Below are 288,358 nucleotides of genomic sequence, written 5' to 3'. Positions count from 1 at the left end.
ACCCGTAATGAGGCCTACTGTGTTCCTTTTTGTATATATATATATAGGTTGTAATGGCTTGAATAAAACTGGATATGGCATAAGAACTTTGGCGAATGGTGGATTGACTTACTTTCTTGGAGTTTTATACTGGCGTCTTGACCGCATTGAGTGCTGTCCCCGTGTGGAGAAGTGCAATTACTTTTCCTTTCTTTAAAATATATATATATATATATATATATATATATATATATATATATATAGCGACAGAGGAGAATTAGTGGAGATTTATGATACATGATACAAGGAGTAGCACTTTATCAGTAACAAAAAAAATATACAGACCAAATGCTTCCTATAACAATTATATTTTTCTTGGATTTTATCTTTTTGATGAATACTTATCCTGCTCTATGAGTTTGGAATTGTAGTCTTGCTGTTATACCTTTTAACGTGAAAACATATTTTATTTTTCAAATACGTTTTCTTGCAATATTGACACAATTTCTTCTGTGAATGTTTATTCCCCTACCAATACTGAAAATACTTTTTCCTTGTGAAATAACAATGGGATTTTTCAATATTGTTAGATATTCACTTTTAGCACCTCAAAGAAATAATACTCCTAGATATTTACAAATGGTAGACACATTAGCTGCAATGCTAATTGCAAAATTTTTTAACATTGTGTAGCCTTTATTTTATGTTTCTTATGGTAGTAAGAGAAGTGGTCCTTTATGGTGTGGCCAGGCCAGTGTAAAAGAATTATACCACTGGCAATGTGACAAGTGAAATAGCAACAAATGAATCCCCTTTATTGAACACACAAATGAAAAGGATTAAAAAAAGCGTGTCAGATGACTCAAGGTATTTGAATGTCAATATAGCTGATTCTGTTCACATAAAAAAACAACATATGGTACCAGCATATGAGCCGAGTGGGGAAGGAGATGTCTTATGAGAGCTGCTTTGTTTGCTCACTTATCCCGTATGCAATGATAGCCTCAAGGGTGTATATATACATCAGAAAGTATCAGAACATGCATGCTACACCTCATGCTGGTCTTGACCAGAGGACAATTTGACGAACAATCAGCCATTATAAAATATGTAAATGCAGCTGATTTTGCATACGCAGATAATTATGTAAAGGAGAAATACATGATGGATGATGTGGACTACATTTGATAGAGGAATCACCACCTCCAGGATGGAGGCTGGAGTATGCTCTCTCTGGTCCAAAAGCAGGAGGTGCAGATAGTGCCCCATCAAAGACTAAATTGCAGGAATGCTCATAAGAGTCAGAAACCTCATTGTTTTAAGAGGCTCTCAATTAAAAATAACTGCACAGGTAAGATCCCCAAAAGGATGGGTCGACAGGGTAGTAGGATGTAGAGCAGAAGCAAACTGCAAAATTCCTAGCCTTGGTAGAGGATGAAGTGGGCCCCTTACCTGTAATACCTATAATGATTGCTATATTGTGTTTTAAGAATTTAGGTCCCTTACCCATAAATGCAACAAAAGGAGAAACTATTTTCTGACTAAATCAGTAGATGCCTATGATGACATATTTGACGAACATACATTGTTGAGTAGGACATCAATGTTATTTACACCTGTGTTTAGTCCCGGTTTTCAAGCATCTATGAAAGCCAAATGGTTACAAATAACCAAATGGGAGCTGTTGCAAACAATTAATGCAAATGTGAAGGGCTTTAATGCCATAAAGTAGGAGCAAAGGGCCAATAGGCTCATGACCCTCCAGAATAGGTACATCCTCGATTTAATCGATTTAATCACAGCCCTAGAGGGAGGCAGATGTGCAATAATTGGGCCGACTTGCTGCACATATGAATCGGGCCACGATGAGAACAATGGGGCCCTTGAAGAAGCCATACCTACCTTAAAAGAGTTACACACAAAAATGGTGAAGGAGGTGGACAAGCTCGAAAATGATGACTGGTTTAACTACCTGTTCTCCTGGATAACCTCCTTCTTAGCTAATGCATTCAAAATACTAATAGCAAGTACTATTTATACTATTAGCATTTTGCTTTCAAGTATTGCAGTAAATGGCTGCAAAAGGCTGCGAACGGGGCAGTTGGAATGGAAATAGAAATAAATGTGGATAGTCACATACATGAATACACACAGACCAACAATCTATCTCATTTCCACGTAAAGGAAAGCCCTATTTTTCTATAGGATCAAAATGTACTTATCCCCAAGACCCTTGCAATTAAATTGAGCAATGGGTATTCTGCAAATATATATAAAGCATGCAGGCCACCTGAGGGGTTGACTAATATATGGACACGCAAAATACCTTCTGTGGGGAGGATACAAAGGAGGATGTGGTCAGGACTCGACCAGAGGGGGGAATGTTGAGGGATAGAGCACCCATATCCCAAACAAGTGCAAAAGAAGATGAACACGCTGTAAGCTATTGATTGCGAGAATAAACATGATTACAATGAAATCAAACATATTCATCCATTAGACATGAAGCGCATAGGCACTCAACACAAAGAAAACGCAATAGGTCAAATACGCATTTATACATTTATACATGAAAAATATTAACATTTGAAACCTTAAAGACATGAAGAATATAACAGAAGCAATGTACAAGTAGACTGCAACATGAACAGCATGCGAGTATAGCACACTAATATAGAAACGGGGAGCCATCTTTTCCAAAAGGGAAGCCGCAGCAATCCTTTAAATACATAAAATCCTTGAGACTTTAGAGAGCGCAGAATTTATTTATTTATTTGCTGGGAATTTGTATGGTGCCTATACACAAGTGTTTCCAGGCGCCACAAGACAATAAAGGGGGGGCATAGGGAAAAACAACAGTAACGGTCGTACTAGGCCTTGTGACGTTCCTACTGTGCAAGTGCAGAGAACAACAAGTGCAAGGGAAGGAAGTAAGGCACAGGGCTGGGGAGGGGCAGTGGGGAGAAGTGCCAGAATAGGAGAACACAAAGGCTGAGCAAGTGCAGAGGGGATCCATGAAGGGTAAGTGCAGAGGAAGTGAGAAAGGGAACACTGAGTTGGATGGGGTGGACTAGAGTCAGGATAGTCCGGGAAGGGTGCCTGAGTGCAAGTGCTGTACGGATGCTGGGGGGGACTGGTCAAGCAGGGCCTGGCCCACTTTAAGACTCATAAAGGGCCAGGCACCAGTCACAGCAGCAGAGGGATATTAGCTGGGGAGGGTGGAAGGAAGGAGGACAAAAGGAATGTCTTCTGCAGTTTCTGAAACTTAGGAAGATCTGGCTCAAATCTGAGGGGGGCAGGGAGGCCATTCCAGAGGGAGACTCCTGCTGAGGAAAGGGATCTACCTCCCAAACTCTGCTTATAGAAGCATCTGACCAGAAGAGAGTTGGAGCTAGAGGACCGAATAACTCTAGCAGTGAGGTATTTAGGGAGAGTAAGCTGGATGTAGAGAGGTCCCAGGCCCCAGACCCCAGACAGCCTTGTGAAAGAAGCAAAGGGTCTTGAACTTGATTTTCAATTTAAATGAAATAAATAATTTGTGATAATCCTCAGTATGGATTTAGTTAATTGTTAATTCCTCAGATCTTTGTCCCTCAGATCTTTGCCAACACGTGTTTTGACCTCTGGTCGTTTTCTGGGCATTGATATGTACAAACTAGTAAACCATGTCCATTGTAATGAAGGTTAATTATATAATGTTCACAATAAATTCAAGTTATATACAGAAACAAATAACAACCATGTAATTTCCATACCAGTTCGGATGAGTATCAATGATTGAGACGAGGTCGATGAGAGGGGACATGAAATATGAAAAGAGAAAAATGTATATGGAAACAACATGATAACAGAAAAATAAAGTTTTTGATATAAAACATATATTGGTTCAGTGTGCTCTATAACATTTTATAGAGACCTATCCCAATATATCAATCTTTACAGATTGTGAAGCATATGCTGTGCAAAACATCATTTGGTATGTTTGATTATATCACGTTTAAAGTTTCTAGTAATTTTGGTTCTCATAACACTTGATTGTTGAGAATAGGTTGCTCACCTACAAATGTGTCCATATATAAAGGCTTGATTGTGGTATTAATTGATTGATAGCATGCACCTCAAGTGATATATTTCCCCTCATGCACGTAAGCTATTCTGCCGTATTTGTGTTTGTTATTGCCTTATGCGTATTGTACCATTAGCACCATTCCAGATCACTGGGTTGCTGTGTTTACATATTAGTGATAGCATATCTCCATATTGGAGGATTGGAGGATGCCATATCACCAAGTCGGTGTTGATTCTATGGCATCCTGTTGTTGAAATCTAAAATATTTTAATATATGTTTATATCTGCATTCCATCAATCGCTTAGTGGATATTGTTGTCAGATCATAATACAGTTGTGCCTTTCACTAAAATATCATGTTCTCACCCCTGTTCTTACCCTTTGTTCTTTAATTAAGCAATATGACCCGAGCGGCGGGGGCATTACCAACTCAGGTAATGCCCCGGGGCCCATAGCTATAGGCCCAAGTGAAGCGAGAGTCATATTGCTTTTAGTATCCCGGCCTGCAAGATTTGCATGACCGGGGCACTAAAAGCATTTTTTTCTAACCCAAAATGTTTCGGGGCAGAAAAAACAGAAAAAACAAAGAAAATGGCAGTCGGGAAAGGGTAAACAGATTCCGTTTTCCCTTTCCATGGAGGCCATCAGGAGCGGACGTGCTGGAAACAGAAGTGTTCCCAGCGCGTCCGCTCATGAAAAAAAAGGAGAAGAAGGTAAGTGGGTTTGGGAGGGAGGAAAGGAGGAAAGGGGAAAACACAAGAAAAAAAAACAGGCGGGGACGATGGTAGCCTCCAGCCGTGTGGAGGCTCACCTGACTTCCATCACACTTCCCCGCATGGATAAAAGGCGAAAGCACCCTCTGAGCAAGGCAAAGCACACGAGGAAGCAGCAGTTCAAAGATGACAATTTAATATGAGAAAGACGGTAAGACCAGGAAGGGTTGCAAAGAGGTAAGTGCGCTTGACCTTTTCAGACCGTTACTTTCGTGAACGTTGGAAAATAAGAAACCTAAGACCTGGGACTAAAGCTGAAGACCTGCTTAGTGTGTTGTAGGTACCCAGGGCTCTCCCGCATCGATAACCAAGGTGGGGAGGAGCGTTTGCCACCATCGTACTGTCCTTGGCTCCTACAACAAACCAGCACCAGTAAAGACAGCACAGTCGGTGAGTCGGAGAGACTAATACCAGACCACCTGTATTAGAACCAAGGTTGCAGGCAGCAACAATGTATGAAGAAATCTAAAGAGAACAGTGTGTGAAAGTATGCGATGAGCGGTGTGAATATAATTGAAAACCAGAGGAGTGACTGAACTTTGGAGGTCAAGAATGATACCGTAGACAGAGTGGTCCGGCGCCACCTGGGTGCTCATTCGAAGGTTTTTGTTAGGTATCCAACTGGTTGGCAATTGTAAAAAGGGAATTTTGAGATTGAAGCAGTTCTGCAACGGGTCAAGCTAAACCCTGTGCACAGTCAAACGTCTTCGATAGTTTAATGCAAACTGAAATTTGGTCCGAGCCCGGCTGAGGGAGACTAATTGTGTAAGAGGAAGGATCTGAGTCCGGCCGAGGAGCATCCCGGGTGAACCATGAGTCACCTGAGAAAGAATATTCTGTGAACATTGGAAAAAGGGGGATCTGAACCAGGATGAGGGGATCCACAGTAACGAATGTGATATAAAAGGGATCCAGGGGGGATCCAGGGTGAATCACCTGAAGTGAGTACTTATAAGAGGAAAGGAACTTTATGTTTTGTTTTGGTACGACTGGACGTCTGAATCAAGAGACTTTGAGAGACTTGGGCACAGAAGGCTGTGTTTCTGGTAATGGAACTGAATCCTCATGCCAAAGAAGCCAGAGTGTGTACTTTGCTCGAGTGATCCACCTTGTCCCTCGCTGAAAGCGTGAGGAAGGGAGGCCAATGCCCTGAACATCCTGACATATCATTTTGTGAACACTTCTTTCTTTTTCATGAACACTACCCCACGCTATTTGAATTTAGAGGTAAGGATTGGCAATAGATTTTTTTTAGTATAGGCCCTCTTACTGCTGATAGCATGCCTTCCTTACAAAGAATAGGGGAGAACCTGATTGGAGGAGCCTTTCATAGAGCGGACAACTCTAGAAACCTTGTCCGGTGCAATGGGCGAGAAGGAGGAGAGAATGGGTGGGAGAGAGGAGGGCTAAGGGAGGCAAGAGAAGAGGAGGGGTGGGCAAGGTGTAGATGACAGTGAGGACAGGATGTCCTGAATTTTGGTGGAGATGTGGGAGGCAAGTGCAGTGCATAGGGCCTGGGAGGGAAGAGGAGAGGAGGAAACTGCAGTAGGCTTGGCAAGTTCCTTGCAGATTTTGAAAAGCCCCTTCCTGTTATTAGCTGCCTCAGAGATGCAGGCTTGGACTTGAGGTCTCTTTTTGGAGTGGATGGTGAGAAAATATTGTCTTTGGAGCAGGCGGCAGGCCAGTTTGTCAGAGAATGTACCTGCGGTTTGCCACTTCCGCTCCACAGTTTTGCATGTATTATTATTATTCATTTTTTATAGTGCGCAACACGCCAAAGGGCCTTGGTGCACAGAAGTCTTAACCAAGGAGAAGGAGTAGGGCAAACCAAGGGAATACCAGGTCAGAAGAAGCAAATCAGGAGAAACAAATCCTTATTCAGACATCAGAGTTAAACAGGTATGTTTTTATAGCTTTTTTAAAATGGCCGAAGATCTGGGATACTTCTTAACTCAAGAGGCAGTGAAATCCAGAGGCTGTGGCACACACGTCGAAACTAGTGCCTCCAGAGGACTGAAGCTTATGATGAAGCTGAAAGATTGTATTGTGTCCGTGGGTTTGACGAGATTGTACAATGGGCTACTGTGGATTCTATTAGTAAAATACACAGGGGCTTTGCGGTGAAGTCATTTATGGGTCAGAGAGAGCAATTTATGAGAGATCTGATGTTTCACCCGACACCAGTGCAAAGAACGTCAGGCCTGAGAAACATGAGTCCTGCAAGGAAGACCACATTCTGCTCTCACAGCATTATTTTGAGCAGTCTGAAGAGTATTCAAGTTATTTTTTGCAGTTCCAACAAAGAGACTACTACAATAGTCGATTTTAGAGTTTACAAGTGCTGTTGCTAAGGATAACATTAATGTCATACAGATATGGTTTGATCTGCCTGATGAGTTTGGTGGTGTAAGCACATGCAGATTTAATATGAGTAACATGCTTTTTCATATTAAGATTAGAATCTAAATATACACCAAGAGCTTTTACCCAGGGGCATGATTCAAAGCTACCAAGCCGGAGTCATACCAAGAGTTGCATTTGGTGGCAGGCTTTGTGCAGATCCTCATGGCAGGGGCAAGGATGTTGAGAGTGTTAGAGATGAAGAGATGGAGGTTAGACAGTGCAGAGTCAGGAGAGGAGTTAGAGGTAGGGACAGTAGGAGGGTTATAAGTGGCAGCTAATGCAGCGACTGACACATGCTTCATTGGTCGAATGACAGAGAAGGAGACTGGCAGTGCGGTGGAGGCATCGTCTGGGGAACAGGAAGCTTAAGGTGGGAGGAGAGGAGAGAGTGGTCAGACCTGGAGATAGGACTAGTTAGAGGGTTGGAGAGAGGGATATCAGACGATATGAGAACATCCAAGCTGTGTCCGACTGAGTGGTTGGACCAGAGGGAAGAGTTGTGAGAGAAAGAGAGTCACAGAGGTCACGAAAGAATACAGTGGCCAAGTCTGTAGAGTCAAGATGGATGTTAAAATCCCCAAGCAAGAGAAGTTTGGGGGAGGAGGCCAGGAGAGAGGAGGTGAGGTCTGCCCATTCCAAGAGGAAAAGTGGGGTACATCCAGGGGGCCTGTAGATGGTGGAGAGAGGGAAGGAGAGGGTAGGAGAGACAGACAGCCTACAGATGAGGCATTCAAAGAAGGAGTAAGATTGAGTGGGAATGATGGTGGCCAGATCCCACTCAGGGGAAATCAGATCCACGCCACCCCCAAACTGAGTGGGCCTAGGATTGGATAGGATCTTATAGCCCTTGGGGAGAAGGGTGTCAAAAGCAATGATAGAACTGGCCTTGAGCCACGTCTCAGTGAGAGCAAGGATGTAAAGTTCAAGGTCTTCAAGGAGGAAACAGATGTCAGAGGAGTGTTTGACAGCAGAGCGAGAATCGGGAGTAGATAAGTGAAGCTGATTACCCCCTTTAAATATTTTACGAGGGGTTTCGTGGGAGGGGTACCCCCACCGGATGAAGGGAAGTAGGGGAAGTAAGAGAGTGGGGCAACAGGAGGAGTGGGGAGTTAAAAAGAGATGGTAGATGCCTGTCAAGAAGGAGGAGTTTGGGCTGAGAGCCAGTGGCGTAACACATAATGTGGGGGCCCCCCTGCGAGCAATGCTGAGGGGGCCCCCCCAAATCATCAACAAATCATCGGTCGCGCCACACTCTGGGCTGGCCTAGGTTATCACGCTTGTGCAATATGCACACATGTGCTGTTGAAGGAGTATGCCACACACTGTACTAGGAAAAAGATATAAATATGTGTTTTAATGCAATATACAGCACACTTTTCTGAGAAAAATTGGCTAAAAAGCCAGAGTGTTTGCAATGGTTCTGTAGGGTAACACCAATCCAATACATGCAAGTCACCAACAGTGCACAGGAACATTAATGATTTGCTATTAAAAATGCCATACCACAATGAAAACATGTCAAACTGGCTGCATAATGTAGACCAGTGTAACAACATTACAGTAAAGCATGCCAGGCCACATTTAGACATACCTAGACTGGTTGCACCAAAATGCCAGTCGAAGCAATAACACTCATCAAGAAGAGAACACACATTCAAGCCTGCGTCTCTGTGGCATCTAACAACACGGCCAAACTCTTTCAAATCTGTAAGTAACTGGTCAATCCTGTTGTGGTCTTTACCTCTCCTGTTCCCTCTCAGGCCCTCTGCATGGCTCTGTTCTCTTACATCTGTGCTAAAACTCAGGACATCCAGTCCCCCATCTCCTCTTCCTCTCCCTCCTCCTCTCTTGGCCCCCCATTGGCCAGCTCTACTTCCCTTCTTCCTTTCTCCTCTTTCTCTCTGGCAATACCTGATGGAGGTTTCTAGACAAGTCCGAACTTTGAAAGTGTTGTCCAAATAGGTGGTCCCCTGCTCCTCTAGAACCATCAAGGACCATATTGACACCCTCACTCGAGCCTTAGCCGATTTCTGTAATCACTCTTTGACCACTGGAATGTTCCCCTCTCCCCTTAAGCACTCCCTTGTGCACCTACTCCGCAAGAAGCTGTCTGCCTTTCCTGCCTGCCTGGCAAACTATCGCCCAATATCCATCACAACTTACCTGGGCAAACTGTTGGAAAAAACTGGCCATCTTCCAGCTTACTCTCCACATTGGATCTGTTGGTTGTCTCCATGACCGTCAGTCTGGCTTTAGAGCTGCCAGAGGCATGGAAACTGTTCTACTAAACACCTGTGAAGATCTGCTCTCTAACCTTGATTACAGCATTCCTTCTGTCCTCATCATCCTTGATATTTCCTCTGCTTTCAACACGGTCAACCACGCCATGCTGATTAATCGAGTCCATGAGAACCTGGGCATCACAGATCAGGCCCTTGAGTGGCTGACCGCCTCCCTCTTGGACTTCCCTTCCGAGGTGCAACTTGTCCCTTTCTCTCTGCCACATCTCTCCATACCTGTGGCGTTCCCCAGGGCTCCATCCTCTCACCGGGTTTTTCAACCTCTTGGCCCCTTTGGCCCACCTGATCTCTACCTTCCCCTCTTATGCAGATGACACTCAGCTTTCCTTTAGGCTCCCCTCAGACTCCTCTCCTCTCTCTCTCATTCCTGACTGTCTATCCGTGATTCAGGTTCGGTGCGCATCCACTGATCTCTCCCTTAGTGCCAGTAAGATGGAGATCCTTCTCATTGGGACCCCTGCCCCTGATTTCCCTCTCGCACTATCTCTCCCACCTTGGGCCCTCTTCCTTCGTCTTCCTGTGAGGCAAAAAACTTGGTTGTCATCTTTGACTCCACTCTCTCTTTCTCTCCTCACATCTCGGACATCACCAAGAAGTCCCACTACCAGCTGCTCCTCCTCAAAGTGACTCCTTTCTCGCTTTCCCCCAGAAGCTCACTGTCTCTAGAGCCCTGGTCCCTCTAGGCTGGACTACTGCAACAGCCTCTTTCTCAACCTGCCTTCCTCTACTCTCTGCCCTCTGCAACTAATCCAGAACAGGACTGCAAGACTTACCCTTGGCCTCAAGCCCAGGCATCATATCTCTCCAGCACTGAAATCTCTCCACTGGCTCCTGGTTGCTGCAAGGATCAAGTTCAAGACCCTTTGCATTGCCCACAAAGCTTTCTGGGCCCGGGCCCACACTACATCTATCGCTCTCTTCCAAAATACATTCCTTCTCAAGCCCTTCGCTCAGGGAGAGGGAAGGGAAAATAGGGCAGCAATTCTCTGAGTAAGTGCAGCCAGGGCAGTGCAGCTCTGGGTAGTGCAAGGAGAACAAGGGACTTTAGGGTACAGTTACAGCTTCTACGTGCGTGGTAGGCCCAGAGGCAGTGCAAGGGTGACTGATCAAGAAAGAATCTAGACATAGTGAGACTCTGAGGGTAGCCCAGCAACCAGTCGGTACAGCAGACAGGTAGGTCAGGTACGCCAAGAGGGGAGGGAGAGAGAGAAAGCAGAGGAGAAGAGGAAAGTTTTGAGCTGCTTCCCAATCTTCAGGTGGTCCGGCTCAAGTTTGAGAGGGGCAGAGAGGCCTTTCCAGAGGGAAGCACCTGCATAGGAGAGAGATCTACCCCACTCCTTATCACTCTCTGCCAGGGGAATTGTCTAACCCTTAGAGAGGGAACAGGAGATCACTCAATTCTCGCAGCAGTCCATAAGTGGGAGCTTTAAACCTTAAAGGAGAGAGTTAACTGCTTGTAAAATTGAAGCTGCAGTAGAATAGTCTCATTAAAATGCGTAAAGAAATCGGATGCCCCCACACAAATAAGTTTGCCCCCCACCTCCCATGAAGTTAGCGCGTCTCCCAACATTTGAAGGGTTAGCCCCCCCGGAATGTAGGTTTTGTTGCACCCCTGAACACAAGCACACACCATTCACCATACAGGCACACCTATGCAGCCACCCTTACATTTAGGTGTGCACCCTTTCACCATACACTCACACAGGCAGCCACCTATACATTTAAGTGTGCACCCTTTCACCATGCAGGCACACCCAGGCAGCCACCCGTACATTTAAGTGTGCACCCTTTCACCATAACTCACACACGCACCCGTCATGGGGTTAAGGGGAGCCCTATTACTTCAAAAAGAAATTGGGCCTCATTACAAGTCAGCCGGTACGGAAACAACGGTGGCGGTTAATCCGCTGCCACTGTTGTTTCCGGACCGGCTGATTCCGAGTCCTGCAGCCGGGAGGTGTCACTCCCTCCAGGTCTGACCTGGAGGAAGTAACACCACACACTTGCAGGGGGACATGGAAACACCGGCTCTGTCATAGACGGAACCAGTGTTTCCATGATCCCCATGGAGTCCTATGGGACTCCATGTGAATGGGGCTTAACAGAATTCCGCCTCCAGAATTACCGGGTCACCGGGGTTGTAATGCCCCAGTTATTCCGGCAATCACGGAGGTGGAATGGAATTACCAGTCCGGCGGCAGCCTGCCAGTTTTTCCATAGTGACTTCAAGAAGATACTTGGGGTTATTATGACCCTTGAGGTAGCCATGCCAGAAAATACTGGCACGGCTGCCGCCGGAGCCATGAATTTTCTGGTGCCCGCGAATGGGCAATTACCTGTGCATTACAGCCCCGGCGGACCCAGTAATTGCCCATTCCCGGACACCGGAGAATATTACTCCCCATTCCCATTTGAGTGGGAATGGGGAGGCTGGATGCACCAGCACCATTCATGAATAGTGCTGGTGCATTCGTCGAGTTCTGCATGCTGAGGACGTTCCACCCGCCAGGTCAGACCTGGTGGGCTAATAGGCACCCGCTTGCAGAACTCGTAGGTCCGGAAATAACGGTACTGGCAAGCTTACCGGTACCGTTGTTTCCGGACCAGCAAACTCATAATGAGGCCCACTGTTTCTTTTTGAAGTCATAGGGCTTCCCCACCCCATGACATGGAGGGCTCCAGCCTAGGGTCTTGCATTGCATGGGGTGGGGGATCCCTCAGAATTCAAAAAGAAAGTTTCTTTTTGTAGTCACTTTGCCTTCATAAAGACATTATTTCTGTACAGAAATAATGTCTTTATGAATGCACAGTGAAACCAAAAAGAAAAAAAAATATTTAAAAAATATATATATATATATTTATTTTTTCTCCAAGTGGGGCCCCCTCCTAGGACATGTGCTGGTGGGGCCCCCCGCACCACGGGGGCTGCGAGGGCCCCTATTACGCCAGTGCTGAGAGCCCTGGGCCATGATCGTGCCATTACGATAGACATTGATGATGCACCTTGATGAGGAGAAGTGAGCCAAGAGCACTTCCCATCTGGTACCATGATTATTGAGTGAGTAAGAAAAAGGGGAGAGGACAGAGACCATATGGAGAGTCCATAGGTCAGGAGAAGGAACGACAAAGAGAATTTCAGTGACACTTTGTCTGGAGGATGGGCAGACCTTGGTTGGAGACCAGGAGAGCCTTCTTACATTCCTTCCTTCCAGACTTCGAAAGAGAGGGGGGATAGGTGATGGAGAAGCAGATAGATGGAGAGCACCATAGGGATGAGGGGGAGTCCGAGGGTGCTCAGAGGAGGGAGAGGGACAGAACAGCACAGTGCATGACAGAACTCACCAGGCGGCCTAGCGGCCAAACAGAGCAGAGCAACCTGCAGTAAGAACAGGAACCCAGTGAAGGCAGCAGAGTTAGATGAGCAAGAATGCAGACATATATGAGGACTGGCAGCGCAGAGAAATTTAGAACAGAATGCACAAATTGAAAAAAAATCATAATCAGAAATGCAGATGAGGGTCAAGGGTGAATACAATATTGGGGCAGCAAGAATTTACAGGAGATATGCAAAAGATACAGCAAGTCTCTGTACGGTTAGTAAAGAACATAAATACTAGATTCGTTATACCAGCAGGTAAACAAAAAGCAACAACCTAGGTGAGGCCAACAACAGATACCAGCACAGCTAGATTCGATTTTCAGCTAACTAGTTAAAAAGGCACATATTTGAGTACAGCAACAGAATGCAATAGAATCAGATTGTTAGTTTTTAGGGCAAAGGATAAGAATTGAAGCATTTGGAATACAGTGATGTTAGAAGTCCAAAGAGTGAGTCATTCTCAAGAGGCAGATGAGAAGAAATTCAGGGTCACAGTAGCTGTAAAGAGATTAACTGTGCGGGTGCAGTGCAGTCAGGAGTGACCAAGGCACAAGAACAGCAGTAAACCTAAAAGTTATTTGGCCAGTATTGAAGGAAGGAGCCCATACGCCAGATAATACTGTATGAGGTGGTAAGAGCAGCATTGAAGGGCGTGCATTGAACGGAAAAAGGGGGAACTGAGGATGATGAAGCTGTCAACTATGAACGGGTGTGGGGAGGCTTACCAGGTAAAGAAGGAGGTCAGCGTGGGAAGTCCAGGTAAGCCGAAGTGTTGCAGAAGGGGTGGGCCCTCCAAGGCCCAGACAGGGTCAGGCAGGGGAGAGACCTCGCCCTTAGAAGGAGGCCCTTTGAGGCGGCTGGAAATCACCTGCTGGCTCCGGCGAATCTCCAGTAATGAATAAAAATGCCCAGCCAATCAGGGTAGCAGCTGGGCGTCACGCGGCATGTTGTACATCAGCTGGCCTTCATGAGCAAGCGGGGTGGTCATCATGGAATGCTCTCACTGGTCTAAACAATGCAGGCACCTTCAGGGGGGAAGTGCGGGCAGGCAAGATGGAGGGGCCACCCAGTTGTGAACAGAAAGGATCAGGCGAGGGAAACAATGCACCTCAAATAGGTCGGCACTTGAGGGGGCCGGGGATCGCCTGCCGGCTCTGGCGACTCTCCAGTAATGAATAAAACTGCCCAGTCTGTCAGGGTAGCAGGTGGGCATCATGAAGCATGTTGCACACCAGCTGGTCTTCATGACGGAACGGGTGGCCAAGAATGAATGCCCTTGTCAGTCTAAATAATGCAGGCACCTTTTGGGGGGAAGTGCAGGCAAGCAAGATGGAAGGGACACCCAGTTGTGAACAGAAAAGATCAGATGAGGGTAACAATGCACTTTAAATAGGTTGGCCCTTGAGGGGGCCGGCACCTACTGGCTCCGGCGACGCTCCAGTAATGAATAAAAATGCCCAGCCAATCAGGGTAGCAGGGGGGCATCACGCAGCATGTTGCACATCAGCTGATCTTCATGACCGAGCGGGCGGCCATCATGCAATGCCCTCGCCAGTCTAAACAATGCAGGCACCTATGAGGCAAGATGGAGGGGCCACCCAGTTGTGTACAGAAAAAACAAGAAGAATGCTGAAATTACAGAAATAACCAATTTGTGCAGAGCTCAGACAGCAACTTGAAGCCTAAGCCAAGGTCGTGAAGAACTTAGTGAGGAACTGCATGTTGCAGAGAAGGCACCAGGTAAGAATTCCCAGGATGCAAGAAGCATACTCCAAAATTAATTAAAGTTTGGAAGAGCACAACCCGCCATTGTAAGTCATGGGCAGGATAATTGTAAGTCTGAAGACCCAATGAAGAACAAGCTCAAGAGCACCCTCAGTGGTGAAAGAAACCATAGCACTTATACCAATATAAGCTCAAATAGTCATAAATGCAGGTTGAAATAATTTCAAACACAGTCATCTCACAAGTGACTTATTGTTCAGGAACACTGTCTATTCATTAGTGTAAACACAGATAAGACACTTGCTTTACTCCTCAAACATATTCCTAGACGCAAGGCACCTTACAAAATCAACTACAAAGCTGATCACTTTGGCTCATGACCTACGAGATGAGGGATGGTATGTTTCTAAAATCGAAGCAAGCCGTCCAGGGACCTCTCCCCCTCTACTCCCAATTTGGCTCATGTTTTGATGACCTGTCAGTTGCTCAAGGTTGGTCAGCAAGATGCCAACCAATGAAAACCCCCAATACCAGGCCGGCCAGTACGTACTAAGATAATCAATAATTTGCTGTAATAGTGATGTCTTATTTTTGTTATCAATTTAGAAGTGTTCCTAGGAGGAGCCAGTATATAAGTGTTACCCAATTAGAAGTTTAACCCCTATAGAAATGTATATGTAGTTTATCCCCTATCCAGTCCCCTCACTCGTAGGCTTTGTTTTCTGATATTGCCATTATGATGTATTTTTGTTTTAATATACAATGTTTTATATGAAGAGCTTTCAGAGTGGCATATGTTCTGTTTGTATGTTGTCCCTGCTTGATGTTGAATTGTAATGACGCAGGTTTTGCCTTTCACGCTGACTATTTCCGTTATTGAGAGTGGGATTTCCTGGGCCTCTCAATTCTGCTTAAATTGAGGTTTTCCAGACCATCTCAACATGTGTGTATATATATATATATATACATATATAAAACAGTTGATCCAAAAGAAAAGAGCAAGCCGATACCATAAGTAGGCTAATGAAGTCACTTATTTGCAAGCTTTTGTGGCCTTCACTTCCTCAAGCAATTCGTCTTTTGCAAGAGGAAATGGTGAAGGCCACGAATGCTTTCAAATAAATGACATTGCTAGCTTAGTTAAGGTATCGTCGTTTTGTTGTTTTCTTTTGGATCAACATTTTGTTACACTCTTGGCTAACACATTACACGAAAACTGAACACTCTAGTATATATATATATGTATAATTATAGCGACATACTTTGGCCATTGCACCTGTTTCACAGGCTGGAATGGGTGCTAATGGCCCAGGGTCCAGGTTGATAGGCCCGAGCATAACAAGGACCTTCATCTGTTCCAGTCTGTGGAACGAGTGCTTATGGCTATTAGCACCACAGGTTTCCAGTACAGAAACCCAGGGTGCTAAGAGCAAAGTATTTTGTTCATTGAAACAAAATACTCACTAAAGATGGGCGCCATGGATCAAGAAGGCAGAGCTGTGTACAGAGCCGCTCTTCCATTTCCATGGCGGCCAGCAGGTTAAACGGAGCAGAAGCAGCAGCTGCGGCGGCAGTAATCAGGTAAGTGGGGCTAGGGGTGGCAGGGACTGGAAATAAAATGGGAAAGGAAGGGAGGGTGGGGGAAAGATGGCAGGGTGGAGGAAGCAGCCATCAGGTTGCTTGGAACGCGGCTTGCATCAGTATATTCAGCCCACGATCCAGGCAACCTGATTGGTTGCATCCCGCACCCTGGGTGCTAATATAAGATACAATAATACCGTCTTCAACCTGTATTGTACAGGGGGATATTTGTAAGGTGGCGCTTAGGAGCCATGGTCATTGCTGGTAGGCTATTTTCTACTGGTCCAGGCAGAGAACAGGGGTGCACGTGACACTTCTTCAATCTATTAAAAAGTTCTGCAAGATGTCATGGAGGGCGTGAGTGGGGGATTTGTGATTTCTGGGAACATTGCTTTGAGCCTTTGGCGATTGGACCGTGCGACTCTAGATTAAAAATGTTTAGTTCATAACGATTTGGTATGGTTTTTCCCCGGGGCCAGCCTCCAATGGTATTGGGTTAATATTAAAGGACATTTGTACCGTGCACTATCACCACCGGAGTGGTCCCCTGGCGCTCGGTTGGGCAGGCGGGCAGCACTGTGGGTGCCAAACAGCATTGTTTTTAAATAGGGGTTGAAGAAGAACGTGATCCCAACCATTAGCCGCCTGCCCGAGCTTCCAAGCTTCGGGTAATTTATGCAGGACTTGGCTTGGAGGTGCAGGCCTTGCTCAAGGAGCCAGCATTTCATTGATTTTTAATGAGATGTGCTCAAAGGTGGCAGTTCAGTTGGGAGAGGCCTCCTGCCCAAGCTTAGGATGGTCGGGTGGTAGTGCCCTGGGACTGCATGGGATCAAAAGAGAAAGGGCCTGGGTCAAAAGTGGTAGCCGGCACTAGGGGGTTCTTTCTGGTAAAGGTCAGTGCGGGCATGGAAGTGGGCCACATCGGGCACTTGGCTGGCTAGTGGCCTGGTGCTGCAGGTCTGTTTATTGCAGCTGCGCACTATCGCCATGCTCAGGACAGGACAGCCTGGTAAACTCTATGATCTCTGCCTTAAGAAGACTGTTTGTAAACGGCAAAGGTCATTCCCATCAGTCCCTACAGGTGCGAGAAGTGGGACTGGAAGTATGGCATGGATGTGACCAGGGACCACAACTTTAGGGGGGATTAACATTTGAAAAGGTGGGGTGGCAGCCTCCTTCAGAAACTTTGTAGGCGCATTCAAACGTGCTGACATGGGGCCCCTTCTCATTCTCCCCTAATGAATGTTGACGGAAGCTGGTTTCAAATTCGCCTCATTGGTGCATTTTAAAGTGCACTGGGCCAGTGACATTGCATAGGATTGATAGACAAAATGCACATTTGTTTTGGTACCTGTCATAATGGTACTCCTCTGACTGTGATTTGGTGTGTGGCTGGCTTTGTCAGCTGAATGACCTGCTGCATTGTGCCATAATCCCATGTTAACGTGAGTGCAGCTACAGTTACAGTGGCTGTGAGGTGTCACTGGGCAAACTACTGTTGGCTCTGTATGTGTGTTCTGGTGTTGCCTAACATGACAATGCATGGCCTAGCCTGATTTCACATGGCATGTAATAACAAGGCATTAAATCTAGCAAACTAATGCTTTGTTGGGGCATAAACATAGAAAGGATCTGTGATGTTTCAGAGTCAAAAAAGCTGTCTTGAGTTGTTGGGTGGTCTGCTGGGCAAGGTATGGAAACAATGAACAGCTCTCATTCTGCCTCCCACTTTAACCTACAACACATCCCAACAAATACTTTAACACTGAAACAGAACACGTTAACACAATGTACACAACCCAAAGACGTTCCACTCACACTACACTAACCCGCCACTGGTATATCAACACGACCCTGCACACTATCTGTAAACATCACTCAACCAGACATCACTGACAAACACACAAAACAAATTACACGACCAGCATGGAGTGCACGCTCACCAGTACTCCACACAGCTCGCAAAGTATCTAAAATGTACACATCAAGCAGAGTCCGGCCTTTCCCCGATATGCACACATCAACATTGCAAGAAGGCCACCTTGACCTGCTTATTTTTTTGCATTTATAAAGCACACAGACATCGTGGCGCTGTTACATGGAATCGACTTACTTACAATTGCACTTTCTTACATTAGTCCTTTGGCAGATCCCAAAGCGCCTAGAGACCTCAGAAATTGGCAAAGTTTTGCTGCGTAGCATTCACACAGCACCACATAACAAGGAGGGTTCCATGTGATTTTAACAAATGAAATTCCAGAGAATGAATTTACAACGAAACTTTAATTATGAAAAAATATCGGTTTTTACATTTATTTTTATTTTGGGGGACTCCCCCCAGCCCCCATTTCTCCATGCTTTTAAACCAACCCCAACCCACTCTCCACCAGTTTTAACCCCTTAGCCCAGACCCCATTTTTAAAATTCGATATTTTCTTCGTTTGAATGTTTTAGCTGTAAATGAATTCTCTGTTTTTTATTCGTTATAATTACTGGATACCACTCATTTGCCTGTGAGCCAAGAGCGCGCTCTATGGCGGGCAGCAGCAGAGGAGTTTAATGTTGGTTCTGCTGCAGTTAATCTACTAAACTACTTTTGTCTGATGGTCTGACTGGCTGGTCACAATATATTACTTCCTGCCAAATCAGGTGAAATGGAATTGTGGCAGCGCAGTGCTACAATAATGCATAGCATCCAGGGAGCACAAGAGGACACTGTTTTGTCCACAAAAGGAAAAAATCTGCCCTATTGTCTGGGAGGGCTTATTCATAGTAGCGTATAGAAAGTCTACAGACTCCACATACATTTTGCTCACTCCACAATTCAGGCGCCTGACCACATACTTTTTGAACTTCAGTTGGTAAAGTGGTGAGATCTACCCTTTGATGTACAGACTGTGCTGAGACACTTGTAGTTAAAGGTAGATTTACTGGTTTCGTAGGTTCGCATGGGCAGCAGGTAGGTACACAGAGGAACAGGTAAGTTACATGCATGTCAAATTCTTGTGTAGGGAGACATCCACCGATCCCTCATTCACTCCAGCTCCAGATCCCAACTGACACTAGATGGACTCTGAGGAGTCTTGTATCTAAACATTCCATATTCAGATTAACCTCCACACATAACATTCCATACATACACACACACAGGTTTAGGAGAGCCAAGTGTAAAACACAACACAAACATATTTAACATTTGGGTTTCCAGAATGATACTAGTGTTTTATGGGCATTCCTTTCAAAATACACAGAGTAAAGCAACCTGACAATATATACATTTTTATAGGAACATATTAATCCAAAGGAGCACGATTGTACCTTCATTTTTCACACAAAAATCTGTGTCAAAAATTCCAGCAGTCATATGAGCCAAAAAATTCGCCTCTGTTTTTCATTACTACATGTTGAACACTTAAAGAAACACCAGGAAAGTAAGGTAAGTCCTGAAAGTGGTAATGTCACACAAACGTCCAGAATGATGCTATCCGTGATGCTAAGAAAATTCGAATGTCCACAAAAAGCAAAACCTTTTTTGCGGGTCTAACTAGTGGCCAAACGCATGGAAAACAAATCGTGTATTTGGTCACTCTCCGTAATTATTTTGGAAGAAAGCATCGATGTGTTAGGTAACTGGAGCTCTCGCGTGTGGGCTTTAGGCTGGAAAAGCCTCATCGCCGTAACAATCGCTTAATGCATGTACAAGAAAGGGGGAGACGTGAAAAATAGTCATTGCAATGCCCTTATCAACGTGCTGACCTGCATCATGTCCGAGGACAATGAACAGAGCCCAGTCAAGCAAAACAGAAAAGAACAATCTTTTTTTTTTCTTGTGCTCGGGCAGGACTTCTATTTCCTGCCCAAACGGTGCCGAAAATGAATATAGGTGCAGCTCCCAAATAAAATGGGCAGCACGTGCTGAAGACGCTACAGCTGAAGAACTTGCCATGGCTTTGCTCTCTGCCCATGCATCAACTGCATTTATACATGTATCTTCTGTTAGCGCCCCTCTGATGAACCGTACCCCCACATATTTGCCATATTTGCCAGATGGATTTCCAGAACAGAACAGGTGCTCGGACCTTGGATATAGTGACACAAAAAGGGCATAAGACCAATTCAGCAGGGTTGCCATCTTTGAAAAGGACTGACTAATTGTGCCACGCCGGCACTTCTAGTCCACAAAATGCTACATGTAAGATAACGCCTCACATGGCCAGTTGTTTCCATCACATGTCAAGTATAGGTACATTCGCCAGGCACAGTCATTTGCTAGTGGGCCTTCCAAGCCCCACCCTGCGGCACCATTTAAGACAAATGGCTCTGTAGTCAAGAATGTCAAAAAGGGAAAGGGTGTGGAGTTTGGGTGGAATGAGGGGACATTTAAGTGTTAATGATTCCGTTTTTTGGCTGGAAAACTGACCTGAATTACTTTAACATGATCTCATTTTGAGCAGTTACAGAAAATAAGACACCACAAGGAAAAGGCGATTTTCCCAGGATCACACCTTTTTCTCAGGTAAAAAGACATGATTTGAGAAACGTTGTCCTAGTTTCATAGTCTCTGATTTACCAAATAGTCCACATCTTCTGCCTTCCTAGTTGTCCATTAACACAGTAATATTTCCACATTATTTTCTTCCATGAGCAGAATCAGCTGCACATGTTTAATTAAGTTGATTTGCAAAGTACCAAACCACATTCAACATAAAACTGAAAATAAAAAAAGGAAATTGTTTTTTCAGAGCGTGACTTAATAAAAGTCAAATCACGACAATGCCTCAATACTTGACGGGGTCGGCAAGGAGTCTTACCCTTGATAACTTCCTGTTCTGGTCTTCTATGGGATTGCTGCTCCCCTGTATCTTCTGTACCTTGTTCCCATTTAGCTCCGATAATTTGGAAGATGGCCATGATGTTTTCAATTGTGTCTTCCATGCTTCCTGTGTGCTTTTCTCTCTCACCACTTCATCTGCTCTGGTTGGTTCTTTGTCTCTATCCAGCTCCTCTTTGCCTCTTTGCTGCTACTTAGTTCTCTCCAGAGAACAGCAGCTCTCTCAATGTTCTATCCATGGCCTTCCCTTGCACACCCAACACAATACATTCATGTGCTGGTCTTAAAGTGCTGCAGGTTAAAGAAGCTAAAAACAAATCATGTATTAAAATCCACAACTGCATGTTAGGCCAAATGTAATGTAAATATAAAAACAGGCCGACAACTAGTACACATAGGAACTAACCTGTCTAAGGCAGTGTGGACAGTGACAGTTACTATATTTGCACTTCTATGCACATGTTAGTTGTCCCAAGAGTTTACTCATGGAGCATTTTGTTTTCTCTCCAGAGCTAGCACAAGTTGTAGCCTCATAGGAAGGCTTCATGTATTCATGGACAGTCGTGACTCGATGAGCCTTTTTCTCGGTGATTTCCATGCCAGCTGGTTTCCTCCAGACTAACTTCATGTTTTGTAGAAAACTGCTCCTCACGAAGGACTTCACCCCTGAAACGCGTGATGTAAAGGCAACGTATTTAATGACAGAATTATCATAGAGACTCTAGCTCAAAAATAATTTAATCCAAAGAGAAAACAGAAACTCATCAAAACATAAACATTACAATCTATTTGTTTATTATAATCTACAGTTAATTTTACATATTATCTAAATAACTGACGGGTACTCCCAGCAAGAGTGTGCATTTGATGACATAGCTGAACCCCATTCCCCTACCGGTTCACATATGAATGAATGAATGAATCAATCAATCAATCAATCAATCAATGATATTAAACGCAACATTCACCCGAAGGCATCTTGGCGCTACTGAAGAGGAGAGGGGCCTAGAAGGATGAGAAAAGACGTGTTTTCAGTGCTTTACGGGAAGCTAGATGGTCGACTGTAGATCTCAGAGAACGTGGAAGAGCATTCCAGAGCCCATCAGCCAGCACTGAAAAGACAGCCCTCCAATGCAGCAGTATGTCACTGCTCGGACAATGAGAAGACAGGTGTTGGCGGAGTGCAGGGCCCGTCCTGGAACATAAGGTCAGAACTTATCCTGCAGATATTCAGCTCCACGCTGATAAAAGGCACGATGGACCAGGCCCAAAACTTTAAAATGGATGCGCATGGCTACAGGGAGCCAGTGCATCCTCCGGAGAACAGGGAAACTATGGCAACAGCGCGGAGTGCCAGTGGCAAGGTGTGCGGCAGAATTCTGAAGAACCTGAAGACGCTGTTTCACAGAAGCAGGATGAGCAAGGAAAAGAGAATTACAGAAGTCGAAAGAAGAAAGAACAAGGGAAGAAACCAACGGGGCATGAAGATGTGGTGGAATGAAAGGGAGAACTCAATGAATAAGCTGAAAATAGCCCCGCAGACAAATGGCATGGACCTGGGGTTTCATAGAAAGAGAGGGCAACAGAAAGACCCCTACATCTTTGACCCTAGAAGCAGGGGAAGGTAAAGGGCCTAGAGAAGAAGGCTAAAAATCAGATGTCGCGAAAGAGGGAGTCAAAGGGGTCCACACACGAGAACCTCGGTCAGGTCAGCGTTCAACTTAAGCCAGTTGTTCTGCATCCACTCCCCGACTGCCTCCAGGCAAGCACAGAACCTGGCTACTGACTCAGAGATGGACAAGTCAAGGCAAACCAGGATCTGCGCGTCACCTGCATAAAAATAACATAAAGCCGTGAGAGGAGATAAGCTTGGTCGGAGTTTGAACATAGACATTAAACAAGACCGGGGAAATGGCAACCCCTTGAGGAACACCAAAAGTAAGATCAGTTGCTTTCGTGAGAAAAGGAGGAAGCGAAAGACTTTGCTGGCGACCAGAAAGAAAAAGATGAGAACTACGCCAGGACGGTACCTGAGAGGCTGGCCCGGGCCAGACGATCCAGCAGGACCCCATGATCGATGGTATCAAAGGCGGCAGACAAATTGAGCAAAAGCAAGGTGCTGATGCCATCTCTGTCATGGGTCTGTGCCAGATCGTCCATAACGGAGACCAAGACATTCTCGGTACCATGCCCTGGACGAAACCCAGATTGAGAGGAATGAAAAAAGCGAGTGTCCTCAAGAAAGGTAGTGATCAATGGGCACACTAAAAATTATAAAAGCTTCATGGGAAAGGGAAGAAGGTAAATAGGCCAAAAATTAGCTGGCATCAAGGGGTCCAATGAGGGCTTCTTAAGCAGCAGAACGACAATTGCATGCTTGAGGGAAGCCGAAATCACTCCTGAAGACAGCCCTCCGATTCAGCAGTATTTCACTGCTGGGAGAAGGAGAAGACAGCCGTCGGCGGAGCACAGGGCCCATCCTCGAACATAAGGCCGGCACTTATCCTGTAGATATTCAGCTCCTTGCTGACAAAAGGCATGATGGAGCGGGCACAAAGCTTTGAAACGGATGCGCATGACTACAGGGATCCAGTTCAACCTCCGAAGAACAGGGGAAAAATGTGAACAGCGTGGACTGCCAGTGGCAAGTTTTCGGTAGAAGTCTGAAGACCCTGAAGATGCTGTATCACATGCGCAGGCTGAGCAAGAAAAAGAGAATTTAAGTAGTCAAAAGAAAAAAGAACAAGGGTAGAAACTACCGGGGCATGAAGATGTGGTGGAATGAAAGTGAGAACTCAATGAAGAAGCTTAAGCTGAAAATATCGCCGCAGACAAATGGCATGGACCTTGGGTTCCATAGAAATGATGGTACCCGAGAGGCCGGCCCCGGCCAGACAATCCAGCATGACCCCATGATCGATGGTATCAAAGGCGGCAGACAAATTGAGCAAAAGCAAGGTGCTGATGCCGCCTCTGTCACAGGTCGGTTCCAGACCGTCCATAATAGAGACCAAGACATTCTCGGTACCATGCCCTGGACGAAACCCAGACTGAGAGGAATGAAAAAAGAGAGTGTCCTCAAGAAAAGTAGTGATCAATGGGCAAACTAAAGAATCTAAAAGCTTCATGGGAAAGGGAAGAAGGTAAATAGGCCAAAAATTAGCTGGGATCAAGGGGTCCAAAGAGGGCTTCTTAAGCAGTGGAATGGCAATCGCATGCTTGAGGGGAGCTGGAATCACTCCTATAGACAGAAAAGTGTTGACTGCTTGACTGTCAATAAGGTGGGGCGAAATAGTTTTGATTGTGGAAAGAGGGATGGAATCCGGAGGAGAGGAAGACTTCAACTTGGAAACCTCCTCCAACACATGAGAAGTAGAGAACAGAGGAAGAGTAGACCAGGAAACAGTAGTAGAGAATTCTGTAGACAGTGCTGGAAAGGCAGATAAGTAGAAGAAGCATGGCCGATATTGAGCCGGATGGTATTGATTTTGTCAACAAAGAACTGGGCCAAAGAGTCACAAAGTTCCTGAGATGAAGGCACAGGATCTGATGCCTGAGTAGAGAGACCCCGAACAACTTTGAAAAGGTCTCTAGAACGGTTGCCGGAGACTTCAAAGAGCGAGGCATAATCAAATTGTTTAGCACTAATAATAGCACAATGGTACTGACAGACAGTTTGAGACAGTGCAATTTTAGCAGGAGTGTAGGAAAGTCACCATTCACGTTAAAACTGTCTACACTCCAGAAAAAGTGCCCGTAGTACATCAGTGAACCATGGTTGGGGTGGCGAGATGACCATCTAGTCATTCTTAGAGGGACGGCTGATTGTCAACCACAGATAAGGTAGCAAACTGGGCATCAAATTCAACTGAGGAGGGCTCCGGATGGGAAGCTCAAATAAGCGTAACAATTTCATCAGGGGAACAGAGCGCCAGCACAGCTTGAATATAGTCTTGGCCTGGATGACCATCTTAGTTATCCTAAGATTTCAACAAAATAGGATGATGAGATGATCAGTCCAGGTCACAGGGAAAGGAGGATAGGCAAAACCCCCTGAGCCTAAAGAGAAAATGAAGTCTAAAGTACTGACTATTCTATGAGTAGGTCCACTAACTTGCTGTGAACAAAGGAGACTTCCCTCATAGAGGAAAGAAAACTTTGCAGTCTAAGGTCATTAGTATCAATGACCCTAAGATTAAAATCATCTAAGCTCCTGAAGGCACGCCCCTGCACTCTCACACCAGAAAAAATACAACCCGCTAGGAGAAAAAGGACCAAGACACTGCTTGCAGGGATAACACGTATTTATTCCTACAAAATAGAGATGCATCAGCAAAGAACTCTGCTGCTGCTGAACGTTCTGCCCTCCGTAGGCATGTGCAGCACATTATAAGCACAAACAATGTCACTGATGACGCAATTACCTATAGTACAATTCTACAATACTAATTGAAGAAGCTCTCTTCATATAGGGTCAGCTCCATATGGGATGCCAGGCCATTGGTCCATCTTCAACTGTCCATCTTTGTCCACATGGGCGCTGCTGAGCTCGTCATCCATGGTGAAGTTGGCCTAACAATTAATAAACAACTAAGGAAAACAATGTCATTTTATCATGGCAACAATGCATCTGGCAGATACAGAGATGAGCTCTGGGGGTAGGGGAAGAGCTGAGGTCACACTAACTCACATGCTTCACTCACTTCCTAGATCAGCATCTCCCAAAGTCCTCCACCTTCTTTTAGGCTTTTATTTAGACGCCACCCTGCACTTCGCCGCCTAAATCACGTGACCCACTTGTGATGGCATGATAGCCTTGCTTTCAGATCTAAGTGATTTATCGAGGGATGTAAAGGTTTTATGGTCGGTGGTCTGGGTTTGGATGGGCCTGTGGCATGCAGGGGTCCCAAGATGAAAGCATTGCAAAGCTGTGTTTCTCATGTGTGGTTCTTTGGGGGCAAGAGGGCCTTGCTATCTGTTATGTGGGATGGCACTGCCAAGAGGTGTGCTGCTCCTTTGTCATGGCCTTGCAAGGCACATTCTTCCCAGGCACGATGGCCTGTAACTTGTAGAACAATGGAGGATTTCATGGACTCTGTGAGACCTGGAGGGGGTGGGGGTGATATCCGTGTTTATGCAAGGGATCTAATACTAAAACATATAATGCTGTTTGCCACACTTTTGGCCTAAGTTCCAAAATGGCTGCCATCAGTTAAAATGGTGTTCACACCTGCATCTACTATATAGCCTTTAATGTATGCACTTACGCGATCGTGCACCCTCCCCTGCATGCACCCCGCTGCCGCTTACTCCTTGGATGGGCTCTTTAGCTTTTGTTTCTCATTCGGCATCCCCTAGGGGGGTGAGAATACCCTCTCTCCTTCCCAACATTCTCACCTTTTGTTAATCCCAAATTAATGAACTCCCGTGCAGTGTCATTGGCAACTAAGTTCCAGTATATGTTTTCCTCCACCCTTCACAACCTCTCCCGCCTCTGAGCTTCTAAATATGGTTGGGACCCATCCTTTGGAACCCATGCTTTACAAGCATGCCATACGCTAGCTCCAGACCAGGCATACTCTTCATGGGTGCATGTCATGTAAATGCATCCCCCATCGCCAGCTAGGTTAACCCAGTGCTCAGTGTAATTTTTAGGGACTGGTGGGGGAATGGTGATTATGCCAAGGGGGTGTAATGAATGCTCAATTTCTACCATGGGAGGAATGTTTGGGGCATCTGTCTGGGTACTGTTCTATGTGGTACTGCAAGGTGCTTTGGATGTTACCCCAATTGAAACCATCACCATTGTGCTATTAGGCCCTGCTTTGGCCCAGAATCGGAGATCCATTTGGCATGTGCAGAAAATGACCAGCACGAAGACGATAACAGGCACCAGTATCTTCACTATCGCCCCCGAGCTAGGGAGGTGCCCAGGAAAAATTGTGTCAAACCAATCTTCCCTCTGCATTCCAGCCTCTTTCTTCATGGGTACTTCTCGGTTGTGTACTGCTTCTATTATGTCTGAGAGGGAGCCATTCTCTGCATCTTTGGGAGGCACGAATTTGAAGCATGAGTCCCCGATCTTTTTGCAAACACTTCCCTCCATTGCCGTCAGCACCTGGGGGAGGGTGCTTTGCGCTAGGGGTTGGGTTGGTGGGTGATCATTAGTAATGTGTTCTGTCTCTTGTCTGCTCCTGCATTCTCTTGTGAGGTGTCCCTACTTCCCATAGTTCCAACATTGGGATGGGTCCATACCCCATCCTCTTGGCCCCACTCCTTGCTGCCACTCGGGGGCAAAATGCAAAATGGGGGCAAAATGCTGAGGGCCCCCTCCCCACTGCCCTTGTCCTCCGCCTCCTTGCCGGGACGCCTGCTATTCTGAGTTCCGCGGGTGTTTGCATGCCCCCCGTCATCCCTGTCTTTGCAGGTGTGGATACTGGCCCCCTGCTACTGCTATTTTGGCCAACTTCCTTTGTACTAATTTCACCTTATTTACTTGCAGCTGTTGCGCTGTTTCCTTTTTGTGCTGTTTTATACATTTGCAGTGGTGTATTATTATGGTTTGAATCTCTACCCATCCTTTTGCTTCAATGCCCACAATTTTATCTAGCACCTTCTGTGCTTCTTTTGGTAAACCTATTTTGATCACAAAGTAAATAAGAGGAACTGATCAGTCCCACTGTTCCTCCGTCTCCGCCCTCCACATCTCTTGGATCTTAATAATGTACTGCAAGGGGTCTTTACTCATAGTGTATTGCATAATGGACTGTAGTCCTGGGGTGTCAGGGTATATTCACGGAAGCGCGTCCCTATGCTGTTATGTTGTAAAATGGTGCGCCATCTTGTGCATCATCATCTAACCTCACTCCCGGCTACCCTGCTTTAATCCACACTTCTCCAGCATGGTCTCCCACTATCACCACCGACAAACTCTTCAAGTCACCCATAGCCAGGGGTATGGCTGCTGTTTGTTGTTTGTTTTTCAAATGTGTATATCCACTTCCCCGCCCCTGCCTGTAAAGGTGGAAGTGTCTTAATCAAATAGTTCTTATCCATTTGTGCCCAGGGCACATACTGCACCCTACCCACACCCTTGTGAATCAGGGGCATCTGCATGCCCACCTTTTTCCCCTCCTTCCTTCCAACCTTTTCTTTGCTACTGCCATCTGGCTGATCCTCCTTACTCTCTTGTCAAACAAACTATTCACTTGGGTTGATATCTCGGGTGCCTGTTGCACTTCCTCCTCAACGTCATCCTCAAGCTCGTCTACGGTACTCCACCCATCTTCTCCTGGATCACCTCCTACCCTTCTGTCTGACTTTACTGTCCCGTACCCTGTGCTACCCACTTGCCCATCCTCTTTCTTTTCAACATGTACATCCTTTATTGCCATACTGTCCAACCTGAACAAAATGTCTGCCGCTTTCCACTCGTCTAGCCCGCTCATGTTTGCTTCGCTCTGCTCGTAATCGCATCAACTGTTCTTGCGCTGCTTCTAGTGCTTATTCAAGATCCTTCTGTCCTTTACATTCCTGTGGTGGTGCGGTGTCGGGAGTGGGTATATACTGGGGTGGAGAAGCCGTGGCTGGGGTAGACACATAGGTTGCATTAGTGTACCTCTCGCTGGGTGGGCAGCCAACAGCTATTTCCCATTAAATTCTGTCTGTATCCCACTTCCTTCAGCTGGTGCATTCCCTCCTAGAGTTATTCAACTTAAAAAGTGTTTGCCATTATCTGACCATAGCACCGTCACACACTCCCCATCGGGGGAAAACCTGGCGGACCAGAAACTTGGCTGCACATTTGACATCCGGATGTGCACAAGGGCCTGCCTTCACCCATCGTGAGAAGGGGCAGACAACAATGATTAATTATCAGGACCCATTACACCTGTTGCCCATGTCTGCATAGTCAATGTGCGTTCCCTGGTGAGGTATTCAATTTGTGTCTTATTCCCAATAGGGATGTTATGTGTTTGAACACTTTGTTTACAAAATGGGGTCCGTTGTTGGAGCGTAGCACTTTGCATACTCCCTATCTAGGAAACACCTCTCGTACAAGGAATTTTGCAGCTGATATGGAATCTGGATAAGTGGATGGGTCTGCTTCAATTGAGGGGCAGAAAGGGCATACAACTACTATCATATATTTGTAGTCATTACAATTTTGAAGCATATCTACATAATCAAAAATGCAAATTATGAAATGGTCCAGTAGGACAGGTATGTTACGCTCACCTGGTATCCACAGGGATGCCACACGAAACTGGATGGAAGGCTGAGCGCTATCCCGGACCCTTCTTTGCTTGGTTGTGTGCCAGACGTTCGGTAGCACCTATAACAGGAGAACAGAGGGTTAATATACTGGACCCGTGATGGGTGGACTCCACCTCCCTCTGATGATCCAAATCCCCTGCCTTGAGGTTATTTCTCACCTTAGGTTTTTGTGTGTTGAACTCTCCATCCTGCGTCTCTGTGCAGGGGCGCGTCGCAGGTGCGGGTGTTCCGTGGACCTAGTTGCTTCACTGGTCTGTGTGCCCTTACATCGGGTCCAGACCGACTGTGACTCCGACTCTGCTTGTTGTGTTCAGGTGAGTTATAGTGTCTTTCAGTCTTTATTCTGTCTCTTTCTTCTCTCTTCGTTTTCTCGGTCTTCTCTGCGTTACTTTGCTCCACTATGCTGTTCCTCTAATAATGTCTCTTTTTGTTTCCGCAGGAATGGTTGCGGTTTCAGAGCTGCAGCGTCGGATGGCGAAGACTACAGTAAGTTGTTAATGCGTGGAACGCGGCGCTGTTTAGAGTTCATTGTTAACCTGTGTTCTCTTCCCTTCTTCATGCAGGCTGCGGTGATGTTCCGGAATGATGAGCGATCGAAGCGCTGCTTGCCCAGGTAAGCACTTTACTAATGTTGTTCTTGTTCCTTCACCTTTGCAGGTTGCGGTGTAGTCTGGAGATGGGTGATCGAACCGCTGCTTGCCCAGGTAAGCGCTTTATTAATACTGTCCTTGTTTCTATACTTTTACAGCTTGTGGTGGACTCCGGAGATGGACAAGGCAACGAAGCGCAGGATGGTTTCAGGACTGGCTACTCACAGGTAAGTGTTCTTACTTGCTAATGCTGTTCTTGTTCTTCCAGTTGGTGATGACTCCAGATCGATGGCTTCAGGATCCGGCAATGGGGAGAAACAGATGAGCAGGAACTGGACACGGTGAGCATTACGCTGCAGGAGTGCAGAATAACGCGAAGCGTGTTCTGCTGTTTGGGTGTGGTTTAAATAGCCCAGGTAAAGTAGTTACAGGCCAAGTAGTTCCAGGCCAGGCCACACCTAAAACACTAGACCGCATGGTTTGGTTCTAAAGAACTGAGCTGTGTAATGTTGGATTAATGTCCAAAACTGGTATTTCTTTATCCTGATAATGAGCCTGGTGCCAAAGGTGCCAGGACTGACTCTATGTATGTTTCTGATGGAGTTTTAATACCCATGGGGCCAGTGTGAAGGGCTTTAGCCACACTGCTGCTAGGGGGCTGTTATACCTGAGGTGGTCAGGGGCATGTAACGTGACAGCACTCCCCCCTAAGGCCCCTTTCAAGGTATTTCCTCTGTCTGGCCCTGGTTTGGTCGGATGGTTCAGATGAAATCGTCTTATCAGGCATGGCGCATGGACAAGCTCGGTAGGCTCCAATGTCCTGTCCTGAGGGCCGTATCCCTTCCAGTCCACTAAGTAATATAACTTAGACCTGGTGAGTTTAGAATCTAGGATGTCCGTGACTTCAAATTCGGGTTCTCTGTTAACCAGTACCGGATTTGGTGGTGTTTTGACCCGAGTTCCAGGCTGAACAGGTTTTAATAGTGACACGTGGAATACGGGATGGATCTGCATATTTGGTGGTAAAGCTAGTTTTACTGTCACTGGATTTATAATAGCCTTGTTGGTATAGGGCCCTAGATGTCTGGGATGTAATGTTTGAGTTCCTCTTATGGGCACGTGCACCGTAGGTATTGCTCTAATGTCTGATTCGTCCGTTCCATCTGGCCATCAGTTTGGGGATGGTGACTAGTGGATAGACGGATAACGATTTGGGCAATTGCACAACTCTTCCTCCAGAAGTTAGACACAAATTGACTACCTCGGTCTGAAATCAGGACAGAGGGAAAACCATGAAATTGTACGATTTGCTCTAAAAATATTTTTGCCAGACTGGATGCATTTGGCAGACCCTTAAGCAGGATGAAATGGGCCATTTTAGAGAATAGGTCCACTACCACCAAGATAGTGTTGAATCCTTGGCAGGGAGGTAGATATGTGAAGAAATCGAGGGAGAGTGTATGCCAAGGTGCTGGTGGAATTTCCAGGGGTTAAAGAAGGCCCGCAGGTCTTTGTTTCTGGGATTTATTCTGTGCAAAAATGCCACATGACAGAACAAACTGCGTAATGTCTTTTTGCCAGGTCGGCCACCAATAATTTCTTTTCACCTTGGCTAGGGTCTTGGCAATTCCTGGATGTCCTTCTATCAGGGAGTCATGATAACTAGAAATGACTTGCTCTTCTAAAATCTTACTCAGTAGATATAAACGCCCTCTGAAATATGGGAGTTAGTCCTTTGTTGTGTGATGTTCACTTTGAGTGATCCATTCTTGTAAAGCCTCGGTGTTCATTAGGAGCAGAATTCTTTTGGAGTTCGTCCAGAGTTAACGTTGTTATGAGCCCTAGTAGTTTGTCACCGAGAATAATGGCTACAGGGTCTGGGGTTGAATATGCGTTCTCATCAATACCCATGCGGGATAGGGCGTTGGCCTTTCCGTTCTGGACTACATGTCGGTGCGTGATTATGTAATCATATTCTGCGAAGCATAAAGCTCATCGGAGATGACGGGATGATTGAGCCTTTGCCGTCGAGAGGTATTGTAGGTTGCGATGGTCGGTGATTACTGTGATGGTATGTCTGGCACCTAGGAGGTAATGCCGCCAAGCCTTAAAGGCTGCTTTGATCGCTAGGAGTTCCTTGTCTGTTATTGCATAGTTAAGTTCAGGTGTAGTAAATTTTCGCGACCAAAAGGCCATGGATGTAACTGGTCTGTTTCAGGATCCCTTTGGGAAAGAACAGCCCCCATTGCCATGCTGGAGGCATCTGTTTCCACTACATATGGGAGATCTGGGCGGGGGTTTCGTAGCACCGAGGATGAGGTAAATCTTTTCTTGAGTTCCTGGAAGGCCTTTTCCGCCTCTTCTGTCCATTTGAACAGTTTGTTGTTTTTTCGTAATAAAGAAGTGATCAGGTGCACAATCTGGGAGAAACCCGGGATGAATCGGTGCTAAAAGTTTGAAAAGCCGAGCATACTTTAGACACCTTTGACTGAAGACGGTGATGGCGAGCTAAGGATGGTGTCTACTTTGTGCATATCCATCCGGACGCCTCTGGGAGTGAGGACAAAACAAAGGAACTCGACTTCGGTGACATGGAAGGAGCATTTTTCATGTTTGGCGTATAGTTGGTTCTGTCGGAGTTTTGCAAGGACAGAGCGAACGTGCATGACATGGTCCTGTTTAGAAGAGGAGTACACCAAGATGTCGTCGATGTAAACTAGGACACATACGTCGATCAATTCCCGTAGCACATCGTTCATGAAGTAGTGGAACGTGGCAGGAGCGTTGCAAAGGCCAAATGGCATCACCTGATATTCGTACAGCCCATACTAGTACGAAAGGCGGTCTTCGATTTGTCTCTTTTCTTTACATGCACGAGATGGTGTGCCCCCCTGAGGTCCAATTTGGTGTAAATTTGGGCATCCTTGACTTGTTCCAGCAGTTCTGTGTTAACGGGTAGAGGATAACGGTTTTTAACTGTTACCTGGTTTAGTGCGTGGTAGTCGAACACGTTCTCAAGTCCCCTCCTTCTTGGGTACAAAGAATAGGGGCGAGGCTGCCAGGGATTTGGACGGGCGGATAAAACCGTTTGCCAGGTATTGGTCCAGATATGATTTCAAGTGGAGATTTTCAGGTTCGGTGAGTGCATGAATTCAATTTCAGGGGATTTGTGCACCAGGTACGAGGTCGATCTGACAGTAACATGGCCTGTGAGGGGGTAACGTATTAGCCTGTTCTTTTTGGAAAACGTCTTGGAAATTGTGGTATTCGCTTGGTAGTGTACTTGTTACACCTAGTACCAATGCCTCTTTATCTTGGGCAGGTGTCTCTGGGTCAGACAATGGCATTCCACTTGGTAGCACGCATGAGCACACTCATTGGAGAAGGCTAATTTTTTGGCTCACCAGTCGATGTTAGGATTGTGAGCCACCAACCACAGCATCCCTAGAATCACCCGGAACCGAGGGGCCTTGATAAGGTCGAAGGCAATGGCTTCCTGATGTCCGTCTTGGCACAGAAGGGTCAATTCTGCTGTGCGTTGAGTTACAGGACCAGAAGCTATCTCTGTGCCATCGACAGTGGTGACCTTCTCAGTTGTTGTTTTCTCACAGAGGGGAAGCCCCTTCCTTGTTGCCAGGCCTTGGTCTATGTAGTTACCAACGGCTCAGCTGTCTATGTATGCCTCCACAGCATGCATCTGAGACGGTTGTTGGTGACTGATCAAAATCACAGGCAGGGCAAGGTGTGAGGTCTGTGGCTCTCTTCCCTCACTCGACAAACAGACCTCTATGCTTGCCGGGCCTGGAATTTTTCAGACTCTTGCTCTCCTCCTTCTTTCTCTGTATCTCCTACTGTTCTCCTAGGGGGTTTTACAGGACAGTCTCTGAGGAAGTGACCTGATTTCCCGCAGTACAGGGATAATTGCTGTTGTCTCCTTTTGTCTCTTTAGGCCTTGGTTAATGGGCTCCATACCCCCCCAATTTGCATGGGTTCCGAAGTGTTTTCTGATGAACGCAGAATGTTCTCCATTGAGAGTACATACACAGTCCGATTCTCAGTTCTGGCTCATTCTGTCCTTTGATTTTTCAGCCTGTTTTCTAGCTGCACCACTAGGTTGATGAACTCTGCACAGTCTTTTGGAGGGTTTACCACCTGAGCTAGGACGTCTTTCAATTTCCGCCGTAATCCTCGATGGAATAACGTTGTTTGTTTCTCCTCAGGCCATCCAGTTTCAATGACAAGTCTGTTAAAAGTGGCGATATATGTTAACAAATCTTGGCTGCCTTGGCAGAGGCACAGAAGTTCATTATCCAGAGCTTGGCCCTGGGTATGTCGGGCGCACAGCTTCTCCATCTCCTGTTGAAACCCCTGAAATCCCACAGGAGAGGGTCATCCTGGCTTACTAACGGTATGGACCAATCCGTGCCACTGCCACTCAGATATGACAGAACGAAGGCCACCTGTGACTGATCATTAGGAGAGGCTCTGAGTCTACAAAGAAAATGGAGGCAGCACTGGTTCATGGATACTGCATTTTTTCTTGGATCCCTCATAAAACGTTCTGGTGGGGCCAAAGGAACTGTCCCAGGCGGGACCACCTGCACTGGATTGACAGATGTGGCTTGAACCGACGGAATACTTCATGGCAACGGAGCCTGCCCAGCCTTTGATTGGAGCAATTGTCTGGCTCATTCATCAGTGCGGTCCTTGGTCACAATCAACTCCCTCCTGAGGGTGTTGGTTCCTTGCTGGGCGGAGTGCACCTTGACCCGTAACTCTCCCAGTAACTGGGCTAGTTGGTCAGTCTCTGATGTTTCCATGACACCCAGGTGGATGTTTTAATTGAGACTTTGCATTCTGTTACGCTCACCTGGTATCCACGGGGCCGCCACACGATACTGGATGGCGGTCTAAGCACTATCCCGGACCCCTCTCTGCTTGGTTATGTGCTAGACATTGGGTAGCGCCTATAACAGGAGAATGGAGGGTTAAGATATTGGTTCTGTGATGGGTGGACTCCCGCCTCTCTCTGGTCCAAATCCCCTCCCTTGGGGTTATTGCTCACCTTAGGTTTTTGTGCGTTGAACTCTCTGTCCTGCGTCTCTGTGCAGGGGCTCATGGTTGGTGCGGGCATTCCATGGACTTAGTTGCTTCACTGGTCCATGTGCCCTTATGTCGGGTCCAGACCGGCTGTGACTCCGACTCTGCTTGCTGTCTTCCAGGTGAGTTATCATGTCTTTTCCGTCTTTAGTCTGTCTCTTTCTTTCACTCTGTTTTCTCTGTCTTCTCAGTGTCTTGCTCCACTACGCTGTTCCCCAACAATGTCTCCTTTTGTTTTCACAGGGATGGTTGCGATCTCGGAGTTGCCACACTGATGGCGACGACCACCGTCTGTTATTGATGCGCGGAGCGCTGCACTGTTTATTGGTGTTACTTGCTAACCTGTATTCTCTTCCCTTCTTTGTACAGGTTGCTGTGATGTTCCGGAGTGATGAGCGATCGAAGCGCTGCTTGCCCAGGTAAGTGCTTTGTTAATGCTGACCTTGTTCCTTCTCCCTTGCAGGTTGCGGTGAAACCCGGAGATGGGCGAGGTAAGAGAAGCGCATGGTGTTGCCAGAACTCGCTGCTTGCCCAGGTAAGAATTATTATTAATGCTGTCCTTGTTTCTTTGACTTTGCAGGTTGCAGCGAACTCCGGAGATGGGCGAGGTAAGCGAAGAGCAGGATGGATTCAAGACCGGTTAATTCACAGGTAAGTGTTCTTGCTCGCTAATGCTGTTCTGGTTCTTTCAGGTTATTAATGGAATCCGGATCTAGGGCTTCAGGGTCGGGCCACTGGAGAAGCAGATGAGCAGGAGCTGGACACGGTGAGCGTTACGCTGCAGGAGTGAAGAATAACGCGAAGCGTGTTCTGCTGTTTGGGTGTGGTTTAAATAGCCCAGGTAAAGTAGTTACAGGCCAAGTAGTTCCAGGCCCAGCCACACCCAAAACACTAGACCACATGGTTTGGTTCTAAAGAACGGAGCTGTGTAATAGGCCTCCATGTTGGATTAATGTGCAAAACTGATATTTCTTTATCCTGATAATGAGCCTGGCGCCAAAGGTGCCAGGACTGACTCTATGTATGTTTCTGATGGAGTTTTAATGCCCTTGGGGCCAGTGTGAAGGGCTTTAGCCACACTGCTGCCAGGGGGCTGTTATACCCGAGGTGGTCAGGGGCATGTAGCGTGACAGCACTCCCCCCTAAGGCCCCTTTCAAGGTATTTCCTCCGTCTGGCCCTGGTTTGGTCAGATGGTTCAGATGAAATCGTCTTACCAGGCGTGGCGCATGGACATGCTCGGTAGGCTCCAATGTCCTGTCCTGAGGGCTGTATCCCTTCCAGTCCACTAAGTAATATAACGTAGACCTGGTGAGTTTAGAATCTAGGATGTCTGTGACTTCAAATTCGGGTTCTCTGTTAACCAGTACCGGATTTGGTGGTGTTTTGATCCAAGTTCCAGGCTGAACAGGTTTTAATAGTGATACGTGGAATACGGGATGGATCTGCATATTTGGTGGTAAAGCTAGTTTTACTGCCACTGGATTTATAATAGCCTTGTTGGTATAGGGCCCTAGATATCTGGGATGAAATGTTTGAGTTCCTCTTATGGGCACGTGCCGAGATGCCAACCAGACTTCATCTACGACTTGGTAGTCTGGGGCTTTTCTTCAGTGTTGGTCAGAGAATCTTTTCTGGCTTGGATCAAGTGTTCTGCTGCCTTTTTGAAGGCTTGAGTGATGGTCGTAGGTAAAGTCTTCACCGGGGGCATTTCCAAGGCCATGGGGTTATCTCATTCGGAAGTACGTGGGTGCCTTCCATACACGGTATAGAATGGACTCTGTCCGGTACTGGTGTGTAGCGAGTTGTTGTAGGCATATTCGGCTATCCACAGCACATCCTTCCAGCTTTCTCCCACTTGATGTAACATGCACCATAGGTATTGCTCGAGTGTCTGATTTGTCCGCTCTGTTGGGCCATCAATTTGGGGATGGTGACTAGTGGACAGACGAATATCGATTTGAGCAATTTCACAACTCTTCCTCCAGAAGTTAGACACAAACTGACTCCCTCGGTCAGAAATCAGGACGCAGGGAAAACCATGTAATCGTACGATTTGGTCTAAAAACACCTTTGCCAGACTAGATGCGTTTGGTATACCCTTAAGCAGAATGAAATGGGCCATTTTAGAGAATAGGTCAACAACAACTAGGATAGTGTTGAACCCTTGACAGGGAGGCAGATCTGTGATGAAATTGAGGGAGAGTGTGTGCCAAGGTGCAGGTGGAATTTCCAGGGGTTGAAGAAGGCCGGCAGGTCTTTGTTTCTGGGATTTATTCTGTGCACAAATGCCACATGAAAGGATAAACTGCGTAATGTCCTTTCGCCAGGTCGGCCAACAATAATTTCGTTTCACCTTGTCAAGGGTCTTGGCAATTCCTGGATGTCCTTCTATCAGGGGGTCATGATAACCAGAAATGACTTGTTCTTCTAGTGCCTTATTCGGTAGATATAAACACCCTCTGAAATACGGGAGTTGGTTCTTTGTTGTGTAATGTCCACCTTGAGTCGTCCAGGCTTGTAGAGCATCGGTGTTCATTAGGAGCCGAATTTTCTTTTGGAATTCGTCCAGAGATAACGTTGTTATAAGTCCTAGTAGTTTGTCACCTGGAATAATGGCCACCGGGTCTGGGGTTGAATTTGCATTCTCATCAATACCCATGCGGGATAGGGTGTCAGCTTTTCCGTTCTGGACTCCAGGTCAGTACGTGATTATGTAATCATATTTTGCGAAGAATAGAGCCCATCTGAGTTGACAGGATGATTGAGCCTTTGCCGTCGAGAGGTATTGTAGGATGCGATGGTCGGTGATTACTGTGATGGTATGTCTGGCACCTAAGAGGTAATGCCGCAAAGCCTTAAAGGCTACCTTAATCACTAGAAGTTCCTTGTCTGTTATTGCATAGTTAAGTTCAGGTGTAGAAAACCTACATGACCAAAAGGCCATGGGATGTAACTGGCCAGTTTTGGGATCCCTTTGGGAAAGAACAGCCCCCATTGCCATGCTGGGGGCATCTGTTTAAACTACATATGGGAGATCTGGGCGAGGGTGTTGCAGTACCGGGGCTGAGGTAAATCTTCCCTTGAGTTCCTGAAAGGCCTTTACCGCCTCTTATGTACATCGGAAATGTTTATTGTTTTTTCATAATAAAGAAGTGATCGGGTGCACAATCTGGGAGAAACCCGGGATGAATCGGCGATAAAAGTTCGCAAAGCCGAGGATACTCTGGACACCTTTGACTGAAGATGGTGATGGCCAGTTAAGGATGGCATCTACCTTGTACATATCCATCTGGACGCCCCTGGGAGTTAGGACAAAACCAAGGAACTCGACTTTGGTGACATGGAAGGAACATTTTTTCAGGTTTGGCGTATAACTGGTGCTGTCGGAGTTTTGCAAGGACAGAGCGAATGTGTCTGACATGATCCTGTTTAGAAGAGGAGTACATCAAGATGTCGTCGATGTAAACTAGGGCACATACATCAATCAATTCCAGCAGTAGGTTGTTCATGAAGTACTGGAACACCGCGAGAGCGTTGCATAGCCCAAAGGGCATCACCTGATATTCATACAGCCCATACTTGGTACGAAAGGCTGTCTTCCATTCGTCTCCTTTCTTTACACACATGAGATGGTATGCCCCCTAAGGTCCAATTTGGTGTAAATTTGGGCATCCTTGACTTCGTCCAGCAGTTCTGGGATAAGGGGTAGAGGATAGTGTTTTTTTACTGTTACCTGATTTATTGCACAGTAGTCGATGCACGTTCTCAAGTCCCCCTCCTTCTTGGGTACGAAGAATTGGGGTGAGGCTGCTGGGGACTTGGACGGGCGGATAAAACCGTTTGCCAGGGATTGGTCCAGATAGGATTTCAAATGGAGATTTTCAGGTTCGGTGAGTGCATAAATTCGACTACATGGGATTTGTGCACCAGGTACGAGGTCGATCTGACAGTCATATGGCCTGTGAGGGGGTAGGGTATTGGCCTGTCCTTTTGGAAAACGTCTTAGAAATCTTGGTATTCGCTTGGTAGCATGCTCGTTACACCTAGTACCACAGCTTCTTTACCTTGGACAGGTATCTTTAGATCAGACAATGGCATTTCCTCTTGGTAACACTCATGAGCACACTCATTGGAGAAAGCCAATTTCTTGGCATGCCAGTCGATGTTAGGATTGTGGGCCACCAACCACGGCATCCCTAGAATCACCCGGAACTGAAGGGCCTTGATAATGTTGAAAGCAATGGCTTCCCTATGTCCATTTTGGCACAGAAGGGTCAATTCTGCTGTGCGTTGAGTTACAGGACCAGAAACTATTTCTGTGCCGTCGACAGTGGTGACCTTCTCAGTTGTCATTTTCTGACAGAGGGGAAGCCCCATCCTTGTTTCCAGGCCTTGGTCTATGTAGTTACCAATGGCTCCACTGTCTATGTATGCCTCCACAGCATGCATCCGAGACATGATGTTGGTGACTGATCAAAATCACAGGCAGGGCAAGGTGTGAGGTATTTCGCTCGACAAACGGACCTCTACGCTTGCCGGGCCTGGAAGTTTTCCGATGCTTGTTCTTCTACTTCTTTCTCTGTAGCTCCATCTGTTCTCCTAGGAGGCTTTACTGGACATTCTCTGAGGAAGTGACCTGATTTCCCGCAGTACAGGCATCATTACTGTTGTCTCCTTTTGTCTCTTTCGGCCTTGGTTAATGGACTCCGAACCCCCCTATTTGCATGGGTTCCGAAGAGTTTTCTGATGAACACGTAACGTTCTTCTTTGAGCATATATACACAGTACGATTATCCGTTCTGGCTCGATCTGTCCTTCGATCTTGCAGCTTGTGGTCTAGCTGCACATCTAGGTTGATGAACTCTGTACAGTCTTTTGGCGGGTTTACCACCTGGGCTAGGACGTCCTTCAATTCCCCCCGTAAACCTTGAGGGAATGACGTGGCTCGTTTCTCCTCAGGCCACCCAGTTTCAACGACAAGTCTGTTAAAAGTGGCGATATATGTTAACCAATCTTGGCTGCCTTGGCGGAGAGACAGAAGTTCGTTATCCAGAGCTTGGCCCTGGGTATGTCGGGCACACAGCTTCTCCATCTCCTGTTGAAATCCTCCGAAATCCCGCAGGAGTGGGTCATCCTGGCTCACTAATGGTATGAGCCAATCCGCAGTACTGCCACTCAGATATTACAGAACAAAGGCAACCCGCGACTGATCATTAGGAAAGGCTTCGGGTCTGCAAAGAAAATGGAGGCGGCACTGGTTCATGAACACTGCATATCTTTATGGGTCCCCGTAAAATGTTCCGGTGGGGCCAGAGGAACTGCCTCAGGGAGGACCACCTGCACTGGATTGACGGATGTGCTAAAACCGACGGAATACTTCCTGGCAACCGAGCCTGCCCAGCCTGTGTTTGGAGTAATTGTCTGGCTAAATGATCAGTGCGATCCTTGGTGACAATCAACTCCCTCCTCAGGCAGTTGGTTTCTTGCTGGGCGGAGTGTACCTCAGCCCGTAATTCCCCCAGTAACTGGGCTAGTTGATCAGTCTCTGATGTTTCCATGATGCCTAGGTGGATGTTTAATTGAGACTTTTTGTTCTGTTACGCTCACCTAGTATCCACAGGGGCACCACACGATTTTGGATGGAAGGCTGAGCACTATCCTGGACCCCTCTTTGCTTGGTTGTGTGCCAGAGGTTGGTTAGCGCCTATAACAGGAGAACGGAGGCTTAAGATACTGGGCCCGTGATGGGTGGACTCCCACCTCCCTCTGATGATCCAAATCCCCTCCCTTGGGGTTATTTCACCTCCCTTGGGGTTATGTCACCTTAGGTTTTTGTTCGTTGAACTCTCCGACCTGCGTCTCTGTGCAGGGGCGCGAGGCAGGTGTGGGCGTTCCGTGGACTGAGTTGCTTCACTGCTCTGTGTGCCCTTACGTCGGGTCCAGACAGTCTGTGACTCCGACTCTGCTCAGGTGTTCAGGTGAGTTATAGTGTCTTTCAGTCTTTATTCTGTCTCTTTCTTCTCTCTTCATTTTCTCCGTCTTCTCGGTGTTAGTTTGCTCCACTACACTCTTCCTCTAATGATGTCTTTTTTTGCTTCCACAGGAATGGTTGCGGTTTATGAGCTGCAGCGCCGAATGACGAAGACTACGGTAAGTTGTTGATGCGCGGAGCATGGCGCTGTTTAGAGATAATTGTTAACCTGTGTTCTCTTCCCTTCTTCATGCAGGTTGCGGTGATGTTCCGGAGTGATGAGCGATCGAAGCGCTGCATGCCCAAGTAAGCGATTTAGTAATGTTTTTCTTGTTCCTTCACCCTTGCAGGTTGCGGTGTAGCCCAGAGATGGGTGATCGAACCGCTGCTTGCCCAGGTAAGCACTGTATTAATGCTGTCCTTGTGTCTTTACCTTTACAGCTTGCGGTGGAATCCGGAGATGGACAAGGCAATTAAGCGCAGGATGGTTTCAGGACCAGCTACTCACAGGTAAGTGTTCTTACTTGCTAATGCTGTTCTTGTTCTTCCAGTTGGTGATGAACTACGGATCGATTGATCCAGGAAAGGGCCGCAGGGAGAAACAGATGAGCAGGAGCTGAACACGGTGAGCGTTACGCGGCAGGAGTGCAGAATTACGCGAAGCATGTCTTCCAGTTTGGGCATGGCTTATATAGCCAGCCACAGCTGAAGTCTCGACCACACCCAAAACACTAGTCTACATAGCTCAGTTCTAGGAACTGAGCTGTGTAACAGACCTCCATGTTGGATTAAGGTCCAAAACTCATACTGCCCTATTCCCGACAATGAGCTTGACACCAAAGGCACCAGGACTGACTGTGTATTTTTATGATGGACTTTAAAGGCCCTTGGGTCCACTGCAAAGAGCTGCAGCCCCAATGCTGCCAGGGGGCTGTTATACCTGAGGGGGTGAGGGGCGTGGATCGTGACAGGGTATTGATCTTCTCACTGTTCTCAATGTAGATCCAACAGTACGTTTCTGACAAATCATGCAGTTTATAATAAAATTGGTCATATGCTCATTCAAATTGGGGAGGAAGCAGTCATCCGAAATCAACGCTACAAGGAAGTATTCCGTAGCAATATTTAATTTCCACTGGGGTCACCATCTCAGAAATATCAATTTCCTTATGGATTATTTCAGGTTTAATTTTCTTTTGCAACCAGGCCCAATTATTTTGATTTTGTCTTTTGAGGGTTGTTTGTACAGTGTAGCACAGTATGCCAACCCAACAAGGTGCCTGTACCTTGCAGGCTAGTATGATGTGTTAGACTGTCACGGGTGGTATTTCAAGCTGTAAGGGATTTCAATCAGGCACACACCCAAGTCTTGCCTAGTATGTTGTGCGCTTGAAACCCTTATTTATTTTTGTCTATAAGTTCAATATTCTGAATGATATACCACTCATATCACACCCTTCTCAAAATACCCCCCAGGTCACACTGAACCAGAAATCAGGCTAGTTGGCAAAGGTAAATATTTATTTATTTATTTTAATATTCAAATCACACATAGGTTTACTATCGATATATATATATATATATATGGGGCAGTAATCACCCAAAGGGTGACAATACAATTAAGAAATAAGAAAAGAAATTGAATTTACTTATAAAGAGGCAAAATAGAAAACACAGGGAAAAAGAACAGTCTTGTTTTGCACACAGATAGCGTTTAGGTTAATGATCCAATTGCAAAGTTTTGTTCACATACAAATGAGCAATCCTACCCCAATGTGAGTAATCAGCAGGTTTTCGGGAATGAAATACAATGTCTAGAGTTATAGGCAATCCTCCCTCCCACACAAGAGAGAAAACCTTATTTTGGAAAATGACACTTTGAAATGACAGGTGAAAATGGTTTGGTGAAATACTGCAAAATGCTCAAAATGCTAAAATGGAGACAAATTCTAAAGAAAGCAACACTAATTAGGTCCTAACATACATGGGCTATGATATGAACCACAATATTCACTTCAGATCATGACGGGATGGAAAAAGAACTTTGAAATGGGCAAAAGACACATGTACTTGACTGAAATCGCAAATTCGCGGCAAACTTTTACTGTGCGATATTGAAGAAAAACGGGTCAAATACACTGTTCTGCAATTTTAGTTGTGGAGATAGCTAAGGATGTTAGGTATCAGTGCGAGTTGAAATTTCGTTTCTATCTTTAAAACTGAGGGAGTTATAGAGGTTTTAGTGAGAGGTGCTTTTCAAAAATAAAGACGCGAATTTGGACAAGGACAGTTTAATACCAGAAAATATGGTTTATGCTTTCACTCAAGACTAGAGCCTTCAGACTAGACAACCAGGTTGGGACGAAGTAAGCTCTGAGACTGATTCATGACTTCAGTAACAGATCCCTAACGCCTTCCACGGTGGAATCAGTCCAAACACTCGAAGTGGGATTTATGGATATGTGTTACACAAATAAAAATGACTATGAAACTGACACTTTAGCAAATAGACAGGATAAGATAGCACTAAAGGTTTTGACACTGTTACTGGTTATGAAAGTAAGGATAGTTCAGAGATTAGGGTAGAACCAGATAAGGCAAGGTATACAATAGTTCTCTAGCGTCCTGTTAATGCTCACAATCCAATGGGATTTAAGATTTTTGGACCGTCAAAGTTCTTGTCATTTGGATCGGGTCTATTAGGGAAGGACTGTACATCAGCTAGGCCAGTCGCCGGAACTGCGCGGCATCTGCCCTTCTTGTTTCTGGATATTTCAGATCAGTGGTATGGCGAGTTCATCAGGCAAGCATTTGTGGTAGCAAGACAGATAGTTTCAGGATGCTTTCCCCCACCACAGCAATTCACTGGGTTGTGAGGATTAGTTGAGGATTGAGGCCTAGCTGAAAATGGTTCAGCTACTTCTTGGCCTGGTGGTTGGCATCTGGATCTAGATGGAATTTGAAGGCTGGATGTTGGATGCTGGATCAAAGTGCTTTGCTGGAATCAGAAGAGAGAGTGTCTATGTGTTGTCAGATGTCCCTATTTATCAAAATTGAACTGTGTCCTAAATACATAATTATACATTTGTAACCTCTACAAAAATCACATACAAAGATTACATGTTTTATGGAGTATCTGTTCATCAAAATCCCACAATTGTGAGACTTTGTTTCGCCTTTCTGCAGCATTTTGTCCATTTCCCCATGAAAACATTTTCCAAAATGTCTCCAAATTTCAACAAATATGCACGTTTACCATAGGAATGTGTGCGCAAAGTTTAACAATTCTAGCATAAATACTGTTCCCATAAAATCACATATATTGCCATTCCTGTTCAGAATATGCTACACAGTTCCACCAAGTTTTCAACTGTAGGGTCAAAAATTAGATTAACAAATCTGCCTGTTTTATATTTTTCACCATTTCTGATAGCGAGTTATAAACCTCTAAAAAAATTTCATTACCTATTCTTGAGTAGTAAATTGTTAGCCTTTTGTCTTTCTCTGGAGGCACGGAGCAGCCCCCACCTTTGGGATTTCCTTCTACAAGCCTTTTATATGACCATTTCACACATCCATTTCCTGGCTTGCAGAATCTGCCATTGTTCAGTCCCTGACACATGTCTGGCATACCCCACAATTATCATGTGTCAGTGAGCATTTGCTGAGAGCAATGCTCTCCCCTTGGGTTGAAACCTGTTTGTCAACCCCTTGCAGGCCCAGGCAGCCAAGGTTAATTTTTATTTTCTTGACCTGAAATCCAGCATAAAACAAACTTGTTGCATCAAATAACATATATAATTTACATTCTTGATTTAAACCTGTGGGATGAAAACAACTGAGATCTGTGTTACTTTCAGCAACAGTCCTTTTATATTTGCTAATCCGGCAGACCTTTAGTTTAGAAAACCTTAAAGGCATGGTCCAGTGAAAAGTTGCATTGTCCCTACGGGTCGGTCATGTTATTTTAAGCCTAAGTGGCTCGATTTTAGAAAACTTTCCTATGGACCTTACCCGAGTTTTCGTCCATTAAACGCACGCGAAAACAGGCACCAGGGAGCCGCCATTTTGTGATAATCCTATCACTTGCCGCATCGCCCTGGCTGACCTGCTTCTGTGGCACTAAATCAATTGCCCCACCCCTGAGCCTGACATTATCAAAACATTCATATTCCCCGCCTCTCTCCGTGACGTTACTGTGCTGCCTAGGCAAACGTGCCCAGTCGTCTTCTACACGACTCCACACAGAACCCGGAATCCAACACAGACCATCTCACAACACAGTGCGCCACAATTCGGAATATGAAACTGTACTTTAAAATCAAACAGCAACACAGTACATTTGGTAAAGTACATTTATTTGACATTAAATGTTTAGAGAATATTCAGCAATTGCCATATGAACTCCGAAAGCCATTTATTTTCTTTTATCTGTATCCGCAATGGTACATAGGGTGTTGCTTTTCATTAAAAGAAGCACTTTGGAAGCACGGTGAACCGCAAGGCTGTTCCATCAACTAGGCACTAGTCCATCGTAAAGGTTGATATGTTGCTTCTAGCCACTAGTAGAGCATAAGGGCATGTGGGCCCTTGGCGATCGTCCCATAAAATTGTCAGTGTGCTCCAGTTGTTCACACGAAGCTGCAGGTGTCTCACGAAGAATCTGTCTGCCAGTGTCTCAAATTGATGACAGTAGCAGAAGGGGAGCAAATACCTGTTAGGAAAACAAAAAAATTATTATTAGTCTCGCCAGCCGATCTTCATTAATATTACTCATTTTATTTATTACGGCCGATAGAAACTATTTGCTTGCAAGAATACTTCAATGGAGTATGTTCGGCTCTAAAATCAATGCGAAAAGTAACGAAATAAATCGAGGCCAACACACAATGATAAACGACAGACAGTCTACATGCGTGTGGAATAATATGATATATGATATGGCATTTGTAACGCGCCTATACACAAGTGTTTCAAGGCGCGACGAGGCAGGGGGGGAACAAGGGCAGACAGACAACGATCCTACTAGGCCAGGTGTCTTTCAGATCGCGCATGGGGAACGGGGGAGGGGGTTAAAAGTGCTGTACATGGTTAGTCGAATACAAGATAAATAATAGGGCCAGCTGGTGGCAAGTGCAAGGTAAATGCTGGGAGAAGGGGCTGAAGGATACAGAGACAGTCCCGTAGTGCAGGTAGGCAGTGCAGGGAAAAGTGGCTGTGCCAAAGACCGAGATCGGTGAGACCAGTGGACCTGCATGCCCATGTGCCCACTACGAACACGTTTTCCTTGCTTTTCCTAGCTCTTCATTCATTCATTTATTCATGCATCCATTCATTAATTCTTCATTCCGGTATAAAAGCCTCTAAAGATTTACTCACATTATATTTGAAATTTCCATTGTGTCTCTCGTAATGCAGTCTGTAAAACGGACCGTGCTCTTGACAACGATTTTTCGTATACTGAACTAAAATGAAACTCGGTCTAGTTTCTGAATTTTCTGCCTTATCGTCTCTTACGTTATTGCGCACCCCCTTCAAATGTAGTTCTTTCGGCATGGTCCCTGTCTCAAGGTCAAAAAACAATAGACCCTTATACTTCCAGTGCGACTTGTGGGCCTCTTCTGGGCGCGAGCTGAAAATCAAAGCCGCTGTCCTTTGCATTCTTTATTTGCAACATCACGTAGTAAAGGCATCTGTGAGAACTTGAAGTTTAGAATCCCTCTATGTAGTGCGCCTCAAATGCCACAGCCCGCTTGGAGCGTTCTAAGGCCCCCAATTTTGTCCCCATTGTCTGCGAGCTTTGCAGCCCCAAAAAATCATAACTACGGAGACATTTAATTTTTGGCAGAAGGTCAGGGAAAGTATAAAGTACCACAAGAGTTGAGTTAAAAGTGAGATTTATTGTTTGTTTGTTTGTTTTATTATTTGCAATTCGCAAGCCTCCCCTCCGTTAACAGTGTGCAGCATTTACATTTACATGAGATGAGACATGAGAAAAATATATACATACACATATATGAGGTGAATAGAGAGAATTCAAAGATGACACCCAGCTTGTTCGCCACCAATGATGGTCAAGGTAGGGGTTAGGGTTACAGGTACACTGTACAATAACATTTATTTACAAAAAGACAATCGTATTGCAATTATTTAAACCGGGATTTGTACTTCACAACCAGCTGTGCTTCGGGTGGACATGGCACAGTTGCAATGTTCGGTGGCAATGGATCACTGCTCTGCACAGAAACGTCCAAAATTCCATATCTGTGCTTCTCTAACACAGCAACAATAAGGCCTTTCACAAAGTCGAACTGCATTTCATCATAGACTGGTCTGATCACCCATTGCTTACTTCGTTTTAAAAACACCTTAGTGTAGCGAGGCATCCTTACTTTACCCCTAGTCCTAGATTGTTCACGTCCGACATTGCTGTTATGTGCCAAGACCGCTAGTAGAGTGCGATCTTTCATGCCCCGAAAGCTAAAATGCAAGCGCTTTGGCCTGTACTTTAGGCACATATTGTGGAACACCTCCAAATCTCCTGTGTGACAGAATTCTGTCAGTCCTCTCAAATCTGATAGAGTTTTGTTGAAAACAATCTTCTCAATGGCTTTGTGTGTCGGTGAAGATGGAATCAACCACTTCTTCCGTGCCTCCTCTGGGGACAAAGGGCCATGTTCACATTGGTGGAAATGTTGATTTTCTGTCCAGCGGTGATCGTTGGTACAGTGGTGCATCAGTGACCGCCATTTTTCAAGTAGTATTTCCACTGACCCTTCACAAGTTCTTGAGCTCCACCAAAGACGGTTGGTGATAGAATGGGACCACTTCAAAATACTTTCAAAACCTTTTTTTTCCTGCAGCCGAGATTTTCTTACTGATTGATTTAGCAAGATGCCATACGTCAAATTGATGATTAATATGCGGGAACTGCTCTCTCATTGTCTTGGCAATTGAAACGTGTCTGTCCGTGGCTATGAGGTCGATGTGCATTCCCCTTGATTGTAGATATTCCACTGATTTTATAAATCCTAGTTTCTCCATGGCCAATGAGGATGTACATTGTGTTACCTGCACGACCACCAAACTCACAATTTTCTTGCTATCCATGTCCTGACAGTGGTAGGTGCAGTACTTGGCAGAAAATCCAGGGCTGTCGCACTGTCCATCGCCGGCTAGCCTGAAACGTTGCCCTTCGAATGTACTTACTAGAGACAATTGTTCAATTTTCCAAGCATCACTAATGGCCGGAAACAGATAATCACGTTTGTAGTACAGCGATTTAGAAATAAAATGGAGTCCCACAAACTGAAAGAAAGCCTCTAACTTTCTAGAACTGGAGCCACTAAAAAGTAATGCAGCTGCACACAGTAGATTGCCTGCTGGCATTTTCCCCAGCATCGTTTGTGCAGACCATGAGAGCCTATGATTTAATCTACAGGCGCCATTTATTTTGACGTTACTGCCTTTTATTTGACGAGTCACATTAATCAATGGCTTCCCACATACTTTCCCTCTAACGGAATGCACACATTTCAGCATACTTATAATTTCCATCAAACAACTGTTGAATACAATGTATTTGCTCTCTTTCATTAGACTGTCATCCTGAGTCAACGTTGTTTCGGCCTGTGACGTTGCAGAGATTTCAACACATTGGAAAGTAATATCGCTGATATCAAGTTCTGATGCGTCTATGGATGCTGCGGCTGGTTCATTCTCTGTCATTTCGACATCTATTACTTCAACATTAATGGGAGAACACAACAATGTCGACATGTTTTTGGGTGGCAAATTTTTGGCGGGTGTAGATTGTGTGAATTGATCTGCAACTACTTCAGAGCTATCTTCAATACATTCAATATCATCTTCTTGTGGTGGTGCGGTCGCACTGTAGCAATGGTCCAATGCAACTTTGCTGTATTCTCCAAACACAGTTAATTCATGTTCTGGCCATTGGACATGAGCATCTCGAACCTGAACACACCTCGCCTCAATTAATAGTTCCTCCATAGTGTACATGGTCTGGCAAGTAACATCTCTCATTCGCTTCAGTGTCTGTGTATGTATAGTTCTGAAACCCACGGGTAACTAGAGGAGAGATTGGAAAAGGGATGTTCAGTTTAAACACAAGATAAAGTGTAGTTCAATTGACTGGAAAAAAACATAAAATAGTCCCCAGCACAAACATTTTTTTAAAGTTATGAACTGTTTGTGACTAACCTTTTTTTGTTTTTTTTTCTTTGCAACTTTTTTGACTCGACCATCAACATCTGCACGGTGTAGCTCCGATTCGTTTCCGCATGTCCTCCCTTCCTCTTGCGCTGCAACGACTATATTTTCTGTATCCGCATAGACAGCACGGAATCAGGCTCCATCGTCTCCCTGAAACATAGTACTTTCATTACTATGTATCAAAATATTGTTAGCATAAAACACACGTGAGGATGAACACACAGGTACATCTCAATAGCCAAACACGATTTAAAGATTGTGTGCAACTATCAAACAACAAGTATTCAACCAGTGATGATCTATTTCGATGGAGCTGTCAGTATCCATACCTCTGGCTCTGCATGGACTCCCACGAATGATTGTATTGAAGAGGAGGCATCAGCATCTCCCTGAAACACAGTACTTGCATTAGTATGGTTTTCAATATTGGAAACATAACACACACTTGGGGTCGATGGCACAGGTACATATAAAGAGATAACCACAAATGATGCATTGTCTAAAACAATCAAGGAAAATATAAATATGCAGATTTCATCAACTTATTTCTCCGATTCCTTTACATCTGCATCATCAAAATGGGATGTTGTTATTGTAGTGGAAGCTCCGTCATCTCCCTGAAACACAGTACTTGCATTAGTATGGTTTTCAATATTGGGAACATAACACCCACTTGGGGTCGAACGCACAGGTACATATAAATAGATAACCACAAATGATGCATTGTCTAAAACAATCAAGGAAAATATAAATATGCTGCTTTCATCGACTTATTTCTCCGATTTATTTACATCTGCATCATCTAAATGGGATGTTGTGATTGTAGTGGAAGCTCCGTCGTCTCCCTGAAACAAAGTACTTGCGTTAATAGGGAAGAGAAGAAAGTATAGCAAATGGAATCACGTTATATGATCACGCAGGATGGAGCTGTCAGTATCCATACCTCGTGCTGCTGAAAAATATCTATGGATGTTGCAAATGTAGTGCAAACTTCCGAAAGCTGTTGCGCCGATTCGTATACGCATGGTCCCGCTTCCACTTCCCCTGGAATTACTTGAATGTCAGGCTCTGCATCAAATGCAGGGGTTGATGCTCCATCGACTGCCTGAAACATAGTACTTTTGTATTAGTGAGGATTACAATAGTGAAAACATAACACACACCTGGGGTCGACAGCACAGGTACATATCAACTGCTAACTAAGAATGAAACATTGTGTAGAACAATCAAACGACAAGAATTCCAGCTCTGATGATGACGCTCGATGGAGCTGTCAGTATCCATACCTCCTGCTGGTGAAGAACATCTAGAAATGTTGTAGTTGTGGTGGACGCTTCAGCATCTCCCTGAAAGACAGTACTTGCATTAGTATGGATAACACTAATTATAACTGAAAACAAACACCAGTGGACGATAACTAATGTGTATATCAATTGGAAAGCACTAACCAAACATTCGGTAAAATAATTACACGATAGAATAAAACTATTACTTGACATGCATAAAACAAGTCTGTAGCGGATTAGCATAGTAAGATTACCTGATACGCGCTAGAAGTGGTTGATAACTGCGACCACGTCAAGGATGTAGAATGTTCTTGCTTTAGATTCAAGGGATAGTCAAGAAGTTGTAAAGGTAAATTAATGATTGATAATGAAATGCCAATATTAAAAATAGCCATGTAAGGCGACAGAATACTTGAAAAATGCTCAATACAGCACAGTTCCCTGTTCCCATATATATACATTTTGTTTGTGGGTTATGAAATCGAAAAAGAATATATTGATAAATGTCATTATTCAAAAAGCTATACACTCATATCAATATCGAAATTATTACAAGGGATAGAACACCTACAATATCAATTAATCCATTCGGCTACCTACACACTACCGCATGGCTTAAAGCTAAATCCGGACTCTCGACTCACCGGTGGCGGAATGTGGACGAATAGAGTGGGAATAGCGTTTTCGATCAATTTCCGTGTCGTTCACCGTTTATTCTTCTTTGTTACCCAAGATGTTGTGTACATGTCCAAGGAAAAGTGCTGGCTGCAGATGCGGTATCGATCACCCCTCTTGTCCTGTAAGACTTGTTGGACTGTACTTTCTAGCTCATCCAGTGGATATCCGCAATGTCTGACCCATTCTCTTATTCGATCAACAGTTTCGGGAATACATGCATTGTAGTGCCTTCAGATTTCGCATGGGTCTTCGAAGGGCAACCGCTAATCGAACAGGCAGGCATTGTTGATAAATCTGAAAAGTAAATATCGACATTATTATAAAATCTTCATGAATAAAGATTTGATACAAAAGTAAATGAATCATACAATGATCAATGCAAGGTTTGTTTTGGTCGCAGGAACTACACCAGTTCATTATGTGTGGCTAAGTATTTGCATAAGTTGCAGAAATGTATAAATGATGTGACTAAAATCTGAACATGTGACTCGTCCCTCTGATGTTCTGTCTTGCACGAGAAGGAAGCATGCTTACATTATAGACTGGACCCCCGAAGGATGCAATTCGATGACAATAGACAAAGATGAAAATAAATAGATCTATTGATAGCATAGCAATGGAAACTCAAGTCAATAGCAATGAGACCAAAATGAACATAGCACTATTGTGTACTCTACTCGCAAATAGATAGAAATTTAAAAATCTGCGAAATATGACTAGGATACATGGCCTTACCTTGACCAACAAACAGTTGGATTCAGCAAGCAGAGCAGTATGTTGCAGGAGAATAGGTGGGTGGCCACAAGTAGCACACTGATGGGTTTGCTTTAAGCGGTCACAGAAGTTCACGGATAGCAAGACGACGAGCAGATTAGCGTAGATCTCAGTGGTTGCCAGGTAGCACGTTCAGGAGTTGACTTGCAAAGCTCAAAGATGTTCTCATGAGACATATCAAGTGGTTTATAAAGTATTAGAAACAGGGGTGTGTTTGTGAATGAATGACGTATGTATGTCGTGGTATTAGGGGGGTGGCCTGCTTCAAGGGGAGGCCTGGCTGGAGACACGGGGTCTGAGGAGACCATGTGACCGATGGTCCCTTGGCGTGGGATACCTTTTGAAGTGTACATGCAGTTTGGCACCTTGGCCTTTCGCCCCCCTCACAGCCCCCCATGCCAGCGCTCATCCACTGGCTCGAACCGCATTTGATAGTATATTGTTGCTTATCAATAACAAATGCCACATACCGGAGATTCTTGTGAGCACAGACCCACACTTCAACCGGTGTATTATAGTGGTCAAGAACCTAAGGCCTGTATAATCCAATGGTAATTATTAGTATAGATATATGTGTGACTTTTATAGAGACATAACCTACTGAAAGACTTTGAACAAGTGTTATTTAGTGCATGCATTATCGAGAATATGTTATGTTAGCTTAGATAGATAGTGACCACCCTGCTTCACAGCGACCAGACCTTCACCCATTCGGAGCACAGATGTCTGACGTCCATCCTTGAATGGAGACACACTTGATTCATTTAAAAAATCGAAACAACCGTTGTTAAAATATATGTAGTGTTTTATTTTGTATCTTATTTTCATGACACAAAAATACAAGACTTTAAAGATTATACAGGTCAGGTTGCAGCACAGCGAGAGAAAATCCCCTGTACTGACCGCTGTCACACGGGAACGTTTCTCTAATGGCACGAACGGCACAGGCGGGTATCACTCTTCTTACGCAGTGTCCAAGCCTCCCGTGGAGCCACCATGTAAAGGAACGATAGGCCACCAGCCTGTACCACCTGTGAAAAGGAATGAAACAAACTGTTTTTAAATGACCAAGATAAGTTTAATAAACGTTTGTTGTCAATGACAATTCTTGTAACTAATGGCATTCTGCACGGACAAATGCTATCTAGACAATGCACACTATTGAACGACTTTCATGCGTTACTATGATATGAATATATAATTTTGGATATAGTAGAAGAACATGAAATAGGAGTGGCATGACAAGCAGAGTATATTTACTCGTTACTCGGATTACGAGGACGAACAGTTGCGCGAAGTTCGTGCATAAGCACCATCATTATTCTCAACACGGCCCGTGTGAGGCAGGCTGCCCTGAAGTCTGGCAGCTCGGTGATGCATTGCGGTCGTGGCTCGCCTTCCGAAATGTAGGCCAGGCATCCCGAGTTTTCTCGGCAGCAGCATTTCTCCTCCTCGGTTGGCATTAGCTCGCACCGATTGCATGTGCACCAGGTGGAGACGCCGTCCATGCGACTAGGCCCAGGCTCTTCATCTGTTGATCCGTCCTGCAAACTGCCGTCCGAATCCCCATCGTTTTCACATGCTTCCCTTTCCAGTAGTTCCTCCTTGGTATACTCGGGCTTGTACATCTAGGGCATTATTGTAGCCATTGTGTGGTAAAAAAAATAATTTACCGAGATGGTACAGGTGTTCACATGGGCTACAAGCGGCGAAGGTAGCTGACCAGAGCACAGAAATGAGTCACAAAATACTCTAAGTAACACAGAGAGAGGAATGGAATCGAAAATCTGCTGCTGTGTGTTGTGAAACGGTCTGTTTATATTTATTGAGGAAAGAGGCATCCTGCCATTTCCATGGCGACACGTCATTAGCTGGAGCGCAGCGAATGTTGACACAAGACGTGCTTTGGCGTTGGGAAATGGGCGGTACGAGTCTGCTGATGACAGGCTCAGGGGCGGGGGAATTGATTTAGTGCCGCAGAAGCAGGTCAGCCATGGCGATGCGGCAAGTGATAGGATTATCACAAATGGTGGCTCCCTGGTGCCTGTTTTCGCGTGCGTTTAATGGACGAAAACTCGGGTAAGGTCCATTGGAAAGTTTTCTAAAATCGAGCCACTTAGGCTTAAAAAAACATGGCCGACCCGTAGGGACAATAACATTTTTTACTGGACCATGCCTTTAAAGTTTAATCAGGAGAGCCCATTTGACAGGGGCCGTCACTCACAGGTAGCCCAGTGTGGCTGCACACAGATTTTTGACAGGAGTTGTCCTTCACAGGCAATCCAGTTTTGCTGAGAAGGTGTTTTGCTCTTAACATTTCAGGACCTTATAAATTCACAGTGCTTCATTAGATTAAATGAATTTTAGCGGCAAACAAGATTTTGAGTGTTGGAAATTGTTATGTACAGGCATTTTGAAGTTTCAACAGCAAAGTAAATGTCATTTACAGGCAAATTTTGGAGTTCACTTGCAAAGCGCTGCTTCTCCCTCTGCACTCTATGTTTGCTTGTCATGGAGCCCACTGGCATTTTTTCTGAAGCGTGTGCTGTGTTACACCAGACGTGCACCATGGGTGGCAGGTTGTGCAGCCATCTGTTTGTGTGTTGAAAAAAGCAGTTTTGGAGGTTTTTGGCACGTACAAGGGTTTCGCCACCATTTTACTATTTCCTGCACCATAGATAGCAGAGTGAGGCCCCATAGTATAGCAGAGTTGGTTACTACATCCCACAAATTCCACCTCCCGACTTCATTTTGACTTTCAGTCGAGGGGGAGTGGGGCAAGTGGGATGTTCTTTTCTGTCCATGTGGCGCCATTGAAATGCTTCTCCTGTCAGCGATTGAAGTGACACTCTCTCCTCGCTGGTTTGGGTTGGGAAGGGACGATACTCCGGATTCCTTGGGTTTTTCCTCCCGGTCCCTGAGTGGTCCTCTTTGGTGATTCTTGGGATTTAGTGCCAATACTAGAAAACAGAACATAATACGGTTATGAAAATTCCCCCACTACTGTACCCACACATCTTTGGGGGATCTCAGCAGTGGGAACAACACTTGCATTCCCTAACAATTTGCAACATCCCCTGCCTATATTCAGTGATAATTTACCCATTTTCTCAGGTGTAATCAATTAATATTGAATGATTTTCTAGATGTCCAGATTTTCCCCCTCTGGGTTTCCGGTAAGCTCTTCTATCTGCCGCAAAGTATGCCTAGGATCGCAATGCTTTAGCTGGTTTATGTGGACCCAGTTATCTTCCCCTTCTGTCAAATAACCCTTGGGGATGCAGATTCTGTAGGCAACTGGTGAGATTCTGTCCACAATTTCAAAAGGACCCCGCCAACTTGGGAAGAATTTGGGCTCTTTGGCTTGGTTCCTTTGGAAATTCTACAAGTAGACCCGGTCTCCTACTTGATATTCCTTTTTAGTTGTCTTAAGGTCATAGTGGGTCTTCCTCCTGTCTGCAGATCTTTCTAGATTCCGCTGAGCATACGCAAAAGCATGTTGAATTGTTTTCTCAGATTCTCAACATAATAATAATAATAATAATAATAATAATAACATACTCATGAGTTGTGGAGGCATTTATCAAGGTCTGCTCTTAGGTTCTGTAGAGCAGATGCTGTGGTAGCACCATCCTTCTTCGAGTCATCAGCTCAAATGGTGGCATTTTTGTTGCAGAGGAACGGGTAGATCTGTTGGCCATCAGGACAACGGGTAATCGAATGTCCCAACTTGGCCCCAAATTTGCCACAAACTTTTTTAATATGCTCAAAATGGTTTTATTGTACCTCTCAACTCCACCACTAGAGGACCACCGGTAGGCAATGTGTAGTTTCATTTTTACCCCAAGTAACTCCCACATCTTTGTTATCACTTCACTAGTGAAGTGGCTACCTCAGTCTGACTCAATCCTTCGGGGTAGTCCAAAACATGAGAAAATGTGATTGATCATCAGGGCAGCTTCTGTTTCTGCCTTGCAATTTGGGGCCGGGAGACATTCCACCCATTTAGTAAACAGGCATGTTACGGTCAACATGTACTTGTTCCCCCTAGAGGAGCGAATCAAGGGCCCGATAAAATCGACTTGTAAAGCTGACCAAGGCAGTGTCATCCCCCCTCACATCGGTGTGTGAATGATGTTGGCTGAAATTGTGCACATACAAGATACCCCTTCAAGTATTGGTCGAGGTCCTGCCCCATGTGTGGCCAGTATGCAACCTCTTGCAAGATTTCTAATGTCGTAGTAAACCGCGGATGATCGGTGGTGGCCACATCATGGGCGTGAGTTAGCATCAGGCTTCGGAATGAGGTAGGTACGACCCACTGGTCATGACCAGATATGGATCTCCTCACCAACAAACCGTCTTGGATTCGGAACATTTTTGGACAGTTCATCAACACTCTGATGTCTTCTTTCCCAATGCAATCGGTATCCGTCAGGGGAAAGTTTTCAGGGTCCTCAATGTGTTGATAAAACTTACCAATTATTGGATCCCCTTTTTGAGCCATAATCAAATCAGCATCTGGGGTCTCTTTACTCTATTGGGAAGTTGAGAGTTCACTGTGAGCATTTGTTTGGGACCTAGTGATAGCAGTGACCTGGATTTCCCCCAACAGGGTCTCGTTCTCAAGTAGATCCCCTTGGATGGCTCTGGTTTTGGCCAGCTGATCAGCTAAGTCATTTACAGTTTTGTCTGGTCCCTCTACTTTAAAATGACCCTTGATCTTTTTCCAGTAGATGGTCATCCCATTCGAGGTGACCAGATCATCAATATTCTGTATTAGTTTTCCATGTTTTAGTGGTTTATTGTTAGCACATAGCATGCTTCTGGTTTTCCAGTTAACCAGGTGCTCCATGAACCCGTTCCCTACATAATCTGAATCAGTGATTATGACCAGTTCGTGGAGTTGGTGTTGGACAGCAGTGAGGATGGCTTGATGCACAGCCACCAGCTCTGCCACTTGACTAATACGGGGACTGATTTTGTACCCAGTGAAGGGTTCTGGGGCATCATTCATCCATGCATTCCCCACGCCGGCCACAAGTTCCTTTTCCCCGTGGTTGTCAACATGGTAGGAGCACCCATCCAAATAGACATTGGGCATTCCTTCACACTTGTCCTCTTCATAGACCTTGTGTGGGGAATTAAGGTATGCCTCCATGTTGTCCTTGATTTTAAGACTTTCGTCCTTGAGACAGTTTTCTCTGGCATAATCATGCAAGTCAGCCAGACCTTGCGCGAGGGGACTCTTCTTCTTTTGGCCATACCTGACCTCCACTGGAAAGTGTTGCATTGACAGAATCCAGGAAGTAATTCAGGAATTACTCACATTTCCAGCCCAGATTCTGTCACTTTGAAGATATTCCAGAGGTTGGTGTAGAGTCTCCACTATGATATGTTCCCAATACATGAACGAGCGGTAATTCTTCAGTGCCCACACCATTGCCAGGAGTGCCTTCTCACAATCGTTGAATTTTTCCTCCACAGAGGATAAAGTCTTACTCGCATAGGAGATTACGTTATTGACCTTGTCATGCTTTTGGTATAATACTGCAGTCAAGCATGTATTTGAGAACCCTGTCTCCAAGAAGAACTCCTTGTTTTTGACAGGGTAAGCTAGGCAAGGTGCTTGTGAGAGGCTTCTTTTAAGTTGTTTCAATGCCTCAGCTTTTTCCGGACCCCAATCCCACTTAACACCCCCCTTCAACAGATGGATCAGGGGTCTTGTGATCTCTGCGTAATCACGCAGAGATTACAAGAACTTCCTACTGTAATTGGTTAGTCCAAGGCGGCTTCTTAGCTCCCATAGAGTTGTGGGGTCATTTAGTTTCTGGAGTTGTTCTACTTTCTTTTCCTGGGGACAGAGACCCTCAGGAGTTATCTCATGCACCAAGAAATTGACACGGGTCCTGCACCACCGTGCATTTTGGAAAGAGAGTTTTGCTCCGGCAGCCCTCAACTGTGTCCGAACATAACGGATCTCAGCTATGTTTTCCTCCACAGTTGAGCTTTTGATTAGAACATCATCTACATAGGCCAGGTTATCCCTTTCACCCAAGTCGGGCATGACCTTATGCAAATAGATATTAAATTCATTGCCGGAGTTGATGTATCCGAAGGGAGTCCAGGTCCAAGGGTACTGCTGCCCCCCGAAGGTAAAGGCAGGCTTGTATTGGTCCTCCCTACTGACAGGTACAGTCCAGTACTCATTGGTCAGGTGAATGGCAGTGTATACCTTTGGCCCCTGGATCTGGGCCAGCCCTTGGTCAGTGTAGGGAAGAGGCCATCGGGAAGTGTGGACCCATTTGTTTAGCTCCCTTAGGTCAGCACAGAGTCTCCACTGGCCATTTGGTTTCAAAATCTCCAGCACCGGATTATTGAAGGCGCTGTGGACTGGACGAATTATCCCACGGGACTCAAGGTTCTTAATGATTTCTGTAAGGGACTGCATTAATGCGAGAGGCACGCGATATTGCTTTACAAACACTGGAGTCATGCCAGGGTCCGTGGTAATTGTTGTTGTTGTTTGGATTTCGGTGCAACCACAGTCATATGAGTCCACCGCAAAGATATCTTGAAAATCTAAGAAAACTTGTTTCAACTTTTGCTTTTGCTCCAGAGTCTCACAGGCATCAGCTAGGTTGACTCTCTCTTCAACCATCTGCCTGAAGCCCCGAAAGACCTCTGGTTTGGCTATCTCAGCGGCCTCCTCCAGCTGGGTGGGGAAGTCCCTGGTTAAAGTACTGACTTGACCAATGGCTTCAGATGGGGAAGGCAGTCCTGGTGGACTTGAAAGATCACCTCATCCCTCCTGAAGTCAGAGGTCACCTCTTCCTTACTACAAGGGCAGGAAGAGTACACCAGGAAATTTCCCCCATGCTGGGTGAAGATCCTGTCTGGTGTTGTGTCATTGTCGCTATCACTGTCAAAACAGTCATTGGGGACTGGTCCTACCAGTTAATTACCTAAATCTATGGAAAAATGTTGGTCATCAACCGCCATTCCAATAATGGTGCCTGCGCCCAGAGTGATACTCCTATTTTCGCTGTTATCCACCACTATTGGAATGGTGTTGTGTTCTGTATTGACTAGTGGTGTTGGGTTTAACCCCAACCCTTGCTGTTGGAAATGGGCATTGAAGTGAACATGTGTGTCAGTATTTTTCAGTTTCTGTCCTCTTTTAATTTTTACTTTAAGTGTGAATTGTCGGATCCGTTCTGGGATGGCGACTTCCTCTCCAATCTGAATTTCAACTGCATATGGAAGCAATTGAGTTGACCGAAATTCTTTCTCTGGGTCATCAAAGTCCATGGAATTACCCGCTAATCGGGACCAGGCTTTGAGGTTTATTAGGTCCAAACTAATGGCAAAGCGATTGAGAATGTCACTGCCTAAATAAAATGCAGCAGGGACATCTCGCACGACCCAACAATTATGGACTATGCTCTTGTTCCCTATGGACAATTTGAGCATACACCTGCTAGGCAGGCGATATTTGGAATTGGGTGTTTCCAGGTCCATTTCCCATTTGTCTATCAATTTAAATGTGGGAATGGCTGGATCTTTTGGGAGTTTTCAGAACATGGCCTCACTGATGAAGCTCTTACCGTTGTTCACGCATCCATCCATTTAACTGAATGGGGATGAACAACTGTTCTCCAATTTTCTGAATGTCAGCCAAGCTTTGAGCTGGTTTCTCATCATTTTGGACTATAGCAGTGGGCGTTTCTGATTGTGAATTGGTATAGAATTTAAGAGTATTTCCTTCCAGTGTGGAATGCCACTTGAGACTGGAAGGAAGGTTGATTTTCAGAAATAGAGAGGACTTCCGAGCACCAGTTTGTTGTACTACTGCAATAACTGTCACGTCAGGGATTCGGTTGTTTTGAAATGGAATTCAATTTGCTCAGGTTTTTGTTCAACCATGTGGCATGTGCCATTTAAACTGACATGGTTGACACTATGTTTTAATTTTATCGGTTGGTTAGTCTGGGTCCAGAAGACCTTGTTTACTCAATCGATGAGGGGAGACAATCTATGCAGGATGTCATTCCCTAGTAAACATGGTGTGCCCTGTGGAGTCATAACTATGACCGGGTGTTTCACCTTGTGTTGCCCAATTTTAATGTCTAAATCTGCAGTCCCCTTGACAGGAATTTCATTCCCATCGAAGTTCTGAAGGAAGAGGGGTGAGAGGGGTCTGGTATCTCTCCCCCCTTCCTGAATTCAGCTGATCAAAGGCCCTTTTTGACAGAAGGGTGGCTTGGAATCCAGTGTCCACCAGTGCCAAAAATGTACATTGACCCTGTATTTGGACCAGGGCATACAATCTTCCCTCCTTCACCTCATGATGGCAAAGATAATGTGCATTTTGTGCCAATTGGTGTGTTCCTTTCTTTACTCTTGATTCTGACAGAGGGGTAGTTTGGGCAGGATTTTCTTTGAGAGCTTAGGAACCTGTAAAAAAAGGTGACAGTTGGATATTGGGGAAGTTTTGGACTCCCCTGGTTCTGATTTTGGGCTGCCCTCCCCTTTTTTGAGGCAGTCACCAAATTTGGTTCGGGCAAGGTGATTTTCTGGCTAGTCATTTTGGGGTTCAATGATGGGCGATTTTAACTCGGTCCCCACATCTACCCAGTCTTGATTAGGATCTATTGGGACCCACATTTCTTTGGGAGGAGTTCCCCCATCCCTGAAGGAGAAGATCCTTTCACCAGAATCCTCTGAGGACCCCTCTCCTTCAAATTGGAAGATTTTAACCTCCTCCACAAAATGGGTCTTTTTAGGCCCTTTATTTCTCCTACCCGCCCTCTGTTCCTTAGGTTGCAGACTTTCGGGGGCAGGAGATTTTGGTTCCGGTTCCTGGGTTTCCAGGGGCGTTTCACAAGTGGGGAAGGAAGCTTCCTCTAAGGCTTTACAACCCCCTTTGCCTTGTGCCTCCTCCCTGGGAAACGGTGAGTTGTCGGGGTTCTCTCCCCGTCATTGCTCTGGAGTACCAGACCCTTGATTTGAGGGGTTCTGAGTCACCATGTTCATCTGAGGGTTCTGCTGAGCCCTCAACATGTGACCCAGATCCTGTGACAAGTTCTGGACCTGGCGCTCCAGTTGGGACACCCGCTCTGGCTGGTACGGGGTTCTCTGGTCCATCCTTGGTTGATCACGGGAAGGGTAACTGTTCCTTCTCCCATAATACCCTTGGTTGGGATAGTTCGGGTACCCCTCCACCCTTGGCCTCCCCTCTTCCGGATTGGGCTGTCTGGGCTCAGAAAAGTGGGGAAAGAAAGAAGGGTTGTTTTGGGGGTTGATGATTGACGGGTATCGAGGGAAAGATGCTCAACCCAGCATTGGGATTACTGCCCTCCTGGGGAAAGTTAGGAGGGAAGTTTCCTGGGTTTCCAGCTAGCTGGTTGGATCCCCCCCCTTGGGCTGGGAGAGTCAATACAGAGCCCAAGATGGGTCTGTTGCCCATGTAACAGGGGCTGATATAGTCAGGGGAATTAGGTGTCCCATTTGTGGGATTACCTCCCTGACTACCTGTTTGGGACTGGCCCGAGGGTCTTTTGGGTCTTTGGTTAGGAGGATTTTGTGTAGGAATATTTTTAGGCCCCCCCATCTCCAGATCTAAAATGGGGACAACCTTCACCTCCGCCACCTTAGCAGCATCAGGGGTCTTGGTTGGTTTGGGGTTTTTATTTGTACTTCTATTCTCTACCGGTTTCTGCACTTCATAAATGCGAGTTGCCTGTTCAATGACCCAGTCTAGTGATCTCTTCTCATGAAAGTCCCTCACCAGCTGGAATATGATGTATTTAGGGAGTGCATGACAGAAGGTATTAATGATCTCCCTACTGTCTGTGAGCACCCTCCTGGTGGTCTGTGCAAAGGCATGTTTTAACTCTTGTACACATTCTTGTGGGGCCTGGTCTTCCCCACATTGCAGATTGTAGGCCACCTTGCGGGCCTCTTGAGGGTTCCGGTGACTGGAGAAATGCTTTAAGATGGCCGCCCTATAGGTGGACCATCTTGAGTGGTTCTGATGCTCCAGCCCTGCAAAGAAGCTGGAGTATTTAGGGGAAAATGTCCACTTGACATATTGAATGCAACTCTGGCTATCTTTCAGGTGGAAAATATCCATCATTTGCTCATGCAACTCGAGGTGCTCCCTGAATATTTGGCATTTTTATGATAGGGAGTTATGATGCTCGTAATGGCCTTGATTTGATTCAGGGGATCTTTCAGTAGGGCCCTCTTAATTTTGTTGGCCTTTTTAGTCTTAGTCACCCTTGTCCACTCATCCTCTAACTCAGAGGCACTGCTACAGGAGGTGGCTATCTGATCCTCTAGCCTCTCCCTGATTCTGCAAGCTTGGGAATGGCTTGCAGAATTTGGTGCTCAGAAGAGTCTTCTGACTCTCCCTTGCTCCCAGGATTGGCTGAGTACCGCCTCACTGCCTTTGGGAAGATGTTTTTAAGATACTCTTGGTGGGTCTAGTTTCATGGAGTTCCCCACCAAATTTGACAGACTGATCCCTTGGTAGGCGATAGTTTTGAGGATCAATTCCCTGATTCTCCCCTCACCAGAGTCTTCCTGATCAGAGAGGCTATCCCTAACATTTGGGAATCTGTACATAGATGCACGCTCATACATTTCTGGGAGGCGCTGATCTGTCAGTCCCATATTTCCCATTCTGCTGAAGTCTACCATCCCTGTGGCCCTTGGCTCATATGAGCCAGTGGACATGAGGGTGGCAGAGTCCATGGAACTGAAGGGACTAAAGTCCCTGATGACAGGGGTCTTGAGGTTATGCTCAGGGGTTTCTCTGTCCCTTCTTCCCTCATCTCTTTCAGCCCCTATTCCCTGGTTACATGCCAAAATCTGACCCTTGTGCTCCTCTATTAAGGCCTTACTGGTCTCAATGATTTGCTCCTGCACAGCTATCTGTTTGTGGAGCCTGTTATTCTTTTCACAGAGAGCCTCATTGCCTCTCCGTGCTTCCTGCCTGGTTTGGGAATACTGGGCCAATTTTTGCTGCATGAGACGCACCTCCTGAGTTTGGTCCTTATTGGTCTGAGTGTTCTTTGTGAGAGCATCCTCCACCCTCCTGGTGTGCTCTAGTAGCTTTTCATATTCAGTTTTAACTTCACTAAACTCCTGAAGAGCCAGCTTTCTTTCTTCCAACTTAGTTTTTAATTGGCTGACTTCCTGGCCAAAGGCATCCCTCTCCTGAGTTAGAGTGCCCCTCTGTGCAGCCACGTCATCCCTCTGTTTTTTAAATGCACTAGATTTTTGGCGCTCCTCATCAAATTCCTCTTGAGAGTGGATGTCTTTAATAATTATTTTATTATTTTCCTTCTTCAAGGATTCTAGGTGGTTTTGTAGGGTGACTACCTGCTCTGCGCAGGCTCTGTTAAAGGTTAGTTGCTTCTCCAGTTTCTGTTGACTCTGTTGTAAAGAGTCAACCCTTTCCTGACATTCTTTTTGCAGTGTCTGTACCTGGGTATCTTGCTCTGCATTATTTTGCTGTAAGAGACCCAGATCTTCTTTTAGTTTGGTGATGTACTGCCTATCCTCTGTTTCTGATTCTTGGCTCTTCTGGAGCTTTTGCTCTGCAGAGTCCAGATTAGTCTGGATTTTCTGCAGTGTTTTCCCTTGCCTCTTTGCCAAATCTATGTTGTCTGCATGCTTTTCCTGCATGACCCTATGTGGAGGTACAGGTAGGCCGCTATTTTGTCAATTTTACACTGCTCCTCTTTTATTTTTGGGTCCATGTACAGTTTGCTAGGGGCTTGATGTAATGGACCCTTGTCCTGCCATGTATTCAGGTCAATTGCAATGACTTGTTCTTTTATTTCCTGCAGCCATACATTTTCATCCTGTTTGGGCCCCTTACCCCTGACAAACAGTTTGTGCAGGGTTATTCCCTGGCAATATTAATTTCCACTGGGGTCACCATCTCAGAAATATCAATTTCCTTATGGCTTATTTCAGGGTTAATTTACTTGCAAACAGGCCCAATTCTTTTGAGTATTTCTTTTGAGGGGTGTTTGTACAGTGTAGCACAGTATGCAAACCCAACAAGGTGTCTGTACCTTGCAGGCTAGTTTAATGTGTTAGACTGTCATGGGTGGTATTTCAATTCAGAATTGTGGCACGAGCCCCCAAGCTGTAAGGGATTTCAATCAGGCACACACCCAAGTCTCGCCTAGCATGTAGTGCAGGAATGAAACCCTTATTTATTTTTCTCTATAAATTCAATATTCTGAATGATATACCACTAATATCACACCCTTCTCAAAATATCCCCCAGGTCACACTGAACCAGAAATCAGGCTAGTTGGCAAAGGTAAATATTTATTTATTTTAATATTCAACTCACACATAGGTTTACTATTGATATATATATGGGGCAGCAATCACCCAAAGAGTGAAAATACAATTCAGAAATAAGCAAAACAATTGAATTTACTTATAAGGAGGCAAAATAGAAAACACAGGGGAAAAGAACAGTCTTGTTTTGCACACAGATAGCGTTTAGGTTAATGTTCCCCCTGCAAAGTTTTGTTCACATACAAATTAGCAATCCTACCCAAATGTGAGTAATCAGCAGGTTTTCGGGAATGAAATACAATGTCTAGAGTTATAGGCAATCCTCCCTCCCACACAAGAGAGAAAACCTTATTTTGGAAAATGACACTTTGAAATGACAGGTGAAAATGGTTTGGTGAAATACTGCAAAATGCTCAAAATGCTAAAATGGAGACAAATTCTAAAGAAAGCAACACTAATTAGGTCCTAACATACATGGGCTATGATATGAACCACAATATTCACTTCAGATCATGACGGGATGGAAAAAGAACTTTGAAATGGGCAAAAGACACATGTACTTTGACTGAAATCGCAAATTTGCGGCAAACTTTTACTATGCGATATTGAAGAAAAACAGGTCAAATACACTGTTCTGCGATTTTAGTTGTGGAGATAGCGAAGGATGTTAGATATCAGTGTGAGTTGAAATTTCGTTTCTATCTTTAAAACTGAGGGAGTTATAGAGGTTTTAGTTAGAGGTGCTTTTCGAAAATAAAGATGCGAATTTGGACAAGGACTTCAGTTTAAAACCAGAAAATATGGATTATGCTTTTACTCAACAACCAGGTTGGGACGAAGAAAGCTCTGAGACTGATTCATGACTTCAGTAACAGATCCCCAGCGCCTTCCCCTGCGGAACCAGTCCAAACACTCAAAGTGGAATTTATGGATAAGAGTTACACAAATAAAAATGACTATGAAAATGACGCTTTAGCAAATAGACAGGATAGGATAGCACTAAAGATTTTGACACTGTTACTGGTTATGAAAGTAAGGATAGTTCAGAGATTAGGGTGGAACCAGATAAGGCAAGGTATACAATAGTTCTCTAGCATCCTGTTAATACTCACAATCCAATGGGATTCAAGATTTTTCAACCATCAAAGTTCTTGTCAATTGGATCGTGTCTATCAGGGAAGGACAGCACATCAGTTTGGCCGGTTGCCAGACTGCACGGGATCTGCCCTTCTTGTTTCTGGATATTTCAGATCAGCGGGATGGTGAGGTCATCAGGCAAGCATTTGTGGTAGCAAGCCAGGTAGTTTCAGGATGCTTCCCCCACCACAGTGCTTCACTGGGTTGCGATTATTAGTTGAGGATTGAGGCCTAGCTGAAAATGTTTTAGCTACTGCTTGGCCTGGTGGTTGGCATCTGGATCTAGATGGATTTTGAAGGCTGGATGTTGGATGCTGGATCAAAGTGCTTTGCTGGAATCAGAAGAGAGAGTGTCTATGTGTTGTCAGATGTCCCTATTTATCCTGTCAAATGACATCACCAAATGGGTGTATGGGCCGGCTTAACTAAACTTGCCCCTGTGAAAAGGGATTGGATCAGAGCCTTATCTACCCCTAGCATCCGGATGATTGGATCAACAACAGATGATGTCAGGTAAATGGTTTGATTTTTACAATACTTAGAAACCTCCCCTAGCCACTAGTATCAAAATTGAATTTTGTCCTAAATACACAATTATACATTTGTAACCTCTACAAAAATCACATACAAGGATTACATGTTTTATGGATTATCTGTTCATCAAAATCCTACAGCTGTGAGACCTTGTTTTGCCTTTCTGCAGCATTTTGTCCATTTCCCCATGAAAACATTTCCCAGAATTTCTCTAGATTTCCAATAAATATGCACATTTACCATAGAAACGTATGTGCAAAGTTGAACAATTCTAACATAAATACTGTTCCCATAAAATCACATATATTGCTATTCCTGTTCAGAATATGCTACACAGTTCCACCAAGTTTTCAACTGTAGGGCCAAAAATTAGATTAACAAATCTGCCCATTTTACATTTTTCACCACTTCTGATAGCGAGTTATAAATCTCTAAAAAATGTTCATAACTATTCTTTAGCAGCAAATGGTCAGCCTTTTGTCTTTCTCTGGAGGCACGGACCAGCCCCCACCTTTGGGATTTCCTTCTGCAAGCCTAGTTTATGACCTTTTCACACGTCCAATTCCTGGCTTGGAGAATCTGCCATTGTTCAGTCCCTAGCAGCAGACACAAGTCTGGCATACCCCACAATTATCATGTGTCAGTGAGCATCTGCTGAGAGCAATTCCCTCCCCTTGGGTTGAAACCTGTTTGTCAACCCCCTGCAGGCCCAGCCAGCCAAGGTTAATTCTTCATTTATTGACCTGAAATCCAGCATGAAACAAACTTGTTGCATCAAATAACATATATAATTTACAGTCTTGATTTAAACCTGTGGGATCAAAACAACTGAGACCTGTGTTCCTTTCAGCAACAGTCCTTTTATATTTGCTAATCCAGCAGACCTTTAGTTTAGACAACCTTAAAGTTTAATCAGGAGTGTCCTTTTGACAGGGGCTGTCACTCACAGGTAGCCCAGTGTGGCTGCACACAGATTTTTGACAGGAGTTGTCCTTCACAGGCAATCCAGTTTTGCTGAGAAGGTGTTTTGCTCTTAACATTTCAGGACCTTATAAATTCACAGTGCTTCATTAGATTAAATGGATTTTAGCACCAAGCAAGATTTTGAGTGTTGGAAATTGTTATGTACAGACATTTTGAAGTTTCAGCAGCAAAGTAAATGTCATTTACAGGCAAATTTTGGAGTTTCACTTGCAAAGCACTTCTTCTCCCTTTGCATTCTATGTTTACTTGTCATGGATCCCACTGGCACTTTTTCGGCAACATGTGCTCTGTTCCACCACACATGCACCATGTGTGGCAGGTTGTGCAGCCATCTTTCTGGGTTTTAAAAAACGCAGTTTTGGAGGTTTTGGGCACACACTAGGGTTTTTTTGCCGCCATTTTACTATTTCCCGCCGCATAGTATAGTAGACTGGGTTAATACATCCCACACATAATAGGTTTCCTTGTGCTATCCTGGCGCCACACTAATTTAGAGGGGGATTATGAGCACCCCCTCTTTCTCACAACTCATGTTCTTCTTGTTGGGTGCATCCCTGAAACTCCACAATCTGTGTTTGGCAGTTTGTTAAAACCTTCTGTCATCACCATGTTACATGCACTTGTGCATTTGTTTGGGGCAATTGTAATGTCTAATAGCTCAGGAAAATATGCTCCCCTTTTTGCTACTGCGTCTTGAGCCTTGTTGCCGTAAGAAATCATGTCTTAGCCTCTCATATGCACTGGGAACCTGACCACGACGATTGCTGATGGACATTCAGTTGCGTCCAATAGCCTATCTAACAATGGTGCATGCTGTACTGGTGTGCCGTCTGCACGCTGAAAGACCCTCCTTTTCCAATGTAACAACCTTAAATGTACTATTGTTATGTAGGTGGAGTCAGAGTACACTGTCACTGCCCTATTCTCATACTCCTCAAGTACTAAAATCATGTCAACCAACTCTGCTACTTGCACTGAAAAATTTGCTAGCAATCTAGTGCTTTTCACAGCTTCAAACCTTCCATGGTCTACTGCCTTCACTCTTGATGTTCCTCTATGTTATAATCCACTGCTTGGATCTTTGGCTGATGACCCACCAACAAAAAGAATTATACCCCCTCCTAGGGCATCTTCCTTGACGTGAGGCACGTCATAATAAAATCAGTGTAGGTAGTGCAATCATGTACATAATCTCCTTCTTCCACTAGTTCTGCTGTGAAGCTTGCCGGCTTCACTGTGCGATAAATGAATTCGAGATTTTGTCCCCATAGCCTGATGCTCTCTGTGCAGTCAGTGTGCCTTTGTGCTTTTCAATGATGGCAAAAAGAACATGCTCCACATATAATGTAACTGAGCAGCACATTGTAATATTTGCTGACTTCTCAATTGCAAAAGCTTCTGCAGCCAATGCTGGTTCACATGGGTAATTGCCTCTCATTACTGGATCTAAGATCCTGGTGTAATATGCCAGTGTTTTGTGTCCCATTGAAGTTCTCTGTGTGAAGACAGACATTATCACAACTCAATTTGAGCTGTGCTGATTATATTTTTCAATTCATCAAATGCATCTATCATCTCACATGTCCATGATATATCTCCCCTTCTTTCTATGCTTCTTTCAGTCCTTCTAAAAGCAGTCTAACATATGTGCTGCAGTCAAAGACTCATGCCCTGCAATAATTGCAGAGCTCCAAAATCTGTTGTATCTCCTTCACAGTATTTGGCCTGGCTGTGCTGCTAATTGTCTCTGCTCTTTCAGGTGTCACTTTCCTCCCCTCCTTTGATTTTATATGGCCTAGGTACAACACCTCTTCCTGACAATATTGCAATTTCTCTGTATCAAGCTTGCAACCTTTTTCAGCCCAAACTGTAAATCATTTCACAGACTCTCATTGTGTTTCACTGCAAATAAGTCATCCACATACTGTATGACCGTGCTGTCAGTTTAGACATTTGCAAAGCCCTTTTGCAGGACTCTATTAAAGCTACTGGGGGACTCACCGTAGTCCTGTGAGAGGTGAATGTGCTGTAATCTGCTGCTGCGATAGGTGGACAAGCTCAAGTATTGTAGGTCTTCATGCAGGCGAATGGAAAATAAAACATTTTTCAAATCAATCACTATAACATATTAGGCTGTAGATGGTATATTGCATAATATATAATATTGTTGCAGGATTTGGCACTTATGGGAATTCAGCCTCAACAATGTTGTTCAGAGGGCATCCTGTATATATCTCAAAGACCCCTGTTTTTCCTTCTTTATGGGGTATACTGCTGTGTTTCATGGTGATTCGGAGGGCACTAATATACCCTGCCACACCATAGAAACCCTCATCAGCTTCCTTGGACATGGGATACAGCTTCCTTGGACATGGGATACTGTTTTACTCATTGTAAAATGGCATTCTTCTTCAGTTGTATGTTTACTGCTCCTACTCCTTTTAGTCAGCCAACATAATATGGACCGCTGGTCCACAATAAACTCGGGACCTTTGCCAAATCTTCCTGCATAAAGGATAGTACCTTCCTCACCAATAATATTAATTGGGGAACCTGTCTGTACTTATTTGTAAGTAATATGTAAGGCAAATATAAAAAATAACCTTGTCATCTGATCATTTTCAAATAAATCTTCATCAGTCAAGTTAGTTAGTCTGCATGCTGAGTCAAGCGCTACTACTGTGTGCCAAGTTACTCCTTCGCAATCAACTCTGTGTAATATCACTCTGTCATCTCTTACTATTGCTGCTTCTAATTCAATTGCAAGTATTTGCCCTTCCTCCACATCCATGGGTACCTCTGGTCTGAACAAACATTCTGTGGGTAGTTTCAACAATTTTTCCTGTATGCGTAGAAGCCGTGCCAATAATATCTGTACTCCATAATGGAAAACCTCTGGGTTTAGTGGCAACCCGCTCTGTACTTTCTGACCATATGATGCTCTGATAAACTCACAAGCCTTCACATAATGGATGCCTGGTATGACACTTATTATTCCCTCCTCAGTGAAGGAAATCTTCATGTTTATCTTACTCATCAAGTCTCTCCCCAACATGTTAACTAGTGTCTTTTGAGAGTATAACAATGGCATAGCCATCTTGTGTTCTTATATGGTTATGGGCAGGTTGTCTGTAAAAGGAACCATTGTCATAGCCCCATAGAATCCTTGTGTGTCCATTGATATTCCCAACTTTGGGAACTTTCCTTTTCTAACACAGATCCTGTCGCCCATGTATCAACCAAGAAGGAAAAAATCTTGTCACATATAGTCACCCCAACCCTCAGTTCCTCTTGGGGACTTGGGGACATTGAAATAATTGGAAATATCAAGTCGCTCTGTGGCTGTCCTATTGTGGATACATGCTCCATCCTGTTCCAGTAAAGGTTTCCCCTCCCACCACTGTAGCATCTCCTACTATGGGTGTGGATATATTTTTTTATTTTTTTAATTTTTTTTATTGATGTATGGTTATACAATTGACAACCTTTTATCAAGTTTAAATAATGTAAAATCTTTTTCTCAAGTTTTAAGTAAATGTTAAATTTCCTGGCACGAATTTTCACACATTGACAGCTGCTTCTGTATGGCGATGGAAAATTTGACTATCAAGAGATACTGATATTTTTTCGCCCGATTGAAGCATTTTCCACCATAATTCTTTTGATTTATGTCCATACTTGTTAATGATGGGAATCATGTAGATGGCCCTTTGTGGCGATAGGGCCGGACAGGTCATGAACAGATGGAACAGATTCTCTGGTGACTCAGGATTTTGACAGAGTCTGCAATTCAGAGGAGTATCATGATTTTGTGGCCAAGCAGTTTCTCTTGTTTTAATTAGGTTGAGCCGAAATCTAAAAAATTGATCTCTGAAATACCAGTGAGGAAACAGTTCTAGATATCCTGGTAAGGAATTTGGTCTTTTGCTGTCCTCCCAGGGCTTTCCATAGGTCTTGCACAGTAACCATTCCCTTTCGGTTCTGAACAAGTCATAGGAATACAGTTTTTTTTTACTTTGTCCGGGTTGTTGATTAAAGTATCCATTTGTTCTCCTGTAGCATTAAGTAAAAGTCGACATTCTGTTTGCCATCCACTCAATGTTGGGTCAAGTTCTTCCATCAGGGCTTTTTTTTGGGCAGTTAAATCCGCCTTTCGGGTTTTGCTCCATGCATTTTCTGTAGAATGAAAGCGTCTTCCATTCTACAATTGCTAGCATGGAGGTTAAACCCAGCTCTCTGCGGATTGCCTGTATTGGTGTACCTTTAGGAAGGCAAAGTATATTTTTCCAAAAGTGGCCTTCTAGTGGCGATGTTTCGGCGCCATGGGTAAGAATCGGAATTACCTTCGCTTTATAGAATTTAATAATTGGAATTAAACTGAAGCCACAGTATCGTTTCAAGATAATTTTTCTCAGACCTGTCAGGTTCAGAATTTTTTTTCTTAGTGTTTGGAGCCGTGCAGCATCGATCTTGCTTGTGTTAACACAAACTCCTAGATATTTAAAGGATTGAACTACGGGGATTTTTGTTCCGAGTAGGGACTAGTGCATTGTTTTCGTTCGCAACTGGCTCCTTTAAACACCAAAAGGTAGTATGGCCGATTTTTGCGGATTAATTGTGAGTCCATTGGTTTCCACATACTGTTGTAGGGCGTTTAATTGTCTCTGAAGACCAATTGGGGTTTGGTCTATGAGGACCACATCATCAGCATAAACTAGGCGATTGACTTGGATATTTGCTATTGAAGGAGGAAAGCATCTAATGTTCTTGGCTGTAGAATCTATGTCAGAGATGAAAAGGTTAAATATTTCAGAGGCCATCGGGCAGCCTTGTTTTACGCCTTTGTTGGTCGGAATTGGCTCGGTTAGTAGACCAGTTTTGCACAACCGAACACGGAGAGTGGTATGATGGTGAAATTCTTTGATGGGGTCTATGATTGAAACAGGACAACTCCATTTTTCTAATTTAGTCCATAGCTTTTGGCGTGAAATACTATCAAACGCTTGAGTTAGATCAACAAAAGCTATGTATATTTTCAAATCTTTTCTTCTCTCTGTGCGGCTTTTCAGCAGGTTTAGAATGAATATGTTAAGGGATGTCCCAATGCCTTGGACGAAGCCTGATTGCCATGGATCAAAATGGCCTGATGTGGTTGCCAAGTTTAGCAATGCTCGAAGTACAAGTGTGCCAAATACTTTGCCCATGGAGTCTAGCAGCGCTATAGGGCGATAGTTGGCTGGAATTTGTCGGTTGCCCTTTTTTTTAAATGGGTACGACTGTTGCTTCTTTCCATGAAATAGGAATTTTTTGAGTTGATGTAATGTAATCGAACAGAATTGATAGAGGTTTCGCCCATTCGTATGGATTTTCTTTAAGGGCAGCGTTGCTTATTCCATCAGGACCATGAGCATTAGATTTCGACAGCTTCATAATGACGTTCTCGATGATGTTCACTGAGATGTCTATTACATTTCTCGTTGACTTGTGCGGATGGAATGTCTTCCTGTTCATGATTGAACAGAGCGTTGAAGTGAGAAATCCAAGCTGCCGGGTGTATTGGCGTTGTTATCAAAGAATTTTGATCAGTCTGTAATTGATTTAACTGTTTCCACATGTCTGCAGTGTTTGATGACTGAATGGTACGCAGCATTTTCTCTGCATCATTGCGATTTAGTGTCTTTATGTGTCGCCTTAGCCAATCCGATATTGCTGGCGTAGGAATTTTCTTTTAGTTATGGCTAGTGCAGAGTTATCACCCTTTAAGGTGTTTAGGTTTTTCCTTAGAGTTTTTTTTTGGAGGATGATTTGATGGTCAAAGGAGTGCCAATGTATACTAGGGTTCAAATAGGAGCTTTTAGTTTTTGTCTCATATGTTTAGAATACGCTGAGGTAATTCAGAGGTTCTGTCTCTTTTGTTAAATGCAGATGATTTACAAGAGTGGTTGAGTTTGTAGTCAAAGATGGAAGTTTGTTAGATGGAATTTTAATGCAATATTTTCCCATATTGATTTCAACCAACTTCATGTTTGTGAATTTTGCATTATTTTGAATTGGTAGTAGTTTGGCTGACAGCAAGCTATGATCACTGTTATTCATGTGTATTATCACCATTCTATTTTCTTCCGGTATCAGGTCCGATGAAATATAAATATAATCTATGATGTGGCCACCAATGCCATGTTTTTTGGTGATGTTAGCTGGGATGTCTCCAGTGGTATTACCGTTGATTATGTTCAATTTATGCGTATTCATAACGATGTTCCACTTATATCCTCTCTTTTCCACTGATGTTAGTGCGAAGCTGTCGATTGTTAAGAGGCCTGTTGATTCATCCCAACATTTCGAATTCAAATCACCACAAATGATAAACCATGGGGACACCCATTTTTCTTTGCAGTGCACTAGCCATTTTTCAATTTGGTCTGGAAAATTCATGCTTGCGACAGATGCTGGATTCCAATAAAGGTTAACTATTATCAGCGTTTTCCTTGTTTGTTGGTTAGCAATTTTAATAGATCCTACTACAATGTGAATTAGGGAGGTTGGCATGATTTCTTTTACTATTACAAAGTCGAATTGGTTGTTAATAAGAATCAGTAGGCCTGACATTGGTCTACCAGTTTTTCCTTTGATTGCCGGGTTGAGATGGCTTGAATAGCCTCCAACTATGGGTGGAGTGCGCAACCAAGTCTCTTGAAAACAGAAGATATCATGCGTTTTGATTTGATTGGTTCCTTTTTGGAACAGGTGACTGAAGCCCCTTGTGTTTCATGAGGCTATTGTGAGCCGCATGGGTGCTGACGAAAGCCCGTCCTATGGCATCTTGATTTTATCTGCCACTAGTGACATCAGCCATTTTCAGTTCTCTTCTGTTCCAGCCGATAGGGGTCTTAATTCCTGTTTGTTAGTAGATCTTTCATGGTTATAGCCATTCCTTAAGTGTGGTGAAGGAGATTTCTTGCGCCTGTACGAGTTTCTTCGCTGGTGTGTATTGTCTCGTTCAGACCTATAGCGGTCTGAGTAATGAGACACATTTTTTGCCAATCATTTTTATAATTACGCCACTCCGATGTATCAGTTGGGCTATGCCGTCTTTCATGTTTTTTGCAGGCCATTTACTAGAACGCCCTTGAGTGATCTTTGGTTCGGGAGATTGATTTCTCTTTGAAGAGTTTTTTAATGGTATGGCTGCTATTCCTGACTCGGTGAGATCATAACCTAATGATCTTAGTTGTGATAATTCCTGTTTTAAGGAGGGGTCATCGGGTAGATGAGCACTCAGTCCAGTGTTTTTTCTTCCGGAAAATCGACTCTATTTTCTTCCGGTATCAGGTCCGATGAAATATAAATATAATCTATGATGTGGCCACCAATGCCATGTTTTTTGGTGATGTTAGCTGGGATGTCTCCAGTGGTATTACCGTTGATTATGTTCAATTTATGCGTATTCATAACGATGTTCCACTTATATCCTCTCTTTTCCACTGATGTTAGTGCGAAGCTGTCGATTGTTAAGAGGCCTGTTGATTCATCCCAACATTTCGAATTCAAATCACCACAAATGATAAACCATGGGGACACCCATTTTTCTTTGCAGTGCACTAGCCATTTTTCAATTTGGTCTGGAAAATTCATGCTTGCGACAGATGCTGGATTCCAATAAAGGTTAACTATTATCAGCGTTTTCCTTGTTTGTTGGTTAGCAATTTTAATAGATCCTACTACAATGTGAATTAGGGAGGTTGGCATGATTTCTTTTACTATTACAAAGTCGAATTGGTTGTTAATAAGAATCAGTAGGCCTGACATTGGTCTACCAGTTTTTCCTTTGATTGCCGGGTTGAGATGGCTTGAATAGCCTCCAACTATGGGTGGAGTGCGCAACCAAGTCTCTTGAAAACAGAAGATATCATGCGTTTTGATTTGATTGGTTCCTTTTTGGAACAGGTGACTGAAGCCCCTTGTGTTTCATGAGGCTATTGTGAGCCGCATGGGTGCTGACGAAAGCCCGTCCTATGGCATCTTGATTTTATCTGCCACTAGTGACATCAGCCATTTTCAGTTCTCTTCTGTTCCAGCCGATAGGGGTCTTAATTCCTGTTTGTTAGTAGATCTTTCATGGTTATAGCCATTCCTTAAGTGTGGTGAAGGAGATTTCTTGCGCCTGTACGAGTTTCTTCGCTGGTGTGTATTGTCTCGTTCAGACCTATAGCGGTCTGAGTAATGAGACACATTTTTTGCCAATCATTTTTATAATTACGCCACTCCGATGTATCAGTTGGGCTATGCCGTCTTTCATGTTTTTTGCAGGCCATTTACTAGAACGCCCTTGAGTGATCTTTGGTTCGGGAGATTGATTTCTCTTTGAAGAGTTTTTTAATGGTATGGCTGCTATTCCTGACTCGGTGAGATCATAACCTAATGATCTTAGTTGTGATAATTCCTGTTTTAAGGAGGGGTCATCGGGTAGATGAGCACTCAGTCCAGTGTTTTTTCTTCCGGAAAATCGACTCTTGCAATGTCATTAGACGTAAGTGAACGAAGAGATGGAACATGATGTAACAGTCTAATAACATTTGCTCGGTTCATGATCAGCCTGTCATCTTCCGTGTTCATTCTTTCCAGTAGAAGTCCATCTTCAAGGGAATTAAGATTTGAACCAGGTTTTGTTGCATTGCAAACCACTTGATTTCTTGAGCGAGATGGAAGTTTTAATGGAGAAATCTGGTAATTATCTTCACTTGGGTCGTCTCTAGAATGCTCCTGCGAATTGTTATGTTTAATGGGGGCTAGATTTGAGTCACTCTCTTTGTCTTCAGTACTTTTCACTTCCTTGTTTTGAAGTTTCTCTTTTTGTATATTGGCAGCCATTTCTTCCATATTTGAGGACTTTTGGGTCGGTAAATTTCTAACTTCACATCTCCCACGTGCTTCTATGGTTATGGAGTTTGACCTGGGCTGTTCTATCTGTAGGCGAAGTGGCCCTTTTGGAATTCTTTTCAGATCAAGATTGATGTCAGAGTTTGGTGGAGTGTCATTCATGTCTGTATGGATTATGGAGGCGCTCTCATTAAGTTCTTCTTCCTATTCAAGATCAGCTCTTGACTGGTCGCTATTGTCCTCAGAATAAGTTGATAAATTCATCATGTCAATTGTTGAAGTGTCAATTTCATTAACAGAGTCTTCCAACACACTGATGTCTTCTGTGTTTGTAATTCGACAAGTTGGTTCTTGAGGACTTGGATGCTTGCCAATTATCTCCTTGATTGGTGAGGGATCGTGACTGAATTCCTCTTCTTCGTCACTCTGTTCGGTGTGTTTTGGTGGTAACTGTTGTTCTTGACAACTTAAATTTGTGCGATTGTCATGCTTATTATGTGTGGCTCCTACGTGAGTTACATTTAACAGTGTTTTGGACTTTGTAATTGACTGCATTATTTTGGTGGTTGACTACTGAACTGCTTTGTTTTGTTTGCTTTGCTTTGGCATACCTATTCGCAGCATCTTAATTGGTAGTTGTACTTTTGGTTGTTGTTTATCAGGCAATTGCTTTTTCTCAAGCACCTTAGTTTTGCCATTTGATTTGGGTTTAGATGTTTTGACCGTTGGTTTCAGATTAGATGATTTAGGTCCTTTGACAAAGATGGGGCATATTTGCTGTGGCAAATTATCACATGGAACATGCACCGCGCCTGTGCCAGCTGCTTGTGCTGTACTCCTAGGAATTGCCTTATCATGCTTTCCGTCATTGTTTGAAGTGTTATTAATTTCAATAGAAGGAGTTGAATCACTTTGCATGGGAAATTTGATATTTTGAGGCGGCATGGATGTGGATTAAGAGTTTCAGGTGAATCCATTGGGTGGTGAATAGTTTTGTTGACATTGGACTCAACATCAAAAGTCGTTGGGTTTACTTTTCTTTGATGAGTGGATCAAGTATGGAATGGAGAAGAGTTGCGACTTTCGCTTGATTCATGTCGAGGTCGTTTTGAATAGCTGTGATGAAGGATTCAACAAATATAATTTTTGAAGTCATCATGGCGATGACTGTCGTTTGATCTTTTAGTTGGTCTGCTATTTGTTCATATAGCTTCATGAATGGGGCCATTACTGCAGACATAGTTGTTATTATGGTAAAATTGTTTTCCACAGTTGCCTCTAATGGTAGTTTGGCCTGAATCTCTTTATCTGGTGTCCTGATAGTTTGTGTAGTATTATCTTGAAAATTCACTTTGTGTTCTTCTGGTTTGAAGGCGCCTGAACCGAGGCATCCCGTAGTGAGTTATTTTTGTTTTCAGAGGGAGCCCCTAACAAGGGTACGGTTGCATAAGAGGATGGTTGCCGTGATTTCGAATTAAATCTGAAGATATCTGAGCACTGTGGGTTCGTTGTGCCGATGGAGCTTGCAGACTTATCTTCTAAACGGCATTCTAGTGCTTCCAGTTTTGAAGCAGAATCCAGAAATTGTTGATCTGAAACTTCAGAGTCACTTGTAAGTGATGTGTGCAAACCAGTACGGTAAGAGTGTTTGTGACTTAAACGCCCATGCTCGTGGCTTCCAGTATGCCATATAAGTTTTTCCGGAAGGTGGTAAGGCATGGACAGTTGTTTTCTAGAGAAAGGATAACGTTGCTTGGTCTTGCCGCCTCCAAGCATTGAGATATTAAGACACCTTTGACTTGGGGCTTCCTGTTGATGTGACATCGTGTTGAAATAAATCAAATTTACAGTGATTATTTTTGAAAACAGCAACTGAGGCGGGTGTCGATGTGCTAGGATTAACCTCTTGCATCAAGGTTGAATTGGTGCACTCACGCGGAACCTTAGCTGAGTGATGATAAGGAGAGCTCGTTATTATGTTTGATGTATTTTGATCGGCTTTAGTGTGCTCATCAACAGCCGATTTCAAGTTGTTTTTTGGCGGTGCCAACTGTTGGGTTGGTTCTGCCGATATTTCAAGTGCATCGGATAGATTGATAGTCTGGGCGTTATCTGACAGGATGTCATGAGGGTCCGTTGAAAGTGGTTGTAATAATGATACATGTTGTATTGTCTCTCCTGAGCCGTTTGCTTTTTCAAGAGGGTTGTTTTGAGCCGCGTCACTGGATTCCATTGGTATGGTAGAGGCAGGTAGTTTGTTTTGCATGGAATTCCTGCTCGCCATATTGACTTCAATATTGCCGGATCATGAGGTTGAGTCAATTGCTGGCTGTGAGAGTGTATGTAAAGGTAGTTCATTCATACAGTCAAGGGACGGGGATTTGGAAGGTTGTGCAAGATCAATTGGGTGTGCAGTCATGAGTGGTGAAGTGGTTTGAGCCGTAATGATTGCATGTATATTGTTCAGCGGACATGTGGACAGTTTTGGCTCTAGGTTATTAGCATCACTCACCTTCCTCATCTCCCTCGTGTCATCAGCAGTAAAGGAAACCTTTGTGGTTTCTTCTATCAGGTCAAATTCCGATAGGATGTCCATGATGGCCGATCACACCGACTCCAACCGACTCCAGCCGCAAACAATTCAAACAGCAGCGCCCTCTACGCCAGCGGGCTTCCCGCCACAAGGATCGCTTTGATGATTTTATCGCGATCTTCTGGTGGGCGTGTTGCAATGGGATGTGGTCACGTGACTCTGTTCACATGACTGGTCTCAGGAAATGAAAAAGAAAAAAAAAAATGCTCCGCTCTCCTCAACCGCTGATAGCTGGATCTGTCAGACTTACGCGAATTGGAGCGGAGACATGATGATCAGAAGCTGAAGCAGTCAAAATCCTACACAGGTAAGTGGGGGGATCGTAGGGATCACAGCCGCACAGCTCAAACAGCAGCGCCCTTTACATTACTTCCGGCAATATGTTTGCTTCACATTATACTATTGCATTCTGTGGTATTTGTGGTTGTACGTATGTTTGCTGTTTCCGAGATTGTACCGCCTGTTGTGGTTTTCGTATTTGCGACTGTACACCCTGCTGTGCATGTGCATTTGCGGTGCCTGCATTTGCTGATACTGTGTGTAATCTTGGGTGTTATAGTCTGGTGCTGCATCGCTATACGGCAGTTGGTATGTTGACTCCCCTCTTGGTCCAAATAGTTGTGAGTTTGTTGCATTCCTTCCCTACTTCTGCAAACCCATGAAATATGTCCTAGTTTCCCACATGTTCAGCACTGTGCTGGAGATCCTCCAAATCATGGTTGCCCTGCATTAAACCCTGCTGCCTTTGGTGCTTGAAATCCAAACCCTCTGCTTCTGGGTGAAAACCCTTTTCCCCGGAGTAATAATGATCTTCCCCTCTTCCTGAAAAGTTTCCATTTGACCATGACTGCATCTGCTGTGTTTCCTGCATGCTGTGGTTTTCCACAACATTGGTTAGTACGGCTCCTTCTACTGTCAATTTGCTTCCTATGGACCATTTTTGCTTCTTCTACCATTCTTTCATTAACCTTCTTTCTGTCTTTCTCTTGTTTTAGTCTATAATGATGAACAATGGTCAATTGAATCTCGGGCCATGGTTTTGTCTCAATCCCCACAATTTCTTTAACTGCCTTTGTACTTCTTCGGGTGTCCCTGACATAAAATGTGATATTTATTTAAATATTTTTATCCAAACTTTCCCTTGTCTCTAAACACCATTCTCCCTGAATCTCCTGTATATAAGAACTGTCATTACCTCTTCCAATACATGCCTGCTTTCCCCTTGAGGACACTTCCTGCATTTCTCAATTCATGCAGTACCTCCTATTTCTATATAAACTGTCACTATACCTTCGAAGAACGTCTTCTTCTCCCTTGTCTAACAGTGCGTGTTTACTAATGATGTCATCAACATCCTTGCGGCATCTCTCTATACATCTGTCCTTCCCCTCTCTTTATCTTATCTTTTTCTTTCCTTTTCTTCTTCTATTTTCTTTGCTCTTTCTATTTCTTCCTGTCTCTTTCCTCATTCCCTGTCTTTCTCTCATCTGCTCTCTCTTTCTTTGTCTTCTCTTCATCTTTCCCGTTCTATCTCTTCTTCCAACCTCTTGTCCTTTTCTGCCTCCTGTCTGTCTCTACCTTTGCTCGCCTTCTCTTTACATTCATCAATGCCCTTTCCATCAAGTTTCAATATTATTTGCCTTCCTATTCATTTATCTGACACATTTGCTGTCTCGTCTTTTTTGCCCTGCATGCCTTTTGCTCCCTTACGCTCCTCATCTGCTTCTCTTAACTTTGCTTGCACCCTACGCCATGTGTCAGATTCTTCCTATAATGACAATGGCCATGTTCACTTTCTCTCCTCTCATACCATCTTCATCACTATAAGCCGGGGCGCATATTTGGGGTTAGAATACCCTGCAGCGGCCTTCAATGGATATAATCACTGTACAGTGGAGGACGGGTCTCTGGTTTGAGGAAGAGGAGGGGAAGGAGCTGTGGGCTGTGTGCCCGCTCTGTCATGCTGGCAAAGCATCAATTATTTTTTACTTTGCTCCACCTCCTCATCCTCGAACATTTTACACATCTTGAGTATACTCAATCTGTTGCAAACTGTATTTCCCTTGCGCGTGGGATGAAAATACGTGCACACGTGTTGCAGCACCGTCTTCGATTGAGTGCCATTTTAAGGCCATGGCATAAACATCTTGCAAGCCATATCTTTAACCCATTCAATGTGGTATTTAATGATTTTAGTTTTATATAGGGGGCGGGTGAGTTACACAAATGACCAATGGGAGTATCCCCCATGATAACAATATAAAACACAAACTTATCAATAATCAATAAACACTACTTCAACCCTCGCTCACACTTTTTTCACTCCTTTTCAAACCGCTCCCCAAAATAGGTCTCCCAATATTACCACTCCCACATTTCGCTGTCTGAGACCCCAAAAATTCTGCTCATACTCTGGACATCTTTTTCTGGTCGACAACACCAATTCACTTCTTCTACCAATAGAAAAGAACACCTCTACTACTCTACATTACCCCACAACACATGGCAGGTGCTAGCAACCATTAACACAAATCAAAATACAGCTGTCTTGCCGTATATTCAGGGGATTCTTCTCTTTGTCTCTGCCCCTTAAAGAGTCTTATAAAGTGGTCTTCCTCAACACTTGTTGAAGGTAGTCAATCTTTTATCATCACTATTTCTCATAAATTGATAACACACAAAACCCAACTCCCCAGTTTGGCGTGCACTCTTCATACTCACATCCACGGATCCTCTGAGGCTCTTCGGAATTGAGTTCCCTCTATCTGCCTGCTCCCCACCACATCCAGCGGGGCGGCGTGCAGGGACCGGGCAGGGCTTTGCATCAAGGTGGGCTCCTGCCAACCTCTCTTCTCAAGTGCGCGTTATGTCCACTCTCCACAGACCATCCTTGCTGTCCAAGGGGACAAGGTAAGGAGCCCTCGATAATACAAAAATAACTAGAGAACCATCCTCTGCTACCACGTGTAAAGGTACACCCAAGATCACACAATTAGTCAAAATAATACTCAATGATGAAGGACTACAAGTTTGCCGGTATTTCCTCTGGTGGTATTACCAAACAGAGCAGTTACCCCAAGATTTAGGTTGGAGGTAACGCCTCCACTTTACCTCCAGAAAGTGGTGGTTTTACTATCCAGTAATACTGCCACAGGTAATGCCAGCAAAACTCCCCATTAGAGACCTATGGACTCCATAAAATGGGGATTATACTGCCAAACCACCACTTGTAATCTGGCAGTATTACCACCAGAGGTAATACCTCCAGTGGGTAATACCTCCACCTGACCAAGTGGCAGTATCAGTAATTCTGTTTGCTGGTATTCTGTCGGATTTACCATGGGAATACTAGCAAACTCATAATGAGCCACAATGCAGTCTGTAATTGTTCCATTTTTAAAGCTGTATTGTACATACATGGAATTGTCTAGGCCACCCCCCTCCTAGAACTATATCCAACAATGCTGGCTAGGAGTAGCCCCCAAATGTCACTTAGGGAGGCCATTGGGGGCAGTGTTACAATCACTTTCATGGGACACCATTGGACACCAAAGTGAAGGTGCTGGTCTGATAGCAGCTTGTGCCAGACGGGAGTCAATAGTCTATGGTGCCTGGCCAACAATCGTCCAATATCTAGGTTCCTTTCAAAGGGCTGATACTAAAGCTGAGGCCATAGAGTGGTTTAAGGTGAGTTGTGAATGTGCTGCTCTTTGGCAAGAGAAGTATGAGGGGGTATACCTTTTCATGTGGGACCCAGTTGCAGACAGGTGTCAACAGCTAGGGAGGTGTGCAGTGGGAGCTGAGCTGAGAGCAGCCTGAGCTGGAGCTGAGCACCACTTTTGAATGAAATATAGTTCAGATGTTCTGAAAAAAAACATCATTAGACCGTGAAGAGTTGCTGAATTATTGACCTATTGCTCGTCTAGCTTGGATCACTAAGATCCTTGTAGAGGTGGTAACACAAAAACCGGGGGCTTTTGTTGAGGAAATCAGATTCTGGATTCTCTGTAATAGGGTTTCTGTCCAGGACACAGGATCCAAGACAGCCCGGGTCTCTGGGATGATTTACTCCAATACTCATGAGATTGCTTCTGTTTGAGTTGTATGTAGTATATATATAAATATGTATGTATGTAGTATATATAACTATGCCCCATTCATTCAATGTGTGCTGGAAAACAGGAAGAGATAAAGATTAAAAAATAGAATAATAAACTAGTAACAACACACATTTGCTAAGAGTATGTAAAAATACAGTGGATGAATAACAACGAAATGTATAAATATCACAGGTGCAAAATTAATGATTTACTGGACACATTGAAAGTAACAGCGGTAGAGCTAATCTATAGCAGGTGAACCTGGCAGGCCAAAGGGGCCGGTCTGCCCAATAAATCAGAAATATATATAAATGTCATTGAGAGGCACTCGGTTGCAGAGGACAAATGAGTAAAGAATACTCAATATTCCTGTTGTAGAAGTAGTGTTAAAAAAGTTTAGGATTAACGGGTGAGTGATTTTCTCTGATTTTTCATGGAACGGTTGAAGAGGTGCGTCCTATTGCTTACCACTTGCAAAAAAGGTAGAAGCAGAAGAAATAGGGAAAATGTGGCCACTCACCTGAGACAGATCAGACCCAGTGGTATTGCCCATTGTCACAGATGACACAGTGAATACTCTGAGTCAAAGAGAAAGTTCAAGGTTTCTTTAAAAGGTTTCTCAGGGCCTTAGCGCCACCTAAATCTTTCTCGTCTTGCAAGCACCAAACTCCCTAGCACAGGCATCCCTACTGCCCAGGTTAATATAGACTGAATATTGACCCCCCCCCTACATTATCCAGTGGTTAGTTGTCTAACAAGGGATAATGAGTGGTGCCATTTCAGACACTCTGTGTGGTTCATTCTTCTTCCTATCACACCTGCATGCTCCTCTCCTTCTCACTTTCTGATGGTTCTGTCTCACTACTTCCACTTCAACCTCCACCTGCCTCTTTTACTCCTTGTGTCTTCCTCCACGTTCCCTCTGACGTCTTTCACTCCTTCTAAACCCTGGCTGCACCCGTTGATGTTACTCCTCCCTCCACTGCACTATTTCCTCCTCCACAAAACTGCTCTCTCGACCACACTACAATTCCTATTACTACACCCCACCTTCTACTCAGATACCCTTCTTTCATTCACACAAGCACTTCACATTCAATTCCTACACTCACTCTATTAATCACACTTACCGGTCTTTTACACACAATCACAGCACAGTACCACTTGCCCTTGTCACCTTCCTTCCTCCTTCTGGTCTCTTAGTCTGCCACCTCCGCCTCTGACCTTACCCAAACGACCCACATCTTCCTGCTTCCTGAGGTTTCTTTTAACCCCCTACCCCCGGTCCTCTGTTTAGTCTGCTGTCCCTGGCAAGCATGGCACTGTCTCCCCTACTCAGGAGGTGTTACACATATAAATGTCTTCATAAAATACTTTAAGCCAAGCCCTATTTTTCCACGCAGGGCTGCTGCGGAAACAACAATGGCAGTTTGTCTTGTGTTGTATCATGCTTAGAGAGGTCGATGGAATGTTTGGAGTAGACCATGGGTGTTAGGTTTTTGTGTGGGGCGAGCTGATTCTAAGGAATTCAGTCTGGCCTGTGGTAGCTGGAGACTGGATGGTATGGGCTGCTACGCATCCTCTTGTATTTCATTAAAGATGATCTAACTATGCCACCATGGTTTGTACCTTCATATTAATTTTTACAGGGTCCAAGTTCATGTTAGGGGGATCTTTCCTGCCCGCCTCTAAGGTAAGTGCAGTATCTGTGTTTGTTGCCTTTATCCTACGTCCCTGGTGGCGTGCAGTGTGCAGCTTAGGTGGTCACCGATAGCAGCTCCGGCTACTGCTTCTGTTAGCTCCCCTCCCTAGTCGATGTCTGTATGCCACTCGTATATAAAGTCTGATGGGGGAAGCAAGGTCTCCAGCTCTCTTCCAGTGATCTCTCTCTCTCCACGGAAGTGTTCATCAGGCTTTGCATGGGGCAATGATAGTTCTTTGTCTCTTGTGTGCTCTTCTTCCAGGTCTGTTGCTTCACTAGACAGAAAAGAGAAAACATGACCAGCCTTTGGAGTCATAGGCATGGGGTGATACAAATTGGTACTGCAAATATAGAAATTATCACATGGGGAGGGGACAGAAATTGGGTCCTTCACAGCTGCCACCACCCCCTCTGGAGTAGGGCTAGCTCTAGATTCCTCCCTGGTAGGCCTCCCAACCCAGGCTGTGCGGGGTTCCCATCCTTTCTTGACAAGGTCAGGGTACTGAGCTTGTCACATCATGTTGCCAGAGGGTAGGAAGCATGATAGTATTGGACCTTTATGTGGTTTTCTGTCTTTAGATAATTGAGGCAATGGCAGGGAGAGGCCAGATAGGTGTGGGTGCTAGAAGGGTGGGTAGTACGGTAATTGATGCCCAGCTTGAGCACTGTTGGGAATGTACTATTGAAGGCTGTGAGGTGTTTGACAGCAACTTTGATAAGAATAGTTCCGTAGCATACACATTTATAATATATTTTTGGACAGTTACTGATGTCCCTTGATGCCTTCAAACAGCTCCCGCACTAAATGGATGAACTAAGATTGGTTGGGAAGAACGTATCAAGTACAATCAATCAGGTGGCACGAGTTGGTTTGAAGAAAAGAAAGTCAGTCATAGCCTCAGAATTGAGTTGGTGCATGAAACTGCCTGATTTAGTGGTTCGGGGAATTTGTATAAAGGGAACGATTTCCTTTTTTTAAACATTGTGCAGGACAAATCTTATGGGAAATTGATTTACGAGCTATCTAGCTACTCAAGAAATTGGGGTTAGGTATGGGATGATTGGCTGAGTAATTAGGAAGTGTGTGTGATGGGGAAAATGCCCTAAGAAAAGGGAATTGAAAGGGTGATGCAGTAGATCCTCAGAAGGAAGGGCTCCCAGCGGGCTGTAGATGTCCTTCTTTGTACCAGCACCAAAAGGATTGGTTGCTTACTAGGGATTGTGTGTGCAGATCCAAGTACTTTAGGTAAATTAAATAATATCGGGACTCAGGGGAGGCATAGATGGTCCTTTAACTGCAGGCTATTGTACACTAAGAGTATCACATTATTTCATCCCCAGGTGTTTTTTTTTCGAAATAATTGTTTATGAATAAATTATTTTAAAATAAATCATTGAACTTTATGGGTGTGGGGTGAGGTAAGGGGTTACTAGGGCTTGGGAGTGAGTCGGGTTAGGGGTTCTAATATAGGGAAGGGGGATTTCCCCCAAATATAAAACAAATAAAAGAGTTTAGTCCAAATAATTTCCTCAAAATAATTATTTAAAAAAAATGAATGTCAATGTAGGGTCATAGAACCATACTAAGCCCCTTGTGTGTCATGTATATTATCAATATTCTTCAAAGGAGGTGTTAGGGCTGTGTTTCAAATAGTTGCCTAGGATAATCTAGGATTAAGGTGTACCTTGCAGGCTTCCCTCCAAATTGGGTAATCCCTTTCTCTTTATGAAATAAATGTGACTCCTCATGTAGATCGTCCTACAGTGTACTATACACTTGACTATGACTAAAGCCCGAGAAACAGTTAGTAGGTTAACTGTGCAAAGCCTATGGAAGTGATAATGTGTATACAGTTTGATACAAGATGTTAGGGAACTACACAATATGGCCTTTCATTTACAACATATTTAAACTAAAGCAATAACATGCGAACAAGACCACAAAATAAATGGTTGGTATATAACAGTGATTTGGCTTTAACTTTAGGTGTAGAGTTGAATAATCAGTAACATCAGACTGGAAGAGTGCTACATTTCCTTCAAGTTATGTATGGGTTGAAGAAATGTAAAATGTACTTTTTAGAGAAGGTCATATTCTGTAAACTAAAGAAAAGGGCAATTTCTGAAGAAATTTGGGGGACGTTTCTAGATTTGTTGTAATTTGTTCTTCTTGAAGATTCCTGGCCTGTGTTATACTGTGTTGTGTTTGGGGAGTTGGGGCCTTATTCGTACATGTTGTATGCTGATTTGTCTACTTTTGATTGAATAAAAATGAGAATGCAAAAACATTACCAGTAACGTCTGTATGGCCAGAGGGTGGTGGTGAAGAAGATATTAATTCAAGGCAGACGTGAGAGCTTGTGACTAAACTCACTGATCTATAGAGTGACAAGCATTGATTCTTAAGAGTGCAAATCTTGATCAAGTACTCGATAACATAGTCACCAATAGATGGCTGGAAGGAATCTAAGAAATAATGGCAAAGGTGATCAGACTATGCATTACCATGGTTGGGTTAGGTGAATTACCCAGAAGGGTACAGGCATTCAGGCTTCTGCTAGTTTGATCCAGTTTGATCATCAGAAGGGCCTGGGTCAGGATCCTGTTGGGGTTGAGCTTAGATCATTAAGAGTGGAACCCACCTTACCACAAACTGGAGATTGTTGAATAGTGTGAATCATCACAATTGGATGGCCATTCCTGGGTGGGAAGCCATCTTGTGGGAGGGTTGTGAGTGACTGAGTTGCCTGGTGAAGAAAATATGAAGGTGTTCCTGGCTGTGCCAGGTAAGCTGAAGGGAAATAATAAAGGCAATGAGTTGCAGGGTCCTTGTGTCTTGAGGGGTGCCCTATAGCAGAACAGATCCTGGTTATGTAAGGTATATGTGGAGGGAATAATGGGCTACAGTTTTTTCTGTACATGGCCACCTGTGCTGGACGAGTCCAAATAGGTTCACGAGTTGCAGGGCCTCTGCCTTGTAGGGTGCTCCAGTACAGATAAGATCATGTGTGGACTCAAGGTTTTCTATGGGACCACTAATAATGACCACTAATATTGACCATTGTTGATATATCAGTAATCCCACTAGATCTACAGTGCTGGACTTTGTTAAAGAACTGAAACAAAAATGTACTTGTATGATTGCTTTAGTGTCAAAGTTGCTCATTGGTTGTACTAGGCATATCCTCAAAGAATCGGGACTGTCACAAGGAAGGTACACAAGGTAATGCTTCTAGTATTTAGAAGTATTCTTCATTAATCTGAGTCCTTGCCTTCTTAGTCACAGTTCTTAATGCCCGCCCTCCCAAAACATAGACATATCTGGACGGATATATATATATATATATATATATATATATATATATATATATATATATATATATATATATATATATATATTACACGGCCACTGCAGTGGCTGTGTAGTTATGGTTAAGTTGCTGTTTCCATAGGAAGAGCACTTTTTGGGTGGCTTATAACTCTGCTCCCCCCTGGACGAATCCACACCAAACTTTGCAAAAAAAGTATATGGGCCACTGTGAATTTTTTTCCCATAGAGTGAATGGGGGAAAATCTTTGCGCACGTCAACAGCCCAAACCGCTGGATGGATTTTCACCAAATTTGCAGCAGGAGCAGGAGCTTGGTCCCAAAGCGTGCTTTTGTACATTTGGTGCCAATCCGTCCAGTAGTTCTCTTTAAAAAGACCAAAAAGTACATCAAAAAAATTAGTGATATCTATGTCCGCTCCACGGACACGCTTCCCTGTTTGCTCCGCGGACAAGATACGGATTGGCTAATCCGTAGTGTCATGTTCGCGGACATGTGGCGCGTTCACTGATTGGATGTTGAACAGCGTGACGTGCGTCAGATTCCTTCACTGCGCCCGCCATCTTTCATTCGTGTTTTGGTGTACGCGGACATTGCCGCTAACACATATAAAACAACACACCATTGCACTTGTTAACCTTACGAATTACTGTTTCAGAAGGTGAGGGTTAATGAGGCTGGGATGGGATGTGGCAGCAGGAAGTCAAAAAGTGGTGTTTTCTTGTCACCAAAGTCATACGGTAAATTGAAAGTTGCTGCTCAATATAGTGTCCACTATGTACAGGCAAAGATTTAGTGCGTCTGTGTTACAATGTATTTAAAATAATGTTGCAGTCAGACTGGCGTCCTAGAGTTTGAAATCTGAGGCAGCCACCTGCACTGTTTGTATGAAACAGCGGTTCTGCAAGTGTATGGGAGTAGCAGTTCTCATGCATGCATTCAGATATGTTGTTGCAAAGTCAGAATGTATTTTCATTCTGAGTGAAGGTCACTTGGTTTGCTTTTTTGGTTGCAAGCTCAGTAGGCCCACGCATCCAACTGAACCCACAAGGGTCAATTGTTTTTTGACCTTGAGTGAAAGGGAAAATTCAGTAAGAATGCAGGGAGTGCAAGTTTGGATAAAATACCATTTGATAAGGTTATCTATTCATAACGTTTGTAAGACACATGTAATATCAGTTGAAGAAGATTCTTTGCTGCAAGTACATCGCTGTCTGGGTTTAACGAAGACAATGGAGACAGTAAATATCGTGTAAGTTTACTTTTGATGACTCTACACCGGAACAAGTTTTAATTTTTTATTACCAGAACAATAATTTTGGCATTGTAACTGAGGTACTATTTTTCTGTGTAGTTGTCATTTTTTTTTTACTTATGGAGAGGGCAGATTCTCGCCGTTTGTAGGCTATCATTAGGTTCACCCATGTTCAATGCTATTATTTCTTTAAAATGTCATGGATGACACATCGATTTGTGTATCAGTTTGCACGTTCTTTTTATCTTTTTTGAAATTGTTTGGTAAAGGTTGGGTATTGATACGTATTTTCTGTTATGTTTTCCGAACAGCTACATTCTGCCATAATGTGATTGCCATGGATTCCAGATGCCAAGTGATGGCTTCTTTGCACGACAGATGCACGTACTCGTGACCGGCTGCCTAACCGTCACTGTATTGTGCGAAGACCGGCTCAGCCCCATTTGTCCATACGCTGGAGGGGCCATTAGGAGTAGCATAACATATTTTATGGTGGTGTAGGCCAAAGTTCATGCCGACGTCTTGGAAATCACTGTGCAACTGAAGCGGTTGCTTTATCGAAAGCAAATACTTTGTGTATGCGAAAAGATCAACTTGTGCCTCACGATTAACATTTTCGATGACGACCGAAGAAACAAAGTTACTATTTGATTGAAAATGGGAATAGTCTGATGGTCTCGGACAGTTTATTGTGAAATTAAAGTACTTTACAAATTCTAAAATGTTAATGTTTTCTTTTAAAAAACAGTTTATTATTTCAAAATGTAACGTGTTAGGTTGTACGTCGCTGTGTGTTCATTTGCAGGTTCTGCATCACGGCACGTAGGTGCTTATGGGCGCTTTTGGCTACGCTGGAGAGGAACATCATCCAAAAAAGTGTACAATATCATTAGGGTTGGTTATGTGACAAGATGTGGGAGTGTTTTCGTATTACACAACTGTCGTAATGTAGTTAAAAAATGTAGCGGTATACGTTTATTGACTGAGGGGTAAGCTGCAGCCATGGGGAGTGGGCAGAATGTCGGGGTCTTGGTATAAGGCCATGATCCGCACAATGTGGCTACTGGACATGACCAGAAGGGAGAAAAGATAGGATTACAGTGGCCATGTCCACCTGCGACTGGCTTTGTGGTAAAGTTGTTCGACATTAGGATACTTTGAAATGGAGGAAAAAAGTGCTGGTGGTAATATGTTAACAGCGTTTCCTTTTTGCTTTTTGCAGGCTGCCATGGAAAGCGAAGAGGGGACATGTATGGAACAACCGCCTTCCCTTTCTATGGTGGCCATCTTGGAAAAGGATTTTGTTTTGTAATCTGGGACTCCACATTCGTCCCGTGTTAGAACGACAAATCCTCTTTTTTAGTAGCACACGTTACTGCTTTGCAAATCTAGATTGTTAATGACGAATGTTATTGCGTCTATGTCCTTTACTGAGAAATATAAAGTAGATGGAGTGTATGCAATTTTTAAAAAACATATTTTTTAACTGTGAAAGGTGGTTCTTAAAGGAACATTTGCTTTGTTTACGGGTGGCTTTTTTTTGGGAAGGACAGCTAAGAAGGAAAGTTGCAGACGGAAATGAGCAAAGAGGCACCAAACAGTAATATGGGGGGGGGGTAGGTGGACGGGGAAAATGTTGTGCATGTGTTATTTGTAAGGTAGGGGCAGTGTTTCTCATTCATGCTCCTTCATTACAGCAGTGGTGCTGTTTCTTGGGTAGGAAGGATGGCCTTAGCTCATGTCGTTTTCAGATAACTAGTACTTTTGCTAAAAGTATGTACTGTGTACTACATTGTTAATGGCTGACTACAAATAAGTGTTCGAGCTTTGCAAGGGAAATGTTGAAGGTGGAAGTTCCTACATCAGTAAAAAATGTATTTCCACACTGTCTACGAGGCATACATCTTATTGTTAAGTGTGTACGGTTTCTCGGACACGTCACTGTGCTGTGCGCCAGCATATGGTCATGTGGCATTCTCCGCAAGGTGTGCAATGAAGTCAGATGTTACTTTACATTATGGTTACGTGCTACTACTACAAACCGATGAACTTTAGCAAAAAAACTTTGTTAAAGGGAAGTTATGGTTAAGTTGCTCTTCTAAAAACCTATGAAATTCACAAAAAAAACTTTGTTAACAGGACGTTATGGTTTGAAGTAAAACCGAAAAACCCTCGAAATTCGCCAGTTATGGTAAGCTAAGCAACCATAACTCGCGCCACCATCGTGCATTGCTAAGACTAACACCCAGGACTTCAAAGATGACATCAGAAACTACAACATATTAGGGGTTCACTTATTTCATATTTGTTTTCTGCTAAATGGTAGAGAGCTAATTCAAACCATTTTGAATCTTCTCTGTCTTCTATTTTGTATGGTATGTCTATAGTTTGTGTGTTACTTTTGTGAAAAGTTCTGTGGCAACACACACACACATGGTTTGGTACTTCAGCGGATGTACTTTTAAATTTTAGTATTTCTTTTTTTATGTGTGTAATAGAAGGTTGCCATGTGCAGAATTGTTGCTAGTCTGTTCTAAAACTATTGCATTTTGTAAGTGGTTTTCACTTCCAAAATATTTTCTCTGGATACGGTCCATTTCTTCTTGTAGGTATTTGGGTGTACCATGCAGAAGAGTGTTACTTAAATTGGCTAGTTCTAAAGCTGGACTTTTAGCATAGTACAGTTTATACACTAGATTTCTTACATTTGAATGATGTGTTGATATCATTTTGATATCATGAAAGGTGCTTTTGCAAATAGGTCCTGTAATGCAGGCTAATGAATGTCCTTGTAGTCCTGTGTATTTGCGCACTGGATAGGTATCCATATTTTGCAGCACTTTCATTTTCATTTTGTCTTCATCTTTCACATACTGATTGAGGAACTGTCGTAAAGATTTGAAAGATTTGTTAGGAATGTTACACCTAGACGTGCACGGCCATTTGTATACTGGACGGTCTGGTTCTGTCGAATAGAGAGGTCATTCTGAGTTTTCTGGGGATACTTTTGTAAGCAGTGTTTCTTGTTCCATGATGGTATTATTGATTTTTTCATATCCTCGTCCACTGCTATGGATGGCATTTGTGGTTGTTTGATTTTGTTTGTATGCTTCTTCATTAAAATATGGTTCTGTGGTTGTTGTGTGACTCCATTCACCTCCACAAATATTTAAGAAGTTATTTTTGTTGACATTCCATTTATTGAGAAGTTTCTTTTGTAGTTTAGTACTTAGTTTTGTTAGTGGTTTCATCCTATTTAACACTAAAATAAATAACTTCCTTTTGAGAAGGATTGCACTGTCTATGAGAGCTTGTAGGATTAATTTTCTACGGTAGGTTTTAAGGGTTGAGGATGATTTTGGTCCTCTTCTTATTAGATTCTGAAGGACTCTGTGGCGGAACATTTTTGCTAAAATCCTTTTTTTTACTATGGCTTCTTGCTGGTATATCAGGATTTATAGGAGCATTGTTAGCAGTAGTGGTAGCCGAATTCTTGTAAAGGATTTTCTGTTTTGTGCCACATTTTGATAGAGGCAAAGTTTCTGTTGTTGAAGCTTCCTTTGTTTCGCTAAATGACTCTATTAGCTGTTTTGTTTCAACGTTTTGTACAAACTCTGGTAGAGATGGATGCTTACTTTCGACATTTTTATTTTCATTTGGTCTATTTCTGCGTTCCTTTCTACGGACCTGCTTTTTGGTAGGCATTCTTTGAGGTCTGTTGTAAAAAAAAAGTATGGATTGGTCTGTTTTACAATGCATATGTGCTGTGTGCATGCGTGTATGAGCTTGATGGGGAAAGATGTTTGTGGTGGTGTGTGAATGTGCATTGGGCAGTTAGAATGAGTTGGGAAGGCTATTTTTCTGTTTGTATATTACTACACTGTGCTTCAAATGAGAGTAGAAAGTGAGATAGTGGTGAGGAGAAGCATTAATAGTAAACCTAATGGTATAAAATTAAAACAGCTATTTGTTTTGTAGTACTAACATTCTAAGGCTTGTGTGTGATATTTGTGTTCCAAAAACACAGGGATTTGTGTGCCATTCTGCCTGTTAATCTTTGTTTAATAAATTCGGATTTGTGGGCAGAATGGTTCAGAAATCGATGTTTTTTTTGGTGCGCAAATTACATAAATAACCCACAAAGTCTCTTTGAGGAACAGTAACAGTATAAAGGTAGTACTGTACTTACTTTTTTTTGTGGAATGACCAGGTTTCTTCGGATATGTTGTTTGCAGTGTAGATGCTGTTGATTTCCAGGAGAGTGGTCTTCACTGCAATTGTAAAAGGAAGAGGTTAGTAATTTTGTGTGTTTGAAGCAGTGATGTTAATGTACACGTTCATTTTTCAGCTTTCATGGGAGTATTCTCTTTTGATATCTCAATACAGTGTATGCGTGCATTTCATTGCACTATGTGCAGCCTTTATATGTTATTTGCAGTATGTTATTTGAACCTGCTTCGAAAATGAGTAAAATTTTCAGTTCATGAAATTCCTTTGTTTTTTTTCAGCTGTGTTGTACAAAGCAGAGAGGTTTGGAAGTGATAGGTTATTATAGTAGATGGCAAAAACTTGAATACTTTCATATTATATGTAGGAATGCAAAAAATCGGGAGCACCTGAGAGGGAGATGTCACCACAGCAAACGGGAATGTTTATTTTTGTCATACAATAGCATTGGAAGTAGCATTAATTTAGGCGGAAGACAGTAAAAAATTGTGACATTTTTTTAATGGAAAATCGAGTTTCGCGCGTAAATTGGGAGGGTTGCTACATATGTATAGGTTATGCGGGAGATAGTAAGAAGTAGTGCGATTTTTTAATGAAAAATTGGAAGTCTTGTGTTTAAAGCGGGAGCGTTGGTATGTATGTATTGGCTAAGCAGATTTAGTGGCATTAATTTGTTTAAATGGAATCATAAGAGTTGCACATGTACTCTGAATAAAATATGCATACCTGTACTTTGTAATCATGCATGCGGGTATGCATGGAGCTGTAAGTAGAAATCCGCGACACTTGCACAGTAGTTTTTGTAGTAGGTGCTTTGCAATGATATGAGAATTGTATTCAGAATGATCAACAGTACATTTGTAGTGCGGAACTCTGATGACGGACTTAGATGTAGAGGTCTTGGATGTGATTGGTGGATTGTTGTGTGACTGCTTAGCTGTGTCCAATGAGGGAATGGATTCGTGAGTGATATGGAAAGGTTAGGACTGGCTAAGAGTTACGTGCTGCACAGACACCGCGCTTGTCCGAGGGTAGGGCGTGCCACATACAGGGTTTTACAGCAAATCCAGCATGGAAAGGGGACTGTAGGCATCAGCCAATCAGATGTTGACATTGTTGATTTGTGTACAAAGAGAGTGTGTGTAGTGAAGATGGCAGAGGTGGAGACAGTCAGGGTGTTGGTGCTCGGAGATATTTTTGTCCATGGTTTACAGCACTATTCAGAATGTAGGCATGTGGCAAACTATTTTGATGTCAGAGGAGTGGAGGTGGTGTGGAGCGCTGGGACTGATTGCAATGTAGCAGCAATTCTCCAAGTTTGCAGAGATATGTGTAGGATGACCAGTCCCCATGTGGTAGTTTTGCACTATGGTGCTTCCCATTTGGGCTACGTGAGTTCACCTACTTTGTTGGGAGATTTGGAACAGTTGTGCTGATCAAAGTATTGGTAGGTGTGTCATCAATCGTGGCATGCGTGCTTTCGTGTTAAGAGCTAGTATGTTTTTCTGCAGTCACAAGAACATTGTTTCCAGTAATGCGGCTTATTTTGAAGCTGATGGTGTTTCTTTATCATTTTTGGGAAATGCCATGTTCTTTTGCAATGTAAGGCTTGCTTTGGAGAAGGTTATGTGATGATTGTAGAAGTAAACTAAGAAGAAAAAAAACATAAAAATAGAAAATAACAGGTGTCTGTCAGGCATCTGCAAAAAAAACAAAAAAAAATGGCTCTTTTCAGAGCCCACCTTAAAGGGGAAAAGGGGAATACTATTTAAATGTACAGTCGTCACGCTCAGATCCTCTACAAGTCCGCGGACATGGCGGTAGTTTGCAGGCAGTGCGTATTACATATAGGGATTCTGGGGTGGAAAGGCATGCAAATGAGAATGAGCAAAGCTAGGGATTGCTCAGTAAAGTTCAGTGGGTGTGTTCTGAACGGAGAGATTTAGTGAGAACCTCTTTTTTGCTGAGAGAAGAACAGACAGCTATGGCTGTGTGTGCTGGAAAACAGATTATCTGGATCTTGGGAGACTCATGGATTCATTGGTTGAAGGTGCATGCAGAACGGTGCTGTATATCTGCAGATCTTGGATTCCCTCATGTGGAAGTGCACTGGCATGGAGTGCGTGGAATGAAGTGGCTGGACTTGGTACCTCTCTGTGCTACTTTACAGACAGAGCGTCATCCTGATATAATTGTCATTCATTGTGGAGGAAACAGTTTAGGGCATGTCTCTGGAATTTCATTGCAATTTGCAATGAAGGAAGGACTTGAGAAGGTCATGGACATGTTTCCAAATTGCCAAGTAATTTTTTCTTGTATTGCAGAAAGACAAATGTGGCAGCGTTCTGCTTTATTTGGTCCACAAATGGAGAAAGCGTGGCGCAATGTCAATAAGGCTGTTTGTGCTTTTCTAAGAGATGTTGGCATGTCCTCTCTCCACAATGACAATATTTTGTTTCGTAGCACTTTCATTTTTCTCAGAGATGGAGTCCATTTTACATATGCTGGCAATCAGATTTTTCTTCGAAATGTACAAAATGCATTGCAAGCTTTTTTGAATTCATACTCACCTATTTTTCATTACATTTTGACGAATCCAAGTTTTCCAAACACACAAAACACCACCAAAAGGCTCTTTTCAGAGCCACCACTTACTCCTAGAGAAAAGTGCATTGGTTTTGCTAGGGCTGCACCCCAAATTTTTATCTGTCCTAGGACTGTCCGTGGACTTTTAAAAAATGTGCAGGGCCATGCACTGTTTATTTGACACTTCTATTTTTAAACTGTGAAAGGCGGCTCTGAAAAGAGCAGTTTTTTTTGTGGTTTATGTTGTTTTATATTTTTTTGTTTTTTTTTACACACGACACACTAGGAGAGGACGGGAAAGGAGGGTAAGGAAGGTACACCAACCACAGGGATATGAAAGGGCAGGTGGAGAGAGAAAGATGTAGGGTGGGCCTTATTTAGGTAGGTAGCAGTTCTTCTGGTGCTCCGTGACCGTAGTGTTAAAAGCACTTCGAAGACTCTCCCCCCTGCAGAGTAGTGCATCACAGTACATACACAATATTGTGACCCTCGAAAGGTAAGGGTCAACAGCATCACAAATGGCCTGTGAGGCAGCTGGAGGGATGCGCTATCCCACAGGAGTGTCTCTTGTGAGAGGATCGGACCCGGAGGATGCTGCGGAGGAACTCAACCTACTACATTCTTTACATGGTACCACCTTGCGAATGTCCACACCGTGGAATGAAGTTAGGTGTCTCTTCATAGTTGTCGTACCAAAGCTGTTTGCACCAGGTCTCCCACGACTCAGCACCAACTTGCACTGTTTACAGGTGACCAGGTTTGCACGTGCTTTTAGTACGTTACCAAAAACGGTAAACAACCTCCACACTCACGACTCCCGGCATGTGCTGGTAGTAAGGAGTTTCTCCACCTCATTCTCTTCATCCTCTTCTTCCTTGCTCTCTACATCCTCATGCGTATTTCCCTCTGCAGGCCCTTGGGGAGGTGGAGGCGGTGGAGGGTTTGGGGGTGGTGCTGAGGCTGATGTAGCAACAGCAGCCATGGATGCCATTAGGGTTCGTGAGATAATCTCCGCTACAGCACTAAAGACAGCAAAACTCAATCTACAATTGTCAGAAGTACAAAGAAGATGAGCTAGGTGGTGTGGCCTTTTATAGGGGTGGAAGGGTGAGCCTCGTGACCATATTGAACATTCAAAGGCGTTGAAAAAGTTACAAACATTATGTTGAAAGCTAGGGCCATTGTATTCGACATGTGAAATGGTGATTTTCCATTGTAAAATAATTTGGCATGTTTGCATAAATTCTTTTGAAATGTTGCGGAAGCGGACAAAGTGTGCAAATTAGGACACACGCTCAGCGTGGGTGCGGTCACATGATGATGTTGTTAATCCATCCGTGAAGAAAATGGGTGCCCGCAGGACACCACATGCACAGGAACTTTTGTGTACATGGTTGCGGGTGTTCTATGGACAGTGTTCGGGTCCTGAAACTCATTAAAAGTGCAACACAAGTGAAACGGACAGTTACGGACAGGCGCGATGTTCGCAAGACTTACGGGTGTGGTGCGCATGTGCGTAGATGTTCGGCTGACTGGAGGGCCAGGTACAGTGTCCTTAGCACACCTCCATTTTGTTTGACTACGGACATGCCGGACACCGCGCCTGTTTTAGGACAGTTCCATCTTGGCTGCGGATGGTACGGACAGGTATAGTGTCTTTAGGACACTCCTTTTTTGTTCATTTATATACATTCCGGGCACCTGGTGTGTTCTAAGAACAGTTTCATCTTGGTTGTGAACAGTACGGAGAGGTAGAATGTCCTTAGGATGACTCCATTCTGTTGATTTACAGACATCTTGGACAGCTGGTGTGTTCTAAGAACAGTTTCATCTTGTTTGCGAATGGTACGGGTAGGTGTACTGTCCTTCGAACATCCATATTTTATTAATTACAGACAGGCCAAACAGGCCCGCTGTCTGCAGACATTTTAACTCTTTTAAAAAAAACTAAATTTGACCCAAACAATTCCACTAAAAAGTAACATAACATTTTTTTTTTATTAAACAGACATACAGCAATTAAGAGAGAGAGAGGGAAGCAGACACTGAAAGAAATATAGGGGAATTAGGGGTTTCCACAGGCTGGTTGTGAGTGGATGAAGGGATGGAAGTTTTGTCAAAACGTTTATGTTTTTCTTGAGGGTTTGGGGATAGTTCACTGGGAAATGGAGAAGGGGGACATGTATAGGTGGGACAGTGATATCTGATTTTTCCTTTCTCGTGCTCCTCCACAAATTGCCTTCATCCATTAAAATTCTCTTTTAGCATTTCCAGTTTGTCTTCTATGCGTTTCAGGGTGTCTTGCACTGTGTCTTCTGGTGGACTGTCTTCACTTTTTCCCTGGTCTGTTAAAAATAAATATATATGTATGTTAAGCACCCATAAAGTACTGACTACTAATTTGCTTATGTAGAGAAGTGTGTACCATTATTATCGCTATCTTCCGACATTTCGCCATACGGAAAATTCTCCTCCAGCCACTCCAAAGTACTGCACATTTCTGTGTCAAAACAAAAGAAATACATAATTTGTTCTGCACCTCATACAAAACATATACACACATAAGAAAAATGAAGTTCAATTACTACTTTCTCGTAATTTGTATTCGTTGTGTTGTGTTCATCTACTGTCGCTCCTAGCTGCACAGTTTCTGTGAGGTAATTACGTTGGAGGCATATCTTTTTTTGTTATGGTAATCCATTTCATTATTCATGGTAATTAAATGAATGGGTAATGTGTGGGACGTGTCAGTTCGAATGGTTATTTATTACTACTTATAATGTCTTTATGTGCTGCTTTTCAAACTTGTGCATTTTTCATATGGCATGATAGAATAATTTCAGATAGCCCCCAAGTGTTTGGGTAGTGTTGATCTCGTCCGCGCCCGTCATTAGCGAGGGGGTTCAGTATGTTCTATGTTACATGTATACACAGTACGGGAATTATAGTACATATCTCCTAAATTCACATGATGAAAGTGTATATTCAGTAAAAAAAACTTTGTTAAAGGGATGTTATGATTAAGTTGCCCTACTAAAAAACTATGAAATTCAGTAAATAAACTTTGTTAAAGGGACATTATGGTTAAGTTGCCCTACTAAAAACCTGAGAAATTCAGTAAAAAAAACTTTGTTAAAGGGACGTTATGGTTAAGTTGCGCTACTAAAAACCTATGATATTCACTCAAAAAAACTTTGTTAACAGTAAGTTATGGTTTCAAGTAAAACCGAAAAACCCTTGAAATTCGCCAGTTATGGTAAGCTAAGCAACCATAACTCGCGCCACCACTGTGCACTGCTAACACTAACACCCAGGACATCAAAGATGACATCAGAAATGTCATTGATGATATCACTGATGACATCACTTGTACATTTACTTTGAATAAAACTCTGTAGAAGGTATTCTTATTTTAATGTTGACCAAAAAGTGTCAAGGATCATTGGAATAAACATCAAGTGCTAATTAGTGCATTAAGCAATGTGTTGCTATACATATTCATGTAGAAACATAGGCATTGCGTGCAGCGTACATGATGGAGGTGCAATATTCATAAGCTTGCCATGTTGAACAGTGCAATGATAACTGTTTTCTTATTAGAGTTTTGGGTACAGTGAAACATGTGATAAGTAGGTAATAAAAGCCACTTACTACATAATTGCATTATTACACACAAAACACAAAGAGACAACATCATATTTGACTGGCTATTCACTTTCTGTGGCCAATGATTTTTTTTTATCTTGTTTGAGAATACAATGATTGCTATATATTATTATACATATACAGTGTTGCTATACTGAACTCTCTTCCATATGATTCCTTCTTTATATCTCATAAGATCTGCCCACAAGGCCAAGTGGCCAATTTGTTATTATGAAATAAAAAGCACAACAGTAAGATCCTGCACAGCAAAGTCTAAAAATACTAATTTTTACAAAGGCAGCAGACGTTTTACATACATTGATTGTAATCATTGAATATTTATGTAATATTAGTCACAGCCAAATTTGCAATTCTGCCCCAGTGGGCTAAATGGAATCATCCAAAAAGACCAGAAAGAATACCTGTATGGCATATTTGTCTGAATGTTGGCTATATGAAAATCTCGTATAGCCTAGAAAATTTGAACAAATGTGCACTACAAAACATTACAGTGAAGAAGGGCAGTGGTGCCTGCAGGGGTGTCCCCCGCACCATTCTTCACTGTAATTTGAGCGGGGGTTGCGAGGGTGCCCCCTGCAAACCCGACTCAATAACGTATAAAAATAAAAAGTGGACCTTGCGGCGCCGGATCCCATAAGCGCAAGTGAAGGGAACCGGCGTTGCAATGGGATGTTGGAGACAGCGGCACACAAGGATGTGTGCTGCCCACAGGTAAGTAAAGGGATGGGGGCAAGGGCAAAGTCTGAAATGTTCAGGGGAGAGAAGACCAAAAGTTATTTTCAACAAATACGTTTCAGTCTTTTCTCGCTCAAACATTTCAGCTACTGTTTTACCATCCAAATCCGGGCTAAATGGCTGTGCCAAACTCATTGTAGGAGGAGTAATGTGTCTATGTGCTCTAAGGTGCTAACTCTAGTGCTAATGTAGTGCAATGCCTGTGTATAAAAACACTGGTATTTCATCCCTAACAATCGATCTGAACTTCTCTATGCAGCTATTAGAAGATTGAATATAGTACAGAAAGTGGAAGAGAATCGATACCTTTGCATCACATATGCTATCTTCAGACTTATAGAATACAGGACAAATGCACTCTCAAAGAAATGTTATATCCATTAATAGATTTTTATGTTTTTAGAGTTTGTATTATGAGATTTCACAATATTTGTGTATGTGACTTTGCACACGTGGTTGTACTAGGCACTTGGCACTTTAGATTATACAGAAGTTCTGATCGATTTTTAAGAGTGAAATACCAGCTGATCCCATACCTCCTGAAATGGGTGTGTACAGGTTTGTGGGCTTGAGCTTCATAAGATGGTGGGAGGCAACTGAAGAAGGGACTTCGCTGTTGTTAGTACGTTCTGTGCCTTCTGAGAAATATAACTTCTTAGTTATAGTGATGGCGCATTTGAAGGAGTTGGGTGAATTTACACCTGGCCATATTAAGAGGTTCTTTACATACCATGTGTGTACCTAGGCATGTGAGCTGACCATAGGTGTACACTGACATATATTAGATTTACTGTGTTCATGGTCTGTTCAAGTGAGTCCCTCAGATCTGGCCTACTACACTACATACACTTTAAAAGGCCACCCTAGGTTCCTTGTGGCTCCCTAGCAACCGGCGGGTGCAACAGCATCAAGCAGTCTCTGCGCTCAGCCCTCATTGGGACCCTTTCTCCTGTCTGTAAAGGTGTACCTGGAGAGCGTTGTAAGTGCAGTTTGGAGGCTTATCGGAACTCCTCTAGTCGGCAGGATCAGATGGTATCAATGCTGGGCGGTAGTACCTCGACTGATTTTCCCTTGTTCCCTTGAGAAACCCAGCAAGGCACATCAGGGCCCAAACAACGACCATGCAGGTACCAGTGCAGAAGGGAGATCCCCGTCTCTGCCCTCCTATTCCCCAGCTACCTAGGCCGGTACTCCAGCATACAGATCAAAAATCAAACAACTTCTTGTTCAGCAAAAAACAATCCTTTCTCAGGAGAACAGTCAAGGTGAACAGGCAGAACCCTGTTGCTAGAGTGAACAGTCAAGGTGTACAGGTAGAGGCTCACGTGCTAGAGTGATCAGTCTATGGGTACAAGCCTGCATGCTAGAGTGAACAGTCTAGGTGTTTAGGCAGAGTCATGCATGCTAGAGTGAACAGTCATGGTGTATAGGCAGAAGCTTGTGTGCTAGAATGAAGAGGCTAGGTGTAGAGGCAGAAGCCTGGGTGCTAGAGTGAACAGTCGAGGTGTATAGGCAGAGGCACGCATGCTAGAGTGTACAGGTAGAAGCAGTCATGCTACAATGAACAGACAGGCTGAGGCCCGTTTGCTAGACTGAACAGTCAAGGTGTACAGGCAGAGGCCTGCATGCTAGAGTGAACAGTGAAGGTGTATGAGCAGAGGCTCACGTGCTAGAGTGAACAGTCAAGGTGTATATGCAGAGGCACACACGTGCTGTAGGGAACAGTCAAGGTGTACAGGCAGAAGGCTGTGTGCTAGAGTGAACAGTATATGTGTACAGGCAGAGGCCCGGGTGCTGTTCCTTTGCATTTGCCCTGAACATGCACAAAACGACCGGGTCCTGGACAACCGAAAGAAGTCTCGCGAGACTTATGGTCTTTTTACTACTAATTAAATATATATTTATGAAACAAAATATCAGAGTTGAGATAGTATCAAGGTAATCAGGGGAATAAATGGATAACAATGGACAATTTCATCTGCTAATGTCGTATAACAAAACTCTTTCCCATATACCCCGGATCGAAAAAAAGACAAATGGATCCCTCTATTAGCCTAATCATGTAAGATAGCCACTGGTTCTCGTTTTTATGCCACTCTTGGCTAACACGGTGCAGAGCAATCTGAGCTTGTGATTTCATAGTCCTCGTATAGCCATGCATGGAACTCAGATGAAGTTGCATAGAACTATGTCACCGCCAGTGCAGCGATTTACCGAGTTCTTGACAGGATGTGTTTTAATAACCTGTGATGAGATGCTTCTGCCGGCTCTCTAAGGCTTAGTAGCATCTGTCTGCGCCGCTGAGCTCCGGCCCCCCTTAGAGGGCCACCGGAGACACCAGGGCGCTATTTGCCGATATTATCTCACGCTGGCAATGAGTTATGGATCTGCGCGGGCCTGTGCAGGGCGAGATAGCCTGAAGCAGCCGCATTATCGATAATAACCTGTGGGGATGGCAAAGGAGCTTAAGTGCTCCTCTGGGGATCAGCTCAAGGGCACAGGGAGAGCCCTGCCGGGGCGCCGCCTTCCTAGCAGGAGAAACAGGAAACACCGGCGCACGCACGCAGGGAATGCTTGCGGGACTAGGGGCTGCGCGTCATTTAGGGGGCGCAGAAGGGGTTCGCAACAACCTATGGAGAGATTCGCGAAACTCAGGTGAGCCCCGCCTTGACCGGGTCAAAGATAGGGGCGCCTTTGTGCGCTACCACCCTCCCTTCTGCAAGGAACTGGTGGTCGCCCATACCGTGGCACAGTAACAGATTTCAGGGACGTCATTTAGAGTGAGACAAGGTCCACGGAGTTCCATCTGCGGCTCCTATGTCCCCACTACTGACACCTGTGCCTGCTTTTTGTCTTCTCTGAGGTTTTGAAGTTATCTATTTGTTTAAGACTTATTGACGTGTTTTCCCCCTCAATGTCACTTTATCTATCAACATGATTTTGAAAAAATGGTGGCAGTGGCATAAGGGGCATGCAGAATATACAAAGAGCAACATTGTTATTTACCTTAGTGCAAAAATGACCATCATAGATCGTTTTTAATACAAACCTAATGACAACTGTGTGCGATGTCCTTAGCGCATTTGGCTCTTGGCGCACTCGGTTACATGGCTATTAGCTTAGATCTGCTGTAAGTGGCTGTGCAGTCATTTGCATTAACTTGATATGACATACACGAAATAACACATTATGGTAGCTGTTGCACACATCAGACCGTTGCTCAGTCCCCATCCCTTCAATAAACTGTGGTTCACCCATCTGAAAGTCTTATAAGAACACCTGCGAGCAATTTCCAGGCTTTTAGTAAAAATGCAGCCATTGCCGCTGAACAATCTCAAAATGGTCCCCGTGCAGAAATGATTATTGGGGTATTTACTGAGTGCAAACCTAGTTTCGGGAAGCAACGGAGCGCTTTACAATCATAAGGGAAGAGCACGGCGAAGGAAGCAGAGAAACAGGGAGCGGGAGATAACAGCAGGGGAAGAGGATTGCGGGCAATTTGGCAGCAAGAGATTTACAAACAACCATGGGCTTCTGGTGCTTTCCTTCCTGCATCCATGTACTTCAAATCTGCACGTGCTCTTACGTCTGGCGGAGAAAGACATTATTTACTCTACACATCTCTTATGTCCCACCGTTCTCTGGCTTTGATACACATTTTGCCTTTGTTTCTCTGTAAATTGTGCACAGAAGTGAAATGTGCTGGAAAGTTGCTCTACTTCTAATCTAATAGTGAAATAATATTTAGCCGTGGAGTGGTTTACTACTCCTATGATAGTGCCAAAAGCCACCCAGCTCCTCCTCACCCTGGAGTGCTTTATTACTCCCATGATCTTGCAATAAACCATCCAGCTCCTCCTCACCCTGGAGTGCTTTACTACTCCTATGATCTTGCAATAAGCCGTCCAGCTCCTCCTGACCCTGGAGTGCTTTACTACTCCTATGATCTTGCAATAAACCATCCAGCTCCTCCTCACCCCGGAGTGCTTTACTTCCCCTACGATCTTGCAATGAGCCATCCAGCTCCTCCTCACCCCGGAGTGCTTTACTACTCCTGTGATCGGGCAATACGCCATCCAGCTACTCCTATGACAGTGCCAAATGTCTGCCTTCTACCCTTCACCCTGGAGTGCTTTACTACTCCTATGACCATGCAATAAGCCATCCAGCTCCTCCTCACCCTGGAGTACTTTACTACTCCTAACATAATGCAATACGCCATCCAGCTCCTCCTCACCCTGGAGTGCTTTACTACTCCTAACATAATGCAATATGCCATCCAGCTCCTCCTCACCCTGGAGTGCTTTACTACTCCTAACATAATGCAATATGCCATCCAGCCCCTCCTCACCCTGGAGTGCTTTACTACTCCTAACATAATGCAATAAGCCATCCAGCTCCTCCTCACCCTGGAGTGCTTTACTACTTCTATGATCATGCAATAAGCCATCCAGCTCCTCATCACCCTGGAGTACTTTACTACTCCTAACATAATGCAATACGCCATCCAGCTCCTCCTCACCCTGGAGTGCTTTACTACTCCTAACATAATGCAATACGCCATCCAGCTCCTCCTCACCCTGGAGTGCTTTACTACTCCTAACATAATGCAATATGCCATCCAGCTCCCCTTCACCCTGGAGTGCTTTACTTCTCCTATGATCTTGCAATGAGCCATCCAGCGCCTCCTCACCCCGGAGTGCTTTTCTACTCCTATGATCTTGCAATGAGCCATCCAGCTCTTGCTCACCCTGGAGTACTTTACTACTCCTGTGATCGGGCAATACGCCATCCAGCTACTCCTATGACAGTGCCAAATGTCTGCCTTCTACCCTTCACCCTGGAGTGCTCTACTACTCCTATGATCTGCAATACGCCATCCAGCCCATCCTCACCCTGGAGTGCTTTACTACTCCTAACATAATGCAATAAGCCATCCAGCTCCTCCTCACCCTGGAGTGCTTTACTACTCCTATGATCATGCAATAAGCCATCCAGCTCCTCCTCACCCTGGAGTACTTTACTACTCCTAACATAATGCAATACGCCATCCAGCTCCTCCTCACCCTGGAGTGCTTTACTACTCCTAACATAATGCAATATGCCATCCAGCTCCTCCTCACCCTGGAGTGCTTTACTACTCCTAACATAATGCAATATGCCATCCAGCCCCTCCTCACCCTGGAGTGCTTTACTACTCCTAACATAATGCAATAAGCCATCCAGCTCCTCCTCACCCTGGAGTGCTTTACTACTCCTATGATCATGCAATAAGCCATCCAGCTCCTCCTCACCCTGGAGTACTTTACTACTCCTAACATAATGCAATACGCCATCCAGCTCCTCCTCACCCTGGAGTGCTTTACTACTCCTAACATAATGCAATACGCCATCCAGCTCCTCCTCACCCTGGAGTGCTTTACTACTCCTAACATAATGCAATATGCCATCCAGCTCCCCTTCACCCTGGAGTGCTTTACTACTCCTATGATAGTGTCAGTACCGATCCAGATCTTCGCCTGGGAGTGCTTTCCTAAACCCATGATAGTACCAAAAGTCAACCAGTCCCTCTTCGTCCTGTAGTGCTTTACCACACCTATGATAGTGCCAAATTTCCTCCTTCTACCCTTTACCCTGGAGTGCTTCACTACTCCTGTATACTGCCAAAGGTCATCCTTCTCCCCTCCACCCTGGAGTGATCTACTTGACCTAGGTTAATACCAAAAGTCCCCCTCCTACCCTTAACCCTCCATGAAATGGTTTACTTCTCATATGACAAGGGCAAAGACCACAGTGCTCCCCTACACCGCACAGTGCTTTACTTCTTTTATGACACGAGAAGAGGTCACACCAAAGCACCTTACGTCTCTTATGATGACAAATGTCACCCTGGTCCTCTTTACCCTGGAGTCCTTTACTTACTGTAAGCCACTGCTGTGACCTCTGACAAGGGCAGAGGTCACAGCAGTGGCAGCTGGGGAATTTTTTAATCAGGGGGGTAAAAAATATTTGCCACAAATATGCGTGAGTGACTGACCATGGCTCTGGAGCCCGAACCAACATTGGGGTTTTCGGGGTGCTTCTCCCAGAGAATTTTTTTTGCATAATTGGTTAGAATTCTGCATTATACAGCACACTTTCTGTGAAAAATTGGGTAAACAGCCAAACAGTCTGCAGTCGGGTTTGTAGGGTAACTCATGAAAAAATCGAATGGCTCCAGCCAACAGTGCACAGGAGTGTTTTCCAATGCATTTTCATGATGCCCTTTCCCACAGTATATGTCAGTTTAAAAAATATGTTCATGCTGGCTGTGGCCACACATTTCCATGCTGGCTGCACCTATATATGCCAGTATCCCATATAAGAACATTCTCATGTATGCTTTGTGCATAATGCCAGTAATGGCATTATGTCCAAGCTGGTTCTGGCAATATGTGCCAGCACCCGCATGTAAGAACATACGCTTGGCGGATTTGCCATAAAAAAAGTGCCATACCACGATAAGAAAATATGTCTGACGTGTAATTACACTCATCATGTTTGCTTTGCCATAGATGTCCAGTAACACATTCCATGCCAAAGTAAGAACATTATAGCTAGAATGTCTGCATCAAAATGCCATTATAGACACCTAATAACACTTAGCAGGATGTCATTGTCATAAATTCCCTGTAAAAAATGTCTTGCTGCAGTAAGAAAAGGCTAGACTCTCTGCACCAAAATTCCAGCCTAGCCACGTAATAACACTTATCATGCTTGCTTTATCATTGATACTCAGTATACAATATCCCTCCCCACCTCTCTGTTACCTCCGTCCTACCCCCCAAATCAGCGTCTTGGCCGGCATCCAATACAAGCACATTCACTTGCTCAATCAAACACGCATTCACGTAGCATTCACTCGCTCATTCAAACAGAATTCACTCGCTCATTCACACTCACACCCATACACTCACGCATTCAAACACTCATTAATGCAGTATTCACTCTCTCATTCACACATGCATACATACATAACAACATAGACAACATATCCATTATATAACTACCTTTGGCCATGGTCCAGGTGCTGCTCCTGTCGCGCCCGCAATGCCGCCTCCAGTGACAAGGGCCCTCCGGCTCCCGCGCACATGGCATTTCCTGGTTCCTGCACATGCACGCAGCAGCTGGAGCGCCAGATTACCAGTGCCCCATTGTGTCTGGATGCGCAGGGAAGTGCAGGAGCACCTCCTTGCACATTCAGACGTGCTGTTCCCCAGCCTGCATATCCAATGGGGTATCCAAGGCTGGGGGCGATTTGCTTCCCCGGCCTCGCATGGCCCATTGGACATGCAAGCTGGGGAACATAATCTGTCAAGGGGAAAATCCCGTTTCTGTTTGACAGTTCAACCCATGGCTCATCCGCAGTGGGCGAGGGCTTTGGGAGGCCGGCACCCCCTTGCCCATTACGCACGAGCTGCCCCAGGGCCGCTGTGTTCCCCTTCACCCTGGGGTTCTTGACTTCGCATATAACGTGTGGAAGAGGTCACACTGTTCTCCTTCACACTAGAGCAACTTACTTCTTTTATGCGAATGCCAAAAGTCCCCTACTCGCCTTCACCCTGATATGCTTTACTTCTCACATGACAAGGGCAGAAGTCACAGTGCTACCCTTCACACTAGAGAACCCTACGTCTCCCATGATACTGGCAAAAGTCACACGTCTCCCCTTCACCTGTTATTGTCGCTCCGTTACACAGCTGTTTGAGGTTGCTTGCATGGATGTATGCAAGGCCAGAGAGCAAAGACTTCTTTCCACTGGATGCTCTTTTGTGCCTCCAAATAGGCCCAGCCACTGGTGTCAGATTGCCTAGGTATTTAAAGGTTCATTTCTTTTCGTAGTTTGGGGGAAATAGTTTTGGGAATTAATCTTCAAAAACACTCCTAGCAATCATTGACTTTGAAAAACAGCAAAAAATCCTGAAAAGAATTCAATGTATACTTTTTTTGATAGATGTCTTTAAAGTGAATTCTTGGAGCCATGTAGCAAACTACTCTGGAGAGCAAACTCACACTAGCGTTAACAATATGCCGTGGTGAAAATGTGCACACTTTGATACCTCTAAAGGGAACTCAGGATCATCCTGAGAGAGCAAGCCACGCCCACGCGACCGCAGAGTGACTGTGGACCCCAGGGTTCGACCTCACTGACACAGTGGTACACATACTGCCTTCCAAAAAGACTGGGTCAAAAGGGCAGCGGAGATTCATGCGATGGATCTGTACCATGAATATAGTCCCTTTAATTCTTACCTCGAACAGTTATTCCCTTCACCCCATATTTCCTTTGGCTCATATTCCCTCCCGGTCATAATTCCCTTAATTCTCTATTCCATGTAACCCCTTTTATCTTCAACCTTCTTCACCATTTCTTTAAGTCCTAACTCTCCTCAGCCTTCCTTTCTTTTAGTTCTGTGTTCTCTGTGCAAGCTCCTGCAATCTGGAACACCCTTCCCTTCGGCATACTCTCTTTGGAAAAACACCTTCTTTTAAGGAAAACTCCAACAACCTCGCTCCTACCGACACTGGCATCACACAAAATGTGGGGGCTGCCCGCAAGCCCTGCTAAGGGTGCCCCCCTACTGGCACAGCCCCCCCCCTGCTGGGCATGGGCAGCATTGCCCCCTGTAGAGCCAGTGCCTACTGGCTCTACTGCTTGCTTATTCGCTCGCCTAAACTCACCCATACATCTTTCAAGAGAAATCTGTTTTCACCTCAAAGGCCACTCCAATCAAAGCCCTCTAGCCAGATACTTTCCAATAAAAAAAATCTTAAAAATATTGATGTATAGATCATGTGCAGTGACGTAGCACATAATTTGGGCCCCCCGCTGAGAGCCATGCTGAGGCCCCCCTCTGCCCCAAGCTCAGCAACAAATCACGGGTCGCGCCACACTCTGGGCCGGCCTAGACTATCATGCGAGCGCAACACACAAGATGGTTATACTGCTGCAGGGGCATGCCAGACACTGCATTAGGAGAAACATATAAATATGTGTTTTAAGGCATTATACAGCCCACTTTCTGTGTTAATGAATTTAATGTTTTGCTATTAAAATGCCATGTCACAATGAAAACATGTCCAACTGACAGTACAATGTAGACCAGTCTAGACATTTAATAAGCACATGAAAGTAAAACATACCATGCCATATTAAGACACACCTAGACTGGTTGCACCAAAATGCCAGTCGAAGCAATAACAATTATAATTATTATTTTATCACAGATGCCCAGAAAAAGAAACAATGCCACAGTAAGAAATGGCTAGCCTATTTGCACCCAAATGCCAATCTAGCTACTAATAACACATATCATGCCTGCTTAGCCTGGACATGGATGACCATTTCGATTTAGCACCTTGCCCCATGGGTAAGTACTGGGATGAGGAAGAGTGGGACTAGGAGTAATAATGATTAAAGGTAACTAAGACAGACATTACCTCCATGCCTCCCTATCTCATCCCAGTACTTGTGTATGAGTCAACATGCCTCATTCACAAGTACTGGGACGAGGAAGAGTAGGGCTAGGAGTAATGAAGATAACCAATAACTAATCCAGGTATTAAACACAAGCACACACACATTCACACACCATTTACCGTACACTCACACAAACCCAGCCATCCATACTTATACATGTGTACCCTAACCCTTTCACCATACACTCACACACACCCAGGTAGCCACCCATACATCATGCACTCACTCATTCACACACATTACATTATATACATATATATACTCACACACACACTTGCATGCACACAAACACATTTACACAAAATACATGTTCTTAACTTTTGAATATGTTGGTCCAGGGAACGGGGCCTCCAGCCCACTGCAGCATGGACACTTGTTCACAGTCATGGGGTGGTGGGGAGACCTATGACTTCAAAATGAAATTCTTTCTTTTTGAAGTCATTCTGCCTTCATAAAGAAATGATTTTCCATTACATGGTCAAACCGTAACAGAAATTATTTCTTTGTGAAGTCACATGTGGCGACGGGGCCCTCTGCACTGCGCAGACTGCGGGAGCCCCACTAGGCCAATGATTATGTGACTGGAGTGGAGGACGGGGAGGTGGTGCTAGGGTGGGTACGATGATCGACGTAGGGGTCAGGTGGCCGCCTGGCACACAAGGTTGGGAGCATTCGGTTCAGCCATTTCATGAGAGCGGCCGGGGTGGGGAGGACAGTGATGGAGGCCAGACGGTGGTGGTGGAGATGCTGAGGAGCACCTTTTGCTTGACACGGATCTGTCGTTTGAGATGAACTGAGAGGGTTTGGATGTGCATCAAGTGGTGCACGCTCATCCTACTCCACATGGAACCAGGGGCCCGGCCCAAACTTCATCTCGACACAGGTTGGCTCAAATTGGGGTACCCTTTTCTTAATGTATTCCTACTTTGAGGTACTTTTAGCCAAATAAATGTTGTAATTCTTTTGCATAACCTCAGACGCACGTATGATCTAATATATGCGCCTAGCACATCACCTTACTGTATAACCTTACATGAAGTTCAAATGGGACCTTTTCTTTCATTCAGTTGTCATGAAATTATGAAATTACCAAGGACGTCATTTAGGGGTCGACAGAGGTCACAACTGCGACCTCTGAGGTCTCCCTTGCAACCTCTGTGGTCTCCCTTGCAACCTCTAAAAACATTTTTTTTTGTAATGCAAGCTCCCTGGGCTCTGGCCAGCACCATGTGGCTCTTTACTTCTGGAGTGGCTGGCTTTCTTGTTCAGGGCCCTTAAAAAAAGAAGAAAAATAAGAAGAGGAGTGCCACAAGTCTAAAACTTTTAGCACTGACCCTAAATAAGAAAGAATAGGAATACCAAATAATGTGTCTTTCTGGAATTCTATACAATAATTGCTAGACTCATTAAAGGTTTATTTCAGGCACACTTCAGGGGGTGAGTCACTGATTTAGTCTGTTCTTAAACGCCTCAACTCAGCCTTTCATCCTTCTGACGTCGATAAATGAGTACCAACACAGGTTGGGTGATATTGGGTGTATATTTTGTCTATATAAATCGCTTAAGCGTTAGTGCTATATAATAGCACATCATTATCATTTGGTCATGGACGTCTGCTTTCTTTCACAATAATTTGGTAATATGGGCCTATACACACTGATCTTAACCGTACATATGGCGATCCATTCTTGTATGAATAGTACATCACATTATAGTGATATCATAACCATATTTTTCGTAGTGTACAATGCTATGTGATGTCACTTCCTGTTTTGTCAATGGGTGAAAGGTTGTGTTCCATCGCTACCCGCGATATCACTTCGGGATGGGGTCAAATGACATCACATCCTGTGATGTCTTCCAGGGTCAAGGGTCATGTGATGTCAATTCTGCTACCCCGGGCATTTTGGTGAAATGACGTCCCTGGCAATTACCATTATTTTCGTTTGTTGTATCCCCCTCATCCCCCACCCACAACAAAGACCTCTCCATCATCTTCTACTGGACATAGATGGATTGGAAGGACACAAGTAAAAAGTCATCTAAGTTGAACACGTCATTACGTGCAACTGTGTGATCAAGTTTCTGTCTGCTAGGTACACTTGCATTGTAATGTACTATTTGGCATGTATTGATTACCAAATGTACCCCTCTGACTTTCAGTGCATCGTCCCCATAGTACTTGGCTAGTAGTCCTAGTCATGCGAGCAGCCACACATCTACTGACATAGCAAATCGCACAACACGCTGCACCCAACACATACAACTGCTGAATATATCCATCATCACGGTACTAGTCATGTCTACCAGAAACTAGACATTGCATGCACTATCATGTAAGGTACCTCCCGTGCAATACAAGGCGCTTCTTATCGTGTATGTTCAGGCTGCGGTCTGCCGAACCCACAGACAGCCTGGAGTGCTTCTAGGCTAAACGTATGACAGTTAGGCACTATACAGCTATTACCTACCATCATAAGCCCAAGGGTCAATCTAGTTTCCAAATGTCACAGGAATCTTTCCTTCTCGGCAGTCCAGAGACATGGGACACGGCTGTTTAAATCTCCCTAACAGGCAAATGATGACATATTAAAATAGGTTTGTTAGTAAAGGATCTGGTCCTTACAGGTTTGAAGAGGTGCAATGTTGAGGGACTGACTTGGACTTTCTCAATTTTTTCAAGAAAAAAAATATTTTGGAGTTTGATTGATTTTAGCAATTTCTTACAACAATCTCACTCTGCCTCGCAGTAGCTAGAACACCGGAAACGCCATTTTGTAGCGTGCGCACTTGGATTCCAGGCATCCCTATTCTTAGGAAGGAATGCAAACTCTCAATACATATTTGGAAACGCGATACTTTCCTGTGGTAAGTGATTGATTTAAAACAGAAGTAGAGAGATGTACAGTCACCGCACACACACGTGGAGGTGTTCCTTTTCAGTTGGGTGGTGAGGAGTTGGCATACGGTGCGAGCAGGACACCATTTGGGGGTTGCCAAGGGTCTCACCTGCGACCCCTGAAGTCTCCTTTGCTACCCCTGTGGTCTCCCCTGCTACCCCCCAAAAAAAGAAAAAAAAGAAAATGATAATATATATACATTATTTATTAAAATGTTTAAAGCGTGCAGCAGCCCGGGGGCATCATGGCGCTGTTACAGACATCTATCATAAACGTGGAAAATAACATGAGTTACAGAAAAAAGGCACAGTACATACATAGTTGCAAGCAGAATGAGGGAGGTAATGGGCGGGGGAAGGATGTGTTCGTTAAAGAGTGTTGTTTTTAGCTTTTTCCGGAAGGCTGGGAAGGAAGTCTCGGCTCTGAGTGAGTTGGGTAAGGTGTTTCAAAGTTTAGGTGCTAAGTGTGGGAAGCCAATCCTGCCTGCTTTGGCTCTGTTGATAGATGGGATGCTCGGTTTGTTGGCGTGGCAAGTTCTTCTGGGACTTGATGAGGTGTTTCTGGATAAGATCTGTGATAGGTAAGGAGGGGCAGAGAGGCTTGAACATTTGTGTGTTAGAGTAAGGGTCTTGAACGTGATTCTCTCCTTAACAGGGAGCCAGTGGGCAGCTCGCCTGTCCTGCGTGATGTGGTCTCTTTTTGGGACCCTGAGAGCTGCTCTGAGAGCATTATTTTGGACTAGTTGGAGTCTATTCAGATTTTTAGCGGAAGTGCCAGCTAGGCGAGCATTGCAGTAATCTAATTTAGCCCCTATGGTAGCTCTCGCAATAGATAGGCAGTTCTGGTCAGACAGGAATGGTTTGACTGTGTTTATAAGTTTGGTGGTGTGGGTAGATGCAGAGGCGTTGGCACTGACCTTGCGAGTCATGGACAACGTGGAATCTAGGAAGACCCCTAACGTCTTGACTGCTGACGACACTGGGATCATGTTGCTTTCAATAGTAAAGTTACATATATATATATTTTTTTTATTGAAACTCCTGGGCTGTGGGCAGTGCCATGTGGCTTTGTTTCTGGAGTGGCTGGCTTTTTTGATGAGGACTCTTAAACAAAACAGGGGGTTCCACAAGTGTAACACTTTGAGCAGTGACCGTAAATAAGAAAGAATAGGAATAACAAATAATTTGTCTTTCTGGAATTCTATACAATAATTGCTAGACTCATTAATGGGGTGAAAGGTCGTGTTCCATTGCTTCCTTTGATGCCAATTCGGGTGCGGTTAAATGACATCAGAGGCCAAGAGTTGTCTGATGTCACTTCCTCTACACCTGGCATTTTGGTGAAATGAGGTCCCTGGGTGTGAGGGGTGTGCTGTTCAATTTAACATTAGGATTATGTTGATAGTGCAAAATCCCCTATTAGGACAACCGATTCCTATGTGTGTTAATTCAAGAGATTGGACCGTAAGTGGGGGGAGAGAACAGAGGAAACCTGGGCTGGATTCCTGCCCTTCAAAGTCATTCCCAAATTCCCAAATGTGGCCATTCCCGACTTGTGGAATGAGTACATGATCAGGAACGTAGATGATTTCACAGGTCATACATTATTATTCATAGACAGCATGAGATTGAAAAGCTCAATCTGTGGGTAGGCTGCAATGTTTATGTAAGTGTTCGGATTGTTGCCTCCTAATTTACCTGTTCTGATAGTCACCCTGCAGGGTCTGATCCCAAGAGACCAGCAAGGGTAGCAATTCTGGTGAATAGCCCACAAGCCCTCGCTTCTTTGTGTAGGCTACTAGGTTGGTGCAGGTTCTAGTTGTTTTTTTACCGGCCATCCGGCTACAATCGAGGTAACCCCAAAACCCAGACTACGCCTTCCACAAACACTGCAAGTGATGATGCTAAAATGGCTGTCTTTCCTCAATGAACATGGTTATGGCCTTCTGCAAGGGTTTTTTTCTCAGTCCGGCTTCCCTGGGCCCAATCATGCAAGGAAGGTGTTCTGTGTTTGCCTGCAAACTTTGGATGCAGTGAATTTGGCCCTGAATGAATGAATGCATGGATTCGAATGAATGCATGAATAGGGCTGGGTCCAACACCAGTCTCCACATTAGTACTGGAGTTTGCACCAATACTTTACCCTTCCCTGGCAATGCAAAAGGGCCTCGAAGACAGCGAAATTGCATCACTTTGGTGCATGTTCCTCGAGCTGCGGCTGAATCTCAAGCACCTGGCACCACTGGTGGACCCAGGCGACATGAATAAGAATATTGCCAGTGTGCACCCTACGGAGAAAGATAATTAAAGATGAGGATGAACATACTTGACCAGGACACATGCCAGCACAGATGTCCCCTAGATCTTGATGGTTTCTCTGTGCTGTTCCCTCACAATCTCAACATCCAATGTGGCTGTCACCTTTGAGGGACATCAGAAAATGTAAAGCGAGGAAGCCGATGGTCGGAGAACCCTAGATAACTGGTCCTTTTTGAATGAGAAGCCCACAAGCATCACCCGCGTGATTCTCAGCATTCTCAATGGTAATCTTCTTGCACCTTCCATGAATGGAAAGTTTCCTGGCTTTGAACTCTGGCAGGGGACCATGAAACAGGTACCTAGGAGGGCCCAGTTGCTCAAGTGTGCACAGGAAGATAGGATACACAGCAGACAGTGGGTGAAGGAAAGCTACTGGCAACGGGAAAGCTGTATTGCTTGCCCCAGCATTGCCTCTATGGCACATCTTTGCTGTGTACTCCAGCGGGGCTCGGAAATATTCAATGACTGGGGTATCAAACCCTAGTTCTCTTCTGGAATACCTACTAGTACCGAGCATAAATTCTAGTGTATAAGTCATATTACTTTTCTTTCTCATAGCTGTCTTTACGGACCGGGTAACAGTGTTATTTGGTGCCACCCATCATGCAAAACAAAAGGGTGATTGCTGGAAGGTTTAGAATTCATTGTAACTTCTGGCATTCCTCTGGGCAACCTTCCAGACCATCGTTCTTCGCCTGCTAAGCCATTACAGAAGAGGAAAGACCATATGCAAATCAGGCTTTGTCCCACCCCAAAAAGGGGCTTTCCATCCCAAATTGCTACGCAAGACATGACTCAGCTTTGTGGAGGAGTAGCTTCGGTCTCTGCGCCCAGCAGGCACATCTGGGCACACCCGTCCCACTCGGTATGACTAAGTGAAACAAAACAGCCATCATGTCCCTTCTATAGAGTTTGGGCCATTCTTGAGCGACCCCCATCTCCAGGTGAGCCATGGAAGCTTCAGAACCCCATCCAATCTCTGCTTAGTTAGGCCCCACCCTCGGGATCAGGGAGAGCACTAGCAGTGTAACCCTAGAAGGCAGCTGGTCGCTCTCATGGGGTCATGATTCAGAATCAAGATGAAAAGGCTGACATATATGATCAGTGTGGTTTTTGTTAATCACTGTGGAAGCATGACGTTGTACTCTGCCACCGTGTTTACCAGTGGGCTTGGAGAATGTATGGACATTCTAAAATGAAAGATATAAGGCCTTTTTATGTATATGCTAAACTGCATGCCACTCCCCTAGCTGTGATCACTGAAAGCAGGCAATAGACACAGGACCAATGAATTCCCGGAGAGAGCAAAAGCGCTAAAGCAATATGTCTTTATCAGGACTGGGAGGCCCTGGAATTGGAACACTAGCAGAGTTATAGCTTTGATTCTTGCCACTCCCCACCCCAAGGCTTAGATATAACAAGAATTGACAAAGCCAACCAGTTTGTCTTTTGTGGAGGCATGTGATCCACATTTTCCAGTCACTGCCATAACAGCACTACCTGGCCACAAAATGACAACAGCTGGCAAATGGTGTTAATACCTGAGCATATTATTGCAGGACCTGGTAAATGACCATCTAATGCCTGCACAAGAGCAACAACTATTGGATTTACCAATGCGTGTTTTAAAAGGCATTCAGTGCAAGGAATAGATTCAAGAGCATACATCCTGCTTATAAATCAAGTGGCTGAAGGCACACTTGGGTAAGAGAGTTGTATTACATCAGGAGCAGGGTTATATCGGCAATTAAGCCATTGCCTTTCAGAAGGCGGCTTAGAAAGCACAGAGGTAGACTCAAAGAGATCCCGGGGAGGGGGGGTGGTATGGGCAAAGATGGGCATATAGTGGTTGGGAATGGGCATTGGGACAAGCATGGCCATGCAAGGTTAATGGGTGAGCAAACAATACCATGAGGCTATATATCCATCCTCACTTCTCATCTCTGTCTTGCCTTCACTTCTCATGACAATAGTTTCAGGCTATAGGACGCATTATGCAAGTGCGGTGGTATGCATGTAATAGCATAAGGTAGCAACTGTCCAAAGTTACATGACATTACTGGTGAGAATGGGGCATGTTGGCACCAGCACTGGCAACCATGCCAAGATCTTTAGAGAGATGTGTACATTGTTGAAGGGGTCCCACAACCTAATAACCCAATTGTTTTGTCACAAAATCCGGATACTTTCTCAGCATGTAACTCACTATGTTCAACACATTGACGCAGGTTCTTCAGCTGTAGTTTAGCCCCCGGGACTCTTCCACAGTTTTGTACCCCATGCCTTTTAACCAAAAAGTGTGGATCTAGCGATGATTTGGGATGAACCAGCAAGACCCCTGGTTTACGTAAAATTAAACTCCCTTCTTATGACCTGTCTAGAGGATACAATACTGCCCAGATAAGGCTGTGCCCTTAAGCTACTTTTATCAGATGTCGTCTGTGCTGACCCTGCTGTCTGGTGGCTGATCTGATGAGTCTAACCACAAAAATCAGGATTTAATCCCCTGTCCTTGTCAGGTGGCACTATGACAGGAGTACTACTTGTTTAGCATCATACACGACTCATTTCTGGCCTAGTTTCCCAGCATACCACACCTTCTTTTGGTTCTCAAACATCCTCCACAGGTTAAGTACATGTGGACCCACAGGAGTGGGACTCAGTTTACAAACATTTGATTGGGTACCACGGCAATCATGTCTATCAACGGTAGATTCCAGCTACTGGGACTGGAGGAGCTGGCAGATTAAGTGGTATAACACTGCATGAAACAAGCGAGGTGATGGTTGGAAGCTTTAGAATTTCATCTTAACCTCTGGAATTGCACTGGGCAACACTCCAGACCATCGTTCTACAACCTACAAGCCCTTACAGAGAAGGGAAGACCATATGCGAATCAGGCTTGGTCCCACCCTAAAAGGGGCAGTCCAGCCGCAATTGCTTGTTCACATCCCTTCTGCACGAGACCACACGCATCCTCGGAGATGGTTCAGCCTCCATGGTTGTCATCAGTGAGGAGTAGCTTGGGTCTGTAGTCCTGGACATAACTCAAAATAACACAAACATCAGGTATGCAGTGTGGAAAAGCTCTTAGCTGGTTCAGAGTGCACTTTCTGCACCCTTACCTTAATACCATCTTTCAGATATACATTTTCATCTTCTAGCAGTGATAGCTGGAAACTGTAGAATACAAGGATCAATCCACGCATTCACTTGCACTGATCCTTTCATCTTGAGGTCAGACATTTATTCTTCAATGACCAATGACTTCTTATAGTCAAATATAGGTTTGGGGTGTTACCTTGTAAAGGCAGTCTGTGAAATCAGTGTCATTTTCTATTAACCATCTCGTTGATAAAGGGAAAGCCTGCATGATCAGCCTATTCACATCCATTTCAAACATCTTGCTTGTCCTCCAATCCATTGACTCATCTTCTTACCTCCAGATTCATGTGTCTGAACCTTACCGGAGAACCTAAGCTAACTTAACAATCACTTCCTCTACCATGACGCTTCCTGTGTGTATAGGAGTGCCGCACCTGTCTCCCCCATGGCCTGGGCTTCAAGTACTGCTGCTCCTCGCCCTGTTGCTCTTCACCTAGGCCACCTCCGGCCAACATGGCCTGGGTCTTCGGGTTGTCCTCTTCGGCCTGCCTTCTGCTGCTCTACACCCGATCACGCTTGGCGTACGCTGCCTGGGGCGTTCTGTACTCATTGCCGGCATATCTTCAGCCCCTCTTCATTTGGGCCGCTCTTGGCATACGTGGCCCAGAGATTTCTGAACTCGCTGTCGGGCTCCCTGCTGCTCCTCATCACCTGGGCTGGGAAAGCAGATGCCTTCCTCCTGCTGGCCTGCCCCAATCCAAGAGTCATTACTGGAAGCATATGATCTTCATAAAGCCCTGACCAGGCTGCCAACTTTTTGGAGAGCAGTAAGCCAATATTGTATCACATACTGATGTTAAAGTGAACACTTGTTATTTCTTATAGTGTTGTTTGCAGCTGCTAGGCAGAAGGAGAAAAGTGGGGCCAGGGAAAGCCTTATTTTTTGTTAGAGGGGGGCTTGACTCAAAAAGGTGCTATTATGTAGTAAGGAAGAGAAGAGTCATCAGCTACCTCTTTACAACCGTGTAAGGGCGGTAGGCTTAAAGGAGTCAGGTAGCTAGTTTGTACAAATACTAGCTATGGAAGGTCAAAAGATGATTTCGAGAGATTTTTATGATAATTCAATTTATTCATAAACTCAGACACACATCTAAAAACTGTAGGTTCATAAAGAAAAACAACAATTGAACCTTTAAAAACACATTTAAGCCCAATTGAGCTAGAAAAAGAGTGTGCAAACTGTTCTATATTTCACAGTTGAGTGAGTGAGGGTTAGTAACATAAATATATAGTGCAAATTGCAATACTTCTTGTGGACTAGTAGTATTTGTTTGCTGATGAATCTTCTCTTCCTTACTACCAGCTTCTAGGCAGAGACAGGTTTTACAGAGGTAGTTAGGATTAGGCTTATACATTGAACTCCTTTAGGCTTTGGCTCACCAGTATTGTTGTGGTTTATAAAGGAATGAAGGTAGACAAAGCTGCTGTACCGTAAAAGGCAGCGTTGCCCTGTCCAATCCTAGGGCAAAGCTGGAGCCCACTTTGCTAAAGAAAACACGAAGAACAGTAACCCAATTTATGGTGATCAGAGTCTTTATTGAGTCTGTTTTATAGTGTAAATAATGTGGTAACATTGTTTATTTACTACTTTTAATGAAATGGGGAACCTTTCCTTACTTACCATGCCATCGTGCTTTCCTGCCATCCTGCATGTACTCTTCGCCTTTCCCTCAGCACAACCCCTGGGCGGACAGAGAAAACAGGATTGGCAGATCTAGAAGAGACAGGAAAGAGGTGCACAGGCATCAGAATATGACTACCATGACTACCTCATGCCCTTTTCTGGAGAGAATCCGACCCTGTTGGGCAAATACAGATACCAGATATAGGCGAACCAGACAACGCAGATGCTTCATGATTGATGAACTAATTGATTGATTTAATTTGAGTAGAGCTCTGCATCGCCCACAGGCCTCAGAGCACTTCATGAACTCCCGATTGGAATAAACACATAGCGTGATACAGAGTCTGCAAGGTCCCGTTCTAAAAGTCATCCAGTCACTCCAAGCCCCATATCCAGACCCCTGCAGCCACTGAGTCGTGTGCAGAGTTGATGGGGAAGTACTAAACCACTCGGCTACGACCTGGCGAGAGGATGCTGGAGTATTTAGCCAGTAACAAGTGAAAATGATAGTTGTCATCCCAGAGGAAGGGGATTGAGCCACACAGCCTGAACCTGGTAAAGCTACAGCAAGTCCTGCGCAGAGCACGATCAATGCTGCTGATTCTCATGGTACTATGGTTCTGGGAAAGGACCCGGTACCCATTATCCTTTCAAGAACTGGTGCACAGGGTGTTTAGCGTAGAGGGAGAGATGGAGGACAGAGCCCACAGTCATCCCAGAAAGCTGGTGATCCTCATCTGTAGCTGCAGGGTGCAATCTGTTACACCAGATAGAAGAGTTGTGGCAAGCCATTTAAACCATCCAACACCGGTAGGCTACACCCAGTCTACCTGAGTGTGGAAGACGCTCTGCGCCAACTTTATGTGAAAGAGCACACCACCTTTCCAGCATGCTCAAGAGGACAGTGCATCCAGAGGCTACACCCAGTGTACCAGACTGCTCCAGTTATGGCATTTCTGCCGTAGGTGTAGTAGAAGGGACACACAATATGAATGTGCACTAACAGACCAAACTTCGACAAAGTGCCCGACAGATGCCATGTCCTAAAGACTCAAACTCATGCAATGATGAGAAACACATGGGATATTCAGGAAGTGGAGCACCCTGAACCTTATCCGTACTATGCTCTCACTTGGTGAAGACTGCAAACATTAAGTCTGTTCTACCAGAAGGGCCCAGAACTGTGGTGATGACATCAGCCGATAAGTGCCCTTGGCAACACCATCTTCCAGATACAACTCATCATTGCCATCCAAAGGATGCCCACAGTCTTAGTACCATCAAGCACAGAACCTAAAGATGATTGGTAGTAACGGAAGGGCAGGAATACCAACTGTGAAAGTCACCATTGCTGGGAAGCACACTCAAGGGTCCCTGGATAGTGGCTCACAGTTGACCATAGTCTACAAGCTATTTTTCTTCAAATACCTGGTGAATATACCTCTGAAGTCATTGACAGTCTCTCCAAGGTGTTATCGAGTTTCATAGTTTCCCAAATCCTTTCTTGCCCCCACACAGGCCCTCACCAAGTGCCCTCATCTCTGCTAACTCCCCCCACTACCCAGATGGCCTCCTCACGTCCCCTGCCATCTCCCTCCCCAACCCCACAACACACACTGTTTCTATGGGCCTGAGGGGGCTGCCCCCTTCCTTGCTTTGAAGCTAAGCAGGGTCAGACCTGGTTACTGTATGGATGGGAGAACTGGAATCTATCGTGTCACTGGCCTTTGGCCATGGGCAGTGTTTTTCACCCCAATGTCACTCTTGCTGTACACATATTTATTTTTAAAAAAAACTTTTTTTTACATAGCCACGGGTATAGGACTACAGATACCCTTGGCTATCTGTAGTCATGTTATAGCTGCAAATATCAGAAAAAGGGCCAGGAAAAGAATGCTTTCCTGCCCCCCAAGATCCTCACCAAGTGCTCCCCAACACCCATATGATGGCCTCCTCACCTCACCAGCCCTCTGCCATTCCCCCCACAGCACACGCTGTTTCTGTGACGCTGTTTGCTTCAATTGTCGGATATTCTATCCGTAGCCAATGGTACAGAAAAGCCTTGTGTTGCAAATTCAGTCCCAAGACCCCCTTGAACTCCAAAATGTTACTTGGTGTTCTCTTACCTACTTCCCCACCTCTAGACGGATGGCATTTTTATGTTTTTACCTGCAAATGGCTTTTTTGCTGCATTTCATTTTCCGATAACCTCGGCTATATATGCGGTTATCTCTCGCATTGAGCAAAAGCAAAAATGGCCCTGTTACATTTTGAAAAAACCCTGGTTTGAGCAATTTACCAGAGATATAGCTATCTATTTTGGAGAAGGGGGCACCGCCTTTTCCATCAAATAGTTAAAAAACTACTGCGCAGAATAACCCCTAACCACAGAAAGGCCTCCAATAAATGCTTTGTGCCCAAGTTGTTTCAGACCTGGTCCAAATCCATCCAGCGGTTTGGGCGGTGCGGTCCGGTAAAAATGTACCTTTTTTTGTATGGGAAAATGAATGGTAAGCAGACGGGAACTTTTTTTGTTCTTTTGATTTTGTTTTCTTAATAACTTTTTTAATTTGTTAACAAGTATTTACCACACACTAAAGAACAGTACACCAGAGTTTATGGTGGTCAGCGTCTTTATTGAGTCTCTTTTATATTGTAAATAATATTAAAATATTTGTTTACAACTTTAAGGATTAAAGGCACATTCATTACTTTACCATGTCATCCCACTTCCCTGATTTCTCTGCCTTCCCCACATCTATCCCTCAGGACTACGCCTTGGTGGTCCGAGAACGCAGGCGCAGAGGGAACCAGGAGCGACAGGAAAAGAACAGACAGGAGCAATTTACAGTGTCTTAAATGGAAGACTGTTTACCTTGCCAGCCTGCACCTGTCTCTCTCAGTGCCTTTATACCACATCCTGCTGCAAACAAATCAGGGCTAAACATGAGGCAAGAGTATTTCTGTTTTAGACCCATTCAATATGAATCTCAAACAATGCATTTAGTTATCTAATGCTGTTAAGCAAAGTTTAACATTATTTGATAAAGCAATTTTATCACTGTCCAGCCATAGAATAATCTTGGTGTCATCAGCTACAAGAAAAACTGAAAGCCAAAAGATTCTACAAGAGCAACTAGAGTGGAAACATATCCATTTAAACGTAACAGGCACAGAACAGACACCCTGGTGACACCACAAGGCAAAGAAATCAAATTGGATCAAAAAGTTGTAAAGGCACTACCTGAGAATGGTCATCAGGAAAGGAGTGAATCCATTCCAGCAGCTGATTTAAAATGCCTGAAGGCAAGCAAGAGGCAAGCAGCCGAAGGACAACTGTGTAAATGCAGCCTATGGGTCCACTAAAATCAAGACGGGCGCTGCACCACTCCTATCAGCAGCCTGTCATAACCCATCAAGAACAGTAGCCACGACTGGCTCAGCCCAATTCAAAGTCCAAGGCCATCCTGGTTATGGCCTATGAGAGACAACGTTTGCACATGATTTTGAAGACAGTTAGCCTCCATTTGTTTCAAATGTTTTCAATGGGTAAGAAAACTGAGATATGGGACAGTTGTTGGATCACAAGATAGTTTCCCAGAACTCAAAGAGCAGTAGAACAACAAAGGGAAATGAGATGAGATATTTTTTTAAACTGCTTTAAGTATCTTAGCCAGATATGCATCAAGAGGAGAGCCGCAGGGCTGACAACAGCCTCTGTGTGAAAGACCCATAATTCACTGTTGGGATGAGTAGTAATAGAGAGAACATATTTCTGATCAAGCCCAAGTGGGAGCAAAGCACGCTCATATTCAGACATTTCATTCTCAGAGTAAAAATGTTCTCTTTAAAATATATTGCTAAAGAACCACATAATGATTCTGATGGGACAATATTATTGATTAGAATGTTAGGCGTAGCTGCATTTTCCACAGTCCTAAAAATGTATTTTGGCTAATTTGAATCAAAATTGATCTTTGGGGAATAAAGATGTTTTTGTATAATGAATTGCAAGTTCATAGCCATTCTTAATGTACATGAGAGAAGGTTTGCGCGTTGTGCATTAGCTGTGTGGCATCTTGTATCCTCTCACTTATACTCACATGTAACGTGACCTAGGAATCATGCAGTGTTTTATCACTGGTTTAGAGCTGGGTTCCTTGGTGGAAAGGCACCTGTTGATCCACTGTCAGTGACCCATTGCTTCACATGGCTCACCATGACATTTTGGTAAGCTACAAAAAGGGCATATTGTAAATCAGGATTCCAAGAGTACACCATATCTTGTCAATTCCATATCTAAAGTGTACAGAAGGGCGTTTTATTTCCACTGACATGCCCATGGATCAGTGCTCACCCTCGAGAACCTTTAAGACAAGATAGCTGCACCATGTGAGGGATGGGGGTGCAGGATTCACTGACTCCAACACGACTCAATAATGAGGACTCAGTAGTTTGGTAAAGGGAAGTCCGTTTAATGACAAGTACATCAAACAGGGAAACAACTGGGAATCAGCATCGTGGCGATCACCAGTCTCACTCCAACTTCCTCTAACTTCAGTCAAACAGCAATAGTTATAGGCAAAACTCGTCATCACTGACGTCTAACTCTACAAATTCCTCATGCAATATAATTGGTTAGGAAAGGTAACTTAAGTATAGGTGCTATATCTGTATATGGTAAAAGAGCATGCAGATTGGATAACTCTTAACGGTTGGGCGTCTATGCCCAACCCTCTATATCACACGTGATAGACGTGACTACAACTACGACGTCCCATTGGTTCTACTATCTATAGGACCCTAGATAACTTGGTCCATTGTGATTGAGTAGGTTATACCCCCAGACGTAAATCTCCATTTTAATTAGCAGCATGCAGACTGACACCCAGGTGCATAGTGTCCCAAGATTCACCCTGCCTCCCTTCCATCAATCAGGGCTTTTGAGCTATGTGTCAATTAGTTGGCTGGGCATGGCCTCGAAGCTGTAGCCTCTTATCTGGAGACGTTATGGCACCCTTGGATTTGGGAGACATCAGACGTTGGTAATTCTTCGCGCCTGACTGGTCACATATCTGTTCACTGTGAATCTACTTCAGTTTCAAGCTTTTCGTGTATTTGTTTCTTCTTTAGCCTTGCCACCTGCCTGCGCCCCCCTTTATCTTGACCTTCACAGGGCAGGCTGGTATGCTCTGGAGTTTCAATTCTCCAGTGTTGGCGCTCTCCCCCTTTCCTTGGGTTGACCTCGACTTCCCAGGCATGAGCTGCTCTTTGTTGAGTTTTGATTCCGCTCTTCTCCCTGGCTTCAGCTGGAATATGAAACCTGGCCTAGTAGACCGCTGGCTGCCTGGGCATACTACTGCTTAACAAAATGGAGTTGCACTTTTATAATGTGCCTTATTGAGGTAGATATATGGTTGGCGCTTGCCGCTCTATTCTTCTACTAAGCATTGCAAGCAGTATCGTTTTCTTAGCTTCTTGCGTTCCAAGCCTATTTACATGCGTTAACTGGTCGGTTACTTCCATCTTGTCTCATAGCAACGTCGCCTTACTATCAACATTGTCTCTTTTCCTGTGTCCATTCCATCTATTTTCATAGCTGCTCACACTGGCGTGCTATCCTTGTTAGCCATTTTCGTTCATTCACGAGTCTGTCTAGGCCCTTTTGTCATTTTCACTGGCCATCCATTAATGCTCTTTGGGTCTCTTCATGGACTGTCTGTAGGTACTCTTCATTTCGTCTCAGCTGCTGGTATGGTTGCCTAAGAGGGTATCGTGCAGCTCATGGATGTCTGATTATGGACGCTTCAACAGGTACGGATCTCCTGATGTACACTGGGCAGAGTCCCAGCGCAGCTCTCTGTTGGTTCATTTTCTCTTCATACGTCACATACCTTGGCGAGTACACTCCTGTTACCTCAAAATAGGGGGGAGGGGTGCAGGCCAGGTCTGGGACCTCCTCTACACTCCCCCCTCTCGTCGGTTCATCGACCACTTCTGCTTCTTCTTTTGTATTTATTTCCTTAGCTTCTTCTGCGTCTTGTTCATCGTCCTCAGGATTTGTACATGATGGTGTGAATGTGTGCGTCTTTGGAGTCCATATTTTGATCACACCCTTCAAACCTCCTGTGGTTTTTACATGTTCATCTTTATTCCATGTCATCAGCTGACATTGTCCATTTGGGCTGCAGTAGATCCATTTCCCTTCATACTTTCTCTGTTTCCTGGGATATGTAAACTTTGTTCCTTCTGGGGCAAATTCACTGGCCTTCACAAAGTCTCTTATTTCTTCATCAGTCAGATCTCTGGGCTTCCATCCTGGCTCGAGATCGACCTTTATGTCCATCCCAATGGCTTTCTTCCCCGTTTTCTGGCACTGTGTGATGATTATTTTGATGACACAGAATCCTAGCAGTACCATTGCTAGTAGGGCTCCCAGAAACTTGAATATATCCACCATCCATAGTAGGACCCATGAGAACAGGTCTCCAAACCGGCTGTCATCGTCCACCTCATCACTTTCATCGATCATCTGATTCTTTAGGTTGGTCAGCATACCTATGGCTTCTGTTAGGGTTCCGTTTTCTTCATCGTGCGATGGTATAAATGTGCAACACGATTCTCTGATTTTTGCGCAAACACCTCCATCGCTGTGATCATGTCAAGTACATATCTGTTCTGGAGGGTCACTAGTCTGATTGCTCTCAGTTCCTCTTTGATCACGTTAAATCCTTGTATGGTTGAGTTGATGGTCTGTAAGAACTCCCATCTGGTTATCTGCAACCACTTGGCATTTACTCCAACTTGTATGTGCGGCAGCAGTAGTGTTGTGAATACTGTTGAGGTGAGGCTGAACAGCCTGTGCTCGTATGGGATTGCATGGAATGCCTCTTCTGATTTGGCAGAAAAGTAATTTTCTCTCTTCATCCTGGATATCAGTTCCACAGATCTCCTTTTTCTCAGATGAGCATCTGCCTTCGGGAAACGGTCCAAATTCAGGTCATTTTTTTAGATCACTAGTGCGGAAACGTGGACATTCACCAGTGTGCATATGCCTCCCCAGTTCTTCGGTAGTCTTATATATGCCTTAGATCCACACGACCAGTAATGGTACATAATGACTACGGTTCCTTGTGTCATTCCTGGGGCTTCAAAGATTTGTCTGCAGTTTACATTTTCTCCCAACTTCCTTGTGCAGTTACTCCTGAAGCATAGTTTCGGGCTTTCCAATGGTACTCTTTGCAGGGGTCCTCCTCTGTTTTCAACCCATGTCAGCAGTTTTACCATTTCAGCCAAAGAGGGTTGCATAACCTCTGCAAATTCTCTATTGCTTCTTGGCAGGCTCCAAGGACCATGCAAGCTCATTAGATTACTACTCCTTCTTCCCATCCATCTGGGGAAACCACTGTTCCCCAAATCTGCATTTGGCCTCTGTTCTTCCATATTTGAGCCTCTTCTGCAGTTTTTCCTTGAACGTTCAGTCTCGGGTATATTTCCCATCTTGTCCCTTACGCTTTGATGCCAGGTTCACCTACCTGATCACGTGATTCCTGGTATGCGCCCTGTTTCTTGTTTTAATGTACTGGATGTAGCCATCTTCATCGGGTAATCCGTTTCATTGACCCATATCAACGAGGCGTCTCTTCCCATGAACTGTCCTCTGGTGTTGCACATTGCCACGTGTGACATGCAGTGTGCGATCGGGACATCCATTTCTACAGCCACGAAGATCTTGGTTTTTCCCATGCTGTACGGTAGGAGTGAACAGATGAAGCATTCTCCTTCTGATTGTCTTCGTCCTACTTCCTTCATGTGCTGATACCATATGTTATTTACAAGATGGGCTGTGTTGTCCAGTTAATCGTTAAGTTCATTGTTATCTTCGTGCAGGCTTCTTTTGATTCTTAGCGTGTTTCTGTAGTTTGCTATGACTATGTCTCTAAATGCTTTTCCACTCTGGGTGTCTCGGTGGAGCAGGTTGCCTTGGTTGTATCGCTGTGGTAGGAGAAGGTTTTGTGTTTCCTTTCCTTCCCTTTTGTAGTCTGTCATAGACTTCCTCTAACCACCATTGGCTCACCAACTTCCAAACGCGTGGCTGTGTTGTGGTCCTCGTGCTTGTTCCTTGCGTTGGAGCTGGTGTGCTTGCTGCTATAGTCTTTGGAGTTCTAATTTTCAGCTCCTCATGCAGTTACTTTGCTCTGACTATGAATGGGAACAGATGGTCCATTAGCATTTGTGTTTTCTCTGTGAGTTCCTTTGTGGCTACTTCTGTACCTTTGAGGGATTTTGCTATGCCCTCTTTCTTTGGTTTCTCACTTGGTTCTTCCTGGTTACTTCCACTATTTTCTGGGGCTAGCCATTCGGTAGGCAGTTTCTCTTTTTCTGTTGCCTTCGTTTGAGGCCCTGTTGCCATTGACACTTGCTCTTCTTTGTGTGCATTCAGTGGGTGCGTGTTTGCAGTGGTCAGTGCTATATTTTCATTCCTTCCATGCTGACCCTGTCTCCAGCCTTTTTCTTCATTCATTACCTCAAGTGTGTATGAATCACTGCTAATTACATTTAACTTTAGTTCATTAACTTTACCATCAGTTTTCCTTGGGACTGGGATAACTGTATATGGCCTGGGTGCTTTTGTGGGACCCAGGATTCATCATCTGGTGGGTGCACTGCAATTGGGACACTTTGGGCACCAATAAAAAATGCAGTTCTGATAGTCAATGACAGAACGACAATGATAATTACCACGCATATACACATTATGTACTTATAAGACATTTGGCAGCATCTCCTTCCAGGGAAGTGGGGTCGCCCCTCTGCCCCTCTGTTGGCGGTAAAACCAAGTTACTGTTCCGTCTATTTTCAGCGTTTACTTCTTTTTATTACTCTGATTTCGTTGCTCAAGAGTTCATGAATTACTAAAGTGACAAGTGCTTCTCAAGTGTCCCTCCTCCTGCGAGTGATGACAGTAGTCTCTGGGTACGGAGTACAGTTCTTTTGCTAGACTATAGAAAAAGGTTAGGCTAGCATCTTTGGCACGTCACATTCATTATGCATATCTATAGTAGGTAAAGTCCCAGTGCACTCCTCGAATTTGCCTTGGTCCTGAGGACATGCTGGAACCTGTTCAATGCGAAGGAATGAAAAGATGGAACTGCTAAAAATCACACAAAAGTAAAATGATGTAAAAATAAAAACAAAAATTAAATTAAAAGTGAACATGGAAAAAATAAGAATAAAAATAAGGAAAAATAGAGGAAAAGGAAAAAGGAATAAATAAGATGGTGTAGTTCTTGTCTTTGCTCTCCTCGATCTGTCCTGCGGCAGAAAGTTGAAGAACTGTTTCTCTGTCCTCGATCTGCCCCAGGGCGGAAAGCTGAAGAACTGTGTTTCTGTCTCTTCGATCTGTCCCACGGCGCAAAGTATCACTGAAAGCGCCTTAAGTATTCTCACTGGAAGGTAGATAGCTCCACCTGGAGCATAATTCTGTGGAGGAGTGTGCCCATGTGTGGGGTATTGGCTGGATCTCTAAGGGAGGTGATGACGTCAACATCTGTGGGCCTTCCCACCATTTCTGGATAGACTGTAACTAGTCTAAACAAAACATTGTGTGCCAGCTGGGTGTCCTCGGGTGATAGGGACATTTGTCCTGTTTTACTGGGTCCTGATGATAAGCTTTTCTTTTGATTCGAACAGTCTCTGCACTTCCCTGTTGCGTGGATTGCCACGAGGTGATTTAGTTTAGTCCACATCTGGTTCAATTGAGCTAGGTTTCTTGGGTCTCTGATGAAAGTGCGTGTGTCAGTTGTTCTCCCGACGAGTCCTGGGCATTTCTCGATTATTTGAAAGAACAAAGTGAAGGTGAGTTCATCAATGTCTACTGGCAGTGGAAGCATTTGTGTCCTCTTCGCTGTGCTCGGGTAGCTCAGCGAAGGCTTCCGTGATGACAATCAGCAGTTGGGAGATTATTTTCTTGTTGGCAGGTTCTCAAATAAAGTCTGTGACACTGGTTTCTCTCCCTATGAGTGACGGATATGATATTACCACCAGCTGAAAGTAGGTGAGCACATCCCACTTGAGATTTCTGCTGGGAGCTACCATTAGTTCTGTGAACAAAGTCTTGATACTGGTTGCTTCAGGATACTGTGTCAAGTTCTCAGAAATGTCTTATTTGTAGTTTATCAGAGTTTTTCGTTTTTACAATGCTTTGTGTGATTTGATTCAAAAGTTTGTGTTATCAAAGTTATTGTGGCTTTGGATGCGCTTCTCTTTACCCTGTAACTGTGGTGCACAGAGTGTCCGTATTATTGTTCTTTATCACCTTTCTCTGGTTTGAGGAAATGTCTTGTTTAAAAGCCACAATTTACATCAGAGTGCCTTTGTCTTTATTTTGCTTCTCATGCGTCCCTCTTCCTCGCCATAGATCTTGTCTGCACGTGCTGAAGTTCTTCCCCATTGTCTGTTGCTTCTTCGTAGTTGGATGCAGCTGGTGGGCTCTCTCCTATTTAAGGCTTAATGTCATTCAGGAAGAGCCATGCCCTTCTGCCCTGTATCTTGACGGCTGAAGGAGTGCTGTCTTCCACGATGAAAGGGCCATTGAATCGTGGCTCGTCCCACCTCTTCCTTGTAAAGTTCCTTATAACTGCATCACCAGGGAAGAAGGGAGGCGCACATAGACTTTGTGCGGTGTCTGTTTCAGCACTTTCTGTTGTGTTTTGTGCTGCGCTGCACCCTTTTCTTCGTCGCTGCAGCTGGCCTGAATTGACAGAGACGCTGGATGTCATACAGTTCAAGTAATCCTGAATCTCTGTCCCCAAGACCTCTTTTGTTGGCTGGGCATCACATCTAGCTCTATCTCGGGGGGTAAGAGGTGTCCTCATTTTTCTGCCTGTGACTATCTCGTGTGGTGTGAGTTGATGGTCGGAGCCGGGTTGGTTCCGAAGTGCATGCAATGCCAGTGGTAGACAGTCCAACCATCCCTTTTTTAATGTGAGTTTCAACTTGGCTATCCTCTCTTTTAGCAAGCTGTTGAGCCTCTCACACATGCCGTTCCCCTCCGGATGATACGCCGACAAGAACTTGTGCTTTATACCAAGCAACATGCTGATCTGTTCGAACACTGCATTAACAAAGTGAGCCCCATTGTCTGACCTCATTACCTCGCACACCCCCATCTAGGGAACACTTCCCTCACCAGAAATTTGGCAGCACAGGTAGAGTCTGGGTGTGTACAGGACCTGCTTCTATCCACCTAGAGAATGGACACACCACCACAATTAAATACCTGTACCCATTGCATACTTGAATCATGTTGAAGTAGTCGATATGCAAATGCTGGAATGGCCCATTTGGCCAGGGGATAACTCCCCTCACTACTTTTAATGTGTGCCCAGTGGTGAATTGCTGGAAGATTATGCAATTCACCATGAAGAACGCAACATGCTCTGCTAAATTCAGTGTAAACCAATCTTCTGCGAGCGTTGCAGCGAGATTTTCTTTTGACATATGTATAGGGTAGTGTAATTGCTCTAATGTTATCTTCAGCAGGGCGACAGGCATTACTGGTTTACCAGTGCTGTCCTGCCTCCACAAACCGTCAGAGGGGTTTAAGGAACACCCTTGACGCTTCCACAAATTCTTCTCCTCCTGAGGTGCCTCCCCTTGGAATTCCATTAGCTGAGTCTGTCCCATGTTGCTATAGGCCTCAGATGTGGCTCGTGCTACCATCAAACGCTCATGGGTACGTGCCACCTCCACGTCCATGATTGTTTCATTCTTGGATGCCATGCGCTTGGCTTCCGTGTCCGCTTCATGGTTTCCACGTGACACAAAATCTGTCCCTTTGGTGTGGGTGGCACATTTCACAACCGCTATGCCCACTGGGAGCTGTAGTGCTATTATCAACCTGTCCAATAAGGCTGCATGTTGCACTGGTGTGCTGTCCGCTCGGAGGCAGCCCCTCCTTTTCCAGCGTGCTAAACCTGCATGCACGGTAGATGTTACTTCCTAGTCTGCATGATTCTCAATGGCGTGTATCAGCGCCAATAATTCTGCAGCTTGCGCAGAATAGTGAGATGGTATTCGCGCACTGACGAGTACCTGAAACTCTCCATTCGCTAGGTGTTTTACCACGGCCACGCATGTATACCTTAGTCCATCCGCTTGGTCGATTCTTGATGAACCATCAATGAACACGATCTCACCACTTGCCAGGGCATTTTCCTTTACCCTGGGGATTTCATCATAGAATTCCTCATAATTCGCGCAGTCGTGCATAGGTTCTCCCTCCGTGGCTGGCTCTGCTATGAACGTAGCTGGATTCACAGTTTTACATCGCACTATTTTGATCGATGGGTTGGAGATAATCACCTCATATGCAGATGCTCTCTGAGATGTCAGCGTGCCCTTTGGCTTCTCTATTATGGCGAATAACGAGTGCTCGACGTACAATGTCATGGAGCACCCCATCACAATGGATGATACCTTCTTGATGGTGAATGCGGCGGCAGCTAGATTTTGCTCGCATGGGCATCTCATAACTGGTTCTAGACTCATGCTGTAGTACGCTAGGGGCTTATACCCCAGAGAGGTTCGCTGAGGGAGTACTGCCATCATGAAATTGCTATCGGTATGTGAGAACAGGTAGAATTCCTCTGCATAATTAGGAATCCCGAGAACTGGGGCCTTACAAATCGGGCCCTTGTGTTCTGTAAATCCCTTCTCCATTGCTTCAGTCCATTTGATTTTCTCTTTTGTCGCCTGAGCCTTCTTTAGGGCCTGAAGCAAGGGCTTGGTATACGAGCTGTAGTCAAAGACCCATGCTATGACATAATTGCACAGGCCTAAGAAGCTTTGCATTTGTTTTATCGTGAGCGGCTTAGCCGTGTTCACGATAGCTACAGCCCTTTCTGGAGTTAACTTTTTCCCTTCATGTGAGATCGGCTGGCCTATGTACAGCCCCTCTTTTTGACAGTATTGTAACTTTTCCTTATCAACTTTATATCCTTTCTCAGCCAAGATAGTCAGTGGCTGGACAGAGTCGTGCCTGCATTGTTCCTTACTGACGCTGCAGATCAGAATGTCATCCACATACTGCAAAACGACACTGTCTATTGCAATATTGCTTAGGTCCACCTGCAGGACTCTGTTGAAAATGGATGGAGACTCACAATACCCCTGTGGCAACCTTGTGCTTTTCAGGCGCATTTGTCTGAAGGTAAATGACGTCAGGTCTTCTGAGTCACGGTGCAACGGGATTGAGAAAAACACATTTTTCAAGTCAATCACTGTGAAATATTTTGCCTCAGTGGGTATGTTACATAGGATTGTAGATGGATTCGGGACTAGAGGGAACTCGGCTTCAACAATATCGTTTAATGCCCTTAAATCTTGGATTAAACACCAAGACCCTCACTTCGATTTCTTGACAAGGTAAATCAGCGTGTTACAAGGCAATTCTGACATCACTAAGATGCCCTGCTCCATCATGGTGGAAATTGTTTTCGCGATCCCTTCATCTGCTTCTCTGGACATGGGATATTGACGCGCTCTCGGTAAAATTGCTCCTGGTTTTAATTTAATTTTCACCTCACCTGCCCCCGTAAGGAGGCCTACGTCATAGGGCCCTGTATTCCATACTGTGACAGGTACTTGGGCCATGTCATCTTAAAAGTATTCTGGACATATCAGTGCCAACATCATTCTCTGTGGCAACTCCCTTTTGATCATTTTGACCCAAAATATGAGACTCACTTCCACCCTTGTCTCTTCTAGGTCAGGGTGTTCTTCAAACAGATCATCATCAGTGACGTCAGTCACTCGATACCCTTCTTCGATGGCGATAACCGCACACCATTGTCTACCTTCGTCATCGTATCCTTCCACCAATACCACTTTCCCTCGCACTGCGGCAGATTGTATCATCAAGGGAAACACTTGTCCCTCTTCTTCATGCATAGGTATGCTTGGTCTGAATAGGAACTCATCATGTGTCCTCATAGTTCTATCAGCGAGGCCTGGCAATCCTGCCATGAGCACCCGCACGCCATATGCAAAGACTTCTGGCTCTAACGGTATAGCTCTCATGGCTATACGTCCTGAGTATGCTCTGATCATTTCGCACATGTTTGAATAATGCATTCCTGGAGTGGAGCACACTACACCATTCTCGGTAAACGAGATTGTCATATTCAACTTAGTCATTAAGTCCCGACCCAGGATGATTACTGAGGTCTGACGTGAATACAATAAGGGTACATTCATATCACACTCTCCTACAGAGACTGGGAGCGCATCTGTAAAGGGAACTCTACTGTGAGCTCCTGTGAAACTCTGAGTGTCTATGGCCTCGCCGGACAAGGAAAACTTGCCTTCTTGTATGCACAAGCACGTTGCACCCATGTCAACTAAGAAGGAATATTCCTTACCCCCTATGACGACATTCACCCTAGGTTCCCTATTAGGGTCTGGTGTCACTGACAGGATAGAGCACATCAGAGTCTCCCGTGAGCTGTCCTATTTCATATATAAGTTTGGCCCACTGTATACTTGTGGATTTCCCCCATTTCCAGGGTTGACTCCCCCTCCGGAGTAAGTGCCCTGAGGCATTTGCGGCGGTTCCTGTTGGGATTGTCCCTGAGGCAAGTTCCCCATGTTCGAGGGTTGAACTACTTGCTGTGCACCTTGCTTTAAGCCTGGCGCCTGCTGCTGCATGGTGTGATTTTGTGCACTGCCCTGCTGTGGGACGGCAGGCTGATTCATCATGCCTGTTCCCATTCCTTGGCCGTTCTGCCACATGCCTTGGTTTCTGCACATACACACAACATGTCCTGTCATTCCACACAGCCAACAAATTGGCGGTGGTCGGGCCATCTGTCCATCTGGCGTAGCTGGACTGCCCATCTGCGCATTTTGAAATCCACCTTGGTTGGTCTGAAAACATCCCTGGTTACCTCGAAACCCTCCTTGGTTACCTCGAAACCCTCCCTGATTACTCTGCCATCCTCTTCCTCCGAAACCCCTAGCCCTAGGGTGGAATCCCGCACTACCCTGGTTATTCTGGGATGGGTTAGCTGTTGGTTGTGTGCTAGGTTCAGCTGTGTTTGTCAGCATGGCTCCCTCGAGAGCATACTTTTAAAGTTTCTTTTGCACCAGCTTCGCCTCCTCACCCTTACGAGTTGCCTCCTTTTTCCGGTTCTTTTCCTGCAGCAATCTACAGTAGTGTTCAATAGTTAACTGTATTTCAGCCCAAGGTTTAGCTTCTATTCCTACCAATTTCGTGAGCTGTTTTTGCACCGGTTCAGGCAACCCTTGGCACAGTATATGGTAGAATACAGGGATAGATTTCATCCAAGACTCATGCGTTTGGAGCACCCACCCGTCTTTAAAATTCTGGATATAAATTAACGGATCCACTATCTCTTTCATTTTCTGAGTCATTATAGCTCCCATATCGGAAGTGTCAGGGCACAGTGTTCGTAGCGCTTTCCACACTGCAGCTCTACAATTATTAAATGGCGCTCCGTCATGGGACGTGTTCATTATGGTTACCCTAGGGTACCCTGCCCGTTTCCATACATCATCTGCTCTTTCACCGAGTATGGCGATCAGGAAGCCCTTAATGTCGGTGACACCCCCTGTCATTTTCTCCAACTCATGTATCCACTTCCAAGCTCCCGATGTCAACATTGGAAGCTTATTTTTAGGTTTTCCTGATCCATGTGCGGCCATGGAATATATTGTGGTCTTGCTTCCCCTTTTTCTAGTAGTGGGAATTGGAATACGCAGTCTTCCTTCTCTCTTCCCATCGTCCTCCTTTCTACTGCTGGGGTAGCATTCCCACCTTGCCGTCTACCTGGCAATGCCCTTAATCTGTCTGCATAGGCAGGTGCTGACGCCCCCCTCTGGCCGTGGGGTGTTCCTTCATGTCGGCCGGACTGCACTGCAAACTTTGGTGTCCTAGTTGCAGACTCGCTAGCGTCTGACCATTGTACCCCTCAGTCCACTGTGAGCCGCTTTTCGCACCGTCTCTCTTCTTTGTGTGCCTCATCCTCCATTTCCCCACCGGAGTCAGATTCTGAATGCTCCCAGTTTACACAACTTCTTGCATCTTCTTTGTTCTGCCCAATCTCCAGTCTGTCTAGGGACAGTCCCCTGTTCCCACTACTTAGAGTGACCTCCTCATACACTGAGTGCTCTCCAAGTGCTCATCTTCCCTTCCCCCATAGGATATCTGTTCTAGCCCCATCTCATCATATATTTTATCAATCGTTTCCCCGATGCTTCTGGTATCGAAGTTATCTTCAATATTTGTCCCACTTATACCTTGCATCGAGTCGTTTGCAGGAAAGAATTCTTCTATTCTTCTATGTCTTCCCATTCTACAACAGGATTGGGTTTTTTAACTTGCCGCTCCAAATATTCAAGATCCCATGCCCTCTGTCTGCGATTACGGTCTACTTCCTCATCTACTTCCTTGCGCTTCCTCGCTTCTTCTCTAGCCTTGTCTACTTCCCTCATCCTTTTGTTTCTATGTTCCTTTGCTCTTCTAATTTCCTCATCTTCTCTTCTCTTCACTCTCTTCTCACGTGCCCTTTGCTCTTCTTCCAACCTTTGCTTATTCTGTTTGTGTGGTCATAGGCTGCTTTCTGTTTGCTATCGAGCTGTTTCTCTTGCTCGTCGCGATATAGTTGTTCTCGCTTTAGCCTATCCTTCCTTCTTATCCTTTCATCCCTTTCAATCTCTTTTTCTCTCTCCCTCCTTTGCGTCTTATCAGACCTCTCTCTTGGTCTCACATCATCACTTCCTCTTCCATCTAGTTTCAACAATATCTTTCCTCCCATCCATTCGTCTTTTGCAAATGTTATCTCATCAGTTCTACCTTTGTTTCCCTTTCATTTCTTTCCCTCTCTCTCCTTATCAGGAGGTGCACAACTCTGGCCTGGTCCTTCCTTTCATCTTTGCATCTCTCCTTGCCCCTCAGGACTGCGGAGGCAAGATTGTTTTCCTGTTCCTTTCCCTTATTGTCATCACTACTGTATATAGGCAACTCGTATGCTGGATTACTATACCCTGTGGCTGCCTTAAATTCTCTTAGCGGGTAGAGTCCCTCTGACTTACTTCCCTCGATGACTGGCTCAGGCAGGGCTGGTGGCGCGGTAGGCGTCTTACCCCCCTCTGTACATACATTTAATATCCAGTCTGCGGGTGGTTCTTCCCCCTTCGTCTGTTCAAACATTTTCCACAGTTCCAGAACAGCGAGGCGTTTTCCAATTTTTTGCCTGTGTATGTGGCATATAGATAAGTCGTCATATGTTGTAAGATGGCTTTAGATAGTGACCCATTCTGTGGCCAAGGCATAAACATCGTGTGGGGGGTACCCTTAACCAACTCTATGCTGTACTTTTTTAGTTTAGGTGCATGCTTAGGTAGTTGCTTGCACAGATGCGCAAGTGGGGTAACTTCCTCCATTCTTAATTTCGTCACTGACAATATTTATACAGTTGTTTATCTTACCAACAGTATGAGTGAGCACCAAATACGCAAGCTCCAATCCACTCTTTTCCCGCAAAATTTTATGCTATCAATTTACTCAAGACCATCAATTCATTGGCGATTCCCTCTGAGATACGGAATTGCGTAAAACCAAATTTCATTTCAAACAATCAATGATACAGTTCTTTTACATTTGACGTACAACAGAACACCTATGACAGACACTTGACAGACTAGACGGACACCAGCTGGTCATACATATACCTGCCTTCTAATCAATACCCCGTCATGGAGTTTAAACAAACTCCTTTGATGCGTCTTTAAACGTTACGTAGTCGAATTGTCCCCCATTATGTGGGCTATGAGTTCACGTTTCTTCTGACCGCTGTATTAAAGCGCAGGACCAAGGCTGGTATCCTTTGTTTTTTTTCTCGGGTGCCCCCCGGTAACCATTTGTTTTTCTCTCGAGTGCCCCCCGGTAACCATTCGTTTTTGTCTCGGGTGCCCCCCCGGTAACCACTTTTTATCTCTTTTGCTTGAGTCACTACCCCTTATATATATACAGTCTTCTCTACTTCTGACTATTTTATTTTTTCTCCGCCACCCTCCGTTACCTTTCCCTTACTTGTTCTAATGCCTACAAGTCATTTGCCAAAGTAAAGAGTTTATTGTTTCACTCACTGCTCGCATTTTTTCCTCTCTGGAGCTTTGGACCTCTTCAGCCTCTTGCGGTCTTTTCGTCCGATTGGCTGCCCGTGGGAATGAGAAGGGTTATGCTTGGAAAGGCGGGTTCCTTCAGACCCACTGCAGATTTTTATGGACTTGCTCTATCGTTGTCCACGGGAAGCTTCTCAGCCTACTCAGCCGAAATGGCGAAAGGACTTGTGATATTGCCGAAGGCCTAGAGTTACTTTGTGCCATTGGTCTATAGGTGTCTTAAATTTATTTACATACAATAGTTAATAGCCGAAACCATCCTCTGCTACCAAGTGTGCAGAAGGGCAGTTTTTTCCACTGATGGGCCCATGGATCAGTGCTCACCCTCGAGTACCTTTAAGACAAGATAGCTGCACCATGTGAGGGATGGGAGTGCAGGATTCACTTACTCCAACACAACTCAATAATGAGGACTCAGTAGTTTGGCAAAGGGTTTAATGACAAGTACATCAAACAGGGAAACAACTGGGAATCAGCATCGTGGCAATCATCTGTATCGCTTCAACTTCCTCGAACGTCAGTCAAACAGCAATAGTAATAGGCAAAACTCGTCATCACTGACATCTAACTCTATAAATTCGTCATGCAATATAATTGGTTAGGAAAGGTAACTTAAGTATAGGTGCTATATCTGAATATGGTAACAGAGCATGCGGATTGGATAACTCCTATCGGGTGGGCGTCTACCCCAACCCTCTATATCACGCGTGATAGACGTCACTACAACTACGATGTCCCATTGGTTCTACTATCTATAGGACCCTAGATGACTTGGTCCATTGTGATTGGGTAGGTTACACTCCAGACGTAAATCTCCATTTTAATTAGCAGCATGCAGACTGACACCCAGCTGCCTAGTGTCCCAAGATTTACCCTGCCTCCCTTCCATCAATCAGGGCTTTTGAGCTATGTGTCAAGTAATTGGCTGGGCATGGCCTCAAAGCTGTAATCTCTTATCTGGAGAAATTATGGCACCCTTGGATCTGGGTGACATCAGACGTTGGTTATTCTACGCGCCTGACTGGTCACATGTCGGTTCACCGTGAATCTGCTTCAGTTTCAAGCTTTTTGTGTATTTGTTTCTTCTTTAGCCACGCCACCTGCCTGGGCCCCCCTTATCTTGACCTTCACGGGGCAGGCTGGTATGCTCTGGAATTTCGATTCTCCAGCGTTGCCGCTCTCCCCCTTTCCTTGGGTTGACCTCGACTTCCCAGGCATGAGCTGCTCTTTGTTGAGTTTCAATTCCGCTCTTCTTCCTGCCTTCAGCTGGAATATGAAACCTGGCCTAGTAGGCCTCTGGCTGCCTGGGCATACTTTTGCTTAACAAAATGGAGTTGCACTTGTATAATGTGCCTTATTGAGGTAGATATATGGTTGGTGCTTGCCGCTCTATTCTTCTACTAAGCATTGCAAGCACCATCGTTTTCTTAGCTTCTTGCGTTCCAAGCCTATTTACAAACGTTAACTGGTCGGTTACTTCCATCTTGTCTCATAGCAACGTCTCCTTACGTTCAACATTGTCTCTTTTCCTGTGTCCATTCCATCTATTTTCATAGCTGCTCGCACTGGCGTGCTATTCTTGTTAGCCGTTTCCGTTCATTCTCGAGTCTGTCCAGGCCATTGTGTCATTTTCACTGGCCATCCATTAATGCTCTTTGGGTCTCTTCATGGACCGTCTGTAGGTACTCTTCATTTCGTCTCAGCTGCTGGTATGGTTGCCTAAGAGGGTATTGTGCAGCCCATGGCTGTCTGATTATGGGCGCTTCAACAGGTACGGATCTCCTGATGTACACTGGGCTGAGTACCAGCGCGGCTCTCTGTTTGTTCATTTGCTCCTCATACATCACATACCTTGGCGTGTACGCTCCTGGTACCTCGAAATAAGGGGCAGGGGTGCCGGCCAGGTCTGGGACCTCCTCTACAACACCATTCCTTAACTTCATTTTCGATAATGGGATGCCTCAAAAGAAGATTCAATAGCAGGACAAGAGATTTCAACAGATTCCGGTAAAGTTCAACAATTACATATCTATGCCAAATCTGCACTCTACGAAATTGAGTTTGTACAACATAGTTTCATCTAAAAATGATTAATTATACTCCCATGTTGTTTTGCATTCCCTGTCTACTACATGTGTAGTTACCTCCTTAACGGAGCTCACCTGTATCAAAAAAGCCTCACATTAGCAGTGGTATGATTGATTGCATCTGTCATGTCCTTTCTCTATGTGACCTTATAAGGTGCAATTTACTGTGAATTCCTCATGGACATCTCTAATTAGACCTGTACTTAGAGGGAGTCATATATTCTGAAATTTCCATGGATTCATTCCCTATTGCTTAGGTGTCATATCAAGAAGGTCCCACTCAATGTTGTCATTTAAACCATATGGTCTGTCTCAAGACGATAGATGCATTTTTGTTCTTTACAGAACAACACAAATTACGGATCTAGAATCTCAGAATTGTGTATGAAATTTCTCAACGCTTGTCCATCTAAAGTTGTCTGTGTTATGTTTTTCTGCAACACAATGAGGCGCCATGAGGGCCGGCAAGACACTATTCCTTACCCATGTCCACAGCAGGGCGAGTAGAAATTCCAATTTGCTGTTTACTGCAAGGACATATGATCAGGTAGCTTTAATTGGCTGTGTTACAGTTGGTCAATGCTTTCTATACCAATTTTGATGTCTAACCAATATCCACAGATTGTGACCTCCTTGTGAGCTGGCTTACAGAACCATTTCCACAGGGAACATGTCCATGGGAAGGTGCCAAGTGCCACAAGGTTCCCTGTTAGTCCCTTTCCCGGGGTTCAGTGACTGTAAACATCAACTTGTCCCTAATATTGGGAACTCATGACAAAAAATGATCTGTCCAGATGTACTTCTGCCATTTTCAAAATAGACCAGTGTTTGAAAATATATGCTCTAAGCTCAGTAGCTACTGACAAAATAGTAATCACACATAACAATTTGTCAGATGGTTGTGTTACCCATAGCTGTAACAGATATTCTCTATGATTATTCTAGCCCGATTCCTTGCCTGACACATGCTTTTGTTAAGATGTCGCCTTTCTTGTAGGCAACATTGCGAATGAACTGCATGATCAGAATACATGTACCTAACGTCAGAGTTGCGTCTGAAGTACAAGAGCTTCCCAAAGAGAACATTCGCTCTCATGGTCCTTGAATAGAAGTTCTCATATCGTAACAGTGTATTGTAATCAGTGGGTTTTCATTACTCACGTCATCGAGAATCAGACATTGCATTACGTTTCAAATCCAAAAATTGGAGGCTATGCCTATCAGCTTTGTTAGTAAATCATAAGTGTGGGTTGTGAATATTTAACCAGTCCAAAGATCTAAACGCCTCCTTACTTTTCTTCCAAGTCATGAAGATGTTATTGATTTAACAAGCCATCTGTAATCTGAAGAGTTTGTTGGAGTGATATATCCATGTATGTTCAACGAAGCCTACACACATTTTGGCAAAACAGGGAGCAAAAGGTGCTCCTATTGCTGCCAAAGAGATTTGAGAGTAAAAATGTCCCTTTTATCAAAACAAATTCTCTGTGAAAGCTAATTCTGTGAGGGACATAATGGAATGGGTAGGTACATATATATAGGGGGTAATTCATAGAATTCAGCGCACAAGTGGCGCACGCAGCTGGCGCACAGTGTGCTCGTGCGACTGTCTGCGCCAGCTGCGTGCACCAAAATCTATTTCTGCGCACAGCGTAGTCATGGATTTTAACATCCATTACCAGCCGTGGCGCAGAGTGGTGCAGCGACCCTTCAGCAGCGCCAGTTACGCCCCCAACCCCTCCCCGTGTGCCATGTACAGCGCACAAATCCTGTACATGGCGCACAGGCCCCCAACCATGAAAACGCCTGTAAAACTCCCCGCGTACCTCTTCGAATACACGTACCCCACTGCGCGGGGAGTTTCACACGCGATTGGCCCAGTGCGAGTGGGGTACGTGTATTACTGGGGTACGTGTATTACTGGGGTGCGTGGGAAGTCCCACACGCGATTGGCCCTGTGCGAGCAGGGTATGTGTATTTCGGGGGTACGCGGGAAGTTTCACACGCGATTGGCCCTGTGCGAGTGGGGTATGTGTTTTTCGGGGGTGCGCGGGAAGTTTAACACGCGATTTGCCCTGTGCGAGTAGGGTACGTGTATTTCCGGGGTACGTGGGAAGTTTCACACGTGATTGGCCCTGTGCGAGCAGGGTACGTGTATTTCGGGGGTGCGCAGGAAGTTTCACACGTGATTGGCCCAGTGCGAGCGGGGTATGTGTATTTCTGGGGTGCGCCGGAAGTTTCACACACGATTGGCCCTGTGTGAGTGGGGTACGTGTATTTCGGGGGTGCGCAGGAAGTTTCACATGCGATTGGCCCTGTGCGAGCAGGGTACGTGTATTTCCGTGGTACACAGGAGGTTTCACACGTGATTGGCCCTGTGCGAGCAGGGTACGTGTATTACTGGGGTGCGCTGGGAGTCCCACACGTGATTGTCCCTCTGCGAGCGGGGTACGTGTATTACTGGGGTGCATGGGAAGTTTCACACGCGATTGGCTCTGTGCGAGCGGGGTACGTGTATTATTGGGGTGCGCGGGAAGTGTCACACGCGATTGGGCCTGTGCGAGCGGGGTACGTGGATTTCGGGGGTGCGCAGGAAGTTTCTCACGCGATTGACCCTGTGCGAGCGGGGTACGTGTATTACTAGGGTGCACGGGAAGATTCACACGCGATTGGGCCTGTGCGAGCGGGGTACGTGGATTGCGGGGGTGCGCAGGAAGATTCACACGCCATTTTGCTGTCTGAGCAGGGTACGTGTATCCAATGGGGTGCACGGGGAGTCCCACACATGAATTGGCAGTCTGGGTCCTCCCAGGTGTGCCCTCTACCCCCTCCACAGCCCCTGCAGGCAAACTCACACCACAGGGGACTACCCTGCACCCCTGGTCATGTCCCGCAGGCAGCCCATCCACCATGGGCATGTCCCCCAGCCAGCCCACATGTCACCTTCCACTAGTGATCACCAACTCATGTCCCCCAGCACCTCCACGCCCCAGCAGTGAGGGTCACCTGCCAGCAGGCCCCGACTCATGTCCCCCAGCACCCCCACCCACTCAGCAGTGAGCCTCAGGCCCTGACTCATGTCCCCCAGCACCCCCACCCCCCAGCAGTGAACCTCAGGCCATGACTCATGTCCCCCAGCACCCCCACCCCCCAGCAGTGAGGGGCACCTGCCAGCAGGCCCCGACTCATGTCCCCCAGCACCCCCACCCACCCAGCAGTGAGCCTCAGGCCCTGACCCATGTCCCCCAGCACCCCCACCCCCAAGCAGTGAGGGGCACCTGCCAGCAGGCCCCGACTCATGTCCCCCATCACCCCCACCCACCCAGCAGTGAGCCTAAGGCCCTGAGTCATGTCCCCCAGCACCCCCACCCATCCTGCAGTGAGCTTCAGGCCCTGACACATGTCCCCCAGCACCCCCACCCCCCAGCAGTGAGGGGCACCTGCCAGCAGGCCCGACTCATGTCCCCCAGCGCCCACACCCAGCAGTGGGCTCAGGCCCTGTCACATGCCCCCCAGCACCCCCACCCACCCAGCAGTGAGCCTCAGACCCTGACTCATGTCCCCCAGCACCCCCACCCCCCAGCAGTGAGGGGCACCTGCCAGCAGGCCCCAACTCATGTCCCCCAGCACCCCCACCCACCCAGCAGTGAGCCTCAGGCCCGACTCATGTCCCAACAAACAACATGTCCTAACAAAACAGAGCCATGTCCCTAAAGCTAACCCTAATCCCCGTTGCCACCCAATCCAAGCATGCAACCATCCACAGAACCCACTCCGAAATTACCCATGCCATGCCATGATAGTCGAAATGAACCACCATGCCCATGCAGGAATGCACAATGTAGCCACACAGTGGCAACACGTGACTGAGGAAATGTTCAATGAGACATGCACAAAACCAATTACAGAACACAACACCAATTCAGAAGTAATAAAAAATGTATTAAAAACTTAAAGAACTGACTTGGAGGAATAGAAAATAAATGTACAATGATCGATGTAGAAAAAAAATATTGTAAATCCAATGAAGTTAAAAAAAAGAAAAATCATGTAGAATAAAAAAGTGGTCCATTGCCAATGTCCATAATAAAAACATAATCAAAATAAAAAATAACCAATGATCCATGGGAATATAGAAAAAGAAAGTATGTACAAGTCTGCAACTATATACAATGTAAGTCCAAATGGTCCATGATCCACAAACAAAAGGAAACCTACAAAAAAGTCTTATGAAGAAAAGACTATATACACACGAAGTGGAGCAATGTGCATTAACTCCAAATTAAAAGAAAAACAAAGGAAACCTAACACTATCTAACTATATACAATGGCGGCGGGCAAGTCCTGCGGCTCACTCCATGAAGTCCCGGGCCTCTGCCCTGGCTCCGAGGTGTCGCAGGGATGCACTCATGGCCTGTTCCAACTCCCTGCGAGTTGCCTCGAGGCACTCTGCCCGCCTCAACGCCCGACGCATGGAGAACTCCGCCCTGACCATGGTGAGCCGTGCCTCTTCCGCTCGCCGCTGCTCCGCATCTATGCGCTGGCCCAACCGCAGCCACATGGAACACACTCCCATTCCACGGTTCTTCTGCCCTCTGGCCGATGCCTGCCCCTCTGATGTCGATGGCCCTGAGCCATCATTGCTCCCACCTAGAGCCTGCTGCTGTTGCTGCTGTCCATGTGCCCTGTCCGATGCCTGCACATCCTCCATCTGCTGGTCTCCAGTTGTTGGGGTGTCCACCCCTGCTGGACCGCCGACTCCCAACTGTGGCAGGGATGGGATCTCCACCAAGCTGGCTGTGTTGGTCAGGCCAGGCCCACAGGGGGCCCTGGTGGAATCTGGGCCGGAAGACGGCAGGGAGAACGGCTGGTGCATAGTCTCCACAGAGGAGGAGAGGTCCGCCAGAGTGCGCGACACATGTAGGAACCCACCGACCAGGACCCCCCCCAACAGTGCCACGTCGCGACGCTGCTCTTCGTGATGGCGTGCGTGCTCTGCCCAGGAAGCACGCATGTCATCACGAATGTAACGCATGCGCAACGCGACACCAACCAGGACAGAGCCCATACGGTCGTGGGACCCCTCGTCTGCAGGTAGTGGAGAGGCAGATGACATGACACACACCCCTACCTGCAGACGGGACTGGGACGGGGCTTCCCTGCTGGTGCATGGTGGTGCAGTCACAGGGTCAAGGACAGCGACATGCACAGGCCCCTCCGCGGTGACCTGTCCTGCCTCCTGACCCTGGCCCTGGACTGCACCACTTGCACCAGTGGTACTACCCCCACCAGGCCCCATGTGCGGCTCAGTAGCGGGCTTCTCCTCCTCTGTGGAGACCACCAACCTGGATGTCTACACACCGTCTTCCGTCATTGCAAGCCCATGTGGGGCTCACCCGGCCCTTCCGCTACAACCGTAGAGGCAGACGCGGCACCAGCCCTCTTGCACCCGGATGATGGCAATTCCTGGGAGGGTGGCTAGGCCTTGCGCCGCCGCACGGTGGAGGCATCCCCACCGCTTGGCTCCACAGCGCCGTCTCCGCCCTCTTTTTCACTTGACGCTGCATAGAGGGCGACATAGAACACAAGCATCGGGGTACAGTACAATATTCCCCTAGACAGGAAGCAATAACATACGAGTGGCACTGTCAAATGTGACTTCCATCCTGTCCCTCCACAACACATGGGTGAATGCACGCAACACACATGCAGAAACAGTCCCGGCGCCTGCAATCAACATCAGCATCCATGTACAAGGGCCTCTGTTAACCAAAGTGTTGCCTTCAAATGCACATGCATCATGGCTCACACTGATCCCATGCACACACATCACCGGAGGGTCATGCATCATGGCTTGTACACCACAGACACAGTGGATAGACACAGTGGATACAACGGTGACGGCACTGCATGTGTGAATATACACATCATCACGGACATGTGTCATGCATCCATGGCATTTCAAAATCACACACACACTTCTCAGACACACACACATGTGCACCATACATGTACATGACAGCAGCACCCATCCCTCACACCCCCTCCATGTCCAAGAACAGAGACCGGCATGCTTTCATGTGTGCATTCCGCATACAGCTCCCCATGTTGCATTGGAACACATGCACCATCCATGTGGTTCACACATTACTGGTCTCACATGCATGGCCATGATATCCCTGCACACACACATCCATACATGGCCTATGTCACACATACATGCAGGTATCAGACTACCAGCACACTGCAACATGCCCTGTCTCACAGAGCAATGCTTGGCCACTTACCGCTCAACTCCAGACGTGCCTGCCTCTGAAGGATCTGGGCTTGGAGTGCTGGGGCTACGTGTTCCAGGACCCTCATCTGGATGTTGCTCATGCTGCACCGGCCCCCCTCCGCGTGGCGCCAGGCCTTGTAGAGGGTCCTCCCAGCGCTTCTTGACGTGCTTGATGTCGCGGGTTGCCAGCCCCTCCGCTTTAATGGCAACCACTGCGTCCTCCCAGATCCTTGACCGTCCTTCCTTGTTGGCGCATGATGTTCTGAAGAGGGCATCATAATACCCCAGGACATGCTCCAGCAGCACACCAACTTTCTTCTCACTGAAGCTGATGGCCCTCTGCCTCTCTGACTGGGGGTAGCCAGTGGTCTCAGATGGTGTTTGCCCTGACATGGCGACCCCCGAGGCAGGCGTGGGTGGGCAACTGGGTCCTGGGTCTGGGCTGTGGAGCGATGGTATCCCAGTCGGGAGTCTTCTGATCCAGCAGGGGTGGACACAGCAACTGGACCCCTGCAGATGGCTGACGTGCAGGCACCAAATAGCAGGGCATGTGGGCAGCAGGCAGGCAGCAGCAGATGGCTGGTGGGAGCCTGCTCGGGACTCTTGGGGGCAGGAAAATGGCCTTTTAGGCAGGAGCATGGTCTTCTGTGTGTTTTCAAATGTCCAGCTTGATACAGAGTGATTTGGCACGTGAAAAACTTGCACGTCAGCGTGTAATTCGAGGGAAGGCCCTTAGCGCGTAAGCAGGTCAGTGACGTTACGCGCGCAGGCGTTGCCCACAACACGGGTGCATAGTGAATCAGCATGTGAGAAAACTGCACGTCACCGTGCTATTGGAGGAAAGGGCATTAGCGTGTAAGTGCGTAAGTGACGTTTCACGTGTGAGCTGGCTTAAAATGTATGAGTATCACGCTATTTCCTTGTACGTGCTTTTTGTGGCGAGCGAGCGGGTGTATCTTGTACTTCTTGTCAGTTGCACATGCGATTACTTAACAACGTTTCCAGTTCATACTCCCTGTTTCCTCAGACTGCGTTCTTTTCTTCTTTTGGCAGGGGTGTTGCCAACGTGCACACGCGCGTCTTTTTCACGTTCTTATTCAAGGCAGACGGTGAGTCACGCACGTATTTTCCAACTGTGGTTGCCCCCGCGTGTCGCGTACACCTTCAGAGGTCATTGTAGGCTGCGTGTAACACGCGTACCCTTATTTTTGTGTTTCTGGGTGCCACAGCGTAGTGCTGGTTTATTTTTCCATGCACGTGGTCTACCAGGGGTTGCATGCACATGTGCTTTTGTTTTTGGGGTGCCTGTACATTGCATGACCCGTCATCTTCCCCCAGGGGTCACATACATCCTTGCTAGAGCACTAGGGTACGAATTCCATCTAGTACCCTACCCCTTTCACCCAAATTGCCCAGGACAATTGTTTACTGCAACTCCCATACGCACAACAACATCAGTGCCATGGTTGGGAGGCGACCAAGCAGTAAGGGAGGCAAAGGTGGCCGACCTCCTAAAGGTGGGCATGGTGGGCGCGGTAGGGGACGTGGCCAGCGTTTGCAGGGTGCCCCGAGAGCCCCGTGTGTGGAGGACCAATCGGGGACACCCATGCCCCCCCGAATGGTTGTGGGAAACGTAGCTCACACCATCCCAGCTCAGCCCTTGTTGGACAGGCCCATTTTGGCACCTGAACCGGCACAGGATGACTCCCAGGCTGACTTCCAGGTCAGCAAGTCTAAGCCACGTGTGGCGGTGAGATTTGCTGTCACCAGGCCACGTGGATCTGGGGCAGCAATGTCATCTGCTGCCCCAAGTAGCCAGGGTGTAGAGGCTGCAGGGTCAGCTACAGCTCAATCAACCCCAGCTCTGAGTCTCCCAGCCGGGACAGTGTCGGTCCAGGTCCATCAATCTGACGTTGGCCCTGCCAACATCACCCTGTAGCCAATGCCTGCACCAAGACCTATGGTCATTGTACCTTTACAGGCTTCTGTTACCCAGTCCACCTGCGCTTCTGCCCCTACTGACCAGAACGGCGTAAGCCACTCAGGATCCGCACCACCTTGCAAGAAGAAGAAGAAGGGTGCTGTGGCACTACAGGCTGAGACCCCAGACACGGCTACACACTCCGGCACGTCAGGGAAGCCTAGCTTTAATGACGCCGAACTTGATGCACTTGTGGCCTATGTGTTGGCACATAGCCGCAAAATGGTGGTGACTGCAGGGTGCAAGACCACACCTGGTCAACGTAGGGCACACTGGCAGACCATCACGGACCACATTAGTGCCCTTGAATTTGTGAGGCGCACAGCTGATGATTGCTACAAGCGGTGGAATGACCTGAAACGCAGAGCAAAGAACAAGCTGGCTTCCAATCATGCCTCTACTCTGGTGACTGGCGGTGGGTCTCCACAAGAGGACAACCAACTCACTGAACATGAGTCTGTTGCTGGAACCTTCATCACAGAGGAACAGATCCAAGACGTGGGAGACCTACCAGATTATGAAGCATTGTCCGGTGAGTGCCCATGCATGTGTGTGTAATCCATGTGTATGTTGCATGGGTGACGTGTTCAGATTGAGTGCCAGGTGAGGGTGTGTAGTCCGGAGTGGTATGGGTTACCCATGTGCTTTCTCCAAAACATTCAGCGGCCTTGGATTTGGGTATGACAGTATCCCTTCTGACCACAGTAGCCAATTAGCACAACATTACTGCAGCTGCCCTTGAACTGTTATCTTGCAACAACATTGTTCTGTATTTTTCAGTGTTCATTCAGCCTGATTGTTTCAATTCTCCCATTTTTGCAACACATTTTTCAGCCCTAATGCCACATATGTGACATGCTTCTGTCATTGATTACACCCCACATTGGGCCACATTTATTACCTTGTTATGGGAATGATTAGACCATTCAGGCTGATTGAGTAAGGGCCTGCTCACAAAACATTTTGGGGCCTTTTTGAATGTGGAACATGATCGTTTTTTCGTGTCATGTTGAAGTGGCCAACCATTGATGTATCCATCTGCATGCCATCACTGTATTATTGTATACTGGATGTGTTGCAGTGTGTGGCGCATGCGTATTTTGTCACACTATTTTGCATTTTTCATCTCATCATGTCCATCTCACATTGATGGGTGACAGTACTCATTCACTGACATATGGCTGTACTTGTCAAATGTACCATGGCTATGCTACATGCCATCTATGTGCTGGCATGTGTCATGTATGTGTATTGGACATGCCACTCACAGGCTAATGTGTGATGCCAGTGCTACCCAGCATGCAGCAAATGTGTTGCTTTTCCATCTTGGTGTCCTCATTGTCTGATTTTTGCCTCCCCTTCCAACTCATTGACAGTGCATGCATGCCAGGGTTATAGTCATGTGGGACATGTGTAATTCATGTACTGGATCTCTGGCTTGTCAGGCCTATGTGTGTGCTATGGTGCTCATGCCTGTTTCCATTTGTTGTCTTTCATGTTTTTGCAGGTGATGACGCACTTGATGCTGTTGAGGTGAAGGAGATGGTGCAGACCCAGGAGGAATCTCAGCCATGACCAGGCACCAGTGGAGGACGTGGTGTGGTGGTGGGTAAAACCCCAACCTTACTGCAGACCATACTGTCCAGGGGTGTCTCTGGTTGCACCTCCCCAGACCTCTATGATTCAGGTGCTGAATTGCATGATGAGACGTATGTGCTGTCGCAGGTGAGTGTTTCTGGCAGGGATTCTGTTCTGTCCAACCCACCTGTACCAGGGGTAGAACCCTCTATGGGGATGTCAGTGTTGGTAAGTCTGCCTTTGGGGGTTACGGATGCAGGGTCACACTCCACAACATCTGATCCTGTTCCTGGGCCAGCAGATCAGAGGGGGAATGCAGTCATGCAGCCTCAGGCAGTGCCAGGACAGCAAGGTGCAGATCGCCTTGCCCCAAACAGGTGTGGTGCCCGTCGACGTGGTGGCCGTACGCCACCAGGCAATACTGTATGGGAAAACTCCATGCACAGTATAGCAGCACAACAGGGAGCATCGGTTAAAATGATGGCTCAGGCAATGGAGAGGGTGGCCACTTCCATTCTCCCCCCTGAAAGGCAGATGGAGCAACAACAGCAGGCAACAGACTCCATTTGCCAATCACACATGGAAGACATGTTGGCATCCAATAGGGACCGACGGGCGGCACTGGACACTCTGCGTGAAGCCATATCTCTAGAGTCCCAGGGCCACAGGGAAGCCCTGAGGTTAGAACTCCATTTCCTCAGGGAGAGTCTGGTTGAACTTGAGGCTTCCTGAAATTTTAGGGCAGAACAGCAGCTAGAGCAGCTCACACGTTTGCTCTCAGGTGAGCTGCAGACTACCCATGAGGAGATCCGGGCATATCGCAAGGCCATGCGTGCAGAAATGCAGGCAACCCGTGAGGTGCTGCATGGGGATCTCCGCACTATCATCCTCCAAAATCAGACCTTCAACACCTGCATGCTTGCTGCCATGGAGGACCATACTAGGGCTTTGCGTGGGCTGCCTCCCATAGCACCACCACCTCCTGATGCAGCAGCAGAGGGTGAAGAGAGCGACAGCAGTTCTCCCACATTGGCGTAGCCATGCAGGCCATGAGCCCATGGAGGTATTTTTTTTTTGCAACATCCCCGCAGGTGGGTGTTGGTGTGCACCCTGTCCTGGAACCTCCTGGGTGCCCCCCCCCCCCCCGGCCCCCACAAGGCCATTTTTTTTTAATTTCTTTTTTTTTAACAGTGTGTTGCCTTGTGTGGCTCCCGTGGGCATCCACTCTGTATTCCAGCTGGGCACATGCAGGCTTGTCCTGTGTTTGGGTTAGATGCTTGGGTTCCTGACACACACACCCCTCCTGATTCCCCTTTCCATGGGCTTGCAAAGGGTGTGACCAAGTGACAGTGTCGTACACAGTGACATTGGGCTTCCATGAGCTGTGTGGGCAGTCTGTAGTCAAAACTGTGTTTACATCCCTAGTGGGGATTGTTGTTCTATTGAACACTGCATGGTGTATTGATATGTGCTTGTGCATCCATGTCTTCCTCCTTATTCACAGGTACCTTCTTCATGTCTTCACAAGGTCGTCTCCTTTGCAGATGCAGTTCATGTTGTATGCAGTACACTGACACATTTGCCTGACAGCAGCACTCTGCAGTTGGAAGGGGTTGATGTGCTGGCTTATTCAGGTTGTAAGACTTGCACTACTTTGATTTTGTACTGTCATATTTTGGCAATGTTTCATCCTGTGTTGCTGTATTGTGTTGCTGGTAAGTATTTGGTCATGTGTGCTGTTTGTTATTGATTACTGGGAGCATATTGTCTGTGGCCTGTTTCCATTTGGGACAGTGCACTTTGTGACACTTGTGCCATGTGTTGTGCATTCCTTTGTTTGCTTTCACATTGCATGACATGCCATGGTGTGTTGGGTAGCGGAGATGGGGAGGGGTTGGGTGACATGGTGCTATTTTCATGTTGTATTTTGCAAGTAGGTAGTCATTCATGCAGCATAAATGTGTGTCTTTTTGTGACACAGCGTTGATTGTCTTTCGGTAGGTAGGGATGCACACAATGTAACACTTCCAGGTGACAAATCTCAGGCTGGTATGGTTGTGACATTTGACTGTCCCTTATGTCATCATCATTGATTGTCAGCTGGTATGTGCCAGGGCTGTGTGCACTCCACAGGGGTGTGATTTTAGGTGAAGTAATTAGCCACCAGCTGCGTATGGGCTGCCTCACCACGTGCCCTTTCCCCTCCCATGCGCAGCGGCCGTGCATGTGGTTGGGATGTGGGGGCACCACCATGTCCACCGACAGGCCCTGGCGGGTTGCAACGTTGTGCAGGACACATGCTGCCACTATGATCCTGCACACTACTGGGGGCGCATATAGCAGCTGCCCACGAGAGCGGTCAAGGGAGCGAAAGCGTGACTTGAGCACTCCGAATGTGCGCTCCACTATGCCCCGGGTTGCAATATGGGCTGTGTTGTATCTTACCTCGGGTGGTGTGGTGGGGTTCCGAATTGGCGTCATCATGTGGGTGCTCAGAGGGTAGGCTCTGTGCCCTGGGGAGGCGATGATGGTTTTCATTAGTGAGGTTGTGACATTACTCAGTATCTGACATGCATGCATGTGCAGAGGCATTTATACTCACCAAGCAGCCATGTATCGCCATGCCGCCCAGCTTCTAGGTCCCAGTTTAGGGGTGACATTCTGTAAATGAAACTGTCATGGGTGGACCCTGGATAGTTGGCATATACTGAGGTGATGATTCCCTTGGCATCACATACTACCTGCATGTTGATGGAATGCCAGTGCTTGCGGTTTCTATAGATGTGCTCCGTTGCCCTGGGAGAACGTAGATCCACATGGGTGCACTCAATGGCACCTAGCATTTTGGGGAAGTGTGCCACCCCGTAAAAATCCTGGACGGCAGCCTGCCTTTCTGCATGTGTTCTGGGCAGGTATATGTGCCTGCGGACTGAAGAGCATGCAGTCATGATGGCCAACACCTGGTGTAGGCAGCGTGACTGCGTGGCATGTGACCCCCCCCCCACTATGGCACTTGTCCGCTGAAATGAACCAGTGGCCAAGAAGTGCAGTACATTGTTCACCTTTTCCAAGGGCCTTAGTGCTTGGGAGCACAGGGTGGGTGATGTGAGGTCATCCTCCCACTCACTCACCAGGTCGAGTATTATGTGAGGTGGAAACCTGTACCTCCCATACACCTGGTAATCAGGCATCCCAAAAAGGCTGGTCCTGGGTGTAAAAATTCTGGGCCTGACTATCCTCCTCCTCCTGCGGTGTCCCACGACCACTGCTGCAAGGAATGGTATATTCATCGTAGCGTATGAGCTTGTTTGTTGTTTGCGTGCACTTTTATGCTGCGCAGGGCCGCATACGCCTGCTTCCTGCTGGCGTACGTGTTTCCGGATTAGCACGTCTTTTTTGGCACACGCGTTTCCCCTGTTGCATTTAAGTCCTGTACTTCCCACGTAACGCCCACATTTTCACACGTTGTTCCCCATTCCACGTGTTACGCCCCGTGTTCTGCCCACTTTTGTTGTGTGCGCTGCGCTATGTGCGCTTTCGCTGTGGGAGTAGCGCACGCCATTTGATGAGGTGTGCGCCCGCGTGCGCCACGCAGGATTTTAGCACACATCTCAGGATTTTCACGCGCACGGACTTCCATGAATCGATGTGCGTGGCTTTCGCACGCTTGCACTGCGATTTTCGCACTTGCGCTGTGGTTCGCACGCTTGTGCAGAGATTTTCGGCGCACATTAATTCCATGAATCAGCCTGATAGTTGCTACAGGTGTTCAGCACAGATTCAGTATCTCCCACTGTCTCCATCAGTGGCTTATTTGCACAAGGGTTCTATATCTATTGACACCATGATCTGTCAATCTGTACTGAACTAAGAGGTTACTAAAATATTGGAAATACTTGTGCTATCTTTGATTAATGGTTTCATACATTTTACAAGATCGTGTAGAATAAATTGAACATATTGCACTAACGATGCCAGCACAGATCTTGCCTCAAATAATATAGGTACAGGGTTGAGGTGTGACATCCTTGTGGGTCTTTAAGAAGATGTACAATATTAGGAGGTGTGGTGAAGCCTGTAAGAGGAAAAGTGATTCTCTTATAGAAATGCAACATTACAATTCCACACCATTGAACACTTACTTGATCAAGATGTTAATTTGCTCAGTAGGATATTTGTCAATGGTTTGAACTGACAGCAGACAAGTCAGTAACTTATCATATACTGTTTCATCCCACAAGGATAGTTGTTCTATTTTCAACATATTACAGGATGTTTTTGGTTGTGACCTCTCCAGCCTGGCTAAATCGTTTAGCCTAACCTTTTCAAAAGTGCATGTTTCAGCTGATACTCCATTGGGAAAGTTGACAAAATATGGCTGGATGCCAAGGAGACGCGGTATCAGCCACCTAGCAATCAAGAGAAATGTTCATAAATTTTTTGATCATAAATCAGAATCAGCTTTACTTGATAAGATACTATTCATTATACGATGAAAGGCAACATAGGTAGACAGGTACTGTGTTGAAACCAGAAAGGGGACAGGTGACCATGAAGCATAGATTTAATATCTGAAATACGCATTTTTCAGACCGTTTTGTAACTTCATGGTGGGTATTTTTGACTGCTGGTTCGTTTTCTTTCCTTCTTGTTCATGCTTCAATTTGGTTGAAGATAACGGAAGCACTGTTGAACATTCTTGAATGAAAGAGAGTCAAGTGACGTGCTGAGCACTACTTCAGGAAATCCATTGTTTTTGGAAAACCGCAGGCAATTTCTGATCTGCAAAATCGTGAGGGTTAAGGTTGAAATTGTGACTCTGAACACAATCATGAGAGATACATTGGAAACAGATGAAATAACCTCTTCAGTCTCTAAAATCAGTTTTAACGTGTCAATGGCATATTTCCAAAAAAAACTACGACATTCGCATTATTCTACTCTAAAAATGATGAACAAACAGGGTCTGCTAGAAAATAGTACCTACAGGCCTGGTCATGGCCCAGATGCATGTTTCCAACATATGCTCATGGATTGGCCAACGGTAAAAGGTTTCTGATGTGAGTTAAGCGAAACACTACATCTTATCTGGGATGGTCTGCATCCCGAATATTAATCTGGTTCTCCTTAGGAACACTTCTTGCCCATACAAAAAACCCTTAAACTCTGGATAACCTGGGCCCTGTTAGTGGCCAGGAATTTCATGTTGTGCTTGTGGGAAAAATCAAAACTTGCTGAGAGTTGGCAATAACTGGAGAGAAGAGTTGTCAATACTGACTCAAATGTAAAGAATTGAGCGCAAAGTTCAAGAAAATCCAAAGTGTCTTTAGAAAATGGGGTAATTTTCTCCATCCGTATGATTACATTTCTATACTAATACCTGTTGAATATCTTTCTGTCCTTTAAGTTCCTCTGTACTTACATCATCTCCCTTTCCTCTTCTTATGCTCTAAAATGCAAACCCCCAATCCACTTAACTACAGGTAGGGCGCGTCTCACACACTTCCCTGACATGTTTACAGTACATCCGGCACTATCATCCCAATGATTATTAAGCATGTTATTGTGGGACGATCCCTTGAGGATTTGCCTTAATAGTATAATTGGCAAAGTTTCTCTCTGCTACTCTATATGCCTTGTGTCTCTGCGCCTTTCAAAGACAAACTCTGCCAATTACACTATTTAGGCAAATCATCAAAGAATCGACCGAAAATGTAAATGCTTAACAGTCATTGGAATTGAGAACAATTGTATTCAGTATTCACACCAATGAATACAAGTTCATATCAAATTAACTTAGCACAAATACATCCTCCTGAAGAAGCTGTGGCAACAGCGAAACACATGTTGGGGTACAACAGTTTACTAATGCATAATATCACAAATAAAACATTTTTTCAGCATTGTTAGTTCCATGTCAAACTGCCTACCTCTGCCCCAACCCTACTGGCCAGTTAAAGGGTGCCCACTGTTGGGATTCTCCCTGTATCCTCATAGCCCACTCCACCTTTCCTCAGTGTCTGCACCTGCCCCAGCTGGGCCTTCCCACATTTGGCTGCACAGAATTCAACCTGCAGTGGTCTGTTTAGGCATGGTATGCGGGTGTGCTGACAACCATGCATGGGTATGGTACTATAACATCGGTTTAGTACCCAAAATGAATTCATTCTGTCTTCTTTTGTTCCTGAGGATGATAAAATTAAAATCCAATTATGTTTCCAGGAAATCGGATTAAGTGAAGCTAATAATTACATTCCCCCAAAAGGTTTCTGTGTAATCTAATTCCTACTCTGGCTGCGGAGCTGATTGAGGCCTCATTCATCTGCGGGACTGAAGCCATGCAATTATATTACTAGAAAGCTCCGTCCACCCAAACGTGCAGCCTCCGCTCACCTTCTGCCGGTGGTTTCATCTGGGCGAGGGAAGCGTGGGGATTAATGACGGCGTTATTGGTGAGGCGATGGAGGGGATTTTCGCCTCTGTGAAGGAGCCCGTAAATCACGACCGGCCAGGGCTGTTTATGATCCTTTTAGCTTGGCAAGCAGCTTATTAAGTCCAGATGAGTGAAGCAGGACCTCAAATGACATCGCCCTTTCCTAGCCCCCTCTCTTTCTGCGCGCTGCCAAGACGCATTTCCCATTCGGCAGCCATCTTGAAAGTCTCCTTGAAGACGTTTCTGGTTTTCATTGGTTCCCAGATCAGCAGCACGTCTTGTAAGTAGTCCCACATGTCCCTTTTAGACAGGGACAGTACCATAGTTACAAACTATGCATTTTATCTGTTGTTCTTCACAGAAATCGATTGAATCTACCGTGTTAGCATGTCAGCGAAAATGTGAAACAAGTATTCAAACTTCCACTTAGACATTTTCTCAAGGCTGGCTGTTTTTTTAAGTAAGCATGTAATGATTGTTCACTTCCTGTCTACGAAAGTGCCCTGAGAATTTCAGTCCTGGGCGCTGAATCCTCACAGTTTTTTTAAAGTTCCAGATGAAACGTATGGCCCAATTATGTTGTGGTAGGTTATGTTATGTGGCAGGAAAATATACTGTGCACCGCTACCGTTTGCATGCCTTCCAGGGACAGGGGTGGACCTGAAAGAGAGGGAGGGTGAGTTAGGGTTGTGTGGAAGAAAGGGAAAAATCAAGGTAGCCTTGGTGTTGTGTTGAGGCATCTTAAAATGGCTTCACTATAACCCACACAGCGACCCCATTTTGTGCCCAAAATGTGCGTCATCTGAGTCCTTAAACAACTTCTCCAGTCTAAGATAGTTTGACTCTCAATGCCAGACTTTGCTGACAGCGCCAATTACAAGCACGTTGCTATTATGCCCATTTTTGTGACTATCATTGAACAGATTTTCCACAAGGTGGCATCCACAGACACTGACTTTACATTCTCTTTGGCCCCGGCAATAAGGCATTAGGACTCAGCAGAGTGACGATCCACTTCCTCAATTACCTCCAACAGGGTGAAACAAGCAGTGGCAAAGACAACAGTGTTGGCTTTTGTGTAGGCATGAGCTACCCATGTGTCAGGCTCTGCCATATTGGTACTACCTGGCCATAAAATGGCAACATCTGGTATTTGGTATGATTACCTGTGCATAATTGCCGTGCCTGGCAACTGCCTACACAAGCCAAAGCTGCTGCCTTTTCAATGCTTATTTTTTAACAAGACTTCAGTGCAAGGAACAGATGTACATCAAGTGCCTAAAGGCACACTTGGTGGAGAAGAAATGTTTCTTACACCAATAGGGCGGGTACAGCTGTAATTAAGACATTTACTCTCAGAGGACTGCTTAGAAATACCAATGGACACCCAAAGTGTGATGTTACTGCTTCATAGAGCTGGCTCATAGAGATGCCAAAAGGATGCATTTTGGGCAGGGAGGTGCAGGTAGTGGGTGGGAAGGGGCCTGTGGATTAGCATTGCCATGGGCTTCATTGGCTGTGAAAATAGCTAAAAACAACACCACAAGCTTGTGGTCCCACCTTCATATTATCTCCCTTCTAGCTGTACTCCAAAGATAATTTCGGTTTACAGGTGGCCCTTAAGCACCACCTAATAGCCAAAACTAAAACTGACGGGCAACAGCGCAGTCCTGATCAACCTTTCTGCAGGATTTGGCGTATTGATCCACAAGAACTAACTGTAACATCCTGATAGATCAGAAGCTGCCAGCATGAATGATCGATTAGATTTGGTTCATAACGCCTGAATATGAGAACACGGTAAGAAACACCTGCCATTAGTAGCCAGCAAAGTTCATTTCTTGTAATCTACCAGAGCTGTCGTTTTCATAACATACACGGCCAGTACTAGAACAAGGCAACTTTAAAAGCCTGGCTTAGGATTCACTTGTCCAAGGGCACCAGGGAGCACCATTTTGGTCCTAAAAACATACAATCCATCCAATTGGAAGAGGGCACCAAGTGACATTTCTCCTAGGTGGCAGAGGTCCTTGAAATGGCCCTTATTACATGCCGAAACATGCACGGACATGATGCTATGGGCCATGGGTGTAATTTTAGGGGGGCACAGGGGTGTTTGTCCCCCCCAACTTTCATGGCACACCATTTTGTCCCCATTCATTTGGCTGGGGCACCTTTTCTTCAGATGTCATGTCCCCCCCCAACATTTTCAGAAAAGTTACTCCACTGCTATGGGCCCTGATTAAGTCTCAGCTGGATTACCCTTGATATGTTCGTACTTCCCTGTGGTTTTGTTGAGATGTTGGTACTCCCTTGCGGTGATAGCTGTGTTTTCATTTTGATGTTGGGTACAAAAAAAGGATTGTCCCAATGCTGTAAATTAATTCTAATACTGGCGGTGGCTATCAAAAACTAACAGATACAATGTTTGTTATCATTTTTAAAAGAGGTCATGACATTTGACTACGGTAGCCAAGTGTGCAATGAATGCCATATTTAAGAGCGGTTGGAACGTGTATGTGTCTCTTTCATTTTGAAAAACCGAGGCAAACCTCCCTTTTCTCAATCAGCTGGGTTGGAACAGAGGGATTGCAATAACGTGTCTATGCACGCCCGAGCTAGCAAGTGAGAGGTTGGCACTTGTGCTTGGTGGTGTCCAGTGGGCATGTGTTTATTTATTGGTGGTTTGCAAGGTGCTGGCTGCTGTTGCAAATGAGCCCATCTATTGCAGATGTGTTCCTGTTACTCTCTGGTATTTTAGGTGACCCCTAAAAGGCATGACAGCCTGGCTGTCGCAAGGATTCCCTAGTTTGGAAAAAGCGCGTGGAGCCATTTTGTGCATGGTATGGCGAAATGGGGATGAAGTCTTTGTTCCTGTCAGTGTAGCTGTGTGATGATTGGACGTCTGCCTGAATGACGTGCCTGCTATGCATGATCAGTAAGAGCCACTCTTGAGTGTAAAGCTACTTCTTCTCAAGCAATAAGGAGCAGGTCAGCTTCCAGTCTTCTCCTGCACACGTCCTGCACACAGTTGTAGAAATAACCCTCCCCTGGTTGCAGTCAATCCCTGAGGAAAAGTGATGCCTATCTGCGACATATAACTCGATATGGCCCCCAAATCAATGAAAGCTGCATTTCCTATAGAAGCCTTCTGGAACATGAGACACATGTGAACCTCAATGGACAAGAAGTGCTGGCTTGCGGCACCCTGGGGCCCTATTCAATAAATCTGCGCCTGCAAACCTCTCATCTGTTCAGAAGCCTAGCTTGTGCAGCACTCACATTTGCACAGTTTGGGACCCAGTGTCGTTTTGGATCAACTTTAGTGGAGCTTCTCCCCCATGTCTTTTGCCTAAACCACAGTGTAACCTCATACCCCCTAAAGGAGGGGGGGTGGGGATTTGTAAGACACTTGTTGTTAGTATAGGATTGTACAGGCCAGGCTTCTCCCGGAATGCATCGTTAATGGAATGGCCCCCCCTGCGCTTGTGGGTCCCTTAAAAAATAAACTAATAATTGTTGATATACCGCGTTGTGAACAGACAAGCTGACCTTCATTGTGGAGCATTGGGCTGGCACTCTGCTCAGTGCCCCATTAAACTACACCTGATTCATCCTGACATCTTCTGATATCATGGTGCCTCAATGCCAAGAGGGGCATCACGCAGCGGATGGAGCCACCGCTGGAGCCAAGTCTCTATTAGTGGCACCCCATTGCGAGGAGAGATACTGCACATCTAGTCACCACTGCGTCCCACCTCGCATCAACACAAAGCCCTGTTGGGAAGAGGGCTGTCTCACAATGTTACATCGCTGCCACTCCGGCCACACTATTTTTTCACAGGGCACTGTCCTGATGATGTGCACCCTGAGGGCGGAGGAGAGGACCAGGTGGAGTTAGCATGGGACTACCCTGATCCATGTTTACTAATATTCGAAGAGTGATACCACTGGGTTTACGCCATACTACTTGATGTTCGGAAGAGAAGCCTGGCCTCCTTGTAGAGTTGTATTTTGGAGTGTCTGTGGATATAACAGGCAGCAAGAACTACGCCGGCTTTGTGAAGCAGCTCAAATGCCAGCTAGAGGAAGCCCATTAGCTTGCCCAGGCTGCTGCAGAGAAAACAGCGGAGAGCAACAAACCCAGCCACAATGCCAAGAGCTCTTCCACCTAGCAATCATGTGTTAATGGAGGAGAGGAGGGAACAGGCAGAGCGATTAGTGGGAGTCTCAACCGCTCATCGTAGAGCATCTGCAAGGAGAGCTCCCTGTCTACCGACTGTGAGAGGAAGGACGTCTGAGAAATGTCAAGACCTTGCACAGGAATCACTGTCAGGAAGGGGAGTGCCATGTGAGTGCTAATCAACCATATTTGATGGGTTGTCCAGGTCAGCAGCAGTAGACAGATCGCACCTGAGTTCTTAACCGGGTTACATCTGTTACATTGAGCCCAGGGGCCTTCGGATAGCTTGGGGGCCCTGGAACTCTTCCTTAGCTGGTACAATGTATGCCTGAGCTGGTCTAGCAAATTCAGAAACATTAGGGGGTCATAGGCATTATGCCCTTTCCAGGCCACATATGCTAGGAGCTGGGCACTTACAACCGGAACTCGTGCCCTGGGAAGCCCATAGACGGCAAGCAGGCCAACCTATGCATGGTGAAAGCCCAGCAGCGCTCACAGAGCACTCCCCTTCCGGGCAGGGAGAGACACTTGATAAAATAGTGTAGCCCGGGCTGTGCTGGTGTAACGTTGCGCAGCATCCCTAATCCCAATGTGTTGCCTCTCCTGGCAACGGGGTGTGCATTAGTTAAGGCTGGGCTACAATGGTGACACTATTGTGTGGTGTCCCTTTTGGCGACGAAGCACCACGATAACAGATGCCGGCAGGATGACCCAGGTATAATTTTAACAGGCACTGAGCAGAGGTCCAGTCCAATCACCCTAAGTGAGGGTCGGTTTGTTTTTCAACTGTCCTAATGGCACTCTGCCCATGCCACTGTCAATCCACAATCCTTTGTTTATTTCTGAAGGGTCCCTTGCGCGGCACAAGCTCAGGAGGACCCTTTCATTGAGTCCTCAGCTTGGCTACAGACTAGTTAGCAACGTTTCGGTGCTTAGATTATGTAGGAGGAGATGTTCTTGACCGCTATTGCTGCAGCAGACTGTGAGAGGGGGATAGCACTGCACTTGGCATTTGAAACATGTTTTTGCTATTGTTTTAAAAATAGTTATCACTTTTTGAGCCTGATGTGTTTTATTACCCATATTTTCCCCAATGTATAAATTAGTGACTAACGATTCTATATATTTGTATATAAAGTTCCTGCCCCGCCTTCCGGACTTTATTTTTAAGATTAGATCTATCTGTTATGCTGCACCCTAGACATGCTCATCCACGTTCTGCAGAGTGCATCTTGAGTGTTCAGCTGCACCCTAGACCTGCTCATCCACCTTCTGCAGAGTGCATCCTGAGTGTTCACCGTGCATCCTGAGTGTTCAGCTGCGCCCTAGACCTGCTCATCCAACTTCTGCGGAGTGCATCCTGAGTGTTCAGCTGCACTCTAGACCTGCTCATCCACCGTCTGCGGAGTGCATCTTGAGTGTTCAGCTGCGCCCTAGACCTGCTCATCCACCTTCTGCGGAGTGCATCCTGAGTGTTCGGCTGCGCCCTAGACCTGCTCATCCACCTTCTGCGGAGTGCATATTGAGTGTTCGGCTGCGCCCTAGACCTGCTCATCCACCTTCTGCGGAGTGCATATTGAGTGTTCGGCTGTGCCCTAGTCCTGCTCATCCACCTTCTGCGGTGTGCATCCTGAGTGTTCAGCTGCGCCCTAGACCTGCACATCCACCTTCTGCGGAGTGCATCCTGAGTGTTCAGCTGCACCCTAGACCTGCACATCCACCTTCTGCGGAGTGCATCCTGAGTGTTCAGCTGCGCCCTAGACCTGCACATCCACCTTCTGCGGAGTGCATCCTGAGTGTTCAGCTGCGCCCTAGACCTGCTCATCCAACTTCTGCGGAGTGCATCCTGAGTGTTCAGCTGCGCCCTACACCTGCTCATCCACCGTCTGGGGAGTGCATCTTGAGTGTTCAGCTGTGCCCTAGACCTGCTCATCCACCTTCTGCAGAGTGCATCCTGAGTGTTCAGCAGTTACTAAACTGTGGACTACGTGTCTTATTAATCCAGTGTGGAACATTACATTAAGAGTTGTGTATGTTGAGTCTTCATGAGAGAGTTTCAAGAAAAATTATTTTGAACCCCAGCTGATCCGTACTCGGTTAACCTAAAAATTCCTGTTCTCACAAGTAGATTTTTACAAGCAAGTGCTAGAATCATACGCTGCAGGCTCTCACTTCATCAGGCAGGGTCGGTCTGGGGCATACAATAGTATCGGGCACCAATGCAACAGTGGCTCACAGTTGCAAATGGCGCTCTAAAACACTTGTGTACGAGCGCGATAGAAATAAAAAATATCAATCAATCAATTCATTCCTTTTGGGACAGACTGTTTGAGTAGTACCCAAGGGGGATGTAGTTGATCAAATGTGATGCAAATTGTGCCCTTTAAAGAATATTCAGTAACACTGGCCTAAACTACTAGCCGCATGGTGAAGTAACCTTTCAAGGTGGCCCACACTAGTATTTTGCATTTTCGTTTTGGCATAGCCCTGTTGCGCTATGGGCCAGTCTGAGCCTGTTATCGCGGTATACCCCACGTCCATGAAACCCATCAGCCCACGTATGTACGTCAAAGGCCATCTTTTGCTATCAGATCCAACGCTCTAACACCATATGCCAGAAATTGTCATTGAGTACCAGGTACTCACATCAGATCTTGGGTATTCTGAAGTGAGCAACATTGTGTTGTACTGCCAAGGCCTCAATGCAAAGGCTGTGGGACTGGCGAGTCAGAGGGGAAGGATGAATGTATTTACATTGGTATGGTATCGTGGCATTAGATTGGAACCCTTGCTCAGCGACAGCTCTCCCAGCCGTTCAGATGCACTGGCAGTGTCCCTGCCCTTGCTAGAGGTCTTTTCTGTTTGGAAAATATACTGTTCTCCATAGATACCATTAGGCCTCTACTTCTTTGAAACTAGCAACTAAGTTGGTGACTGTTGAAGTGGGAGAATGGAAGACCAGGCTCCCGTCCTTCGCCTCTCGCGCATGGCCTAGAGGGTCACGACCCAAACACCCGCCACGAGAAGAGTTTGTCCATTTGCCAGACGACCAGATACCCTGGTACAGGAACATACGGATGTGTCCATCTGCCTGCCCAGCAGCCCGCACTGGCCATGCCGACACCTGCGGCACGGATCAACTAGACTAAAATCTACACGTCGTTAGAGATGCCATGACGACCTAGACAACGGGAAGCACATCTGTACAAATGTACACACTGGACATTCCCACACCAACCTACACGAAGAATATACTCAGTGCTATGACGTAGGCGACAGGCATATTCACGGACGTGCATCTTTATTATTATTTCAGAATGCAGAAACGCAAGACGCGTCATGAACTCTTCTACTAGCTTGCTCACGCTTCTCTTGAAACCAGTTACCGCCATGAGAAGTATAATGAAGACAATACTGGTCATGAAATTATATGCTCCTATAACCTAAAGCACCTGTACACCAAACGGACAACTTATGCACCAGGCCCAAGGAGGCCTCAAACAAGAGCTCCCGTGGACATTAACAAGGCAAGAGTCAGTTGCTGATCCTGCAGAATGAGCTCGGCGAAGCAACCAGCCAAGGTCGCAATGTTGCAAACCTACGTTCCAAGAGCAAATCATCAAAGGCACGATGTTGCAACCTCGTACTCCACGCACCAACGTTAAAGTCACCCCGACAAATTAAACCAGACGCGCAGTAGAAAAACAATATTAATTGTGCAGAATTCTGCCTCTTTCACGGTCCCTCCCCACGTGACCAAGCCGAACCTGACGAGATGCCAAACCCAGGAGAACAGAGGCGTCTGGATCCCTCGCTACGAGACACTGGCAGATACACTTGAAAGGCTCAATGGACATCTGCAACAGTGGGAGCGGTCCCCCGTCCAGCTATGAATAAGTCCTCACATTGTCTGCATGTACCCATAGTGAAACATTGTTACAACTTACAGGTACACCGAGAGCTGGGAACGACGGTGGTCCCAGGCTGGGAAGCTCACGGGCGCACCAATCAGAACATGGGGCTCTTATCACTGACGCCAGCAAATTTAGCCAATCCTCAGGAGTCTTCATGTAACAATTCTCATGTATCTAATTGTAGGGACAACCCAGATATACCACCTGACTACACCTTGTCCACTAATATCATTTTCTATATGTGTGCTATACTAACCCTACCACTCGAACACCCAATTAAGAGTGGCGATAGGTTTTTTGTTAACTTTCTGAAGTGACGCAAGTAGCGCGTCATAATACCGTAAAAAGGGCCTGCGAGCCCCACGATTGTGTGTGTGTCAGGACGAACGCGTACGCTCCTTGACCCATCCCTGCCGTTTTGCTAATAAACAGCAGAGTCACCTTGCTCCTTGTGTGCGTCTCATACTCTATCTCATCTCATCAGGGATATACACGGGAGGAGTTGGGGCCTCCCTGCCTGGAGGTCCGCGGACGGCCCGGCCGACCCCGGCAGAATTTCCCCCCGACACTGTGGTCTCGGGTGAACCATCATCTAACCTTGACTTCCCCCCTTTACCATATTGTGCAGTCTTGGGCAAATATCAGCCCACGACTGATATTGCCAACCTTGCAGGCACCTCCTCTAAAAATCTGGTTAAACTTCAGCTGATCCAAACCAATGCCCTCCGGGCTGTATGGGGCCTCAAGCGCTCGGACCACATTTCCCATGCCAGACGTGACGTTCACTGGTTGCCTATCAAAGCGCGCATTGATTTCAAATTCTCTCCCTAACACAGATGCATCCACAACACTGCACCTTCCTCTCCCAATGCATCTCCAACAGAACCAAACTCCCCTGCCTATGTTCCTCATCCACCTTGTCATTAGCCATCCCTAGATTCTTGAGAAAAAGAGCTGGGGACACTTGCTTCATGCGGTCATTGCCCCCCGCACTTTGGAATGCCGTATCTCTCCACATTCAAGAGCAAGCATCCTACCTCATCTTCCGAAAACTGCTAAAACCTGGCTGTTTGACAAATACGACTAACTTGAATTTGGGGTTTCCCCCCTGTACCCTACCTCTGCAGCATTTACTATCATGCTTATGTACCATATTTCTACCTGTGTTTTTTACTAAGTTTATCAGCGCTGTGACACTAACGGGTTTGGGCGCTGTCAACAAATGCAATAATTAAATAAATAAATAACTTGACCTCCATGTACTAGAGTTTGACCATCTGCCAAAATTGGAATCATTTTAAATGGGCAAAATGCCAGCATGTGACTATACGAAATACACTGCAATTCTCGAAATATGAAATGTTTCAAGTGCTTCCTTTTAGGTGTGCATGTGGCATATGTCTAAACCCCATATTCTTCACATTGTAGTCACATTAAACACAATATAAAATAGTGGTGCATGACCGAGCCTAGAGATGCATGGCTTAATGGTGTGCAATATTTGCATGTATTTATTACAGTATAACGGTGCTATATTGGTTATGAGTTTACTGCCCAGCTATTACAAGATTATACCTGATCAAAATATCAGTCCACTAGCAGAAAGGCAAATTACCCACCCATTTTCCACCCACTTGCTACATATGCATACATCTGGCAGACACTACAGCCAGGTCACTGTATGGAACTTTGTAGCTCCTTTGCCCTCTCTCCAAGTGTTGTAGAGATCCAGTTTAATCATGTTGTAGAATGCAGCAGTTGTGTATGATGAGATAGGTACTTGGCTCAAGGGGGGATGGGCAGCTGGATTTTGTCCCGGCCAGGGCCTCTCCTCTCCATAGTCTTATTTTTTGCCATGTGTGGTTCAACAGTGTCCAACTGGGCTTCTCTGCACTTTCCTGGCTGTCAAACCAGTTCGGAGTTGATGCAAGTCATGTTGATCCAGCTGCAGTTCAGCACTGAGTTGGTATCAAGATGGTGCTCGAGTCGGCGTTCCAGACAATATGATTCGATGGGTTCCACAAGTTTGAGTTGGCGGTCGAATCAGGTAGGGATGATGGTTCTGCTGGGTCGAGTCAGCATGTGAAATAAAGGCAGCGAGCAGTGCTATGGGTGCCAGATTCCATTGGACTGATTCAGAGATGTAATCAGTGGTTCGAAGATACAAAGAGTGCCAAAAGCAGAACCATAAGTTCTGTAATGGCTCAAAGTCATTGAGCAAGACCAAAACAGTTTAAAGGCAGCTCAAAGCAGCAAAACAGGATTCCAGACTGCTTTGGTCTTCTCAGGTTTCTATGAGTCCCTCTGCCTTGGCTCTAGGACAAGGTGAGTTCTTCTTGCTCTGCACTCACTGTCCAGGGAGTAAGGCTGCTACCTACAGGAGTTCCCTCACCTCCAGTGAGGATCCAAGTTCCAGTGCAGCTGGCAGAGTGGTGGGCTTTGGTCCACAGCAGTTGACCCAAATGTTCCCTGGGGATGGTTAGGGGCAGGACTCTCCTCTGCCATGGATGCCTTTTGCCTTCAACTCTTTGTCAGAGGATGTAGGAATGGACCGCAATCCTAGCAGTGGTGCAAAATGGTATTCTTCTGCTTCTGATGCGCAATGTTGAATCAAGGAAAGGGTGGTAGACCCCTCCTTATAAAGGCAAAATCTCACTGGAGATTGACTCCAAGGTAGCCTGCTGTATGTGGTCCAATCCCTGTTGCTGTAACAAGCGACCCTTGCCATTTTACATCATACACAGAGTACCTTGTTCTGCCAGAAAGTAAGTGACAGGAAGGCAGAGAGTCCCAACAAAAAACATTATGGTGGAACCCTTTCTCAGATGCACCTTTCTTCTCTGGCTACTCTAGCTTTGCCCCTTTCCGCTGCCTACTGACTTCAAATGCTTTTTGGTGTGCAACACCCTGGTGTGAGGCTGGGCTTTGTTATGTGAGTGCTCCTCTGAAGCTTGGTTCCCAGAAAATCTCCTGCCGAGAACTACTGTGCCTTGAAAAGTGGTGTTACCCTTACTCCCAGGGAATCAAATGAAGGCAGCATCCGGGCTATTGTTTTACTTTGAGCAGTGGAGACAGTCTGGCTAGGCATGAATATGCATCACCTCGACATCACTGACTTGGGCTCACTGGGATGGCACTTGCATGATATTGAATTGGGGTGGCTCTTATAACTGTGTGCTCTTATCAGTGTTCATACCAATATCAGGTATGGAGTATTCTGTTTGAGTTTAATAATCTTTATTCAGATTACATTAAAAAAGTGTAAGAGCAACAAGATAGTAATAATGCAGATAACCACATAGACAAAAAGTGTTCAGCGTATAAATGAAAGCAATTAAACAAAACAGTCAGATATAATGCTAAGAAAACAAAACATGTAACTAGTGCTATTAATGTGACAAGCACCAACCATATGCCACAGAATCTGCATTACGAAACAGACAAATTCATGAATAAAAGAGAAACAGGGAAGACAAACACGGGGACAGACAAGAAGAACAGAGGGAAGTGAGGGGAGGGAAGGAGCATATAACATTATGGATTCTGAATTTGAGTTGAGATAAAAGATAAAGAAACAACTATTTAGATACATAAGAAGAACTTATACAGTAAAAACTGAGTGTGCAATAATGAAGAACCATGAGAGGTCCTATTGAAGTGGTCCAGATAGCGAATAATATAAGTCCATTTAGCATTTTATTTGGGTATAACATTAAGGTAGATAGCCATGCAATGTTCCATTCTCTGCACATGACAGATGATGTTCCAACATCCGTTAATGGAGACATTTTGCAGGTTTTGACAGTGACAAGCTTAAGGGCGAGAGTAATAAAGAGATCATAGAGCTGAGCAGATTCCTGTACATTAACATTATTAACAGCAAGACTTCCTTGGAAAACATTCAGAAACGAGAGAGGGATATTGACAGTAAAAATCAAGTGAAGAAATCTCCACACCTCTTTCCCAAACTTGAGTATATGGGGACAATCATAAAACATATGTTTATAGTGTTTATAGGAAGCAGGGGCGTCCCCACAGGGCCAGCACTTGTCATCCACACGAGATTTAGATTTAGACAATTTCAGGGGAGTAATGAAGGCTCTATGAATGAAAAAGTACATATTTTGTGTGATGTTACCTGAGGTGGAGACGCCCCTGATCCGAGCAAACAATTGCGACCAGGTATGATAATCCAAGGTTATGCCGAAGTCAAACTTCCATTTAGTTAGAACAGGCCATTTAGTGGTCGGATGATCAATATTTATCAAAACGTTACAAAATTTAGCAGCTCTGACATATGGGAAGCTTTGGTTAAGAGCAGAAGATTAGAGGCAGCAGGCCAAATAGTAATATCAGCAAAACGCTGAAGAGCGTCTAAGCACGCATTGACCAAATTATTGTAAAAATGTAAATCCGAGGTAGGGATAGGGAACAGACTTTTAAGCTGTTGGAAAGAGAGAAAGGAGCCATGTACATCAAAAACAGATACCGACTAACTGGACAGAGGCTGTACTTGTTCCCATCTACAAAAAGGGACCAAGAAACATACCATCCAATTACAGGCCCATAGTCCTATTAGACATTATTGGAAAAATCTTTGCGTCACTGATACTCACCCTCTTTAAGAAATGGGCTAAGAACTCGCCGGCTACTGACACTTTTCAGACAGGCTTCCAAAAAGGAGCGGGAACAGGAATCAATCTTCTGATCCTTAATACAATCAAAGCAAAGGTGAAGGAAGGCGCCCCCAATGTCCATATGGCCATGATCGACCTATCTCAGGCATTTGACATGGTGGATCGTCAAAAACTTTGGTCGAAATTAACAAACTGGGAATGTCCAAAAGAGATCTTGGATCCTATCATGTCCCTCCACACGAAGACTTCTCTAAGAATTCGATTATGCCAACAAGGAACACTCTCAGACAAGATTGAAACCAAGAGAGGAGTGAAGCAAGGCTGCCCGTTGGCTCCAGCTCTATTCATAGCCTTCATTGGCGATTTCCAAACCACCGAGGAGCTCGTGCGAGCCTTCCCACCTAAGTTGGGAGAAGTCAAAGTTTCAAGGCTATGGTACGCGGACGATCTAATTCTGTTGGACCAGACTGCCATAGGCCTCCAAAGACAGTTAGCTAATCTGTCAGTATACATGGAGAGCAATAATCTAAAGATAAACACTACAAAAACCAAAATTATGTCATTCTGCAAACATACAAGAGGAGTTCAGCAATCTCACTCCTGGTTTTTGGAGAAGTCAAAAATTGAGGCAGTAAAAGAATTTAAATATCTGGGTGTGCAGTTAGACAACTCCACTAAAGACACTGCCTTGCAGCACACACTATGGGAAAAAACTCGAAGACTCACAGCTCAAACCCGTGCTGTAGACAAGAAATTCGGAAAATTCTCCTGGATACCGGCAGTGCAGTACTACAAATCCAAAGTAGTCCCAGCTTTAACTTACGGCATGGCGTCAAATTTACACCTACCACCTGAAATTTGGGCGAAGTTGGAAGGTCACATATGGAGATCAGTGTTATCCTTACCAAATTCCGCCCCCATATCTGCCATACGGAGAGACCTGGGCTTACCTTCTCTAGCCTCAGTGATATTACAAGGTGCCGTCCTACTGTACAGAAAAATTCTGTTACCCAGCTCGTTGCCGATATTTCGCATTATGGAAGCGGAAATTGTAAAAAAGTCTTGTAAACCCTTATGTGATTGGGAAAGAAAGATTCTTGAAAGCCTAGAAGAAGTGGCCTGTTCAACAAAAACGCTCCTGAGCAACCCGGGAAAAGTAAAGAAAAAACTGGAAAATCAAGACTGGATACGCACTACGGGAAAAAATTCTTTGCTATAAATCATTAAAACATCTGCCACCTACTACAAATCGTCTAAAAGTCCCTCTGAACTATTGCGAGAAATTTCCAGAGAAGAACCTGAGAAAAATTTTCATGAGAGCCAGGCTGAACTTATTGAATACAAATGAAATTATGGCTATCAGAAGTCCAGGAACCAATGCGCATTGCCGGCTCTGCGCTGATCATGCCAAAATAGAAACAATCCGACACCTGCTCTTGTTTTGTCCAGCTTTAGCAGGAGAAAGAAAAACGTACTTAGCACCACTCACTTCAGATCTGACAATAATGGATGAAGAGACCTTGTGGTTCCGTCTGATCGCAGGAGATTCTCCAAGATGGGCTAGGTCGACAGCCAAATTCTTGGAGGGAGTGTTAAAGAAAATCAACCCTCCGACGACAGCGCCCTCTGATAGTAGTACAAGAGAAACCACAGCCAGAGCAAAGCCCGGTGTGGACTAGCATGACACATCGAGAGTGGTGTCCTAAGTACAAGTACAAAACTTAAAGCAAAACTCCAAGCATAGCGAAGCATCTTTTGTTAAAACCAATAGGTTAAAGCAATAAAGGAAAAAAAAAAAAAAAAAAGGAGCCATTATTAATAATCTGATGAATAAATCTGATGGCTTTATTTAACCAGGACTTGCGATGGAGTGCCCTGCCATTTATAGTGATAGCTTTATTGTTCCATGGCAACAGAGAGAGATTATGGGAAGGGGAACCTCTTTGGGGAAATAGAAACAATCTCAGGGCTGAAGTAGTAGCCTTGATGGGGGTCTGGCAATGCTGCAGGATGTAACTAAATATACAAATTAGGTCAGCAATGTCATAGGGGAGTATACAGGGTTTTCCCAACTTACACCAAGACGGAATTTGAAAGGGAGCAGAAGTGGCAAACCACCAACAGGACTGTTTGAGTACGAAGGCAGAATGATATTGTTTGAAATCTGTATATCTAACCCCCCCACCTTCATATGAGGCTCTTAATTTGCTAACAGTGATTCTCTTACACTTCCCTGTACCCCAAGGAAAATTAAGAAGGATTGATTTAAAGAACTTGAAATTAGGAAGGTAATGAGACCGGGAGAAGTTACAGATGATACAGACTTTAGGGGACAACATCATTTTAATGGTATCTAGACAACCCCACTATGAAAAATAAAGGGATGACCACATTAATGTGAGTTCTTTGAGTCTGTTAACTAGTAACTCGACATTGAGTTTAACGGTATCGAATACAGTAGAAGCAAAACGAAGACCTAAATATTTAATTACATCCTGACACCATTTAAACCCAAATACATCTAAATCATGCTTAACACAAAAAGAGTTGAGAGGAAGAATCTCAGATTTATCTAGGTTAAGCTTGCAGCCGGAAACCAAGGAAAACTGACAGAGTCTATCCAGTAGATAAGGGAGATGACATTTTCTTTTTTACAAGAATTAAAATGTAATCAGCATACGCAGCAGTTTTGGTACTGGATGTCACACATGCAATTCCAGGGATGTGCCCATCTGATCTTATAAGTTCTAATAGAGGTTCTAGAGATAGAATGCAAAGAATGAGAGATAGAGGGCAACACAGCCTAGTAGTACCTCTTAGTAAAGGAAAGAAGGATCAGGATAGACCATTAATACAGATTGCGTTTTTAGGACAGGAATAAAGAAGTTTAACAAGGGATATGAAATGTTCCCCATACCAAGCCAACAAAGAGTTTGAAACATGAAATACCAGGTGACCGATCAAAGGCTTTTTCAGCATTGAGTGCAATAGCAGCATAGCCTTGAGTGTCTCGTTTATCCTTCAATAACATGTGTAGAGCATTTAACTGAAGCCTAGCATTTGCAGATATGGGCCTGCCCTTAACGTAGCCAACTTGATCAGACTTGATCAAGGCGGGTAGGGACGATTCAATTTTATTGGCCAGAATTTGGGCAAAATACCTGCTGGGTTAATGAGGGAGATTGGTCTATAATTATTGCGAAGATCGGGGTCTTTATCCGCTTTGGGGAAAAGAATAAGTATTGCCTCGGAGAAGGATTCAGCCAAGCATGGCTGAGAAGCAAAAAAGGAGTAAAGCGTCTTGAGCCTGGGAGAGAGGGAACTAGCGAAATGATTGAAAAACTCAATAGAGAGTCCATCTACCCAATCCCTTAATGGCGCGATTAATCTCAAGAAGAGTAACAGCCCCCTCTAAATGAGCAAGATCAATCTGAGGATATGATAGTCTGCTACTATTTAAAAAAGAGTCACTAGTAGCAGGATAAACTGAAGTCTCGGGGGTATATATATCAGAATAGAATTGCTTGAAGCAGTTCAAAATGTTGTCTGGATTTGTAATGATGGTGCCAGATTTATCTTTAATGCGCGTATTTCAAGAGTGCACCGGAGGCCATCTCAGTGAGTTAATTATTTATCTGAAAGCGCAATAAAAGGACTGGTTATAGATAAGCATCCGAGGGCGACCAATAAAATTGTTTTTCAGCATCAGAAAGTTGGAGATACAAGTCATCAAGATGCACTTTATGTATTTTATTTCCTACACAAATAAGCAATTATATGCCCACGTAACGTCGCATTGAAGGCGTCCCAATTAGTAACCACTGAAGTGTCATGGTCTAGGTTTTCAGCCAAATACTGATGTTGAAACGATTGAAATGACTGGAGAAAATGTTGATCTTGTAACAAACTATTGTTAAATATCCAATGGGAAGGTGTCTTTTTGATATCAGCAAAGTTAAACGTGGTACAGACAGGAGCATGATCAGAAATTATGATGTTAGAGATAGAGGAATTGATGATAGTGCCAGTGAGAGATTTCAATGAGAATATATAATCAAGACATGAAAGGTGTTTTGAGGGGGTGAGTAGAAAGTGTACTCTAAGTGAGTTGGGTGGGAAAGCCTCCAAGTGTCAACAAGGCCAGTCTAAGCCAGACAGCGCGCAAAGGATTTATGGGACTTGGAGCTTTTGAAAATACATTTGGATTTTCTGTCTATGAAGGGATACAGTACTTGGTTGAGGTTGCCACACAAAATGAGGTTGTTAAGGCCAGAGATAAGAATGATCTGTTTAATGGAGTTTGAGATATCAGGATTAGGTAGGGTGGGGCTATAAATATTCATTATAGACAGAGAGTCAGAGCCAATAAAACGTTTGACCCAAGTCCAAAGCCCATTAGAGTCAGCATCTTGTCCTGATATCATGAAAGACAGTTTTTTTGCAGATAAGTACAGCAACACAATTTCCTTACGCACAGCAGGGCTAACAATAACATCTTTAACCCAGAATGATTGCAGTTTCATGGCTTCGGGAAGTGATAGGTGAGTCTCCTGTATGATAGGTGAGTCTCCTGTATACAAGCTACAGATGGTTTAAGTTTGTTAAGGTGGGAAATTATCTTGTGTCTTTTAATAGGGTTATTACACCCTTTGATGTTCAATGCTATGCACTTAAAAACCATAGAAGTGATTATTGAAAAAAAGAACAAACAACATATGAACCAATATAAAGCACAAAATAAGAGCGAACCAGAGAAATATGCACCATGAGTTGAAATGCAGGTTCAAAGACATATATTCATGAGAAAAACAACCCAAAAAATGAGACCAGACATAAAAGGAAGGAACATGAGGATAAAGGGGAAGGAACGGGAAGCCTGACTGTAGATAAGAGGTATACAAAATAGGTAGGTAAAAAACACTTATCCAGGTAGCAGGACACATGGAAAAACGTATGAAACCTTATAGGATCAGGCTAGAAAATGGAAAAAAAGAGGGAGAAAGCAACGGGAGTAGGTGACACTCCCAAAACCGTCAAACACAACACAGACAGTCCTTTACAGGAGAAATACAGTGCAAAAGATAGTAACAGCAATACTTAAAAATGAGTTCAAATAAACCGCAGTATGGAGGCCCAGGGTGAATTCAAGAGAAGCGATTTGTCCATGCCTTCAGTTTTTATGGTGCGAATGAAGGGCTTTAAATCAGCAGGATCATCAAAAATGGCTGTTCGCCCATCATGAGTAACTTTAAAAATGCAAGGATGATAAAGGCCGTATCTCACATTAAGCTGTTTCAAAGCGGGGTGAAAAGACAAAAATTCCTTTCGATGTTGAGCAGTAATCTTTGCCACATCTTGTGATATATGAATTCTGCTGCCATGCCAACTGAGGGGGCTTTTCTCTTTAATATTAGAGGTTGAAAGCTGAAGTTGAGTGTACTAAAGAAGATAAAATATCAGCGTAACTGGAGGCTGACGAGATGAAGTAGAGCTCCTGATTGGGCTGATACCATGGGCACGCTGGATGCTGAGTGAAATATCCGGTTGGAGGCATAGCAGGACTGGCAACATCTTCTGTAGGAATGTTATGGGTTCGGACCCTTCACATCCCTCAGGCAGGCCAGCGAGGTGCACATTATTTCAGCTACTTCTGTTTCCTAACTCCTCGGTATGTCTTTGAAGATCTTTGACCGTTTTTTGCAAGCAACACCACTCTTGGGGAAACATCCTCAACAAACCCCACCCTTCTCTCTATTTCATACATTCTGCCTTCAAACCCCTTCCACCTGTCGTCAAGCTGTTGCAACTTCTGATAGTGGTTTCAATGAAGGGTTTTAGAGCTCTTATCTCCTGTAAGAAAGCCTCAGTAGCCGGATCAACAGGGGAGAGCGCTGGAGGCGAATCACTTTTAGGTCTTTTGAGATGGCAGAGGAAGGGATTAAATCCTTGTTGGTGGTCTGCGATTTCCGTTTGCCATTACCAGTAGCCATGGCAAGAGATAGGGTAGATAGAAATAGGCTAACATGAAGTTAGCGCTTGGAAAAAAGAGGTAACAGGGTGCTATTGAAGAAAAAAATGCAAGAAATCCAAGTGAAGAGATCAGAGCCTTAATGCTTGAGGAAACCCACACCAATTCCAATGTTCAAGATGGAGCGTTTAGATGGCGCCAACGATGCAACTGCCAAAAATGTGCACAGATTGAGAGATATAAATCGCATACGGCTATAGATTAATACAAGTCCCCCAAACGGACGGAGTGTGAAATTCTTGTTGAGAAAAAGTACAAAAGATTGGCCTAAATACTTCAGGAGAGCCACTTGAAGTAGAGGAGTTATATGATAGTCAGGGCGCAGCAGTAATACTTCCCTCAAATAGTCAATAAAAGCCTTTAAGCTTTGAGAAAGCGCAAGATAAACAGAACATTCTTATTGAGGTTCTTATGATGTGGAGTGAGCAGGTCAGGGCACAGCCGTAAGCATAACAATATATCTGCTAATTGTCATCAAAGAGAGAAGAAAATAAAAACACTTAGTTTTCAAGCTGACAGCTCAATGTGTAGAGATTCAATGAGGCATGTGGTGGCGCCCCACGCTCGGACAAGGCTGACGAGCCGACAAGGCCCGAAGCCGGGCCGTTGTGTCACACACAGCACAAAGCGTTTCCTCACACAAGGCGGGCATGATCCGTCAAAGGAAGATCTTGAGTTGCCACCATCGACGGAGTCCCCTGAAATGAACACAGAAGCAGCCAGAAAGCACCAGCGGCCGCCGGTTTCAACCGCAACAGCAGGTAAGGAGAAATATGCAAGAAAGAAGGCGGTATAAATAGGAATTATTGCAATTAGCAAAATGATGGGTCGGAGCAACGCGGTTAAGCGGCCGTCATCTGCGGTGCCAAGCCACGCTCCCTGTATGGAGTATTCTTAGCGATTAAGCTGATATCCGACTGATTAAGCAAGAATTATTATGTTTTAGGTCAGATGTGCAGAAGTTAAAATGTCTGCAGGGACTTGGTGTCTCAGTAGCTGTCAGTGATGCACATGTGATCTTTGAACCTGCTCTGTGCCACTGAAGAGCAGGAGCTACACATGCCAGGAGAGAGGTGCATCAGGGGCACATGGATTCACTATGCTTTTGGCATGAAGCTTTTTATGAAAGTGTGGTCTGGTTAGCAGCCCTCCCTTTTCAGAAACAGAATTACCTGCATCATTTTATTAAGAAAAATATAAAAAGCTAGGGGTTCCACATCCACGCCAGATGGCATTCTGTCACACACAAACTCCCACACCCAAACAGACACACACACTTTTGTTAAGTGGTGCAAAGGCTATTTAAGTACTTTACCACATACAGTGCAGGAAAGTACAATATTTGCGCATGTCTTGTTTTCAGGAATTACATTACTTTTTCTGATAAGGTGGTCCTGCCAATAGCATGCACATACATAAATATCCCCACATAAACATCAAAAAGAGTATGATTTACATTTTTTCCTGATGCTTTATCTTCCCTGTCTCAAATGGAATCTGCTTATAGACAGTCATGCCGCTTGTTTTTAATGATGTTAAGAACACAGGATTCGAGCAAGACAGTTTAATGAATGGTGTTTTGCAATTCAATTTTAAACTAAAGTGTCCTTCAAAGAATTCATAGAAGTGCCTGGCATTGCTAAGTAGCTGTGTATGGCCCTTTACAGCATCGCCTGTGCCACCCACAACCCCAAACGACTTCAATGACCATTTGTGATGCTTAATACGGCCATACAAATGGTCATTGTCGAGGTTAGCTTCAGGTCTGAAATGCCGCGTGGAATGGCCAGGCATACCGCTGATGCCTTGCAATTCCACGGACAGAAGGACGAATCGCCAGGCGTAAATATGCAGCGTGTGGACCTGGCCACTGTAAATCCAGAGCTTGACAACACACTGCAGCGAGGGGGCCTGAAAACACGGGTGGGTAGGGTCCTGCAAGGCCCTTTACCCAGCATACAAGAGAATAAGGAGTGTGCGGGTGGGAAGGTAGCCTCTTGGCAAGTAGTTACGACTAGGGGTGTGCGAAAACGGCAAATTTTATTCCACAGAAAAATTGGCAGATTCCTGGCAAATTTCACACACAGAGCAGAATTGCCAGTTAAGTGCAATTTCCCGTATATAATTTCATTTTTTTTACAAAAACGAAATTTTGGCAGTTTTGCTAGTTACATTTCCCTTTTTTGGCAACATTTTGGTTCAGTGTGTGTTTTGGACCACATAAAAATCCAAATTTTATCAAGAAACGAAATTTTCGAAGTGGAAAAAAAACAGCCAAAATTGCATTACAAAAGGTGGTAATTTGCCCAGCCAGCAGGAAACGGAATTGTTGACGAATTTCACCATTTCTGTTCTGGCTGCAAAGTTAAGACCCTTCTGCTGACCAGTTTCCCAAATGAATGAAAGCCTCTGGTATTGTCAAGTATTGCAAGATGAGTATTGAATTAGGATTCATCCCAAACCCCCTTTAGAGCGGACAGTAAAGCCTTTGGCATTACCCTCTTACTGTGGAGGTAGAGGGGTATGCCCTTCCATTAGTTATTTTGTAGAGAAGTACAGGGAGGAGTACTATTGACAGCAGCAGGGCATGCCATCGTTATAAACTGTATTCACCCCTTGATGTTGCACAAGCTGTGGGTCAAAGCTTCAGTGTGTACCGGAACTTGGTCACAATATTTGTCTTATCCTTCTGAGAAAAGCAAGACATCTTCCCATCTACGCAAAGGCGGGCCAACCCCACAGAAGGCTTTAGGTGGCAAGGGGCAATAACGGTGAAGTTCTGCACCAGGCTCATCTTTTAACTGATAACTAAACTGTCCTGCAAACTATAACAAGCATCAATACATCCAATAGCTTTGGCTTTTTTATATTCAACAGGGCTTCTGTGGTCTTGCACAGGGAGAGTTTGACAGAGTGCTGATTGATGAGGAGAGAGCAGGCAGAGAGAGCAGGGAATAGACGAAGAAGGAGCAGCACAGTGCACAGCAGCAGCTCATGGCTGCTGGCTAGCGGCGGTTAGAAAAGATGGGGTCCTGGGGCTGAGGTAACAGGGCTATCATAACAGGATGGTAACTGTAGAGTAAAGGACCCTAAGCATGCCCCAGGGGGAGTGCCGTGGGGAGAGCCGCAAGATTCCAAGCGGCAGCTCCCTCTCAAGACATTCGAAGCGAGCAAGCCACGGAGCAACACGGCTGCACAGCTCTTCCTGTAAAGAACCTGAACTTAATTGTGCCTTAACAATCCTAGCATCACACAGATGATAACCCCAAGGACTTGATAAACGAATGATTGTGAAAAGTAACATAGCAGTGACAAAGTGGAATGCTGAACCTGTGTGTGTATAAAGAGAATAAGTATCTGTAACACGCAAACAAGATTGTGTGTACTCCTTGACCAGGCCACTACATAATTGGCAACGAGGATCGGATTGGCCCAGCTGCCCTACGATGCAAGCAGCAATGCCACCACCACTGTTCCTGCAATTCACAGGCAAGCCAGCCATTCCATGGCTCCAATGGGAGCCTTTGTTTCAAACATATCTGGAAGTGATGGGTGGAACAGGCTATCCAGCGGCGCGCAAAAAGGCCATGCTACTAAATGCGCTGGACGTGGAAGGACAAATAAAATTTGTAGGCCTGAACCCAGAAGCCCCAACAGGAGAAGGTGATGATGTCTATCAAGAAGCAAAAAGGAGAATAGCCAAGAGATTCTCATGTAAAGAAAATGTGGTACTACACAGAATCAGATTCTATGGCAGGAAGCAACAACCGGCAGAACCCGTGGATGACTACGTAGTCAACCTAAGAGAATTGGCTGCGTTGTACGTATTTGGAGCAATTTAGGATGAAAGAATCTGCGATATGCTCATAGTCCACATGAACAACATAAAGGTACAAGAAAAATGTATTCTTGAAAAGAAAATAGTGGTGGATAAAGCAATCCAGATTGCGAGGGTAGTAGAAGAGACGTACTGCAGGCGCAAAGTTTGGGAAATCGCTGCGCAATCATGTGAAGTGCAGTGGGTGCAATCCAGAGGTAGAAGGGACAGAGGACAACGCGATGCAAGAGATGGCGCAGCAGTGAAACGTGAACTGTTGAAGTGCCACAGGCGCACCAGTACAAGCCACCTAGCCAACAGCAGAGAATGCCCGGCAAGGAATAAAGAATTTTCGAAATGCAGACGGTATGGACATTTTGCGTCGGTGTGCTCGTGGAAGGCGAGGAAAACTGTGTGTGACAATCCAGAGCGAAGAGGGCAGAGACGAGGACTACTCAGATTAAGAAGCAGGCTCCACAGTTCTCATTGTGAACAGCGGCACGATTCGGAGGGAAAAGTCCCACTGTACCATTAAGGTCAATGGCCACAAAACAAGAGTGATGGCAGACTCGGGTTCCGACCTCACCATAGTACCTTTGAACTTATACAAAAGCATGGTGGGAAGGGAAAGAGTAGAAGCTTACAAAATAAACATTAGTCCCACAGCGTATGGAGGTGCCAGTGTCAATCTGTTGGGGTACATCAGAGCGACGGTGGAATTCAAGAACAGGGTAACCAGAACCAAAGTGTATCTAGCAGAAAAACGACCACTAGTATTAGGCTGGGATGACCAGGCCAAATTGCAAATCAGGCTCGACCCTAGCGTGGAGGGACAAGTCCTGTCCATAAACAAAAATGGCACCTCAATCAGCAAAGAAGAATTCCCGGAATTATTTACAGACATGCCTGGCCGCATCAAAAACTATGTGCACAAGATTAAACTAAAACAGGGAGTGGTACCAGTCAAGCATAGGGTGAGACCTGTGCCGGCGACGCCGAGAGTTGCACTACAAGAAAAGCTCAACAAGATGCTATCGGAAGGAACCATAGAGACAGTGGAGTCTTCAGAATGGCTAAGCCCAGTAGTACTCATAAAGAAACAGCATACCAGCACTTGCGTATTTGCATTGACTTACACAGCCTTAATCTGGAGGTGGCAGCGGACAGTTACCCCTTACCGAGCATAAATGAACTGATCTTGCTCATGATGGAGGCTAAAAAATTTTCTAAATTAGACATGAGAGATGCCTAGCACCAGATCACCTTACATCGAGAATCCAGACCCCTCAAGGCGTTCATAAACCCATTACCAACGTATCAATTCACAAGAATGCCATTTGGGTTGTCCTCAGCGGCCTCTGCATTCCAACGCATGATGGACTCCCTCTTGAAAAACATTGGTAATGTCTCTTACTTCCAGGATGACATATTAATATGCAGAAGATATGGAGACACATGATGCAGCTCTCCGCACGGCGTTGGCAAAAGTGCAGGAAGCAGGAGTGCGACTAAGCTACAGCAAGCGCGTACTGCGGGAAGACCCGTGAGATTACGAGCACCATCTCCCGCTCAGGACATTCAGAGCGAGCAAGCCAAGGAGCAACACAGCTGCACAGCTCTCCCTGTGAAGACCCTGAACTTGGTTGTGCCTGAACAACCCTAGCATCACACAGATGATAACCCCAAGGACATGATAAACGAATGCTTGTGAAAAGTAACATAGCATTGACAAAGTGGAATGCTGAACCTGTGTATATAAAGAGAATAAATATCTGTACCACGCAAACAAGTTTGTGTGTAGTCCGTGACCAGGCCACTACAGTGACGTTGAAAGGCAGAGCGGCAGGTGGAGCAGTCAAATGTCAAATGGGTCTGGGTCTTTTATATATATCTTTCTGAGGGCAATACAATAAGAGCAACTAAGGGGCAATCGATTGTATGCAAAGATTTAATATGACAAGTTAGTCCTTCTGACTCTGTCTTCGGAGGGTTATTAAGTGAATACCACTGAGGTGAATAATATGTCACGTGGGGAACGTAAAAAGGCTCTTAGTGCGGCGGCCATCACATCACCTTAGGCTCACTCAACATTTCATCATTTAACAAAGTATACAAAAGTACCACTAAAATGGTTACTAATAAATATCATTAAATATCATTTTGGGTGACTTCCCCTGGAAGGCTTGAAGGGCTAGGCCTGTCTGTCATATGTCAGGTGTTTCTGACTCACCCCATCTGACTTCTAACGGTAATAGTAAGAATACAACAAAGGAGGAGATTACATTATGGTCTAGCACCTCTGAAAGGCAGCTAGAACTGGGCACGATTCAGTTAAATGCCTACTTTGCCCATCCAAGCATTTCATCATCCAATAGGCAATCAAAGAGGCCACGTGGAGTTGAATAATATTAAATAGTGATGAAACGCTAAATCTGCGAAAAGCCAGCTATGCTGCAGCCGCGTCAGTAGTATGTCACATGTGTCAGGCTCAGCCATTTCTCTCTCTCAGGGTGATTAATATCATGACCATAGAAATCGATAATATTAAAATGTGTAGACTGTGTAATAGCTAGCACCTTTGAAAAGCTGACAGTGCCGGATAGAATCAGGTGTGTGTGTGACTGGCTAGGCTTTTCATCCTTCTGAGAGTGAAAACATGAGTATCATTTAGGTGGATAATGTTAAGCATATTTCTTGTTGCAGCTTGGAGTGTCTGATACTCTGGTTGGGCTGGAGCAGAATCAGCGATATGGCAAGTGTCTTTGACTCAACCTTTCATCCTTTGCGCAGGAGCAGCTGAGTACTATTGTATTAAATACGATTACTCGGGAGGATAGCACAGCGGCAGCGTGCGCGTCTTGGAAGCAAGACGACACGGAGCAACAACAGGTTCGACAAAGACAAAAAACACAATTACGCAACTAAGAAAAATAAACAATTCCTGTAACAGCGCCTCGATGCCTGCGGGCTGTGTGAGCGCTTTATAAATGTAAAATTAAATTAAAATTACATGGGGAGAGATCATGAAATACCAGCACTCCTCTAATGCCAGTAACACTCTGCAAGAGACAGGTCCAGGTCCATTTTGTATCCAAGAAAGATACATGTGTGCAATCGAAAAGGATAATATTAAAATAGTTAGACTGCATATTGATATTGATATTTTATTTCTATCGCGCTCGTACACAAGTGTTTCAGGGCGCACAAGGCAAGGGAGGGAAACGGGAGAACAAAACAGCGATCTTACTACAAAACAGCGATCTTACTCGCATTGCTCTCATCCAAAAGGCTAGGAGAGCTGGGGCAGAGTCAGCCATGGCTCAAGTGTGCATCACTTAGCCCCTTATCTGCGTTAAGGTGATACAAAGAGTCTGATTGTGGCGTACCAATTTAAACACCTTGATTCTCTGACAGCCTGTTACATATGAAACGACAATGTGGCCGCAGCTTTTCAACTTTCTGAGGCTCCTAACATGATTACCACTCAGGGCCCGATTCATGGAAATTCTCGCAGAAATCCTGCAAGTGCGCATGCAGAGAAGGACACGGTGGAAGCCTGCACACAGAATAAAACATGTGCCCACCGACTATTCATGGAATTGTTTGCAAAAAGTAACCATATTCGCAAGTCGGGCCGGAACGGACCCGACACGCCCACCCACAAAGCATAAACATCCAGATCAGCTACCTTTGTGCACGAATACACACACCCTTCAAAAGGTTTGTGGGGTTCCCCCGCAAGCAGACCTGCATTTTGGCTACCCTGCGCAGGGTCCCCTGTAACTGTTCCTGGCACCCCGACAACCTGCGTATGAAAAATCGTAACTTGGTCTAAACTGAGAAACTCTGCTTGCGAACCCCTGTAAACCGTTCCTGCACCCCACTACACTGCTTACGCGCACTGCTAGGTTACTTTGGAACCCCAGTTGAGTACAAGCATCCCGAAATCCGACATGCAACCCAACCTCCACGCTGCAAATCCTATGCGCAAGTGTACTTATGCCTGCCTCGGGTAGCAGATCATCTGAAGTACATGCGCAGCCATTTCCCGGCCGAGAGGTTGCACGATCGAATCCATGAATACGTCTTTTGCCACGCAATAGAGGTGGTGCGAGGGACTGCCTGCAGGCCGTTCCTCCGAAATCTCTCTTTTTCGCAAGTTCTTCCCCATTTTTGGTGTTCTCCCCCTTCCCAGCCCTCTGCGCAAGCCACGCCCACACTCTGCATGGAGTTTCATGCAAGGCCGTCGACGGCTCGCACAGATGTGCTGAGCCAGCACAAACTCTACGCAAGTCTAGGAAAAGTACTGCACACTCCATTCCATGAATTAACGAAGGCGCATTTACAAGCAGTTGCACCTGAAAGTACCCTATTTTCCGTGTATATAATTCCATAAATCGGGCACTGAGTTGGGTAATAGTAACAGCTTTTATACTGAAATATAATTGATTTGTGCTGTGCATGCTTCCTTGTTTTTAAATTATATAAACATTGTGTTTCTTAATAAAATGCTTTGCACGAAAGACCTGAATTGACCAAAAGTGTTAATAAAGAAGTTCATTCATTCTTTCCTGTGGTCTGTGCTATACAATCTCTCATCACTGTGTAATGTGTTCTAGACAGCTTCTAGTCTAATGTGTTGATAAGCTTGCGGACAAGACCTACGGGTAACCTGCAACCTTCTGAAGGTGTGAAATTAGTTCATTTGAGTTGGGTAATATTAACACTGATCATTAAAATCACCAATGGATAGTTCTGTTGTCATGGTAGTATTTGAACCTGTGGTTTGCAGGATGCACACATCTTTGGAGGAGTTGCTCAGCCCATAAGCCCTTTGCCAGCTGAAAGTAGATGTAATTTGTAGACATTTTCACCACATCATTGCTATTCTGAGAAACATACTGAGACATGACTCAAAATCAAGCAAAGCCTACATTGCCATAGGAGGCAAGGGGATCCATACTTCAGTGCCATGGCACTCAGAATGTGAAGACGATACATATGCCACTGCTTTCTTTTGCAGAACGGCGGATTATGCCAGGTTTCCTTTCTTACCAGCGCTGTGATTATTTCACTATTGTAGGGATGGGCTCAAGGATTACATCACTGCCATGGTTCTGATTTTGCTAAGAACCGGTGGCACTTCAAATGATGGCGCTGCTATCTGGACGGCTTGGGGGGGTCCCCATCTGATGACCTAGAAAGCGAACTGATCCCACACTCCTCAATGCGTGCTGAACTTTTTTGTGACATTTCTCCTCCTTGTGGGTTAGTCCCATCACGACCTCCCACCCCTCTGACTTTCCCTCCATCACTCCGTCTACATTGCATCTCCATCCGCTTTGAATTTAGCTGCGCCCAGTGACCGCTGTGTTTTACCTGCTGTGCTTTTCCAGTCAAGTTCCTCCTCATCTGCTTTCACCCCAGTGTCTCCAACCCACTCTCCTCTCTTTTCCCACCCACCTCATTCCCCCCCCTCCTCTTCACCTATGGTGTTCTCTGTTTCTCCCATTTTCTTTTACTGTTTCTCTATCGACTATCCTTCCCTTCTCACTAAGCTTGGTAGGAAGAAGTTAAAAAAGGATATCCTGGTCTCCAACCCAGGCCTCCCGAAGCTAATACCTCCCCCAGCACTTCCTCCTGGCAGACACTCAATGACATCCTCTTTGTCGTCCCTTCGCCAGACCTATGGACTCTTCATATGGTCTCTTTGCTCTCTCCTTTCTCTTCCTCTACTCTTAATGGAGGCACCCGGTGGGAGGTCCTCCTTGCTTCCTTCCACTCCTCTAAGGTCATCATTAATGTTTACCTCAATGGCACCGTCTTGGTCCAAGGCCCTCAGGCCAACCTCCTCCTCTTCAACAGATGCTTCCTGCACCTTATCAATTTCCTTTCCTCTCACACTGTCCCTTCTCTCCCTTCTTTGGCTTCCTTGGCCCACCCTCTGCCACTTCTCGGACGACCGCTTCATCTTCCTCACCTACCTTGCCTCTTCCTCCTACCTCCTCTGCCCTCCCTCGGGCTCCTTCTACACCTCTGCAGGGAGTACCTCTGACTTGTACCACTCCCTGGAAGTCTTTCAAGGATGGCAACCTTCTCCACCTCGCCACTCTTAACTCTCGATCTGCTGTCAAACACTCCTCTGACATCTTCTGTCTCCTGCAGAACACAACTTTGATGTCCTCGATCTCACGAGAAATGGTTCACGGCCAACTCTGTCACAAGCTTTGATGCTCTCCTCCCTGATGGCTACAAGATACTCTTCGCGCCCAGATCCAACTGTTAAGGTGGGGGTGTACCCTTGATCTTCCTGGAGTGGATTCCTGCCTCTATCATTCCTTTGCAGGCCTACTCCCCCTTTGAATGCCTGGTCTGTCAGCTTTCTCTCTCTCCTGACCACTCTTTCACAGTGGCTACTATCTACCAGCCACCTGGTCAGATCACCTCCTTTCTCTTTGAGTGGGCAGACATCTCCTCCTCCCCCCTGGCTTCAACCACTCAACTCCTCCTCCTTGGAGACTTCAACATCCACTTGGATGCATCCTGTCCCGCCTTGCGACTCTTTCGCGGACTTTGCGACCCTTGATGTTCTGATCTCCTCAGACCTCCCCCTCTGTAACCCTCTCACCACTTCTCTCTCCTGGAGTGACCACTTTCTCCTCTCCTCTCCTCTCATCTCTCTCGCCACCCCTCAGTCCAAGCCTACCCTGATACTGCCACCCACCTTCTCAGTCATTTGACCCATGAAGCGTGTGTCAGTTGAGACTTCGCTGCATCTTTCTCCCCCCCTCCTGCACCTCTGGCTGACTCACACCCTGACACAGTCCTTTCTATGTTTCACTCTGCTATTTCTGACACCCCCAATGTACTTGCTCCTGTCATGTGGATCCCCAGGAAGCCTAAAGCCAATTGCAACTCCTGGTATGACTCAGACCTCGTCACCCTCAAACGCAAGTGTAGGGTGGCTGAGAGGGAATGTTTGGCATTGTGTACATCCTCTGACAAACTGGCCTGCCGCCTACTGCAAAGGCAATACTGACTCTCGGTCCTCACTAAACAGGGAGCGCACATCCAAGCCTGCATCTCTCTTTAAAATCTCCAAGGAGCTGGCCAATCCTGCCGCAGTCTTTACCTCTCCTCTCCCTTATCAGGCCCTGTGTATGGCCCTGGCTTCTAACTTCTTCTCTAAAACCCAGGACATCCTGTCCACCCTCTCGGCATCTCCTGCCTCTCCCTCCACTCTCTCCCCTTCTTCTGGCCCCCCCTGCTGCCGCACCCGTCTCTTCTCTGCCTTTCCTCTCTTCTTCCCTGATGAGGTTTCAAGACAAGTCCAATCTATGAAAACCTCTTAAAAACATGTGCTTCCCTTTTCTTCTAAACCCATCAAGGACCACATTGACACCCTATCCCCAGCCCTGGCTGACTTCTGCAACCACTCTTTCACCTCTGGGATCTTCCTCTCCCCCTGAAGCACTCTCTTATGCACCCTCTTCTCAAGAAACACTCAGCCGACCCCTCCCGTCCAGCTAACTACCGCCCAATCGCTATCACTCCTTGCTGGGTAAATTCATGGAAAATCTAGCAATCTCCAAGCTAAATCTTTTCACTGAATCGGTTTGTTGTCTCCATGAACATCAGTCTGGCTTCAGAGCAGCCAGAAGCAGGCAAACTGCTCCCTTGAATATTCGTGAAGATCTGCTCTCTAAACTTGATTCTAATCTCCCCTCTGTCCTCGTCCTACTCGATCTCTCTTCTGCCTTTGATACGGTCAACCATACCATCCTGCTCAACTGGCTTTGTGATAACCTGGGTATCAATGATCAGGTTCTAGCCAAGCTGACTTATTTCCTCTCTGACCGACACTCCCAGGTCCAACTTGGGTCCTTCCTCTCCTCTATCTCTCTATCCACCTGTGGTTGTTCCTCAGGGGTCTAACCTTTCTCCCTGGTTGCTCAATCAATACCTGGCACCTCTCCCCCACTGCATTGCTGCTCTCTGCTGCAATTTCCAGTGCTATGCTGATGACACCAGTGCGCCTTCAGGCTCCCCTCTGCCACCTCTTGTCCCTCTCTCATCCCGGATTGTCTGATTGCAATCCAGGAGTGATGAGCTCAGCCTGAATGCAAGCAAGATGGAGATTCTCCTCATTGGCACACCTGCACCCCTCTTTCCTGCCACCTTCTGGCCTGCCTCCGTTGACCCTCCTCCTGCTCCCACCTCTGAGGCTAAGAACCTCAGGGTTATCTTTCACTCCTCTCTTTCCTTCTCTCCTCACATTTATGGCGTCTGTAAGAAGTCGAACTACCAACTGCACCTCCTCAGAGGTATACTTCCTTTCCTCTCCTTCCCCCAGAAGCTCACTGTATCTGGGGCTTGGTTCCCTCTAGGCTTGACTAATGGAACAGCTTCCTTTTAAATCTTCCTGCCTCTACTCTCCGACCCCGGCAACTCATCCAGAACAGGACTGCAAGACTTGTCCTTGGCCTCATGCCCGGGGATCGTATTGTATCTCTCCATTGGCTACCAGTGGAATCAAGGATCATGATCAAGACCCTTTGCATTGTCCACAAGGCCGACTGGGGCCTGGGACCAAAATATCTCCAGCTTTCTCTTCTGAAGTATCTTCCTACTCGAGCACTTCGCTCCTCCACCTCGAACTCCATGAGGGTCAGTCACTTTTTCCAAGCAACAAGTTGGGGGCAGATCTCTCTCTCCGGCTGGCGGCTCCCTCGGGAACAGCCTCCCTGCTTCTCTGAAACTTGAGCAGAACCATCTCCGATTCCGGAAGCAGCTCAAGACTTTCCTCTTTGCTTCTGCCTTCTCTCTTCCTCCACCCTGCTGATCTCCTGTATGGTACTGCACTGGTTACCTGAATACCCCTGTACGACGGGCCCAGACTCCTGCTCTCCCAGTTGCTCACCTGCACTGCCCTCTGGCAACCCTGCACTTGGGGCTGTATCTGCAACCTTACAATCTCCCTTACTAGCACTTATCAATTTCCGGTTTTCTGCACTTAACCCTTGCACTGCCACCTGTTGGCCGCACTTCCTGTTTTTCAATGTTTGATCCTATGTCTTGCACTTGCTCCTCATCCCCTTCCCCTGGCACTTCTCCCCTTCCCTCTCCCATGCACTTACACGAGCTCAATGTCACTGGACCTAGTAAGATCGCTGTCTTGTTCACTATTGTTCACATCCCTCGCCTCGTCGTGCCTTGAAACACTCCTTAGGCGCAATATAAATAAAATATCATATCATATCATTATGCTATGGCTCTGATTAGGCCAGCATTGCAGTTACTCCAGGTGTCTGATTATGACAGGATTCGAATTTTGGCAGGAATCTTATTTTGCCAGGGCCCTGATCCTATGGCATGGCACGGATACATCCTATTATACATAACAATCCTTTTAATTTGCTCCACAGCAGCAAAGAAAAACTAAAACGACAATATGCATACCCTCTCCTCTCATGTAAGATCTTGCCACCAAAGCCCTTTCAGCAATCCATATATAAATCCTTAGACGGGATAGTCTTTTTCTTTTCTTTCTGCTTTGTAGGCATTCAGCTACGTATTTGATTGAAGCATACCTTGATGCTGGGAAGTAGTGCATGTGATTGGTGATAAAGAACCATGCAGGTGTTCTGCATGACCTTAGGCTTGGGGGCAGTTGCTCCTTTTTCTTCTGTGCATGGCACCAATATTCCCAGCAGCACAGGGAACCTGCATAATTGCTGGGGGTGCCCCATATTCTGGGGCTGGATGAGCAAACACGATTTGCTATGTTGATTAGAAGAAAGGACCCTAGTGCATTGCACACACTCTAACATGTATCCCTTCCCTGTTAAAGTTGTTGGTTGTGAAAAGCTGATTGGTGTTCTCTAATGCAGGAGAGTGAATTTGATTTTTACTCAATTTAACTTACCCTATGAAATGTTCAAGAAGAACAGGGAGGAGATTAACATGTTTTTGGCACTTATATCCGAGGGCGAGAAAGGGTAGCCTGACTTAGAGAGCAAAATATGGTAAGGGTAATTTGTATCTTTTGTGAATTCATCCCTATCCTAGGCAGTGGGCAAAGAAATATACCAGATGCTGGTGACCCTTTCTCAGTCAGTTCACTCTCAGGCTTTAGACAGCAGGAATCACAGTGTCTCACAGCCTTGTCAGTTCCCAGGGGCTGGGGAAGGTGATGTGGGATCCAGGCTTGGTTCCAATGCCTCGTCAAAGAGTAAGCACTTTGAACAGGAAACCTCCTGTGGTGATCTTCCACACCGTATTGACCGCTGAGAAGAAACAGTACTGGGGCAGTACATGGTGGAGCGGCTGCAGATCTGGAGGAAGTGCAGAAACAGGCTAAGAGAAGATAGTGCTTCTGAGCCCATTGCCTGGTAACTCAGGGTGGGTTCCGCCCACTGTTTGGATGCAGATCTGCTGAGGGATTCTGGACCTCTTGGAGGTGGTTCAGATCCACTTGACCCAGGCAAAGGTCCTTCTGGACTGCAGGATGCAGTTAGTAATCCATGTTCTACCCGTGTCTGATTGTCCATTCAAAGTCCAGGACGTGGCATTTTTCTAGGTCAGCTGAGGAGTATTCAGTGACATTACTCCACTGAAAATTGAAGTCTTTGGCCAGGAGCAAGATGATGGCTGAATGTCCTAGTCCATCTCAGCCTCATGGGGTCTACTTCCACCTCCGTGGTAGGCAGCAAGATGGTTACCTTATTTTAGAAATATGGGAGAGATATGTTCAAGGGGATGGATAAGGCCTGGCAATCCTCACAAAATAGGCTTTTGGAATAGGTCTGGGCCCTATGGTTAAAAACCTGGACATGGCGAAAGAAGCCAAGGTAGCAGGGGAGTCACTGGATCCTGTTGAGATTATCAATTGGGCACAACAGGCAATTTGCTTTCTTGGGGATGCCAAAACCACTATAGCACAGGAGTGAACGAAGGGCATCCTACTCAATATCAGCACAAAATAAGTGGGTTGGCTGATAACAACGGGTGACACAGGTGCTCTTTTGTTTGGGAGCAACTTTGTCAAAAAAAAAAGTTGGGTATATATATCAACACTTTCACTTCATGGAAAAGACCCAATCCTCTTTGAAAAAGATATTCTCCCCTCGCGTCGCTTCCAGGCCTGGTCATAGCAGGGGACATTCCACTGGCCGGGGTTCCTGCTCCTCAGGTCTCATTTCATCCAGAAAAGCAGTGTTCCAGCTCAAACCACAGACACCTATGCAGCACTTTCTCCAAAGATCCCAGGGGAGCAGAAGCATCCGCAGGTGACCATCATTCTGCCAGGGTAGGTGTACTCCCTTTTTATGCAGTAAACAGTTCGGTAGCAGGGTGATTGATATTTGTTATTCAAAATGGTTTACTAGTTTGTAGGGAACCTTGGGTTCTGCAGCCCACTCTGCAATATTTTTACCCATGCCAATGTGCCCCACTGCACCCCTTTGCCAATGGGGAAAGAATGAGCCAAAAATGGATGCGCTAACCCCTGTGCGTGGAAAAATCTGCAAAACTGTGCATGGTTCACCATCACAAAAGGCTGCACGCCCCTGCCACACACAGTCAAAGTTGGGGTAAAAACAGAACTCACTGCAGGAGAATGCCAGTGGGTGCTGCTACATGTATCACGGAGCAAGGCCACAGAAATGGGCTAAAAACCAAAAATGCCTTTTAAAATGCAACCAATTGCAACCCTCAAAGTGCTGTTTTGGCGCTAAATTCAGTCATTTTCCAAGTGAACCATTGAAATGAAAAGTGTACTGAAATCACAGATCCTCCAGGTGGCTCTGAGCAACCGGGCCTCACTGACTGACAGCAGCTAAGAAATGTATTTTATGAAAAACCACTCCAGCAACAGTTTGTTTTCAGTTACACAGGAAAAGTGTGATTAAATGTGCCAACATATAATAATTTCAGCTGTGCAAAGAAAACTCCAAGCAAAGGCTCAATACTTATTTCCAGACTACAGACAATTTCCAGCACTCAAGGACAGAAATGGTGCTGAGTAGATGTGTATGCTGCAAAGGAAACTCCGATGTAAAAGACTCAGTTTAAATGTGTTTTTTTTCCATGAAGAAATTGCAAAGTTTGCCTGTGTAAAAGCAATTATTGTGAAGGGCTTAATTCCTTTAATTGTCAACATCCCATATAAACTCTGTTCATTCTATACCTTTAAAATTAAAGATTTTAGGGAATCTTAAACTAACCCAGTTTGGAGTTAACTGGTTAATTCTGATTGGACAGTGCCCAGCTGGGAAAGATGACACCTCATGTTGACACTAGGCTGCTACAGGAAGGCTTAATTGATGATGGAGGTTCTCGCCTATTGACAACAATGAGCTCATCAGACTTCCGTCTCTGGCTCAGCCAGGACAATGGCAGGAAACTTCCCCCTACACCCCACCCTGATCAAAGGAATTTGACAGCTGTTGCCAGTTGAATGAAAGTTAAAAAAAAACTGAAAAGATATCTGTTGTTTAAAATTCCTATTTGTGATTAAGTTTTGAAAACCTTTAACTTTGCTCCATAAAGGAGGACAACTCTAAAAGTTGGTAGTTGTAAATCTAATGTTATGTCCTTGCTTTGAAGACGTTAGTGAACCCTGTACTACATAAGGAGCCAAAGTTACATGAAAACACTAATTGTAGCAAAACTATTAATGCTGCAAGTGTAATATTGTATATCCATGCTCTAGTGATAATCGCCAAGATTTGTACTGAATTAGAAATTGTTAGGCCAAACTGTTATGATTAAAATTGATAATATTCCACAGAATGACAAAGAAAGCTCTAACAGAGATGGGAATTGGACGTAAGGATAACTCAACAAATATATAATGTATGTGTCCGATTTTAGTAGAGGGCATAATTATAGAAATGTGCATTTGTGCAAAAGTTAAATTGTAGTTCAAATCAATGTGGGAGTTCCTAAATCCCATCATAAAGATGACAGCTCTTTTCTGACTTCCAACCAGAACGACTCACAGCCATAGGGGTGTGGTTTGAAATTCTGCCCCTACCGTAAACTTTGTGATGTCACTTGGCAGGATAAATATAGGAATTTCACCACACATAGACAGACACTGCTTCCTGACCACATCCTGATTTCTGCGCAGCTCTTTGTTCCTGACATTTTCATCTTGTTCCTGACTTCTTAATCTTGTCCTGATCCAGATTACTTTGCAATACCCAAGCCCAGCATTTGCTGAACTCTTTTCAGCTAGGCCCAGATCCAACCATCCCTAACTTCAGGGAAATTAATTCTGATCCAGTGTGGCTTGCTACCATTAAGGCTTGCCTGCTGAAACTCGCTATCCCGCTAATCTACTGTGTCCAGTGACCAGAAGGGCCAATCCAATCCAAATCCAGTCTGAGGTGCCCGCTCAGCAAACCTCTACCTCCTCACTGTATCCCCAGCTCCTTGTGTCTCCTCACGCTTCCGCTCCTACCAACTCTTGGCCCCCCTACACTAGAACTCCCTCCTGCTCTCCATCCGCTCCACCCCTACTTACTCATCCTTCCACCACTCCCTGAAAGCCCATCTTCTTCACTCCCCCGTAACTTCCCTTCCCTTCCCTACCCCTCTCTTCCTACCCTCGCCCCTCTCTTTCCCCCTTCTCCTCTGACCTTAAATTGGTAACAAATACCACTTAAGGGCAATGAGGACACCAGATCACTCTCCCTTCCTTTCCCCTGCCCCCTTCCTTCCCCTACCTCAAATCCTACACCGTAACTCCCTTCACCTACCCCCTCCTCTGCCCTCTCCCACCCTCTCCCCCCTTGTAAATAGTTCTACTTATTGTTCTAATGACCTGTTCATGTTCATAAATATGCTTCTCGCACTTTTGTACCTGTTGTTATATTGTAAAGCACTTTGGCTTAAAGCGCTATATAAATTCAATAAACATAAACACATAGACCCGATCCGATGACCAGAACCCTGATGGTCCAATTTTTATTTACAGTGTACTCTAAGTATCAACAGGAATCATAGTGACCCATACTATATTTGCATTGTCCTATCCTAATCTCAACCTATCCCATCTGTAACTTCAGAACCCTAATATTGTCAGAACCATTCTTGCGCTGATCTCTCTCATTGTTTTACAAAACCATAACCCATAAGTGATTTGGATGAAATAAAGTAATTCCCATCCATATCACACATGAAGAGTTACAAGTGGCCGTGCGTAACTGTGGAGATTCACGGGTGGCATTCTCTTTTTCTTAGTCATTAATATAGTTTAAATAAACCCAATGTCTCATTTTCAAAACCAAATTTCTGCTTTTCTCTGTCCTATTTTTCAAAACTTCCTCTCACTAAAACTTCCATAACTTCTTAAATTTGATAGCTAGAGACTTAATTTCAACTCTCGGGTAAACCCAAGACCTGTAGCTACATTTGCAACCAAGCGCAATGTATTTGACCCGTTTTTATTAAAAATCGCATAGTGAAATTTTGCCGCGAATTCACATTTGCAAAGGTTTTACACGTGTCTTTTCTCATCCAAAGTGTTTATTAACTCCCACTCTGATCTAAAGTGTGTACTGTTGCTTATATTGTTGCTTATGTTTGTTAAAACCTGTTTAGTATTGCTCCCATAGGAATTTTTATCAATGGATGCATTTTCACACACTTTTCATTGTTTCACAATGCCATTTTTCAACTGTCAGTTTAAAAGTGCTATCTTTTCACAAGCCAAAACTGTCTTTCCCCTGTGTTTTATCTTCTGTGCTGCTTCAAAGTGAATTCAATTGCTTTACTTACTTACTGATTTGTAGTGTCACCACTTGATGAATGCTGCCCCGTATATATATATTAAAAGTTGTGTTTGATTTGAATATTAAATAAATAAAAAAATATTTACTTTTACTAACTAACCTGATTCCTGGTCCACTGTGACCTGGGGGGTATTTTTAGATGAATGTAATATGAGTGGTATATCACTCAGAATATTGAACCTATGGACATAATAAATAAGTATTTCATTTGCGCACTACGTGCTAGGTGAGACCCGGGTGTGTGCCTGATTGAAATCCTTAACAGATTTTGGGGGCTCGTGCCGTGATTCTGAGTTCGAGTTACCACCCGTGACAGTCTACAGTATACTAGCCTGCAGGGTTGGTGTACTGTGCTACACTGTACAAGCACCTCTCAAAATAAGCAATAAATACTCCAAAAATCAGGCCTGTTTGTAAAAGTAAAATAACCCGAAAATAAGTCATAAGGAAATTGATCTTTCTAAAATGGCGATCCCAGTAGAGATTAGTATTGCTAGTGAACACCCCCTGCACAAACTGTCAGGGGTGAGTGGCCAGAACAGAATGAGCAGATCTGCCTGCAAGAAATCCAAGAGTCCATGGGTGTTGCATATACAAACTATGCAGATGACATTCAAGTGATATCCAGTCATTTGGTCGACTACAAACTGGTCGACTGCAATTTGGTCGACGCCATTTGGTCGAAAACCAAATGGTCGATTTTTTTTTTTATTATTTATATATGTGTTTTGTGGGTTTTCGTGTACAAAAAAAAAGGAAAAAAAGGGGGTTGGGGGGGGGCCCAAAAAAAACCAAAAAAGGGGTGAAAATAAAAAAAAAAAATATTCGACCATTTGGTTTTCGACCAAATGGCGTCGACCAAATTGCAGTCGACCAGTTTGTAGTCGACCAAATGACTGGCAACCCACTCAAGTAGTTTTACCCCTATCTGGACTCTATCACCAAGACACCACGGTTCTTCACAACATCTATGCCACTATCCAAGCTTGGATGGCAATCAATGGCCTCTGTCTTAACGGGGAGAAGACTGAAATTCTCATCCTGCGCCAGACAAACACATCATCGAAACTAAGCCCCCAATACAACAACTTCAACATAGACAACTCAGCCATCTCCGTATCATCCTCTGTCAAGACACTAGGTGTCCACATTGATGCAAATCTATCGATGAACAAACAAGTCAGAGCCATAGCCTCTGCATCAGCGTTCAGCACCAAACTCATCAATGCCATTAAACCCTACTTATCCACCCCCAACCGCTTGGCCATAGCTAGAGCAACTATAGGAGCTAAACTCGATTATTGAAATTCCCTGGCACTCCGGCCAAAAACATTCACAGACTGCAAACCACACAAAACAATGCCCTCAGAGAGCCCCCATGAGCATCCCTAGAAGAGACCATATATCCCATGCCAGACGTGAAGCCCGGTGGCTCCAGGTCAAAGACCGTATTACTCTGAAAATCCTCACCATCACTCACAGATGCATCAACAAAACCGCTCCAGCATACCTATCTGAAGCAATATCAAGGACCACATCCACTCGCCCCACCAGAGCTCAGTACACCAACCAGCTACACATACCACGCATAAAGAGAGCCACAGCGGGAGGTCTAGGCTTCTCCTATATTGCACCGAAACTCTGGAACTCACTCCCTGCCACCTTTAGAGCTGAAACTTCCATCTCTATCTTCCGCAACAACCTCAAGGCCACTCTCCTCAACTAATAAATGGAGGACTGTCTCCTCCAGTTCTGCCATGTATGTTGTAATATAACACAAATGTAATATAACTATATTGTAACCTGTATATATACTGCTAATGACTATGTAACTATATTGCAACCTGTATATATATCGCTAATGACCATGTAACTAAGTAACTAAGCTTTGTACTGTAACAAGTGCCACAATGTCCTTGGGCTGTTGTGCGCTATATAAATACGAATAAAACAAAAACAAAACAAAACAAGAACAGGTCACTGCCATGGAGATACATGGCAGGACAAGGGCCTGTTACACCAAGCTCTTAGTGAACTGTACATGGCCCCAAAAGCTAAGGAGGAGCAGAACAAAATTGCCAGGATAGCGGCCTACCTATACCACCACATAGGAGTAATGCAGGAAAAGCATGCAGAAAACATAGTTCTGGCAAAGAAGCATGTGGAAACACTACAGAAAATCCAAACTGATCTAGACTCTGCAGGGCAAAGGCTACAGAAGAGGCACAAATTAGAGACAGAAGCTAGGCAGTATATTACCAAATTAAAAGAATATCTGGCTCTCCTACAACAAGAGAGGGAAGAGCAAGATACCCAAGTTCAGGCGCTGAAAGTTGAGTGTCAGGAAAAGTTTGATTCTTTACAAGAGTCAGAATATTGAACTTATAGACATAATAAATACGTATTTCATTTGTGCATTACATACTAGGTGAGACCCGTGTGTGTGCCTGATTGAAATCCTTAACATCACTCATGAATTTCCACCAGGAGTTTTCAGATATTTCTCATTAGAGATGTCCAAGGAAGGTTGCTTTTTTCCTTCAAAAGGGGACATCAGTTTATTTTCCCTGGAAATCCACAAGCTCTTGGAGGGAGAAAATGGTGGAGGAAAGAACAGTTGTTCATCAAATGGGATTTCTTAGCAACATGTTTTTGGTGAAAAATTGGAGAAAGGATTCAGACTGGTGATACATCTGAGGGACGTTACCCAGTCTTGGGCCTATCAGCACTTCAAAATGGAGATGACTTCCATGTTGAAAGATGTCGTGAGGCCAGGAGATTGATTCAAGATATTGGATCTTCTGAATGCCTAGCTCCAGTCTGCATCTACAAACCTAACAGACAATTTTGTGAATTTCTGTGGGAGGGGAGGAGCGGTTGCCAATTTTCTGTCCTTCCCTTTGGACTTTCCTCAGAACCCAGTGCTTTACCAATGTTCTCAGGCCAATCTCAGAGGGATCTATTTGATTATTTATCTGGACGATGTTCTAATCAGGAATGATTCATTGCATGCTGCTCACACCCATGCCCATTTGGTGCTTGGCATACTGTCCGTTTTTTCTGTTCCAGAACTTGCATCTGGTTGTGCCCAAGAGGATACCATTCTTTGCGGTTTCTGATTGATTCCAGGGCAGAGACCCGCAGTTTAACCCCCAGGAAATTGGCTCTTAACAAGAATGAGCTCACAAGGTCCATCAGGCTGTCAGTCATTTCAGTCAGTCTTCCAGCTAGGCTGATCAAGATTCTCCCGTCTTCCATCCAATATATTTTGCAAGATCATCCGCATTACAGGGTGCTTCAGCATTTAAAGGTTCGGGCACTACGCAAAGGTCTAGGTTATGCCAGTTTGGTCCTGTTCCACAGATGTAAGTGAAGAATTGCTCTAGTGGATGAAGCACCTGCACACGTGGCTATGAAGGTCTATCTTTGCTACCTTCCCAGTCTTCAATTAGAATTCAATGCAAGTGAAAAAGGGTGGGGTCTGATGTCTGACACGATCTTGACTGGAGGGCTATGGTCTTCTCAGGAGTCATCATGACATAAACTGTTTGGAGAATCTTGCTGGCTCTTTTAAGGTCAGATGCTTCACAGACCATTTTCTGGACTCCAATGTTCTATTCCGTGGCAGTCTTCCTTTTAATTACAATTAATGATAAACACTATGTAAGATTGCTCTTGTTTAACAACTGAAACATGGAAAACATGAATATCGTATCTTTCTCTGATGATCAATACAAAAAATTGATCAGTGGGCCTACATCCTCCCTAAATAACTCATGTATAGGCTTGCTCACAATTGACCATGATGAATTGGGGTTACAAAACCAGAAAAAGAAAAAAGTAGTGAGATCTAAACTTTGTGGTAAATTTATTCTGTTGGAATATCTCAAGGCAGAAATTATTTTTGAGGGCCTACAGGTCTGCAATATCCGATGAGTTTTTATAGATAATCCTAAATTCAAAACTAACAGGAGCGCAGTTGGTAACAAGTGTAGCAGAGACTGGATCATTCTCACAATAGAGACGGCTGATGAAGAATGTAAAAAGGGGGAGGAGATGGCAGGACAAGAAATACATTTTCCAGAAAAAACACAACAGTAGACGGAAAGCGAAAACTAGAGAAACTGAATGAAGAGATTGCTATATTTAAATAGCTTAATGTTGAAAAAAAGATACACAAACTGAGGAAGGATCTGGAGAACTAAAAGGAATAAAAAATCCTATCCATATCTAAAACCAGAGAAATACTAACAACAGCAAATCGCTCCTGGGCAAAGACACTGGTTCATCACTTGCTCAGATACATCAAACTCATCTAGAGATAGTAACCCAGAGTTATCAGTATTAGTTAATAATGTCCCTTTATATAAGGTTGCCATACATAATGTCACTGGGAAAAGGTTGTGGTGACATTATATATGGTGACCATGTATAGAGGGTCAAGGGCGGTGGGGATTGCGGGGGTGAGCCCTGCTTCCTTTGAAAAAAAAAAGGTTTTGGAAGTTGCAGGGGTGTCCCCTGATTTTCACTGTAATAATGTCCCTACAAAAAATAGCAATTATTTGGCAAGTCTTTTGTCAGACGACATTTTTGCAGGCACGTTATTACATGGAACCGAGTTATCTGGACAAGAATCTGGTCCCTCATATACACTTCAAAATACAAGACACATTCTTTTGCAGAGAGGCCACTCAAACGAGCACAAATCTTAGATGATTAGCCGCCCCAAAAGATGGATGCAAACAAGACAGTGCAACAACCAACAATGAGAGGACTAACAAAAATGGGCATACCAGTATTTATTTTATCAACATATGAGTTGTCGGTAAATAAATTGATTTGTTGAGTAAAGGTCTTAGCTGTGTACCCACCTAAAGAGAAGAGATGTTCCAAACTGAACTTGAACTTAGAAAGTTCTTCTACATCAGACTCAAGTACTTTTTTTAGATACTTTTGCCCAAACTCAACTAAGGGATGGACAAATTGATATGTGACAATGTAACTACTCTGAAACCATGCTCAAGATTTTGCCCACCACCTCACACTTTCTGTGTGGAAATTCAGATTTTTGAGAACCATGCTATACAAGATGTTACAACTGCCATAACATGTAAAAACAACAGCAAAGACAACCTTAGAAATGCAGAAGGCAGGGCATTGGAATCACATAGTAAGAACCCCTCCACCACAATAATTCCAGCAGACACAGGGGGAGGACAAGTGATTATGCACACCAATGAATATGAGAGTGGATGTTCTAGATTATTGTCTGATTCACTTGCATACAATAAGATAGCAGAGAACCCTACTACATGGTTGGCTAGCACCATTTAGAACTTGACTAGTGAACCAGTTTTCGAAGGATGGATTTGTGAAGAAGCATCTTTCCTTAACAGATCGATCCCTAAGATAGCTGCATTCTGCATTCTTTCTAAGGTCCATAAAAGTCTGACGGTATCCCCAGGAAGACCGATTGCTTCTCCTATAAATTTGATCCTAGAACCGTTATCGGTATTCGTTGAATGGTTTCTCAAACCATTTGTGGTCAAAATGCCTTTGTATGTCCAAGATTCCACCGACATGATAAGGCTAATTGAAAGTGCAGAAACAGAATCTATGGACCTACTGGTCACCTTAGACATTGAGGCACTGTACAGTATTATTCCACAGTGTACCAGTCTAAATGTGGTGGAAACATATCTGAATACCAGAACAGATGTACCGAAGATGGCAGCAATGTTTATCGTTGAATGAGCATGATTGGCATTCACAGAAATGTATTTTTGTTTAAGCAACAACTTTACAGACAAACCCATGGTACCAGTATGGAGACGACCTTTGGCCCTGGTATTATGTATATGGCCACTTTTGAAGAGAAAAATGTCATTGACCCCATCTAGTACCCTTAGAAATCACAGATTGTTATATGGCGATGATATATCGATGATATCTCTCTACTCTGGAGAAGGAGTGAACATCAACTTTCACTATTTTTTGAATGGCTGATAAGGAGGGACCCATAAATCAGGTTTATTAGGACCCCTGACCAATTTAGGGTAGCTTTTTTACACCTATGCATCATTAAAAGAGGTAGAAGGTTGTTTCCGAAACTATATCGAAAACCATAGGATAGAGTCACCCTGCTACATCATAATAGTTTCCATTCAAGCAGTTTAAAGGACAATCTGCAGGAATTACCTGTAAATAATGAGTGATCCAAGAGACTTATCAGACAGGCCCAGAAAGGACGTCCAACACGGACACAAAGATCTGTTTGTCAAAATATCCACAAAAAATGAATAATGAGCTGTTTGTGTGTCAACTTGCAGCCCCTTGAGTATAGGGATCAGAAAGAGTATATTAAAAAACTGGTTTCTGATCAAAAAACTAGGGTCATTAAGTGAAAAATTTTGTTTTGTGTTTAAACATAGTCAAAACCTACACTACAAATTGGTACACACATATAGACTACCCACCAACACCACTACCAATACTCTTTGGGGCATGGAAACTGTACAGAGACACTACAGATGTGGAAACTGCATAGCATCTGCACTAACAAGTAACACCATGTCCTTTGAGATAGAGGAGCAGCTGAATGCCTCTGCAGGAAGTCCCGCCCCCTACTACCTGTATGTTGGAAGTCAGAAATCATACCATGCATGACACCAGTGATTGTGCAACATCACAAGAAGTAAGCTTGATGCATTAAGAAGAGTGGCTAAAGAAGAGGATGTGCAGACTTTATAGAATCTGATGACGAAATAAAGAATCAAGTGACTTTCATGTGCAGAAGGAAGATTGCACGTGTGAAGAGCACTGTAGAAAATTCAAGCCATTTAATAACTGTACAGATGTAGCAACGCAAGTAGACTAAACAATCATAAAGACTGGCTATATTCAGTGAATAGACTGCAGGCAATGCCACCATTAAATAGAAGATGGATATCGATGTCCCAATACTAGTAAGCTCAAGTCCACTGAGAAAGAAGTATCAAGAGCTGAAGCTGTGTTCCAGCAAGAATAGCAGCTAAGAATCATGGAAAGACCAAGAAGGGCTGTCTGGCCCGGTGTCAAGGGCTGGGGCAGCCAATAACTGGTTATCTATTCTCAAAGGCAGTAAAACATGAGAAGCAATATCGTTCCTTGTTAAGTTTCAAAGAGAGAACATCTTGAGTGGCAAGTTTATTAATTCAAGACAATCATATGCTGAAAATCAGGCTGAAGTATGGTCTCCTGTCACATTAGTCAAGGATGGAAAAAGAAGTGGGCATGCAGACCAGAACATTGATTAGCATGTGTCACACTCCCTTTTATTCCCAATAGAAGATAAACTAACTGAAGGCCGAGTTCAAAGACAATCTTGGTGCCAGAGAACATGAGTGGTGAAGGATGTAGGGCTAATTGGGAGGGGAGACACATTCAAGTCCACCTCCCAGCACCTGGCCTCTGAGCGTATGTGCTGCTAGTGAATTGAATGTTCCAGAAGGGTACGAGAGTTCCAACTAATTATAAAGGGCCATATAATGAAGGGCCTTGTATTTTGAGAGTCAATAGTATACTGTGTACTTAATAACTGTTGAGGATGACTTGCACTAGAGACAGGCTTAAGTTGTCCACCTGATAGTAGATGTCCAATCGCAACCCAATCCCTTATATAATGTATAGGTTTTTCCTATTTACCATGTAGTATAATGTCACTTATGACACATTTCTTGTATAAAGCTGTGTTTTTCATGTGAAATGTTTTAGAGAACTTAAGCGAACATCCGTTGATGTCCGTTGTAACTCCCTGTTTTAGACAATTGATATTAAAACAGTCAGAGGAGACGTTTGCCAAACTTCCTGAGTCGGTCTTATTATCTGGTGTATGAGTTACTCTACATCCCATCCATGTTTAATATGTTACTAATGAAGGACCTTATGCTCACGTGATAGCATTATCGGATGGTTAGATAAAGACCCATCGACCTGATAGAGCTCCATAGTTTCAGACAATCGGGCATCCTCCACCATTTAGCCAGAAGACACTTCAATTGGAGTAAACTAGATTACGTGCAGGACAGGTCCGCATAAGGAGACAACCTAAACTCTGTGATCAGAGTATTGATTAGTTACAAGAAGAAATAGAGGGTGAACACTGTTGTTTAAATGTGAAAAGTTGACTAGTTTGTTTGGTCATTTGTTTGTGTTGAATTAAGGTGTCGAAGAGCGACAACAAGTTGTAAAAAAGATGAGATAAAGTTAAGAAGTGATATTGTCTATCTAGGAAAGTGGTTGGTAACAATCCAAAAGTAGACAGAGATCAGTGAAAAGGTAGAGGCTTGAGCGGTGATTGATTGGAGCGCGCTCATATTTCTTCTTTCTGGTGAAGATATTTTTATAAATGGCCTTGTCACGAGTTTGGCGGTAACCCTTAAATCCGGAGGTAGCGCTATTACCGCCGGTAATAAGGGTCCGCCAAATCAGGGCTTTGGCGGATTTCTCCCCAGCTCTAAGCTGGGGGTAAATCCGCTGAAATTTTGCGCTCATACCACCGGTGGGAAATCCGCTGGCAGTATGAGCGCGAAATTTCCTCATTGAGCCCAATGGGGAATCAGGCATTTCCGAATGGGCCCATTGGGGAATGGGGATTTCCAAATCTGCCAAACCCGTGATCCGGCGCTAATAGCGCCGGTGGGTTTGGCGGCAGGGCAGATAGCGCCAGCGCTATTAGCGCCGGCATTACCGCCCATCTCGTGATGAGGCCCAAAGTCTGGTAAGTATTGACAGTCAATTGAGACTTGTCACAATGGAAGATATTACCCCTTTCATGCATTTATGTAAGAAATTGCCAAATCATATGCCCAAGCTCAAACAGTATAGTGTGGAATGTGTGAAAGGCACGGCAGATAAGATGTTCATGCCATGGCCACAAGGGGGACCGCTGTCAATAGTGGTATTGCAACACATGACCACATACTTGCACGCTGCATACACAGGGAAGAAATTAGAAAAAACGTTTATCTATTTTAGAGCTCTGGGAAATGTAACAGGAGAGGATCCACCACCCAAGGAGTGGATGCTTAATCAGAGTAAGGAGGAAGGAGGAAGGTGTTGAGTCTTCAGTTCCCCTTGCCTCGCCTGAAGTGAAAGGCTTCGATATAGAAGATTAAGGGTTGTATCCATTAAGGGAACTAAAAGCGGCGGCACAGTATAGTAATCCGATATACAAACCACCTGCTGATAGCAGTGATGATAGTCCAGAGGAAAGTAAGAAAAAAGAGGAGACTTCCATAATTCTACGAGACAAAGAAGAGAAGAGTGAGCGATCGAACATATCGACAGAGATAGAATGGGAGATTAAGAAATGGAAAGGAGAAAAGGATAAAGCTGATGAGGTAACGCTGGTACAGAAAGAATGGTTAGGAGGACAGATATTACTCATGCTAGATGGGAAAAGCATTGAGGAAGTAAGGCAAAAGGAAGTTAAAGACGAACAGGATAGGTAAGACAGCGAACAAGAAAAAAGATTGAAGGAAGATGATTATAAAAGCGGCGAGAACAGATGTATCAGGAGGAGCAACAAAAGAAAGAAGAAAGGACAGAGGAGCAAAGAAATTATGACAATAGACAGAGAGCAATGGAAGACAGAGAAAGAAGACAAAAGAAGTGAGAAGAGGATGAAGTGCATAAATTAAGGGACAGAAGGATGCAGAGATCGAAGGAAGAGGAAGAAAGAAGGGCAGGAATAAGGAGAGAAGAGATAAGACAAGAAGAGGAGAGTGTTAGATGAAAGTGAGAAAGCAAAGAGAATTAGATGAAGAATTAAAACGTAAGAGGAGACAATGGGAACTTGACATTAATCGCATTCAAAAGAAGCTGATGAAACCAAGTCTGCAAATACAATGGGACAAACTAGAAGAGTTTCTTCCTGTAAAGAAAGCAATGTCAGAGAGAAGCACTAGATGAAGAGGACTTCGATATAGGAAGTATCGGAGATAGGATCGATAAAGCTTATCAAGAATTAAAGGGAGGTATCAAATCAGGAAGCTGAGGGAAGGGAGATCAATCCCTAGTCTCCCAGCTACGAAGTGAAGAGGAAAATCCATTCAGTCTTGAGCATCGAGCCTTATCCTTAAGCGGACTGACCTTAGATTGGGGTGAACGGAATGAGAGTCATACTAGTTGGGGACTAGGCATGTCAGATGAGGAGAGAGAATCCTTCTGTGGAGAAGAGGGAGGAGGTGCAGGTGATCCTGAGGGAAGCCTGTAGGCAGACAACCATGTACGATGGTCCGATCTAGCGCAACCTAAGGATATGGCACCAGATTCCATAGCATATTCAGAGTGTCCCCGTGGACAATCTCATAGTGAAAAGGGAGAATCACCGCCATATGCGAGTAGGTAAAGATCATTACCAGGGAGGAAACAGTCAGGAACGATTGTCCCTGCTATGGATAGGCAGACAATGGGAGCTGACAGCGGGTTAGAGTGTACGCATTTTCCCTTATTAGAAGAAGGGGGTGCAAGACTGCAGTGTATTACATGGCCACAGATAGACAAGGATAATTTAAGATGCAAACTTCTGAGTTTGACATTGCAGGCGGGAAAATGGATTTATGAAAAAATGACAGGAGGAACTACGTTGGCCATAGGGGACATTAAGGTTCCATCATTGGCGAAAGAGCTGATGACATATGGAGGAGAGCAGGCTATTCAAGTGTGACAGCACAGAACACAGCGCACAATGGAGCGCTGTTTAATAATTGCGCAGCAGATTTATGGAGGGCTCTCAGGTTACAGTATCGTGACACATCAGACATGGGTGCAATTATGACACGTAAGATGAAAGAAGATGAAGATCCTATTGCTTACATTCAGGACATTCAAGAGCGTTGGACTCTTGAAATGAAAGAGCCGTGGGAAAAAACAGTGGCACTATTTTACCACATTTTATGTCAAGGGTTGCCAGAGCAAGTGCAGAGACAGATGCAAAAGCAAGTGGGGATAGAAGCCAAACCATGGGCTGAGATACAGCTGACGATAGTGCATCACTGCCGGCTATTGCAAGAGAAAAATAATTAGAAATAAGAGGCTAGGAAACATGAAAAAGACAAATTAGTTCAGAAACAATTGTTAAAGTATGCCATAGAAGGGGCAGTATTGACAAGCGGAAAAGGACTGGGAATACAGCAAGCTGTCGTGCATCGCAGGCAAATAATCAGCGCCCGATGGACCAATGCGGTTATGGGTTAATGCCACGAGGCAGAGGTATGGGTTACAGAGGATTTCAAAATTATCAAGCTAGATTTCAGAATGTGCAGAATGAGAATACAAATGCACAAGGAGTGTTTAAACAAGGCGGATTAATTAGTCGGCCACCTCCTGTATGTTGGGTTTGTAGCATGACAGAGCACAGAGCACATTGCGCGCATGTGTGGCAGCCAAGGGAATGTACAAAATGACCAATTCTCCAGAGGGGGGGAACAGCTTAACTTCCTCACAAGCTAGGGAAGGGTTTGTCCAAGATCAGAAAGTGTATCAGACACAAACGCTGTGAATGCAACAGGCACTACAGCCACAGCAAGTGCAAATGAATCCACCACAAGGTCAGTCGCAGCACACCCCCATGCAGACATAGCAGTATGCAAACACGGGACAATTGTTGACACCTAGAATTGGTGTCACTGTAGTGGGAGAGAATCCTTTCACAGGTACAGGGGCATGCATGTACCCACAATAGGACAGCTCACAGGGTGACTTGATGTGTTCAGTACTATCTGTGACACCAGACCCCAAGAGGAACCAAGTGGACAATAGAAGGCAAATATTTTTCTTTTTTAGTAGACACCGAGGCTACACGCTCATGTATACGAGAGGGAAAATATCCAATGTCGGGAAATGCCATGAATGCTCAAGGGTTCTCTGGAGCTACAAGTTGAGTTCCTTTTACTGACGAATTACCAGTCTCTATAGGAGAGTGTGACATGTCTGATCCATTGCTGTATTCACAGCATACACCAGTTAACATTTTGGGAAGAGATTTGATGACAAAACTTAACATGACAATTTAATTTACTGATAAAGATTTTGTGTTCTCCACTCCTGGAATACACTATTTAAACGTGGGCAAATTCATATAGGCATTCACTGGGCTAGTGGCTCTATGAGGAGTTCCAGTTGAGCCAGAGGTTTTCTTTTATGGGGTGAATATTTTATTGACATGGTTACCTGGCTTAGTGGGGAAAACTATGAGAATAACTGACAAATTATTGTTCAGACCAAAGAGACCAATAGAGGAAGAGGGGGGACAGACTATCCCTATAGAATTAGATGCAGCCATACTACGAGGGGAAATGGCAAAGCTCAAAGGAACAGATGATGAAGGTAGACCATGGAGAACAGTGATAGCTATTGAAGAGGGGGGCAGATTGACTGACATTACTGATGATGACATGTTTAGAGAGGACGCACAGATGATGAAGTAGTGTTTCACATGAGCATTACATTTTGGATTAGAATAGAGAAAAGGAAAGTCCCACAGTGAATGGCGATAATGCGGCAGCATCCAGCATTTTTTGAGGAAGACTTGGACAAGGTGCCAAGCGTCCTATGGACTACAGGCCCTTATGATTTAGGTCTGTTAAAGGGGGCAGTGGAAGTAAAAAAAAAGCTGAAGCCAGGAGCAATTTTACCTCGAGCAAAACAGTACCCCATGTCTCGAGAGGCTGATGAGGGTATATTTAAGACCATTTCAGCACTGATGGAACAACGTATTTTGGTACCCTCAGAATCATTGTGTAACACTGCAGCGTATCCTGTGAAAAAATCAAAGGGCGGGTTGTGAAGATTCATACAAGATATGAGACTGATTAACCAGATTGTAGAGGCAGAGTTTCCTTTAGTTCCGAATCCAGCAATGATACAATGCAGTATCCCGGAAGAAGCACGATATTTCACAGTGATTGATTTGAAAAATGCATTTTTCACAATACCGTTGCACAAGGACTCACACAATCTGACTTCATTTATGTTCCGCCAGACTCATCTGAAAAATACTAGGCTGCCCCAAGGGTAATGTGAGTCTCCATTAATCTTTAAGAGAATCCTACAGATGGACTTAGGCAATATTGATTTGAAAAGTGCTGTGATACAATACGTAGATGATATTTTAATCTATAGTATGACAGAAGATGAATGCAGGCAGGATTTGATTCAGTTGATGACTATTCTAGCAGACAAAGGGCCTCATCACGAGTTGGGCGGTAACGCCGGCGCTATTAGCGCCGGGGCTATTAGCGCTACCGCCAAACCCCCTACGCTAATAGCACCGGATCATGGGTTTGGCGGAACGGTTGGTTCCAATTCCCCATTGGGCCCATTCAGCAATTCCTCATTCCCCATTGAGCCCAATGGGGAATTTTTGTGCTATTACCGCTGGTGGATTTCCCGCCGGTGGTAATAGTGCCGAAAATAGGCAAAATTGCGGCGGATTTGCACCCAGCTCATAGCTGGAGGGAAATTCGCCGAGGCCATGAACTGGCAGACCCTAAAATGCGGCGGTAATAGCGCTACCGCCACATTTAAGGGTTACCGCCACACTCGTGATTAGGCCCAAAGGATAAAAGGTAGACAAAGAGAAGCTACAGAATTGTCAAGAGGAGGTGTTATACATAGGACAGTTGACTTCACATGAGGGAAAACAGGTGACACCTGAAACAGCTGAGGCAATTATGAAAACTGCAAAACCGCATGCAGTAAAACTGATGCAACAGTTTTTGGGACTATGTAATTATCTTAGAGCCTGGGTGTTTGATTACAGTTCATACATGAGACCCCTTTTGCAGGCTTTGAAAAAGGCACAAGTGGACAAGGTCACAATAGAATGGACTGAGGAGATGGAGGAGGGATTTGAAGAATTGAAGCAAACAATTTATACAGCTCCTGTTTTAGGAATAACCAATTATGCTGATCTTATACTTGCACACAAATGTGACAGTCATGACTGCAGTGCTTACACCGAAGACCACATTGGGGTATAAGCCTCTAGCGTATTACAGTGGGATGTTAGGCCGAGTTATGAAGGGACACATTCCTTGCTAACAGTCATTGGCAGCCGCCGACTCTTCATTGACAAGTCTACAAGTATTGTGATGGGTTGCTCTATGACGCTGCTCGTAGAGCATGCTTTGTTTGCTATTCTAGAGACACCCATGGGTACATTGACATCTCAGAGAGCTTCTGTTTACGAATGAATAATTTCAAACCCACCGATTAAAATAGTTAAATGTAAAATAGTAAACCCAGCCACATTTGTAGCTGAGCCAGTGGCGGAGGGTGAGCAGGTGCATGACTGTGCAAACTATATTGAATTTTATGATAATATACCATGCGTAAGGAAGAATGCATTGGTCGGAGGGTGAATTCCCTTTATTGATGGTTCTTTGAAAATGTATCAAATTAGTGGAGAAAGACATTCTGGCACAGCTGTAATAAAACATAGAGCAAATGGTGAATTGAAACTGTAGCAAGTGCGAGACTACCGTCTTACCTTTCGGCACATGCAGCAGAATTAGTGGCGCTTATTGTCGCGCTCAAGAAACACAAAGGGCAGGAAGTGATGGTGTGCAATGACTCTGCCTATGTGACGTCAACCGTACACGCAGGGCTAGCGTGTTGGAAAAGGAGGGACTACCACCATGCGGCCGGCACTCCAGTGCAGCACACATCCTTATTGGACAGGCTTACCAAGGCACTACAACTCCTAGTAACCATAGCAGTCGCTAAATGTGCCACTCATACTAAGCGAACAGACCTTATTTCTTGCGTAATGAAGTCGCAGACACAGAAGCCAAGAGGGTTGCATATTCTCCAGACTTTTCAAATTTTGATACTCTGAATGTCAAAGGAAAGGTAGTCAGGATAGGGAAACAAGGGTTTTAATCACTTTCCAAAAACACAATTAATGGCAATTCAATGCAGTGCACCACAGGAAGAACAGGATTTATGGAAGTGAAGGGGGTGGTCTGTATCCCCCTCGGAAGCCTTATGGCGACAAGACAGCACTGGAAAGCCGGTGATGCCAGTAGCAGTGATAAAGGTAGCACTTGAACAGCTGCACTACCCAGCGCCTGTAACTGGGGAAAGTCTTGCTGCAACAATTGCAGAAGACTGGTGTGTTCTAAACCTGTTCAAACACGTTGCACTTTATGTATTAAACTGTATCGCACGTCAAAGGTTTACTGCTGGGCATACATTGGGAATGATTAGAGGAGTTATTCCTCAACCAAATGGTCTTTTTCAGCATTTACATATTGACTATGTTGATATGCTGCAGCTGTATAGTGGATATTGATGTTTGATAGTGGTGATGTGTCCCCTTCTCTAGGTGGATCGAGGCAGGTCCATGTGCACACCCTGATGCCGCTTGCGCAGTAAAGTGTCTATTGTGGGAAGTCTTTCCAAGATGGGGTGTTAGTGAAGTGCTGAGATCTGATAATGGGCCACATTTTTGGTAATGAAGTATTCAAACAGATAGGGCTTCCATTGAGCATAAAGCACAGGTTTTCTTATGCTTATCACCTACAAGCAATGGAATATGTGAGAGACTCAAAGGCATCCTCAAAGAAAGGATTGACAAGCCCAAGTTTACATTGAAAAAGCGATGGCTATATTGCTTGACATTAGCTTTAAGGGTGGAAGAAAGAACATCTAAGGAGAGTTGCTATGTGTGTTCCCTGATACCGTATGCTATGGGAACCTCCAAGATATTCATACCTACAGAAGTACCAGTGCAAATAGCCCATTACCTGATACATCTCGCACTTTGCCAGACAAGAGGACAGTTCCCAGGCAGAACAGCATCCCTGGTATGGGTGAATACAGAGACATGATTATGTGCAAGATTTAAAGTCAAGAGACAAGTCAGACACAAGGCATCAGGTAATCCTATATGAACAGTCTGGAACAAATGGAGCTGGAATCAAGGTTGAAGAAAATAAAATGCTAACTTGTCAAGGCAAGAATAAAGAAGAGATACATAAATGCTGGGAAAGAGGTCAATTGCAAATCAAACTAACAGAGCTGACACCAGAAGGATGGGCTGATGGCCTGATTGTGTGCAGATTAGCAGCATTAACTACACAGTATGAACCAGTTATAGACACTGCAGAAAAAGAATGCAAGCATCAATGGTTGAAGATTACATAATTGTTGACAAGGGTCGACGACAAATGAGGACCATTACAGGTACTACCTATAAAAAGTGCATCCATGTGTTTTAGAAATAATGGTATGGAGGGGGCTAGAGAGAATCAAAAGTGTAGCTGAATTTTTGATGTACCAGGCATGAAGGAAGCGACAGTTGTCCTAATGGATCATTATTGGGCTTGTGGGTCCAGAGCCTACATAAAGCTGCCCAAACATTGGGGAGGAATGTGTTCCTTGGTATTGATCTATGGTCCTGCGTTAGTGATTCCTCACAATGACCTGAACATTGGTGCTAAAGCGGATGACCATCTGAAAAAGAGAAGATCACTTGAATTCCTCACTCGAGCAAAGGGGGAGAACTATTTCTCTGCCAAATCAATGGAAGCCTTTGATGCTATTCTGTATAAGCATGGACTATTCAGCAAAACTGCTTCAATCTTCACAACTATCTTTATGCCTGGGATCCAGACGATGGCCAATACGAAGTGGTTGCAAATATCTAGCTGGGAGCTCCTGCAGACAATCAACACCACCATAAAGGGATTCAATGCTATCAGGGAAGAATTGACTAATGACCCTCCAGAACAGATATGTCCTTGATATGATTACAGCAATGGATGGAAGAGTTTGCACCAAAAATGGGCCTTCATGTTGCACATTCACACCTTCTGATAATGAATAAAATGGGACCTTCACAGGGGCTACAACCTTGCTGACAACCCTGCACAATAAAATGGAAGATGAGACAGAAGATATTGCAGATGACAGTTGGTTCGCATCTGTCTTCTCATGGGTTCTACAATGGACGGCGAACATCTTCAAGCTTCTTGGAGCAGTACTGGTGATGATAATGTTTGGATTCTGTGTGATCAGGATAATAATAGCACAGTGCAAGAAGACAACCAAGAAAGCAGTCCAAATGAAGATAATGATTTGGACCCACTGAGTTGACTAATGAAGAAATCAGAGAATGTATAAACACCAGCATTGTAGCACTTCAAGGAACGCAGTTCCTATATCCAAAGAACCATAAGAAGTACATGGGATTGATGGATCTATTGTAACCCAGATCGACAGTGCAGTTTCATGACCTGGAGTGTTGATGATCATGCAAAATCAGCAGGATCCCGGAAAGGAGTGATGAAAATATGGACCCTGAAGAAGCACTTTGTCAAGGTAAAATTCCAAGATGTGGAGACCAGTGAAGGTGTGGTTGGATCAACCAGAGGGGGGAGCGTAGAGGGTTAGCCGAATGCCTCTGCCGGAAGTCCCGCCCCCTACTACCTGTATGTTGGAAGCCAGAAATGGTACCATGCATGACACCAGTGATTGTGCCTATACCGCAGAGAGCCTTCAAGAAAAGGTATCCACTAAGAAAACCCTATCTGCTGTATCCCCGAAGAGATGATAATCTCTTGGAAGAAGTACCCGAAGGGATATGAAAATGAGAGAAAAGAGAAGCTGGTGACATCACAAGAAGTAAGCGTGACGCACTGTGAATAGTGGCTAAAGAAGAGGATGTATAGACTTAATGGAATCTGATGATGAAATAAAGAATCAAGTAACTTTCATGTGCAGAATGAAGATTGCATGTGTGAAGAGCACTGTAGAAAATGCAAGCCGTTTAATAGTTGTACAGATACAGCAAAGCAAATAGACTAAGTAATCATAAATGCTGGCTATATGCAGTGAATTGACTGCAAGCGATGTCGCCATTATATAGAAGATGGACATCGATGTCACAATACTAGTAAGCTTAAGTCCACAGAGAACGAAGGATCAAGATCTGAACCTGTGTCGCAGCAAGAAAAGCAGCTGAGAATCATTGAAGGACCAAGAAGGGTTGTCCGGCCCAGTTTCAAGGACTGGGGCAGCCAAGAACCTGTTATCTATTCTCAAAGGCAGTAAAATGTGAGAAGCAAAATCGTTCCTTGTTAAGTTGCAAAGATAGAACACCATGAGTGCCGAGTTTATTAATTCAAGACAATTAAATGCTGAAGTATGGTCTCCTGTCACGTGAGTCGAGGATGGAAATAAAAGTCAGCATGCAGACCAGAACATTGATAAGCATGTGATCACACTCCCTTTTATTCCCAAGAGAAGAGGAACTAACTGAAGGCTGAGTTCAAAGACAAACTCTGTGGCAGAGAACATGAGTGGTGAAGGATGTACGCTAATTGGGAGGGGAGACACGGTCCAGTCCACCTCCCAGCACCTGTGGTCTGAGTTTATGTGCTGCTAGTGAATCAAATGTTCCAGAATGGTACGAGAGAGCCAACCAATTATAAAAGGCCATATAATGAAGGGACTTATATTTTGAGAGCCAATAGAACACCATGTACTTAATAACTGTTGAGGATGACTTGCACTAGAGGCAGGCTTAAGTTGTCCACCTGTTAGTAGATGTGCAATCACAACCCAATCCCTTATAGAAAGTATTCTTAGATGTTCCCCTTAGTCCAACCACAACTCCCCATAGGTTTTTCTTATTTTCCACATAGTATGACATCACTTATGACAAATTTCTAGTACAAAGCTGTGTTTTTTTTGTGAAATGTTTGAGAGAACTTAAGTGAACGTCCGTTGATGTCTGTTGTAACTCTCTGTTTTAGACAATTGATATTAAAACAATCAGAGGAGACTTTTGCCAAACTTCCTGAGTCAGTCTTTTTATTTGGTGAGTTACTCTGCATCACATCTGTGTATGATATGTTACTAATTAAGGACCTTATGTTCAAATGCCTTATGGTACAGCTTATATACATTGACATGCAACGAACGTTGTTTGTTCAAAAATGCTGTGAAGGCCTATGTATACTAAGCTGCTGAAATGCATAAATGTTCACACTAATAGGTGAACTGAATAACACAGTACCACATACCAACTCATGTGTGCAATTTCATGAGCCTGTTTCATCCCGTGTCTGTTTGAAAAAAACATGAAATGTTTCAACTGCATTTCTATGTAAATATTGGAGACGTAAACACATATTATTACAACATGGTTATGAAAGTGTATACTGTGATCGTTCTACTATGAGCCCTGGAAAGTTTGCCACATTGAGATGAATGCCTCTAGATACGTGGTGACCTGTAGAGACACAGAATGATTATTTGTGATAGTTTAACACATCATGTTTATTTTTCCACCACAAGATGGTGGACATGGGAGACTTTATGTCCAACACTGTAAGTATAGTTCCACACACCTATACAAGATGTCAGAATTGTTTTGGTTGCCACAGTACACGATTGGTGTTTACTAGCTGTTTCATGTAAATATTGGAGACATAGACACATAACTTTTCAAAATGGTTATGGAACAATGTACGGTAATCTTTCTATGTGCCCTAAAGGAGATGGTGGATGTGGGAATCTTAATTCCCCGCTATGTAAGCCGAGTTCTACAAACCTCCACAAAATGGCAGGGACCTTCAAGTTCCCAGAGTACATGTCTAGTGTTCACTAGCCTTTCCGTGTGCCCTAGTATATGCGCACAGCTATTTAAATGTGCACACGCTATCGCTGTGTCTATTTACAAAATGCTGGCGTCCGCTGCTGAAAGCTACAGAAACCAAGGGCTCGAACTAGAAGTGGAAGGACTGGGTCCTGCCCAGTGAGATGAGGAGGCTTTATTATATGACCCCTGAGACAAATGAATGAATTGCATTTTATTTTATCTACACTAATGGACGTATATTTGTTCCAATATGTTTCCTCTTTGGCGAATGCTCTGAATAATTCCCCTGAAGGTGCCCTGAACTATGATATGATATGAGATGATATGATATGATATGGCATTTATAACCCGCCTATACACAAGTGTTTCAAGGAGCAACGAGGCAAGGGAGGGGAAATAGAGGGAAGACAGACAGCAATCCTACTAGGCCAGGTGACATTGAGATCGCGCAAGTGCGGTGGAGGGGGGAAAGGGGAAAGTGCATGGGATGAACAGTGAATTAATGAGGATAATAAATAGAATAAATAGGATAAGAAGTGCAGCCAGCTGGTGGCAAGTGCAAGAGTAAGTGCAGACATCAGGTGTCAAGTGCTAGTAGGGGCTGTAGGGATACAGAAAAAGTCCCAGAGTGCAAGAGTTGCCATGGGGGCAGTGCAGGTGTGCAACTGGCAGGGGGGGCGTACCTGGGCCCGAGATCAGAGGGTAGCCAGGTAAACCAGTGCAATTTCAGATTCGTCCAGGGGATCAGCAAGGGAGAGGGGGAGAGAAAGCGGAAGCAAAGAGAGAGGTCTTGTGGTGCTTCCAATACTGGAGATGGTTCTCCTCAAGTTTCAAAGAGGCAGGGAGGCTGTTCCAGAGGGAGGCCCCAGCAGAGGAAAGAGATCAACCACCAGCTCGCTGCTTGGAGAAGCAACTGACCCTGAAGGAGTTGGAGGCGGATGAGCGAAGTGCTCGAGAAGGAAGATATTTAGGGAGAGAGAGTTGAAGGTATTGCGGTCTCAGGCCCCAGAAGGCCCTGTGGACAATGCAGAGGGTTTTGAACTTAATCCTGGCCGCCACTGGGAGCCAGTGCAGAGATTTCAGTCCTGGAGAGATGCGGTCCCTGGGCTTGAGGCCAAGGACAAGTCTCGCAGTCCTGTTTTGGATGAGTTGTAGAGGGCGGAGAGTCGAGGCAGGCAGATTTAGAAAGAGGCTGTTGCAGTAGTCCAGCCTAGAGAGAACCAGGGCTCTGGAGACAGTGAGCTTCTGGGGGAAGGAGAGGAAAGGATGAATACCTCTGAGGAGGTGCAGCTGGTAGTTTGACTTCTTGGAGACATCAGAGATGTGAGGAGAGAAGGAAAGTGTGGAGTCGAAGATGACCCTGAGATTTTTGGCCTCACATGTGGGAGCAGGAAGAGGGCCAAGAGCGGCCGGCCAGAGAGAGACAGGGAAGGAGGGAGCAGGAGTGCCAATGAGGAGAATCTCAGTCTTGCTGGCATTGAGGCAGAGATCATTGGCGGCACACCACTCCTGGATGGTGGACAGATAGTCAGAGATGAGAGAAGGAGAAGAGGTTGCTGAGGGGAGCCTGAAAATGAGATGAGTGTCATCCGCATAGCACTGAAAGGTGGGGCAGGGAGTGGCTATGCGGCGGTCAAGAAGTGGCAGGTATTGGTTGAACAGCCAGGGAGAGAGGTTAGACCCCTGGGGAACACCACAGGTAGAGAGAGAGATGGATGAGAGGAAGGACCCGAGTTGGACCTGGGCCTGATTGGTGATACCAAGGTTATCACGGAGACGCTTGAGCAGGATGGCATGGTTGACTGTGTCGAAGGCAGAAAAGAGATCAAGTAAGATGAGGACACAGGGTATGTTGGAATCAAGGTAGGAGAGCAGGTCTTCATGGATGTTCAGGAGAGCAGTTTCCGTGCTTCTGGCAGCTCTGAAGCCAGACTGATGGTCATAGAGACAGCCAACAGATTCCGAGTGAAGATTAAGCTGGGAGATGGCCAGCTTTTCCAGGAGTTTGCCCAGGAAAGGAGTGATGGAGATGGGACAATAGTTAGCTGGGCAGCAGGGGTCGGCAGAGGGTTTCTTAAGAAGTGAGTGCACAAGGGAGTGCTTCAGGGGGAAGGGGAAGACTCCGGTGGCGAAGGAATGGTTGCAGTCAGAGCAGGAGCCAGGGTATCAATGTGGTCCTTGATGGTTTTTTGCAGGAACAGGGTTGAACCTGTTTTGATGAGACTTTCATAGATCAGACTTGTCTAGAAACCTCTTCAGGGGACAACAGGGGAAAGGCAGAGAAGCATGGTGGAGAGGTGGCCGAAGAAGGGCCAGAGGAAGAACAGAGAGTGGACAGAGGAGGAGGAGAAGAAGAGAGAGAGGACAGGATGTCCTGGGTTTTAGAGATGAAATGAGAAGCCAGGGCAGTGCAAAGGGCCTGGGAGGGGATAGGAGAGGTAGATACTGCAGCAGGATTGGCCAGCTCCTTGCAGATTTTAAAGAGTTCGGCTGAGTTGTTAGATGCCTCAGAGACACAGGCTTGGATGTGGCCTCTCTTCTTGGTGCGGACAGAGAGCCGGTATTGCCTTTGGAGCAGGCAGCAGGCCAGTTTGTCAGAGGATGTACCGGAAGCATGCCATTTCCTCTCAGCCATCCTGCACTTGCATTTAAGGGTGACGAGGTCGGAGTCGTACCAAGAGTTGCACTTGGCTTTGGGCTTCAAGCGGATTCTCATGACAGGGGCAAGAACATCAAGAGTATCAGATATTGCAGAGTGGAGCATGGAAAGGGCTGTGTCAGGGTGTGAGTCAGCCGACAGGGGAAGAGGGGGGGAAGTGGCGGCAAAAGCCTCAACGGACACACGCTTCATGGGTCGGATAACCGGGAAGGTAGGTGGCAGTGCTGGAGTTGGCTTGGCCTGGGGGGTAGAGAGGGTGAGCTGGGAAGAAAGGAGAAAGTGATCACTCAGAAGAGAGGAGTGGTCGGAGGGGATGATAGGGGAAGGTCTGAGGAGATCAGAACATCCAGAGTGTGCCTTGCAGAGTGAGTCAGGCCAGAGGGGAGAATGGAGAGTGAGAGGGAGTTGCAAAGGTCTCAAAAGAGTCCAGTGGAAGGACAGGAAGTATCCAGATGGATATTGAAGTCTCCAAGAAGAAGGAGTTGAGTGGTTGAGACCAGAAGGGAAGAGGAGAGGTCTGCCCACTCAGAGAGGAAGGTGGAGGTCTGACCAGGGGGCCGATAGATGGTAGCCACAGTAAGGGAATAGCCAGGAGAGAGAGAGAGAGCCTACAGATGAGGCATTCAAAAGAAGAGTAGGCCTGCGTAGGAATGACAGTCAGGAATTCACTCGGGGAAGATCAGGGCTACACCCCCTCCAGAACGGTTGGACCTGTGCACGGAGAGGGGGAGCAGAAGAGGAAGGAGGAGAGGGCAAGGTAGCCAAGGAGGAGACACCAGGGGTAGGCGAGGAAGCTGTGGAGGGGAGAGAGGGGACAGCAGGGGAAGAAAGGAAATTGAGGAGACGCGGGAAGCGTCTATCGAAGAGGAGAAGACTGGCCTGAGGGCCTTGGACTATAAATCTAAGACCACTGGACCACGAGTACGGGTGAGACATAATAGATTATGTAGAACTGAAGAGACACATGTGTGATACCAGAGTATTTTAAAGTAGACACCTTAAGATTTTTGCTTGTTTTTCCTCTAGCGTAGGACAAACCCATGGGATATTAGTTGTCTGAAGCAGTGGCTATTTTTGAATCTCAAATAATGAGACGTTTATCAAGGTATGGATAGAAAATATTTGAATTATGGTATTCAAATAGCTTGATTATCAGTTATATGGGATTAAGAAAGGTTCTAACAAAATCTATGTTTATCATTAAGTGTAGTTAAAAAGAAGGCTGCTACAGAATAGGACATTCGAGTCCCTGTAACCATGTTGGCAATTCCATTCAATGTGTGTCTTGAATATGTGGTCCTGATGTAGGCCATTTTCATCTAAAGAGGGCTCTAAGAATCCACCTAAAAGAGGCCGAACACAGGGTGTCGACGCTTAGATTGTATTGTAGGGTGGTTACGGTGATTCCCACAATGTGCATGAATATCTGTATATTGAATGTACCATCACAATGTGATAGGTATATTGTGTATTAGTGATCAGGTTTGCTGACATATGGAATATGTTATTGATCTTGATGTATGTTAGTACCCCATGTGTTCGCAAAACAGTGTAGACTTTGATATCAGCTACATGTTGTCCCTTTTTTTAGATAAATTAACAATAAAGGATCGATATATTTTGTGATAACCAACTACTCACAGTATTTCATTCTATATCTCAATGTTTTAAAGTATTTTTGATCCAATAACAAGAAGGCAATTTGCCTCTCGGTAAAGTCCCAGTCCTCAGCCCTTTTTTGTATGTATGCTTCATATCAACAAGTAAGGGGGACCGCCTCTTGGTCCCTATTAGACCTCACAATTGTGTTCTGGAATTTTTGCATCCATTGCCACATAAAGGTTACAGACAAAATATCTACCGGGATTCCTCAATCTGGCGGCTGACTGGTACTCGTGCAGGTGGTAAGACGCAAGTGATTGGAGACTTCACTGCCCTCTCTTCCTGTGGCTTCAGAAGCTGGGGCCTGTTTGGTTTGGACCATTTTGCATCCCAATCCCAGCTAAACACTTAGCTATCAGGTTATGTCAGCTGGAAGCCAGATCTGTTTGACAACACAGCAAATGTGTTTTTGCAGCATTGGGAAGGGGGGAGGCTTGTTTTTCCTCCATTTGTAGTGATTGCTCACACCCTCCTGCAGGCCCAGCTTCAGGGCTCAGCCGCTGGTGTTGCTAACCCCTACATGTATTGGACTAACTAGCTATCCATTGGCTCTGCAGATGGCCATGGCACCACCGGTTCTTTTCTTTCCCAGATCTTCTGTTGGACCCATATCAACTCCCACCCACATTGGTCCTAAAGGGGTCCCTAAAGCTAGAAGCCTGTCTGGTATTGGGGAAGGTTAGGCCGCCAAAGGCATTTTGGAGGTGACTTTAGTGCTCATCCAGCATTCCTGGGCACTCAGTACTGTCAGGGTCTATGATGCTGCTTTGAGGGAATGGGTATGATGTTGGAGTCTGAGGCATCTGGATCCCGTTCATGCTGGATTAATACAGGTGGTAAACATTTGACTGTCTTGAATTCTTTGCACTTACCACACTATTGATACTTACAGATCGGCTGTCTCTTCCAGGCATGTTTAGGTGCAGGGATCTCCACTGGAAAAACGTTCTCTTGACTGCAGACTATTGAAAAGGATCCGATTATCTCAGCCGCCCCGTTCTTCTAAGTAATATTGCCTTTGGGATGCTATAGTGGTATGGCTCATTTTCAGGGGTTAGTCACCCAACTCCGATTTGTATTTATAGGCTTTCTCCACCAAATTAGTGATGTCAATGTGTCCAGTGTCCTTCGGGATGGCGGGGGCTATTAGAGCAATTCATCTCTTGGGGAGATTTTTTCAACCGGAGGGAGTCAGGTTTTGCGGTCAGTGTTGGACTAAATGTGGGTCTTCAGTTATCCTTTTTACCTTCATTCCCAGATTTTTCCCAATTGCATGTTGTTCAGAATGTTTGTTCTTATGAAGCCAGGACCTCAGGCATTAGAGGGTCCATGGATCAACTATGTGTATACTTTCATACACCTTTTCTACCAGTGCATCACACATGCAACCCAGATCGGTGTGCTGGTTCATGGTCTGTGCCGTCATTGAGGTTTGCTTGTTTGGGGCTCATTCAACCAAGGGGACCACAGTGGCCAATGCTTTTTGGGTGAAGGTTAGGTTTAAGGACTTTTTTTTAGTTACCTGACTCGTCTAATGGCGAGACATTTCACCTATTTTATGGCAGGACAATTGTGATTGCTTCTCGGTCCCAGTTACAGAGGGTTTGAAGATGCATAATGGGAAAACTCTGTGCCATGACACAGAATGTTGATTATTCCAAGCTTGTGACATAGATTCAGATTCTATCAATGGCACAGAGGGGATTATTATTCCTACCTTGTTACCCTCCATAAAGGTGTTTCATTTGTGTGTAACCCCCAGTTGGGCACGACTCCATTAGCATGCATGTCCTCTAACTACCGATTACAGCTTCTGGAAGTTGCCTACTATCTACCTGTTGACGGGCCTAGCCTGCATACATAATTCTTGGTCGGCAACTGATTCTGAGCCCCGTGCTGTTCACATAACTTTCTTTCCAGATTTGACTCTCTACCTTGCAATACATCATCACTTTACCCGACTTTACATGTAACCTATTGTTTAATCTGCAATATATCAGGAACCATACCAAATCTGGCATTCCATATACTGCTATACTCATTAGAGGTCTTAACGGCGCCTCATCTATTGCTCTTAGGCTAATGCTAATCCTGTACTTACCTGTAACAACCTTTCTTTGTGATATAATGTTATGTTATGTTAAAGGATATTTATATTGTGCACTATCACCACCGCAGTGGTGTCCTGGTGCTCTGGCAGATCTGAACGCTAAGAGGGTAGGATCAGTTAGCATGTAGCAGGATAAAGGTCAAGCGAGATTTGTGATGTCCTGTTGGCAGCTTCAGTTCGGTTAGCACTGTTCGTTGAGCATGGGTGCGGTTTACGGATCTGTGGGCTCCCATGTGCTGTTGTTCGAGACTATGTGTGGTTTGATTTGTTGTTGCAATGTAGCGAAGTGCTTGCAGTGTAAGAGAGTGGTTGTGTTTGTTTAGGGTTTGAGAGGTGTATGCAGAGAGTTGAGGTTTTAGCAGATGGGTTAGTGGGGTTATCTCGTTCTTTCGGGCATCTGTGTTGGGTGTCTTTGGCCTTGCTGTCTGCTGGAGTGTTCCTTTGCGGTTCATTCACCTGGTCCTGTGCAAGGCGATGGTCTATGTCTGTGGATGTCTAGTGATCTGTGGTTGGGAAAGGAGGTGAGGACCCCCACCCAGGGTTGAGATAGCTAAGGTTATGGGTTGCTTTTTGGTTGTAAGTGGGCTCTGCCTGGCATCGCCTCCCTGAGCTCCTAGGGCGCGGTCAGTTCCCTATAAATTCTAAGCGCTCCCTGTCCTGTTGGTGTTAGTTGGTGATAAATGCTCTTTTGTGTCCAGCAATGGTCTCTGTCTCTTGGGCCTTGCATAGAAGAGTGGTTGGGCTTGGGAGGGTGAGTCCTGGGGAGTTTGTTTTGTGTTTTCTTTTTGTTTTCTCAGTTGATTCCGTCTGGTTCTGTGTAATTTCCTGAATCTTATGTGGTCCTTTGTATTTCATCTGTCTTTCACGAGGGTATTCCAAGTTTTCTCTGCCAGGTGAGAGAAGGAGGATCCTCGTAGCTTTTCCCTTGTGTATGGTTTTGGTTCTAGGCGGATGTTGTTGCTTGATCTGAGTGTTCTTGTCAGTTAGTAAATCGTTATATTCTTTTGTAGAAATTCTGCTGCTTGGCCGTGGATTGCTCTGTGCATTATGCAGATTGTTTTGAACATGATTCATTGTTTGATTGGAAGCCAATGTAACATGTTTAGCGCAGGGGTGATGTGGCCCCTTCAAGACAATTCGAGGAGGAGTGTGGCCGCTGCGTTTTGGTTATGTTGTAGTTTTTTCGGCAGGCGTTCTGGCATTCCGAGGTAGAGGCTGTTGGCATAATCAATTCTCGACATGATGAGGGCGATGATTGTCAGTGTCTTATAGGTGAAGGACAGGAATGGTAGGATTCTATTTATCGAGTGTAGGAGGAAAAAGCATTTCTTGATTATTGTGTTTACTTGTGGTTCTAATTTTAGCACGTTGTCCATTGGGATTCCAAGGCTTTTGATAATTTTCGATGGTGTTGGTGCTGTTCCTAGTTATGTGGGCCATAGGATATACATGTTTTTTTCCAGGTTGTTTGACATACCCATGATTTCTGTCTTGCCCATGTTAAGTTTTAGGTTTTATGTGCTTATCCAGCCGTAGAGTTCTTTGAGACATTCTTCCAGCGTTGTGTTCTCTTCTTGTGTGTTTTAGATTTTATAGATGATTTGTGAGTCATCTGCATAGTTGTAGCACGTAAGGTTGTCTTTTTTGATGACCTTGATTAGCGGAGCCAGGTAGATGTTCAAGAACAATGGGGATAGGGATGATCCATATGGTACTCCACAGTCGGTGTCCCGGGGAGCGGACTTGAAGGGTATTATCCAGACAGTTTCCATTCTATTTGCAAGGAATGATTTAATCCAGAGTAGGGCTAAGTCTGTTATTCCTATTTCTTCTATTCTCTTGATGAGGATGTCATGGCTGACTGTGTCGAAACGCTGCAGAGTGGTCAAGTAGTATTAGGGCAGAGTGTGTGTTGGAGTCTATGTTTGTCTTTAGGTCATCCCAGATAGACAGGAGTGCCGTTTGTATTCCTCTCGCGGGTCTAAAGCCAACTTGTGCATGGTCCAGCAACTAGTGTTTTTCTACATGTTCTTGTGTTAGTTTGAAACGTAGGTTTCTAGCAGTTTCTTTGGATAGGGGATGTTTGAAATAGTAGGTTCAATGGTTGGAGTTGAAGAGAAAGACGGTCCCCTGCGCTAACGTCAAGACTTAGTTGATGGTCATAGTACTACCTGCGTCCTGGCACATGGTTGTTGGGGAACCAGAACTCCAATGTTCCCAGGGGGTTAGTTCTTGAATGGTGTGACAATCCTTGCTTTGTGATGGCGCTGGCGGTTGGTTGTTAACCAAAGGTTGTAGCCGTTAACTTATATGAATTGTTGGATGCTTGAAAATAATGTAGAAAAGACTCCTGACTGGATGTCATCAATAAGAGTTTAATGTGGTAACACACACACACTTCACAGTACTAGCAAGACATGCCAGGTGAAGGTGAAACAGGAGCAGATGCGTGTTTCGACCGTAGTCTTAATCAAGCAGAAGATAAGTAGTTGATCCTGATTAGGAATCAAACGCCTGGAGAAACCTCCCAAGTGTAGAGGGCGGTGGGCTGGATAGCCAATCTGACAATTCAAACAAGACTCTCCATGGTTCGGGATTCCGATGTTTGAAATAGGTCTGTAGTTGGAGAGGTCTTCCACGTCGCCTCTTGTGTGCTTGAGAAGTGGTTTGATGTGCTCTGATTTGAATGATCATGGTACTTTCCCTATTGCGAGTGACAGGTTGAAAATGTTTCTGTAGTATTCCAGTGGTGCGCCCTGTGTGAGGATGGATTTGTAAATCTCCAGGGGACATGGGTCCATTGGGGAGCCTGCTGTGTTGCTATGTCTTACCAGCTCAACGAATGTCTCTACTGATATTTGTGGGAAGCTTTGGAGTTTATGCTGAGGCCCCTTGTTTAGCGGTGTTGGTTGTGTATTTGGGTTGACCGGTCTGCTATGTATAATATGATGGATGTCACAGATTGTTTTTTAAATGGTCCGCTTGGTCATTGCATAGTTTCTTTGAAGGTACCGGAGTGTTGTTGCATCCCGGTGGGTCCCCCATTTCATGTATGATGTTGAACAGTTCCTTTTGGGGTGTTGGTTGCTTTGGTGATTCTGCTGTCATATGGGCCTCATTACACGGAAGGCGGTAAACCATGGTGCTATTAGCACCATGGTTGCCACCGGTACCATACCGGTACCACCTTGGAGGAAAGGGGAATTACCACCCCATTCCAAGGTTGGCGGGGTGGTAATTCCCCCTTTCTCCATGGCCCTTCCCCATTCCCATTTTTGCCCCATAGGGCATAATGGGAATGGGGAAGGCGGTAATTACGGTACCGCAAATTGCTGAACCGTAATTTGCACCATGGTCCCTTTGCGGGTCCCAACTTTAATGGCTGGTCTATACCAGCCATTAAGTTCGGGTCCCGCAAAGGGTCCTCGTAGTAAGGCGGTAAGGGTTAACGGTGACCGTTAACCCTTACCGCCTTCCGTGTAATGAGGCCCACATTTTGAACCTCTGAATTTCTCTTTTGTAAGATCGGATTTGTCATTGGAATTGGGCTCTCTTTGTTTTGTTGTATTCTTTCCTCCATTCTAGTTTGAGTTTCTTGTTGTTCTTTTTCGTGGTGCTGAGCAGTGGGGTAAATCATTTTGCCATTGGTCTATTTCGTGATGGGGTGAAAGGTTTTTTCAGGGGAAATGCCATTGATTGTTTCAACAATCCATTTATGAAATAGCTCTGTTTTTCTGTCAAGGTCAGCTTCATCCAGGTTAATGGTAGTTGTTTTTGAGAGTTCAAGTTGTTCTATTATGTTGCTCGCTTTGTCGGCCTTCCATTTTCCGTTTTGTGATATTTGGGAGTTTATCGGGCTGCTTGGCTGCTTTAGTTAGTAGCATGAACACAAATGGAATGATGATGTGGTTGCTCCAGAGTATCTGTATTGGTGGGGCAGTGGTGATAAGATTTCTGTTGGCGAAGATTGCATTCAGTGTGTGTCCCAACGTGTGTGTTGCTCCTTTGACCAATTGTCATATTTTCATGGTTTTTAGTTGCTCGATTAGCTTTTTCTTCTTCAAACCAGATGTTGAAGTCCCAGAGGATTATCAAATGTTCATGTTGGATGGCTATGTTGGTGATGGCTTCTATGAAGTTGCTGACGAAAGTTGTGTCGTATGTTGGTAGTCAGTAAATCAGTATACATTTTATGTTTGTTTTTGGGTTTACTGTCAAGTGAAGGACCATAGATCAACAGTTTTCGATGTTTAGTGGTTTGTCTGTTTTTATTTTCAGGTATTCCTTGAATGCTACTGTAAGACCTCCTGCTTTATTTTACTTTACTGGTTAACTTTGTGCACTTGAAGTTGTTGGGTAGGCAGCTGTGGAGTGTGATTTTGTAGTTGTCATCCAACCATGTTTCTGTGATGAATAGGACGTTGATGCTGTCATCACAGAGAAGGTTGTATATCTCTGTAGCGTGTTTTGACATTGACCTTGCGTTGATTAGGTTGTAGTGGATTCTTTTGGACTGGTTTGTTTGTTTTTTAATATTGGCAATGGCTTGTGATTGTTGCATTGGTTTTCTCCCATGTTGCTCTCAGGGTGTGATGGTGGTTCAGTCCTGTCTGTGTCATCGTTGAGTAGGTCTGCTAGGTTAAGGATTGAGTTCTTGTTTTCTTCAGGTTCCTCTTCTATATGTTTTTGCAATTTAAGGAGGTGTAATTGTGTTTTTGTGGTATATGGAGTCAGGGCGTCGGTTTTGTTCATTTTCCTTCTGGGTGTTTCTTTCTTTTTCTGTGTGGCTTCATTTTGTTGCTGGCACGTCTCGCATCGTTGGTTGGATTCACTTGTTCTGGTGAGTGGTTTGTCGCGAGGTATGGTTTTAGGTATAGAGACTTTTCTCTTCTTTTGGCGTTTGTTCTGTTGTCGACCGTGTTTGTGGGGGTGTGTTCCGCAGTTGCGATTATGTGGTGTGATTCCATTTGGCTTATTCCTTCTCTTGGTTGTCTTTCACGTGGCCCTGTTAGTTTTTGTGCCATGTTGTGTTCCTTAGTAGTAGGTTTGCTTTTGGGTTGTCGGTGTTTTGATCCTTTGGGTTTGGTTGCTTTATACATTTGCTTGGGTTTAGGTTGCGTTTTAGGTTGCAGGGGAGATGGCCCACATGCAACGCCTTCCTGGCTGGATTGTGACGGTTCTTGGCTTCCTTGCGTTTGTGATTATAGGCGTAATGGTTTAGCGTTTCGTGGTCTTATGACTTGATTTGTCGAGTGGTTGTGGTGGAGGGCTGGGAAGGCTTTCAGAGAAGTAGCCGGGGGTCCTTGCCTTACCGCTGGATTTACTGTGGATGGCAAATGATAGGGAGGTCCTAGGCTTGATGGGATTCAAGGCTTATTGTTGGTGTTTCTGGTTATCTCTGTAAAAAGTTGTCTAAGCTTTAGATATAGTAGTTAATGAGAGACACCTACATTTTTGTTTCCTGGATAGTGGCGGGCAGGCCTAAATTTCGGAGCGTAATAGTTATAAATATACCCCAAGAATTGAGTTTCCTAGGTAGTTGAACTGTGGTTATCAGGCACTGCGGGGCTATCTGGCACAGTTCCGGCTAAATGCCAAATGTGGTTCTCTGGCTCAGTCAGGTTAAATTTGTAGTAAGGCTATCTATCAATATTGGGCTATCTAGCAAAATCAGGCGAAATTTTGAGATTATACTATCTGGCACAGTCAGGTCATCTGGCACATTCTTGCTAAATGTAGAATGAGGTTATCTGACACAATCAGGCTAAATGTGGAATCAGGTTATCTGGTACAATCATGTTATGTGGCACAATCATATTACTTGGCACAATCAGGCTAAATGTGAAGTGCTGCTGACTGGCACAATCAGGTTAATCTGCACAATTAGGCTGTCTGTCACAATCAGGTTATCTGGCACAATCAAGTTATATGGCGCAATCAGGTTATCTGGTGCAATTAGGTGATCTGGCACAACCAGGCTAAATGGGAAATGCTGTTATCTGGCAAAATCAGGCTAAATGGGAAATGCTGTTATCTGGCACAGTTAGGTTATCTGGCACAATCAGGATAAATGTGAGATGCTGCTGTCTGGCACAATCTGGCTGGATGTGAAATGCTGCTAGCTGGCACAATTAGGCTAAATGGGAAATGCTGCTATCTGGCACAATTAGGTTATTTGGCCCAATCAGGCTAAATGTGAGATGCTGCTGTCTGGATAACCAGGCTAACTGTGAAAGGCTGGTATCTGGCACAAACAGGCTAAATGTGGAATGCTGATATCTGGCACAATCAGGCTAAATGTGAGATGAGGCTATCTGGCAAAATCAGGTTATCTGGCACAATCTGGCTACATTTAGAATGAGGTTATCGGGCACAATCGTGTCATCTGGCACAATCAGGTTATCTGGCACAATCAGGCTAAATGTGAAATGCTGCTATCTGGCACAATCTGAGTATCTGTCACAATCAGGTCATCTGGCACAATGAGGCTCTCTGGCACAATTAGACTATCTGGCACAATCACGGTAAATGTATAATGCTACTATCTGGAACAAACAGGTTATCTGTCATGATCAGGTTATCTGGCACAATCAGGTTATCGGGCACAATCAGGCTAAATGTGAAATGCTGCTACCTGGCACAATCAGGCTAAATGGAATAAACTGCTATCTGGCACAATTGGTCTATCTAGAACAATCAGGCTAGATGTGAATGCTGCTATCTGGCACAATCAGGCTATCAGGCACAATTATGATATCTTGCACAATTAGGCTATCTGTCACAATTATGGTATCTGGAACAATCAGGCCATCTGGCACAATTAGGCTATATGGCACAATCAGGCTAAGTGTGAGATGCTGCTATCTGGAACAATCAGACTGAGTGTGAAATGCTGCTATGTGGCACAAACAGGCTTAAAGTGAAGTAATGCTATCTGGCACAATCAGGATATCTGGTACAATCAGGCTAAATGTGAGATGCTGCTGTCTGGCACAGTCCGGCTGAATGTGAAATGCTGCCATCTGGCACAATCAGGCTAACTATAGAATGCTGCTATCTGGCACAAACAAGCTAAATGTGAAATGCTGCTATCTGGCACAATGAGCCTATATGGGAAATGCTGCTATCTGGCACAATTAGGTTATTTGGCACAATCAGGCTAAATGTGAGCTGCTGCTGTCTTGCACAATCTGGCTGGATGTGAAATGCTGCCATCTCGCATAATCAGGCTAACGGTGAAATGCTGGTATCGGGCACAAACAGGCTAAATGTGACATGCTGATATCTGGCACAATCATGCTAAATGTGAGATGAGGCTATCTGGCACAATCAGGTTATCTGGCACAATCTGGCTACATGTAGAATGAGGTTAACTGGCACAATTGTGTTTTCTGGCACAATCAGGTTATCTGGCACAATCAGGCTAAATGTGAAATGCTGCTATCTGGCACAATCAGGCTATGTGGGAAATGCTGCTTTCTGGCACAATTAGGTTAAATATGAGCTGCTGCTGTCTCGCACAATCCGGCTGGATGTGAAATGCTGCCATCTGGCATAATCATGCTAACTGTGAAATGCTGGTATCAGGCACAAACAGGCTAAATGTGACATGCTGATATCTGGCACAATCAGGCTAAATGTGAGATGAGGCTATCTGGCACAATCAGGTTATCTGGCACAATCAGGCTAACTGTGAAATGCTGCTATCTGGCACAATCAGGATAAATGATGCTGCTATCTGGCACAATCTGGCTAAATGTGAAATGCTGCTATCTGGCACAATCAGGCTAAATGAGAAGTCCTGCTGTCTGACACAATCAGGCTGAATGTGAAATACTGCTATCTGGCACAATCAGGCTAAGTGGGAAATGCTGCTATCTGACACAATAAGGCTAAGTGGGAAATGCTGCTACCAGGCACAATCAGGCTAGGTGTGAAATGAATAAGGTGGTTGGGTTGGTCAGTTTAGTGGGGGGCAGTAATGGCTGCACCGCCTGGCCGTAGCCGCACTTAGTCAGTGGCAGCTGGGTGACGGTTTCAGGCTCCACAAGCTAACACAGACTACACGGTCGGGAGCTGCTTCTTCGGGAGCTATTGTCCTTTGTCTTCGGGTCCTTAGCTGAGGTCTGTCCGGGCAAGGGACTGCCCTGGACGGTTGTTCTAAATGGGTTTCTTTCCACACAGCAGGGGAGGCGGGAGGGATGGGAAGCGGGAGGAGTGGGGAGAAATCAGGAAATTCGGTCTATTGAGTGTCTGGGGCACAAAGAGCGCGGTAGGCTATGGATACCGTTTTTTTTAAATATAGAAGTCTCAGATTAGGACCACAGGCCTGATATGGTCTTGGGGGGCTTAATACACTCACCTGCTGCACCAGACGGAAGTGGCAAACAGGCAAGGGTGGCGGGAGATGGGGCTCCATTGTGGATTTCTTTCCAACAATCAGGGTAGGTGGGAGAGATGGGAGGCAGGAGGAGTGGGGAGGAATCAGGAAGTTTGGTCTGAGCACAAAGAGCGCAGTAGGTGCTGGATGAGTTTGTTTAATATAAAGAAAGCCTCACATTAGGCCCACGGGTCTGCTATGGTCTTGGGGGACTTAATACACTCACCTGCAACGCCGGATGGAAGTGGGCATATGGCCACTTCCATCCATTGCGCTGTTGCACTGTCACACATGTTATACTGCATACCTGAAGTAACCCCCGTATCATGAGGCGTGGCTTTGCCAGAAAGAGCCCTCATACGTATTTTGGAACTCATGTCATCTTGCATACCTTAAGTTGCCTCCAGTATCATGAGGCGTGGCTTTGCCAGAAACGCGCACTCATACCTATTTTGTTATTCATGTCATCTTGCATATCTGAAGTAGCCCCCTGTATTATAAGGCGTGGCTTTGCCAGAAAGTTCACTCATACCTATTTTGTCACTCATGTTATCTTGCATATCTGAAGTAGCCCCCCTCATCATGAGGTGTGGCCTTGCCAGAATGTGAACTCACAATTACTTTGCCACGCATGTTATCTTGCATACCTGATGTAGCCCCCGTACCTTGAGGTGAGGATCACCAATATGTAACCATTTTATTTTTGCACTTCGCTATGTGTACTATGCACTTTCTATAACTAGCGCCTAGATGCCTGAGGGTTTTGTGCATTGAAATAAATGCAAAAAATATATAAATAAATGCATACATTAAATTAGGGGCCATGGCTCTTCTGGATATCTGATTGTGAAGGCACTCTTTTTATCCGATGCTTCTAATACCTGGTATAAAATTGTGAAAGGGCTCTGTTAAATTTCTTACTTAGTTTCTGGGAAAAACTTTGCTGTCGAGGTTTGTGAACTACTCTCACAGTAAAGCACTGTAATGGTAGAACAGTGAGCTGCCTGTACAGGATGTTACTGTGAATAAAAGTATACTTGCCAGTGCTCCAGATAGGGTTTTGAGGTGGGAGTATTTTACTCCCTATTTTTAAACCTTGAGAGTAAATGTAATTTCAAGAGAGTAAGAATTAGTTTTCTCCTTTGCAAGAGAGTAAAATGTAGGTGACATGTGCAAAAACTGTATGGAAATCATTACAATGCAGTAGCTTTCTTCATCGTGACAGAAACAAAGGTTTTCTCACAATTAACAGATAAAGCCCATGGTGCAGTGGCACACATACCCTTCACAGATGGAATTGATGAGCACTAACACCGAGTTTTCCTTGCATATGAAGAGAGGATACAATAACAGCATAAGCTTTTTAATGCTTCGCTCACACATAGCAAGTCAGCTTGAGTAGGAACCATGCAGGCTCCCCCCAGACAAACAGAAAAGGCAAATCAGGGCAACCCCAATGCAAGCTTTTATCATGGAGAACAGGTGGAGATCAGTGCAAGGTGTAAAGCAAAGGTAGAACATTCTCACACAGAGACTGTTGTGCACACTCCACTATTAATATAGAAAAGGTAAATCATGCTTTCCTCACTTAGAACAGGAACACTGTGAGTCTGAACAACGCACGATTGCCACACTTGAAAGAGATACTATGGGTCACAACAGTATAAGTTCCACTTGCATAGAGAAAGAACTGCATGAGACAGAGTAGTGCAAACACCCCCACAATGAAGAAGTAAATTAAGGCCTCCCCACAGCAGTACACGATACACTTGCATATAACTGGAAAAACATAGGCCTCACTACTCCAAATTACTGTCACAAAGAACATGCCCAGCATGTGCCTCAAGAATACGCAGTGGGATGGGAGAACCACCCACATAGAACAGGAACAATTAATTGCCTCAGCAGTGCAAGATTCTCAAAGATAGAACTAATATAACATTGATAGTGACTAGTCAAAATACGCAGGCTAACTCGAATCAGAAAAGCTTTGCATAGTAGGTATTCAGTAAACCAGAATTAGAAGGAATTTAGCCTTAGAAAAAGAAACTATTTCTATACCAATTCTATACCAATGCCCAGTATCTCTACAGCTGGTTCACTACCTAAAACATGTTGCAGAAGGGGATGTTAATCTAATACAGGATGTTAAGCCACTCAATACACCTTTCATTATTTTTCTACAGTCTGGCCATTCGATCTCTTCTGTATATATTTTAATTTTGAAAACACAAAAACCAAGCCAATTACACAGTAAAGCAAACATGAATTTCATGGTGTGTTTCGAGGTTCTACAGAATTGCCTTTTGATGTTTAATGAAAGTCCTCATTTCCTGGAACGAGTACTACCTAATGGTATGATACACCAGTGCAGAGAGGTAAGGACTCAATGCTGAATTCTATACCTAATCTCATGGTAAATCTTGGCTGACAGAGTTAATGATTTCTTATTTATATAGCGCTTTTGGCAAAGCGATTTACAAAGAACATATTTACATACAATTATCACCCAACCGAAGTTGGCACTCATTTATCGACCTTGGAAAGATGAAAGGCTGAGTTGGATTTACCGGAATTTGAATCTGCGACCTGCAGATCACACACAGAACGCAGCAGCGAGCGCTCAACTGGCTGAGCTATCTTACCGGCTAACATAGTCCAGAGGATGGTAAACTATTGACTGAGGTATAACAGTCATAGTGCCTAGAAGTTGGACGAACCATGCATGAAGCGCTAAATAAAACAGTTAAATACTTATCTGAATTATATTATACAGGGAAAGGTTTTGCTGAGTTTCTATTTCAAATACAAATGTAACTTTCAGTTTGTTTTTTAACAGCACTTGCACTTCCTGGAGAGTCAGATTTTGAGTGTTTTAATTGTAGTCTTGAAAATTTAAAAGAGGCTGTAACACCTGTGATTCGCATAATGACAATCACTGTTAAGCAAGTGTTCCCCTGCCACTGACCATTTACAGTCATGTACCCCATTGACTGCAAGTTAAGGTTGGATGGATGTAAACTAGACTTTGCATACTCATCATTTTACACACTGTTTTTATAATGAGAGTGTAAATTAAATTATAAGTGTAAAAATAATTTGCCTCCGCAAAGTGCGAAAAGTATGCAACAGTCAACCAAAACATGCCAAAACTTGAAAATGAAAAGGAGCCATTAGAAAAAAAAATGTTGTTCAGCAAAGAGGCCTGGTTTCAAAGAATGAATTACATTTGTGGAAAACCTTCTCCTACACAATAATGTGCATGAACACATCATGTAGATGCATCTTGATGATAAATGCACACACCAAAGGCACTCTGAAAAATACTTTTGTGCAATACTGATTTGCTTTCACTGAAAAAAACATAATTTGCTACCAAAGATAATTCACAATTGTAACTCAGTTCCTATACGATCCAAAAATGCTAGGAAAATAAATATGCACAATGTTTCTGGTTGCTCCATGCGCATCTATACATAAAACACATCAGAAGCTGAACAGAAAGAGCCCAGTCCCGTATATCACAGTGTGTGGTTTCTTTCTGAAAGGCTGCAGAGAAAATACTTCTGTTTCAGAGGCTTTTCTCCATGGCTTGCAATTACATCCATGGAAATAAAAATCAAAAGAAGTGTTCTGGTTTCTGTCAAGTAACCTGGCCTTTGCACTGCCCGCTGCTCTAAACCTGTGAAGGAAAATAAAAGCGCAGTACAACACTTATCTGGGGGCCAAGATACATTGGTTTTACTCCCAGTCTCTCCAATTGACTGCAGTGTGTGATTCTGACCAAGAAGCTTGCTTAAAAAGTGTTCTTGAACAATTACATCACAGGTTAGAAAAAATCTATGCCTGTAGCATTGTCAATTGAAATGGTTGTTACATTTTGTTTTGAAATAAACAATCACAGATCTCATATACGTTCTTTTAATGACATTTATTCATGGGAATTTGCTTTTATAAATAGAGTTTGATACTAGAAAAATGAAATAATCAATACTTTATCCAGGTAAAAACATATTTGTTTAATGTGTTCTTGGTTCTGAAATTGGAAGGGACTGAGGCTTTAGTTTAGCGATGTGAATATTGGTATTTATATCTTAAACATTCATCAGAAATACTTAATTAAGTGCATGTCCAGCAAATGTGGGAGATTAAATGAGTTATGCCATTATGGAATTCATTACATGTCTGCATCAACATAGCAAAAAGGGAAAAAAATAATTGCTAAACGGAAAGAACAGCGGAGAAACCGACACAAAAGAAAGAAATTCAAAGTTTAATCAGCTAGTGCTGAGCCCAGAAATTATCACCATTACCACAAAGCACAGGTGTATACCACCACAACAGCATTTCAGCAATTAGTGGAAAAGGCACCATTGGAAGTCAAAGCGAAGAAGTACTAAACGTGGCTACTTTCATTTTAGGCACCAAATGTGTAATTGTTAACAATTGGTTAACCCAATTGAGTTTCCACAGCAAGTGTTCCCTCACTGCATGGATCTACCAGAGGGGCAACAGCTGGTCTTGGAGAGAGTTGATAGGTCTCTAGGTCCAAATGCAGCAGCAGGTCAGAGATCCAGCCCATCTGGTATCAGGATCCTTCACTTTTAAGTAAAGAAAAAGGTAGCATAGACAAAGAGAGACCATAGAGAGGATAAATGTGGTGCAAAGACAAAATCCTGTATCATCACAGCCTTAGCAAGGATCAACAAGATGGGAGAAAACTATTCCTAGTGGCCAAGAAGAACTTCATGCAGGGAAATCCAACCTACTTCACTTCCTTCCCTTCAAATTTCATAATCAAGATTGGTGATCTGGCACATACTTTTTCAGATCAGCAGAAGGCACTGAAATTTCTGACGTAGTATACAATGATGGAGTCAGGGTTCACTTTGGGGTTTTCCAACTCCAGGCCTTGAGGGCCAGATCCATGCTGGGTTTTCAGGATACCTGCCATTAATATTCATGAGATACATTTGCATACAATGATTCTGAATGTATGCACGTTTTTCCTCATGAATATTAAAAAGGGATATCCTAAAAACCTGTTAGGATTCCGGCCCTCGAGGCCTGAATTTAGACAACTCTACTTTCCTGCAAAGTCATGTTCAGGCCCTTGGGTGCCAGTTGTGCCTTGATTCTAACTTGGGAGCTGTTATTTTCTAAGAAAAACCATTCAATGTTAGACAATATAGTTGGGTGTGCCTAAGTGAAATAAGTGCAACTCATTCTTGGTCTAGCTGGTAGGGTGGGTTATACAGGTGTGGAAATGGCAGTTTCTATGTATCTTTTCATTTGGAATGGAGTACATGACTTTTCATTTCCCCACTGTATTCAATGTATTGCACAACTTCATTTTCCAAAGTATTCGGCAACTTTTATTTTTCCCAAATGTATTTTCCTCTGTGTCCCCTGCACTGTGTTGGGGGGTTCTGGACCCAAGCCATGATCCCCCCGAGAACCAGTTCTACCTTTTGCTCAGCTGCAGTCTGTAACCCCTTTCAACTCTTCCTCCCATTCGCCCCACACTATAATTTCTATCTCCCCTTTGTCTTGGCATGAAGCCTATCTGAACCCTGGAAAACGAGTTTCACTTGTTGTGTCCATCATGGGTCGGGGGCTCTGGAATCCCACTTCTCCCACACCCTGTAATTATTCTGCCCTCTGCCAAGTCACCAAGCTAGCCCCTGACCTCTTGCACCCTTTCTAGGAACCTCCTCCATCTCCCAGTCCAACAAGTAACCTCTCCTTTGGGCCCAACTGCCCTGCCTCTACAATTAATGTCCCCGCAGGGCTCAACTCCCCTGACCTGGGAATCACAAAGAATCCTGTCAACAGTAAAAAAAAAAACACTTGCCTGGAAGGGGGTGGAGCTACAAAGCGGGTCCTGGCAACAGCCAAACACACACTTGCCTGGGTGGAGCAACAGCCTTATATAATCCTGTGAAGAAAGGACTAGGGGTTCACTCTCTCTTTCTCTTTGATTGCTGGTGGTGGTGTGCTGACGTGGGGTCAGCAGGCCCATTCCACAGGGGCTTCTGGCCTATCTGCCTTACCCCCTATCTCTCTTTCTGAGTATGTCTGTCTCTCTCTCCCCCCTTCCTCCCTGTGTCTGCCCCCTCTCCTGTGTCTTTTTCTTCCTGTGTCTCTGTGTCTGTCTGTCTTCCTTTCTCTTACCCTTTTTATCTCTCTCCCTTCCTTTCTCTCTTTCCCCCCTCACCATCTCCACCAGCTCCCTCCTCCCCTCACTCCCCAACCCTTCCCTTTCTCCCTTTCCCCCTACATCCAAGGGTACTCCCCAGGGCCCGGGTTCAATGCCAGTGGGTGTGCCTAGCTAGTCCAGTGTGTCTAATTTATCCTGCTAGCAATGAGTTTACTCCTCTTCCTGTAATACATTTCTTGCTGATTTCTACAAAGACTTTGGTGCCTTTATTGTGTTCCCACTTTTCAGTGTAGCCTGCCTGTTATTACCAGAGGTGGGACCCAGTCGATCTGCGTACCCTACACACCCCCACCGGGTCTGTTGACTCCATGATCCAAACCTGTGGCTCTGACTGGGGTCTCCCACACGGCCTCCCCCATTTTGGCCTGCCTCTCACTTCCACACTGGGGTATGAGAACACGTTTCTGTGGTTATTGCACGTGCTGCGGTGTTATTCTATTACATGTACTCTAGTTGAAACTGATGCTGTCTTGGCCAATGCTGGGGCAATGATGGTAGAGAAGGACTGTGTGGGGCCTCTCACAGTTTGCTACACCTTTTGTCAGAGGAAGAGATCTGGGTAGCTCCCTCTGTATCACGGACATTGGATCAGAGCTTAATTTATGTTGCTGTAAAGCTATAATGCACATTGAGGCAGGCAGATTACTAGCCCATAAAGTTTAATAGGCCTTGTATCACATTTTAATTTGTTTTCAGTCGTGTGGCCTGGAGCATGGAGCTTGCTTTGAAATAGGATTGTGTTATGAAACTGATGTGCAGGTTCTGATGGCACTGACGCGCAGCATCATCATTACGGGTGTTCTGCCTCCCATATAAGGGGCCAGTACATGCAGTGGTTGCTAATGCCTACCGTACTGATACTGGCAATATAGGGCTGTGGAATCTCTTCATTGTGGTATCGAGGACGGGCGGGGTGCACATGGCTGCCTGGATTGCTCAGGGGCAGGTTGCTGTCCAGACCTGGTGGCTTGGAGAAGGAACGATGTGTAATTAAAACATTGAAAGTTAACATATCATGTATACAGGAGACTCTTTTATTTGAAAAATATGTTGGCTGCTTATGTAGGGTAATTAGATAAATGAGTAAATGAGTACATTTTATTGGACTTTGGCCTGATTAGGCTTTTCGGGATTGAATAAAAACATGATACAATGGTTTGACAATAATGAAACATTCACAACTTTAAAAACACAAAAACCAGAAAAATACAAATTCAACTCTACATATTAAAACATCTTGGATATAATTATTAATAAATAAAAGCTGCTCCTGTGGAGAAATAGAAGTAATACATTGAGATGTAAGTCACATCACTCGCAGCACCTGTAGTCTAGAAGCTGCACTCATTTACCTTGTTGGATCTCTGTTTCCATGCCCTGTACATGAACCGAGCAGTTGATTTTGTGTTAGCCTCCTCAAGTTCCCCTAGAGGCAATGGGAGTACTGCTTCCTCGTTAACCAAGAAACCTTCCTTCCTAGGTAGGGGGAGATGTATCTTGACCTCAAATGTTCATAGATTAATCAAAATGAAGTAAAAATGTTACAGATGGTCCCTCTCCGTCCCACAGACTTCACATTATGTCCCATATTTTCCTGTGGCTTTCCAGTGGTAAGGCATCTGCCCTAGCGAGAACGAAGAGGCATCTTATTTGGGGGTTATTGAGAGATTCCAGGTATGGTTGGTGCCCGCCATGCGGTGTGTAGAAATGTCTACCCACTTTGGATGGGATAGGATGGCCAGTCCTTCTTTGTCTGTCAATTTTGCCTTTTCATATTCCTCTCTTTTTAACTCATTCAAGGTCAACCTATCGGGGGCTAGTGGATAGGTTGCAGTGTGTAATATGCGCATTAAGCCCAAAGATGGAAGATCTAGTTCGAGATGAAGGACTGGGAGAAAGGTTCACCCCAGGACCTGTCTACCAGGCCTTGTGTTTAGGGTGATGCTATTTTCACTGCATACCTTGCTGGTGAGTTCCTCACCCTTCATTGTTGGCTTTGAGAACCAACATCAGCATGGAAAATAGCATTTCGGAAACATTGGGATAAGTATAGATGTTTCCAGAATTGGCGTTCACTTGCGCTTACTCTGTTGACATTTCTGTCCAAACCCCAGACCTCTGCACCATGGGCAACTATTCCACCAAATTTTCCTCTTGTATCTGTTTCACTTTCAGCCCCGAAATTGTCCCTGGCCCTCATTACGACCCTGGCGGAATTCGGAAAACGATGGCGGAAATGCAATACCGCCATCGAATAGCGCTCGGTGCGACTATGACCCGTCACCGCAAAGTACGATGCCATTAGCGACACCGAAGTGAACGCCAACGCTAATTGCACCAAGCACGCGCGCGCGCGCCATGCCAAACCGTAAACACCACCATGGCGCAACGGTACGCCAATTCCGACCCCAGCGGACATGTACCTAACGCCATCAAGCATGGCGGAATGCACCATTCCGCCATGGTGAGAAGTACGGCATCGCGAATCAACCGTAAACGGCCCCACTGACTGCCCGTACACCGCTCCCTGCCCACAAAGTACAACTCCCCGTAGGTGCAACGAAGCCACAATGCAACCAGTGAAATGCACAAGTCACCCATGCATGCCACCGAACAAATGAACCTCAAGAGGGGCCAATGGGAGCTGCAGGGCACAGATGGCACGAATACAGAAGCCATCCCAATGGACATGACCACAGTCCCCCACCAAGAAACGCACGCAAACACAGGCACCTGTGACCAGCAATATTCAGAAAATCACAACATTCCACCAGTCCACCTGGCTGACCGGCATCTGTCACACAAAACCCAATCCCCCGCCCCTGAGCATGACAACATTCAAACTGTCATATTGGCAGCCCCCATCCCTGACCTCACGGGCTTCGTAGGCAAACGCGCCCAGTACAGTACCACGCAACTAAACTCCGAAGCTGGAACCCAGTGCAGATCTCCTCACAATACATCGCCCCCCAAATAGGCATATGCCACATCACTTGCAAAGAAGAACGCTACACGGGGCAAATCAGAATAGAAATTTAATGCACATCAAAATCACCAAGCCCATACAGCCATCAGGCCATGAACTCCAAAACACATTTCACCATTGTGGGCTGCATCCGCAAGAAATGACCAGCCACTACTTGTGTGACGCCCTGTTCCCTCATGGTACACAGAGCCACATTCACGTACGAAAAGGCAACATGGAAGCGCACAGAACCGCAGGGCCGTCCCAATGGGGAGGCACTAGTCCAGCTGAAAGGCCGAAATGTTGCTCCGAGCCACCAGTACTGCGTAAGGGCATGTGGCCCATTGGCGATCGTCCCATAAGATCGTAATGCTGCTCCACTGATTAACACGAAGCAGCAGGTGTCGGGAGTAAAATCCATCTGCAGGAGTGGCATACAGATGGCAGTGGCAAAAGGGGAGGAGATACCTGTCAACCAAAAGAAAAGAAACAGAATAGAATGGCCATCAGAACTACATTCGAACAACTCACTTCAATGATCACACTAGATCCACAGCCATATGCATGCAAGCCCACTCCAAAGGATCATCACCACCCCAAAACCACTTGCGAATCATAACTATCTATATCGAGGTGAAAACACCATCACAAACGAGTGTACCTGTGCATGCGTCTGTGAAAACAGAATCCTTCAGATGGGATTGGTAACGTGCATGGACACAAGTGTCTGAAGGCGCGTCGAGACAGGGAGGGCTCAACAAGGCCAGATAGACGATGGTCCCACTATGGCAGCCCTGCATCACATAGCGCAGGGGGGGCGGACAGATCCCATGAAGCCCTGTACATGGCAAACTCTGTATCAAATCACCTGCCCATGCATCCATTCATCATTCCCTCATCCCGTAATGAAAACGCCTGAATATTTACTCACATAACATTAGAAATATCCATTGAGTCTGTGCGTTATGCAGCCTGCAAAATCCACAGTGCCCCAGCACGTAATTCCAGTCTAGTGAAGTAACATGTATTTGGGAACGTCCTGCCTTATCGTCCACTACGCAATTGCGCATCCCATACTATTCATATCAATCATAGCATTCTCGCCATGGCCCCTGTCCCAAGGACATTGAACAATAGAACGTTATATTTGCAGTCAGACCTGTGGGCATCTCCTCGCCGCTAGCTGAAAACCGAAAGCGCCGCCCTTCGAATTCCTCATTTGCAACATCACGTCGAAGAGGCATCTGTGGCCGTTTGAAAACACTAATTAATCCATCGAGTGCGGCTGTGTGTGAAAATGGCAACTGCCTTCACCCACGAATGGGACGCCCCGCCCGTCGTTGCAACTCGGTACAGTGATGAATGAGGGCCCACCGTTACTCGAGTACTACGTTCCACTGACCCTTCACAACTCTGTTCGCGACTGCACAGATAGTATGTGAAACAATGGGACCACAACAGAATGAACATATCAACCAATGTTACACGGCCATCGGGTACAAATACAAGATTGCAATAGCAAGATGCCATTCCACGAATTGCAGCGTTGTGCGCGGGACGTGCTCGGCCAAAGGGGAGAGCAGTTTGCACAGGTGGAATGAATCACCACAGGTGGAGGCCATTCAGCCTGGAAACACATAAATTGCACAGCCAGTCTCCTCCCACAACCACACCGAAATGCTACCGGCAGGACTCGCGATGTTGGCCCTGGGGGACCTGATAGCACTGCAAGTACTCCAACTCCAAGAAGAAGACGAACACCAACTACAACCGGCCGCACGGAGGAGACGCAGGAGGAGGAGGAGGCCAAGGCAGGGCCAGCAAGGGCCGCCAGCACAGCCACTACCACCACGAAGGCAGCCCGCAATCCCACGCCTCCGAGCACATCCGTTCAACCTCACTGATGAGCAGATCCACACCCTCTACCGTCTGGACCGGGACACCATAACCGCCATTGTGGACATGACACAGGCTGACCTTGTCAGCATGATAGATAGCCCAACCGCCATCCCACCCCTACTGAAGGTGGTGTCTGTACTCCACTTCCTGGCCACAGGCACCTACCAGCACACAGTCGGACAGTTGCATGGCATTTCACAGCCACTGTTCTCACGGACACTATTGCAAGTGCTCGATGCCCTCCTGCAGCACGCAGACGACTACATCTCTCTACCACGCTCGGAGCAGGAAATTACGAACACAAAAGTGGGATTCACTGCACTTGCCGGCATACCGGGTTGCATTGGTGCCATCGACTGCACCCATGTGGAATTGGTCGTCCCACATGCCATGGAGGCCCAGTACCGCAACCGAAAACAATTTCATTCTCTGAATGTACAAATGGTGTGTGACTCCAACAGGATCATTACACATTGTTGTGCCCGATTCCCTGGATCAACCCATGATTCTATGGTCTTGAGGAACTCTACAATACCACGCTACATGGAGCGACACGCAGAGAACAGATCCTGGCTACTCGGTGAGTCTCATTTCATGCATGATGATGTGGGGTATGTGATTCGGCAATGACCTGGCAGGAAGGGGGCGGGGGGGGTGTGCGTACGTAGCAATGGCATTCCACATCATACGTTTATCGTCCACATACAGGTGATGCTGGATATCCACTGAAGAGATGGCTCCTCACACCAGTCCGGAACCCACGGGACCAGCATGAGGAGGACTACAACCATGCCCACTCACGTACCCGTGTAGTCATTGAACAGGCATTCGGCCTACTGAAGGGTCGTTTCCGCTGCCTCAGCAGGTCTGGCGGGGCACTCCTGTACCGCCATGAGAAGGTTGCAAAGATGGTGATGGCATGTGTCATGCTCCACAACATGTGCGTACGTAGAAATGTGCCCATGCCCCCTGACGCAGAACTGCAAGCACCTGAAGATGGTCATGATGAGGGTGGGGATGTGGCAGCACCTCAAGGAGTCTGCGAGGCACCGGAGGCCCGTGACATTCGTCAGCATCTCATTGATGTATGCTTCTAGCACTCACGCCTGGTGGCTGATACATGGACACGGGACTCGTGGCACTGTGTGTGTCTGGGACATGCACAATATGGACTGTACGCCTATGATGGCCTAGTACACAAAGATCAATGTCCACACATCTCATTGGTTGATCGTGCACTTTTTATGGCATATGTGATATCATGTTGTACACCCTATCGACCCGCCACCCAAGTGAGCCCAACACACCCCCTCCACCCTCCCACCTCCCCCCCGAACACCAGTGTCCAAAGATGCTCATCGTCAGTGGGCAGTCGCTATTGCAAGCCCCCTCTGCGGGTATCAGGGGCACCCCTGCCTGTGGAGCGCAGGTTCCTCCCAGATCTACGTTGGGGGCTGCCCTGGACGGAACTTGCAACGGATGATGTCTCTGCCTGCTCACGTCCATGCATGTCCCTAAGGGTTTGCGAGAGCTCAGTGAGCACACGGCGCACTGCGGCAAGTTCACCACATACGTCTTTGGACGTCGCATGCAGTTCCCCCCTCAGGCTCTCGGTGCTTCTCTCCATTTGGACTCTCAGGCTCTCGGTGCTACTCTCCATTTGTGCCCTTAGTGTCTCTGTACCTCTCTCCATTTCTGCCCTAAGTGTCTCAGTTGATGTTTCTATGTCTGCCTTAGTGCCCCCACATTCATCGGCATGGTCCTTGAGGAGCGTGGCCAGTTGCTGCTGTTGCACGATTAACTGGTCGAGGGACTGTTGCCTCTGCTGGGCCATGGCCATTTGCGGGGGTGTCACAGAGGGGCTGTTGTCCTCATGTTGCCCTGCCACAGGGCTTGTGGGGGATGGCCAGTCGTCGTCTTGTGGGTGCCCCTGCGTGGTATCCTCATGTTGTACGGGATGGGACAGACAGGGGGATTGGGACAGGTCATGGATGGATCTGACTTCGACATCCCCGTCTTCTGTGTCGGAGCATGCTGCCATCAATGGGGTGTCACCTATGGTGCTGCTGCCACCGGAGGCAGTGCCTTCTGTGGCATCCGTTGGGGGGACCTGTGGTGGTGGTGTTGTGGGCATGCTGGCTGCTGGGGTGCCTGTTGATGTTCCCTCCTGTGTGCTGCCACCTGATTTGTGCTGCTGCCGTGTCTTGATGCGTGCAGCTGAGGTGGAGGGTCTTTGGCCGTTGGTCTTGGCCCTCTTTGCAGGTGTGCTGGTAGGGGTGTCCTGCAGCTCGTCGTTTGGATCGGACCCTGTGGTGGAGTAAAGGAGGGCGAGGGTTATTGGTGGGTCTGTGGGAATTGGAATGGCATTGTATCACATGCATTGGGGTGGTACCTGAGGGTGATTTGGGTCGGGGCCTTGGAGGTGCTTCCATTTGTGTGTGGAGTGAGGGTGCAGTTGTTTGGCAGCCTGCAGTTAGGGTGTGCCTGCTGCACGTGTAGTGCGTGTTTTAGGGGTTTTTAATTATTTATGTATTTATTGTGGGTTTTAACGTGCGCTATCAGGACGATGTGTGTGGACGTTCTCCTGGACATGTGTTTCTGTTGCACTATGGGGACACATGGTGCTTCACATGGATGGACTTTGTGGTTTTGGCATTGTTTCATTAGGCCCACCTACCTGATTCTTCGGATGTCTGCACTCCTTTCTCCATCCCTCCGACTCCCTCTATGCTCTCCATTCCGATGGTGGAGGCACAGATTTCTTCCCAGGGGGTCAGCTTGATTGGTGATTCCGACCCTCCCCCGGTGGCTGTGGCAATGTTGCGGTTGGCAGAGAGTATGCTGCGGACGCGTATCCGCAGGTCGTCCCATCGCTTACGGCATTGCTGTGGGGTGCGGTCCCCACCGCACTTACCCGCTGTGCCACCAGAGCCCATATGGCCTTCTTGTTTGCGAGTGCCGTCCTGGTCATTTGCGTGGAGAAGACGACGGCAGCATTCTCCTGGAGGGTCTCTGTTAGCACGGTGAGTTCCTCACGGGAGAAGTGGACCTGCCGGTTGCGGTCGCACGCTTTCTTCGCTACTTTTCCCATTTTTCTTGGTTTCGCTAGGGTGGATGACGTGTTGGGTTGTGTCTCAGGGTGGTGATTTTAGTGGTTGTGTGGTTTTAGTGGTTTTATAGGTGTACGGCGGGTTGTTTCCCGTTCCGGGCCCGTGTTTTAACTTCCGTTTCCGTATATTTCTGGTCACCGTACTTTACGGTAGGCGCACACTGCGGTGTCCGCTGTGATGGGTGGCGGTATTGCACCTAGGGCGCCGTACGGCGGCGGTGTGGGCCGTTTTGGGTTCATTTCCGCCATCGCGGACTTTGCACTTCCGCCATGCCGTGGTGCTCGTGCCCGATGGGTCGGAATGGGCCGCACTTTGCTCCTTCTTGCAATGGCGGAAACGCTATTTACGCTGTGGCGGTCCGGTCAGTCACTTTCCGCCAGGGTCGTAATGAGGGCCCCTGTATTTACACACTAGGTTTATGATGGCCTAACCTATAGCTGCCTTTCCTAGTTACAGTCATTACTTGGGATTATTTTCCAGGCCAGATTTGAGGCGAAAGAGATCCTGAGGTAGTTGAACAAATCAAACAACCTCTATTTTAAAATAGGGATCTTCTTTCCTACCACGAGAACAGTAAGTAATTAAATGATTGACCTTTCAATAGGCTGCCCTGTCATTAGGTGGGCTCTCTGGTCATTTGGAGCCCTTGCCCAAAGGACCAAGTCATCTGCATATAATAACATTGGCACTGGCCTCCCACAGATGGCATGTGTGTCCTAAAACGATTGCAAGAAGAACAGAAGGTGTACACTACTCTCCTTTTGTATGAATGTATGTTGCTAAAGTGTATTAGTCTTAAGCGACAACACTGCAGTCTTGAGGTGCAGGGGAGAATACACAGTCTTGGCACATGGAGCGTATATATATATATATATATATATATATATATATATATATATATATATATATATATATATGTAAAGTACAATGACAACGTTTCCACGATAGGGGAACTCCCATCCCCTGCACACTATCAATGGCCAAAAACAGCCAAACACTGAAGAGAAAGGTCTCAAGAAATTTGACATAGAATGGTAACAGTTAAAGCAATAATTAAATAGGACCGTTTTAGTACATATATTATTAACCATACAAATATATTTGCAAGAATTCTTCAAACACAGTTCTGTGAAATGCCCAAATTTCTCTAAGTGCCAATTTCTCTAATAGCCTGGCACTTAAGGGGTTAATAAAGTACCCAACGTGTTTTAGATGATTTGCTCTTCACCAGGGGGTCTAGATTATGCCTTTTAACTGTAGTATAACAGAACACAAGTTAAGTTAATAGATCAAATTGTCAGTCTGTCTCATTAATAATGTAGGAACTCAAAAGTTGAGCGCTTTGAAACACTTCTGTATAGGCACTATATAAATAAACAATACCAAAAGTACAAAGCACAAAAGTACTCAAAGCTTGATTGATCACATTTCTGTCAAAAATGGATTTGCTGGTATGCAGGTAAGGAATCTATCATATGCAAAATGCCCAAGGAGACTCTTCCAACTCTTCCAACACACTGCTGAAAACAGATAGAAAGAGGACGTTGTAATTCTAATGGTATATGGCATTTAATTAAGATATGGAAATCTCAAGTGTGGTGGACACTAAAACAGAAGGAAGCACAATCTTTCTTCATAAAAAGGTCACTGCATCCAAGGTTTGAAAAGGGTCAATGAGGGGAAGAAAAGGATTTTTAGGGTTTGAGGGAGGTGGCACCTCATATGTGCTTTGCAGCATATATGCCCCAAAATCTAAACATGAACATATTATTTAGGGGACTCTTGAAGTTAGTAGAAAGGTACACCAGAGGCATGATATTATTTGGAGGGGATTGTAATGTCAGCCTTCAACAACCCATGGATCTTTCCTCCGTTACCTTGTGGCAGGATGGCGGATATAATGCAGGTATTCATAAAAATGACTGGGAATATGATCTTTGAGATGGATGGAGGGGGGTATGTACATGGTATTCAGTCATTTTTTGGTATGGAATTCTGCCGAAGTACTTTACTTTGACAGAATTCTGCTTAATAAAATGTATCCAATTATAAGGCCGATGGGGCAAGGGTTTCAAACGGGTGGGGAGGGGCCTGCGGTAGGGGATTAGTGTAGGGAAAGGGGACTTTCGGGGTATCAAATTAAATATAAAATCAGTGAGTTTTTTCAGCAGAATTCAGGCAAAGTAAAGTACTTCGGAAGAATTCCTGTCAAAAAAATAACATTCCTGTCCGCTCCATGAAGCTCATACTTAAACATTGAGTTCTTCCTCATCTCCAAAGTACTGATCTTTAGGGTAATTGGTTTCCAGATTGGGGACACTGTAGTTTCTGATCATGCACCAGGGTGGTTTCGGAGGCCCTTAAGGCCTGTATTTGTATTTGTATTTATTTAAAGAACAGAAAAATTTAGATAAGAAAATGGCTTAAGATTTCTTGCTGGCCGAGGCAGTATCACAAAAGATGACTGGAGTAGCACAAGGATCAGGGCAAGTGATGAGCCAGTTTATATGGGTGTGAAAAGGTGGGATGCATACCAGGGAGAAAACAAAAGGGGAAAGCTATTTGGCATAGAGGCAGTTCAGAAAATTAAGAGAAAACGTGCAGACCTGGAAAGGGATCTCAAAATGCTGGTGAATAATATGCAACTTTAAACAAGCAGGAAGACCTCAGGGAGTTAACTGGAAAAAGATTATAATTATAATTGTCCTTTTATAACGTGCTTAATAACAGAGATTGGTTTCTAAGGGCAGGTTCGGGAATCAAACCTGTGTTGCCCCGTGATGTCTTGCTCCCAAGACAAAACGCGATGCTCCCTCTCCTAAAAATGTGTTAACGAGAGAGCAGAATTTGCACCATATAAAGTTAAAAAAAACTTCTGGGAGTGGGGAGAGACAGCTCAAAATTTGCTGGCACATACGCCTAAAGAATTAGAGGCCACACACATTTTTTGATATTTGAATCTGTACAGAATAAAGTTATATTCATAAGTTTTGACTTTGTGACTGGCAGATCTAATTTTTGGTGGTACTAAGCCTCGATATTCCTTGAATGATCTTACAAGTAGGCGCCCGAATAGGGACCCTCAAGATTAATGTCACCTCGCTGATTAAGAACGCGGCTGCCGGTCTGGGATCGGAGCGTGAGAAAAGGGGCCCCTTTTTGTATGAGACGTGACACCTCGACAGTACTGCACATTCTGAACCCTGAACGGTGAGCAAGCAGTTAGAGAGGACATCTTGACGAGGGTCTGCATATCGAGGAGGGTAATTTTGCCAGAATCGCCAGCCACGTCGATCCTTTGTAATCCGATCGGACCTCCTTTGTCCTTTGCAATCAGGTGAGTCGTGCCCCGATTCCTAAGTATCCTGATATTTGGTTGCAGTTTTGCACTTGCAAGTTCAAACAACACCAGGTAACACCAGTGATCTGACATGCCTGGGAAATTGTCTGCCTGTTCCAGGGCGTTATTCCGCGGAGACAGACAATCTTTGATATTTGGCCGACCGGCGCCACAGGGGGGGTCGCCGGCATGTCTGTGTACTGTAAGAACGGCATTTGGTAGTATAGTATTCAATGATATTTGGCACAGACAAACTAGACATGCTTCCGAATTTCAGTGGCCAGTAAATGGTAGTTTTCAGATTGCCCGAATAGAGTATTTAGAAACTATATTATTAAAGGGGAAAAAAAGCTAGACCTGCAGCATTTGATGTGATTCAGAATTGGAAAAGAGAAGCTATGTAGCCTCTTAAGAGTAAATAGAAGCATACACGTCATCATATGTCAACATTGAGAAAAGGCATTATTGTATGATCAACAGAAACAGTCAGAGTATGTTAGAAACATGGATAGGGCTTTTTAACTTGGTGTACAGAAAATATATCCATTTAAAGATTTGCATGTCTCAGATGATCTAATTGATAAACACTTAAGTGAACATAGGCCTTGTGCCACTGCACCACCTCCTTATGTACCTATTCCTGCTGTTTTACCTCTTCCCGCTGTCGCACCTCCTCCGGTAGCAATTCCTGTTCTTCCTGTTGCTCCTCCGGTGCCAGTTAATGCTCCTCTTCCTATTGTTGTTTGTCTGCCTGTACCTCCACCTTTTCCGATTGTTACTATTCTAGTAATTCTGTCTTTGTTACCAGCGGTAGTGTCTCCACTACCTGTTGTACAGGATCTGTCTACTCTCTCTTTCCCAAGCGGTTCTGCTCCACTTATAGCTGATGAAGGGGCGAGTGCTGAATCAAATGTAGTGACTCAAAGTACAGTTTTCTAAAGATAAGAAGAGAGAATTGTATGCATAGGCTAAGGAATGTATAGAGAAAGGTAAAAAAAATCTACTGTTTTAGCTACACTCCTTAATTTGGAAAGTTTTCCCGAACAGAATGTCTTTATTGAGGGGATGGGAATACATTTGGCTGTAATGTGGTATAAATTGACAGACATAGATGTCCCACAAGGGTTGAGGGATTTGAATGTTTTAGCCTATTCAAGGGATTCTGCAGAGAAAGTAAAAGAGCATGTCGAGAGGGTTTTTGAGTTAAGAAGGAAGTTAGAATGGTTACAGAATGATGAAATAGATGGTGATAGGTTGGACGCTTTGTATGCGCAGAATCGGTTCCTTCCTCCTTGTAAGGCAATGAGTGAAGGAACACGAATTTGCACAAGGGATGCGCTTAGATGGATTTTGCATGCGTTGATATCTCCCATTGAATTGTATGCTACGTATAGTCAGTATACTCCAGAAATGCAGCGGAAAGTGTTACAGGTAATGGTAGAATACCTGAAGGATGAGTGTATAAAGAAAAAAAGATTTGTTGTCCCGCAGAATTGTTGATTGTTTATAAGAGAGCCTTTTGCACCCGATACTGTTCCTACCACGTTAGGGCTCGATCTGGCTTTATTGATCACCAAATGTTCGGAGTTGCCTACTTCTCAGTTTCCTATGAGGGAGGGTCCTCCGACATTTGTTCTTAAAGTTGAGATTCAGATGGTTAGAGGGACTAAAGGTGGGAGTACATGGTTTAGAGGCCAGTTTGCTCCACAGAGTAATGCGCAGTTGGGTCCTGTACACATGAACCAATGTGCTTTTTGCAGACAAGAGGGTCATTGGCGAGCACAATGCCCGATCTTTCAGCAGAGATCGAATAACACATTTGGATTCATGGGTAGACGATCCAGAGGCCGCCCTGGGGTAGAGGGTCGTGGTAGAAGCCAGTTTGCTCCAAATTCACAGTCCTTCTCGCAAGATAGCCAGCAACCTAGTATAGATAGTAGAAATATTTTTGATAATCCTTCAACTGCCTATCTTTCTGAGGATCTTGTCTTTGACAAACAGGGTTTGGAACCAATGCCTATTCCCGTTAATCAGAAAGGTCCCTACGTTGAAATGATGGTGGGGAATAGGAAGCATCTATTTTTGATAGATACAGGAGCACAGAAGTGTTCCATTGACCATTCACGGGTTCCAGACATTCCACTGTCAGGGCAGACTAATGTGTCTGTTGGGTTTTCTGGTACGCCAGTGGTAAGTCTGGTTTCTTTGTCGGTACTGATTTCACTGGGTCCATTTAAAGATCACTGTCCATTTCTTTTGAAAATGAACTGTGGAAAGAATTTGTTAGGGTTGAATCTGTTGAAGGAATTAAATGCAGTAATTCATTGTTCTTCAGATGGAGTGCGTTTGACGATTTCACCACAGCAATCTTCTGCCTCACAGTTTCTGACTAGACCTTTGCCACCGGAATTTAGTGAAGTTCCGGAGTGTTTATGGGCGATTGATGATAATGATGTTGGTGTTTTACAAATTGAGCGTGTCAGAATCATTTTGAAAACAGGAGTGAAGTTACCACGAATTCCACAGTATAAGATTTCAGTTGATAGTGAGCAAGCTTTGAAGTGTATCATTTCTGATTTCGTACACCATGGGGTAATTGAGGAAATTGCAGGAAATTTGTGCAATAGTCCGATTTTACTTGTGTGTAAGAAAGGGGATAATGCAATTCCTTTTGGGTCCATTATCGATTTACGCGTTATCAATAAGATTGTTGCTACACAATTTCCAATTGTGACTTATGTAACCACGATATTAACAATTATCTCAGCTTCTGCTACTCATTTCAGTGTGGTGGATCTTAAGAATGCCTTCTTTAGTATTCCAGTAAATGTGGATAGTAGATATTTGTTTGCGTTCACCTTAGGGGGACGCTCGTTTACATTTACTCCATGTGCCACAAGGGTACACGGAGAGTCCAAGCATTTACAGTAGGGCTTTTGAAAGAGCAGCTCAATACACTTGAGTTGTCTTCCACTTGTACATTATTGCACTATGTTGATGACCTTCTTTTAGCTGCAGACTCAGAGGTTGCTTGCAAGGAGGGCACAGTGTTGCTGCTTATTCATCTAACAGAGCATGGGCATAAAGCTTCATTGAAAAAGTTTCAATATTGTCGACAGGAGGTTGCATATTTAGGCTATCTCCTGTCAAAGGAGGAAAGAAGATTGCCACTTGAACGGATAAAAAGCATCTCTAGCATGTTTGTCCCAAATACGCAGAAGGAAGTCAGAGCCTTGATAGGCATGGCTTCTTACTGTAGAGAATGGATACCCAATTTCTCACTAGTGATCAAATCAATGTTGGCATTGACAAAGAAGGGCATTTCTTTGCCACTGCCATGGAACTTGGAACACCAGAACGCTTTTGATATGCTCAAGACTGCACTGTGTTCAGCACCAGTTTTGGGCACACCAAAATATGAAAAGGCCTTTGATGGATGTGCTTTGGCTGTGTTAACACAGGAACACAGGTGGGGAGAATAGACTGTGCGTTTTTTGTTCCTCCACACTTGATCCTGTTGCATGTGCTTTTGCTGCAATGTCTGGGAACTATCACTGCTTCTGCTGCTGCGTTTGCAAAGCAGAGTGAGGGAATGGTTCTAGGCCATACTTTAACTGGCATGACACCTCACTCTGTAGATGTTCTATTAAGTAGAACGCAAAATGCAACACCTTACTTCCACACGATCAACTAAATATGAACTGATCCTATTTGCAATGCAAATTCAAATTGAAAGGTGTTGCGTATTGAATTTTTCTGAATTGATTCCTCTTCCACAAGATATTTCTTGCAGTGACGAAATGTCACATGGCTGCCTTTATACCACAGAATAAGAAACTAAAGGCAGGATTGATTTGAAAGATGCACCTTTGAACGATCCACAAGGGGAACTATTTTGCGATGGCTCCTGCTTCAAACTTCTCGATGGTACATCCACTGCTGCTTATGCCATCACTATATTAAGCACTATTGTGGAAACCAAGAGAATTTTGCATAACTCAGCGCAGGCTGCAGAAATTATTGCATTGACTAGAGCTTGTGAACTTTCTGAAGGGCTTAGAGTAAATATATTTACAGATAACCGGTATAACTTTGGGGTGGTTCATAACTTCGGTTGATCATGGGCAGAGCAAGGTTCCTTGACCTCGCATGGGAAAAATATTTAAACATAGTACCTCGATAGTTCGGCTACCCTCAGCACTTGCGCTTCCGACTCAACTAACAATCATGAAGTACATCGCACATCAGAAAGTAACAGATGATATGAGGAAAGGAAACGCTTTTGCTGACAGAATAGCCAAACAAACTGCTACTGAGTTACATTCTAAGATGTATGTACTTGACCCTACCAAAGGGGTCACTAACACTTGTGTCATAGATGAAGGGATTGTTTGCATAAAAGAAATTCAGGCTGACGCTACCCCAGACGAAATCAAACAGTGGGCTGAGGGTTCAGCAAGTTTAGATGATGAGGGTTGTTGGGTAGACACTAAACAATATAAATGAATGCTGCCCAATGCTTATGTTACCGTCATGGTGACAATTGCTCATGGTCCAACTCATATATGTGGCATGAAAGATTTGTAAAATGTTAGAATCTGTCTGGGTAAATGTTAACATCCCGAAAACTGAGCGTTTTGTCCAGAGTTGTATGGTCTGTCTACAGCATAATGTGGGGAAGGGTACATCGACACCAAGGGGTAGTTTTGGTCCACCTTCTGTCCCTTTTGAGTTAATTCACTTTGATTTCATTGAAATGGAGCGCTGTAACTATTTTAAATACATTTTGGTAGTTATTTGTGCTTTTAGAAATGGGTTGAAGCCTTCCCAGTGAAAGATTCCACGGCAATGACAACGGCGAAAACCATGCTCAAGGAATATTTTCCTAAGTTTGGTTTGCCGAGGGTCATCTGGTCAGATAATGTTCCACATTTTATCACTGCCGTTATTCCGTAAGTGTGTGCGGGAATACAGATCGATAAACGGTTCCATTCGGCTAGACATGCTCAAAGTGCTGGATTTATAGAACGTCACAATCCATCACTTCCATCAGGAAGCAACAACACACTGTTCGCAGATCACACGGTACCAGGGGTCACAAGGTACAATCTGCGTCCACTGCACTGGTCTCACTGCACAAATATGACTGTGCCAACGGCTGAACAATCATAGAGCTTGTCCTTTGCCACCTTTTTGCACTGAAGAAGAAGTAAGGTGGCTGGGGACTGGGAAAGACTATCTACAATCAGGAAACCATGTGTTCAGGAGATCACCAGCAAACGGACTATGGAGTTTGTCACAGGAACTTTTCGGAAAAGAGCTTCAAGGAACAATGCCTGACATCATCCCTACTCGTGCAGAACAATCAATCAATCATGTGACCAACAATGACATTGGGCGATCAAATACATGGGGCCTCATTACGAGGTTGGAGGTAAGGGATTACCGGCACCGGTAAGGATGCTGGTCCCGGTAACCCCTTACCTCTTTATTCTGAGGTCCCTTAGTGGGTCCCGCTATGGGCGCCTGGTTTTACCCGGTAAGTCCCTATTTCGAGAACCCAGACCTGGAATGCGGTAAGGGGGTAGCCATGGTGCTAGTAGCACCATGGCTACCTCCTACCTCGTAATGCTTTTAGCAGCCGTTAAAATCCATGGCGCTAACCTGCCATGATGCTAATTACGCCACCGTAGTTTACGGTGGCGTAATTAGCGCCTTCCCCACTCCCATTATGCCCTATGGGGCAAAAATGGGAATGGGGAAGGGAAAATGGGAAATGGGGATTTACCGCCCCACTCACCTTGGAATGGGGCGGTAAATCCGCCATCCACCATGGTGTAAACGTAGTTTACACCATGGTGGTAAAGTTGGCGCAATTAGCGCCTGGGTTGTAATGACCCCCAGTATGTTTAAGGAACCTTGGAGTCAAAGTGAACTTCAATTTAAGTGTTGTCTGCATCAGTAGCCTCAGCCATATTCAAAGATAAGAACTGAATGGTAGACAAACTAGAACTATGTGCCTTAGCAATAAGCTATTGAATGTGTTTCTTGAAACTAGGATCAACCTAAGCTGGAGAACCAACAACACCATTGAATCCTCAAGGATGGGACAACATATCAAAAGTACAAACCAATATTGTATATTTGTTATGTGAACTGGGCACAATCCGTAATTTGTAACCTATTAGTTTGGAGATGGGCTGGGCTATGCCCAGGACTGTGTATAAATACTGCATGTTTTGTGATGACCACTACTCACTCCCCCCACAGTTTTTTCTGGGACACACTGCAAGGTGTTGGGAGGCAGATAGCTATCTGCTTTGATATTTGAATCTGTACAGAATAAAGTTATATTCATAACTTTTGACGTTGTGACTGGCGGATCCAATTTTTGGTGGTACTAAGCCTCGATATTCCTTGATTGATCTTACAGACAAAGCCAAACTGTCCAAGCCTGTCTAACAAGGACAAATAGGTACCACAACGGGCATGGTTAAATGTGGCAAAGGTCTCAGTTTCTAAGGATTTGCAGTGGAATTATAACTACCTTTAAGGATATTTACATTTTTTGTAAAGAGTGTTCAACGGCCTAAACTGGACAGAAGCATGCCTCTGTGGAGGCACGCTCAAAACATTAATAAATACACAAACTAAAGAAAGAAATGGATCTGGGAACTATATATCAATCTACTTGCAGAATGTCAATCTTAAATCCCTGACAAGAATCTTAGCAAATAAATTAGCAGACATATGGACCAGTCAGGATTTTCATAGGGGCAGAATAGTTTGGCGAATTTAAGAGCTCTCTTGGATATTATAGACTTGCACAAACATTTAACGGTACCAATGTTAGTTTTAAGCCTAGATGGTTAAAAGGCTTTGGGCCTCATTACGACTCAGGCGGTAAGGGGTTTACGGCGGCGTAAACAGCGCCGACCCTTACCGCCTGATTCCGAGGTCCCTTAGCGCCATGGAGGATTTAACACCTGCTTTTAGCAGGTGTTAAAATCCATGGCGCTAAGGGACCTTGATGTTAATTACGCCACCGTAATTTACGGTGGCGTAATTAACGCCTTCCCCACTCCCATTATGCCCTATGGGGCAAAAATGGGAATGGGGAAGGGTAAATGGGGATTGGGGACTTACCGCCCCGCCAACCTCGGAATGGGGCGGTAAGTCCGCCAACCACCATGGCGTAAACGTAGTTTACGCCATGGTGGTAAAGGTACGACCCAGGCGGTAACTTACCGCCTGGGTCGTAATGAGGCCCTTTGACTTGGTAAGCTATCATTTTCTGCCCAATAGTGTGTGTCCGTTTGGTTGTTCGGAGCCATATTTAGGTCTTATTTACACTGGTTCAAATAACCAGGTCCAAACAAATACAAATGTTTCCGGGAAGTTTTCATTGGGGCAGTGTTTACGGCAAGGCGGTCCTCTTTCTGCATTACTTTTTGATCCAGCTCTTGAACTGTTATTACAGAGTAATACAAGAAGGAATGCATTGAACATGTCCCATCCAGGCAGTACCGGTGTATGCTTTTGGCACATAACAATGATGTGCTCCTTCTGATAAAGAATCCAGTGGATTCCTGGTAACTGGCCCCAATAAATATTGACGAATATATTGGGGATTCTAGGTATAAATTGAGCACAGGGAAGACTGAGACCACGCCCAGCTCTACAAGCTGTCATTGGATTGAAATTACGAACCATGAGATAAGAGTATTTGATAATAGGACAAAATACCTAGGACTCAAGGTTATCTGGGACCCCACACATATTAAAACTATGACACATACAATCAAAGCTCTGACAGAGAATGTACAAGCACATAGAAAGAGCTGTCTGAGTTCATGGCATGGCTAAGATCACCTGGTCAAAATGAATGTTCTCCAAAAATTGTTGAGCATCAAAGAAAGACTTGGCCTGCATTTACAATCTATAATGTGGAATTCTATGCAGGTCCGGTAAGAGTGTTACTTTAAGAGTGTTACCTTTTTGAGGGATGTATTGGGATAGCATATTAAAATCCTTGCAGACTGTCTCGACACAAGTGACACAAATATATGGATGACAATGGGGAGTAGGCTTATAGAAACTTTGGGTATTAGAGACTTGCACGTACGTCTGGGAGGATCCAAGGAGTCCTGCTACGAAAAGGCAACAGGGGAAATGCTGGAGTGCTGGCAAGTAATATTGAAAGTTGTGCAACAAGATGAGGAATTGCACTCTGGATTCATTGCTATCTGGAAAAGTAGGCATGTTATCAATATTAGGAGGCTGCTTTACTGGAAATCTTGAGTGAGAGCAGAGCTCATTTCACTTGATTGGGTATGGACAGATGTCTCAATATTCAGTTTTGAGGACTTAAGATTTCAATACAATTTCAAGGAATTAACATGGTAATATATAGACACTCTTATCAGAGAGTGTGTATGCCTTGGTGGCAGTGAGAGCCAAGTCAATGAAGGGCCAGCCAGATTTTGTAAGCCTCCTTGAGCTGGGTGTCATGTCTACCTCAACAATGTATAAAATTAGTTGGGTCTGCAGCCTATTTTACCAGTGATAACTCAAACATTTGAAACTTCTTGTTCTAATGATTGGGGCCTGGAAATAGCAGAACAGGGCTTAAATCAGATGCTAAGTTGTGTATTTAGCTCCACCCTAGACTTTACGCATAGGCACAGTCAGCAGGGGGTTCTCCTACACACACAATGGACACCCCTACAATGTTTAGGTTTGCCTTCCTCTTGGGACCCTGTCACTTATGTTTTATGACTGTAGCAGAGTTATTCAGTACCAGCAATAGTTCTTCATCTATTTAGATCTCCTCATGAACTCACATTTAAGTCTCACAAGAAAGCTAGTCTTCCTGGGACTAGACTCATAAACCTGGTGCTTGGTGTAGTGATAGACAAAATTCTATGTGTGAGCCCAAATAGTGTGCAAAATAATAATTTTGACATCCTGTAAGAATAGGGTATAGCCTAAGTTGGGGGACTAGTTATCATACACAAGTGCATGTTCCACCTTGGAGAAAATCCTGTTTCAGACATGTGTGGATATAACTTTGAGACCATTTGAAATGGATTTGTAGAGTGTAACCACTGAGTTTTGAATTGTAGATATCCGTCAGTCGTCGGAAGACCCTGTAAACATCCACACCTCTATGCCCTCTTTGTCTCTTTGTGTCTCTAGCTAACGAAATGTGCATTTAATTCAACACCCCCTTCTTCCCTTTTACTTTGCCTTTCGCTTTCTTGTTTAAAAATACTTCATTAAATTCGAGTAAGGTGGGAATGCGATCATGATGAAAGCATTTTTAAGTTAATATTTCTGAGTAGATCATTTGCGTTTGTATAACCTACTTTTGTTTGATGAAAATGCTAATAAACAAAAAGCTAAACAAAAAAGAAACATTGTAATGCATCTTCCTTCTGTACCTGCAGATCTATATGTTGCTCACAAGTCATGTGACAGTAAAGACATTCGCTGGATTGAGAAATGCCAATGGCAGTATATTATCTTTATTATTATAATTATGTATTACTTATACCGTGCTACATGCTCATGGGCCTCCGGGTGCACAATGTATATGGAACAAATACAACTTAGAAATAGTGGAAGACTTAGGATGATTGATACAATCAGTCAGAACACTGGCATCATAAATCCCAACCAATCCTTCCATTTTAGACACCAATCCTAAGCACAAAGGAGAGCACGATGCACAGTGCTGTCAAACCACCCCTCACACTGCAGACCGCTTAACCAGGCCAGAATTCCACAACCCGGAATATACACAAACCGCTGCCAATCCGCCCCCAACTCCCCTATATGCCCTCTGCCCAATGCATAGGGTTGTTAGGAAACGGTTGATGATAACATCTTACCAACAATGGAGAACAGCTGACAAAAGCGGGTTCCGACAACGCTTTGATAACTAGATAACTTATTGAAATATATTCCAGCACCACAGACCTCTTCATTATCCTCCATCGGCACAGGAGGAGGAGGTTGTAGAGACCAATCAAAATAAGCAGTCAGTTTCACTTGACAAAAAGAAATATCTTAAATAATCTCTCAAGCCACAGCAAATTTAGCTGGAAAGCAAAGCACTAACAATCCAATTTGCTATAAAAAAGAACAAGAAAGAAGAGGTGAAAGTTTAATTGTAAAAAAACAGTCAAAAACCATACAAACAAACACATTCTATGTCGCAGTGAATATGCGGGAAGTTGCTTCCTCTTCACAGCTTGCTCAGACTGTTTAAAATTCTACACCACCACAAGCTGTCCATAACACATACAAAATCTCTTGTAACTACCATTTGAAAGGGCATGCTACTGTATAGACATACCCACTAATAATCAGAATATGTAAACTTCAACTTGGCTAACAAAACTTGCATTAAGAGTGGCATTTAAGAAACAGTATGAATACGCATAAATGTCTGGATCAACCTTTCCATCAGACCAGCTGTTTGTGGATGATAGCCAGAGGAAAGAACATATTCCAGATCCAAAGATGCCATTGTTGAAAAAACTATCCACGGTAAACACTGCATAGCCAACCGATGTGAGCAACAAGGCAATAAAATCTCAGTACAAACCACATGCCATTGTTCATGAGCCAACACCAATGCTATCAACATCTTGGCCACCTCTTTATACGGGGATCTACTCTAGGCATACACTAGACAACTAATCCTATACCAACAAATGCATGCAGACAAAGTCGGCCACCATAAAGGTTTCTGTGCTCGCTCCAGAGTGGTTAATAACTACCAAACCTATCCAGAGAATAGATGGAAGAGAATAAATGAAAGTGACCATGCATCCATAAGGCACCAACATGTTTGGTGAATCAATATTACTTTCACTGCAGATGTTAGGATTTATGGTGCCACTGCTGCTGGGGACTTTGCAGTCCTAGATGGCATGGTAGCGCCAATTTGTGTTCCTGTATGGATCCCTGTGTCCATCAGGGAGACCCCCCTGGCTAGAGCTCTCAGGGACCAGAGGGGCCCACCTGAGCAGGATCCTATCCAGGCACCGTCAGATTTCTCCTTCTTCCTGGCAGCAGAGGCTGGGAAAGAAGACTTGCTGATGGAAGGAATAATGGACACACATTTCTACCCAATGAAATTTCTCCTGGAAAAGCCAACAGGTCGATGTAAACCTTGCCCACTTGGGTCCATGCATTTAATGAAATGCTGATTATAAGAATAGTGAGCTCCAGCCAATCTGTAATTATCTGTTAAATAAAGCAAATGCGCCCAGACCCAGGGGTATCACAGCGATTGTACAGGTAATAGTGAGAGGACAAGAGAGTAGGCAGCGTCAAAGACAGAATAGGTTAGTCATGGTCAACGAGGTTGAATGCTGCGGAAAGGCAAAGGAGAAGCAGGATGACAAGGTCGAATGCTGCGGAAAGTTCAAGGAGAAGCAGGATGGCGAGGTCAAATGCTGTGGAAAGGCCAAGGAGAAGCAGGATGATGGGGTTGCCTGAATCACAGATACTGGCCCTCATTATGACCCTGGCGTTAAGGGATTACCGGTACCGGTAAGGGTACCGGTACCGGTAATCTCTTAACACCTGATTACAAGGTCCCTTTGCGGGTCCCGACCTTAATGGCTGGTCTGTACCAGCCGTTAAGGTAAGGACCCGCAAAGGGACCTTGAGGATGATTACGGTACCGCATTCTGCAGTACCGTAATTACCACCTTCCCCATTCCCATTGAGCCCTATGGGGCAAAAATGGGAATGGGGAAGGGCCAATGGTAAATGGGAGAATTACCACCCCGCCAACCTTGGAATGGGGCGGTAATTCCCCATGTCATCATGGCGGATTCGGTAAATTACCAGCGTCAACCATGGCGCTAATAGCGCCATTGATTAACGCCAGGGTCGTAATGAGGGCCACTGTCTAGTTGGAGCTGAAGGTTGAGGAGAGCTGTCTCTGTACTATCTTTGGGTCGAAAAGCCTGATTGGCGGGATCCGAGCAAGTGGTTCAAAATTCAGCCAACATCCACCACCAAGTATATATATATATATATATATATATATATATATATATATGTATATTATTTTCACTGCTTTTCAAAGTGTTTATGTTTTAGCCAAGCTAGCACATCTTTCACATTGAATGCTATGCACAGTTATCAAATTACATTATGCCTGCTTAGCAAATAACATCCAGTTTCCAGTTTCCATCATGCCCAGTAGGCACAGGGTAGCCATATTCCAGTATATCCACTTACCACAACAAGACTCATTTGCATTACAATATTGTAATATTGGTGGGCCATTGTAACCAATGGGTCAGCAGAGGAAATGAACAACTGTTACAAGACTGCTACTGTTTCTTTATGATCATTCCGCACAGATGATCCTAATCCACCATTCTACCTCGAGAATCCTCAGTATAAGGTTTTAATTAACGTTGTCAACTTGGCTAATGCTTGCCAGCCCAGACCCACTCTTACAGATCTACTGGATCACGTAAAAACCTTTTAAAATGATGTTATAGCAGGGGAGTCGAGGTGGACTGCAACAACTGTGGTTTTTCTTTACTCTGGTTACGTGGCCTCTGCTTAGTGTCTGGGACAGGTCGCCAGCACCTGTTACAGCCCTCCCGTAGACAGCAAAGCCATATTATATCCTTTGCACTATAGCCTACATCATTGCCACCTTCATTACCCAGCCCACTCCTGGCAGTATTGACTTTCTACTGCCTGTGAAAGAAGCAAGGGAGGCTTATATGGTCTCCGATACTCTAGGAAATGGATGGTCAGTAAAGCAACATCCTATGGGAGCACTGAAATAAATGCTCTTCATCCAGACAGTGTCTACTATTGGGCTCCAGGATGACTGGAGTGGATCAGACTGCAAGGCCCAGCCTAGCCAGCCTGCACTCCACCAACAGACAGGTCAGGGTGGGGCTGCTGACACCATTTCCCTCTGAACAAGCTCTTTGGCACACATTGATGTCTTGTAATTCCAGGCAGTGACCTAATGTGCTCTGTTCTTAGTGTTGGATCAGTAACTAACTTTGTGCAGGTTGTAGTGCCAGTAAAATAATTACATTTGGCTGGCGTTCATACTGGCACAAATTGAAAGTGTGCACAGGTGGATGCACTGTTAAAATGACCACATCTGCACAGTTGTAAGCCCGGGTGTGTACAGCGTCACATTTCTGGTTACTGAGCCAGCACTGGCACTCACAGGATTCCAGTCTTTGCACCAGCTCAATGACCGAAAAAAGTGAGTCATTTCCCCTTCTTTGCTAATTGTAGCCCCAGAACAATGGCCGAATACAGTTGGTCTGAGCCCTTCATAATGAAAACATTTGCAATGGGGTCAACACAAGTACTTTTGTGTATACTTTAATTGTGCGAATACAAGCACAGAGGCTACAACCAGTGCTTGCCTGCTGTTAAAGTAGTCCCATGCACGAGCTTCATACTACCCAAGAACAATTTCAGTTTGCAAATCCCCATTACATCTCACTTTCACAAAGCCACTATGCACCATGTTATTTAACTCATTATACTCCAGTTTACAACCACAGAATATTTTCTTTACACACTGCTATCGTATTTCCTGTTTGGGAATTTCTAGAGACTTCCAGTTTTCAAAATCCCAGTAAAGACCTACTTTGGCATTCCATTTTTCACAATCCTGCTACATTCCCAGGTTGACCATCCCATTATATTCTTAGGACCACATTACGACCCTGCTGGTCCGGAAAGAACGGTGGTGGTAAAACCGCTGCCACCGTTGTTTCCGTACCAGCTGATTCAGAGTCCTGCAGGCAGGAGGTGTCACTCCTGCCAGGTCTGACCTGGCGGGATTAACACCACCCGCCTGCAGGCGGACATGGAAACACCGGCTCTGTCAAAGACGGAACCGGTGTTTCCATGGTCCCCATCCCCATGTAGTCCTATGTGACTCCATGGGAATGGGGATTTACAGAATTCCGCCTCTGGAATTACCGGGTCACCAGGATTGTAATGCCCTGGTGATTCCAGTAATCATGGAGGCGGAATGGTATTACGGGTCCGGCATCAACCTGCCGGTTTTTCCGGCACGGCTACCGCCGGACTCGTAATGAGGCCCCTAGTCTTTCTAACACCACAATCACAGTATATTCTCCCAGTCTCACATAGTAAACTCGCGGCCTGACAACCCCAGTTTAGTCTTCGTTGGCACAATCCCAATACGCTCTCAGTGTGGCAAGCTCATTATACTAGTATATTTGCACAAGTTGACCAATTCAGCATAGCGGGCACCGCCTGTGTTTCTTGAAAATGAGCCAGGTATAATGTTGGTTGGTAAAGCCAAAAATATTCCTGTTTCACCACCATGTTATATTCTCGGTTTGCACTGTGACAGTATGTTCATGGTGTTTAAATCCTGGTGTTTCTCCAGTTTTCTGGATGACAATACATTGACATTTTCACAATCCCAATATATTCCCAATTTGACAATTCAGTAGACTTGTTTGCAAAGTACAAGTATGCACCTAGTTTGTATCTACAATCACTGTATATTTCTACTTTGACCAACCCTTTATATTCCCAGTTTATCCAACCAGATTTGACAATCCCAGCATACTCTCGCATTAAACCTCCAGGTTGACGAATATAGTAAACTCTCAGCTCGAACACAATCATCACAGTACATTCTCAGTTTTATATGTGAAAATCCCCATATTCAGAGATTGACAATCACAGCAAGATCCCATTTCGTAGAACTACATAATACTTTCAGTTTGACAACTCCAGTATATTCCCATTTTACAAACTTCATATTCTGGTATTTTCCTATTTGGAAGTATTACAGTGTGTATCCAGTAGTACAATCCTTTTGTAACCTTTCTGTACAATATACCATCATATACATTTCCAGTATAGTCTCCCTGCTCACAATACCAGTAATATCCGATTCACAACATAACATTCCCAGTTTACAGTTGCCCAATTGTGTGTGTACTCCCAAAATCAAGTTCTGCAATAGCAATATGCTCTCAATGTACTGTTTAACACTTGGAGTAAACACCCAGTCAGACCAAATCAGGTATATTACAAGACTGACATGCTTCAATATACTCCCATTTTGCATAATCCCACTATATTCCTTGAAATTCTAATAATCCTTTGCAGCTTTTCTTCACACCTTGATCATATGCTAATACCACACATTTTAGACACGTGGACTGAATCAGCTAACTAGGCATTCACATTCTCAGAATCCATGTCTGCGCTTTGCATGAGTCTTTTTACTTCTTGGGCAACGCCGGAGACCTGCTCAGATATGGCTTCACTGATAACAGGAATTGGGGTTGTGTTTACATATACATCATTGTGTGTATGTGCCAGTGCAACCTGTTACAGTGTGAAGAAGGTAAAGAGGTAGAGACAGCAGAATGCAAACAATGTCAACACAATGGCCCTCATTCTGAGTTAGGAGGTAAGTACCGTCCCTTACCGGCACAGTGCAAATAGCGTGTCCGTGCTGGCACCAGCCCGCTAATAACGGACCATTACATCTTCGCAGGCACGAGCTTTGCGCCATGCTGGTAAGGGACGTAGCGTCATGCCGCAAAAGGCCCCCAAAAAGCCCTTACCGGCATGAAGCTAGGCGCAGATTACACCTCCGACATAGTCCAATGCGACATTAGTGGTGACGGTAAATAGCGGTGACCGTAATTAAGGAACACCGCTATTTACAGTCACCGTTAAATAGCAGAACCGGAAATAGCGTCATCGCACAGGAACGGGAAGGAGCACGGCGGCCATCTTTAAAAACACAATCCATTGCCATCTTCAGCACACAGGACCCATGGGACACTGGTGATCGACCGAAAAGCACATCCTACCACCCAAGAATACCTAAAGCACTCAAGAAGGATCTGCCCGCCTCCGAGAGATTTAGCCAGGATGAACCACAGATGCTGGTCGACACCTTCAATGGGCATGCAGGGACAGTGTTCAACAGCAACCTGAGGAGGAAGGCAGTGTTGCGCAAAAAGGAGATTTGGGCACTAGTTGTCCAGAAGGTCAGTGCAGTGGGCAACAGCCCCCGCACGATGAAGGATTGCCGTAAGCGGTGGGATGACCTGCATCTGAGGGTGCAGAACATTCTTTTGGTAAACCGTACCCAGGCCTTGGAAACCGGAGGAGGACCAAGTTCTCCCATTAAGCTCACCCATGGGAGAAAACATGTGCGAGCATGATTGGCCCAGAATCTAAAGAAGGAGTAGGAGAGATGGAGTGTGGCGTCACAACATATGCTGATGGAGGTGAGTGTCCAAAGTAAAAACTGCTAAGCCAAATCTGATGAAAGTCAATGCCAATGTCTGTCTAAAGAGTGACGCCATGGTCGGCCACACACACACTCCCTGTAAAGTATGCCGAAGCAAGTGAGACACATGCTGATGCCTGGTGCAAGGCTGTAACGTACATTTATTTATTTATTTACTTATTTGGATTTGTATAGCGCACATCTGCCCAGGGGCATTGTGGCGCTGGGGCAATCTTAACTTGTTACAGGCATACATGGTATATTTATAGAAAAACAATGCAGAACATGTTAGCATATATACATACAATTGTGCTTATATGCATACATTTGTGAAAATACCGTAGGATAGGTAAGGTGGGGTGGAGTTAGTTAAACAACGTGGTTTTGAGAAGTCTGCGGCAGATATGGTATGAGTTTTCGTTCCTAAGCACGGTGGGGAGTGCGTTCCAATTTTTGGGTGCTAGGTGTTGAAAGCTCGACCCCCCGGCTTTGCTTCTTTTAAATGTGGGTACGTAGGTCTGATTGGTCATGTGTGACCTAGTGGGTCTAGTGGATGTGTTAAGGGTGATTCTTTCAGAAAGATAGGGTGGAGCCTTTGTGGAGAGGCATCTGTGGGTGATGGCCATAGATTTAAATAGTATCCGTTCTTTTATTGGTAACCAGTGGGCTTCTTTTCTGGCTTGGGAGATGTGCTCCCTTTTGGGGATGCTTAAGGCTGCTCTTAGGGCATTGTTTTGTGTGACTTGCATTTTTTTAAAGTTTTGTACAGATGTGCCCAGGAAGAGGGCATTGCAATAGACCAATTTGGTACCTACTGTGGCTCTTGCTACGGCCAGGCAGTTTTTAGTGTATAGGAAGGGTTTAACGGCCTTGATTATCTTAGTGGTGAGTGCGGCAGATGAAGCTATGGCATTGACTTGCCGTGTCATGGAGAGAGTGGACTCAAGGTATACTCCTAGTGTTTTTACTGCAGTGGAGACTGTGATGGTGGAGTTATCTATGTTGAAGGATTTGTACTGCGGTGGGAGTTTGTTTAGTATTTCTTTGGTGCCAACTAGTAAGATCTCTGTTTTGTCCCCGTTTAGGCAGAGGCCGTTGGCTGCCATCCAGGTTTGGATGGCAGTATAGATCTTGGTTAGTGCCGCTGCGTCTTGTTCATAGACCCCTGTGAGAGGGAGCAGAACTTGCGTGTCGTCAGCATAATTGGTGTATGCTATGTGACGACGGTCCAAGTCATTGAACAGTGGGAGGGTGACGAGGTTGTATAGGGTGGGTGCAGTGCAGGACCCTTGTGGGACGCCACAGTAGATGGTGGTGGGGGTAGCGCTCGTAGAGACTGAAAAGACTTTCATAAGTCGACCCTCGAGGAATGATTTGACCCAGGAGATGGCTTCTGGTGAGAAGTGGGCTTAATTTTTGAGTTGCGTGCCTAAAATATTGTGATTGACCAGGTCGAAGGCGGCAGATAGGTCTAGCAGGAGCAGGAGTGCAGGTTTCTTTGTCCATGATGTAATTTAGTTGGATTTTGAGATCTAGTAGGGCCGATTCGGTCCCATGTCTCGGGCGGAAACCCGAGTGCCTTTTTCCTAGAATGCGGTTTTCTTCTAGGTATTACTGTATTTGCGTGTAGGCAACTTTGTCAAGGATCTTGAGCAGGAAGGGAACGGTAGTGATGGGTCTATAGTTGTTGGCTTTTTCGGGACCTAGAGTGGGTTTTTTAAGAAGAGGGCGCACCCAGGCTTCTTTTAGGCTGGTTGGGACTGAGTTTGTGTTGAAGGATGCATTGATGAAAGTTTTAAGAAATGGTGCTAGTGTTTCTACGCAGTCTTTAACTAGTTTGGCGTGGCAGGCGTCGCCTTTACAGTTTGAAGGTTTGCTTCTGTTAACGATATCAATTACCTCTTTTTCTGAGACTTCTCTGAATTTGAATGGAGTAAAGAGCTTAGACTTTATGTTCTCAGTCACAGTTTCCGTATGGGATGCTGATAGGATGTGCTGAGTGAGATTTTTGTGATGGTCTAGGATTTTAGCTTGGAGGAGTTTGATTTTGTTTAAGAGGGCAGACTGTATGGTGTTGCACCATGCTTGGTCCTTAACAACCTCTTGAGACTCAGTAGCCGGTGTGGATAGTTCCCTGAAGATGGCAAAAAGCTCTTTGGATTCTGAGGTGGCGTTGGAGATTCTTTCGTTGTAGGACGCGGATTTGGCTGCTATGATACTTTTTTTGTATTGGGTGGCCAGTGATTTGTAGGAGGATAGCGAGGATGTGTTGGGCGCACTTTGCCATAAGTTTAGGGCTTTGCGTTTTTTGGTTCGTAATTCTTTTAGTTCTGCTGAGAACCAGGTATTGGAGTGTCTGGTATTTTTTCTTTTTTTCTTTTGTAGAGGGGCGATGATATCTATGGCAGAGCTAATGGTGGATTTGTAGATATCTGCCAGTTCAGCTGGGTCAGATGTGGCAGGGAGGTTAGTAGTGAGGGTGTGTAGGTAGGGTGAGATATTTTCTTTGGTGATGCTCTTGGCGCTTCTGGCTAGGGCTGGAGGTGCTGGCTTGAGTTTTTTTACAGAGTTGTTAGGTGTAGGGATGAGGAAATGAATGAGGAAGTGGTCAGACCATAGGGTGGGGCTGGGTGTGATGGAGCTGATGTCGATGCCACAGTTGTGGTCAGCTATCCAATCAAGAGTACGTCTTTTGTTGTGGGTAGGATTGAGTACTTTTTGTTCAAAGCCCATTTCTCTGAGAGCTTGTGCTAGTGTAGTGGAGGGTGTATCTTTCTGGTCGTGGAGTCCCAAGTTAAGGTCTCCTAGAAGAATAGTTTTCGTAGTTGTTTTAAGGTTTTCACCTAGTAGATGTGAGAGGTTGTCCTGAAAGTCCAGTATTGGGCCTGGTGGGCGGTATACTAGATTGAGGGTGATGGTGGTATTGGGGGAGAGTGCGATCTTAGCAGATAGAGAGTCTACGTTCTCCCCTAATTTTGAGGAGAGTGATCTTTGACTATGAGGGCTACACCCCCACCTGTGGACATTGTTCTGTCCTGTCCAAGGATGGAGTATCCTGATGGGATGGCTAGGGAGATGACGGCGGCATTGTGTAGCCAGGTTTCGGTGATGGCGAGAATGTCAAGGTTGGTAAGCAGGTCATGAATTTCAGTAGCGTGGGCAGGGAGGGATCTGGCATTAATTAATGCGCATTGTAAGTCGGGCGTGGCAGTGGGGTGGTATTCTGCCCTTTGGCTGCCTTCTTGGTAGAGGCCAGTTTGTGGTGTTCTGAGGTTGGTTTGTTTTCAGATTTGGCTGGTTGGGTTTGTGGTGGGGATCTGGAGCGGAGGCCTAATATTTGATTTCTAGAGTTAGTAGCTCTAGGGCGGGTCGAGGGTGTGCTGGGTTTGTGATCAGGGCAGGTCGAGGGTGTGCTGGGTTTGTGATCAGTGGGTTTGGTGAAGAAGGATGGAAGGAAGGGCGTAGGGGGGATGAGTGTGGAGGGGGTGTGATGTTAGGCATGATGGGTGGGTGTAGGGCAGCGGACAGCTATCAGTCAGTATTGGCGAGGTAAAGGCAACACAATGACTAAGTCTGGCAACACAATGGCTAAGTCTATCAACACAGTGACTAAGTCTGGCAACACAGTGACTAAGTCTGGCAACACAATGACTAAGTCTGGCAACACAGTGACTAAGGGCCTCATTACACGGATGGCGGTGAACCATGGCGCTATTAGCACCATGGTTCATGCCGGTAAAATACCGGCACCACCTTGGTGGAAAGGGTAATTACCGCCCCATTCCAAGGTTGGCGGGGCGGTAATTCCCCCTTCCACCATTGCCCATCCCCATTCCCATTTTTGCCCCCTTCGGGCTCTATGGGAATGGGGAAGGCGCTAATTACGGTACCGCAAATTGCGGTACCGTAATTAGCTCCACTGGTCCCTTTGCGGGTTGGTTTTTAACGCCTGCAAAAAGCAGGCGTTAAATTCCCCAACCCGCAAAGGGGCCTCGTAGTAAGGCGGTAAGGATTTACTGGTACCGGTAAAATACCGGTACCGGTAAACCCTTACCGCCATCCGTGTAATGAGGCCCTTTAAGTCTGGCAACACAGTGACTAAGTCTGCCAACACAGTGACTAAGTCTGGCAACACAATGGATTGGTATGGGCAAGATAATAGCTAGGTAGAGGCAGCCGGGCTACCCATGCATTATCAAGCTTGCTCATTGCGAGAGTGATAAGCATGTGCCGGGAATAGTGGCGTGCTTACGGTAACAGGTGCTATGTAGCAAGCAGAAGTCTGAATAGTTAGATGCTAGGGCCATGAATGCAGAGTCAGTTGCTGAGCAGAGATCTGAAGAGTGTTACCTTTTATTGGCTCGCGTGGGTTGGTGTAGCTCAAGCAGGGGTTCTGGCAAGCGGCAAGACGGCTGGTGACAAGCTGAGGACAGGTGCTGGCCTTGTCTCCTCGGGCCTTGCTGAGGTGGGCCGGCTTCGCCTGCCGGCTCACGTGATAGGCTGCAGAAAAAGGCCTGAGAGCCAATCGGTGTGATCAGGGGGAGCCTGGGGCTACTGGAACAACAAAGAATATTCGTTGCAGCGGGCGGCCATCTTTGAATGCTTTTTGCCTCGTGTTAGGCAATGGTGTCCTCTGCCAGGGTGCTGTGGTTGCACACCAGTGCAAGGCAGTGGGGCTTGGGGCAGAAGGCAGGGTGCTAATAAGCACTATGGGGCAAATTAGACACAAATGTTGTTGGGGATCCGACGCACATTGCCGAGTGCGTTATTTCGTGGGATTGCATCTGCAATCTTCAGGACGCTTACCGCAGCGTCTGGATGGCATCAGACTGCCTCACTGCTCCTGCAGTGGTCCGGGGAGCTCCTGCTCCATAGAGGGCTGCTTCCGAGGGGTATAACACATACCACACAAAGTAGGAAATTCCATGAGGCACACAGCATGCATGACCTAAATTGTGAGCATGTCAGACAGCACAGTACCTGGCCAACATGAGTGACACCGACATATGGCTGCATTTACCACCCATGTATGAAATGACGTGCCCTTCCCAACACAAATGCCTATTACCCACAATTGTGTGGATGTGCAATCGTACCAATATATGTATGATGCCTATCCAAACATCACTCATGCCGTCCCTCTCTTTCACCCCCACAGGCAGTGAGCATGACAGTGAAGATCAGGACACCACCCCTCCACAGGACAGCAACCGTCCATCTACATCCAGGGGCCAAGCCAGGGGGCGCCGTGTCCCAGCAAGGAAGCCACCACAGGGACACATACCACCTGCAACACCAAGTCCTGTGGAGGGCACACCAACCCCACCCCCACAAACCCCCTGTTCTGCCTGCAGACACCTGTCCGACACCCCGTTCGAAGGAGTCCAGTGTGGCTGGAGAGGTGGCAGCCACGGCACCCCTCACAGTTGAAGACAGCTCCGATGACATCTGGGGCACCATTGAGGGTGACTCAGTGGATATTTTCCACACCCCAACACAATTAACATCCCCCCAGGCATCCATGAGTGACACCGTTGATACCAACACCCCGGAGCAGTCTGGGCAAGACCACACCCAGGGACATATCAGTCCCGTATTCAGTCCCGGGGAGGATGAGCCGGCTGGGCATGCCAGCTAGATCCCACAGGTGCAGCCGCAGGAGCACAGCGGGCTGACCAGCTCACTGCACTAATCCACGATTTTGTGCAGGACAACCGTCAGGCCAGGGAGGAGTGGCGCACGGAGTTGAGAGCACTGGGCCGGTCCATCATGGAGAACACAAACCGCCTCTGCGAGGTGCTAGGGCACATCGCTGATGCCTTGGTGGCAGGTCTTCCCGCCCAACAACTTCAGCATGAGGCCACACCATCCACCAGCAGTTCGACACAAACCAGCCTGCTCCACTGGTCAGTCCGTGTGCTGCGCCGACGGGACATGCCGCCCCCTGGCTCTGGGAGTGCTGAGTGACTGTTCTGGCAGCCTCATGTAGGCTCTGTGGACTCTATGGGACATGTGTGGGGGACTTGTGGGGGGAGGGGGTGTGAGGGTGTGTGGTGGAGTTGTGGGGGGAGGTAGAGGGGAGTGAGGGTGTGTGGGGGAGTTGTGGGGGAGGGGGGTGCAGGTGTGTGGGTGAGTTGTGGGGGACGGGGAGGGGGTTGAGGGTGGTGGAGGGTTTTGTCATTCACATTAATATTGTTACTTTCAATACACCGGTTGTGTAAAAAAAAAAACAGAGAGGACATTCATCATTGCGCATGTGTCATTTAATCTTGCACAGTGCATAGTGTACATGTACCCCCACACCCAGTGCCCTATGTCCAACCATTATGTCACCCTCTGCTGACATGTATGTCAGAAATATTGTGCGATCACTGACTGGCGCACAGCACGTCCCTCCTGTGCATCGCCACCGTGATGATGTCCTGCCACATGTTCATCATCCCCTTCATCATCATCAGGTGGTAGCAGTTCCATGTCGGGGGCAGGGGCACGTTCCGGCAGATGCACATATTGTGCAGCATTACACATGCCATGGTGATCTTGGCCACCTTCTCATGTCTGTAGAGGAGTTCCCCACCTGACCGGCTGAGGCAGCGAAATCGTGCCTTCAACAGGCCAAAGGTCTGCTTGATTACCATTATTACGGGTATGGGAACGATTGTAGTCCTCCTCGTGCCTGTTCTGTGGGTTTCAGAAAGGGGTCAGGAGCCACGGCTTCAAGGGATAGCCATCATCACCTGCATGAGAGGGGAATGAAGGTAAATGTTAGCAAATTCATGTTGGACAACTGTACTAGTCTCACATGGCTGCAGGTAATCGGTGCCCACATGCACATGTCCCTGGATGCATTGACCTCATTTCAGGTCCCTCTATGTGTCCTGTGCCATGGACTAATGGTGTGGGTTGCATCTTGAAGATGATACATGGTGTACACTGACATCTTGTTGCACGTGCATCGTATATGCATACAGCAGTGTTGGAGTTAAATTAGTGATGTGTTGTGTTCTGTGAGATTTACTAGTAGGGAGCGTTGGCAGTAGTCTGTACAATATTGGGCATTCTGCGCTGATCATTCCTATGGTGACATGCAGCACTCCTATGGGTGTGCCGACCCGGTGACACACTGTGGAATCCCTAGTTGGTTCAGTTCAATGCACTCTCAGGGATGATTGTCCTGTGTGGTGATATGCTGGAGACAGCAACATAGTGCATATGCACTGCATGGTGCTGGATGGCCTTACGGTGGGTGAGGGCCGCTGTTCAGTGGTGCATGTGTTGTGGGATGTGGGGTGGTTACCTGTGAGTGTGTACGGCTGCATGTCCGTGAGACAAAACACATTGATTGTTAGCACATTCATTTGAGAACGCCGTCATCCATTTGGTAATAGCAGGTTATATAGAACACAGGGACAAATATGGCTGCCGAAAAGTGTAAAAGCTATGATGATGAGTACATCACTGAACTACTTAGCAATTCAACTCTATTTGGAGGTGAATTAGGCGATACGTCTAATTTGACTAGTTGGGACAAACTAACTCAGATAAAAAAGAGACTAATTAGATCGGAATTGCATGGTAGTATTATGTTACAATATTTGAGAAATAGCATACTACGAATGGGACTCGTAGTAAGAAACGAGCCGAGGATCTTCTTAGAAAATAAGGAGTTTTTGCTGCAGTGGAGCTACATTGGTAATAAATGTGGCAGAGATTGGGTCATCCTAATAATCGATACCACAAAACAGACAACAGAAAAAATAGCCATAGGCCTGAAAAAATTGGAGGATGAAATCAAAAAGATCGTCCCTACTGAACAATATAAAAAAAGAGATTAGATGAATTGTTGAGCGAAATGAAGACATTCAAAGATGATCTAACAAAAGAACGAATTAGGCGTCTAAAAAAAGATATACAACAATTTACCCATGAGAAAGCCTTCCCGTTTACCCAAGATAATTATTTCACTAAAGAACAAGAAGAACAAGCACAGAAACAAGGTAACTCCAAAAGACGAGTTAGGTTCAGAGGAACCTTGTATAGTTCCAGTGAAGACAGCACGGGGGAAGGCAACAACACAGGCAGAAGAGGACGAGCCTCTAATTACAATACAGGGAGGAGAGGCTTCAGAAGAGGTGGCGGTACAAGAAGGAACAGCAATAGAGGAAACACAAGTGGACAACAACATTTTTTAGAACAGGACCAACAGGAATGAGACCCAGACCAACGAGTAATGACCCGCAGTATGAAGACACTGTGGTAAACCTATCCCATTATGTATTGACTGTGGAAGAAACACAGGCCCTGAATAAAGGCCTAGGGTTCGTCACCACTAACATACATAATCGCTTTAAGTTTCGAGTGGAATTCTCCGAATTCATGAGGAAGATCCACCTGAAGCAATTTTTCGATGATAAAATCGACAATAGTGAACCAGATAGTGGGTTGCATAGGAAATCGGAATTCTGCCCTCCAACACAAACCCAAACGGCAGAGGCCAGGGTCTTTGAAAGTAGGGTGTTACAAGAAGTTGCGACATTGGAAGAGAAAACTAAAATGGAGAAAACTTTTCACAATCTTAACCAGACAGAAAAAGCTGCCCTTAAGACGCTGCTATTCAACGATTCGATAATCATTTAAAAAGCAGATAAAGGTGGGGCCGCGGTGGTATTAAACAGAAAAGACTATATAGATGAATGTATGAATCAACTAGGAGATAAAAACAACTATCTACAACTGGAAGAGAATCCAACAGAAAAATTGGAAAGGCTAATCCATCACAAAGTGATAAAAGCAGAGGAAAAAAGATGGATCACGAAAAAAGAAGCAACCTTCTTAATAGTAGATAAACCAAGGATTCTACAATTCTATATACTCCCAAAAATACATAAATCCTTGACTAGACCACCAGGAAGACCCATAGTGTCAGGGTGCAATTCCATCCTAGAGCCATTATCTAAATTTGCAGACCATTTTATGCAACCGATGGTCAGGGAAATGGCTTCCTTCGTAAAAGACACTACACAGATTATAAAAGAAATTGAGGGTAGACCATTTGATAATGCTACTGAGATATTGATTAGTCTGGACGTAATAGCCCTGTACACGAATATACCACAGAAAGCATCGCTTGAAGTGTTAGAAGAAAGATTACTCACAGAGACAATGAATACCAACACCCCAGTGTCTTTCATAATGTGGTGTGCCGAAATGGCATTGATGGAAAGTTACTTCCATTTCAATGGTACTTTTTATAAACAAGTACAAGGTACAGCCATGGGAGCAATCCTGGCTCCAAATATCGCCAATCTTTACATGGAGGCTTTTGAGAAACACTGCATCTATAATGATACCAATCCATATAAAGCAAATATACTACTATGGAGAAGGTACATAGATGATGTGCTTATTATCTGGAGAGGAGAAGAAAATACCGCTAGCAGGTTTTTCGAGTGGATCAACCGACAAAACCAACATCTGAAATTCACGGAAAATGTAAGCAAAGTGGAGATCAACTATCTGGATGTGACTATCAAAGTAGATACAGAGAAGGGAGAACTGTACGTGAAACCATATAAAAAGCCCACGGATCGTAATGCCCTATTACACTATACCAGCTTTCATCCGACACACACACGGGATAATTTACCCTTTGGCCAGTTTCTACGGCTGAAAAAGAACAGCACGAGACTATAAAGAAGGAGCCCTGAGACTGAGAAGTGATCTACAGAAGAGAGGCTATCCTACTAGTCTGACAAAAAGGGCCATGAAGAGAGCCGACAATAACAACAGAGAGGCAATACTGGAACAAAATCCTAGAAGAAAAAACAAAGAGAACATAGTGTTTGTTAACACTTATAGTACCCTCTCTAACAGAATACAGAAGATCATCCATCGAAATTGGAGAATTCTGGAAAAAGGTAAAGTACCATTACAGAGACCACTGATGGCATTCCGAAGAAGCAGGTTGATAAAAGATCAGATCATGAGAAACGACATTACTAAGCAGATCAAACCACAGTTGACCCTAACAGAAACATGGGGATTGCGGGCTCCAGAAGGACACTATCCATGTGGATCCTGTGTCTGCTGTCAACAAACCAAAAAAACTACGGAAATTGACTTAGGTCTAAAAAACCTTTGGAAACAAAAAGTGCTGACGAATTGTAACTCTAGTTTTGTAGTGTATGTGATCTGGTGCCCCTGTAAAAAGATCTACATAGGGAAGACAGAAAGAAAAATTCAAACACGCATCACAGAACACAAAAGCTGCATAAAAAATAGAGTGCATTCCGCTCCCCTAGTGGAACACTTTATAGAGATGGTACATAAAGTGGAAGATTTGAGATGGTCAGTAGTATATTTGGTGAGGCAAGCAAATAACTCTAATCTTGACAGAAGAAAATTAGCTAGAAAAGAGAAAGAATTGATTTTTCTTACAAAAAGCATAGAGTTGGGTCTGAATGAGAAAACAGAGTGATAATTCATTGACCCCTTAAAGACATGGGTGAAACAGTAAGATGGCCCCTTGGTAAAAAATAAAAAATATAAAGGGGGTCAGATCCTACAAAGATAAAACATCAAAATAATCAAACTAAGGGCCAGATCACCATCAACTATAATATGGATGAAAGCCTGATTCCATGAATTCCAGGTGTCCCAAAGTGAAGAGATGTAGAGACCGGACAGGTCGATAGTAGTTGAACCAACTGAAATAAACTAAGTGTGCATTACTAACAAGTGCTCCGCAGTGAGGAAAAGAACAAAACTGGATGGTTCACAGAAGTAAAACAAATGAGAAATAGCATTGACAATATATATTTTTTTGGAACTTTTGGACTGTTGTCACAGTGTTATAAATATACCATATGGCAGCCGCCTAAATATACCTTCGCTGTACAGTGTGAACATAGAGCGATGTCTAGTGCAGCGTGCGGAGCCACGGTACATCGGGATTGGCACAGCGCGGGAGTCCACGTGGGGACTGTGGCGAGTGTGAGCACCGCACAGTCTGGTTCAGAGCGCGGGGTCGGGTTCGCGGCATCTTGCCTGGGCTGCAGAGCCTTCGAGTTGGAGGAATAGGGGGCCGAAGGCAGCCAATGTCAACAAACGAGTTAAAAAGGAGGTGAGCGGTGAACGTAGCGTCCCTGGATCAAGTGACGAATTCGTCACATGGTCAGAGAAATAGTATATAAAGACGGACAACATAAGGGAACGCAGGCAACCACAAATGGCCAGAGGTGGAGAGAGACACCAGCCATGTGAGACAATGTGATACAGCCCGAGACAGACGGGGCAAAAGCTGAAACTGTGGAACCTGGAACGAGCGGAAAATAAAAAGAAAAGACACAGGTATGAACAGCAAACCGGCGCAGCTAGTGAGTGATGAGAGAGGCTTCCAAAAAGTGCACAATCCAAAAATAGTAAAACTCAGTGCGCTTTGTGTTTCTATTGTAGAAAAATAGATACGGAGCACATGGCATAAAGGAAGGATTGGACGATTTTGTTCCAGCCTAACAGCAGAGAGTAAGATCGCAGAAGCTGCTAGTACACTCTATCATTAGGAACCGGATCTACAATAAGATCAGGTCAGTATGAGCAAATCTAAGATGACATGATGCAAGATGGGAATAGCTAATGAAAGATAAATGGTCAAACAATAGAAAAATGGTAAAGATAAATAAGTACTGTTTACTTTAAATAGGGGAAGAGCACAGAGGTTGTTCCAAGACAGTATCCGGTAGCCAGCTACCCAGGTCCTCATAACAGAGCAACTTTTCTAAAGGTGACAGACCAAGAAGACAAAAAAAGAAGAAGTGAATAAGATTGAGGTAATCGGATGAGAATTTATCCTAGATAATTAATAATTGACATCAGCTAATTATCGAGCGAGACCAAACTGAGAATAATTGAATTAAATATTGGAACGCCTACCCCGCTTTGGAATATTTGATTAGTAGCCTGCTTTTATTAAATGGAGAGACAAAGGGCCTCATTACGAATCAGGCGTTAAGGGGTTAACGGTGCCGTAAACGGCGCCGACCCTTAACGCCTGATTCCGAGGTCCCTTTGCGCCATGGTGAGTTTAACGCCTGCTTTTTGCAGGTGTTAAAATCCATGGCGCTAAGGGGCCATGGTGCTAATTACACCACCGTCATTTACGGTGGCGTAATTAGCGCCTTCCCCACTCCCATTATGCCCTATGGGGCAAAAATGGGAATGGGGAAGGGTAAAATGGGAAATGGGGATTTACCGCCCAATCACCTTGGAATGGGGCGGTAAATCCGCCATCCACCATGGTGTAAACGTAGTTTACACCATGGTGGTAAGGGTACGGCCCAGGCGGTAACTTACCGCCTGGGTCGTAATGAGGCCCAAAGTGTTTTAATGGATGTGTAGAAGGAGCTAGTTAAATAATTTACTCCTTAGTGCTGCTAGTAAAGGCAGTAGGTGATACATAATAGAAATGTAAACCGGGATGTGATTCGAACACTAAAATCTGAATAATATCCCATTCTTGCTTCCCATAGTTATCCGTTTGATAGTTGGACCTCATTGATAGTGGATCCTTAGAAAAAATTCTAAAAGAAGACAAACATAATTGTACATCGAAATGAAATGTGGTATAAAAAAGTTTTTACCCCGGAAGAATTTCCTTGTGAGTTGTATGAAAGTGTGTAAGGAATGAAACATGTCGGGTATGGTTTGAATGCAGTATGAAAGTAAGCATGGGTGATATGAATACAGAGTGAAATGTTTTATGGACTGGGATGCACTTCTCTATGAGAGAGGGGAGCAAACAACAGATCCCTATGACATTTTTATTTAAAAAAATTGTTAAAGAATGAATTACTACAGGTTATTAGATGTGCATAGTGAAATTGTAAATCATTGAGATATATGTTTGTTGGTTTAACAATTGTATGGAGAATTCCTACAATTATAGAAAAGAAAATTGTAAAAAAGTGTTTTATTAACAATGGCCCTCATTACGACCCTGGCGGAAATCGTGGTGCAAAATGCACCATGGAGCACGGCGGAAAGCTGCTGATAGCGCCATGGGGGTTGGCGGATTTACCGCCCCATTCCGACCTTGGCGGGGCGGTAAATCCCCATTCCCCATTTTACCCTTCCCCATTCCCATTTTTGCCCCATAGGGTATAATGGGAGTGGGGAAGGCGTTAATTACGCCACCGTAAAATACGGTGGCGTAATTAACAACAAGGTCCCGTAGCGCCATGGATTTCTCCGCCCGGAAAAACCAGGCGGAAAACGCTCCATGGCGCTACGGGAACTCGTAGTAGGGCGGACGGGTCCGCCGCGAATACCGCTGGCGTAAACCCACTCCGCCAGGGTCGTAATGAGGCCCAATGTGTTTAAAAAATAATAAATGACTATTTTTGATACAAACTGGTGTGGTATATGACAATATAATGACTATAAATCATATGTAAGAGAGAAGAAATCAAAAAAGGATAGTGGGGAAGCAAGTGACCCTATAAACATAGTGTATTGTTTAATCAAAAGTTCAATGGAGGGCTGTAAATAAGTGGTCGGTAAAAAAGTACCTCCGGTCTCTACTAGTTTTATTGTGAGTGGTTACCTGTTAGTCATGTAGTGATAGGTGTCGACCTTACTTCATCACTATGGGATTTGGGTGTCATGTACCGTTTCTGATGCTTTGGGGCAGGGTGTTTGGTAATGTGCACATTGTGCAGTCACATCAACATTGCCACCCAGGTGGAGTATGCACCCCCCCAATTCCCACCCAGGTGGAGTATCCATCCCCCCATTCCCACCCAGGTGGAGTATGCACCCCCCATTCCCACCCAGGTGGAGTATGCATCCCCCCCATTTCCACCCAGGTGGAGTATGCATCGACCCACCTCACAACCCCGATGCACTGCCATGGCCCAGTCAGGCAACTCACCAAGCAGCCAGGCACGTTGTCCAGCATGTCGCTCCATGAAGCCTGGTAGCGTGGAGTCCCGCAGGACCATAGAGTCATGAGTTGATCTGGGATATCGAGCAGAGCAATGTGTGATGATCTTGCTGGCATTGCATACCATCTGCACATTGATGGAGTGGTATTGCTTGCGGTTGCGATACACCACCTCCATGGCATGCGGGACCACCAACTCCACGTGGGTGCAGTCGAGGGCACTTACACAATTTGGCATGCCTGCCAGTGCATGGAAGGCAACTTTTGTATCGAATATCTCATGGGGAGTCCATGGGAAGGATATGTAGTTCCTTGTGTGCTTGAGGAGGGCATCCAGCACTTGGTTCAGAATCCGGGAAATTAAGGGTTGTGATATGCCATGCATGTGCCCCACTGTGTGCTGGTAGGTGCCTGTGGCAAGGAAGTGGAGCACAGACACTACCTTCAGTAGAGGGGGGATGGCGATGCGTATTTCAATGAGGCTCACTCTGTTGCTGTGTATCAGGTCCACTATGGTGGTGATGGTGTCCCGGTCCACACGGTACAGGGTGTGGATCTGCTCAGGTGTTAGGTTGAAGGGAGTGGCTCTTATGCGAGGGATTGGTGGCTGCCGGTGTGGTAACAGTGGCTGCACTGGTGGGGCATGCTGGGCCTGTCTCACCCTCCTTCTCCTCCTGCGTCTCCTCTGCGGTAGCGGCTGTTGAGGCATTGCAAGCAGGTCCTCCAGCTCCAGTAATGCTACTACTATTGGTATCATCTTGGTGTGGGAGGGGGTGTGGTGTGTGGGTGTGCTCCTTTTGTACTGGGCCTGACTCCATTGCCTCCACCTGTGCTGATTGTGTGCACCTGTGGCAGTTGGAAACACTGCTCAGGGCTCTTTACGCCTGGTTGGCGATGCCGGTATTTACGCCATGCCGGCAGGCACTTTTCCTGCCTTCATGAGGCCGTTATTTGCATATCCGCCTCACTTGTGATCTTCTCCGGTTTACAGCATGCCGCTAATGCCAGCATGGTGTGTCGCTTGCGCGCGCCCAGACCGCTATCAACGGCATCGTACTTTACGATGCTGTTAATAGCGGTCTGGTTGGTCAGAATAGCCCGTAGTGGTAAGCGATGCTGGTACTCCTTTACCAGCATCGTTTTTCCCTTACCTCCAATCTCGGAATGAGGCCCAATGTCTTTGGCTGTAGCTTCCATGTCTTGTAGAGCTGTGCGTGCCTTGCTCTGTCCATAAATTCAGCACACACGCTTACCAAAACTCTTAATGTTCAACATTATCATTTGTTGGGATAATTAGGCTCTTCTCTGGTAATACTGTGCTAATACTGCAATAAATAGTCACTCAAAAATAAATTGGACTTTTGGGTTACCAAGCAAAGTAATAATGGGCATGTTGCTTCTTGTCAGTATTGGATATGTGTGTGCAACATAGAGAAGAAAAGCATAGACAAAGGGCCTCATTACACGGAAGGCGGTGAGCCATGGCGCTATTAGCTATTAGCGCCATGGCTCATGCCGGTAAAATACCGGCACCGCCTTGGCGGAAAGGGGATTTACCGCCCCATTCCAAGGTTGGTGGGGCGGTAAATCCCCCTTCCGCCATTGCCCTTCCCCATTCCCATTTCTGCCCCATAGGGCTCTATGGGAATGGGGAAGGCGCTAATTACGGCACCGCAATTTTGCGGTGCCGTAATTAGCTCCGAGGTCCCTTAGCGGGTTGGTTTTTAACGCCTGCAAAAAGCAGGCGTTGAAGCACCAACCCACTAAGGGACCTCGTAGTAAGGCGGTAGGGATTTACCGGTACCGGTATTTTACCGGTACCGGTAAATCCCTACCGCCATCCGTGTAATGAGGCCCAAAGACTTTTGCTGGGATCATCTGCTCCGAGTCTACTATGAGTTCATGACGTGCTTTTCAATGTTCGTGCACCTGTGAAATTACTTGTAAAAGTCAGTTCAAGTATTTGCAGTAGCCACCTAGTGTGAAGAAAAGACAGTGTGCCTAATCTAGCTTTCAATATGCTCTTGCATAGCTCTGGTTCTTGAGTGTGTCTGGTCTCCCACAGTGTGACTTCTTCTTTCTCTTGTTCTTACACTGTATCGTCTATGAGTTGGTTCAGGGGGGTCTCACCTCTGCAGGCCTTGACATCTCCAAGGTAATTCCATGCTTTTTTCCCTACCAACTTTACTGCCTTGTTGGTTGCTTGCTCTACAGTCTAGGGTCTCTGAAAGCGAGGCTTGTGCCATGCCCTAATGAAGTTCTTTAGCAAAAACTGATTCCCAAGGTACGGAAGAGGTGCTGTAAGCAGTTCATGTGGTTCTAATGGTGTGTCATCTTCATCATTCTTTTTCGACCGCCCCTGCCTCAAGTTCAGCTGTTGAGACATAAAAGAAGCACCAGCCATCACTGAAGTGAGATATTCGTTTATTTCATTATCCAGAACAATAGCAACACTTTGGGCATCTGTCAACGCTCTGGTGGGAGATACAAGTGGTAGATGCATGCATCTTCTTGTCGCTACCTGATAAGGGGTTAAATGATGGTAAGATGCAGGGTGCTTGCGCAATGCGAGGAATGCAATGAGTAGGCAATGGAGCCATCTTTTTGTTTTAGCATTTCTTCCCATGAGCAAGCCATTGAGGCTCTCACAAAGTCCATTTGCTTGTGGTTGATAACTGCAAGAACATGTGTGCTTAATTCCCAGCAAGGCTGTGATGTGCTCAAACACTTCATTTACAAAGTGAGGTCCATTATCGGATCATAGGACATTGCACACCCCCCACCATAGGAAAACAACTCTGACGAGGAATTTTGCTGCACAGAGTGCATCGGGGTGTGAGCATGGACTGGCTTCAATCCAGCGAGAAAATGGGCACACTATTACCAGCATGTACCTGTAGCCATTACAAACTTGAATCATGTCTACGTAATATATATGGAGATGTTGGAAGGGCCTATTGGGGCGTGGTATTGCTCACCTCACTAAAAGCAACACATGCCTTGCTTGTAAACTGTTTACATCCAATGCAGTTATTCATAAGGGCAGCAACTTGCTCTGCCAGGTTGTGACAGAACCAGTTTTCTGCTATCTGTGCTGCAAGAACTTCTTTGCTAAGAAGAGTCAGGTAGTGTAACTGTGCAAGCACTTCTTGCAATAATGTTCAGGGCATCACTGGCTTTCCAGTGCTTCCCTGTCACCACACTGCATCTGTGGGGGACATTAAACACCCCCTCCTTATCAATAGCTCCTTTTTGTCTGTTGGTGCCCACCCCTGCAGTTCTATTATCTGAATAATGGCCAAGAACTGTACCCTTCTCACAATATCATGTTAAGCGCTGGCATTCATCTGTTAGGTGGAGTGTATAATTCAACTATTTCTAAACAAATAGGTTGCTTGCTTTGCTTCTGCATCTGCAGCTTCATTGCCGTGGGAAACCATGTCCTCCTCCCTCATGTGGGCTCTGTATTTCACTAACGCAACTGCTACGGGGTGCTGTAGTGGTCCTATGAGCTTGTCCGGGGGGGGGCATGTGCTACACTGGCATGCCCTCAGCATGTCGGAAGCTTCTCCTTTTTCAATGTGACAGTCCTGCATGTACTGTTGACGTCACGTAGGCGGAGCTCGATTACACTGTGATCTCCCCGTCCTCATGTGTTTCTAGCACTATTATGAGTACTAGTAATTCTACTGCTTACACTGAAAAATGAGAGGGTGATCTTGAGCTCTTCACCACTTCAAATGTCCCATTCTGCTCTAACTTCACACCTGATATCCTGCTAAGTCATTCTCCCATCGCCTGGTCAATTGTCCAGGACCTGTCAAAGAGTAACCCCACTCTCCTAAGGGCATTCTCCCTTGTTCTAGAGATGTTGTCATAATATTCAGTGTATGTGGCACAGCTGTGTGCATACTCCCCCTCCTCTATTGGCTCTGCTATGAATGTTGCCGCATTCACAACCCTACAGCTCACTATCTTTATCACCAGATTCCAGATAATGACCTCATATCCAGATGCTCTCTGTGTCGTTAACGTGCTCTTGGGCTTTTCAACAATGGCAAAAAGGGCATGCTCCATGTACAGGGTGGTGCTACAGCCCATTGTGATACTTGCCAACTTCTGTATTGCAAATGTAGCAGCAGCCAGTGCTTGCTCGCAAGGATAATGGCGTCTCAATACTGGGTGTAAATGTTCACTGTAATAAGCTTTCAGTTTGTGCCCTACGGTAGTCTTCTGTGTGACCACTGCTGTCATTACTGTTCAATTAGTGTGTGAAGACAAATAAAACTCTGCACTATAATCAGGGAGCTCCAATACTGGAGTTGTGTAGATTGCCCCTTTCAGCTATTGAAAAGCTTTTGTCTTCTCGTCTGTCTACTTTAGCTTGCGTCCCACCTCTGAGCCTCCTAGAGTCCATTTAAAAAAAGATCTGGTGTATGTGCTATAATCAAACACCCAGGCCCTGCAATAAATGCAAAGACCCAAGCATTGCTGCATCTCCCTCACCATCTTTGGTTGCGGTGTCCTGAAAATCACCTCTGCTCTCTCGGGAGTCCCTTTTCTACACTCCTGGGATATTGACTTTCCAATGTATAGGACCTCCTTCTGGCAATAATGTAATTTTGCCTTGTCCACCTTGTAACTCTTCTCTGCCAAAACTGTCAGCAGTTGTACCGAGTCCTTCCAGCACTGCTCCTCTGTCCTGCAGCATATTAAGATGTTGTCCATGTATTGAATGATCGTGCTGTCTGGATGTATGTTCTCCAGGTCCATTTGCATGACCCTATTGAATATGGAAAGTGATTCACAGTACCCATGTGGGAGTCTTGTATGTTTCTACTTTTTATTTCTAACTAGAAATGACATCAGATCCTGTGATGCTTCGTGAAACGGGATAGAGAAGAAAGCGTTCTTCACATCTATCACTGTGAAATGAGTAGCTTCTGGTGTAATAGTACACAATATTGTTGCTGGATTGGGAACTAAAGGAAACTCTGTTTCAACAATGTTGTTCAGAGGGTGCAAATCCTAAATAAAATGCCCTAATCCCCCTGTCGCCTTTTTCACCGGGCACACAGCCATGTTGCACTGTGATTCTGAAGGTACCAAAATCCCTTGCTGCACTAACACAGAAATTGTCTCAGGAATGCCTTTGTCTGCTTCCCTAGATAATGGGTATTGTTTCGCCCATGGTAAAATTGCCTCTGGCTTGAGATTAATTTTGACAACTCTCACCCCTTTCAACAAGCCAACGACATAATATGCTCGGTACTTGAGCTAGGTCTTCCTTGACAAGTGGCACTGGTGCCTTTTTCACTACAGCCATTCTCTATGGTACTTCCCTGTATTTCATTCTCACCCAGTACGTAATGCTGTCTCAATGTCTGTATAGTCATCCTTAAAAAATTGTTTGTCTGTGAAGTCAGTCAGTCTGTGCCCTTCTCCTACTGCGATTACCACTCTCCACGCTCGCCCCATATCATCCGTCCCATGTAGTACTATACTTTTGTCTCTTACTATGACTGTCTCTAACTCGGGTGGAAAATCCTGTCCTTCTTCCTCATCCAAGGGAGTTTCTAATCTGAATAGTTCTTCATTGGGCAAGCAAAGCAGCTTTCTCTGTATCCCTGGAAGTCACGCTAGCAGCACTTGCATCCCATATTGAAATAGCTCAGGGTCTACAGGCAACCACCTCTGCACCGTCTGACCACAGAATTTGTGAATGAATTCTCGGACATTCACATAGTAAATTCCCAGGGTAAAACACACCATCCCTTGCTCAGTAAATGAGATGGTCATGTCCTTTCCCATCATTTTGACTGACATCTAGGGGGAATATAACAGTAGCATGGCAATGTTCCCCAATGGAAATTGACAATTCATCAGTAAACTCAACCAAATTCGTAGCCCCAGAGAAGCCTTGAGCATTGCTGGTAATGGCTGACATTGCATTGAGTATCTCCCCTCCCTAATACAGGATCTCGTCGCCCCCTATGAAAATGTTTTATCACCTATGGTTACCCCCACACGTGGTTCCTCGTTTGGGTCCGGTGTAACGGATGTAATTGAACACATCAAATCAGTCTGTGGACTGTCCTATTGTGGGTATAAAGCCACCAATGTCACCCTCTCGGTTTCTACATACCTGGGATATATGGCCTATCTTCCCACATGTCCAACACTGTGGTGGACCACACATGGGTCTGGCTGCCCCCATTAAACCTGTCTCCTCGCTTTGTGCAGGGTGCCCAGATCCTCTACCCCTGGGTTACCTCTTCTTCCTCTTGAGCAATAGTGTCGCCCCTTCCTGGGAAGCTTCCCCCTGCCATTGGCTGTTGGTACTGAGTGTTCTGGGTAGCCACTCCCTCTCCACTATCAACATCGCCCCTTCCATTGTATTCTTTTACAGTTTTTTCTGAACTAACTTTGCTTCTTCCTGTTTTCTTTCTGCACGTTTCTTCCTTGCGCTCTCCTGCATTAGTCGACAGTAATGCACTTTAGTCAACTGAATCTCTGACCATGGCTTCCCCTCAATCCCCGCACATTTTCTCAATTCCTTCTGTACCTGTTCTGATAATCCCTGTTTTAGTATGTGGTAAACCAAACCCACTGTGTTGTCCCACGGTTCAGGCGTCTCATGATGCCAACGTTCTTGTATTTCCTGAAAATATTGAAGTGGGTCTTCGCCCTCATGCATTCTGCATGCCATAATGGCGCTTATGTCACATGTGTCTGGGTAGTGTACTCTGAGAGCCTGCCCTATGTCTGCACTACAGTTACTGAACAGCTCTCCATCATGCAATATGTTCTGCGCTGTCACTCCAGTATACCCTGCCTGTTTCCAAACATCATCAGCTACCACATGAAGAATGGCTGAAAGTAAGCTCTTCAGGTACCCCACTGCCAATGTTATCCCTGCCATCAATCTCTGTAGCTCATGAATCTACTTCTCCACTGCTGCAATCAGCGACACCTAAAATTGTCTTTGTCCCTCTGTTGCCACAGTATATATTGCGCTCATTGCCACCCTTTTCTAGCAACAGAAACTGTGTCAGCCCCACACCTCTGTCATGTCTCCCTGTGCCTTTTGTAATGGTAAATGCTCCTTTCATGCTAGTCCTCTTTCGTCCAGATAGTGCCCTTAACCTCTGCGTATATGGGGTGACTACATATGTGCTGTGTGATCTACCTTTGGAGTGCTCAAGGCGCCCCTCAAGGCCCAGCTTTACCCTATCTGTGTCTTCCCCTTCATCCCAAAGTGTCTCCTGCTCTGGGCTCCCTCTCTCAGAGGGGTAGTATAGCCTCCTCCCCTCATCATCATCACTCTTCCTGAGTTCTTTGTCTGACCCCATTGTCCCTACGCTATTGTCACTATCTCCACTCCCATTGTCCTCAAAGTTGAGCTTCCTCATCATGTTCTTCTCTTGTTTTCTTCCGCTGCTCTGTCCAGTGAGTCACTTTCCCTCTCTGTGGCGATGCCGCAAAATGTCTGCTTGCCTTATACGCAGGAGCGACATCTTGTCTGTTCCTGTATGATATCCCAAGTCTCCTTTGTATTCTCTCTCATCGTCATTTACATTTTTTGGTTCTGTCATTATGTTCTCTACCTCCTTGAGGCATCTCCCTCTACTTCTCTCGCCCATTCCTGTCTTCTGTCTCTCTCCTCTTCCCCTCTATCTCGACATTCTTTTCCCTTGTTAATTGTGTCTGCCTTTCCATCTCCTCACACCGCCTTTCTCTTTGCTTTCTCTTCTATTTCTTTCTGTCATCTCCACTTTTCTCTTTCCTCTCTGTCTTTCTCTTCTACATTCTCTGCCTCCTTTCTCAACTCTTCCTGTTCCACCTTCTCCTCCCTTTCTCTTCTGTTCACTTCCACCATTCTCGGTCCTCTTGCTGCTTTTCCCTCTGTTTCTTAGCTTCCTCCTCAATGTTTCTGAGCTCCTTTACACTCCTTCCGTCCAGTTTAAGCAATATCTGTCCTCCCACCAACTTGTTTGGTGGAACTGTCGCCTCTTCGTCCCCTTGGTGTCCCTTAGTTATCTTGTTGCCCCAGTCAACTTCATTTGAAAATCGCTGTGCTACTTGTGTTCATCAATCATAGTCCCTATTTTCTTGTTCGCCAGCTTAGTGCCACTAAGTGAGCCTTCGCTACTATACGCAGGTGGTGCATAAACGGGGTTAGTGTATCCTGACGCTGCTTTTAGTTCCTTCAAGGGATAAAATCCCTGTTCCTCTTCTGGAGGGTCTATGGTTTGAAGAGGAGAAGGAGCTGTGGGTGCGTCGCCCCCACATCACACTTGCCTAAGCATCCACTACTTCTTGGGAGGGTCCTCTTCCTTGTCCTCAAACATTTTTCATAGCTCCAATATTGCTAATCGGCTACTTAATTTGTTTCCGTAAATATGTGGTCATGTGTTGCAGCACCGATTTGGAAATAGAGTCTTCCCTGGGCCATGGCTTTGCCATTTTGCCCTCAGTATCGCAAGTCCATTCCACGCTATACTTGCATATTTTGTCTTGATGCCATGGAAAGGACTTGCACAGGTTCTTGTGGGGTGTCCCCCCCCCCCATGGTGGCAAGTCACTCTTAGGCTCACAATTATTTTCAACAATTAATGAATTTCCACCAAAACACAGCCTCCAATTTGTTCCATCAGCTTCTCTGGCTCACATGCTGTCGGCAAAGGTGTGCTCCACACACCACCCACACTCTACTCTATGCCCTCAAATGCCAAGTCACAGTGCTTCCTTATGCTCCTCGAGCCCAATGCATATTGGTATGACAGTCCTCCAAAGCTTCACCACCACCTCGTCCGGTTATTTACCACCATCCTTTTCATGTTTTCCCCTTTGCCAGCAATGATGTGCCCCTCTGTGGGCCTTCACCCTTGCATCAATGTGTTATGTCCTATTAACAACCTTTTTGTGAAATCACCAGCCCTTATGCAAAAACACTATTTGTGTGCACTCTCAGACCCCACAATACACCAGGACACAACAACACAAATACCCCACGGCCGTCATCCTGCTTTTCAAATCACTGGGGATACCAACTCTTGAAACTGTGTGGTTCTTCATCTACAACGCAGCATAGGAATAGATATATATAGATTTACTAAGATACCACCTTCTGCAACCTAAGTTAGTGCCTAGATACAGGTGTACATAGCGTCATCCATAAACTAAGCTTACCCCCTAAAAACAGGTATATATCTCTTCATCCATAAACTAAGTTAAACATCTAGAAACAGGTATACTTCTCTTCATCTGTATGCTAAGATAAATGCCTAGAAACAGATACACTTCTTTTCATCCTTAACTTAAGCTAACTGCCTGGAAACAAGTATACTTTCATAAATAACACAAAAACAAATCACAAAACAACAATTTCCCTCCCCAATATTTGTCAAATGGTTGGACCTATACTTGTACTGCACAGATCTGCAGAAGCCCTCGGGCACTGTCACTCCCACAATCTGTCACTCTGCCGTCCAGTCTGCTTGGCATCCAATAGGGAGCGGGCAGGAATTTCTCCAAGGTGGCTCCTGATGACCTTCTCAGTACCCATGCATGGTCTTTTTTCTGGTCGTTGTGGGTCGCGATGCATTCCTTCGGTCACGCAGTAGGAAAAAACAGTATTAATTGCTGGGGGTTTTAGCAACCATCCTCTGCTACCACCTGAATTAAGGCAATGGATTTGTTAATCTCCCTGATTACAAGCAAGAGGAACTAGACAGAGGAAATCCCCTGCACCCAAAAAAAGTCCAGCTAAGTGGTAAATGTTTACTGTTTATTCAAAAATCGTCAACAGGGATTAAGACATGGACAATGCAACATTCTCCAATACTCTCTCAGCGATCTCAGGGCTGTTGTCCTGTTTTGAGGCTGGGTGATGTCACAAAATAAAGATACATCATAAAAACCGAAGGTGGAACAGGATTGGTTAATAAGCCCTTGTGGACAATGCAGAGGGTTTTAAACTTAATCCTCGCTGCCACGGGGAGCCAGTGCTGAGATTTCAGTCCTGGAGAGATACAATCCTGGGCTTGAGGCAAAGGACAAGTCTCACAGTCCTGTTTTGGATGAGCGGCAGAGGGCGGGGAGTAGAGGCAGGCAGATTTAGAAAGAGGCTGTTGCAGTAATCCAGCCTAGAGAGAACCAGAGCTCTGGAGACAGTGATTTTCTGGGGGAAGGAGAGGAAAGGAAGAATACCTCTGAGCAGGTGCATATGGTAGTGTGACTTCCTAGAGACTTCAGAGATGTCAGGAGAGAAGAGCAGGAAGAGGGCCAAGAGAGGCCGGCCAGAGAGTGATAGGAAAGAAGGTGAGCCGATAAGGAGAATCTCGGTATTACTGGCATTAAGGCAAATATAATTGGTGGCACACAACTCCTGGATAGCAGACAGACCGTTAGAGTGAGAGAAGGAGAAGAGGTGGTGGAAGGGAGCCTGAAATGAGTTGCCTGTCATCCGCATAGCACTGAAAGTTAGGGCAGAGAGCAGCAATGCAGTGGGCAAGAAGTGCCAGGTATTGGTTGAACAGCAAGGGAGAAAGGTTAGACCCCTGGGGGAACACCACAGGTAGAGATAGAGATAGAGGCGAGGAAGGACCCAAGTTAGAACTAGGAGGGTCGATCAGAGAGGAAGGAAGTCAGCCAAGCCAGGGCCTGATCGGTGATATTCAGCTTATCACAGAGACAGTTAGGCAGGATGGCATGGTTGACCATGTCAAAGGCAGAAGAGAGATCAAGTAAAATAAGGACACAGGGGGAATCAAGGTTGGAGAGCAGGTCTTCACGGATTTTCAAGAGAGCAGTTTCCATGCGTCTGGCAGCTCTGAAGCAAGACTGATGGCCATTGAGACAACCAACAGATTCAGTGTGAAGATTAAGCTGGGAGTTGCAATAGCAGTATGCTCCCAGTACATTACACATTTGAAAATCCCATTGCACTCTCAATTTCCACAATTTACAACACTGGTATAGTCCCAGATTGACAAGACCAGAATACATCCAACATGCACAATCAAAGCATATTCCCTTTTTGCACAATCCCGCTATATTCTTTGGCTACCAGTCCCAGTATAACCACAGGTTTTAAGATCCTAGCATATTCAGAGTTTGACCTCCCAGTTTGCTAACGCCAGTATATTTCCCATTTTAAGAATTAGAGTATACTCCAAGTTTACTGTTACACAATTCTAGTTGATAATCTTCTAGCAAAATCCCAGTATATTTCCAGTTTGTACAAACCCATTGTACTTCTCTTTTTAGAATCTGCACATATGCCGAGTTTGCTTATTATTAACTTCAAAGGAGTAATCTGCCACTTTGACAACAGCAGTATTGTCCAAATCAAACAACCTCAGAAAACTCCATCATGCACACTTTTGGTATTCTCACTGTTTTCCCACTTCTAGTATATTCACACATTGAACAATCCCAGTATATTTACATTATGCACAATTTCTGTAAATGCACTGTTTTACAATTCAGTTAGCATAATCCTATTATTTGCTCCCAGGTTAAAAAAAATACCACTATGCATCCATTTTGTAGAATCCCTGTATGCACCCAGAATGGCAATTACATTTTTATCCCAGATAACAATTCTAGCTTTCACAGTTTCAGCAAATTATCCAATTATCTGCATACTCCTTGTTTACTCACAGGTAATGCCAATTTACCCCCATTTTGACAAATCCAGATTGTACGATCTCTGTATTTTCTCCTGTTTGTTTTTCCATCACTCCATATTCCTAACTTGTCCAAAACCCTGTTTGACACTCCTTCTATGCGCTTAGCTTGCACAATTCCAGTATATTCCCAGAATGGACAATCCCAGTAATGATCCAGCTTTGTCAGACACAGTGATTTCCCAGTTCACAGTATGCCAACATCTTCCCACTCCAACAATCCCAGGGAACACCAAGTTTTCAAAATCAAATTCTATGTCCATTTTCACATTCCCATTTTGTACAATCCAGTCCAACCGCACCGATACAATCTCAATATATTTCCAGTTTTCAGAGTTCCAGTTTACATTATATCCTGATTGACAACCCCAGTATTTTCCCAGTTTGACAAATCCAGTATGTCATCTGCCCACATGTCAATTGCAACAGTGAATGTTTCATAGGAGCATGCAAACTGTTGCGAGTGAGGACGTATCAGCAAATTTCTCCATTCTGAGAAAGTCAACTTACTAAGACTTGTTGGCCTAATAATGTCTCTCAAAGGGAGTCATGGTACTGAAAAGGAAAAAGAACAGAGCATTCGCCCAATTATACTCCTCACTTCTATGTGATTTGGTCGGAAACAATCCATCTAATACGCTTTAATCAAATTAATGTTTTTCTTTTGGTCGATTTTGCTGCAAATATATGTGCGGGAGACCTCTGCACCCCCATGCATAACCACCCACATTAGTTATTACCCTAGACCCACCCCCCACATATATTCAGGCCAAACTTCGATCAAAGGAATTAGTTCAAAACGAATTAGATGGATTCTCCCACGATAAAACCTTCCTCTGCCATCCTCCTCTACCTGCAGAGGAATTACCTCTTGAAGCCCTATTGAAGGCATCAGTGGCAACGATAAAATACAAGTACAAGTGCTGAAGTCTCAGGGTGTCTGAAAAT

This window comes from Ambystoma mexicanum, chromosome 1p (genome assembly GCF_040938575.1).
Source record: "Ambystoma mexicanum isolate Mex_15411 chromosome 1p, UKY_AmexF1_1, whole genome shotgun sequence".
In the NCBI taxonomy this organism is placed as follows: domain Eukaryota; kingdom Metazoa; phylum Chordata; class Amphibia; order Caudata; family Ambystomatidae; genus Ambystoma; species Ambystoma mexicanum.
This window is presented reverse-complemented; position numbering follows the sequence as displayed.